This window comes from Limanda limanda, chromosome 11, assembly GCF_963576545.1.
Source record: "Limanda limanda chromosome 11, fLimLim1.1, whole genome shotgun sequence".
NCBI classification, from domain to species: Eukaryota; Metazoa; Chordata; class Actinopteri; order Pleuronectiformes; family Pleuronectidae; genus Limanda; species Limanda limanda.
In genome coordinates, this window is record NC_083646.1 from 13,254,997 (window position 1) to 13,513,325 (window position 258,329).

Consider the following 258,329-nt stretch of genomic DNA (forward strand, 5'->3'; position numbering starts at 1 on the left):
GTGTGCGTGCGTGCACGCGTGTGTGCATGTGTGTGTGTGTGTGTGTGCGTGTTCCTGGGGCTATCCCTGAGGGGGTACGCATCTCGTCTGTGAGTCACAGGCAGGGTCTGTGTCTGTGTGTGAGTCCATCAGAACACATCAGCATCAACATCCTCTAGTTCACCTCAGGCAGGCAACGTGTACACACACACACACTCACACACACACCCACATAGTACATCGTTAAACTTCCCCAGGGCTATGTGCTATCCCCCCATATCCCCTCAAGCTGAGACCTCAGACTCTCTCCACCCTTCGCTTTCCATGTGAGAGAGGCCGTTTACTCACACTGGACAACTGCTAGCATACGCTACTCGCCTGGGAAACACATCGAGCCGACCGGGACTGAATAAGACTTTTCATAACATAGACATGTTAACCACTGACAAATCACAGTATGCAATAGGCTCGTTGTGTTACTTCTTTTCAACTCCATTATTAAATCTGAGACTTTCAGCCACAGATTTTGTCGTTTATTTTATTTCCAATGCACACACACGAACGTTGCTGCAAAAAGACACTGAACTCTACAGTTTACAGTAAACAATGTCCCATTGAGATGAGCACCATTTTGAAAACTTTCCACTTAAAGAAATGTAGGACGAAATTAGAGCAAATACACAAACGAGTTACAGATACGGCCCCGATTCCTTGAAAGAATGTGAGAAGAAGAATAAAAGCAGATTGTCACACACTCAATTAGCTTTTTTAGAAGAATTTTATAAAGGCAGAATTTCCAAATCCAAAAAAATAATTTGGATTTCACGCCAATAAACTGCTTTCCAAGAAGAAGACATGACAACATGTGATCTCTTGGTGTAGATTAAAGATTGGTGATGCACAGACACAGAGAGTCAACAAGGAAACAGACGGAACGACAAATACAGGGAAACAGACGAAAGTAAGACGAGTGACGAGACAGAGAGGCAGACAGACCGCGACAGGGAAGTGTGGAAACAGAGACGGACAAATAAACAGAGAGAGCGTGAAAAAGACAGAGACAGTGGAGCGATCAGACAGAGAGGCTGACTGTGGAGTGGACGGCCTGAGCTTTACTCCGAGTGCTGCAGCGGCCTCTCAGCGCTGAGAGTCATTATCATTCTATGACACTGATGAATGGTACATTAGCATGAGGGAGGGTCTGACACACAGGACGGAGACACAACTCACTCACTGTCCCTGGGTCACCTTTTCGGGAGCGTCCTTTGAACAAAATTGCAGCAGTGTCATCTTTTTTGTCTCTATTTACTTGTCTTTTTATGCAGTGCATCCATGTAAGTGTGTCACATAAGGACAGATTTGTGTGTGTGTGTGTGTGTGTGTGTGTGTGTGTGTGTGTGTGTGTGTGTGTGTGTGTGTGTGTGTGTGTGTGTGTGTGTGTGTGTGTGTGAGTGTGTGTGTGTGTGTGTGTGTGTGTGCGTGTGAGAGAATTAAAGAGAAGATAACAGCCCCACTACACTGTGAGTGTTAGTTAAGAGGAGCCTCTGTATGGACTTGTGGCCTTGTTTGGAGTGTACCTCATTGTGCTGTTGTTTAACAAGAGAGGCTCTCGAAAATGTACACACACACATGCCCACTACAAATTATATCAATGGTTTTATGGCACATGGAAAAGGAGTGCATGTTTGGTAGGTGAAAGCGACATCCCAAGGTCTTCCATCTGTTGATTGTTCTTCATCCCTGCTAATAATTTCCACTCTGCATATGTCCGTGACTGTTCCTGGCATGTGATTGGGAGTTCAGAGCAGACAGAGGCATGCACAGGGGAAAGTGACTTACTCTGGCTAAGCCTTGAGTTTCCGGTTCACTCTCTGCTACTCTGCTGACTGAGGGGAAGTCACTGCTCGGCCCCTTTCTCGTCTTTGTTGGCTCGTCCAGACAGGCAGCGTGTATGTCCACAAGAATAGCAGGGGGATCCTTTGTGCGTATGAGGTGTCCTCCTGATGTGCCACTTAAGCACCTTAGAGCTGGGAAACACTGGGATTGCCCAGGCCGATCCATCCAGTAATAAGTGGATCAGCGTGTGTCCAAGGAGGCCAGGGCGAGGCTTCCACTAACTAATACTATAATTGGATTAGTGAGTGTGTGTGTGTTGGTGAGGGTTTCCCCCAGCTCACCGTGTCCCCGGTGTGTATAGTAAAGCTGCTGGAGTAAGACGTGCGTGTGACGTCACTCTCTCGGACAGTTGTCGGGTCGCTCTCGTGACCCGATGATTCGGTTTTTCCTGCTGCCACGACAAAGCCAAGCTGGAGATTCCATTAGCAGCACATGCGCAACGTCACTGGGAGAGAGGGGGAAAAGAGACGGAGAGGAAAAGATTAATTTACCTGACAGGATCCAACAGAGCAAGCTGGTAATGAGTTGTACCTCTGCGGCCGAAATGAAGTTCGGGTTTTGACGAGAGGCGATGGAGCCGACTGTGTGGTGCAACAACAACAACAACAAAAAACTAAATGCAAGACAGCGAATTCGTTAGTGAGTCAGCAAGCTGTGGTGTTTAGAATCAGGGTGGATTGACAGATATCACATTTTCTCCTCATGAGATAACAACTCAACCTTGTTTGGTTTCTTACTACAGTCAAAAGAGATGCAGGTTAGGTAATCTTATCCTTAGGTGTAAACCTGAGTCATTATGGTTGTCTATATTTGTTAGGACTCTAATAGGCAACCTGTGGTTACCTGACTAGAGGTCAGAGTACTGTCTAGAGTTAACCCTCCCTCTGGCCCCACATGTCCAGAACCCTGGAAAAAACAAGAAAGGATGAGCTGGTGCGGATAAAGGATGGATAGATTTTCTTGGAAATCAGTGGTTCTGTGCTCTTGTGCGATTGTTCAGAGCTCAACAGGAACTCCCTTTATCTCTCACAACCCAAAGATTAGCTCACAACCCCCACCCCTAATGTATGTGTGGACTCAGCTTCTTGGCCCATTGAGAATAGAATTTAGTATTTGAACACATGTACCCACAATGTCAGTAACTACAGGTCTATGCGCTAGTGGACACGTTTGTGCTATCAGACAAACTCAGGACAACAAACTAACACAGCTCTGATACATCACGCCTGCAGTATCGTTATTGAGAATGTTCATGGGGAGACAGTGTGATCTTCTAGACCACAACTGAAAAATTGTTATTAATGACTTCAGCTTATGGCTCCTTAATGGATGTATCTTTATAACTAAAGGCTCAACAGCCATGCTGCAGCACAAAGAACATCTTCAACTCTGAAAAGCATGGTGCATTGTGGTCTATGTGAAAGAACTCTCTTGTGTATCTGTCCTTAGGTTCTAAATGTTCAACCCGAAATTTTCTCGTAGTGTTATGCAGTTGTGCCATAACATAACAGTCTCCCTTCTGTCACCTGAGCGACACAGTGAAGTCGAAATTTTGTTTGTTCCTGCAGTGTTTGCATGTGTGGGCGAATGAGAGGGGGCAGGGAAACAGAGTGCGGCAATCCATAAGCCCCATCGACAAAAAAACTACTGTTCCTCAACCGGAAAAAGCATTGGAGGAGAAACACTCAAACTGGATGTCCTCAGACGAGTTCAAATACGCACAGCAGGCAGGCGGAGATGTCAATACTCAGGTTTGGCAATAGAAACATCTGAGAGTATACTGAATGGGAGAAACAGCAAGACAACTACTTTAAATAAACAAACTTCATGGCATACTGTTTTCATTATTTTTAACAAATATGAAACACAATGACATGAATTTCAACACTCATAACCAATAGACAGTATTTATGTTGGGCTTTACTGACGTCAAAACATAAGCAAACATTTACGGATAATGTACATTACCCCTTGTAGCTTGTTGCAAACATTTCCCTACATTTTAAGGGGTTGACTGGTTTCTACTGTTCATTACAACTTCACTATGCTTTGCCGACAGCGCTGGTTACACTGAACACTCTGACTTTGAAGGCCTCAACAGAGTCCAAAATTCTAAGAGCGCAGAGTATGATTCAAGAGGGCAAACCTATGAAGTATTTTGTATGTGATTAAAAGTACCTTTAAGTCTGATTAGACATGGACAGGGAGCTAATGGAGGGAAGCAAAGTAGTTTGAGCTAAGTCTTTCAAAATTTAATTTTACAACACTGTAAAATGTACCATTTAACTATTGTTTGGGCACATTGTTTTCACAATAAAACACATTGCGACTAACTGAGTCACAGAAGAGGACGCCACTTAGAATACTGAGTGTCCTACTGTGTGTTGGTCTTTTTAAGCATGGAGACTATTGGCTTGTTACCACAGATCTTTCATGGCATGCTAATTAAACATTCAGTAAAAACCCAACCCCACAAGCTCTGCTCATTCACAAATCAAACATACACCTCTTCCCCCACTAGCTATCGCACAATGCCACACATAAGTGCACAAACACACTATTTTTGTGTGTATTTTACTGGACATGGGTCATTAGGCACAGGACTGAACCTGTTTTTGATGCTCTGCACCCGAGAAATTATAATTCCAGGCTTTGTATATATGAATTATCCAAGCCATGGTAGGTTCATGAGTATGTGAACATTAATAGCTTCCAGCTATTGTGAATCACAGTTTACATACAAGCACGTGTATATAATGTACAATACAATTGTTAGGTCTTGAGACGGTAAACAAAAAGCTTTTAAACAATCGGATTTACAAAGCCATCTGAGTCGTGAAGCAACCGACTACATGCACATTTCAGTTTTGCACTGCTGGCAACAGATTGAGTGATAAAAGACCTACCTCAAACAGGATTTTTAGAATATAAACATGATTATAGAACTAGGTAACATAATATTAACATGACTGGGTCAAACTTTGATCATAAACAAGGTAGAGGGAATATATCACCTGTTTGTTGTTGTTGTTTTCAAATACACCGGCAAACACAAATCTTATGGGAAATAAAATCTATATCAAAATAAATGTATCTCTATAATGAAAAATGTATAGAGAGGTTCATTCTTCAGTGAGAATTGGGCATTCAACAAAAACATTTTTTTATTATTCATGTTTGTGTATGATTTGTCATTAAGGTAAAAATATAGTTCCTTATAATCAAAAAAGACACAAACTGACGCAAACTTGACAGCTGTGAGGCGGTGCAGTCACATGATGAAATACAAATGTGTTCTTTTTGGCGTGGGCTGTGTGACATCATCTGGAAAAAAATGTCAACTGTTTCTTTCTCCCTTGGAAACAGGATGTTTTTATGAATTATCTCTAAATAGAAGACAACTGAGACCCTTCAACACTTGTGGCCCACGTGCCCACACACACTAGAAGGCCCACATTAAAGAAGGAAACACACATTCGCAGCTACTTCAAAGACTCACAGGCACAGCATTTTACCATTGAGGGGAGAGCGTTAGCCAATCAGAGGAAGAAGGGCAAGAGAGGAGGAAGTGTGGTCACACTGTATGTGTTCATCATCAGCGCTGACATAAATAACTCTGTCAGAGAGTAAACAACACATCCCATTCATAAAAAACCGACAGTGAACGCCTACTCCGCAACAGTGGAACGAGAGGGGAGGCAAGAGATAAAGACGAGGAAAGAAACTGACAGATAAGTGCACAGAGAGACAGACTCTGCCGAGAGACACATGCACATCGATGGAAAATAAAGACACAGACAACAAGAAGGCGACAAAAGGGTAGCGTGAGACGTGGAGCCGCAGTTTGACTGAGAAAAGCTGACGATGACATCACATCCTCGTCACTGCTGGTTCCATCTCTTTGGTTTGGAAAACACCAGAAGCCTACGTCACATGTTGAAAAAACACTTTCCTTCTCTCACTCTTTCTCAGTAACTCACATGCACGCCCACCCACACACCCACACACACACACACACACTGATAAATGTACATACATATGTGCTACCACAGATGAACATACATAGTAAGCTGTTGCATCACAGCGCTCTGTGCATACATGGAGTCACCAGCTGTTTCCCAGGCCACACGTTGTGCCATTACACCAAACCATTTTCCCCTCACTCACACGCACACAACATGGTTACCACACAATGCCGGATAAGGACATATAAATAGTGTGTGCATGTGTGTGTGTGATTGTTGTGCGCATGCATAGTGTGTCAGAAAGAGGAAGTTGCAACGGAAGGTCTTATTTTAGAAAAGAGCGGAAGTGTCCATTTCACTTCTCTTTCCAGGATTAGCACATAAAACACAGACACACACAAGTGGACACTTTCTTGACACACACACCTCCAAAGTCTTGTGGTTGTTTACTGTGGTGGCTCCAATGCAGGTTATAAAAAAATAAAACATACCTGCAGCCGACAACCTTCCACTCACTTCCATTCGTGCAGGAGAAGAGTCAAAATAAAGTTCATGTAGATAACAGGTGAAAACATGTCACATATGAGGTCGTGAGGTGCAGAGACTTACGCACTCACACCCAACCAGCCAATCAGAGACCAGCAGGTGATACTAAAGCTGTGTCATTGTAATACTGATGTCATATGATTGTCATGGCACCTGAGAAGAGTGTAGGTGTTCTCACTTCCATTTACATCACATGGTGACAGGATGAAACCAACGAAGTGAGACTCGAGTGGGCGACCCTGTCACTACCTCGCTCACTGGACCGCAAACCTGCTCACGAGGGGACCGGAGGACTCAGAGAGGAAGGTGGCACGTCTATGGGGGCAACCCCAGTGCTGCAGTTTAGGTTACCTCACCTCTACCCACAGGGCTGTGTGAAGATCGACAGAACAGGCTTTGGTTCGCATGCGATGTGATAATCGGAACATAGGTGGTACCTGGTCTGTTATTCATTTTCATTTTCCGATGAAAAACGTAAGCCTATTTATCATGATTCAAATTTGAGAAGTTGATTTCTTTCTGCATTTAGAAATGAATGAAAATGGCCTACACGTCTGTTTGAAAAAGATGAAAGATCAATCCAAAGGAAACGTGATAAGGGGCGTTCCATCCAATTTATTCGTCAAATAATAATATATGACAAGTTAATTTCACACAACATGCAGCCTTTGAAAACAGTGTGCCAAAAATTACTTTTCTGATGTGACAATTATCTTGGTTTGTGCACGGAGACAAACTAGGAGCTTGAAAGATATTGGGTTTTTCCAGGCCTGGAGGGTCTAATGAATTACACTATCAAGTTGCATCATGGGAAATGTATGACATAGTGTTTTGGGAGCATAACTTAGAGACTAAAAGTCAGGAAGAAGTCAGAAAATCGTTTTTTGATATATTAAAACCAACATAACAGCAGAATGGAGAATGTAAGTGATTAGACAACATGGTGGCACCAGCAGAGCTAAAGAGGACAGAATAGTTTTCGATGCCGAATTGGATGAAATTCTTGTCAGTAACAAACACAAAAAGTCACACATAAGCAAACGCACATGACCACACACACACATTTTTTACAAGCACAAGAGTTAATCCTCTGGCACCCCTGGGGTGTTCCTCTGGGAGGGTTAATGGACATACTCACTCACCCTTATACTTTCCGCCCCCCCCTTAAATTCATCTTCCACTGCCCCTGTCCTCCCACTCCCCTCCTTTTCCCACTCCACTAGTGTTTTCCACCCCAGTGGAAACAAGGAGGGCTGCTCACCAGCGTCTTCAGAGTGAGCACAGGAAAATGGGTCAGATACTGTAAAGGATGGGAAGGGGGGGGTGGGCTTCTATCTCAACCATCGAGCAGTGTGTGTGTGTGTGTGTGTGCGCTGGGGGCAGGGTGTGTGTGTGTTTGTGTGTGTGTGTGTGTTTTAAGGTGACTGGTCGAGCTGGTGGTGAGAGCCCTCAGGATGTCATCACCTTCAGGCACATGCTGATAATTCTTCTGTGTCAAAGATACTTTTTGATATTTTTAAAGACAAAAATAGTCTATTTTGTTAATGCCTGCAGGTTAAATGAATAAAAACAGAGTGTGATATTATGAAATTGTTGTTTTGAATGACGTTTTATTTCTTACATGAGTCGAAGCAGCGTAAACAAAATCATAATTTTATCTTACGCTTATCTAACTCTATTTTGACACTGAGTTTGCAAGCTGTCAGATACATGTACATGTGTGTGTGTGTGTGTGTGAGAGAGTGTGTGTGGGCCCATGTGTGAATGTTGTTGATGCGTAGGAGACAGTTACGTGTTTTGGCTGTAACTGTAACATGGCTGTAGATGGCTTGAGTTGTCATGGCGATTTTTAGGAGGACTTCACCATGGTGACCATGACTGGACATACACACGCATACTTCTAATCCAATGCAGTCTTTTTTTTTAAATAAGTGAATGACACACTTTTGTTACTGACCAATTTTTTCGAGAAGAAAACAGTTTTTGCGACAACAGTTCCTGCCTCTTAGGCAATCCAGACGGAAATTGCTAAAAATCAGATTGAAAGCATTAAAAGCATTTTAACAGAAACTGTTTTGAATAAAGGTCATAGAAAAGTATTTACGTTTGAAAGGAAAAGATGAATGAACAGGTTCATTGTCATTGTTCATTGTCGTTTCTTCTTCTATTGTTTAACGCTGTATCAACTTCCTGCAATTGGTCCAAAATCCCGGACTCATCAAAACGGTACAGATGATGGTTTGTTTGATCCGAACCAGGACCACACCAGAGAGTGGTTCAAGGCACCTTTTACACCTGTTATTTTGGTTTGAACTAAATTGAAAAGACAAAAGTTCTGGACCCAACGAGGTAAGTGTTAGCCCAACTGGCTCAAGGCTGCCACTAGAATAACGTGAGGTTTTCCCAAGAAAGAAGAATAAACAAAGACAGTGTCTCTGACTGTGTTTCATCAGTTTTGATCCTTTATAAGTTATCTATCATAAAAATATGATAGAACAGCAACCTGTCAGGCTTTATGGCAGTCATGCCCAAAAGTTCCAAAATGTCATAACTTATACGCAAATGAGTCCAGTTTTACCACGACTCTTCTGATCTTTCATTTCTAAAGCCAAAGACTTCACTGGGTTCAACTTGCCCACGCGAGTTTCGGGTCACTAGTGTATTTGTTGTGGTGTAAATCGCCGCTGTGACAGAAGCATAACACATTTTCACACTGTGGTGACAAGAAAGACGCAAGTGTTCTGCTGCGGGGTAAGAGATCACAAAGCAGTTGACCGTTTGGTCCATGACCACGACTCTGTGTGGCACAGAGAGCGAAAGTCTCCCACATACACAGGGCACATCAGACGTCAGCCTATCACACACAACAAAGCTCTGACATCATGGCTGACATGACAACTATAAGCAGGAACAGCTGTCTGGTAGTTACAGGCCACACCACAGGAGAGTGACGCAACAGTGCATGAGTGTGTGTGTGTGTGTGTGTGTGGTGCTGTGTGTGTACCGTATGAGAGTATGGGTCCGCACTGCGTCTGCGTTAGGCCGACAGTGCTGGTGTGGTCAGCGTGGGAGAGATGAATCACAAGGTCAAACACTGTAGTTTGCATTCCAGCGAAGGGGAGGAAGAGGAAGAGAGAAGAGAAGTTAGAGAAAGTGAGAGTGAAGCAGTCAGACGTCAGACAGAGAAGGGAGAGAATCAGACAGACAGAGGCGGTTCATGTCTCGGTGATTTGGTAACACATCCTCAGTATTCAATTTTTGGGATTGAGTCACCCCAAGGCAAAGATCTCATGAACTGTCGGCGAGATCAAGTCCACACACAAACTGACGTGGCTGGGCTGTGCTACGTGTTCATGTTGCGCACAGATAGCTGTGTGTGAATGGTCTGCTCCGCTGGGGGAAAAGAGGGAATCCTGCCCAGACATTCCGTGGCACAGATTCCCAAAGAGTTTCCACTACAAGTAAGACACACACAATTATAAACACGCACACACACATGCCGCTGCTCAAGATGAATTCCTATCTAATGTACGATGGGAAGGAGAGGACAAGGACTTCAGAGAGGGACAGCACAGACACTCTGGCCACTTATAACTTACTGCTATATTAGTGTCATGCAGAGCGGCAGATAAGCACTTCATCAGGCAGGTGGTTTGAGTAAACAAGATCATGTTACCACCGCCTGCACTCAGCATTCAAACCTTGAGGATGCAGCTCTATGCGAGGCTTCCCATGATGCAGTGCAGTGAGAGTAGTTTCCCCAATACTGAAGAAAAGGCTACTACGGCGGCTACAGTACTACATGAATTTATCAACACCTACAGTATGTTGTGGGTGACAGTCAACATAGTACATCAAATATTTTTTTACATCTCAGTAGGTCAAGGTCATATGACTCCACGTAAGTATCATTAATTAGTTGATGTACTGTGAACACACTGACAATGATCGAAGCTGCATTGCAAATGCTAATAATAACTATGTAGCTATTTTATACACTGCACATAGTGGTTGGAAACAATACAAAACATTTAAAATAGAGTATTCCAATGGTGTGCTCACACCATCACACCATACTAGCGCCGCGTTACTTGTGTGATTCGCGTCACAGTATCATTGATGTTGACTCACCCAAATATTCACCCTTTCCCTTCCTAAAGAGAGAAGATGACGACTACATTTGAATGTATTCTTGCTACGTGGAAAAAATTTAGGGAATTGATGTCATTGAGTGTGTGACGTTTGGTGCAGCTCGATTAAATTCAAGGGAACTGTTGCTCTGATTCTGCTACATGATATCTGCACCAACATTCAGATGAAAGCTGGGTCTCTACGTCCATATGGGAACCAAACTGGTGGAGCAACCATTCAAAATCATAATTCACATCAGGATAGTATAAGAGAGTTTACTCTATATATAGCGCCATGTTGCACTGTACACATCACGACCAAACAACAAAAGCAACACAAAAACTAAAGAGATAATGAACTGTGACAGTGACATGACTTAAGTCTGTCCCATTGAGTCCAAACCACAAAGCCCAGTGACAACAGAGGAGGTCTGGTTTACATAAGGTGGGAATGAGCCCAACTTTCCCCCTCTCGTTTTGCCACTGTCTTTCTCGCTGTGCCACAGTTTAACAGTTCCTCTTCTCCATCCAACCATCAAAGCCCCCACTCTGAATTCATTCATTCATTAATTCATCCATTCATCCAACCAACTCCCCCAGCCCCCAGTCCCCACTGAGCAGAGGAGCATTTCCACAGCCGTGGCCAGGAGAATGTCCAAGGTGTCATGGGGACACACACATACACACATGCAATCACAAAATTGCAGCTCCACAAGCTTTCCAGACACACACACACACACACAGAAACCTTAAGTGCCAAGAATTATGTAAGTCCCAGGCGCACCTTATATAAAGACCAGATATGTTCATGGAGAAAGGGAATATCTGGACTATGGAAAAGGCATCTTCGACAGCCACATACTGTTTGACTGCACACACACACGCACACTCAGGAACACAAAGGCCCTGTTCAGACCTGATCCCTATTGGATGGCTGTGAGTACGTCAGGTCAGATCTCACTTACCAGCTCTATATGCAAATAAACACCTCCATCATTTCCACTGGCAAAGATCAAAGGTATTGCTGTTTGTAACAGACAGAGATTCTCCTCCCATGGTCTGCTGGAAATTAAAGGGATAGTTCACCCAAAAATTATTATTCACTCATTATCTACTTACTACTATGCCAATGGGTCAGATGGTCTGGACCGAAAAAAAGTAGGTCTGAAAACGCTCTAAAAGAAGATCTGAGTCTGTGTAATGGGATCTCAATGCCCCTTAAGAGTGTTCACACCTGTGGTCTAATGCATGGTAGTGCGAGGCATGAACAATGTGAGATATGGTAGAAGGTTATCACAGGTCATGGTCATTTGTAATGGCTACTGCTTATGTCAGAGTGGTTACCTCCCGCAAGCCGTTTCTATTCCTGTCTGCTTTGAATATGATGACACGGAGTTTCCTGGGTGTGTGTATGCACGTGTGTGTTCTCTCTATAGCCCCTATCTACCTGATCGTCCTCTCTATCCATTAATGCTGATAAGTGGCCAATTATAGAAGCCGCCTTTCAGGAGAAGATCCAAAACAACAGGCACATGGTGATAAATATAGACTTTCACTTTGCATACATTCGTTTCAGATGTTCGACTCTGTAATTTGACTGGGAGTGCCGTTCCTGATGGACAGGGAGATAAAGGGGGATCTTTCCCTAATGTCAAAATCATGTGGTGCCAAGATAATTCAAATGATCAAATAACAAAAACAAAATTATGCAACAAAAAGAAAAATGATCCGTCACAGGTGGGGGTATAAAAGAGAGATCTATGTGCGTGTGTGCGTCTGTGTGTGCGTGTGTGTGTGTGCGTGTGTGTGTGTGTGCGTGTGGGATGCAGTGACGCGAAGCTCCCCCTCCCTGCTGGATGTGGAAAGCGGATCGGAGTGTAGTGTTATGTAGCCGTGTTTCCACAGTGGAAGCCTGTTCTGTTCCTGGAGAGAAGCTGCAGTGGAAGTTCCTCCCTCATGGAGCGAAGGAACCCAAGGGGAGACGGAAGAGAAGGAGAGAGGAAAGTGGGAGCAGAGGAAGGAGTGAGTGGTTGAGTGTCAGGAGAGGGCAAGAAGAGAGAGGAAACTGTAACCAGGGAAAGCAGCAGCAGAGCACAGGGAAGAGAGTAACAGAGACGGTGAAGGGGGAAGGAGGGGGGGGGGGATGTTGACATTGGCCAAGTCAGTCTGAGGTCATGACCTGTCGTTGACCCAAGTCTGGTTTGGCAACTGTCTGTGATATGTTAATTGCAGAGTCTATGTTTCATGGCGTCAGACACAAAATTCAAATTAAAGTTTCTGTGCGGAGATTCTGACCACTGGTGGCACTGTGGAGCAATTTTCCATCAAATTTTTTAAAATAGAAAATTTTCAAAGTAATGTATTAGGAATGCATGCTTGACTGTGATTGGACGCCACCTTGCTGAATGATTAGCAGGCTGGCAAAAGCTCAGTAATGAAGTGGTAGCTGGTACAACCACTTGATCTTAACATGTCAGGAAAATCTACAGATTAACAAATAGCAGTGTGATAAGAACTACCTAAATGACAGGCACATTCTCGAGAAAAATAAGTTTAATGTGTATTTACTTTTTAGTTTGGTCCCATCTGCTAACAAGGAGGAGGTGGGATTTATAATGCTAACTGCAGCCAGCCACAAGGGGCATTCGAGACGCCTTGGCTTCCCCATAGGGGAGCTGTCATGTCATCCTTCTCTACCTACAGATGGTGATGGTGACAATACACCATCACGGAAACATAGCATCATTAATTATTCAACTAATGCCATAGCCACTTTCGAGCAAAAGGATTGGATTAAACAGGTGTGTTGCTAGATATAAGAAGCCTTCAAACTGTTAATCATATGCTTATAAGGGCAACTATGTACGATCTTTACAGTTCTGTTAATTAACACCCATAGCAGAGATAATGATTCTCTGTGGCCACGGTCTAATCTGAAGCAACAATGTGAATCTGTGTGTGTGCAAAAATATCTTCACATTTCTGACAACTTCTCTGCCATTTGTTGAATGAGGCTTTCAAAAAGGACGGCAGCCCGGCTCAGATGAATTTATCCGACAACTCGAGACTTCACAAACACAACACAAGATTACTGCACAAGCATTTAGCCAACAGAGCGTTCATCTGACGGCATTAGCTACAGCAGATTAATCCCATCCGGTGAGTAATTAGGCAGATTAGTCACCTACAGAGAGGAGAGGAGGGCTGAAGACATCGTCCAAGCGACGGAGTGAAAGCTGCTCTCATGGTCACATCTACCCTATCCCCTCACATCCAGGTTACTGCGAAGACAAGAGACCACTGTACTGGGAACCTTCATAATGACTGGTTTTGGGGTATTTGGGGGATCAAGCACAATTAAACCAGTAAACCTTTCTAAAGACGGACACCTGTGGGAACTAAACTTTAGAGGCACATTTTAGGGTTAAAGGGAAATTTCTAATGTTTTACAATGAAGACTCAGTTTGTGAAAACAGTCGTGTAATATCATCTTTGGCTCTGATCAAAGCTTTCTCATGTTGAAGGATAGGACCCTGATGACCCCTGTCATCACACTGCTGAGTTGCATGAAGGCAGCTCATTCCTCTACAAAATAAAAGTCAAGATACTTTAGCTGCTTCAATTTTGAAAGCTCTTTTTCTAACTATAGTCTCTTGTAGTTCCCTTAGCGTTATGGAGGTCTTTTACAAAAATGAAATCCTCTTGAATGTGTAATCTACAGCTATATCACATGCACAGCTATTGTTTTCCCAAATGATAACAGAATTAATATATAATGGTGGAAATGTTTGGTCCTGAAAGGGTTACTGCTTGAATAAAATCTAATTTAACATTGAAGAAGTAGTGTTTCTATAGCTGTCTGTTCCTGGCCCTGTACACACCCTTTATTTAAAAATATATCCAATATAAGAGAAAGTGTTATATGAAGTAGTTTTGATCTGGGGCTTAGCAGAATCTCAAAGCTTCATTTTAGAGACAATGGAATCTCTATTATTTGGCCGTCTAAGTCTGTGTGGAGGATAATGCTGAAGAATAAGTGGAAAATCCGAGGCCTCAAATTATGGAAAAATATGTTCAAAATCAAATACTCTCGTGTCGTTGCACCTGTAGGGAGTTTGGATGAATCACATTTATTATTTCTAATATCCCCAAAACTTTGTACGTATTTCTGGGACTCCGTCTGATGATCCTCTTACATCAGCACGGAATTATGTCCACATATTTGGGAACTGCACTCCCACACAGCGAGTGAGCACTTCTGGTCATAGGGAGCGGCGCATATAAATACTTGCTCTTCAGGTATGCAGCTGGCCCAGCCTCAGAAGGGAAGTCTCTACGCTCCTCTATCACCCACTGGAAATATCTGGGAGTGCCTCTCACTGCGCACTAAGGACTTCTGGGAAGATCACAATGGGAGCGTTGGCATTATCACTAGTGGGTGCCCACGCAGCATCCCCGCTATGTCGTGATGCATATGTTCGATTCCCGTACACAGGTGGATTAATTGTTGAGGACCAGGTTTCAATCGTGAGAAGGGAATCCATTTTCAAATGTCAAAGTTTAGATGCTGTGAATCATAAGAGGTGAACCAGTTCAAAGTGAAAGGTCGAGGGGGAGGTGAAGACAACTTAAATCATCTTCTCATGAAATCCATTGAAGCCGTTAAAACGAATGACATTTCGTTTCTGCAAAACAAAGTAATCCTACAAGAAAAAGCACAAAGGAAGTTACTGTTAAACCATGTGTGAAACTTATGAGGAAATTCTTGTTGGTCATAACGATGGCCGGGCTGCGTGAGGTTATTCAAGGTCACTCCTGGATAAATTTAGTGTCGTTGTAGAGCGAAGAAATATCACATTTCAGCACTTCACTACAAATTCATTCATATCTGTAGGTACGAGTGGAAGAACAAACTATGTTTTTTGTATTTCTTTTGCCTGTGAGTTGTATTCATGTCTTACATTTGTGATAAGATTCATTACAGTATGTTTTAATTCTGTGGGTCACCTGACTGCTCTGGTTCCAATAGAGAAATTACTCACATTTTGAAAAGCAGCAGACCAGTAGACCATCACCTCTCACAATGTGACCTAAATAAGAAGTGAAACTGATGTTTTGTTTCTGGTTTTGATGGACATATCTTTCAAATGGTGACATAACATTGTGATAAGCCACATGATCTTTATGTAACAAGATAAGATCTGGAACAGTGTTGAACCACATGGAGTTCTCTTACAAGTATAAAAAGCAATGTTCACATTTTACACATTTTTACACGACAAAATTAGTCATTATTGGTTTTATGCTATATGAGGAATGTTTTTGCAATGTTCCTCTTGAGGACGTTTTATGGGGAGCGGGGACAATAGTCAATGACGACAAGCTTTCCGATTAAATTCTTTTGGTGCAGGCTGCTGTCTATTTTAGAGAAAATGCGGTTTCACTGAAACTTTGTGGTGTACGTTGTTCCTTGTACCAAAATGTGCAGTTGTGACAAGGACTTTTTCTTCTTTCTTTAATTTTTTATAATAATAAATACTGACAAGAGATTCATTTTATTGGTCCCAACGTGTTAACACAGCAGGACCCAACACACACAGTGAACTCACAGAGCAGTGTGATATCATTGCAATAATTTCAACACAGGTAGTAAGAGTGTATCCCCAAAGGTCAGTTTCGTGAGTCAATCATCCGTGAACTTTCATAAAGGTTCATGTGTCATCAGATAAAACTGTGACACACTATATTAATACATTATTTAATTCCTTCCACTTGACAATGGATCCCATTTAATGAGTCAACTTGTACAAAATTATAAACTCTTATGTCACATTCCAGTATCGACATGCAAATAAGTACGGGTGTATTCAGCCGCGGGCAAAGACATGATGAGACAGGTTCGTACTTCTCATCCGACATTTGCTCCTTAATCTCTCTGAGCAAAGTTGCACATACCTGAGGTTCATAAAGCATAGACTTATTATGTGTCATTAACAATACACGAGTCTCCGCACAGACCTGCAAGCATTTCATTCATACACTGCGAGAAAGATAGTGAACGGAAGCTTAGGTCATTTAAAGTTGTTAATGATCGGTAGTAGAATCAAGAAAAAGAAAGAAATGTCAGAATAGATGCTTTTATGTCCCAAAATGTTTGTCATAAATGAATGCCAAATAATAATTGCGAAACACACTTTCACTCTCTTCGTCTGTCTTTTTTGCAGCCTGCTCAGCAACGTCCTTTACAACTTCACAGATTTACCTCCCCAAGGCCCAACAGTTCCCTTGTGAAAATATACTTAAATTCACAACACCCGGATATGTATTTGATCCACATCAAATCCACACCCTCATAGATATCAGTCTCCTAAACATGCCTAATTTCTTTCGTCTAGATCCATGAATTATGAGGCTAAAGGTAAACCTGACTGGCTACTGGCCTCCAAGCCAGTAGATCAGACATCATTACCTCTATGCCTTTTTTTAACTGAACACCTACTGTCATAGGCAGCAGAGTCCAAAGCTGTGCCATTAAGGATCTACACCAGGGGTGTCCAAACTACGGCCCGCGGGCCAACTGCGGCCCGCCATCCATTTTTAATTGGCCCGCATCAATGTCTAAAAATATAATGTATAAAAAATTTAAAAAAAAATTTAGTAGCGCTCAAATGGCACTTACTTAAAGCACTTTGTTTTGCTTTATGGGGCCAGGCTTCTTCGACAGGGGAGAGGCCGCAGCATGCTTTTTACGACAAAGCTACGCAAGCCTCACGCAGCCCGCAAGACTGTGATTGGTCCGCTAACTACATCCTTTCCAGAGTCATATTTCCGGTTTCATGCCCCATATTACCGGCAGAAACCAAGGAAGATTTAGAAGAACGGATATGGACCAAATAGAAGAGCACTTGGCAGAAGAGATCTGAAAGTATAACCACTTGTATAACCCGTCACTGACTAAATACAAGGACACGCAGATGACCTGCAATTCCTGGAAGGAGATCTCGGCTGACGTCGGTTTGCAGGTTGACGAGTGTACGAAGCTGTGTAGAAAGATCAGGGACAAATTTGTCCTCCAGAAAAAGTAATAAACAGTCGACAAAGACTTCCACACACAAAGAAGGTGTCTCTAAGGTTGTCTTCTGTATGTGGCCCTCGGGACAAAAAGTTTGGACACCCCTGATCTACACAATATATAGTTGCAATAAAAGTAAGATGAAAAAGGAGAACTTAAAACAAAACAGTAGCACCAGAGTTACAAATCATATGTTAGAAATGCTTTCCTCAGACCAGGTGCACTATCAGGGTCTACCCCAATGCCTCCCACCAGTCGGACATCCCTGGAAAAAACCCCAGAATCAGGCAATCAGATGCCTGAACCACCTCAGCTGGCTTCTTAATACACAAAGGAGCTCCACTCCGGATGTATGAGCTCCTTACTCCGTCTACAAGGACGAGAGGCAGTGTTGTTTGGATGCACATATGAGCTGAATGAATCTGCTGTCAACTGCAAGTCCGCCTGAGATTGGAAACACATCAGACACTTCAAATAAAAAAAGTCTCAGTGTCAGCAGGGGGGAATCGCCCAAACAAGGAAACTTTCCACCTCTACCCACGAGTGTGACTCATGCAGAAATGCAACCACTTGTTTATCTCTTTGAGAGTGTGCGCGTGTGTGTGTGCTTGTGTGTGTGTACGCGTGTTTGCCCATGTACATGCCCATGTGGTCAGTGTGTGACCCAAAATGAGAGAAGCCGCAGCAAATCATCAAAGACTGAAATCACACAGTATTTCAACCTGATACACACGTAAATCACAGAATGCACACACACACACACACACAAACACACACACACACACGCACACATTCTGCTCTGGTGATGAATATCTGAAGGGTTACGAAGACGCTGACTCAATTAGCAAAATGTCATCACTTCTTCACACAAAGAGAAACTGCATTGCAAGCTTTCAAACAGATACCTGGGTGGAGTGGAGCGTGGGTGGAGCTGATCAAGGTGAGCAGGACATTCAGGGCCCAGATGTGTATAACACAAACTGTTTCAATCATGCCTCGAGTGCATATACACACTTATTCGTGCAGCTGAAGTTCCCAGACGTTAAAAAATAAAATGCACTTCATCCTTCTAAGCTGCATATTTACATTGGGTTTATTTATAGACTGCATGCAAATACTTGGTAACTCCCCCATCATACGCATTCTCAAGTGGACACCTACTATCTCTCTGAGGAGAGTCTACCTGTTTAATGTGCGATATCTTAATCCAAACACTCTTAAGTGGGGAAGTGATGCAATGTTTTAACTCTTACACACACACACACACACACATTAGTACATTTTCTGTTTCTGGCATCCCCAAGAAAATGATCTTTAAACAACTGCCCACACTAAGGTGACTCACTCACCTGCTGTTCGCCTATTTCAACACAGTATCTTACAAATTACGCCCGTGCACTTCTAGATTCACCACCGGTAGTTAAGTTGTAAACTTAATACCGTCAGTAGCGATACAATTTGTTGTTTACAGCAACCTTACACCACAGGTCAGTGACCAGGCGTCTACATGGCAGGCACACAGGTATTGTTAGACAGGGCTTTAATTAATGCAAGATGTTTAACTAAGAATCTAAGAGAACTAGAATCAGAGCGCATAGTTACATTGTGGCCCGACAGTCGCAGTAAACAGACAATTTGCAAGATATTTATTTGGATCTGCACCAAAATGCACATACTTATAAATGTCTCCAAAACATGCTTGATTTTTATCCATTAAGATCCATGATTTAATTTGAGAAATCCACCGCAATGTTGAAAAATGCCCTAACTCAACAAATTCGTGGATCGCACCCTCAATCCAGATCTGCATCATCACTGACCCGTACTGCATCTTTCTACAGACTTTCATGGAAACTGGTTTAGTAGTTTTTGCTTCACTGTACACTGTTGCGATTGTAGCCCGACAGGAAGTAGAACACCACAGCAGCGGTCCTACAAATGAGGTGTTTTGGATCAAAGGTGTCTTTCCCACCGGAGCTAAAAGAAAGCACACAAAGTTGAGCTGTCCCGTGAAGGGCTTCTCACTCATCGGTGGGTTTGAGAGTTCTCGGCCTGCTCTGCCTCATTCACGTTCGCATTAGCTGCTTGTTTGCCTCCAAAGTCAACAACTGCACATAATGAGTGCACCATCACCCACATGGGATCCTTGTTGTGCAGGTTTTTTGATCGGTGTGCAACTGACATGATTAATAACCCCGTTCATCAGGAGTCCAAAAATACAAATCCTTCTTTTAATTACTGATCTTCTGCTGCTTCACTGTCTCATTAAACACGGAATGACTACTGTTACCCATTTGGTTTATTATTTTCTACATCTCTATTCTGCGGCTGACAATTGTTCCACCCTGGCACACATAACTGCAGACCGGCTAATAATGGATATGTCTGCCTCGTCTGCCGAGCTTGAAGGGTGTAGGCAAATGTGCAATACTCACAATAATAGTTATTATAAAGGAGTCGAGCCAGTTTGACTGCAGCTTTACATCTCAAACCTGACAAAGATGAAGTTTCTGTTTCACCTACACGTCCTTATAAACTCAGCAGAACCCAAATTGATCCTCACTGGTAGGTGGCCCCAGTGAAATGATCTCCCTTTTACAATGGTCTGAAAAAACATCTGGCGTGCTGGATCCTGCCTGACACACACCTGCTGCTCACAACTGTGTGTGTGTGTGTGTGTGTGTGTGTGTGTGTGTGTGTGTGTGTGTGTGTGTGTGTGTGTGTGTTTGTGTGTGTGCATTCTTTTCACATGGTGCTTAAGGACACTGCTTCAAGAAAGACTTCTGTACTCGTGAATCTCGTCAGAACCTCATGAGGACAACAAACTCTCTGACCCTCTGCTGCAGGAAGAACGAGCCTCCAATGCTGTTGCTATTGCCCCATGCAAATGAGGCCACTGCAGGCAACCCCCCTTAATCTACTTCCTCAACTTCTACACTGAAGAAAGATGCATGGACTCAGAGTCTTGTAAAAACTGCCACCACAGTGCACGCTTGCATAAATGTCAGATACAAACACAGGAACAAAAGAACGCAGTTAAAGTTACACTAAAGGAACACAAACCCTGGGCAAGGTTTGACTCACATGTTCACGCACACTCTGAAAATTTACACAAAGAGGTGAATCATGCAGTTACATTTTATTGCAGGGTAATAATAAGAAAGGTGATAAATCTATCCAGCAGACAGGGGAGGGAAACTACAGAGATATACGTACAAGCTGCTGCGCATCGCCCTCCTCTCCCTCTGTCAACACACACACACACAAACACACACACACACACAAAGGTGAATAATAAAAAAAAGTGTCAAAACGCATCACGATGACATCATATATAGAGGAACAAAATCTCTGCATGAGTGACATATAGTACATGGTGCCGCGGTGCTGTGGTTCATGGAAACACTTCTCTACACTCTCCTGTCTGTGGCCACTGGTGTGATAAGGCAGTGATGGGTTGTATTACTTCACTTGGGTACTCCCGGGGGGGGAATCCCCTGGTGTATGTGTGTATGTGAGTGTGTTGTCGTGGTGTGTGTGTTTGTCCCCACAGAAGGGGAAGAATGCCACCATTGAGCACTCTGCCATTGCGCCAGCAATCCTCTCCCCCGCACGCCCCCCCCCCTTCCCATCCTCCTGCACTCTGACGTACAGTTGGAGCAGATTTGGTGACACGATGATAAAAGCCTTCCTCTGTTTCTTTCTTTCTCTGCTTTCCTCTTTCTCCAGTGACACCAGAGCACTGAGTGCCGGTGCTTTGGCCGCAGACATAGAGAGCTCATTCAAACTGACACAATCACTTTTCACTTCTGCTTTGTGATAAGACAGAGTTCAGAGTGTCTTGGTGCATTATGTCCACCATACAGTCAGCAGCTTTGTACAAGAGGGCCAAACACTGTACACACCACAACCGTGCACTCACAACTGTGAGAGGTGGCACCTCGGACACACTGTCTACGCATAAATCTGACGACACTGACAAGCTTGCAGAGGTTTGAACAGTTCACAGAGGGAAGCAGCAGACACTTAACCTGTCAGTGCAATTCTTTACGATTGGATAATTAGTTTTTATCAGGGGCAGAAAACAAAGATAATTGATTTGATTTGTGAAATTTAATTTGTCTAGCAGAAAACGATCAGACCCAAATTCACCGCCTGTATATCCGAGATGTTCCAGCAGGTTTTGACTGTTGTCTTTTCATTTTTTGTTTAATGATGATGGAAGAATACAGGAAATAAAACAGCAGGTTGCTGAATGAGCAAAAAAAATGATTTACGATTTTGAACCCATGGGCAAGATTACGTCACCAAAATATGTGAAGAGATATGGCTTGTCCAAGGCATGAATGGGGGAAAAAAGTGTAATGCGAAATGAGATAAAATCTCTGGGGGGGGGGGGACTTTGAGAGAGAGGAGCATCAACTGAATTCAGCCAAAAAAGTTTCTGCTGTTGTACCAGAGTTCACGTTCATACAGTTGCTGTTGTTGGGTTATTGTTTTTTTCTCTTCACATACACATACAAGGAGAAAAAGTGCTGATATATATTATTAAATTAATGAAAATATACATTTCACACATTTTCATCAGGGTCAAGTTTTAATATACTTTTTGTGATCAAATTTGAATTGTTGTTATTTTTTCCTCTGTACAGGAGGTTAACTCAAACTCAACCTCTGAACCTCAGGCCCTGCCCACCCCCTGTAACACTGAACATGGATCATTTAATGATCATTAAACAATCAAAATAATGATTGACAGTACAAGAACCATGAGACACACTCTTAGTGAATTAAAAGCAACAAAAGTAATATTTTAGATGATATTAAAATGGATGAATTGCCCCTCCCACCTTACCTCTCGCTGATGGCGGAAGGGTTAGCTAGTCAGAAAAGATCGATCTCGGTATAGTGGCACAAACGTTTAGTCACAGGGTTTGTTTCCCAATCACATAACTTCCTTTAACCTTCTCCAGTGCCTTGGACAATACGTCGATTGTATTGAATTTGTATTGGTTTGAGGTTTGCAGAATTCCAGAGAGGTTATGTGTAATAAAAAGAGAATCCACTGGAAAGTCTCAAGTTCATGGGAAGGCTTCAATCGACAACTTTTTGGTAACTGTGTGAGCCAAGAGTAAAAGTTGCTCTCTGAAACACTGAGTCAGCAATTAGGTGTAGAACTTAAGTTTGGCAATTAGGAACACAAATTCAAAATACAAAACATGTGCAACTCCAAACCAAACCAGCCCAGCAATTATGTGACTAGGCGTCCATTCCATTATTATTACATGGTGTGGGCGTGAGGATTTAAATACTGTCATAAAATTGTCAAATGTTTTGGGTGGAGCTCAGCTCTCACAGTCACATTGCAGTCACATCATTTAGTTCCTGCAAAGCAAACCATTCAATTTCTAGGTTTATAACTTGGTCCGGCTTGGGGTTAGTCATGTCGTGTGTGTGTGTGTGTGTGTGTGTGTGTGTGTGTGTGTGTGTGTGTGTGTGTGTGTGTGTGTGTGTGTGTGTGTGTGTGTGTGTGTGTGTGTGTGTGTGTGTGTGTGTGTGTGTGTGTGTGTGTGTGTGTGTGTGTGCGTGAGTAAGTGAGTCACCTGACACAACTTTGGTGGACGCACTTGATTACCCAAATGTCCAATTCTATTAAAAGGACACTGTCATAATCTCTAATCACTTCCATGTCTGGCGGAATAACAGAGCGGGTTAATCTGGATTTACGCGTCACCATGGTGAGGTCAAAGTGGAGTCAGCTGATACCCTGTCCAGCCGGAAAGAGCGGGAGAGGGAGGCAGGTGAAGCACACCGAGGAGAGAGAGGACAAACAACACTGATGAGTTAAAAAGGCAATTACGCTTCAGCATCACTGGCAAAAGGCAAAGAGTTTATATCACTTTCGAAGATATAAATGCTCCATTATGAAAAGTTCACCCTACATGACCAGGAAAGGCTCATAAGGTACAGACATGCAATGGGACATGTGCTGATAAGAAATATTTCACAATAATAACACAATTATGAAAGCGCATCCACAAAATAATGATCCATTTAGAGATCGCCCTCAATGACCCCCCTCACGGCTTGATGACTTCTACCAGATGAACAACACAGATGTTGTCTTCTGTTGAGAAAAACCTAGAGTTTGAATTAGATCCCTTTGTTAATTCATCGGAGATTATCGTGACGAGAGGAAACATCAGGAACACAGCGGAGTACTGAGGGTGAAGTGATGGCACCAGGACTGTCCATGAAGGAGTTTGACTACCTACACTGAAAAATACCTCACCGGTGTTCAGCTCCGTCAGATGGAAGAAACTTCTACTTGCAACTCTCTGAAAAAGTAATTCTGTTCAAAATTGAATCCAGAGTGGAAATGTTTTAATCAAATTACAAGCGTGTCCACTGTCAATCACGGATTGTTCCGAGCCTGCAGCGGTCTGAGGCCTGGTGCCATGTGATCTGCAGGCCCTGCAGCTGATCCTGGAACCCGGAGACTGACTGGCCACAGTGTGAATCACAGGTCACACTGCAACCACGGTACAATCACACTTTACAGACGATTAGGATTCTCGGATCTCCTCCACTTTTCACTGCCACTGAGAGAAACTGGGAGAATTTTGGGTCACTGCGTCTCTTGGTGGACAAACAAGGCCTTTTCAGTACACACAAATAGAGATGGGCGATGTGGCCGCAAAGTATATCAAGATAAAAAAAAATTCATATCAGTCGATGTTGCTAAATATTACAATAAATGTATACGGTTGTCCAAAGAAAATGTGCAGCAAATACTCACAACACAAACAAATTCTAAAAAAACAACAAACGTGTTTTCATCCCTTTTCAATTTCCCCTGGAAACACTTCTGTTGCGTTGAGTATTTGGTTGTATTGTGAAATTTGACTGATTGTAGAACTCGGTTGTGTTGTGGAATTTGGATGAATTGCGTGTATTTGTTTGTTTTGTGGAATTTGTTTGTCTTGTGAGTTTATGGTTGTTTCAAAGAATTTGGGAGAGCATTTGGTTTGGTTGTTAGTATTTGTATATGTGGGGAGTATTTGGTTATGTTTCAAGTAGTATTTCAAATATTAGATTGTGTTTACTTAAATTGTAGTGTATTCAACTCTCAGGGCCAAATGTATATATACTAAGATATATGTATATTGGACTTTTATTATATTGCTATCGATAATTCAACTGCACTCATCATTCATGTAGTATTGTTGATTATCCCCTCGCCTTGTGTGCACTCACTATAGACTGAATAGAAACAGTCACACGCACACACACACACGCACACGCACACACTCACACACGCACACAGGTAAATGTGAGGCTTTCCTTGTGTGAAGTGCAGGGAGAGTATCTGTTTCAAGGTGTAACACAGAGGAGGGATTTCCCAGGGAGGCTGCCTACCTGAACCCAGTGGGTGCGTCAGGCGCGCACACTCAGCTTACACATTGTGTGTGTTGTTGTTGTTGTTGTTGTTGTTGCTTTTTCATTGTTCGTCAGACACCTGACAGACTCATCCTGACTCGGGGGAACTTTTTTATTTTCTCCCCGGATCAGACAGGAGGCGGCGGAGGGAGAAACAACAACATCACGTTTCTGTGTGTGACATGTGATTCCCTCAAACCCTTTTTTCCCGGGAAGCGCTGGCCGCAGAGAGACGGTGGTGGGGGGGTGGGGGGGGGTCTCCCTTGCCCCCGATCAGCTGATTGTAAAACTACCCTCCACTCTCTCTCTGGCAGGGCACGAGTGGACCCTGGAGGTGCTGATCCAGGATCGGGTCTCTGACTCGGTCCCACCTCGCTCAGGTTGCCTCGGCGGAAGGAACCGGGGACACGCTTTCCCGCTAAAAATACCTGTCTACGACTATATTTGGCTCGGCTGGATCACAATGAATGGGCTCTGTGCAATCCGGCCGCCAGATGCTAAATTTAGCAACAAAGCTTGCGTCAATCACGAGCCTCAGTGCGTCAGGGCTGGCCCCGCCCCCCGCCGCTCGTCATTGGTTCGAATCGGGGACGTCGAGAGAAGAGTACGCGGCTCGTGATTGGCTGTGGTGATTTATTGTTCCGAGCCCGATTCTTTTTAATTCTCAGGTTGTCGAGTGTGCACGCGTCTGGTTTCCTCGGTTGGTGTCTTCTTCACTGCTTTTTTACAGTTTTTAAAACCACCTGTGATAATAATAACAACAACTTTGTTTGTACAGCACTCATCTTAACAAGGCCACAAAGGGTTTCACAAAGGCCATGGCAGACTAAACTAAAATAAAATAAAAGGCATTCAATTCAGCTAAATTTTAAGTATAAAATTATACAATTTTAGGGCCAAAACCATGTAATGTATAGAGAGACCCAACATGTAGAGGCCCTCAACTGATTCAGAGCAACTCAAGTGGCTTTTTCTTTACATTTCACGACTTTTGCCGTCACCTACTTGTTTGGGGGGGTTTTGTACTAAATAGGAGGGAGCACAAATATGTGATGTTTTGAGTAAGTTTCCAAGACTAACTTTCCTAGATTTTAAATCATTCTGACAATAGGGTGACATTATAAAATTTGCCACCACTGCAGTTTCACTGGTGTCACACCGTTCACATTAAGCCTGGGCACTGACATCAGACTGTGTGGGAATATTCAAATAAAATAATTTGCATTGTGCAGGGTGGAATCCTTTCATTTCATTGAACAAAAACAATAGAGTATGGCCTGTATATAATGGACTTTATTACATATTACGAGGGTTATTTATAATAACTAGGCCACAAGAAGGTCTTAGAAGCAATTCAGACATCCAGTTGATAGGATATATTATATATTATATTTAAAATGCTGCTACATTTTTCACAAGGCTAGACAAATATGAAGTGGGTCAAAGAGACGATGACGGTGCTTAGGGGCACTTCAGGTCATTATAGGTCAGAGAGGCCTATAAGTGTTCACTCAGGATAGATATATAGATAGATAGATAGATAGATAGATAGATAGATAGATAGATAGATAGATAGATAGATAGATAGATAGATAGATAGATAGATAGATAGATAGATAGATAGATAGATAGATAGATAGATAGATAGATAGATAGATAGATAGATAGATAAACTAAATGCAACAGTTAGACTTATGATTATTATTATAACTATTGTAATATTCGTGACTATTTTATACATTGTTGTGTATTTAAAATACATCACATTTTACACAATTATCAAAAGAATAAAGTATTTGCAAAGTTAGCGCAATATCTGAATGCCTAAGTATTATACAGTGGCATAAAGCAGCCCCACACCATGTGCTGTATCGAAATGAATCACCTGCAACCATCAAACCAACCGCCTCTCCCTCTGTCTCTCTCTCTCTTTCTCCCTCCCTCCCTCTCTCTCTCTCTCTCTGGCACGGCGCGCGAGGCTTATGTGTCTACTGTACGGAGAGAGATAGGAAGGGGGGGTGTCCACTCTGAGTGACGTCACCTCTCCCATGGCGTCACATTGACGTAGCGCATACCAGACGCGCTGTGGAGGCAGAGCCCACATAAATGCACTATTTGACTTTCTCCCCGAGCTCAGACGGGAGCGCACATAAACAAAGTCGCGTTACAAACTCCCAGCACTTTGCAGATCTCCCAGCAGCTCCCAGTAGCTCCGGCTCGCTGGGCTCAAAGGGACCGGACGCAGACACACTCCTCACACTCGGGAGTTTTTATTTGTATTATTACTTCTTTTTTTTTTAATTTTCTATTTCATTATTTTTCCTACTTTTAAAGAAAGAAAAGTAAGAGGAAGAACTTTTTATTTTTTTTAGGCTGCCGATGCATCCTGTACGTCCCCAATATTATTTTTTGTATTTAGTGTATATGTATCTATCGACTCTTGGTGATTATTCCGGATGGGAGTAGGATACTTCATGCGAGGTTATTGCCGCATGTAAAGACGGAACCGCTACAGCAAACCAGTGAGTAAACTGAGAATGAATGAATCTCTGATATCCTGCCTATAGGACTTTTACGCACAGCTCCGTGCGTAATTTAGTTTAAAGTACCTTAATATTGTGCCATGCCCGCTTTATACTGGGTTTGTATTGGTCTGTTCAACTTGTAACCTGTTGATATGTCCGGCTCCAGCTCGCATGGAGCTGCTCTTATCGTATCCGCACGCACGCGTCTGTGTGTGAGAGTTTCTGTTGCTTCGAGCGAATGAAGCTGATATTGAAATTTAATTTGGGCTGTGGAGGGATCATCATGTCCCTTTATGGTTGTCATGGAAATTAGATGCCTCTCACTCACACAATGGACAGTGGAGTCAGACAGAAGCACTAATGGTCTGAGTGGATAGACGAACCTAAACCCGGACAGAAAGAGGCGAGTTAAAGCTCTTTTGACTTCGTGCCAAGTAGAGGTTTTTTTTGTGTGTCAGGTGTAGGATTTTGTGGGGAGGTTGTGTTGTGAATGAGTGGTTTGTAAGTGTGACACAGTGTGTTTGTGGGGTAAAGTGGAATAGTGGGTGTGTTTGTGTTGATATGTCATGTCACTGACAGGCATATGACTCCTGACCCGTGTCGAAGTAAACCCTCCACATGTCATGAACCTGTCCACTGACAATTTCTAATATTATCACTCACATTGTCTTTGTGAGGAAACGATTTCCTTGCCGAGAAAACACAATTCACCAGAAAATCCACCCAGTCTCTGAACCCCTTCAAGTAGAAACATCTGGATCAGTTCTTTAACAGAGTCAGTGACTAATAATCCATGTGTAATTTTCAAGAAAACATCACTGCTGAGTTATACGCTTCAGCAGCAACTTGCTGATTTTGCATTTCGTTCTTTCACACACTCACAGGTTTACGCATGCACGCAGGCACTTCTGACAGCTCCCCTCTCAGAGCTGATTTACAGTACTCACATATTTTTCCTGTCTCTTCTTTATGTCCCTCCTTTTCTCTGTCTCTGTTTGCTGGAACCCTCGCGCTGTCCGGCGTTATTGGTGCGAGGGGCTTACCGGGGGCTACCGGCACTCCGGGACGCGTGCTTTGCAGCTCTTATGTCGTTCTCTTGGTTACCGGTGCGCGCAGGGCCAGAGCTCCACACCGACCGACTCCGGCCTGAGAAGACAGCGATTTGTTCATTAAAAAAGTAGACTGAATGTCTCACTTTACAGAAACATGTCCATTTATTTACAAATGGATATGACTTGTTAACCCTTGACAAAGGTAAAGACAAGAGCGCACAATCACCCTCCTATAATAAAGTTTACAGTGAGGCTGTTTTGGTTTGAATCGAACATGATCTCATTTCTGTTGCTGTTTTTAAATAATTAAATAATGGCTAAACTTTTCCAAATCAACCCTAATCAAATAATTGTTTGTTTACTCTTGGTTGTCTTCTTCGATTCGACATCTTTAAAATGTCCTGAGAGATATTCAGATTGAAAGTCCTAACCTGACCAAAGAACCACGAGAAGAATTGATAAAGGTTCTTCTCAGAAAAAGGTCTGTAGGTCCGGAACAGAGCTTCACAAAGTGGACGAGTGTGTTGTGTTGACACAAAGACATGTAGGAGATGATGGCTGCAGGTGACTGCCTATGAGGGCTGCCGCTTGTCAACAGATACTATTGAGATGCATGCGGGGAGATGAGCTCTGTCGGCTCCTAGAGGGTCTGTGTGTGTCTGGCCCCACAAAAAAAGACACACAGTTGTGTTTATGAGAGTGTGTGTGTGACAGAGAGGGGGCGCTCTGGGCCTTGAAATCCAGCGGCCGCTGTGCGTCCTGCTGCAGTGTGAGGGAGTTCGAGGTGCGCGGCACACAGGAGTCCGCGGGTCTGGTTTCGGGTTCCGACTCTGCAAAAACTTCCACATTTCTCCTTCTTCCTCTGGATGAACCCTGAGCAGCCGAACCCTGCACTGGTCAGACGGGAGAGAAGCGATGGGCTGCAGGACGCACTGGCACACACTGCTTTTATAAAAGTTATCACTTCTGTAGGTCTGTATTTGTAAGAGTTTACGGTCTAGAGTTGTTTTTTTTGTTCTCCAGGTTGAATTTCTCTGTTGCAGCACAAACTGAAAATTATAATAATAACGGAGTGATGCTTAGTGTCAGACAGAAACCTATCACCCACGTAAGTGCAAGTCTTGAAATGAGCTAGAGTCCTCAGTTGTGGTTCTTAATATTATCTATGCAGCTTGGATTCATAGTCATCTCTGATGCTCGGTTTTATTATTTTTTATTGATAAATGTCTAAATGTTCCTCTTTTGCTTCAATATAATAATTTCAGTCAGTTCCGACATTTTGGTCTATCAACATCTGGCTCTGTCAAAACTAGTTCTTTCTTTTCATCCGATTTGCTGACTTCATCTGTCAGATTATATATATTTTTTTAAATGTGTGATTGTCTCCTTAGTGTTAAGTGAAATTGTGGGTTATTCTTTTTAAATTGTGGAAACATTTCTCTGAGTTCAGGTATTTTGCGGATTTGTGGATGTTGTGCAGTTCAACCGCTCAGAGAATGCGCAAACTTAAGTTTTGGGAATCATCTTGAAGACAGGATTTCTAGTTATTAAAATACCAAAACATCTGTATAATTTACCGTTAAGTGTGTGGGTGTGCGTGTGTGTGTTTGTGTGTGTGTGTGGATGTGTGTGATCCTCGTTGTAGTGGCGGTGACGGTTCTCTTTTATTCAGCCTGTCATCACATGGATGTAACCCGACATCTCTCCTCCAGACCCAGGTTCGGAAGAGCGCGTCCAGCCCAGCTCGGAGCACCGGCGATCGGACACATCCAGCGCGACACCCGCCGAGCTCTACCCGCTCCAGGAGCCCTGTCCCGGCCGCAGCCACGCCACCCCTCACCCCCGGACACCCAGCACCATTCAGCGCGAAGCTCTTTCACCAGGTACACTCCTTTCTTTCTTTCTTTCTTTCTTTCTTTCTTTCTTTCTTTCTTTCTTTCTTTCTTTCTTTCTTTCTTTCTTTCTTTCTTTCTTTCTTTCTTTCTTTCTTTCTTTCTTTCTTTCTTTCTTTCTTTCTTTCTTTCTTTCTTTCTTTCTTTCCTTATTTCTTTCTTTCTTCACTTCACTTTCTTTCAATTTTTTTCAGAGTAACTTTTTATGGCGCAGGTCTCTTTTTGTGCAATTTTGTGGTGTGACATTTGGTGGTTTTATTGTACTAAAAATGCGTCATATTCCTAAAAACGATCAAAACAAAATTAAATCTCTAGATGCCACGACATAATTTAGTCTCTTTTGTCTTATTTCAGATTTCAATTAAAATCTTGGAGAAATAAGACACTCAAATATAGATATATATTCAACTTAAAGTCTCTGGTGGTGTCTTTGGAGTCTTTTTGGGGACCACTGAATCCACACAATATTTCTCACGATTCACTGACCCACCGAGAAAGAATTCAAAAATAAAATCCTGTCTTTTTGTATTGATGTGTGCAACTTCATATTTTTATTTGTTAGATCTATGGCATTCTGACAATGAGCAGGCGCGCTCAGTTATTGGAACAGCTGCAGTTTGTCCAGTTGAAATGCACACCTCGAGGTTAGAGACTTTCCCTTCGCCTCACTCTGCTGCACCACCTGCGTCTGACTGCTTGGGTTGTCTGTCCCCTTGCTTAAACACGCACACACACACGCACACACACACACAGAGACGCACACACGCACACACACACACCACAAAGGCAATCTGGTGGTGGTGTTGGAGTGTGAGCAGACGGATTTTCTTGGGTGACACAAAAGTAAAGATGCTCCACCGACACAACTCTATTTGTATAAGTGTGTGTGGGTGTGTGTGTGTGTGTGTGTGTGTGTGTGTGTGTGTGTGTGTGTGTGTGTGTGTGTGTGTGTGTGTCCGCGCTCCACATGTAAAGCACCGAGGAGGATGAGACCTAAGTGGTTTGACAGGTTCTTCTCGGGATCAGGGCGCATGTTGATGGAGCAGGGAGCAGACGCAGGTTCATGTTTACATCCTGAAAATCATTCTAGCGTGCGTGTACGTGCCCGCGTGTGTATGTATGCGCGATGATCAAAGGCTTCTTTCTTCACCTGACACACACACACCCTGACAACATTATAATCCCCACACAGTTTCTATATTGTGTATAGTTTATTTGCTTAACAACATTCTTTGCTCTCTCTCTCTCTCACTGTCTGACACAAACTCAACTTAAACACTGTTGTATTTCTGCACACGCACACTGTCACACACACGCACAGAGATGACACAAAGTCCGTACTGTGGTCTCCTCTCCTCCTCTCTCAGTTCACTTTCTCTCTTCTTCTTCTTCTTCTTCTTCTTCTTCCTCTGATGCCTAATCGGTTGCAAAACTATTTAAGCAGGCTGCAGCCCAGAAATGCCCCATGACGCCCACAATGCTGCATGTGTGTTTTTTCCACGTGGGCTGAAGAGCTGGTCACTGGCAGAAGAGAAGAAGAAAAAAACTTCATGACGTCAAACACACGTAGGCATTCAGCTTGACTCACATCCTCAGTTTAAAAAAAAAAATTGCAACAAATTTTCCCTATTTAGACAATTATTTCTCTAATGTGCTTAGTAATGAATTGTTATAGAGATTAATTTGAAGATAAACTCCAAACATGTGGGTTTTATCCAGGGATTATTTTCACAATAGTTGGATTATTATATTTTATTCCACATATACTCACCGACAGAGAAATATCAATATAGAGAATATATTAATAGTTTATTTATAGATAAAGCAACACACGAGTGAGTGATTGAATGAAGAACTATGAGGGTCCCCGAGGATTTTTTTTTTGTTTTACTCAGTTTAATGAAGGTTTGAGTCATTCCTGTGTTTTCTTCAGCCCCCCCCCCACAGCCAAAACAGCTCCTCAGGTATTATATTAATTGTGATGGAGCGACTACAAATGAATGCGTCACTCAGTCTGATTTCCACTATGAGTAGCATTCATGTTTAAGCATCTGACCTCAAACTAAAGCTTTTAGGCTGTTATAGGGGAAATGTGTTTTTGCCTGAAGTTTATTAGTAGAGGTTATTTAAATAAGAAAAACATGGCGGTTTATGAAGTTATAAGAGGACTTTTATTTCGGAGCTGCTCATAAAAAATAATGGTCTTTAATTCCCTGCCGTGCGTGAGCCTGCGTGTGCGTTTGTGTGTGTGTGTGTGTGTGTGTGCGTGTGTGTGCGTGTGTGTGCTCTAACAACAGCATGTCCCGTATTTGACCAGACAAACATGACGCGCGAAGAGCACGGCCGATTACGGCAGAGCGCGCGCACGCTGGTCGTCAATGGAGCAGCGCAAACACCACACACACACGCACACGCACACTCACACGCAGGCACGCAAATGCAGGTGGAGTGCAATACGTAAGGAGTTTGATAAGGACAGACCATGTATTGGCCACACACACACACATACACACTCTCTCTCTCTATCCCTCTCTCACTCACACACACACACACACACACACACACACACACACACACACACACACACACACACACACACCACACACACACACACACACACACAAACACACACACAAAGAGACAGTATAAATTGGTGGTCGGTTGTTCTGACTGTCAGAATTAAATCAAGGGGGGGACGTCAAGACATATTGACTGGCGTCTGCTGCAGTTAGAGGGAATATCTGTGTCTGCATTTACCAGTGTGTGTGTGTGTGTGTGTGTGTGTGTGTGTGTGTGTGTGTGATCTTTTCATATGGTGCATGAGGACGCTTGTGCTTCAGGAAAAGAGTTCTGAACTGTATAATCAATGACCTTGTCAGGACCAGTAGACGTCGTGGGGACCAAGGCCGAGTCCAAAGTTCATTTCTGATGTCCATAGGTCAGGGCTAAGCTGGGAATTGTGGTTAGGTTAAGGTTAGTCATGGATTCGTCATGGTTAAGGTTCGAGATGATGGTTTATTTATGTTGTCAACAATGCAGGAAAGTCCACGAATATAGTCCTAACAAGCTGCACAAACCTCTGTTTGAGTGAGTGCGTGTGAATGTGTGTGTCTGTATGTGTGTGTGCATTGCAAAGCATCCAGCACCACCATGGGGTTCCATTAGTATTTAATGTTATCTCATCAGCGTTGCCATCTGACTATTAACCAGAGCCCACACACCCACACATGTATTCACGCACACAAACACACGGTTTCTCACAAACACACGCACACGCACACACACACACATACACACACACACACACACACACACACACACACACACACACACACACACACACACACACACACACACACACACACACACACACACACACACACAAACTTGGACAGAATCTCTGCTTTGACCGCGCTAATCACCGGTGAACTGCAGCTTCTCGAACGGAACTAACTGAGAGAGAATCAGCAGCGGCGGTTGTGGTTAAGCGTGTGTGTGTGTGTGTGTGTGTGTGTGTGTGTGTGTGTGTGTGTGTGTGCGTGCGTGTGTGTGTGTGCTCCAAATATTTCAGCTCGACACATTCAGCGAAGTGCGAGAAGTGTTAGTGTGTAGCAGGAAATTGGGTAAATGGCAGTAAATGGAAAAAATTAGCTCAAAGCGCTTTTTTTGTAAATCCCTTGAAAGGTGCATTCAGAAAACTTTTATAACATTGAACAATTTCTGACACTTCAAGAGCTGTAAAAAAAAAAAAAAACTGCCTGTTCCAATAGAGCCGTGCTTTGTCATTCACTGTTTTTAATTGTTGACCCTGTTTAACCCGACCTTTGTGTGCATGTGCTGCTAGAGGAGTGGAGTCCTGTCGACTGACTGAAGGATCGTTCCTCGGCCATGCATCAGTCCTGCTTCTCTGTTCAAATCAGTGTTTAACTAACATGTCATCAAACGCTCTCCTCCGACTAATGATTGTTGCCGAGCAGCTGACATTTCTACTAACACCATAACAGGGCTTTTTTGAATGAGATGTGGTTTGAATCCATGTGGTCTGATGTGCCACGTCTCTCTAACCCACGTGTGCTCTCTCTCCCTGGTAGACATGCCCTGTGTGCAGGCTCAGTACGGGCCCGCCCCTCCAGGCTCAGCCTACTCTGGCCAGTCCTTCAGTTACCAGGGCGACAGCTACGGCTCTGACCTCATGACCCCCGACTACACCAAGCTGGACCTGGGCGGTGGTGAGATCTCCGCCGCCGCCGCCACCACCTCCCTCCCCAGCTTCAATGTGTTCGTGGAGGGCAGCTACGAGCCCAAGTCGTCCTGCCTCTACCAGATGCCCCCCCACCGGGCCACCATCAAAAAGGAGGAGGAGAGCTACCCGACCGCTCCGGCGCTGGAGGCCATGTCGTCCTCCGCCATGTACTTTAAGCAGTCCCCCCCCTCCACTCCCACCACTCCGTCTCTGCCGCCCCAGCACGGCACCTCCTTCCTGTGGGAGGAGCACTCCCTTGCCCCTCCGTCGCACCCCCACTCCTTGGGGTCCAGCCTGGAGACGGGCCCCCTCAAGTCTCCCCGTTTTCCACACTTCTACCAGCACTCACCCCCCCACAGTGGCGGCAGCGTCGGCGGCTATGAGAGCCTGGGGGGTCTGATTCGAACATCCTCCTCTTCCTCCTCCTCTTCATCCTCGGTGTCCCACCCTCACTGTCCACCCCTGGACCAGCCCATGTACCAGCTGCACCGTGGGGCCGGGGGCAGCAGCCTGGCCTTCCGGTCCCTGGCCCTCGGGCCCTGTGGCCCCCTGCTGGGAGACAGCCTGCCCTCCCCTCCCCCCCGTGGCCCTCAGGGTGAGGGCACCTGTGCGGTGTGTGGGGACAACGCGGCGTGCCAGCACTACGGCGTGCGCACATGCGAGGGCTGCAAAGGCTTCTTCAAGGTAAAACTCCTTAAAAGCTTTTAAGTCATATGAGAGTGTTACTGCGAAAAGAGGCATTGTTACAATTCGAGGCTGTCAGCTTCACTTTTATACCATTTTCTTTTTATTCAACAATAAGTACAACAATACAAGTCATCAACAACATCGACAACCCGAAAACAAAAAAACAAAAATGAAAAACCTGCTGTCATGTCAAGTCTGTGTCAACTGCCATAGAGTCCACTTCCTCCATTTACTGTCCATCTGTGGTCCTGTCAGCCGGAGCCTGTGTGTCAGTCTTTCCATAATATTTATTTCCCCCCCAATGTGTCCACCCAATGGGTCTGAGTGGGTAGATCTTCCGTCCCCCATTTCCTTGTAATGACCTTTTTACCTGCAACCATGAGTATCTTGAATAGATACAAGACCCATCATGCTTTACTTTTAAAGACATCATCAAAGCGTGACACTGCGTAAACAGTGACTGCAAATACAAATCTGTGAATCGGTGACTCTGTCCTTTCTTGTGAGAGCTACGTCTGGTTTTATATCTGTGGATCTTGTGGTTTCTTATGAGACATGATCCTAGAATACCTCTTCTTCTGTTTGCCTTGAAGTATTAGCTCCTGACAGCTTCTGACATCTGTGCTCTCGGTCCCTCCAACAGACCCACAAGCATTTCCATAATTGATAATCTACCTTGAAATATTACCAAGTATCCGTAAACTGACTGACGTGTTTCATTTGAAGCTGCGTTTGCCTCACTCCCACTCTAGACCCTACTTGCTAAATCATCTTTTAAGTCATTATGAAAGCACAACATACCCACAGGGGTCGGTTCTCCCAGCAACCCTTGCATGGTCTGTGTGTGTGAGTGTGTGTGTGATTGCTTGTGTTGCGTGAGAACACGGAATGATAAAAGCACATATACTCTCTCAGACAACCGGGGAAAATCGCTCTCCACGCTTGGCACTCAGCTACGAAGAAATAAAGTATGATGAAAGTGCCGTGGAAAAGGAATCCTCCTCGAAATTAAATTTTCCTTTCAGCGTCTTTGTAGTGAGTCAGTGACCACAAAATTGACCACAATTCACTGACATAACACTCGATATGACTCAGTTTGCAATTTGTTCAAATGATTCAGTCAAACACTTGTCATGTAGGTGTCTCACATTCCCTGTTGCTGCACCACAGAGTTTAATGTCCCCTAGGAGCCGTGTTTAATCAGACCGACTTCTCACATTCGACATGACAACAAACTTCTCCCGCACATGCAAGTGGTACAATACGTCAAGCACATTATAGTAAACTCAACCCCGGTATACTGAAGTAATTTCTTTGCACAGCTTTTGAATTATTATGCACACTTGTTAAGCATTCTATTTGTTGCATGAGACAAGAGAGGGGAAATTAAGAGACAGCAAGAAGCCGGCTGCAAACACATGTGATTGAATAATGCCTCTGGTAGGTGGAAATGAATTATCCCTCTTTTCAATTAGTTTCACAATTTGTTTTTATTTAGTAATTAATGGGAGCAGCGTCTGGTGGCAGCCGGCCGCAGGCTGTGTGCTTGCTGTATAAGCGCTCTGCAGCCAAACAGCCTGTCAAACCTCACTATGTTTCCTTTACACACATGCAGATGCAGCCAACCATGCACACACACTCACACACTCAACATATGCACACAACCACACATGCACATATAGAAAAACATGTTTGTGCATACAGTACCGAGTGCATGTTGTTTTTACCAATTTTACCACAGCAGAAACACACACTTTTCTTTCCATATTCATATTATCACGTCCATTATCCTGATAGTTTTATTGTCCCCTAAAAAAGTTTTTCCTGGTTATATTTAATTATTCTTGAATAGTTATTACACATTAGACCATAACTGAGGTTTTTTGCAATTTATTTTAATTTCATTTGTGCAATTTGAAGCACATTTCTACTGGGAATTAAGGATTGCTCCTAAACAAGATGTTCACTTTTCATGATTAATTATTTTTGGCAGAATAACGTGTTCCAGTCACATGCTTCCCATTAATATAGTGAACCTTTTCATAAGTAAATAAATTATTTTTTTCAATTTAAAACTGGAAGTCGACCTTCAGTACAATACAAACATTATGAAAGAAGCAACTCTGCTGTTGTTTTGTTGGTTAAAATACATGGTCATGTTCAGTTCATTGCTGTCTGGATATTGTTGTTATTTGTTGTGAGAAAGACACAATTGTATGCATTCAGGATCAAAATCTCACAAGATAAACAGCATGTGCATGTCTTACCTTTATAATTTTTATAGATATGATTTCTATGTTATCCCATAAATAGAATAATTCAACCATCTCAAAATACCTTTACACATTTCTCCATACAAATCACTCTCTCTGCAGACAGAGAGCGAGACTGATTTAGAAGCAGAAGAGAAGAGTAAGAGACAGCGAGAGGAGGAGGGGGAGCAGAGTCCCTAAAGGCTTTTAATTTAAGCCACGGCCATTAGCACATGTTACATGTCAAGAATCTGCCTCTGCATGCCTCCGTCCAGCCCCACGGCACCCGCAGCATGTGAGCCTCTGGAAGCCAGTGTTCATTTGTGAATGTGCTTTAAGTGCACATAAGTCATGCCTCCATTCGGACTCTTTTACCCACACAAACACTACTGCCACCCCAAGGTTTGAGTTTCTGATAGCAAGCAAATTTTACAAATGTCGTACTTTGTCCCCGTATAGCAAGATTAAGCAGATAACATGAGGAGACATCTGTAGAGGACACATAATTCAACAACAGAAAAAAGTGTACTCCACATTCCAGCACACCCACTCATCCACTGCCCTAAATAGAGAGATCTACAGATTTAATAATCATATTGGGATAATTGGATCCCCCCCCCCCCTGCACATATATAGAGGCAGCCCATTGATGTTTATCAGAGACGGATGAGTTACAATATCAGCCCTGATATGTGGCGTCTCTGTTGAGATGCCAGTGCTCCACGTCGCCTATTAGAAAGCAAAGTCACAGGACACACGCAGCCGAGTGGAGAGAGACAGCAGGAGACACACACACCAGCACTCTGCATGAGAGCTTAATTTATCTTGAATTGATCTTCTCAAACTCAGGACTTTCTTGGAGCCAGCCTAAAAAAGTAGGCCCAGGGGTCACTGAGGGAAGGATTTCTTCCTAGATAAACCACCGGGGTCAACTGCATCACCACACTCAGGATGCTGAAAGGAAAAAAACAACTCTTAGTCCAAATAATGTTTATTCAGAATCAGAAGGTTATTGGTGCATACAATGAACATAGAAACATAAAAACACAATAAATACACCACACATAAGAAAAACAATAGTAATAATAAAAAAAACAATATATATTTACTCACTATTAACTTCTTATTTACTCACTTTTTCTAATATTTATACAAGGTAGCATTTATTTAGACATAAACATATCTATTTAAAAATATATAAAAGATAAAAGCTATAAAAAGTGAAGTAAAAGGTGAAATGCACAATGCCCAATGCAAAAAGCAAAACAGTGAACAGTGTCAAATTGCAATATGCAATGTTATACAGTGTAATATATATAATATAATAACATGTGTCATAAAGAATCATAAATCTAAACCTCAAAGTGTCACTAAGTTGAGAGAGCTCGAGTGTGTTGATGTCACCATGCAGCTGGACAACTTGTACAGAAAATAAAGACAGTGTTAATGTCTCTAAACTTTGCGTTGGCCTGGCTGCACACTTGTAAAAGGTGAACATTAATGCTCGCATGTCTCAGTGCGTCATCCCACCTCTCCTGCAGCCTTATGTTCAGCTCGGACTCTCCCACTAAACGGATGTTATTTCCCCCTCTCAACCACATTAATGACCATAACCAACTTATCCCGGCGCACACGGGTCACTGACCACTGAGGGGACGAGAGGAGGACACTCACGGTGATCTGCGGCGCCATGGCAACCGCTCTCATCCGGCGCTGGCGACCATTACTCGCCAGTTCCGCGCCCGCGCCGGAGCATATGAAATAATTGCTGTGTTATTGGTCTCCCGGGGGGGGGGGGGGGGCATGTGTGGTGCGAGGGGGTTCCTAATTGGATTTATTTGTTTTGATGTGTTTTAGCGGCGCTAAAGAAGGAGGGGGGGCGGAGGCCACGACACTTTGCAGCGGGTTTCCGTTAGTTTGCTCGGGTGCTGTAGTTCCTGTAGTGGATTGAGTCTGCAGACTCTGCACAGGGAGAGAGAGAGAGTGGAGTGCAGGTGGAGTTATTGTGTGGACTCCAGGCAAAGGCGCGCCCAAGAGTGTTCCCATCATGCCTCAGGACTCAGGAGGCCTCACCTGGGACATGAAGTGATGGCAGGTTTATAGTCTGTGGTTAGTTTGCATCAGCAGTAATTACTCCTGCTTACTTTACTCAGTGGTGGGAAGTAACGAAGGAGAAATACTTTGTTACTGTACTTAAGTAGATTTTTCACATATCTGTACTTTACTTGAGTACTTCTTTTCCTGACGACTTTTTACTTTTACTCGTTACATTTGAACAAAAATATGTGTACTTTCTACTTCTTACATTCTCAAACTGGCTCGTTACTTGAGCAGCGGAGGTTGGCGCAGCACACCTCTACGCACGGCGCACCTCTCTCTCTCTATCTCTCTCTCTCTCTCACTCTCTCTCATCTAGGGTTCAAAATTTGTAAAATTATACATTATATACATTATATTCATATTGTTGTTATCATTTTTCAGTCAGTTGAGATAAATCTTGAGGAGAAACATTTTGGGTTGTTTTGTGTCTGTATAGGCCTGCTATAAAAAGCACTACTTTTGATACTTAAGTACATTTCAACACCAGATACTTTTGATACTTAAGTACTTTTAATATGAGCTACTTTAAGACTTTTACCCAAGTCATTTTCTGACGGTTGACTTTTACTTTAACCGGAATCACTTTCAGGTAAGATATCTGTACTTTTACTCAAGTATGGCTTTCAAGTACTTTATACACCACTGACTTTACTTTAAATAGACTCACCCTACACCGTCTCACTCATAAAAACCTGAAGTTCAGTGTCTGACTATGAAAACCACTTCTAATCCTCCCCAGGGAACTGTGAGTTAAGTGATTGCGCGCAGGCACGTTCTCCAGCATTTATCTTACTATTATTATTATTATTATTATTATTATTATTATTATTATTATTATTATTATTATTATTATTATTATTATTATTATTATTATTGTCCCCTGTCCACGCACGGCGGGAGCGCACCCGGCTCCCACGTGGTCCGTCTCTGGTCTCATCCTAATAAGGTCACTCAGTAATAATCTGCCGGAGCCAGTGGAGGAGAAACCCGCTCCCCGGGGCCCGTGGAGAGGGGGGGCGAGGCGCGTGGGGCCCGGAGGTGCCACGAGGAGCTGACCCGCGAGCTTCACAAACTATCTGATCACGCAGCTCGTGCAGCCCCCCCCCCACCGACCCGGCACGGCACGGCACGGACACGCGCTCGGTCCCCTCTATTGTCAACTCGGGCGCTAATAAAACGGTCCCTAGCTCCTGCAGGCGAGAGTCTTGTTGGAAAATTAATTTTATCTAATTATACTGATGTCACCGCCGCCTTTCAGCGCGTAATTAAAATCTGACCTGCGAGCCTCCGCTTCCATTCTTTGATGGGGGGGGGGCAGGGGGGGGGGGAAAGGCTGAAATTGAATTAGACAAATCAAATATTAGGTGGATGATTGTGTTTGGAGGCTGATTATCGGTTTGCATGTTTCATCCCTCTCTCTCTCTCTCTCTCTCTCTCTCTCTCTCTCCCTCTCTCTCCCTCCCTCTCTCTCTCTCTCTCTGCAGCGCACCGTGCAGAAAAACGCCAAGTATGTGTGTCTGGCCAGTAAGAACTGTCCTGTGGACAAGAGGAGGCGCAACCGCTGCCAGTACTGCCGCTTCCAGAAGTGCCTGAGTGTGGGCATGGTGAAGGAAGGTAGGAGAGCTCGCACACACACACACACACACACACACACACCTGATGCACCTATTGGCATCTAAGCCAATCTCAGCCAAATGAATGTCACAGCCTACAGTGGCCTTCAGGTAATATACAGTTGCAACAGTGAAAGCCCCCCTCCAGAGCAGGGTTTAATTTGTCCATTCTGGGCTACCATAGAAACACATGGCAGACTTCGTGGAAGAGGACCCACTCCTGTTGACATAAAGGAGTCACAAGGTCACCAAAACACAGTGCTTCTTAGTTTCATGTGATTATATGCTAATGAAAACATGATCAGATATAATATTGCTGCTGATGGATTCTTCCTTAATACGACAAATTGGACCTTTAAATGAAACACACACAACCAGGGCGCCGCAGCGGATATCTGACTTCCAGTCCATGAAGTTTGTCTGTGCAATTAGGGTTTAATAGGCTCTAATGACCAGGCCTGTGGCGGCATCACACACACCCATGCAGAACTAACTCCCTTCTCCAGTGGAGGAAGCAAACGGGAAAATATACACGATAACAATAAGTACCCATCATCTTTGAAACATCTTAATCTGGGCTGGTTTCAAAGCTGGGACACAGGAGAGATGACCAACCCGCTCACATATTCTCACACTCTCCATGTTTACATCTTGTCATCGGTGCACGTAGAGGTTTTTGGTTATGTGTAAAATCACTAATGTGTTTGAGGTCTCTCACCTGTCACATGCCATGCAATATATCCACACACAGACATAAACACAAACAAACCCACACAGACACACGTGTTTCTCTTTCCCGTGAACACAGGTCTGCAGACCTTGGAATAGCTTCACTGCCATCTGCTGGCTGGTGGCCTTCTGTGTATGAGCTGTGGGAATGTTTGGGAGCTCCCGAGGAACAGAGCTTCCTTAAATTCCTCTGACCAAAAAAAAAAGGAAGTTCAGCTCAGGCTGAAGAGCCTTGTCCTTATTGCCTGTTGACCTCTCGCTCCTCTGTGGTTCACAGTGGTGCGCACCGACAGCTTGAAGGGCCGCAGAGGCCGACTTCCTTCCAAACCAAAGAGCCCCCTGCAGACAGAAGGGTCTCCACCTTCTCCCCCCCTCAGCCTGCTCTCCGCTCTGCTCAGGGCTTATTCCCACTGCACGCCCCGTGACTTTGACTACAGCCAGGTACCCCCCCCTCCCACCCAACCACCTCCAAACACCCACAATGTTTCATTCCACTTCCACAATTACAGTCATGAGTTCACTGAGAAATACAGCGTTTGAAGTAATTTCTCTCCTCTTTCCCTCGTGTGCCACAGTTCAGTGCTGCCGACCCTCCCTCCTCCTCCTCAGACGCCGAGCACATCCAGCTCTTCTACAGGCTGCTCACCTCCTCGATGGAGACCACCAGGTGCTGGGCCGACCGGCTGCCCGGCTTCTCCGAGCTCCAGCGTGAGGATCAGAACCTGCTCATAGACTCTGCCTTCCTGGAGCTGTTCGTCCTGAGACTGGCTCACAGGTAATCAATCAATCAATCAATCAATCAAATTTTATTTGTATAGCCCATATTCACAGAACACAATTCGTCTCATAGGGCTTTAACATGGTGTGACATCCTCTGTCCTTAACCCTCAGCAAGAGTAAGGAAAAACTACTAAAAATACGTAGAAACCTCAGAGAGACACATGTGAGGGATCCCTCTCCCAGGACGGACAGATGTGCAATAGACATCAAGTGTAAGAAAACATCATCAGGATTAAAGTTTTTAGCAGCATCGATGAGGGGAAACATTTTTCAATACTATATGTCACGCAGTCCTGCTGCAATCATAGTCTCTGGTCAGCAGCCAGCAAGATCACGATCCAGCATCAAGATGGGATCCACTAAGTCCACAGTCATTGTCCACTGAGTTAGGATCCATCATCATCCGATGCCCGATAATAATTTTATCGGTCTTTAGGACTAGGTTTGATAGAAACTCAGGGAATTCCGTTAGAAATTCAGTATAAGCCCCAGGAGCACGATAAACTACAGCAAATATGATTGTCTGTTGGTGTTTCCTGGATTGGCGTGGAAGACTAAGAACAAGACAAGAGGCCAGAGAGATTCAGTTTCATACACCAGCACAACACAGCACAGAAACAGAAACTTGGTCTATGGGCAGAAAAGGTCTCTGGTTCGTCTCTGGTTCGACTCCACGGAGAAACAACAAAAAGACGAACCTGGATTGATCTGTCCAAAAATCCAAGAGGATTCTCCCTACCCTGTCTAGTGCCCCTGAGCAAGGCACCTTACTCCCCTAACATCTGCTCCCTGGGCGCCGTACATGGCTGCCCACTGCTCTGTGTGTCCTGCACCAGATGGGTTAAAAGCAGAGGTTAAATTTCCCTCCTTGCATGAGTGTGCTTGTGCATGTCTGTGCATGTGTTTGGGACAAATAAATGTATCTTAATCTTAATCTTAAAACTTGTGTACACACACTCTTCTGAAGGTTGCGGATCACTTCAAATCAAACCTTCGACTTCTTCAGCGACTCAAGCTCATTTGGCCTCTCATGTTGTGTTACGGACAGCAGGCAGTGGATGTGGTCTCTCGTCACATGCACAGTGTGTAACTGTGCTGGCAAAGCTGCGCGCTGATGTGTTGGTGTATCTCCAGAGTAGGAGGAGGAGTGGATCTGAGTAATCGCCATATGAACGAAAAATTATGAATGGAGTCTGTAGCTATGACAGCAGCTCCACCCACAGAGTTCCGCTCGGCTCGTCTGATATCTGACGCACACAGAGCTCAGTGTGCGTCCTGCCGTCTGAAACTGGGCTCGCATTGTGAAACTGTGAATTGACAGGATCAATTCCATCTGAAAGGTAGTCAGCTGAGACACTGAAAAGGGGCTGTTATGGCAGGAAATACATATTCAATTCCTCTGACTGATAAGAAAAAGGGTGGAGGGGGGTCAGCTTCGTTTACCTCACGCGTCCTGGGATGTGTGTGTGTGTGGGAAAAGCATGTATGTGTGTGTGTCTCTCAGTCGTGGATACCTGTGGTGCCATTATGACTGCTCCGGCCCATCTCAGCTCCAGGATCGCCCTGGGTTACCGGCCTGCTCTCGTAAGGCATGTGGCTGGTTAAATTTATAGGCAGGAAGGGGGGGGTGGGTCGGGCTACAAGCTCATCCTTTTGTCCGCACTGTTGTCCGAGGCAGAAACCAACACAGTCAGACACACAAGTGCACCTACTCACTCACACACACACACACACACACACAAACACACACACACACACTCACTCACTCACTGATGATGTAGAGTCCCAACTTTGTCCTCTCCTCCCAGCGTCGGTCCAGGTGCAGGGTGGGCAGAGGACGGCTGGTGACATCACAGTCCCAGCAGGAGGGGGGATCAGGCTGGGACTCTGACTCACATTAGATGGTGGACTCATAGGGGCCTGTATCAAACACACTCATAATCACACACACACGCACACAAACACACACACACTGCTCATGTTCCCATCGGCCAAACTCCCACGGCACAGCGGAAAAGACACAAACACGGCACTGTCTTACTCTCTGCCTGTTCCGTGAGAGAGGGAAACAAACGGCGTGGCCCACTCGGCGCTATCTGGACGTGGACGGAGCCCTGCAATGACCCCACTCTGAACTCAGATGCCTGGCGAACCCCCACCGCGAGTGTATGTCTGTATGCCTGTGAGTCTGTGTGTGTGTGTGTGTGTGTGTGTGTGTGCATGTCTGTGTGTGCTCAGTGTGTGTAGAGCAAATTTGCTCCGCTCTTCTGGGCCGGCATTGCTGTAAGCACCCCGTTACCAAACAGTTTCTGTGGTTATTGGTTGATTGCCGTGGTGACAGCGTAGTCAGGGGGGAGAGGAATGTGTGGCAGTCATCCAGCGGTGTGTGTGCGTGCGTGTGTGTGTGTGTGTGTGTGTGTGTGTGCACATCTGCTGGACTGCTTGTCTGCCAGCCTGTCTCTGAAGCTCTGCTCATAATCGGACACGGGTCAGATTATTGAGAAATGACACTTGACATTGTTCTCAACCCGTGTTCTCGACTTGGCATCTTTGTGTTTCTGCTTTGCTTTACAACGCAGACATTGTCGACCAAGAATCACAGACAAGCTGAATTTGCTTCATGCTTTAATTCTGTTACACGGTCGGCCGCTCTTAAGACGTTGTTAACCATTTCACAAATTAAATTAAATAAGACAAATAAGTCCCATCATTCAAATGCATTGTGCTTGATGTGGTAAAATGTTACATTTGAGGGAAATGTTTTAGAAACAAGCAAAAGAAATAGGATTTTTTTTTCAAAATTAAAAAAATTGCAACCATAAAACTGATGCAATGCTTGATTAATTTTCTCCAATATACAGAAACTTTACAAGACAATCAGGTCAAACAGTATACAGTAAGAATACATACATACATGGACTAAACCTAGACTATATACATACATACATACAAACATACAGGGACTTCGATATATTATACATTATATTAAATAGTGTAAAAGGTTATTGTATATACAAGGTGGTTGTCAAGCATGCAGGTGTGTATCTGAAGGATGCTGACTTGAATCTCAGCCTTGAAGCGACAACACGGAGAGTGAAATAGAAAAAGAAATTCATCTTTCAATCTTCCTCAGTGACAGAGGGATGGATCCGTCCCATCCATCTGCCTCCTCTCCATGAGTGAACCTCTCTCCTCCCTCCTCTGCCTTCACGTCTCTCTCCCCCGTCTCTCACTCGTGGATCCACAGTTTGGTCCTGATGGCTAAATCTGTACGGCTGACGGAACCCATGATGTGCGAGCATCTGCGTACGTGTGTTGTGCCGGGAGTGGGTGGAGTAGCCCTTTTAAACCGGAGTGAGGATAATTGGACACAAATGGCATTTCATCTTCTCCTCATAACTGCTAAACCAATGTTTGTGCAGGGTGTAATTTGAGGCTTCCCCCTCTTTAACCCCCCTCCTTTCCCCCTCCTTTCTCTCGCTATTCTCGCCATCAGCTGTTTTCCAGCCACCCACGTCAGCCGCCCTCGCCTTTGTCCTGCATATTCAATCCGTCTTATCTTCGCGCAGGCCTTTGTCTCGTTGAGATCCTCCAACTAAACACTGTACCAGCCCCTCTGAAGAAAGCCAGGCTCTCTAACAAGGACCAGTCATAGCCCTCCCTCCCTCTCTCACTCGCTGCGTGTTCTCTCTCCCTCTCTGCTCGATGGTGAAGGAGTGGGATGTTGTGTGTCGTGAGGAGCTGATGGTTAAATGCATCCGAGAAGCCTTTTCATTTGCTCATTAAGGCTTTGTGTTTCCACTGCACACCGCAGCCTGGGCACATTAAAAGCCGTAACAGTTTACCTATCTGCAAATACACACACACACACACACACACACAGAGCAGCCCTCTGCCCTAACCCCTTCACCCCCGCCCTGCCGAAAAGGGAAACAGGAATGTTTTCAAATGCTATAATTTGGAAACCTTAATCAGCCGCATGCCTGTGTTTGATGTGTGTCCCACTCGTGTGTGAGTGTGCGTGCTGCCAGGGTTTCTCATTGTTTTATTGTAATTGTTTCCTTGCCCCTGTATCTGCAGACATATTTACAATACTTGAGGGAAAATGCGGCATTTCATTGGAAGTGAGATCTAACCAGAGTCTCTTTTCTCTTGTCTCTTTTCTCTCTGTTTCCCCAGGTCAGTGTTGTCAGAGGACAAACTGGTGTTCTGTAACGGCTTGGTGCTGCACAGGTTCCAGTGCCTTCGTGGGTTCGGAGAGTGGCTGGACTCCGTTCGGGATTTCGCCAACCACCTCCAGAGCCTGAACCTGGACGCCTCTGCCTTCTCCTGCCTGGCCGCCCTTGTACTGCTCACAGGTAAAAACAACACAAGCCAGTGATGTAGACTTTCAAAATCTCAAAATGACCGCCAGGAGAAAGCAACATTTTTAAAAAGCAGTTTGTTTTCTAAGTCTTTAAATGAGTCTTGCCATGAGGCTCCCAGCTGCCCCTTGCTAACAATACAAACACTGTCAATCAAGTGGATTTAACATAAATACACAGATACAAATCTACACACACACACACACACACACACACACCATCCTTTGTCCAGAGCTTTGTCTGTGGCTGATTCGATGTGACAGTGATCAGGTGGATATGTCCACTTACGTCACACATGCACTCAACAACACACATGTGCAAGCGTGTTCTCACACATCCCTGCCTGCAACCCAGAACCTGATACCCAGAAGCACCTGCTGCACCTGCCACGCACCTGGCCCACTCTCTAATCAGTGTGCATGTGTGAAAAATGGAGGGCGAGTCACGGCGTTCTCTGGGAACACACACCTGAGACGCAGGAGGAGAGATGACAGTTGAGTTGTCGTACGTTTCATTACAAAACGCTTTAGAAACAATTACAGACAAAGCCCAAAGTGACACTACTGCTATTAAGTGTTCACATTTCATTTTTTACACATATTTTTTACAGAGCCTGTATAATCTCTACATAAACGTGTAATGGCTAAAATACCCCTTCCCCCCACGCTCAGCCTCCCTACCTCACCCGCACCCCCCGTCCGCCACCTCCTCCTCCTCCTCCACCTCCTCTCCTTCTATCTAAGCCCTCCAACCCCGTCCTCACTCTCTGGGGGAGCACTTAACTCTGTGCCTGATCGACCAGCCCACCGTGGAGCACAGCTCCGGAATGGCGTCGGCGCTGTTCTCAGTGGCACTCGGCCACCTCGGCCAAGGCACACGGCCCCCCCCCCCCCCACCACCACCACCACAACAGAGCCGCCGGAGTCACCAGGCTATCGACTGCCTCAGAGTGGCCTGTGCAGAAAGGCAACCATCGATCCCTCCCCAGGAGGTCGCACACACAGAGAAAAGATGGGATAGGGCGAGCGAGCGAGGAGAGAGCGAGAGTGTGTGAGAGGGTCTGAAAGCGGCGGTGAAAGGAGGGATGGAGTGACTCTGCAGCCGCACAACACAGAAACAAACAAAAGAATCACATAAACAAACAATAAATAGGCTTCGGATAATGGATACCTCAAAGTGAGCCTGGTCTCACTGACAGCCTCCCTGCAGCACAGCCTGCGTGTGTGTGTGTGTGTGTGTGTGTGTGTGTGTGTGTGTGTGTGTGTGTGTGTGTGTGTGTGTGTGTGTGTGTGTGTGTGTGTGTGTGTGTGTGTGTCTGTGTGTGTATCTGTGTGTGTGTGTCTGTGTGTCTGTGTGTGTGGGGTGGGGTGGGGGGGCTGGACACCCTGTTCTCTACAGAATGAGTTAGTGTCACATTAAGCTTGGTACGGGTGCCACTGGAGTTGCTATGGGCAGCAGTGTGTGTGTGTGTGTGTTTGTCCATGTGTGTAAGCGTGTGTGTTTGTGTGTGTGTATGTGTGCGGATGTGTCTCTAATTTCATTTGGCTGCTCACAGGGTCGAATAATTTGCTAATTGTTGTGCACTGTAGTATCTGTCAGTGTCTTAAATTGCAGGGACTATTTGTGTGTCTGGTAGATATGTATGGTTTGTGTGTGTGTGTGTGTGTGTGTCTGTGTCTTTGTGTGTGGAGGGGGGCAGTGTGCATATAAACAGTGTACAGGGGCCTTATTAGGTTAGACTGTGTATTGATCTGTAGTGAGTGCGACAGGTTAAGGCCTGTTAGGACCATGAGCCACAGAGGCTAATGACATGGAATTCAATATAAAAGAAGATGTAGCTGATGCTCTTTCAGCTGAATGAGCTCTGGTGTGTGTGCGTGTGTGTTTGTGTGTTTGTGTGTGTGTCGGTGTTTGTGTATTTCCTTTCTTCCCTGACTTAATTTTTGCCGTTTAACGAATTAATCCCCTGACGTCTGTGTCTCTCCTCAGAGCAAGTCCCGGGTCTGAAGGACTCAAAGCGCGTGGAGGAGCTGCAGAATAAAGTGATTTCCTGTCTCCGAGACCACCTGGGCTGCGGACCCTCTTCGTCCTCGTCCAAGGCCGCGCCCCCTCTGAGTCGCCTCCTGGGTTTGAGGGCGGAGCTCCGTTCCCAGAGAACCCAGGGCCTTCAACGAATCTTCTACCTGAAGCTGGAGGACCTGGTTCCGCCTCCACCGCTGATCGACAGGTTCCTGGACACTTTGCCCTACTGACGGCCCCCCCCGGACCACCCAAACAAAGACCCACTTCACGTCCTGTTCAGGTGTTTTTCCCCCTGAGGAGCACGCGCGCACACGCGTGTGCAGAAGAGAGAGACTCGTTCCACTCTGTCTGATGCAGAACAGAGAGAGCCAATCAAATGCTTTCCACTCTTCAGGACAACCAATCAAGAATGTCTTTTCACAAATGGACAACCAACTAAATGCTTTTCACCAGTATAAAAGACAATTGCTCAAATGTTTTATCACTTTTTTTGTTTTCCGATCCTCCTATTTTTCTCACACGGGGGAGGAGGACGGAGGCTGAGACGGACAATGGAAAATGACTTATTACCGTCCTCTCTCCATCTGGGTGGCATCTCATCCAGCATAAAAAAAAGAAAGCAAGGTTTATAAAGTACTGTTTATCTGTGTTTTGGCCCCGGCTCGTCCAGTCTGAGGACTTTTTGGTAATGAGGGAAGGGGAGGTGTGGTGTGATCGAATGTTATCAGAGCTGAAGATGTCCCAGTCAAACAGTGTATTGTCCTTCGTCCCGCTGGAAGTGTGAGCGCAGACATGCAGAGACACATCCCAAAGCACAACACAACAGAGATTTGATAAACACATGGAAGAGGCTGTTGAGTCGAGCTCCTGATTCCAAGGTGCAATTCCAGAAGTGCTATCTCGCCACAAAAGGAAGAGAGACGGGGCGGTTGAATTTTACAAAGACGTGTCCTGCACTGTCGGTAGCTAAAAAGAATACGAGACAGTCTCCTCCCGCCATTAGGTTAGACAGCGGGGGGGGGGGGGGGGGGGGGGGAGATGCCGTGCACTAAAGATTGATGACTGAGTCGCCCAGACTTGAACTTTGCTCTAGTATGTTATTTTTTTTTATTATTATTATCAACTCATTTTGAAATCATAGGAGGATTGAAACGTGGACAGAAATTGGCTTTTGAAGCACTTACACCCTGAGGAGGGGGCTAGAGGCACAGACACACACCTGGAAGCCGCTCGCCTGGACGATGGCGGGGCGGAGGGTGCTCGACAGATAGCTGTACATGTACGTCAAGGGGTTGGAACATTCCGCAGTCATGCTCTCTTTTTCTATTCGTTTCTATTGTGTGGGGGGGTGGGGGGGTTGTGCGAGAGTGTGGAGGACACAGTTGCGTACTGTCTTTGTGTGTACGCTTAGAGAAGCCAGGATCATATGCATGGTGTGTTATAAACTGTCAAGAGCTGCCATAGCCCGTCGCATCAGCTCGACCTGTGTTTGTGTCTCAGACTGCGGCTCCCCCCCCCCCCCCCCCCCCGGGACTCCACCACCCACTCACGGCAACAGTTTGACATAAGAAAAAAAAGCAGATTATATAGATATAAATATAAAATATATATATGTATACATATATATATATATATATATACAAAACTAATATTTTGAAGTGTTTTTAGCCTTTTTCAAATATTGTGGTACGAGTTGTGCATTGTTTTTTTTGAAGAAGAGAAACAAAAAAGAAAAAAAAAGTGGCTGTTTTTTTCAATGTCCCTCTTTGGTTTTGAGTTTCCTGTTTGTTCTTTCTCTTTGGTTCACTGGATTTTATGTTCAGCACTTTGAAATCATAAATAGTTCTGATTAATCTGACCGGCTGTGTCCTGTGTTTTGATTCTTGGGAATTATGTCACACGTATATACACACAAATGTAATTTGAAAATATAACAAAGTGAGCAAAGGACCAGATTTGAGCTAAATACCTGTGTGTGCATTTGTGTGTGTGCGCGTGTGTGTGTGTGTTCAGACGCAAAAGCCTCTTGGCAGGTAAAAGGCCTCATCTCTCTCCCAAGGGACCACCGGGCTCTCACAGAGAGTGGAGGGGGATTAGGGGATAGGGGGGTGGTGAAGAGGAGAGATTCATGTTAGCATGAGGTCCAGATCAGCCTCCAGCCTCGTTAAACACCATCGATCGCCATGGTGACATTTCACAGCACATGCCGTCTATACTGTCACTGCCATCACTCACTAGCCCTCCCGCGCAACAGCATGAGTACTCACACTGACACACACACACTGACACACACACACACACACACAAATACACACACACACACACACACACACACACACACACACACACACACACACACACTCTCCGGGACAGCCAGGTGATTGATAATAACTGTGGTTGTGACATTCTCAACGAACTCTGTCGTAGTACGTGTGTGTGTGTGTGTGTGTGTTTTTGTGTGTTTTTGTGTGTTTGCATCGGTGTGGCATGCACATGACACCAAATCTTCTCTTCCAAGTTATTTATAATTGTCCCCAAAAAAAAAATTTAGGAACCAGAAAACACAAATGGCTTACCAGAATATTGCATGTGTGTGTGTGTGTGTGTCTGTGTGTGTGTGTGTGTGTGTGTGTTTGTGTGTGTGTGTCAATGTGTGTGTAGTTTTGTGACAGACAAGGATTGGCCCAACACCTCATGCTTCTGGGATTGGGACATCTGTGTTGATCAGCATGCAGGAAGAGACCACTCACACCATTTTTGTAGTTTTCCTGCGTATGTGTGTGTGTGTGTGTGTGTGTGCGTATGTGTGTCGGTCTGTCCCTCTATATCAGTGGCATTTCTGAGTGACAGGTAAAATAACATGACTACAAAGCAGGGAGCTCTGCTTGATGAGGGAAAACACACACACACTACACGTGCGCCCCAACATGCACACAGCCACAGCCACACACACATTGAGCTGTCAGTCTCCCTGCCAATCGATCACTGCTGACAGAAAGCAGATACACCCAGAGTCTTAATTAGAACACACACACACACACACACACACACACACACACTCACACACACACACACACACACACACACTCACAGACGCATAAAGAATCAATTTTTCTCACTGTGGGTTCATAACTTTTCCTAATCTATTCAGAAATTTTAATTAAAGCCCTCAAATATATTCAATAAAAATAACCCCCAAAAAAATAGCAAATTTGCGATGTTTCTGCCAAATTCTCATGAAATAATATTTTTTTACATAGAAGACATTTTGTCATAGTCCAGCTATAAACAACAGCATGAGTTCCATTTAGCTGCGTCAGTTTCAGGGTGTTGATACTGTGCTGCCTCACTGTCACACTGATGCTGGGACACTGATACACAACGCTAGTGTTAGAAGTCAGAACTCAGCTTTACTGTGACAAGTCCAAATGCTCACTGAGCTGTGAGGATGAGCCGATCACACCTGCTCTCAGGAACAGTGAAGATGCAGGAGGATAGAAATGAACGGCCCAATAGATACAAATGACTGACACCTGAGTCCTCCTGAGTACACACACACACGCACACACACACACACACACACACACACACACACACACACACACACACACACACACACACAAACAAGGGTGAACAGATGTTGAACGCACTGATTGAAAGTCGCTTTGGATAAAATCGTCATCTAAATGTAATGTAATGTGATGTAATGTAACACTTTCTCCCAGAAGCAGACACATGAACCCAAATATTTGAAATGATAAACTGTCTCCATTTCATCCTCTGCTTTCCGCACTCTCAGTCTGCAAGTTCGGGAGTCCCCTGCAGCGGACACACACAGGCACACACAACACACAAACACACACACACACAAATTGACACACTGATTGAAAGTCGCTTTGGATAAAATCGTCAGCTAAATGTAATGTAATGTAGCACTTTCTCCCAGAAGCAGACACATGAACCCAAATATTTGAAATGATAAACTGCATTTCATCCTCTGCTTTCCTCACCCTCAGTCTGCAAGTCCGGGAGTCCCCTGCAGCGGACAAACACACACACACACACACACACACACACACAGACACACACACACACACACACACACACACACACACACACACACACACAGACACACACAAACGTACACAGACATTGGGGGGAAACCCCTGTAGCTGGAGAATGTATTTTACTGTGGCTCCGGGCACAGAGCATCCACTGAGGGTGGAGTGTGTGGGGGTGGCCTGAATGTCAAAGGTAAGAGATGAAGAAGAGATCTGGAAACATGCAATAAACCCACTCACATGAGCTGGTCTGAGATAAGAGGAGGGGAAACCCTGGTGTTCTCTCTTGCTCTTTTCCGAACACCAACACAGAACCAAACATCACATTTAATCTTTCGCTCCACAGGATTGACGCTATTTACACCTGCAGCTAAACGGAAAAGAAAAAACAATATCTCACTTGGAAATAGATCGATTCTCTCTTTGCTTTAAACTGAAGCAGTGAATAACAACATGTAATTGTCCGATGTTATTTAATCATGTCAGGGGTTAGGGAGTTTGTGATATTTCTGTCGCAGCTTGAAATCTGATCATGGTCACATTTTCTCTGATAGCGTAGCTGTTATGAGTAGTTGTGACAAATGGTGACCACGCAGTCACTTTCATAACTAACCTTTTACCAAAAGAATTATCACCACAGAGCCGAGCTGCAGCCAGAGCTTTGGGTGAGGTCGTCAAGTCCAAAGAATTTCAGCAAAACCAACCAGGAAAATGTGACTTTCGACATTTGTTTTGATATAAAAATAAATGCATAAAACCTCATTTTATTTTATTTGTCGACTTATTTTATTTTAATATTTTCTGCAACTCTTATCTGAGTTTCATACCACTTGACTCATAACAGTGACATTTAGATTTAACATTTAATCTAAATATTCCGTCAGAACCAACAAAGTGTATGTGTTTAGTAGCATCACATACTCATGTTATTTAAATACTAATACTCATAATGATAGTATTAATAATAACAAAAGTAATTTTCAAGAATGTGATGATTCCTTTTTTCGTGATTGCTGTTATTTTCTCTTTTTGTTTGAACAAAACATTCAAATACGATCTGTACTAAAAAATAAAAGCTTCCAGTCTCCATAGGATTCTTTCATTGTGTAATAATATTTTTTCACTGGAGAAACTAACGCAGGAGTTACTGGTTTCCATCCCACCGCGGGACCCTGTGAGGAGGAACACTTTGTCACTCGGGTGCTGGAGGAGGTCGGAAACCTTTCGCTGATGCACGGGGAAGAGAGTTGTTTACAAACAAGTAATTCTCAGAAAGGAAAAGTGAAAGCGTCGCTGAAACCTGCGGGTTTAGCTTCACGTTAGTTTTCTCACCGTCATGGAGACTCACAGCAGATCGTATTCTGTAATATGAAACACTTCGCTGGATGATATTTCTCTTTGGTAAGTGTCGCCGTGTGTCCCTTAAGTTTCCTTTAGCCTTCCTTCCCTTAGCATCACACTGGTGTTTGGAGCTAATACTACTATTGTTTATTAACTTTATATTTACCCTCTGCAGCATGTTGACAAAAACCCTTACATGTTCTCTGGTATTTGTCTGTCATCCTCCTGTGAACCACTTTCAGGGAATCTCTGTAGTATTAATGTTTATATTGTTAACAACTAATATTAAGAATCAGTGATTGAGCAGCTTAGCATGTGCATCACTGGACTCTCACTGTTTATATGGGATTGCAGCTACATGCTTTGACTATTTATTGTATCCATAACTGATGAATCAATTCTTAAATTTCCAGTCACCTGCTTCATCGTTTGAAGGAAAGAGTGAAGAAGTCAGGGCTGGATGATGTGGATGAAAAGGATATGAAGATAAAAATATTTCATATCAGTCGATATCGTTACAATAAATGTTATTGTGACTTTACAGGTTCCAGACTGATTTTTGCTCCTGATGAAGGTTGTGGATTTAAATATGAGAATATGAGACACTTGATAAACAGTTAAACGTTTTATAAATCTGAGGAAGATCAATGATGTGTTATACTTCCTTACTGTGCATACACAATGTAAATATTCATATATAATCAACATACTGGACTTTTGTTATATTGCTTTAGATATTTTCATTTCACAATTTCCCATGTGAACCATAACAAATACAAATCAAAAGGTACTTCATTTGAAATTTAATGAAATATGTCACATTTAACAAGCTGGAAACAGGAAAAATTTGTAATTTTTGCTAAATTAATTGATTATCGATATATAAAAACAAAAGATTATTCAAATAAATGACTGAATTTCCTCTTGTCTGAAAATAAAAGTGATTGACCGAGTGATGGTTTCACTGTAGATGTCGTACAAGTAAAACCTCGATCACTCTTTTCACTGAGAGCAAGCTGGCGAGGAAAACATTTTAATCATCTTGTGGCCGTGCCAATTTCAGATGAGTGGGTAGACTTGCATGTGTCACAGAGTTTATTTTTCTGATTTATGTATTTTATTAACATACTCTGCTGGCTTTCCCTGTGTCTGTGGGGGCAGATAGATAAAGCGGAGCAGGTGCAGTGTGTCTGAAGTTGCACAGAGGTGTTGGCTGTGGGCAGTCTGCAGGACACATGGCAGATGAAAGCAACAAGCTGACACTGAGGCGCCTGGAGGCACCGATCCACAAGTTCATTAAAGTGGCTCTGCCCACGGACCTGGAGAGGCTGCAGAAACACCACAATAACATACTGAAGGTGACGGCAGAAATCTGGCTGGACACATGATCTCACCTCCACACTCGTACGTCCGGTCAACAGATGGACAACTCATACTTGTCTCCTTCATTTCCACAGTACCAACACAGCCAGCAATGGGACCGCCTTCACCAGGAGCACATCAACGCCAGCAGAACTGTTCAGGTATCACAAGAGAGACACTGTTTAAAAGCACCGGTGACAGATAGCAAATGGTGACTGGCCTGTCAATACTTTACACTTAAAAAACCATGAAGCTAAATGATATTTTCCAGTTTCCTGATAACAATAAATTTCTCATTCAATCTTCCAGCCTCTCTGTCATCACGGAGGCATTAACTACATTTTTCAAGTCTTACTCCGGCAGACGTGTGAATGTGAGGATTGTTCGGATGATGATGTGATTCACCACCTCTCGAAATTGCATGACCTTGCAACAGCAGAGCATGTTTGTGGCCGAGGGTGTTCACATTTTAAAATTGAAAGTGACGACCAGTAGAGGCAGGACATGAAGTGCTGTCTTTGTCCAGTCAAATATTGACAGAGTTCCTTGTGAGTGAAGGAGATGAGTGTCAGTGGTCTGTTTGACTGTTGAAGCCAACACCTTTCTCAAACAAATGCATTTTGAACTGTGTTGAAACACAATGAGAAGGTGTCTGGGACAGCCACCTGTTATTACTTCACCAGGTCACATGATGAAAAACGTTATGATCTCAGAATCAGAATCAGAAGGTATTTATTGCCAAGTAGGTTAACACCTACCTGGAATTTGCTCTGGTTATTGGTGCATACAATGAACATAGAAACATAAAAACACAATAAATACACCACACATAAGAAAAACAATAATAATAATAATAATAAAAAAACAATATATATTTACTCACTATTTACTTCTTATTTACTCACTTTTTCTAATATTTATACAAGGTAGCATGGAGATCTGGTTAAATTGAATACATAAATTTGATTAAACCTATACGCTTCGATTTGCTCAGTAAAGTAATCAGGAAACATACCATAAAACAGGGAAACATTGAAAATAGAAATAATATAAAAGCAAAACACAGGAATAAAAGAGACTAAGGTATTAAAAAAAAGGGCTGCCACAAGGGAGACACCACACCGGATAAGTCATCAAAGACTTAATTAAAGTTCTGTCTAGAAATACCATCTTCTGTAAAAAAATCAGGACGAGAAAAGAGTCGCTACCAAACCTTGAACACGCCAACTCTTGTTTGTGTGCGTGTGTGTGTGTAAGTGCTTGTGTACTTGTTCACATGGAGAGTGTGAAATGCCTTCAGGGATGTTGTTGCCTGGAAGCCACCGTGTCTCTGAAGGTGAACTGAGTCCGGGCAGACACACACCTATCCTCTCACCATTCCCCACAAATCCCAGGGACATACGCAGAGTGCTTTCCCGTGTCTGCACAGTGTTAATACCGAGTCGGGGTTAGTCTGCTCTGCTTTCGATGGGTACTGTATATACTGTAAGTGTGTGCTTATGTTCCGGAGATGGACACAGTAGATAGAAGGTGGCTGAGTATGTTCAAGTTTAGACTGCCTTTCTTTCCTTCTTGCTTTTCTTCCATTTCTCCTCTGATGCTCCTTGTTCAGAAACAGGCTGCAGTCTCTCTCCTCACTGATGATTGACATGTACTCTCACTAGCCTAGCATCAAGCTAGCCCCCCAGAGGAAGGCACAGGCAGACTCAGTGCCCCCACCTTTGCTACAGCAGCCACAGCAGACACTTGGAGACACGAGACAGAGTCAATACTGTTGTATCATGAATATCTGCTATTGAGTATGTGGTGGGTTGTCTGTCCGTCCGTCTGTGCGTTCGAGCCACTTACGGTCACGGTTAATTTGCAAACTGACAGGTGCCTGACCCCGAGCGTCTCGTTGCTAATCAGTGTGTTTTTCAGTCTCGTGCACGTGAGGACAAGTGTATGCACGTATGTTTATTCATGCTGCGTAATTAGCCGAATGTGTTATCGGCAGCACGTTGACCCCCTGAGCCCGGGTCGTCCTGCGGCCTGGAGGGCTGATGGCTGGGATGTAATCCTCCTGTCACCCTCAGGGCACGGCGGGATGAGGAGGCTCGCTTTCTCCAGCCTCACATCTGAACCTGATTAAGCCGCTGCCAAAGCACACACAGAAACACACAAACCAGGCAAAATGACCATGAATGATCAGTTTTAGGTGAATTTAGAAGAAGTAATGCATGTAATTGCTTTCTAGAAGTTTACAGGTTTCAGCTACTTATTAAGCAGGTAACATCAATTTAATTCCAGTTGTTTGGCTTTATAAGCTTGTGCTGTTTGTCTTTTTTTATTTGTTTTATCTACATAATGTATCTGTAACTGTCGCCCTGCAGCAGCTGAGAGCGAACATCAGAGAGATGGAGAAGCTGTGTTCTCGGGTCCGTGTGGAAGACGCTCACGCTCTGGAAGCGCTCGTGAAGCCGGTCAGGGACAGAGCATCAGCCGCCACATACGACTTCTTGCTTCTGCACTCTAACCCCGTGCCCCAGCCGGCACCCCCTCCATCACCTGCGTCTGCCAGCAGCTTCCACCATGACGACGATGTGGGCGAGGCGTCGATGTCTGGCGGCTGGCAAATACAGCTGCAGCTTCCAGAGATTCCTGCCGATCAGAGTGCGGCTGAGTCCTGGGACAACCTGGAAGAGGTATTGCAGAAAATAAACCAATGGCTCATTTCTGTTCAAGTGTCCTATCAGCTGTGGCAGAGCAACCATCTGAACAACAGGACCAGGACCCTGAAACTAAAGGGAATTTAGCCATATTTGTCTGCACCATATGTTGCATGCACACATTAATCATCACTATAGCAAGATCATCTAATGTAAATGATTCATTTGACCGGTTTCTACAGACACACCTATTTCAATTGGCTTTGCTTTATAACATATTATACACATTCTTACTGGTTAATTAAATTGTCACTCTCCAACAGTATTGACTTTGACTGCAGCTCTAAACTTGTGTGATGAGCAACATCATATTGAAATAGATCTAATATTGTTTCTCTCTCAGGATCTGAAGGAGCTGAGTGGTCTGGTGACAGAGTTCAGTCTTCTTGTCCATGTGAGTAGGAACTCTTAACTCTGCCCTATATCTCAACGTTGTGTGCATTTCTCCATCTACATGTGTGCACAGCTACGCCTGTGAACAAAAACAACGTGACGGAGTGAGTTTGCCTATAGCGTTTCCAGGAAGTAGTGTGTATTTGACCTTGTGTGCGTGTGTTGCCTGGTAAGGCTCCTCCGAGAGAAGGTTACACAGATCAGCCCGGGACTAGCGCTGGGGTCTCGGAGGCCCCTCATCCAAAGCAAGAGTAGAGACAGGGGAGAGAGAGAGTGGGAGGATTTGGGTGAAGACAGCAGGTTGTCAACAGGGAGTAAGGAGAGAAACAAGGGACGCATCGGAGCAGGTGGAGAACAGACGGTCCAGATTATCACTCTATCCTCAGGGATGGAGGGAGCGAAGCAAGGAGGCTGGGTGAAAGCAGAGATTAACAGAGAAGAGAGAGATAGAGAAGATGTACTTATGTTAGAAAAAACAGACAGAGGCATGGGGAGGTAAGAAAGAGCATAGACATGTTGTTGTGGTGTCTCTAGGGGGAAAGACGCCGTTAGGGGAGTAATATTCCAGCGCTCAGCCACAGTGGAAACACTGAGTGTGTTTGAGTGTGTGGTTGTGTCTGTACATGCGTCATGTGAGTGGATGTTCCGGTGCTTGTCTGCGTGCTCGTGTGTTTTTCTTTGAGTCGTCTGGGGCTTTCAATTAACTCAAGGATTATTTACCAAAAAGACAAATGAAAGAATTTGAGAGTTTATACTTGTTTTGCCTAAATGGTCGACCGAAGACAGCGATGGGGTTATCAAAACGTGACCACACTACAGAAAAAATATTCATTTAATTATAATTATGAAACTATTGTTATAAAATAATTGTTTTTGTGATTTTTCTTGATCATTTTTGTTTCCTGTTATTACAGTTTGGTTGCATTTTATGCCTTTATGAGTAAGAAATAGTGAAGAAATATTTGAAATTGAGATGGAGAGACGGTGCAATAAATACAGATTTGGCTGTTCCAACTCTGGCTGTGGGAATTTGTTTGTATTGCACTACTTTCAAATGATTATTAAGAAAACAATAAGCAGATTAATAAATTAAAAAATTGTATCAGCACTATTATCATTTAATCCTGAACAGTATGGCTCCTGCTTGTCAGATCTAACGAGAGGGAATCCAAGTCAGAAGAATATCTAAACTGCCTTAGTGAGAAAATATTTATTTACCTGGGAATGTAAGAGAAGAGGTAAAATGGATAGAGCTGAGTGAGGAGGTGAGAGAGGAAGAAGCTGTTTTGAAGAAAGGTGAGGAAGAGGAGGAGGAGGAGGAACGTGTCCTGGTTGTTGTTTGGTCACTGTGCCTATCTGGGCCTCACATGGAGAGAGACAGCTGCCACTCTGAATATTTCATGAGTTCTACACAATCACACACACACACACACCATATAGCCCTACCCCCAGTATAATCTCCATTGAATATACCTTCAGCCTCCACGCACACACACACACACACGCACACACACACAAACCCTTCCCATGTTATCTTGTGCCATGGAGCAGAATCTGGACACTAAAGAATACGTACTAGTGCACAACAGGTGGTCCCTCATTCACACGAGATTGTGTGTGTGTGTGTGTGTGTGTGTGTGTGTGTGTGTGTGTGTGTGTGTGTGTGTGTGTGTGTGTGTGTGTGTGTGTGTGTGTGTGTGTGTGTGTGTGTGTGTGTGTGTGTGTGTGTGTGTGTGTGTGTGTGTAAATATGTTTATATGTGTTTGTGAGTGTCTAACTCCTTTGCATCAGTCCCAGCAGGAGACGATTGACAGCATAGAGGACAACGTCAACACAGCCGCTGCCAACGTGGTGGAGGGGACCAAGAGCCTGGGGAAGGTGTGTATATGCGTATGTGTGATTGTGCGATTGTGTGTGTGGTGTTTGGAAGATAGGGAGATCGATGGCACTTTGCCTCCCAGCCATTCCACGGCGTTTGTCCCTATTGATCCGTTCGAATACGGAGGAAAGCTGCAATTAAGGAAATAGAGAGAAGAGAGGGATAGAGCAGAGGGGAGGGCAGGAAGAGTGATAGAGAGGTAGGATGAGAGGTTGACAAGCGCGGGTCTGTGTGTTCGTGTGTGCGCGGCATTAAAGAGAGGTTTGAATGACTGTTTAATAGTTTTTCAGGAGCAGTATTCAGGCGGCAATGTCAATTCGATACACTCTTAACACTGAGTGTAACTCAGAAGGACACATCAGTGCCCTTCACACATATTACACAAATGATGAACTTTTTGTCCGTATTACCCAGAATGAATCACTTGTTTTTCTCAAACCACAGTCATACACACAGTCACACACACACACACACACACACACACACACACACACACACACACACACACACACACACACACACACACACACACACACACACACACACACACACACACACAGCATTGAAAGCAACGCTCTCTAACTATCTTCCAGTATTTAGTTTGGCATTAAATGAAAGGAAAGAAATCTTCACTCTCTCAGATGAAATGTTTCATGTTGATCTTTGTTTCACTCACACTTTGAGGAACATCATGTAGGTGTGAAGTAATAAGACACTAATTTTAGAGAGGGTGAGGACATGAAGGTGTGATTCTCTGTGTGCTGAAAAGTCTGTATATGCAGTCTTCCACCAGAGCATACAAATACGGTTTCTCCTTTCTCCTGGAGCAAGACACTAAAGTCCAAATTGCTTTCAGGGAAGGGTATGGAGGGGAGAATTAAAGTCAAAATCATTTCACTTACTATGATAGTGATATAATGGTGAGAACACCACAAACCATATTCTGATCTTTTGTCTTGAGGTGGCAGCAGGAGTCCCAGATTATTATATTAATAGAGTGGCACTCGATGGACTTCTCTTACTCACTCAAGCTGCACTACATTACACACACTCATAGATATCAGCCCTTTTAAATGTGCCTGATAATTTCCATCAAGATCTATGAAATACACGGTGGGAAATCAATGAAAATGTCAACAAAATGCCACAACCTCGCAATATTAAAGAATGTGATGTGAAAGTCCTGGATTCGCCCCTTTGTTCAGATCCAGACCTAAACTGGTTCTTTCCTGGCCCATGTCCCACCATTCTACCCAGTCTCAAGAAATTCAGTTCAGTAGATTTTGCTTAAACCTGCTAAAAGAGAAATGCCAATGAAAACATAACCTCATTTGCAAAGGTAAAAATCTAGTTGGATAAAACCAAAAGTATCTGCTATAATACTAAATACTGATAGGTGCACCGGCCTTCAGGCAATTTTAACTTTTGTATAATATAATGATTACTTCAAATAATAAAAAAAAAAAAATCTAATTTAATTCAAATTGAGTTTACCCACATGGTGACACAAACAAAGGTTGACCTCTGTAAATTTAGCAGCAGATGTATTGGGATGCACATTAGAGGAGAGGGCTGTGGAGAGATAGCGCAGATGAGAGGGAAGTCGGATGTTTGAAAGCTTGTAATCTGTCATCAGGTCAAACAGCAATACACACACACACAGACACACACACAAACACACACACACACACTTTCAGTCACACAACACCCACATATCCTGCCGTCTTCCACAACCTGTACCCAGAGTCCTTTTAACTCGGCTTGGATGAAATTAAAAAATTTCCTCAACTGCCACAGGGGTTGGGTCAAGCAATGCTGGCTTTTGAACTAGATTAATTTAATGGTGAAGTGTTAATCAAGTGTGTGTCCCTGTGCGTGTGTGTGTGTGTGTGTCTGTGTGTGTGTGAGGACGGTCAGAGAATCAGTCATTAATTGCCATCAGCAAAGAGCACCTTCCACTGTGATGATAACGGCTGTAATAACAGACCGGCCACATCTCTCTTGATTTCCTCCGAAATGCAGATAATGAAAATGCTTTGATGCGGCTGTGGAAGAGTCGCTTTACATTTACACATGCGGCCTCGTCTTCTTCTCTTCCTTCCTTCCCTTGCACCTTGTGTGATCATGAAAGGATAGACACGTCCAAACTCTATCTCACTCCGTCTTCAAGCCACAAAGTACTAATACCTCCGAAACGCATGTGTACGTGTGTGTACGTGTGTGTCATATTAAAGTCCAGCGTGTTTCTCTGCCTCCTGTCTCTCCAGGCAGTGGGCTACAAGATGGCGTTGCTGCCAGTAGCCGGGGCGCTGCTGGGCGGTGCGCTGGGAGGACCACTGGGGCTGCTGGTGGGGTTAAAAGCCGCTGGGTTGGCCGCTGCTGTGGGAGGTTCTCTGGGGTTCGCGGGGGGGAGCCTGGTCCAGAAACACCGCAAAGGCCGAGTTGAGATACAGATGAAGCAACTGACGCCGCCACAGCCAGAAGAAGCAGAGTCCAGCAAAGACAAATGATGCGGCTTGTCCTCTGTCCTCAGCTGCTGGTTAATCACTGAGGTTTCCCATGTTTCCCAATTAGAAGGAGAAGCCAAACTCAAAGAGATTTCCGGTACCGAGCACCGTGGGGAATCAGTGACACATTTACAGCCTTGTTGAAGATTTGGATACTTTTATGTTTGTGTGGAATAGTGTTTCTACTTTTATACACACAACAGAATTTTTTTTAAATTCTGATCGCAGCAAAGCAGTGATTTTTAATTCCACTGTGAGTGAGGCCAATCTGACAGAGCCTGACTCGGGTGTCAATGCTTTATTCTGACTCGTGCAGATTGGAAGTGAGAGGGAGGTGAAGGGTTGGCCACTGAAACATTTGTGTGACCGGGTACTTATGCAGGAAATAACCATGTGTACAGCTCTACCACTGAGACTATATAATACTAATAATGTGTAAAGAAAATGTTTTTGACTATCATCTCTGTGGTGCTGCATTTATTCATTAATGTAAATTTAAAGTTGCACTGCTTCAGAGTTTATATCAATTATTCTCCATTTACACACAGACCTGTTGTTTTTGCACAAAAGGCACCTATGGGCCACAGTCCAGTTCAGTGAGTCTAAGAACCTGCCATGTATTGATTTCACCTCTGACGGTTTCCTGCCAAATAAAACCTTTCATTTCACCACTCATGTCTTTTATTCAGGGTTTCAACAAGTTCAACTTTAAAACACCTTACATTTGAAGGGACATCAGAGTCCCAGAATTTCTCAAATATGATTGAAGATAAATTGAAGTAGCCAAATGGAGAATTAACTTTATATTGCTGTGTTATCTCACTAACTACAGGCAGAGTCTAATGCAGTATAATCATACCTAAGTGTTTGTAGATTTAGTTATCTGTTGCATGTTGGTTTTTTAGTTTTGTTACAGCGAACTTATATCTTTATCATTGAGAAATAAACCTCAACACACAGACAAAACATTAATAGATTTACTAATTTAAAGTGTGACAGAAATTGTATTAAATAAACGTTAAGATAAAAAAGAAATACCTCAACGTAGTTGAGATAGTATGTAATATTTCAGATGTTATAACCTAAAATTCTAATTTGATTAAAAAGTTTAAATGAATGAATTTAGAATATTTTAAGACCCAACTTAAAACACTGGTTAGAAAAAAAGAACAAACGACGGCAGTAAAGTTCAGACACACTCACAAACGACGCATCAGACGACACAACATCCTGTAAAATGATTTTTAATTTACTTTACTCCCCTCTGAGATGACTGGTTTGGAAATGGCATCACACTACCCCCTGTTGACCTCCTGTATGTGGGCTGATATGTCACTATGCAGGCATCTGTTGGCCTCTGGAAGGGAAGGACTCGCGGTGCAAAACTGAGAAGATGCACCCCCCCCCCCACTCGTGATCTGGCTTCACTTCATTCAGTGGATCTCAGGGATCTAGACTTGTACCAAAACAATCTCAAAATACATCAGAGGAGACAAAAGCCAGTTTTGAGAGGACTTGTATTAAAGTCAGAATGAAATTTCCACCGTTCACTGAATGATCCCCCCCCCCCCTCCCCCCCAGTTGTCTCTCGACTTATTAAAAACACTAGGAGGGACGCAGTCTTTCCCCCCCCAGCAGGACACATTTGACAACAGGTAACAGCAAAAAAACAAACAGCCATTTCATAAATGTACTATCATGTTAAAGTACAGTTCAAAAACATGTTCTTCCTCTACTTTGATTCCCAGGAACACAACTCAGAGGTGTCATGACAAACATGGTGCCTATGAAAATGACCCGTTCCCCTTTGACCTGTTCATATTTTACTGTTTCAAAGCTTAGACACAGAAGAAGATAATTTCAAATTCAAATGGTATTTCTACAAATCAGTGTCAGAGTATAGAGACTGACGACTGACAACATGTCTGATTGGATTCATATCCTTAGAGACAATTCTTTAAACAGGCACATTTGGCATAAATTTTAGCCACGAGGTTATGTGGATAAATGTGTAAAACAACATCTCCTCCACCTTCCTTTGCTCAGTGAAATTAGAACGTGAACATTTAATCATCCATGCAGGCAAATTCTGAACTGGACTTTAAAGTCTGGAAACAGATTTATCCTTGTCGTCATTTCTGTTAATTCATGATTGAGATAAATAAATTAACGTAATCAAAGGTTTTCCATTATTGTTTCTGTTAGTTGCTTCAATTTGAGGCTTTCTACCAACACCAGCCATCCAGGGCCGGCTGCAGAGACGCCTCCTTACAGCATGATGCTGCCACCAGCAGGCTTCATGGTGGGGATGGTGTCTTTTTGGTCATGTGCAGTGTGAGAACAGTGGTTTTTTAGCTTTTTTTCTGTTGATTGGTGACAAAAAATAAAAAAAGGTCAGAGGGGAGCATATTTTCTACAGGCACTGTAATAGACATCATTATCTATTACCATTAGTACCAGGGAGAGCAGGGGTGCATCTCAACAGGCTGGAGTAGCTCTGTCTCTTTATCTTCTGTTTCAAGTCAGGATTTGAAATTGCTTTAACCCTAATTTTTCAAAATATGTTTTCTATTCCTTCAGAGCTCCGCGGTTGTGTGGAGAAGATATGGAGATACAGCTACTTCAAAAACAGGCATATAGTTAGAACTTGTGCTATACAAATAAATCCGACAAGAGTTGGTCATGTTGAGACGCAGCCATGAGGTCAGTGAGACTCACTAAGCGTCTCCTATCAGACAAGCTGGACTGGACTACCCACAGATAAGAACCGTACAACTGGAGTGAGGGAACTGATCCGTTTCTGACAAAAAGCAGGGTGATGAAAATTAAAATAAAATAAAGAAAACTCTGCATTTAATTTAGACCGACAATGAGACTCCCATGTAGCACAAACATATTTACAAGCTCCAAAAAAATAAAAGTAAAAAGACTTCTCTTGATGTCCTAATGCTCCTGACCCCCTGCCCACACACACTTCTTCTTCTTTACCCCCCCGCTTCCTTTTAATCCAAAATAAAAATTGTATGTGAAAGAGTTATGAAAATATAGGTTATTCCAACATGGTTGTGTCATGGACTGTGCTCCTCGCCGTCTCCCTCTTCAACCTCCTCCTCTTCTTCTTCATCTCTCACTCTTCAGTAAGGGTGTTGGGTGTTGCTGTTCTGTCCCGCTGGCCTGTCCCAACCCGAACCCCCCCCCCCAGACCCCGGGGCGTGGCATTGAGTCACAGGATCACTGTAAGACCCTACAGGTCACAGCTCGTCACGGTCCCGATTGAGGATGGTGTATCGAGTCTCGCTGGGCGCTAGCTTTTGGAATGAGCTCTCTGGGGGGCTGCTGGCCACTTCTTCTCCCGTTTCCTCCTGAAGGGAAAAGTCAAATTCAAAACCATCCAATTTCACATGACAAAGAAAACCCCAACTTTCAGGGACTGTCCAGTGTGTGCTGCTGTCTCACCTGTCCAGGTGTGCTGTCTGTGGGGTCAGGACCGTGGTGGAACTCTCGGTGAAGCTTTCCGGAGTGAAGGTCTAACACAAACTGTTTCAACTTGCCAGGGATGCTGCAAAAAACACACACAAATGTACAAATTGGACATCATGCAACACATTTTTTACATATCTCAAACAAGTGTACAAACCAGCTGGATTCATCAAACTGTCTTCACGGGGAAAAAAAACGTTTGTAATTCGCTCATTTCAGCCCCCTTCTCATCTATGTGCAAATTTGTGAGATTTAATCCTGAAAAGCAGAAATTGCTTAATTAAATATTACGACATACGAGCTTCATGTGCTGATGCGGGAAATCAGCAGATGAAAGAGAAAGAAAGAGAGGCAGTGGTTCGACGCCCTTGCATCTGGTTTTCTAGCGCCACGGACAAACCCCTTTGCAATTTAGCTTCTCATTCACACATCAATTGTGTTGAAGCTGCGGTACAAGACACTGGTGCCTGTCAGGAGCCTGGGATCGAATCCCCAAACCAGCAATTAATGGACAACCTGCTCTGCACCGTGAGATCACCTTCCCTGACAAGCTAAATACCAAGATGTCTTTCTGAAGCAAAGTGGTATGGGAGGCGGTCATGGGGATGTGACAGTCAGGGAGAAAGGCAGCAGCAAATCAAACCCTAGGTTGCGTTACACTGTCAGGCGTTTTAATGGAGGACGTTTCCCTGGACGCTGAACTGCATTAAAGACCCTTAGGCAGCTGCTGGAGAAAAATAAAAGCTATGTTAAAATATGCCAATTAAAATGGTTTTCTTGAAATAAATTAGCAGGCAGGAATGACGATTGATGACTTTGCATTAGGTTTGTTTAAGTTGCATGTTTGAAATGTCATACATACATTAAGATGTAGGAATCATTCAGAGAGGGACACTATCATGATTCCTGTGGGTTGTTACCCTACGTGTGCAGGACTCATACGCCAGACCACTCGTGTGCACTACGAAAAAAATGCAATGTGCCACTTTAAAGCAAATCTCTTTGTTAGAGAGAATCTGAGTGTCAGACAAAGGCATTCCAGCACACCGAGTCCAACAATAAAGACAGACCTGCTTGAACTACAGAGCAGGCCGGACGTAAACGCTTATATGAGACAAAACAGCTCGTGGCAGCGGAGGACACGAGTCCCTGCGGACGTGTCATGAAGCCACATTAATCCATATCAGCGTTGTCCTGTGAGGAGCGCTTATTAACGACAGGTCATGAGCTGTTGTCATATCACACAGACGGAGCTGGTCCCCAGTTGCAGCTAACCCGGTGTGTCAGGACAACACGAAGACACACACACACACACGCACACACAGACATATATATAACATACACTGCGCTAATGTAATTACAAGCTGTGCGCCACATGCAGTGGTGATGTGATGCAATTAGGTTGTGGAGGCTGGTCAGTCCTCGGGGCTTCTGTCTATCTGATCAGACTCTGATTGGGGACCGGGGGGAGGCGGGGTGGTGGATGGGAGGGGCAGAATAAATAAGATTAAATTAGATTAGACTGGATTAGTTTAGCACTTATTGCACGTGCCAAATCATGTCACATTAGCACTGGTGTCCTGGCCCATTCATAAAGGAGGGATTTTAGGAGGTGTGACATTTCTCTGATGTTCAGTGTGCGATGGACTGTGTCATATGTGGTCCTGTGTGTGTGTGTGTGTGGGTGTGTAATGAAATTCACTTTATTTTAGGAGATCCTGTTATGAATAATTTCACAATGATATAATTTAGCTTATCAGCATCAGGCAATAACTGTTCAAAAATGTCCAAAAGTGCCGAACACATCAAACCCATTTGACATGTGGATGATTAATGTGTTAATTACAGCTGCATCTGTGGTGAGTTGTCTTTTATATATTTGGGCATTTACCACTTGTATTAAAAAGTTGCCAACTTCTAATTGCTAATGTTTGGAAGAGGGACATATGTTGGTATAATATGTGAAACATTTCTGTGTGAGATGACAATGCAGTCATTCATAGGCTTTGCACACATGCAGCCATACAATGTTAACAAAGTGAAAGGTGGTACTTACGCGAGGTCTTTGTAGTCGGGAAAGACATACATGTGTCTGAACGAGTCTATAGCGATGACGGGACAGTCGGCTGGAGTTTTCTGGATATGGAGCAGAGGATGGCGGAACTTTTCACAGTCTGCATGAAGGAAGTTTATAGACCCTGAGGAGGAGAGAGAGAATACCGTGAATGTCATGAAAACCACTTCTTCACACAAGGCTTTTGACGCCAAGCTATCACAAGCCTGACACGTATTTCCTTTCACAACCACTCACCTTTCTCGCTGATGAGCTGGCGAGCTACTTCGTGTTGGAATTTCTCTAAGCTCTCTCCGTCTTCTCTAATGTGGAACAAGATGAGGAAAGGGATCCCTTCCTCAGTCAGCTCCTGGAAAACACACAAACACAAAGGGTTAAACATAAATATGAGTCTACGTGGCTTATCAGATGAACTATCCACAGACTCCAAGATTCCAGGCTGTTTTACATTGTAAATATACATTTAAATCTATAATGCACTCATACATCAAATATCAGGTCAAAATAAAAATTTTACGCAGAAGCAGAAAACAAACCTCTCCATTTTCGAAGGTGATCTCTCTAACCAGGGGCACACACTTGTCTTGGGCCCAGGCGTAGGTCAGGTCAAAGTTGGCGAGTGAGCCGAGGTAGATCATGTCAGGGACGTTCTCGCCCACGGGTTTGTAGATGACGTTGTCTCCACTGAAGCGCTCGGACTCAGAGACAGAGCTGGAAGTCAAAGTGGTTAAGAATAGTTTAAGATCCACTGTTATAAACAGAACATCAGTGGCTTATATATATAACTGACTCACTCAAAGGCAGCCATGAACGTGCAGTCATCTCGAAGGATGTTGGAAACTTTTTCATATGCGTGGTAGCTTTCCGAGTCCTTTTTCTCAAAGTAACCAATGATGTTTCTCTTTGACCTCTGTTCAACAGGAAAGATGAGGTGTTAAGAAAATAACTGATTCAGTTGAATGTTCGTATTTTTATTACCTATCGCCACTTACGTCCAGAGTGTTAACCTCGTCCAATGAGTGCAGTTCTTTCACGGGGTCGACCTGCTGCTGGCGTATGAAGTCAGCTATGGCCGACACTGACCTCTGACCCCTGTACTCCCTCTTCATCATCATCCCATTGCGGAACAACTTCAACGTCGGGTACTTGGAGATGCGATACCGCTGTGCAATATCCGCTACACACGAAGCAGAGGGGAAGTTAAGTAAAGAAGGACAAATCAATTGACGAAGAGGAGGAAATGGAGTAAAGACACGTGGGGGTGGGTGGAGGAGGAGCGGCGCCGCGACAGAGACGGCAGTTAAACCTCAGTCTGAAAACACTGCCTTCAGTCAGCTCGGAGCTCTGATCTCCCACATGAAAGCTGCCCCCCACCAAGAGTAAATATTCCCTCTGCACACAGTGAATGAACGTGTGTGTGTGTGTGTGGCAGGTGTCAATCTCCCTGTGGGGAGCCTCTAAGCCTCCAGTCTTCACAGGAAGCAGCAGTTTTGTCATTAGTCTTCAAACAGTTTGCAGGTCATCAATAATTCTCTTTAATTTGCTTTATCTCAAAAGGCTGAGGCTGACGGTTTATGTGCCTGTGCTTTGGTGTGCTGGGCATCTATGTGTACATATGTGTATCAAATATAGTGACAGATTGTGTGTGTGTGTGTGTGTGTGTGTATGTGTGTGTTTTGTTTCCTGAATATACACTGTGAGGGTGTTATAGCAGTTTAGCAGTAAATCCCCATAAATAACAACCAGCAGATACAATTAGGATACATTCTTACAATTATAACAACTTGTATAATAGACTCATTAGTTATATGAGCTTGTAAATAAAACCACATTTATTTCCAAGTTTCAGCTTCAACATTAGTAATAATACTTTGACTTGTCTCTTCGTATTTTCAGTTTTTATGTTAAAAAGGCTGAATAATTTGTGGTACTTTTCTTGAAACATTAACAAAATACACATGAAAGTGTTGTACTCACAGTGTTGGTCACAGTCGACGCGAGCAAACACCACCTGCGTGGCCTCAGGGAACTCCTCCCGCACCGTGTTCGATGCCTCCTCAAAAATTGGGTGGAGCATCTGACTGAATCTGCACCTGCAGGTTGGTTGAGGGAGAAACAGGGTGTGAGGTCAAAAGGCTTTCTATAACTTGTGAGTAAATTAAGTAGATTTGTTTCCCTCATCTAGACAGGATCTTGCAGTGTTCAATGAGGAAGCTTAACTATATTTCTACCTGAAACTAGTTAAAGATAATTTACCTTTCCTGATAATTTGAACGCAGAAAACAGACACTACATAAAACCCATTTAAAATAACTCAAAAAAATTCCCCTGCAAAAGACACTAGCATCATCATGTGAATGGCACTTAGTGGCATTTATAGGGAATGTTGGCATCATGAGCAAAACTGCCATGATGTGCAAAAGTTCAGTGAGTGGGGGAGAGAAGCAACACACTTACCAGTCTGCATAAAAATTCACTAATGCCACCGCAGCATTATCTGCAAGAAAATTCACAGAAACAGGAAATAAATACATGACTCTATTCTTCATTGAATTCACTCAATATATATTTTGCTGTCGAAATAAAAGAATTAAACTAATTAATCTTAAATGGCTCAATTTTCTATTTATGAAGGGAATAAAACAAAATAGCAGAAAAAGAGCATTTAAGCAACATGAATTTAAGACTAGTGACTCATGGCTACATAAATATATCCATTATACCACAGAATGGTGGAATGCCAAATAAAACAACTGTAAGTCTTCAACCATGTGGTGTTGTGCCTCAAAACGTTTTCTTTCTAGATCGGACATTTAATAACTATGATGAATATTAAAGGAAAATTGTAAAAGGACTGGTTAGACTGTGAGAAGGCAGCAATAGGTGTGGTCAGTATGAACACATGTGTGATGGCAGGAATACAGGAAAAAAGTGATTTGCTTTTCCACCTCATGCTTATAAGAAAACATCTGCTTTCCACAATAACAACTCATTTCGCATTACAGGCCAAGATCTTCCAAAGCTGCTAAGTTTCACTGAAATCTAATGGGTGACATGTAACCAGTCTGATGAACTGGACTGAAAACTTAAAATCCTCCCAAAGTAACAAAGAAGATGAAAAATAATGAACCTCTCTCTGCAACATAAAACCAACCAAGACCTGGTAACGAACAGTTGGGGAACTAGATTATTTGCTCTTTTTGAGAAAGACCTAAAAGGGAAGTAAGTACAAAGATAAGCTAACCAGCTGCGGGGCTGTGAGTTTAGGTGGCGGTATCTTCTCATCTATATCTTAGCAAGAAAGAAAAAAAACACCACATATTCTCAAAATGGGGAAATATTCTTGTAAGACACTTCTGAGAAGTAATGCCTGGCGTCTTACTTAAGACATCATCAATGTTGCCCGAGTCCAGACTGGTGATTTCTGCTGCACCAGGGGTAGAGAGGCCCATCACCTGCAGACACACAGGAAAAAAACCATCAGCAATTGAAACACAAACATGCTGCTTAACATAAGAAGGTGGCGGAAACAGAGATAACACAGAGTGACCAGACACGTTTGTCAGGATACTGCTAAGTGGCATTCGTACAGACTGAGCACCAGTAATCAAACTGAAGTATCCACGACAGAACTGAATATTAGGGTATCATTTTGTGTAATTCTGCCTATTTTTATTTTGAACACATGTATTGTATTTGCATATTTATAATTTACATCAAGTCAAATAATGTGATCATAACACACTTCGATAGGAGCAATTTTTTTTTAAACATTCGCTTTTAGTCAGACAGTTTCTTTTACATATTACCTGTTAAACACATGGGATGGGGCTTTTATTCAATATTTGCATTCATTATCTCAGAGAAATATGTATTTATCTTGATGAAAAAATCATGTTTTTAGGGATTGAGTCTGTGCAATTTGGTGCATATCTGCATTAAAAAATACACGTCTAGTGATTTAAAAGTGGTTTCATACAGAGACTGAGAATGTTTGTACTCTGTTGCTATTCTAGTTCTTTCCTTCATCTTCCACACTGGAGCAAACAATCAAGAATAAGGTTGTAATTATGATACAAACTGGGGTTTCTGAACTCTAGCTCTGATTACAGTACAGTATAAAAGAGTCCTGTAAGAAGAGATTTTCACAGAGAGAAGTCAAGGGCTAACATGATATTCACTGGTGGGTCAAATGAGGAGAAAGATCACAGAAGCGGGCGGAGCTGACTGCCAACTGAAAACACAGAGACAAAAATAAACAAGGAAACTGTAGCCTGAATTAACTCGTTTATTCAAAGGGCCGATCTGCCAGATAACCTCATCGAAGCTGTGACAAACACTAATATCTTATATGGATTCAGTGACAGAAACCAATGGCACAGCCAGAGCTGGTGCTGCTCCATGCTTTTCTGAATAACCTAAATAAGTGAGTGAACTTCTGCTCACACTGAGGTCAGCTGATATATTGTATAATGTCAAATAATTTGATAAAGTCTGATCTAATATTAAGCAAATTAGAGAATGATGTGGATACAGTTGTTAATACAGTAGCACTGAATGTCAATGGAGACTCTTTAAAAAAACTAAAAACCTTTGCCACGATTCAGTGGATGATTTGAAAAAGATTCATCTCTGTCGGCCACAGGCACTTTGAATGTGAAATATCTAGAAAGGTAGATGTTTTTGACATAAGTCACATCCACTTACAGTCATTATAAATATTGCTTTTATTATTCAATGACAGAGCAGCAAAGCTAGAAACTAGTATCCAACTATGGTTGGAATTTTAATTATGATCTTTCATTTAAAATTACCATTTTTCATGCAGGTTTAAAAATCAAAACAATTGGCGTTACTAAAATAACTTCTTGTCAGCATAATGTTTAGATTCATTTCATGAAAATTGGACTTTCACTTCAAACTAAAGCATGAAATTCATGATTTTTTTGTTACCAATTAATCTTTAAATTGTACTTTCAAATAAAAAGTTACCTGTTTGTTCTTTAAAACCAATTAGAAAATGGTGAAAGAATCACAACTCCTAAAAACCCAATGTGACATATTGAAAAGTCGTGTTTTGTCAGATCAACAGTCCAAAACATAACGATTCATTTTAGTGCCATGCCTGACAAAAATGCTTTACCCCTCTGGATTGAAGAAACTGAAACAAGAGAATAGTGTAATTTATAATAGTAACTCCACACAATTGATCAACAAAATAAGGATTGGCATTTCTCAAGGTAAACCAATTGTTGCAGCCTTATAGATATAGTTTCCTGTCTCCCTTAAAAACGTTACACAGTCTCAACACAAAAAGCAGAACAAAAGGCCATTTCCGCACACAGTCTCAGTCTGGTATAAAATGTCCCAGCTGTTAAACCTGTCACGATTCTTCTCTGAACCTCTGATACAAGTTTTGAAGTTTTCCTTACAGGCCCAAACTGAGCCCTGTCTAGTTCCGGGTTGTCAGCCAATGAGAATGAGCCACAACAGAGGAATTCACCAACCGGCGAGCATCATTCAGAAACACGCTAAGAGTCCATAATAACGGTGTGCATCTCTGCAACATGAAATAAAAAGGTTTGGTGAATACTGCAGAGGCCATTCAGTAAATAAAAACGTTTTTGATAAACCCTGCTAGCAATTAGCGCCCATCTTCCCACTGATGATGTGTGGTAGCATCCGATGCTAACTGGCTGCATCAGCCCCAAACAAACTTGGTGCAACTTCAGCTCTTGTGTTTGATGTTTGAAGAAACACATGGTGCTCTGTGAGAGACGTGACGTTATATAAGATGGATTACGGCTAAACAAAACCCCAGCTAGCGTTATTCAACACTACCGGCTAAGTCGACACTGCACCTGGATAACTCGATTAGCCACAAGGGGCCAGCTGTGGGTGCAACCCGGTGCAAAGGGCCCTTCGGTGGACCTGGTGAATACCTGCGACCCCCGGAGAGAGTGGGATTGTCCCCTTCAACACTTTATTGGCCACGTCTCGTTCCACCACAGGCTCATCGCTTAGCTAGCGGCTAGCCCACGCTAGCTTGAAGCGGCTAGCTGTGGCTGCGGGTCACAGACCGGAGACTTACCAGCAGGATGACCGTGACGCAGCGGGTGTCCAGAGATGGAGATGGGGCGAACAGTTTCATCGTTCAGTGGAGGTTGTCCTGGAGGAGCTGCTCTGGAGGTGTCCCTGTTCTGTCTCCTCGACGCCGCTGTCCTCACCGCAGCAGGAAACCGACGGCGAACACAATTCACGGTGACCACGGAAGCAGGAGCGACGCTTCCGGGTATTCTTGTGGCATCATGGGTAATGCAGTGTACAAAGCCGGGCTGACGATGCAGTTTGGCGAGGAGGAAAACTCTAATCATGGCGGGTTGTGTGTGTGCGGCGGCGATGGGAGTTGTAGTGTTTATGGACCCAGTCGGCGGAGATTGAACGGGACGCCTCGGAAGAAAACTTTCCCGTTTTTCATCTGAGAGGAAGAGGAATCAAAAGGTAAATACAGCACCGAGGAGTTTAACTTACTTTTCCCCAAAACACACTAACGTAACACTCAGTTTATTCGATGCCACACGTCCCGTTCTTCTTCACTGATTTGACAGATTTCTCTTAAACAGGGGGAGTTGCATCATTGGGACTTTTTTCTGTAAATCTCTCCTCATCCTGTTTTTCACCATCTTGCATGTGTGTTTCATGAAGCTGAGGGAGAACACAGTCCACAGCACTAAACTGGGGTTAGAGAACATTTAGGTAGTGTGATGCACAACTCGTCACGATCACTTAGATCCCTGAATCCTGCAAAACTTTTTTGGGGGGGTTTAGTTGCAGAGGTGGACGAAAGAATCAGATAATATACCCAAGTAAGAGGTTAAACAAAACACTGTAAATACATCCTGCTTTTAAATCTCTTCTTACATTCAAGTGTTAATACATTTCCTGCAAAATCAAGTATCCAAAGTAAAAGTACTGCATTCTAATGACTCCTTTTCAAAGTATGGATCCTCCAAGGTCCTGCAAGACATTTATTAGAAATCATTAGCACAAAACACATTACTTTTGGAAAACCTGTTTAAATGTATAATTTCTCAAGCATTCAGGAGGTTTCCAAGTTGTTATGTTGCACGACAACTTCATCACTCGTATTGATGAGCTCATGTAAATCCCAGCACCAGATTTCCCCAGCTCCACCCCCGTTATGTCCAGTCAACCTTATAACTGAAAACACCAGTGCGGGGCCTTTAATCTATAATAATACATCGTGTTTTTGTAAAAGTCATATGTTTTCAATTTGGAATCAAATCACTTGTTGTGACTGTAGCTGTCAGATAACTGTGCAGTAAGAACTACAGTGTTTCTCTCTGAAATGGCGAAGAAGAGTAAAATTAAAAATACAAAGTACCTACAATACAAAAGTACCATATTAGCTATTCTACTTGAGTTCAAGTGAGTACTTGCTATCAAATATACTTGAAGTAAAGACAGTAAAATTTCTTGCCAGCAGTGTCCTATTCCCTAATGTTGTGTTCTATTCTTCTACATCATTAACTGTGCCTATTTTATATTCTGTTTAATACAATAATAATGATACAAACTCATGTCATATTAATGCTGCAGATGATGCTCCTGAAAACACTTGTGTTGTCATATTCGATAATGACTGAGGGTGGGTGGAGGCCTCTTCATAATCCATGTCAGTTGTTTCTTCACCTGTGATGCTGCTCCTGCAGGCGTCGGGGTCTAATGTCACCTGATCGCCTGATTTGATCAGTTGATAATTCCTCTGTAATTATTGATTACTTTTAGAAATATAAAAACCATGTGAACATCTAATGAAAGTGCAGATTTTTGCTGATGTGTGTCGTGGAGTTAAAGTGAAAAGTATCCATAAAACAATCTAATACAGTACCGATACATTAAAAAAATGTACAGTAACTAAGTAAATGTACCACTGTACTTACAAAAGCATGATGTTTCTCACCAGAATCCGCCAGTGACCAGTACAGTCTCGGTGTTATGCTGGCAGTCTCCAGTGGGAACAGGTGGGCTGCTCTCAGTACGTGAGTGATCCTCTTCTTCTGCCCACAGCAGGAGCCAGGATCAGGGCAGGTAGGGGACCTGGACGTGCACTCACACCCACCAACAATGCACTGAACTGGGAAACATCTGCCGGAGTGTGCCCTTCAACGCCGTGATGGTAAGAATCCATCACTCCCAGAACAGATCCCAGAAGAGTTTTATTCTCTGTCGTTCCTCGGTGTATCCGTTGGTTTCTTTGGTGTCTCCCCTGTTTTTTTAATTCTCTCTCAAGAGTCAAGACCATCGAGGCCATGTGTAACCAAACATAATTGTGTGAGCTGTTACAGCCTAATTGTTAAGAAGATTAAGGTGGAATGTTGAATTGAATCCCAGCATTAATATTTGATGGGCTAAAGCTGTCCATGGGGGGTTCCCAGTGTGTGTGCAACTCACAGATGGAGTCAGAAGAAGATTGGCCTCTCTCTCCCTGTCAGATTATCAGTGGGGAGAAACAAGAGAAGGGTTTCCTCAGTGCTAAGAAATAAGGAAAAAATAGACATAATCACAATAACAAAGTGTTGATTTATATCATTGTATCTGTTGACCACTTGTTGAGTTATTGTATTAACATCATTGGAAAAGATATAAATGGAAATCACAGTACAATTGCCATGATAGATAATAACAAATACAAATATGAAGTGTGTTTTCCTGCGATAAATTTACTGATCTTTAAGATCTGTAAAGGTCAAAATATGAAGCAGCCAATTCAAATTTATTCCTCATAAAAGTGTTACAACGCTTATAGCTAAAGATAAGAACAAGGATGAATTAAACCAAAAATTGGTAAGAAAATAAAAAGCTGTTCTTTTATTTACCTGCCAAGGAGGTTATGTTTGTTAGTTATTCAGCAGGATTCCACAAAAACAATTTTACTGATTTCCATGACATTTTGTTGAGGGGGGGGTGTTAGAGCCAACAGAGAACCTGTTTAAGTTTGGTGCAGGTTTTCTTTAAATGAAAATCAGGCATGTTTAGGGACTGAGTAACTTTATGAATAATTTGGTGCAGATCCAGACAATTATCATAATCTAATGGATTTAAATTTGGTTTCGTAAGGGAAACATTGGGCTTTTGTAATTGAGGTTATGATTTTCTCTCAATGAACTGGTTGTTAAGTCAACAAATATCTCTATAAATAATGACAGATGTATTTGACACATTTCCAGTGCTGAATGTGTTGTCTTCATAACACAAAGATTTTCATTTTACAATCATTTGCAACAGAGAAAAGCCAGAAAGCATTCTGCTACTGGACTAGAAACTTTATAAATTAATTTACTATCAAGAACATTTCATTTCTTCACAGCTTGACAAGGTTGAAACATCATAATGTCTTCTGTAAGAACTCATGCCAAAACAATCTTTATCTCCTTTTTTTCAGTTAAAATACAATTTTCTTTATTAGTAACATAGCGTTTTAATATACAGCATATTTTCTATAGTAATTTTGTCTGAAGCTGTATTGCACAGTGTCCCATCACACCACAAGCACTACACACCCGTACCACTGCCTACACTCTAGATTTCATACGACCGTCCTCACCCTTTTTCTGTTTTCTCCATCTTTTTCCATTTCGCGTTGCTCCCATTGATTTTTTTGTTTGTTTTTCCAGCTGATTATGTCCCTGTACTCTGATTCGCCGATGGGCACATTGCTCTCTGCACTTTAATTGGACATTTAATTAGATCACAGTTTTAGTCCAATTAGACTCAGAGGTGTTGGGTAAAGGGAACGGAGGGGAGAAGAGGCAAAAGTCCCCGAGCTGGTCTCTCTCTCTCAGCCCCCCCCCCCCTTTCCTGTTCTCTCCCTCCTTTGCTCTCCTCGCTGTTTTTCTTCATCTGTCTTTTTCTGTCTGCCTCGCTGTCTCTCTCCCCCCCCTCCCTCCTGAGGGCGGCTCATTAGTGATATAATGGGATGACACAAAACACACAGCTCTCTTAATTCTCCGAGTGTCTAGAGCAACAGCTGAACCACACACACACACACACACACACACACACACACACACACACAAAGTGACAGTGTCTATGCTCACTACTGCAAAACTTGTGCGGTTGTTTCAAGGAGTGTTATGTTATTAACTCTTCCTCCTGTGTCGTATTGAAGGCGGGAGGGTGTAAGCAGAAGTGTTTTGAGATGGAGCTGGGTGTTAGTAGTACCCTGATTCATCTGCAGCACCGTCTGACAGGCTGCCAGTCACAGCAGTATCGACCAGCCCAGACACACACACACACTCACATGCTGGGAAGAACCGTAGCCTATCGACACGCTGGAGTGCGTCCGGTATGATGTCACGACACCTAATGGGTCTAAGATCAGCCTCATGACCGGCAGCGCCAGCTCGCATATGCTAGTCAAATCCAGGGCTTCTCTGCACAAGGTTTAGCTCCCCTGTGATTCTGCCCTCTCGCCCCTTTTGTTGTCATAGGCCTTTGCACAGAGCTCAGACTCAGAGCGTAAACAACACTGTGCCCCAGTGGGCCAAAACACATGGGCAAAAGTAAACACACACTAACACACGCCCAGATGCACTGTATGCAGATATGCACGAACCCACACTCGGGTGATAGGTCCTCGTAGGACACAAGTCAATCTCTCGGTCCCTCAAGTAGTCGCACACACACACACACACAAACACACACAGCAACACACGCACGCAAGCACGCACACACACACACACACACACACACACTCTATCTCCTTCCTACCATCCACTCGCAGGAGTTACTTTACTCTCACTCTACACACACACACTTCTATGTCCTACTCTTATATAGGATCACTGATGTTAGTGTTCCCCCTCTACATGCCATACAATATATGTGTGAGCATTTATAGATGTGTGTGTGTGTGTGCGTGTGTGTGAAAGAGAACCACAGGCAGCAGGCAGGGGTGTTTTAGCCACAGGCATCGCTACCTGACCCCCGTAGCTGTAAGATTGACAGCTGTGGTCCCGCCTAATTGCATTACTCTCCCAGGTGATTGGCTCACACCCTGGGGGCTCATTTGTCAGGATGCATTGTGGTAATGATGTAAAATAGCCAATCTGTGTGTCACTCAGCCCTCTCCCCCTGCTGATTGGCCCCGCTGTGCCCAAGGACTCGGCCCCCAGCTGAGGGAGCCAGCTCATTGGTCCTTGGGGAACCAGGAAGTCCCCCAGAAATAGGGCTTTACAGATTGGGCATCCCTGTGGGCTGATATTATACTTCCTCCCACCTCTTTACATGTCAGTCAAAACCCAGGGACTCATCCCTGGAGCCTCTATCTCCTATCTGAGACATAGGTGCACACACACACACACACACACACACACACACACACACACACACACACATACACACAAAAAACAGAAACATGTAGGTAATATAGACATCTGGAATAACACATGTCGATTAAGAGCCTAAACATTCTCTGATATTACTGAAAAAGTATGTTTATGTGTGTGTGTGTGTGTGTGTATATTGAAATAAAGGCCACAGGCTCAGGCTCTGTTCCCCACTGCTTACCCAGCATGCTCCGAGCTACATCCTCTATCAAAGCAGACACCTTCACAGTGACAGACAGCTCGGGAAACACATAGAAACACACACACACACACACACACAGGTACACGAACACATTTTGTCTCCCTGGTTTCTTTGTATGACTTTTCAATAGCACCAATTCAAGTGTTAGTTCTAGCACATGTCAGGTGTGTGTGTGTCAGGAGGCAGCAGTGTGTGTGTGTGTCAGGAGGCAGCAGTGTGTGTGTGTGTGTCAGGAGGCAGCAGTGTGTGTGTGTCAGGAGGCAGCAGTGTGTTTGCATCCGCCGCTCTCCTGTCGTGTTGCTGAAAGGTTTCATGGGAGTTTGGAGGTCCTTTGTTAAACTCACTGTGGTTATATGAGGCCGAATATGAATAAAGACTGAGTAATGTCAGCATCAGCATGAATCGATTCTTGTACAGATGCACAATCACTTGGTCTGGACCTCAGCCCGTGATCAATGGTTTTCTCTGAGTTATTGTCTTCTTATTAACGAGTGGAGTGCTCCCTGAGGACCATGTATGAATGGCTAAATGAGTCCACTCCACAGCCCTCACCAGGACCCGGTGTTGTTTTTACACCCTCCTTTGTTCGATTTCAGACATGGCATCGCAAAAGCCTTTTTAGTCAAATTTGGACGCACTGTAGGTGTTTCCAAAACACTCAGGTCCTCATGAAACTCTAATTGCCTGCTCTTGGTGATATGAATGTCCCTCACACAGGTTCATATATTGACTCATGTCCCTCCCTGTCAGTGTTTTGGCCACATTATAACTGCAAGATTATTCATCAATCAATTCTTATTTTTATTGTGGCAGCTGGGGGCTTGCATATTGATTTTAAAAAAATGCAGAAATAGATGAAAATAAGTCAACAAAAGTGAAGAAAAAGTTTGGAATAAGCAACTGGACGAGAGTGAAAAGTAGAAAAGCAAAAATATCTTGTTTATTTCTTCGGATGTTAATGTCAGAAACATGATAATAGTCTTTCTGATGTGCAGTGATCTCCTTTTTATCTGTATCTGCATGTGCTAGATGTTAGTATTTGCAGACTCTGTGTGTGTGTGTGTGTGTGTGTGTGTGGGTGCATGTACATTACTGACTCAGTAATCACTATAAATTAGAGATGTTTAGAGATGCTTGTGGTTGATTTTGGTAAAACCCCTGTAAAAATCCTCTCTCACGGAAAGGCATTTCCCATGACGTAGCAACATGTGCCAAACACGCACACCTCGACACACACACACGCGCTCACACACACACACGCGCTCACACACACCTTTAAGTGCTGCAACCCCCGTCTTTCCCTCCAAGCCTCCACACATTTTTATACACACATAGAGCGACTTTGTTGTTAATGTAGTAACTAACCAGTGTACGCCACTACTTGGCCGAGCGTGAGAACGCAGCGAGTGTAGTGGGTAATTGCCGTGCTGCACGCAGTGTCTACAGGAGCCCTCTTTATGAGGTGGAGGCAGGGTGGATGAGAAAGAAGGATGGAGGTCACCGGTGTGTTTCCACCTCCATTCAGATCCTTTAAATGTTCTCAAGAGTGAAGCTGAAGTCAAACTAATCTTTGGTTTATTGTATGAAACATGTTTATAAACAGGAGGTTTTTACAGGGAGTGAATCTGATGTGTTTCTGAGGCGGCTAATGAAAATGTCTCCGAGAAATCTCAAGATTGTGACGGGATTTTTCTGCCTCCAGCATTTATGTGTTTAGGGACAATAATTGATTTCTGTGTTGTGCCCCGCCGGGTTTGTCCCACATCTCTAAACCCACACACACACACACACAGCAAGGCATACTGCAGTATTAATGAGACATGAATAAGACATGAAGAGAGACCCCCCTCTTACACGCTCACACAGGGTCTCCCCCTCCCCATGCTGCTTCCTGTCTGCAGATTACCCAGCTTTCACTGGGCTCTGGTTAAGTGGGGCCAGGAAGAGATTTAACCCCCTCAGCAGGAGCGCACACACACACACACACACACACACACACACACACACACACACACACACAAACACACTCCCGAGTGTCAGGAAACATTAGCTTAGTTATTACGTTATTGGAAAATATCTGGTTTATTGTGTAGTTGACTGCTCAGAGAGCTTCAGGTGTTAAACTGGCTGAAATATGATTAAGATTTCAGAATAATATTTGTAAGTTTGCTCCTTTCTGACTCTCCCTTATTAACAGCACCTGCTTGGAATGAGACGTGTACATTCACACCTCAAAATTAAAAATGAGGTATTTTTTTGTGTGAGAGGGACTGAAAGTGATATAGAAATTTGCAGTTAAACCTGTAGCATTAGTAATAACAAATATATTATTATACTATGACATATGCACAACTTAATTGTAAGTGTGTGTGTCCAAGCAAACTCTGAGGTAAATGCATGGTAAGGAAACTGTCTAGACTCGGTTTATTGTCATCGTATGAAACACTTGATAAGTCAGCTCAGCGTATGTTGCTGTAGGTTGAGTCGTGACCTTTCATCTGTTCCTGTTGTAGGCGTCGGCGACATCCAGCCCGGCTCCTGCCTCTCTGGGCTCCCAGGTTCACGCTGCAGCTGTCAACGGAGACAGGAGCGCCCTCGTCAAACTCATCTCAGGTAAGCAGTACACAACTCTTGTCTCACAGGTTCCCGGTTAGAATCCCAACATGTTCAGGGCCTTTCCGGGTGGAGTTTGCGTGTACTCTGGCTTCCTCCCAAGACATGTTAGGTTAGGTTAATTTAAGACTCGAAGAGTGAATGGTTGTCTGCGTCTGTATGTTGGCCCCGTGATATGCTGGCGACAAGTCCAGTGTTTACCACGAATTTTGCCCTCTGACAGCAGGGATTGGCTCCAGCTCTCCCCTGTGACCCTCAAAGGATAAGTGGGCTAGATACATAAGAAATGGATTGGGATCCCACTGGCAAAGCATTATGACTTTATGAAATGCATCTTAACATGATAAGCAAGACACCTGAAGCACAGAGGTCCCGCTCACATTAAGATATAGTTACGTGTTGCTTTGTTTATTTCTTTGAGGAAAGTCTATTGTATTTAGCCCATGTGCAAAAACGTCAGATTGGAGGATTAGTTGCAGCATCTGGTTGAAGTTTCGGGTTTTGCGTAGACAAACCACAGCAGAGCAGGTGTTCATCAGCATGAAGGTTTGAACCTACATGCTGCTAAATGACGCTGGAATAGCTGATATCATCTGTCCATTTAGTGATGTTGCTGAAAACTGATTCCTACTCTGACGTAGAATAGAAACATTTGGCAAAAAATACATGAAGAACATCACATGAGCTTTGCAAATTCTTTTCATGAATGGGCACCGTTAGCCTCCAGGCTAACTGTGTTAGAGATGTTCCTACCTCCAACTGCTCTGAATAAATTGACTAATTTAGGTAAGTGGAAGTGGAGGTCCTATTAAACTTGTTAATTTTTTTAAACGGCACGTAAAGTACAAGGGGCTGCATTTTAAAAACAGCTTACAAGATATTCCATCACAAGCCACTAATTGTACTTTCTGTTTTATATGTTGTGAAATTCAACACATATTGACCCAAATCTTGGTTTTGATTAGCACCTATACCCATAGACCTAAACCTTTGTGTGTGCGTGTACGTGTGTGTGTGTGTGTAGTAGAGCCCTCACTGCGGGACCGTGAGGACCAGTTTGGTCGGACCCCTTTGATGTACTGTGTGCTGGCTGACCGCCTGGATTGTGCAGAGACTCTGCTGAAGGCCGGTGCCTCGGTCAACAAGACGGACCACAGCCAGCGCACCGCTCTGCACCTCGCCGCACACAAGGTACGGACATCCACAAACACACAGACTTGAAAAGAAAAAAGACCGGACACTGTTTTTCCTGTAGTGTCTCTTTTCTGACAAAATGTTGACATTCTTTTGTAAAGATAAAGTTGGAAGGAGTGTGAAGATGAGGTGGGATGGAAAAGGGAATATTTGAATTGCCACCACCTCCAGTGGGAAGCCAGTGCCCCCTAGTGGTTGTTGTCAGGGCCTAAGGGCTTGTGGTTGGGAATGACTTTCACTTACACACACCCCTGTAAATAAAAAATTATATTGCTCGAGGACACAAGTGTTTCAAAGTGTTTTTGCCGCTGAAATCTACGATAGAAGAGGGAGCTTTTCTCAGACTTCATACGAACAAGAATATCTTTAGACAGATGGTCTGTACATCCGAAGAACATTGAGATGTACAACTAATAATATCCTCAGTTATTTATCAGGGCTCTCATCCATTGGAGTGTACTGATACAAGATCATAATATCATTGAAGAAAGAGGGGAGGTAATAGGTTATTGGGGTCTGTCTCATAGATGGGGAGCGTGTGTGTGTGTGTGTGTGTTGGGGGATACTAGTGAAGTCTCTTTGACATCTGATCAATAAGTGGCTGAGACAGCAAGAGAGGCCAGGGATTACCGATCTAATTGGACTGAGAATAGGGGGGACTGGAACACACACACACACACACACACACACACACACACACACACACACACACACACACACACACACACACACACACACACACACACACACTCGGTGTCTAGATGCATGCTCACACACAAGATAGATCTGTCAGACTGTGGCATTGTGGTCACAGAATGGCAAATATACAAAACACACTTATACTTGTACTCAGTCATGTCTGCATGGACACGGACACACATACACAGGGACACACACACACACACACTTGGACGTCCTCTGACAGCTGTCGCAAAATACATCTCCAAGTGGCCTGGTGACAAGAGACAGAAAGTGAGGATGATGATGATGATGTGGAGAGGACGACAGGTGGAGACTGGCTGCTCTTGTCAGGCCAAAGAGCCGCTGTTTACTGTTTAACAGCTCATCTCACTCGTTGAGCAGAGAGGCAGGAGGAGGGGACGGAGATGGATGACCTACCGATTGAACCAGACACGACTGAAAGCCTGGGGAGAGTGTGTGTGGGAGTGTGTGCGTGTCATTGCTGCTGGTTCATGACAAATGCTGAAGAGAATCAGTGATTTCTGAAGTACTTTTTAGCACAGTTTTGAGGTTGTGTCTGTGTGTGTTGCAGGGGAATGTGCGCTTCCTGAAGCTGCTGCTGTCCAGACGGGCCAACTGGCTGCAGAAGGATCTGGAGGAGATGACCCCCCTCCACCTGGCCACCCGACACCCAACCCCAAAAGCTCTCGCCCTGCTGCTCAAACACATCGGACCTGGAGAGGTGGACACGCAAGACAAGAACAAGGTGCCGCTGTACAAATACACACAAGTGGTTCGGGTCCATAGTTTGACTTCAGTCAGAAACCAGCCCGGTTGGGCATCTCACCAAAAATCTGCAAAAACAAAACTGACGGAGTGAAAATAGTTTGTTAGGAGCATTGGAAATTTGAGGTCATGCACACATAAACACAGAGAGGCACACTCACACAGCAGCAAATTCAACAATCTGCGGCTTTGTACTGTGTTCTGCTGATAAGACCACAAACACAGAGTCTCCTCTGTCTGTCGGAGCTGATGTGTATCTGACATCAGTAGTCGGTTTTGTAATAATCCAATATGCATCATCGCGTCAGATGACAGTGGTTTCAGGAAATCTCAGAATAGCTCAGTGTGCGCTTTGTGCCGCACGCTGCCCTCATATTTCGTGACCATTTCATAGTGGAATGATTTGTGAACGTAAATGGAACCTGGCATTACAACGGCCCCCTCTGTTCCCATCTCCATTCATCATCTCGTTCTCACCCTTTTGATTTCTCTCTCTCTCTTCGAACAGCAAACGGCTCTGCACTGGTCTGCGTTTTATAACCGACCAGAACACGTTCGCCTCCTGATCAAGCACGATTCCAACATCGGCATCCCAGACAGTGAGGGCAAGATCCCCCTGCACTGGGCTGCACACAGTCAGGAGCCCAGCGCCACGCAAACCGTCCGCTGTATACTGGTAAACACCATTGTGCACACAGACACACACACACACAAAAAAACAAAAAAGACTAATAGTCCAGGCAAAGTAGCGTTTTACGACCGACTAATTGTAAAAGAATTTTTTTCAGCATAGATTATTTCTATGAGGTGTCCAATCCTAGTTGAGGAAATATGTTTAATTCTCATCAATGTGTGCCAATAAGGCCCGGCAACAATACACCCCAAAAAGACTATTTTTTTCCTTTACTCCAATCAAAATAAAACTTTACACATGAAAGTAACCATGAAACGTAACATTTTTTGTATTACAAGTTTCTTTTGAAATGAATTTGACAAGCACATGAGCTCCACACTTATTGAATATGTCCTAATTTGCATAGGCAAACACCATTCATATGTATTACAAATACATACATAAATTCATTTTCAAAGAAACTTGTAATACAAAAAATGTTACGTTTCATGGCTACTTTCATTGTGTAAAGTTTCATTTTGATAGGAGTAAAGGAAAAAAATAGTCTTTTTGGGGTGTATTGTTGCCGGGCCTTATTGGCACACATTGATGAGAATTAAACATATTTCCTCAACTAGGATTTCTTAAGACTTTTAGTATGTTGTTCTGGACACCTCATAGAAATAATCTATGCTGAAAAAAATTCTTTTACAATTACTTCTATTTTTGGCTCCAAAATGGGCTACTTTGCATGGACTATAAGTTCATCTTCTTTCAGTATCCTCACCTGTGTGTGTGTGTGTGTGTGTGTGTGTGTGTGTGTGTGTGTGTGTGTGTGTGTGTGTGTGTGTGTGTGTGTGTGTGTGTGTGTGTGTGTGTGTGTGTGTGTGTGTGTGTGTGTGTGTGTGTGTGTGTGTTTAGGAGGCAGCTCCCACCGAGTCCCTGTTGAACTGGCAGGACTACGAGGGGCGGACGCCGCTGCACTTTGCGGTTGCCGACGGTAACGAGGCGGTGGTGGAGGTGCTGACTTCTTACGAGGGCTGCAACGTGACAGCCTACGATAACCTGTTCAGAACTCCACTGCACTGGGCCGCTCTGCTCGGTGAGTGAATGTGACCTGCTGCAGCCTGAATGACAGCTTTGCTAATAATGTCCTCCCATCATCAGAAACAGAACTCTAACTCAATTTGTTTTAATCTCCTTAGCTCATTCAAAGCCAAATTGGACTTGTTAGCCACATGTTAAAATTCAGTTCTATTCATTTTCAGCCAATGTTGGTATGTTTGTAAGTAGATCCACCAATTTGTTCCAGACTGAGCAAGTTAATAAAACATTCCTATATAAATAAATGTGAAACTAATACAGTAAGAATACGAAATACAGAAAAGTGTACAAATAGGAAAAAGGACAAAATAAATGACACATAAACACAATTAAAAGAGATCACAGTTCTGGTTTCAGATGAGTTTTAAAAGTGGGAATGATGGACATTCCCCAATTAAAGTAGTAGGCCATTCCAACTTGTCCTTCTCTTTACTGACAGCACAGTCTGTCCCAATGTGGTGCGCCCAAATGACACCATACAGTTCCCTTCAGTAGTGGCCCTGGTACTATTGTCAATGTAAGTTTTTTCTTATGAAATAATTTAAAGGTAAGGAGCGAGTCTACACAAAATTATAACTATCAGTGATTGCAGAGCAGAGACAGTGAAAGCTATAAAGTACCTTTGTTCACCAGTACTGCTTACTTTCTCACGTTCTTTACCTAATTTGTCGTCCCACCGATGTTCACGTGTGTTATTCAGGCCACGCCAAAATCGTCCACCTGCTGCTGGAGAGAAACACATCGGGCACGATTCCCTCGGACAGCCAAGGAGCGACACCTCTGCACTATGGAGCTCAGAGCAACAATGCTGTGAGTCACACTCATTGTGTATGAGAATGTAGGGTTGCTTAGGCCAGATGTATTCAGATGTTGAGATTTGTCACTTCTAATAATTTCAAAAAGAATGTCACATTGTAACTTATAGTACATTTTGAAATCTAAATTGATGTGTCCTATTTATTCGCTTTTTTCTCATCATGTCCAGTAAAGTAAATATAATTCTGTGTCTCTGTGTGAGTAGGAGACAGTTGGTGTGTTTCTGTCCCACCCCTCAGTGAAGGATGAGCCTGACCTGGAGGGGCGGACGGCCTTCATGTGGGCCGCTGGGAAAGGCAGTGACGATGTCATCCGCACCATGCTGGCCCTCACCCCTCACATCGACATCAACATGGCCGACAAGTACGGAGGCACAGGTGAGTGCCTGAGGAAGGTGAGGAGGAACCCAGGCTCCTCCCACCTGCTGTGACCCCGCCCTTCTGTCTCTCTGGTGACATAAACCATCCTGGTCATGTTACTTTGCACCGAAACAAACACACACCTTTCACCTGAGGCGCTCTCTCGATTTTAGGCCAAGGATGATGACGATGATGTCACAGGGGATTCCCCCCAAGGTGCTAGAGACACTGTGCTAGTGAGAGAGAGAGGGAAGTGATACTGTCAGCAGAATTAGTGTGAGCTTGCTGAATAGACTCACACCTCTGCCAGCGTGGTCCTCTGACGAACACACACACACACACAAAGACAGGCTCTGACCCCCTGGGCTGTTTGGACATATAATCTTCATGGCGATAGTCCCTCTGCTCAGCCAGGCGGTCGTTGTTTATGCATGCATAACATGCCACGGTCGAGTCATGCTAATGAGACGGTGTGAAGGGCAGTGGAGCTGACTGGTGCCCGGGTCACATCCATGCACTTGACTCTAGTCTGTATTGTCTGGGGATCAGAAGAGGGGAGGAAGGGGGGGGGGGGGGGTTGCACTGGCCATGAGGAGGCTTTGGTGTACTGCTCCTCATTATGGTTCTGTGTCTGTTTAACCCTCCACTGACCAGAGCTTAGCCACAGCCGGAAGGGACCTGCAGTCCAGGACATGAATGAAAAAAGTCCTGTAAATGCACCTGATTTATTTTTTCATCTAGATCCAGGAATGATTCCTTGCATTGGAAATCTCTTTCAAATTTCTTTAAAATATTGCAACAATAAAAGTATTTCCTGGATCCACCCTGTCATCCAGATCTTCACACCAAATTGAATGTGTTCTTTCCTGACCCATACCTTCCACTAAGCTTCATGTTAATCTGTCCAGTAGTTTTTGTGCAACGCTTCTACATAACAGATAAACAAACAAACACAAATAAAAACGTAACCTCCTAGGTGGCGGTTATGAAGGAGGAGTAGTACAGTTGGATTCAGGAGGACTTTGTGTACTTGTGTACGTTATTCTAAGTGTGTTTGTGTGTGTGTTGACGCAGCGCTGCACGCGGCCTCCCTATCGGGTCATGTGAGCACAGTGAAGCTGCTGTTGGAGAAGGGAGCGATGGTCGACGCTCTGGATGTGATGAAACACACGCCGCTGTTTCGTGCCTGCGAGATGGGACACAGAGACGTCATACTTACTCTCATTGAAGGTGGGTGCATCCCATTTTTATTTTCAGTACTTCTCGTGGGTCATGGCAGAGTTGATATCCAGTGTTGATGATGAATGAAATTAGGTCTTTACATGCATCAGTCAATTGAAATGTAAATGTTCTGCTTAAAGGTTCTGCCCATGTGGACCTGGTGGACGTGGATGGTCACACTGCTCTGCACTGGGCAGCTCTGGGAGGAAATGCTGAGGTCTGCCAGATACTGATGGAGAATGGGATCAGTCCTAATGTACAGGTATGAAGGTGCACGTGCAGCAGAGGCCAGAGTCAGTGCATGTGATCCTCTGTCCTTGTTCTCATTTAGTGCACAAGTTCTTCCATCATCTGAAGTGATTCGATATCAGACATCCATCTGTATACCACCGCCAAATATATTAAAAAAGAAACTATTTACATGTGTGTATATATTTTTATAGTCAGTTGTTTAGCTTTGGCTTCATCATGTAGAGTTTTCTACCCAGGACTGTAGATTGGTCCACAATTAATTACATTATAAATACCATTAATTATTTATTTGGATGGTTGAATCAATGAACATATGAGGATGAGAATATTACTTCCTAAGAAAGGTATAAGCTCCGGATCCACTTCATTAATCCTTTGCTATTCTTTTAATTGTTCTGTTGAATCTGTGACTGGACAGGACCAGGCCGGACGGACTCCTCTGCAGTGTGCTGCTTACGGCGGCTACATAACCTGCATGGCTGTTCTCATGGAGTACAACGCTGATTCAAACATACAGGACAAGGAGGTAAAGATCTTCCCTTAAGTCCATAAATGGAACAACACTTCTGTCTGTGGTTTCTGAGATTCATTTGGACACAGTTGCAGAGTCAATGGATGTTTTTATTTATGGGTGTGCAGGGGCGGACTGCTCTCCACTGGTCTTGTAACAATGGCTACCTGGATGCAGTGAAACTGCTGCTGGGCTACAATGCCTTTCCAAATCACATGGAACACACTGAGGAGAGGTGAGAGCCAAGTCGTGCACGAAGACTGCAGAGGGGAGGAGTCAATAAAAGTGAAAGTGGGCAAACGGATCCATGAATGACTCTGACTGTGTTTGCGTTGAGCAGGTACACCCCCCTGGACTACGCTCTGCTGGGGGGGCACAGCGAGGTGACACAGTTCATGCTGGAGCACGGCGCTCTCTCCATTGCAGCCATCCAGGACATCGCTGCTGCCTCCATCCAGGCCGTCTACAAGGGCTTCACCGTCCGCAAGGCCTTCAAGGAGAGGAAGCAGCTCCTCATGAGGCACGAGCAGCTGCGCAAGGATGCAGCCAAGTGAGTGACACACACACACACACAGTTGTGTCTCCGTGACTGACCCTAATTACATTGATTTAAGTTAATGTCTTGGAAACTTGCGTGCAATTTAAGACCTGCACTGAAGTCTGGACATTTTCCGGAAATTTTTCGGCTGTATGTGAGAACGCAAACTTTTTCCGTCAGCTCCGTTGTTAATTGTCCAGAAAATGCCCAAGTGAGAATACAGCAGGAAGATGTCAACACAAGCGAGTCAATGACGTTTCTAGCACACGACAGAAACAAAAAGACACAAAGACACAAAAAGAAAACAAATGTCTCCGGATGAAAAAGAGGAGGTATACGAGACGCCGACAAAGATGTTCATCGGGAAATAAAACGAGATAAAAAAAGCTCTAGAGAGTAAGGGCGTATGTGTGCTCTAAACAAATACATGTGTTTTCCACAGTGGAATTTACCCGTCATGTTCTGCCTCCCGCCGGCTACACAGGCCCCGCCCCTCCTCTGAACGTTCTCGAAATGTTCCCGTCGTTGTGAACGTGTTTGACCCAAACAATCTCCTGCTGGGATGTGAAATGCAAACTCCGGGAAAAGTCCGAAACCAATTATCTGGGCAGCTTTGGTGGAACCATACCTACTAATTGCCCTGTTCTAACTTTAAAACACGTCTTCGCCTCAGGATTTAATGATTACTGCTCTGACAACTCGTTCAAGTCCCCATGAAAACAGGTCCTCGCAACATGACTAATTTGTGGACTAAACACAGCCACACGTGCTTATTCACATGAACTGAAACAGTGCACAGAACTTAACTTTGGCCTCTGTCATAGTTCCTGTGCTTTGAAGTTGCCTGGTCTCACTGTGAGGAACTCATTAACCCTCTATTTGTCACTTGACACCATTTGCATTAAACCTTGTGTTCATCTCTCATTCTCTGTCTCTGTCGTCCTCTGTCCCTCCAAACCACGAGCAGTCACACTCTCTCCATATCTGTCTTTCCTTCTGTCATCCCTGCACACACATATGTCTTCCCCCTGTCTGTCTCTCTTAGCTCGTTCTCCTTTTTGTCATTTGCTCACCAGCCTCACCTTTATTTTCTCACACGAAGGTTTTAGGGAAGTAAATTTGTTTTAAGAAAGCACGTTAATACCAGCTTTTTTTTTCATCTTGGTATCTTAAGCCGGCAGATCCATCAAGATGACAGTTCTGTGAGAAGATATTAAAAGTATTCTTTAATAGCTCGCATGAGAGAAAACACACAAACAAATTGAATTGCCTATTTTAGCCGATAAATACCATCTGTATAAACATTGGAATAACGTAAACAGCTAGAATTTTTAAACATTATGAAAATATATGAACTCAAATGAAGTGCATTGACCTGAACACCTTGAAAACGAATGGACTTGCTTTGTCAATTCCTTGAAATTCCAGTTTAAGACCATAGATGAATATAAAGAGTTCGGAATTTCCATGTTTCCCTCTGATATTAACATCAAGATGTGTTGAACAACTTAGGACATTGCACCTTTGTTTTAGATCGCCCAATTTTGTTGTGAGTAAAAGTAGAGGGAGGTCAATGTAAAATAACTTTTGATTAAATTACGTATTTGTAAATTAATATTTGGTTGCAAACCGTTTAAGTGGCTGTTACCTGAGTTTGCGATTTGATCCGTGGCTCCTCCGAACGCAGGCTGCATCAGAAATATGGCGTAAAAGATAGATACCAAATGAAATATGCAGATGGAGATTCCATTTTGGCAACTCTCCATGGGAACATTCAAAAGACAACCACCTGAATTACATGGTCCATAATAACAATTAGTGGTCCTCACCTTTGTTTGGGATCCTCAGTCGATCCTTTCTTTCTCCAGGCGTTCATCTCATCAGTCCATAACACTTTGTTCCAGATCTTGCGGCTCATCTTTGTATTTGTTTAGCAAATTCCAGTCTGCCTTGATGTTCTCACAGCAGATGAGTGGTTTGCATCTTGTGGTATGGCCTTTGTACTTCTACTCTTAGTCGTCCTCAAACGGTGAATTGTGATACCATCGTCCCTGCCCTGTGGAGGTAGCTGGTGATGGCACTGAAAACTGTTCTGTTTTTTTTTCTTCACAATGTTCCTTTCATTGACTGCTGTTCTTGTCCTTGACTGACCCGTTTGACGTATGGTGATACATCAGTACGCCAGTGTTTTATTTCAATTTTTCCATGAAGTGGCTCTGATCGATGTTCATTCTTTTCTCAGCTCTAAGATGGTTTGCTTTTCTCTCATAGACAGCTCGTTATCCTTTTTACAGGGGAATCTGAAGGCTAAACTCAAGACTGATGTTCAGAGCTATTTAACGTTTTAACATGCGATCTGAAAGGCAACACCTGGTCAACATCTGTTTGCCTTTTCAATCGTATTGGTGGGGGGACTGTGTAATCGATCACTTTAAAAATATATATATTTAAAACAATTTATTTCACCGCCTTTGTTTTTCATGATGCGTTCACAACCTTTACCTGCCGAGATGTGGTCACAGTCTTCTTTGTGTGCAGGAAGCGAGAAGAAGAACAGCGGAGGAGAGGCGCCGTGCAGCAGGTTTCAGAGTCGAAAAGGAAGGTGTCTTCGGCGAGAGCAGAGCAGGACAAGCTGTCCTTAGTCAACATCATGCAGAACTTAACCATGAATGACACTGCGGTGGAAACAAAGACCTCATCCAAAGCTGAACGCACGAGGAGCAAAGAGGAGAGACACAAAGGTAGAATTATGCTCAAGTCCTTAAAGTTGTTATGATGGAGCTCGCAGTCTGAATTGCGATAATGGGTTGACTATTGGCGTCTTTGCTGTTTCAGTATTAGAGATTAAAATATGCTTTTTTGTTTATGGCTCCTGATTCCACTCCAGCGGACCACAAGAGCAGATCCTCCAGACGACATAAAGCAGCCGAACCACATGAGGCCCCCGAGGCTTCGAGTCAACAAAGTCATGTGACCGACCACACGGTGTCTAGTGCTCCACAGACCACCAGGCTGAAGGAGCTTCCTTCTCCTGCCAGCCAAGCACCCAGCCTCAAACCCAGACCTCCCTCCATGCCCAAGGTCAGGGAGAGACTTTCCCCCAACACAAGCGCTCCCACCACAGGTGCCTCCTCTACGGCGCAAATTGAGGCCACTTCCAGAGAACCCGTCCCTCACACGCCAGCTCCCGGCAAAACCAATGCACCCACCTCTCCACTGAAGCCCAGACACAAGGAGCAGACCTCAGAGAGGGGCTCCACCAGAGACCAAAGTCACACTGCCTCATTGAGAAGCACTTCATCTTTAGACCACAAACGCCCCTCCAGAAAGACTGGCACCCATGGAGCGGTGTCAACACGCGCACACCGGGGACACGACAGAGAGCAGCGCCGGAGGAGGACAGAAGCTGCACGCATCATCCAGCGAGCCTGGAGAAGGTGAGCGTGCATTTGTGTTTGTACCCGAAGAAGAGGAGCTCAGAAGCTGAAGCTCAGAGGCTGAAGCTTCTGTGGCGGTGGGAGATTTAGCTGTGCACATGTGGCACCCACATGTGCACTCTCTCCCTCATATGTGCCACAGTGCCTCTCCTGTAACGCCGCCCCATCTTCGATCTGGATGCCATCAACACTAGAGCAGTGGGGGGGGGGGGGGGTAGAGCGTGGGAGATGGGTGAGACGAGGAGGCAGGGGACCGACGGGCTGTAATCTCCAGCTTTCAAACTGGTTTAACAAGGGGCGAAAAGTTCAGCCATGCTGCTCTAATAGCTCCCAGCAGCTCTCTGTGCGTTTCCCTCTCCGCGGTTCTCTGAGACGCTGCCAGTGCGCTGCAGGAGTCCCTCTGTTTCCATTCAGCTCCACAATTAGATTCTGTGTGTGCTGCCTATTAGCTGCCTTGAACAAACTCTGTTTAACTTGTTTATGCTTTGTGAGTGGTACAGTGAGGATTTGCCAGCTTTGAACACTGCTTGAGATGTTTATTTTTTTTTTAACTGAACGACGTGCATGGATTTGTGTCGGCAGGTTTCACGCACGCAGACGAAGGGAGGTGAAGGCCTGCGAAGAGGTGGAGTCAAAGCAATCCCAAAACAGGAAGAAGACGGAAGTCAGAGCTCTGTCCGCGAAAACATCTTCGAGTAAGAGCTCGGTCCTCCAGAGCATCTACGGTGAGAACATTTGCAAACCACATTTGTGCTCAATCTTTTATCAATGTAAACTTAAAATAAAACTTTATTTATATGGCACTTTTAAGAAAAAAAAGTGCTTTACAAAAAAAAGAGATGATGCAAATCATAAAGTTTTATCAGGATTAAATACAATTAATAGTTCCAACATGGTGGGGCAGTGCTTAGCATTCACAGCAAGATGGTTCCTGGGTTGAATGGGTTCTTCCCGTGTTTGCATGGGTCCACGATCCAAGTCCACAGTTCGGTTGGAGACTCTAAATTGTTTGGCCCTGTGATGAAAGAGTGACCTGTGCAGGGTGGGACCCGCCTCTGGCCCAACATCTACTGGGTTTGGCTCTAGCTGCTCCTGTGATCCTTAACGGCATCAGTGTTTTGTATATGTACGTGACAGTTTATTAGGGAACACCAAGCAAACATGAACGCAGCATTAAACAACAGTTCTGCAGTGAATCCTGAAGGTTCCAATGTTCTGTTGTTGTTGAAACTGTAGGCGGCAATCTGTGCTGCTGTTGAACTGCGCTGGCTTGTGTTGACAGATATTCCTATTTCATTCAAATCAATGAGGGTCGGCTAAACAACACATGCTCCTCTTTGTCGGACATATTACATTTGAACAGCTCAACAAATTGCAGTTGTTCGATTCATCTCAGTGTGCATGGCTTAAAAAACTGAAAACACAGGCAAATATAATCCAATGAAATAAAACAAGCAGAGTGAGGAACCAATTTACACTTGTGCACACACACTTAACATCAGATGAAGAAGAACTCTTTCCCATCCCCAGCAGAGCCACCTTCTCCATCCACCCACCCCTCCTGAACCCTTGGACTCAGTTAACAAAGAAAGGACTTTGATATTATGCATCGCTCTCTCTCCAACATGTTAACATTTATTTTCTCATTTTGACTGATATAAGTGCCCTGAACTCAACACTGAAAAAGAGACTTGATGTCATGGCAACATTATGAGAAATGCGTAATAACTGAGCAGCACAGTTTCAAACTGTTGAATCTCTGAGAGCAAATGCAGTAGTCAATTGTGTTGGGATATTGTGCTAATCAGGGTTATGTACACAGCTAGAATAATACGTTTTTTAATTTCCAAACATGGGGATTGAATATTTTCTTTTGGCTGAAACTAAACAAGTAGAATCTATGACCTGTAAATATGTCTGGGTCAGTCAGAGCTCACATGGAAACAGTCAACACACTCATGAAATTATCAGTTGCATGAGGTTCACTGGGAGTAAATGAGAGCCAAAGTGCATGTTTGTTGATGCTGATGAGAAAGGACCAAAAGTCCAAGACTTTCTTTATCACTTTATTTAACATTGAAATGGTGAAAATGTTGAAAAACATCTCATCTTATTCATGGGTCCAGATGAAAAAAATCAGGCACATTTAGGAAGCTGATATCTATGAGTTGGGGAAATTTGGTGCAGCTTGGATGACATGAAGGGGACGTTTGGGCCTCGGCAGAGATTTGACAATAAAGATGAATATATCAACATTTTTCCTGCTTTTATTTGGTATTTGATTGTGCAACACTGACCAGAAATAAGGGTCTAGCATGGTATCAGGACCAGGAATCTTCCATGCTTTTAGTGACCCACTTGGCATCAATCACCCAGCCGCAGCAGCAGCATGTGGTTCGGTGTTGGTTCACTCCTGAAGTGCTGGTTGGATTAGAAGCTGGAAGTCAGGCTGGTTGTCATACAGGTACACTTGTAAATGTCTGGGTGCTGCTTCAGTCCACATACCAGGACAGTATCAGCCTGGTCCCCTGTGTGGACCCTCTGGTAGGGTTTCGCCCGGCAGACAGGCCTGACCTTCATCACACATCACCAGGTGATGATGGCAGGATGGACAGAAACTTTGCTTCGCCAAAACATACAAGCACACGCTGCATCTCTGCCCACAGATGCCCCCGCCTACACACAGACACACACGCTCCAAGCTAACCTCCTGACGTGGTTGTCCCCTCCCCCTTCTCACCTCACCTCCCTCCCTCTCTCTATCTGACAGTCCTGGCATTGTGAAAAGTTCAGAGCTGTCACTGGGAATGTCAGACAACTGCGTAGAGCTATCTACAGAAAACACACACAGAGGCCCAGACACACTGCCACACACTGCCACACTGCCACACACACACACACACACACACACACACACACACACACACACACACACACACACACACACACACACACACACACACACACACACACACACACACACACACACACACACACACACACACACACACACACACACACACACACACACACACACACACACACCAGATTCTTTCTCTCATTTGCAGCCTCGTTTTCTTCCTGAGTAGTAGCCTGAAGGCTCTTATATACTTCTACGTATCCGTTTCTCGGAGAGGTCTCAGCGGGGGGCAAAGAGTCTTTTTGATTTTTACTTCTCCGACGACTATCCGTCTAAAAACAATTCCCCGCCAAACCCATAGGTGGCGCAACGGAAGACGAACTCAGAGAAGCCTACCCCATTTGGGAAGAAGTCCACGTGTCTCTGTTTACATGTTAGCTTGCGTCCCACACACTGAACCATGGCAACTGACAGAACTAAATAAAGTGACACCCAGCGGGTCAAGATGCTGATGTAATCGTTTCTTAGCGCAGCGGTTCCCCGGTCTTGTTTCCGAACTGTGTTGCTGATTCCACAGCTTGAATCTGCTTGAGGCTACATGTAGCTAGAAGCTACCCGGAGCTAGCTCCCCCCCAGCTTCCACACACAGTCAGCAGCGACTCCCGACACTAACAACTACTATCCAGTGTTTGCTTCTAACCTGACGGTATTATAGAAACAGTGTCATGATAGAAGTGGAATTAAAGTCGTGACGGCGGGTTCTTGCACTGTTACCACCGCAGTTAGCATGGTGGCTAGCCTAGCCTGCTAGCGCCGTTTTGAAAGCTCGTTATAACCGTATGTGACCGTGCACACATGCCCTCAGTGCTCTAACGAGCCACCGTCAGCCGGACAACTCCGCTGGCTTAACACACACGTCACATTAATCGTAGAATCATAGTTGTGTTCGTGTTTGTTGCTAAAAGTAAACAGGAAGTTTGAGGTCCGGAAATACGGAAATGACGTCATACGGAAATTATGTCGTTCGCGGACCAATCACAGCCAAGAGCTGTCCGTCGGGTCTCCAACATGAAGACGGATAGTTAGAAAAATCAGACGTGTACGAAAAGCTGTCCGAAGCATTCGGAGAGGGCGTTTCACGACGGATAGGGCGGTCTTATCTGTCCGTAATAGAAAAAACGGAGAGGCATAAATTGGCCTTGTGATTGGACACACGATTCTGGACTGGGTGACGTCACTCGTTTAATCATCACAAAACCTTTTTTATTTATTTTTTATTTTAATTAATTAATTAATTATTTTTATCTCAAATATTTGTCTAATTTCATGGAGATTTTTTTTTTTTTTTACAAGAAACCTGTGACAAGATTGTCTGTGCAATGATTTGATTTTGTTGATTAAATAAATACTGTGACTCTGCACTGCATTGCAACCATTTGTCGAAAAAAACGCAATAAAGTCAAAATTAACTTTCAACATTTGACAATCACATAAACTGTAAATACCTAATGAGGTGGTGAAGTTTGTATGATCTAAACTCGTCATGACATCGAACAGGCAGCAGTTCACTGAGATCCTTTCTCAAGCTCTCTGATGAGATCACCTTCAGACTAGTTGGATGATTATTGTCTTGTAGCAGAATTCAACAGTTACGGATCAAATATATTTTACAAGTCGGTCTTGAAGTGAAAGAGTGATAGATGTGCTCCACTCCCTCTTGCAGGATACATACGAATGTCTTAAATCAGTGACAAGAACATCCCTTCACGCATCAGCAGTGTATTTATAATGTAGGCGTGTTTCTAATTGGCCCCCAAAAAAAGATAAAGATGATTTCCCAGGCCCCAGCGAGATTTGAACTCGCGACCCCTGGTTTACAAGACCAGTGCTCTAACCACTGAGCTATAGGGCCTTGGATATCAAAGGTACAGTGAAAAGGAATTATAACGAACAACCTTGTACAATCATGGGTGTGTCGCCTGACACGATCAACCAGTTACAGGAGTGTCCCTGGCTTTGTCACACAGCACCTGCTGGTTGAAGCTGCTCACGTGAGATGACGACATGGAGATATCGTCCTGACACACTGACACATCTCTTGACTGTACTTTAGGAAACGCCGTGGCCAGACGAGGGCCTTCACTTCGGGGGTCTCAGTCCAAGCTGCTCTTGGACATGCCGCTCCGCACCCAGAGCCAGTGTAAGTGCATGAACACACACACTCACACACTTTAAATGTAGTTAAAGTGTCTAAAATGTCTTTTTTTGGGCTTGTTTTACAGTGAGCGGTATAGACTGTGTACACCTGACTGATGTGGTGGATCAAGCCAAGCAGTACTCGTATCACCTGCGTCCGTACAGCGCTGGACAGGGGACCAGAGGACGGGGGAAACATTGAAGCCACACAAACCCACACACCTCATGTTCTTTGAGGTTTTCTCAGCTGGCTGGCTGGCCTCGCCTCTATAGAATTACTATACACATTGTTCGCCCACTGTGCCAAGCTTTCTAAAATTAAGCTGTATGACATCAGAGCCATGACCTCACAGGGTGGGGTTAAGTCTACAGAATCGGTGTGTGTAAAAGATAACCTTTCAGCCATTGTGGAAGGAACACATACACCCTCCATCGGCCCTGTTCGCCACCGCTCTCGCACACACACTGAGATAACCTTTCCTCCCGCTGTGGAGCATGAGGCAGTCTATCAACAGCCAGTCATACAGATAGCCCACCTGCAGACACACATACACACACATTCACAAGTTACTCCCTCCACACCAGTTTGCTCTTTAAGTGCTTTACCTCTCAAGACAAAGATGTATTTCTGAACTATGAAGTTTTTATTTACTTTATTCTGCATTTGCACAAAAATATTCCTCATGTTTGTTGCCTTTTAATTACATTATAAAAATAAAAAGTGAAACAGAGGACAATGCACTTTGATTTAACTTTGTTTTGCCTTTATTCAGTTTTTTTGGGGGGGGGTTTAGTTAAGATTTTCCCCCCAAAAGTTACCAGGTACCTCGATAAGGACTGGACAATGTTCTGCAACAGCAATGATAACAATGCTCAGAAAAGGCAAAAGGACAATTACCAGAATAAGGACGAAGCAATAAAGAGCTTAAGACAGAAGAAAGCTGAAGCCTTTAAAACAACACTTGTCACTCACAATAAAAAAACTTTTCCATCGTATCAATACTGAGCTTTGTCTGTGTTTTGTCTCACAAAATAACTGCAACGTGTCTGAGGGTAAACTGAGTGACACACCAGGTACTTGTCTAGTGGGGGGGTCGGTCAGTACATGTCTCGAAGGCCCAGGTTTCCACGGTGAGCAGAGGAGCCGTGCGCCACAGTGAGGCTGTAACAGTACAGCAGGTCTGTCACCCACTGCTCTCTGGTCGCAGCCCGGTTGTACCTCTGAAACAAACGCGTAGAAAGAAATTAGGTGCACAGCCTCCATTACAGGTTAATGTAGTTTGTCTCTACATCCAATTTCCCTGTCATATACATGTGCTTGTTTTTACCGTGAGGTTCTGTATGATCTCCTGCAGTAGAGCAGCATTGGCCAGCAGCTGGTTGTGCAGCGGTGCGTGCTGCAGCAGCATGGACAGGATCTGTCCGAGCTGCGGCAGCTCCTCCTCACTCAGATCTCCAACGCGCATCATCTGCAGAACCATCCGCAGCAGCCGAGGGACTGCGCTCAGCACCAACACACACGCACTCCAAATCGCCTCCCTGTGAAGCAGTCGCAAAGGAGTTTCCGATCAAATTATTTTAAAATCATTACAGCTAACAGCAAAAGACTACGGTCAACAATTCATATCTACAGTCGTCGTGGTTCAAACCTTTTATGGTTGGTTTCGGCAGGTTCCTCCTGCTGCATTGTGACGAGCAGAGCTATCAGGCTGAGGCAGCACTTAGACAGGAAGCGCAGCACCGGCTCCAGGGGCAGGACAGACAGGTCCACTAACCTGGACACGGCTCTCAGCAGCCCGGCCACCATGCTGTCAGGGACCACTTCCAACTTGATCTGAGAAAACACACATACACACACATTCAGAGTATATACAGGATTTTCAAGCGAAAAGCAGTTGAAGGAATTAAGCATAATTACAACAAATCAATGAAAACAATTTCTCACCAGGTATTTGCAAATTCCATTTTGCAAAATGTCAAAGCACTGAGACTTGGAACCCAGAGTTTCCAGACAGTGGCACACCTCCTAAAAGTGACACAAAAAAAAAACTTTATCAAACACAAGCTTTTCCCCTCAGATTTACATTTCAAATATGGATTCCATGTGTTAAAATATCCGTCACTCAGGAGGCTTTCCCATGTGTGTGACAGAAACATTTAATCTAAGCAATACAAGAGCAGGTGAAAGTGAATTTGAAGATTATCTAGATTAATTTAGTTCTTCTTTTACTCTTTGCAGTGGCTTGTAAATGTTTGTGTGCATTGGAGAGCTGAGCATTTTTAAAAACCTTAAAATTCAGTTTCAATTGTCTTGCCTACATTTTTTCTGAATACAATACATTGTTCATCCAAACGTTTGTGATTTGTCACATTGCTGAGGATCATTTTCATTGTTACTGATATTGTCCTAAACCCTGTTGTCCATTTCCAAAGCTTTAAATATGTAATAAGAGTGGATACATGTGTAAACTGAACAATGTTGTTTGAAGCAGTCAGAATGACATTTTAAAGAGATGACTTAAGAAATTAAGGGAGAAAATAAGAAACAAAATAAGCAGGCATTTAATCAGACAAGTTATATTATTACTGTACATGAACTGAGCACAAATATTTCAGGCCTTCACTGCTCATCATACCTTATAAAAAGGTAGAAGTGTATGCTATCATTAACAGCATACACTTTTTGGGGGGGATGGAGACAAGATTGGTTTCAGGTTAAAGAAAGCTTGACATCACCAACTTAGCTTTTCCTCATTAACTTCAAATCTGAAATCAAATTTGTCATTAGCTTTGATCAAATTAAAGTGTGGGCGAGTGCTGGGCTGCAGACCTGAGTGTGAGCCGGTGTGCGTCTGGACTGTGCACCTGTTGGCATTCTCTTCGTCATTAAAAACAATCCAACCGTCTCATTAGTCAAACCAGAGTTGACACAGTCCGTCCCTTAATGCCGCCCCCCCCCTCACCACGTGGACCCTCCCACCACTTTCTTGTGATTGACTCAGACAGGGACATGAGAGAGGCAGGATCTGAGGCCCTAATTGAGCAGTTGAATTAGTGATTATAAGCCCCCCCACTTGCTCACACACTCACACACACTTGCCCCAGGGCATAGTTACGGTAACGGTAATTTCTGTGCAGAAATGTCACACTCCCATCATGCCATGGGCTCTCATTAGCATTTGTGCATATCCTCTATGCCCGATAACCACGCATCTCCAACCTGTGCAACGCGATAATGGTTCCCCTCTCAGCCTGAGTGCAACGATAAAGCTTCCACCCTCTGAGCCGTGTATGAGAGACAGAGAGAGACCGGGGGGGGACTGAAAGACCACGGCAGTGTCCAGAATACCAACACTTTTAAATTGTCAAAACAATGTCTCTTCCTTCACCCTCTTCTCGCTTCTAGATTGATTTCTAATGTGTCCAGGTGTTGAGGAGCAGTAGTAGTTTGGTACAGAATTGTAATGTATGTGAGGTTTGGGGTAATTGTAGGAAAGTTAACGCACCTCAACTATGTCCCAGTGGTGCGTGAACTGGTCCAGCGGTACTGGGTAGAGACTGATGGGGAAGAGAGGGGAGAGAGGCAGGGCGTCCTCCTCTCCGGCGTCCTGAAGGGAGGCGAGCTTGTAAGACGAGAAGCCCGTCAGGGTGGAGAACAGGAAGCTGAAGAAGTCCACGTCCTGCAGGGCGGCTTCCTGGCTCCCGACTGACCAGCAACTCAGAGATGACCTGGAGAACGTAATCAGTGACGATTATATACAATTACTGATGCAGAATGTGCATCAATATTTTCACTGAAGCTGAAAAGGCACAGCTTTCTGCATATCCAAATAATTTATGCAACATTTCAGCATTTTTACACTGTACAAACCACTTCCATTTATTTTCAAAATTTACTCTTGAATATGATCATATTTGTTAGTCTTAATCATGTCAAGTTTTATAAGAGAATTAATAGTGCGTGCAACAGTTATGAAAAATTCGTCCTTATCCTGTCACAGTAGGAAATGTGTGTGAATAACAGTGTTTTTTGAGAAGCCCTGGAGGAACATGCAGACTTTCTCCCCAATACTCCATGACGACACTGCATTCCAGCCTCCCAAAGAGCTCTTTGTATCATACCCATTACACACACGTCCAATTCCCAATGAGTTCACCACTCCCTGCGCTCAAAATTTGTATAACACTGCCCTACTGACAAAGGTCAAAAAAGGTCTAAAACAAATGCAAGTGTTCACAAGGAAATGCAACCTGAAGATGAGTAAAAGAACAAAGATAAAAGATTTTATTGTCACCGGTAAGATGAATATCCGATATACAGGGTATCCACATCAGCACATGTCAGCACACAGGTGTGACACCAGATCAGATGTCAGGGATTCCTCTGTGAAAGCACAACACTGCCATCTAATGGTGACTGGCAAGATTGCTTTCAGTCTCTACTACCTGATTTCAAAAAGGTAGGGGGATTCATCTGCTGCCCAACATCTCACACAGGAATATCTCATGATACCATCAAGTGAGTTCCCCTGCTCTCCTCAAGTCTACGAGTGTTTCCAAACTCACCTGAGGTGTACGATACGGATCATGGAGGTAGCCAGGCCGGCAGAGATTCGTCCGGCGGTGCAACAGCAGCTCAGGTTGGCCAAGAGAGACTGAGGCATCTTGGGTAGGAAGTAGAGCAGCTGCACCAGTTGTATTTGGGACTCAGCCGGTAACAGCACAACGACTCCTTCCTGTGGATCTTTAAACACACACACACATGCATGCTTCTTTCACATGTACTCGTGCACAGACAGCAATGCCCTGTACCCTCTAGGGAAAGGGGATTCAACATAAAGCTCTAATGTTCTTCAAGAAAAACATGATACCAGGAAAACCAGACTGTGTCAAGGACCAGTAAAAAAAAAAAGAGAGACAGACAGGCATGGCCACTACAGTGTGGGCTCAGATAATGTGCGTGCGTAGTGCTCTGTCTGGCTCTGACGCACATGCTGATGTCAGAAGCCTTCAGACAAAAGGAGTCTTGTGATGGGGAATAGCTGGCTCTGCGGCAGTTTCTATCAGAATGCTGAAACACCCCCCCCCCCCTCTCTGCAGGCCCCACACCAGCCCAACTATCTGACCATCCTCTGAAAAGTGGCCTCCAGGCCTCCAGAGATTTCTTATTAATGCTTTCACCCTCTGGTCTGGTTACAGTTCAATTTGGCAAAGTTGACTGGGGTGGAGTTATATTGCCTCCTAGGGACACTGTGTGTAAGATGTTTCTGAGTTGTAATCAGGCTGTATTGTTTCTGCATCATGTACCATACTGTACAGTTTTCAATTTAACAATTACTATTTATAAAATGTTATACCATTTTATATTTATACCATACGTTCCAGGATACTAAGATTGAAATAAGCTTTTGTTGAATGAGACAGATAAAGATGTACCACTTAATCTCAGAGTAGAAAATCTCTGCTGCTCTCTGTGGGTTGAAATTTGTAAAAAAAAAAAATAATAATAATAACTACATGTAATAATCCTGGACATATGTGCGACATGTTTCAAGATCAGTGTAATGGCAGCTATCTGTCCTGAGTGAGTTGGTCTCTAACTTTCAAGCATGACTGTGATACAGGTCTAATAATGATGTAAAGCATTAACATCCGTCTGTCTGATTGAGTACGTGTGTGTACCATAGAGTGTGCAGGCGTGCGTCTGCAGACTGTTCAGCAGATCCTTGTTCCCTCTAGATGCAGCGGCGTGGATGGACTGGATAAGTCGTGCAGAGAGAGTAGGGTTACGCTGGCCCAGCTGGGACAACTGCACAGGGAGAGATGCCAGCCACCGACACAGAACCTTACTCCTTCAGAGACAAAAAGAAGGGGTGAAGTAAATAGTGAGATCAAGACAAAAGGGAAGGTTTTGACATTTAGGAGTTTTCATTTGGGCTTTGATTAGTTGCATCTAAAAAAAAAACAAGAGTAAATATATTGTAGAAAGGCAAAATAAAGGAGCAAATACGTCTGGAAAAATGTGTACAAAATCCTGAAAGGGTATTTTTCTGGTGGATGGTGGTAAATTTGGGGGTAATAGGCCTTTAATGGTGGGGCTAATGCATGGCAAAATGAAAATCGATAAAAAAAAATGCATGTCTGCATTGGAGCAGACTGGTCTATCAGATGTGAAGAATGAACCTATGTCCTATGTCCAAGACACAGGACATAGGTCACTAAGCTACATATTACATCTCACATGCTGTAAACCGATGAGGGGGGGTTACCTGGCTATGTGTGCATGGCCTTGCTCCTGCAGGTAGAGCTTGCTGTAGAAAGACAGCAGCAGAGATCGTGTCTGCAGAGTCAGGTTCCTCTGCTTATAGTAGATGTAAACTGCTGCTAACAGGTCGTCTGTCACGGCTGCACAAACACACACATACAGATATTTATATCAAAATGGCTAATCATTAGAATTGTCTTCATATGATTCACAAACTTGTATCGAGATAACAAACCACAATCAGGATTACTCAAATATAAGACAACACAATAAATTTTAATTAAATTATTGGAGGGACGTGGCATGACCAAAGGACAGAACCTATAAAACTTTGGAGTGGATCCAGATAAATGGGCGGATCCAGGAATTTTATTTCACACTTTCTTAAACATGACGCGATAGTGTGTTAGCCTTGGCAGAGGTAAGTGCTTTCCTAGTGCCCTGCCACTTGAATTCATGCTTCAGAATTCATTAAATCAAACACACAATATTTTAAATACAGTGCAGGTGCTTACTTTTGCTCCTCTGCGTGAGCACCATCTTCCACACAGTACCCAGCAGCATGTGCAGCTGCCTGGAGCTCAGTTTCATTCCGTTGCCCAGAGTGTCTCGGACAAACGTCCTCAGCAGCATCAGCCAGTCTTCGTCTGTCTCTCGGTCGAGTCCCTGCTTCTGGCTGAGGGACACCATCACCTGGCAAAGTATGATGTTTAGGGCCAGGGGTTCCACAATCAGACCTGGAATGGCTGCAGTCTGTTTACTCCTGAGGAGAGGACAGTAAGATGAGGGGAATTACAGCTAATTTAGATATTCATATACAGTAGGTAATGGCAGTGGTGTATAAAGTACTTGAAAGCCATACTTGAGTAAAAGTACAGATATCTTACCTGAAAGTGACTTCGGTAAAAGTCACCCTTCAGAAAATGACTTGAGTAAAAGTCTTAAAGTAGCTCATATTAAAAGCACTTAAGTATAAAAGTATCTGGTGTTGAAATGTACTTAAGTATCAAAAGTAGTGCTTTTTATAGTAGGCCTATACAGTAACAAAACAAGCCAAAATGTTTCTCCTCATTTTTATCTCAACTGACTGAAAAATTATAACAACAATATGAATATAATGTATAATTTTACAAATTTTGAACCCTAGATATGAGAGAGAGAGAGAGAGAGAGAGAGAGAGAGAGAGAGAGAGAGAGAGAGAGAGAGAGAGAGAGAGAGAGAGAGGTGACCGTGCGTAGAGGTGTGCTGCGCCAACCTCCGCTGCTCAAGTAACGAGCCAGTTTGAGAATGTAAGAAGTAGAAAGTACACATATTTTTGTTCAAATGTAATGAGTAAAAGTAAAAAGTCGTCAGGCAAAGAAGTACTCAAGTAAAGTACAGATATGTAAAAAATCTACTTAAGTACAGTAACAAAGTATTTCTACTTCGTTACTTCCCACCACTGAGTAATGGTAACAAATCAAATATACCACAACTTTTAAATTATTTTACCACCCTCATCATCCACATATAACTATACATGTATATATTTATCAGGAGGGATGAAGGATGAATGTTAGAATTACACTGAGATTCCATACCTTTTGAGATCGATCTTCCTTCTATGTTTAGGTGCGTCCTGGGCTCCGTAGGGAAAGTTTTTCATGAAGTGCTGCTTAAAATCTCCCAGGTATTCTTTACTGAACCATGCATCCTACACAAAAACAAGCCACGGTCATTTTTAAGAAACATTTTCTTGTACAACAAGCATTGATATCTGGTCATTCCTCATCTCACCAGTGCATCCTGGTGCTCCTGCTGTGGTGCAAGTTTCCTCAGGAGCTGCAGAATGGACAACACCTGGAACATTACCGACATGGCGTCTGCGGTGAGCAGGTGAGCACCCTCGTTGTTGTCCCAGGGCGACTCACTGGCACTGGCCTCCACCCACACTTCCAGCAGAAGAGGCACCAGTGTAGCTGCAAAGCTCTGAACAGCCTCAGCTGAGTCCAGATTCTCAGTCACCGCAGCTCCAGCGTCCATCTCAGGTCTTCATAGAGGGATAATTACAGAAATTATGAGCAATTATGTTAATTTATTTTTTCTTAGTCGCCGATGGCATCGTTTTCCAGGCATTCGCACAGCCTATCAAAAGGTTAACCAAGATAGACCAAATGCTTTAAATCACAACACAGGGATATCAGTTAAAAACTAAGGTGAATAATCCAGAAAAACATAAATCAAGGGATCTGACAGAAAATTATGATGAGTAGAAAAATACCAGTCAGTAAAGCCTGAAGTACTGAATAACACTACATGTTTAGGGTAGTGTTGTCTTTTTTTTTCAGATTATTAGATTTTTATCCGTATACATTACTGAACACCAAACATACACACACGCACATCCCTGATGCCAATCGTCCATCACAAAGTTTCACTGACACTAAACATCTTCATCTTGAGCCAATCTGATAAATTATTTTCATAACACTTCTGGGTTTGTGATTTTCATTCCTGGATGGTTGCAGGAGTATGTGGTGTGGTACCTGAGCTTGAAGGTGGAACGTGGAGTTGGTTTGGCCCCTGAATGCTCATACACCTTAACTTCGATCTTGCTGTAGGTGAGCTCTTCCCAGTTGAGAAACAGAGGAGCAAGTCGGTCTTCACCACTGCAACCAAACACTCCTTCTGTTCCCACAGACGTGTCACCTTGGTCCACTGGTTTCTCCTCAACTACTGCCTGCAAAAATCGGCCGAGCCTGAAACACAAATAAACCACAACGCGAGCAGCCAGTTAGAATTTTAGATATGTTTTTACCTAAAATCTGTGTGTGTTGGATCTACGTACCTGAGAAGCACAGAGAGCCTCCACTGCTGACTCGTCACCGTCCTGTTAAGACTGACTGAAAGTGCCCAGGTTCGCCCCTTGGCATCCTGGGTCTTTTTGGCTCCAGTGCCGCTTTGTCTGTGAGAAATCAGCTCTAGGAAGTTAGTGAGGAGCACTGCCGGCCGCGCTGCTAGCAAAGCAGGGTAGTGTTCCAGCAACACGTCGAGGACCTTCATTGCGTCCTCCTGGATGCCTGTCTCAATGTGGGTCATGGCACAAGAAAGGTGGGCACTGAGGAGAGGGAAGAACGGGCCCACTCGTTCTGCAGGCACAGACTGTGCAATGAACCTGGAAGGAGTTCAAGAAGAATGTTAATGTTTGTTAAGTTTATAACTTGTACCGTTGCATTTCCGGATCACGGTGGTTGTTCTGACCTGAGCACACGTGTGGCCACGATACGAACGTTTCCATCCTTGTCGGTGAAAACGGCTGCGACTTCAGAGAGCACACGAGAGAGATGCTGCTCTAACACAGACGGATTGACGGACAACAACTCTTTCAAACCCAGCAAGGCACCGTGTTTCACATTGGCGTTGTAATGGTGGAGCTGGGACATGAGTTCCTGGTGAGGTGCAGGGAGGTGGAGAGAAAGAACACAAATTGGAGTTAATAAAATTAAAGTAGCATATGTTTATACAACAGGGAGAGAGAAAGAGGTGAAGGTCTCACATTGATACCGAGATGTCTGTGGGTGGTGGGGCCACTCTTGTCTTTCTTCAGCTGCTCAGTTAGATGGATTCCCTTGGAGCGGAAGTTGGTGTTGGTGGCATTATCTGCTTTGGGCTTCGTCTTGCCCACTTTTAACTTGACCTTCTGGAAATCGTCCTGTCTCTTCTTCTTCTTGGACTTCATCTCGGCAGCCTAACTGTTTATGTTACCTGACATGGAGGTGGGAGAAATGACACTGAATGAGTGTGTTCGTTTTAAATATAAAAACCATACTGACAGCAGACATTAGTTGGAAGTGTAGAGCTGGGTTGCTAAGGACATAAATGTTGCAGCACAAACTAAACGCATTGCTCAATCGTTGCTCTGACTAGTGAAGTGAGGGCAGCTAGTTAGCTAGCTTGTGGCTAACTCTATCGTACCCGGTTCCGCATTAAGCATGCAAGCACCTTCTTTTACTCACCACGATGAAGAACCTTCTTGTTAAATTATCATACGTGTCTAAAGCTAAGTAACGGCAGCACTGCTAACTAATATAATTATATATAAAGATAAAATATTCTGTGTGCACTCTCGTGGTGATGTATTGGGTCCTCCACCTGCGTGTGTGTGTGTTTACAAAGCCGTCAACTCCGCAGCCAGGCGGGGATAGAAAACCTCTCTGACCGGGAACCCATGGAAGTCATTTTTTATGATTTAAATTAATAACTGGAACTGTAAAAATTGTAACCGGAACAAATAAATAAAATAGTTGTCCCCAAGTGTCCTGGGAAATATTACACTTTATTCGCTTTTCATCTGGGAAGGTTGAGCGGTGAGCTCTGGTGTAGAAAACGAACGCACTGCATAGATGTCTAAGAAAGTGCCGTCAAAATATAAGTATTATTATTAACCATTATTATCTGTTTATAATTATTATTCATGTTTGTATCCCTTGATATGCATCATTCAATTGTACGACTTCAAATTCAGTTTTGTAGGGTATGAACGTCTATTCGTTTCCACTAACGTCACATGTCGTTTTTTTTTAAACAGGCGAAAGCGCCGCCCATCTAAAGCCACTTTCAGTCTCTATGGTGTCCGCATTGTGGTTTTACACCTTACGAAGAATACCTTTTGACTGTGTGCCCCGAGGAGCTCATTGTTTTCATTTAAACTTCCCTGGTAAGTTGTGCACCGTCTTCCCTTTAGTATCGGAGGTGTAGGTTGAATTTGATTGTTTATAGCAGGCGTAATGTTTAGAATAACCCCCGCCCGGCCCCATCGGGCCTGAGACGAAACGAAACAACGCAGTAGACCTGCTTATTTAGACAAACCTCAACTCAGGAAGTTCTTCCCTATTTTAGGACTTAGTGTTATACGGGTTTTATATATGCGTGTGTCCCACAGTGGAGGAACTGAAGAGATGGAGGTCCAGGCTCTGATGAACATGAAGCAGGCTAAGAAGAGAAAGGTAAGTCTCACATTAGTCCAGACTAATCCGGTTAAAACATGTAGACACACGTTCCCCTTCACGTCGTGGAACCCGGACAGCTCAAGTAGGAGCTCTGTGGGTTCCTCAAGGTTCCTCGAGGTTCTGTCTCCTTCCTGTCCACTGGCTGTGGTGATGCCTGATGGGGAACGCCAGGCGGCAGCAGTCCCCGGCGGGTGGACGTCGCTGCCTGCCTCTGTGCCCTCTGGCCTGCTTTATTTGGCCTCTGGAGACCCCCCACCCCCCACCACACACACAAACACACAAAGTGGTCCAGGCCTGTCATCCGCAGCCTGTGTCCACCCCAGAGGTCTTTAAGAACACTCACACCAGCAGCTCTTCGTCAGCAAGCATTCTGTCATTGAAACCGTTATCACACATCCTTTGGATCTGAAATTGAGCTTTGTTTGATTTGGACTGGTTCCATGAACCGTTACCTAATGGCAGGTTGCTCAGTTTTTATTTCTGAGTGCTGTCACGCTGACAATCAAAAAAGCTCAATGTTACACCGGATCCCTTTGACAGCAGGACGCACTGCCTTTAAAATGTTTGTATGAAACAGTTACTTCTAATGTTACAAAATTGGCTGAGAAACCAAGTATTAATGCAGTGATTTATTACACACCAGTGAAATCAAATTTCATTAGGGAATTTTGATTTCAGTTCAGATAGTTTACATGTATGGTTTAGGGTCAACTTCCCCTGTGATTGGCTCCTTCTTTCTGCCTATCGCCTCGTTGTTAGTCCTACTAAAAGGCTGCAAAAGGGAGCTTGTTTTCTTCTTCCCCCGAGGGGTTGTGAACAGTTTCATATTCCTGAGTAAATTACGGAGGTAACGACCTCAGCGTTATGTATTATGGCCACTAAAGAAATGGTTGCATATTACACTTTGTGTTGTGACCTTCATGCAGTTTCTCAGCCATCTTTCTTTCTAAATACTAAGTGTGACTGTTCCAAATTCTCATTCATTTCATGAGAATTTAGACTTATCCACAGACTACATGATTAAGAAACCGTTATTAATTTGTGTCTGTGACTGCCACTTCTTGGTGCAGGGGTCATGGAGAGTGAATAAAATAATAGATGTATGGCATAAAAAGTGTGGTGGACATGGACGAGGAGTTCGGTCCTCTGCCAAGTGTCATCCTGTCAATAATGCCTGTATCTGTCTCTCTCCTTCATGTGGGTTTATTCCCTCCATTGACAGAGAAAGCAGTATCCGCAGCATTCTGCTGAAATAGGTAAGTGTTGTACACACGGTGCTAGTGCCAGTCCTGAGAGCTGAAGCTTGAGATCTATAAAACTTCTTCCTCCTGCTTCATGTCATGGGGAGTGACATGTTCAACACTCTTGACTCACTCACTCTCAGAGATTGTGCCTGTTGTGGTTGCATCCGCGGTTCTGGTCCGTGGAGATGAGTGTCTGCAACTCCAGAATCTTCCAAAACATATACCAGTATCATGCCACTAGTATCCTGTTTAGAAAATAAAATGTTTAACTTTTAGAGCGTTTTAAATATATATTGGGCCATTTTAGAAAAAACAGTCTCCTAGATGTTGCTTCTATGAAGACCAGCACTGTAAGCTCTCTTGCTACCAGACAACACCTGCACATGATCTTAAAACAGTAAAACTTACAGTGATGCAATCATACATCTCTTGTGGTTGCTGATGACACCTTCATGCACTTTTTGTGCTGTGATGGATGCTGTATGTTCTCATAATATATTTTTTAAACTGCCGAATGCAGTTCCCTTTTTCTGAAGCCAGTGTTACACTGACTTCAGCAATAATGTGTATGAAAAAAATAACCTTACCTGGTTATCACAGTATTTTGACACATGCAGTTTTTTTTTTTATCATGCATTTGCTGGGCTGCATCATCAGTGCGACACAGTAGTGAAGCCTCTGTGGCAGGGCACTGTGAAAAGCAACACGGCAGAGGAGCTTTTGTCCTGGTGCCCATTATGGGCCTAAATCAGGGGGTGAGACGTTCCTGTTCCCTCCAACTATCTTCAAAAGCACAAATAAGGAGTGTGGGTTTCTAATGATGGCTCAGCTAATATCGACAGAATACAATTTATTGGCAATTTGACACTGCCAGCAACACGTTTTTTATCTGGTTTACAAAAATCACTCTTGTCTCCGGTTTCCCTCCCGCAATTATTAACGTAGTGGCTCACTATAGTAGTTTGTTGAAAATCAACAGTCTTGTGAAACCATTATTAAAGTTTTAATTTTGCTGACCACTGTTGTTTTCCCAGTGTTCACGAAAGGTGACTCTCTCCAGACGGTGCCCTCTCTAAGCACACTGTTGAAGGGGGTCACAGACTGCATCATTGGTAAGCAGGACTATTTCCCTTACATCTACCTTTTTATCCTATATTGAAAGGCATAACCAATGAACGAACCCCTCTCCTACAGGTCTTCAGTATGTGTGGGAGTATCGCAGCCCAAGTAAATCTGTCCCACCACACTACCAGTGCAAAATGTGTGCTGTGTACCGCCTGCAGCACGACATGGTTGCCCACGTGAGAGGCTGGAAACACAGCTTCAGATACATGGTGAGTAAATTGTTCTTTTAGTCTGAGGCAATGATACGATATTGTGTCAATATTTGTAATAATTTGTATTTGTCTCCCTGTCCTCAGAAAATGGTCCATCCTCACAGGGTCAGCTGGGATGAGGCGAAGGCCGTCAAAGACCCCTCTGTAAGGAAGAGCATTAAAGAGGCTGCTGGTGCGGTGCAGCAAATGGAGGGAAGGGGACAGATCAAGGTGAGCGTCAGACCCTTCTCACTCACAAATTCTCATATTGGCCAAATTAACATGTGGATGTGTACGTTTGTGCTATTGTAATGTTTTGGGGGAATTCAGAGAATAGCACTTAATTAAAAATAGAGAGATGTAAACAGGTGATTGTGAAAATAGTCAATGCAATCCATGTGTCTGTTCCTATTGTCGCTTTTAGGTGATCCTGAAGGAGCCTTGCGAAGTACCTGCTTTCGAAGGACTCAGTAAGTAATTCTCTGTGTATGACATGAGTAATAAAGAGTTCCCTGTTGGTTGCCTTTGTGAACTCCATTTGTGTCTATTGCCCTTATCTCTCTCACAGGTTCTGCTATCCCTAAAGTTGTGCCTTCACCAGCTCTGCGAATGGGTAGGTCATATTTGTACTTGTGTAATTGTGGGCATGTAGGCTCATCTTCTTTTCTGTGGGTGTTATAAAATATAATTTCTCTGTTTCTTTTGCAGGTCCCAGGTTTTCTGGCCCGGGGTATCCAGGGGAGTTTCCTCCTCAAGGTGGTCCGCACCATGACTACCCAGTGGAAGATTATGAGGAGTCCGGTTTTGGAGAGTACTCAACCAGGCAAGATTTCCCGGATTCTGATATGGATATGAGACCTTTCTCAGATGGTATGGGCCATCATCCAGTTAGGAGTGGCTATGGTCTTGGACCAGGTGGTGGAAGAGATGGCTATGGAAGGAGTGGACATGTGGAGGAGAGCTCAGGTAGAATGTATCCTGACGAGTACAGAGTTGGCCCAATGGGGAGTGGCTCTATGGACCGACCAATGGACAAGCCTATGGAAAGGCCAGGCTTGATGGGAGCAGCTCCAGAAAGCAGAAACCCTCCCAACGCATTGCTCAGTTACTTGGTATGTGTCTCATTTCTCAGGATGTTCCTTCCCAACTTAAGAAGAGAGATAATGTTTTTTAAATGATTCTTTTTTTTCTATTAAAATGTACAGTAACTTAACAAAATGTGTCTTTCAGGATACTTTCCGAATTGAGAACGAGAGTGATGCACAGATGGTGCTGAAGGTTACACAGAAACTTACAGATGTGCTGATGGAGTACAGACTGAGGAGCTCATCATCGGTAGGGGAACAAACTGTTATCAAATCTGAAAACATCTAATGTGTAGTATTCAGGTGAACAGGATCTCTTCACACTAGTCCAAATTGGAGAAACTAAAGACCTTTTGAGTTTAAATGACAACTGAAGGCTGCCACAGGTTCTCTTCCATGTTCGGAAGGGGAGGGTGAGGTGAGGGGTGTTCAGCTGCAACAGGCAACTTCACCGCTAGAAGGCACAACATTTTACACACTGAACCTTTAAATGCCAGCTGATCAATGTAGTTGAACTGTTATCTAGAATATTATCTATATCATATTCATCCTTCTATTAAGTGCAGAATGATATTGAAAATCTGACAACAATCTTAGCAAATGTGTCCAGGGTCCTCATTAATAACCAGTTCATACGCACAAAACAGGGCCTGAAAGATTCATACGCCACTTCTCACGAAATTGTTAAGTGTCTTTGTAAGCCCCAAGGATCTGTTCAAAAATAGTTGACTAGGGTAAGTGTAAATAATCTGTAAGTATCCATTTAGCATAAAGGCAATGTCCACAACTCTTCAATCTTTAATTGTATATTTATTGCAATGATTTAGCAGGGGCAAAAGCATACAGCGTTGATTAAAATCTAATATAAAAATTAAAGAGTAAAGATATAAAGATGACAAAATGTTGTAGAGAGAGAAAAACATGATGAAATTTGAGAAAGAGCGAGCATCTTGTCTTCTCCTACCGAAAGATCTGAATTGTGCTGAAAACTCCAAACTCGTGTCCTCTTTTAAAACCCAACCTGGCCTTCACCGGTCAGCACAGCCGGCTAAAATAAAGAACATCTTTTCTGTCTAATTCTCTCCTTAAATGTACATTCATATTTTACCCACCCATTTACTGGAAACTATTTCCGTGACTAGCTCTGCTCCACACCCTGTTGCTGTTTCCTATTGTGCAAGCCTATTTCCTCATTTGCACAGAACTGTTCCTCCTTTTCAGAACAGGGGACTTCCAAATCAACAGAATACCAGTGTTGGGATAGTCAACAATACATTCAACTCATTTTACCTCATTAATCATTTCTTTTAAGAATTGACTCGATGTTACATTTCATTCTTTTTACTTTACTCACCGATGATTGTTTCATAGTATTTACAGCATTTACTTAATACAAGTTCAAGGGAAATCTTTATTTCGGCATGCTATTATTATTTTACTTGCTGAGCTTGGCAGATCCCGTACCTCTTTCAACCTAATTGAAATTAAAATAAAACAACTTACAGCTAATTACGTTCAGATACCATCAAATGGCAAAGTTACAGAGCTGAGTCATTCATTTTTAATCTTCTAGAACTTTGAGTGTATCATCAAGTCCGAGTGTGTAAATCGCTAGATTGAACATGACTGTGCCATCAGGCGCACAGGAGATATCTCAACGAAAATAAATAGAAACTATTTCAACCATTCCATTTCCGATTTATATCCCAGAGTGGAGGTTATGATGGGTGAAGTAATTGGTCCGATGGCTCTAAATATATAAATACTGCAGTGACTTGTGCCTAATGCTGTACTGGCCCAGATAGGAGTGTGCAAATGGAAGGTTTAGGAGTAAACGAGTGTTCAGCGATTACAAAGATTTTTTGTCGCATAAGTAATCAGCTGATATAGATTATATAGATCTGTGATCTTGGATCTCTGTGCTGTTCTGAATCTAGTATTACACAGGCCAACCAACAGGATGATTAAAATATGTATGTATTCTGTTCTATCATACTTACTCTCACTGTATTATCAGTGTATCAGTGTATTTTCCTTATTAATGACATCATTGCTGTCCCATAAAATCGCTCCTCACATCCACCTGACCAACAAGCTCCTCAGTGTCAGAAAGTTTCTCTTCCTTTTCTCTTGATGCCATATATCCTACACAGTTTAATAAATGAGGCCCCAAATCTTTCATTTATTTCACATCCGATGAATCAGTTTAATGGTGTTTTAGGGAACACGTGCATTGTTATCTCCTAAATGTGCTCTCTTCTTTTCATCCACAGGGTTCCAATCTAAACAGCTTGTCAATGAACTCTTCAAGCTTCTCCTCTACACCTTCCAGATTGTCAAGTAGTAGTGACCGATACTCAAGCACTCTGTCAGGTAAACCAGCACCAACAGATCATGTTCCTGTTGCTCATTTTGGAAACAAATTTCTTTGTTTAGTCCTTATTTAATGCATTTTCTTTGTCTTTCTTCAGGTCCACCAAGGTATTCTGATATTCAATCCAGGTATTACAAATAACAAGGATGATGTGACAGCTCACTAACTCCAGCATCATTACATCCGGGAGTTGTTCACTTTGATATTCCTGCTTTCAGGCAGTTTTTTTTTAGTTTTACATCTATGTGCATGTTTTCCTCAGCTTTAAGTGATTGAAGCAGTGTATGACTGTTTGTTCTTTCCTTTCCCCAAGATCATGATTTAATAAAAGAAATGTAGAAAGGTGTTTGTAAATTTATTATCTATTTCCTTGCCTCCAGCCTCTTTCTTATTTCTGAATGGAAACACAGAAATTAACATTAATGTTCCAGGACTCCCACAGATGGATTCCTACCCGTAATCGTAGATGTCAGCCACAGTGGATCCTCTTCCAACACTGGATGCCGAGTTACCGCCACATAAATCTCTATCGCTTGCATTATCATCTGAAATTGTCTTTGGTAAATGACGAGCCTGAAACAGTGTTTAAACAATATTTATTTTCAAATTGACAGTACAAAATAACAGAACAAAATTAAGACATTTGGTAGGTCAAAAAGTTTACAAATTCAATGGGTTGATTAAGTCGAGCAGAATAACAGCTTGAATATAATTGTCTTGAAAGGAACATGGCGATCTCTGTCGGTCTTTGGCTATGGTGATGGCAATGTTTTTGCCAAGATGTCATTCATCTGCTTTACACTAATGCAGGTTAGGAGCACGTGTGCCCCCATTAAGTCCTGACCATTGAGCCCTTGAGCCAGGGCTGCAAGCTTCGGTGACTTGAACTGAACTATGGCCTCACCAATACTGTTGCCATCACTGTTATGCAATAAATGTATATTTTCCTCCACCGGCTTGTACTTGCAGAACAGGTTTTGTATATGACTCACTTTTACATTTGCAGCCAAGTTTCTCACAAACAAGCACGTCTGAGCAGCTGTATTTGAGTGTAGGGTGGATTTCCTCTTTTGATTTTGGTTTATCCTCGTGCGCCTCCTGGGATGGATTTTAGCCATCATCACGTCATTCATCTTGTCCCTAGTGATTGATGATACTTCAATGATGCCAGAACCCACATGGCACCCATTTAGATTTATTGCATAGTCATTATCCTCAATGCGGTTGAAAATAAGAAATGCTGTGTCTGTTCTGTTGCTTTCGTGGTCCAGCAGGTGAAGCACATTTTTTTGTGCAAGGTTTGGACATTGAAACAATTCCTTTATTTCAGTCTTAGTCATCGTTTGGGGAAGATTACAGGCCATGACAATGTAGTCCATTCTTGGAGATGAGGTAGATACTGAGTCAAAGTATGGTCTTGGCTTTTTTACCCGTTTATTTGGAGACAGATGATCCGACTTCCTCTTCCTCAGCGGTAATATCGGGAATGTTTCTTTGGGGTTTGCAGTTTCCCTAAGGGGGTTTGGGTGGGGCTTCCCTCTCGTGCCATCAACATTCTCACATTCCTGCAGCGCACTGGTCCACATCTTCTCAGTTGCTCCACGTACCTCCACACGGATGGGCCCCAGGAACTGATTGTTGAAATGAAGAGCATCGCATTCATCGTCCGCCTTTGCAAACTTCACCAGGCAGCCATGGCCGCGTCCCAACTTCACGTTCACCATGGCTTCCTGTACTTCCAACCCTGTGAAAAAACTGCATATGTCCTCTTTTGTAGCGGAGGCAGGCAGACCAAAGAGCCTGACGTAACCGGGTCTCGAGTCCAGAGTTAGTTCTGATTTCCTTTCAAAATCACAGGCAACTGATTTGCTGTCTGCATTGGGGAGCTCCGTCATTTGCACCGCCTCACTGTTTTGTTCAGGACTGGATGTCTGGAGCCTTTGAAGGATAGTGCACATCCCGAGAAGAAAGGCAGTATTGGGATCAAGTGTGTTCACTACTGACGTTTGTGGAGCTAAAGTATTTTGATGCAAAGGCTGATGCCGTTTTGCAATGCGTGGATCAAGAGGACGAGAAGTAGAGGATGCAAGATTTAAAGTATTCGGATCCTGTGCATTCAAAGGGGGCCAATTTGCATCCGGAGATGGTTGAGGACTTTTGATACCTTGTTGGGTGGGGGAGGTTATATTTGTATTGTTCTCTTCCTGTATCTTCATTTGTAACTTCTCCTTTCTTTCCATCTGCAACTTCACATCCTGTGTCTTTGTCTGCAACTTCACATCCTGTGTCTCCGTCTGCAACTTAGCTCCCTGATTCTTCATATGTAACTTCACATCCTTCCTCTTCATATGTTTCTTTAACTTCAGCTCCAGCTCCTCCATGCTGCTGATGTGTAGAGTCACTTTAGATCCCTTGAGCAGATCTCCATTGTGCGTCATGGCGAGTTTGGCATCTAGCTCAGTGGTGAATGCAATAAAAGCCTCTCTGAGACATCCTCCCACTATGTACACGCCACCATTGGGTATAAAAAGGCATTTAAAGAACTTCCTTATATCTTCAGTACCTGCCTTCACATCGAGCCCTCGCAAGCACAGGATTATGACCATTTTGTCATAGCAGGTAGGGTGGGGTCTGAAAAACGAGGGCAGACATGTTGAGTAAGAGTCACGAGGCTTTCAGGAAAACATGTGCGTCACACCGAGTACAGAGGAGAAAAGCGAAAAATCAGAGGGGGAAGAAGAAGAAGAAACAAAACTAGCTCGGCTTTTTCTCCTCCATGAAACCCCTCATATACTCACCGAAACTCAGGTAAAAAACTAAAAAACACCGCAGTGGTTAACAGGTCGCTTTGCTACGTGCTGCTGCTGTTCTTCCGTCTCCACCTCTGCTGCTGCTGCGGGCTGGATTCCACTGACTGCCCCCCCAAGCCGTTCTTCTCCTTTTCTGTAATGTCTCTGCTCCGCCCGTTCCCTCCTTTTTTTCACTCACATTAAAGTGTGAAGGAGGGACATTTCCGCCCCCTAGTGGACCGGAGTGTGAGCTGCACCCAGCACATCACAACTGCTTTTTCCGTATTTTGTGACAGAAGCTTTTGCTCTATCTATTTACCATTTATCCATAATATTCCTATTCTTGACATTTTTTATCATATGGTAAATGGGAGGCTAGTTAAGTTATGAGATGATTATGAATGAATGTATCATGGAGAAGGGGTGAGATTTTTGTACCTCTTCCAATATATAGATTTACGGAAGAGGATTAGGGCCACTGTGGAAAAAACAAGTGAGTTCTGAGTTTAAACTCAGAATTCTGACTTTTTTCTCAGAACTATGACTTTAATCTTAGAATTCTGAGATTAAAGTCAGAACTCAGAATTCTGCCTTTTTTCTCAGAATTCTGAGATTAAAGTCACAACTCACTTGTTTTTTCCACAGTGGCCCTAATCCTCTTCCTTAATATACACATGTTAAACTTGGCACATTTTTTCATAATTTTGTTGGGGCATGAAAAATATTCTAGCTCCAAAGTGGAGCATGACAGAAAAAGTTTGTGAACCACTGATATAGAGGAACATACGCACACGCTACGACGTCATCACGCTGAACGCAGAGGATTGTGGGTAAAAGGAAGTCCGTTGTTTACCATGGCGACGGGGACGCTGCAGTTTGTCGCCATCAGACACAAAGTTCGTCTGGTGCTGTTTCTCTTGATTTACGCAGACTCGCTTCGCTGCCAGCAGTTCGTGATTCCCTTCCGGGATCCGGCGGACTGTGGCGCGGAGGAACTCTTCGACATTTCCAGCTTGTCGTGTGTGAGGTGTTCTTCAAATCAGATCCGGAGCTCCACAGGTCTGTTACCGCCTCGGCTCATCGGCCCCAGCACCGAGTCACACGCTATAAATGCTGTTGATAGACTTACATTTAAATTTAACTAACGTTGTTGTGAGGTAGCTATCAACACACGATGCAGAGAGGCCACATTGACCCGGGTAACAGTTAGCTCGGGACAAATGTGTGATAAAACAGACAGTACGAAGATTAACATGAGGGCCAGACTAATACGAATGTAAAGAAATCGTTCAAAAGGGGAATTCAACCTTACAACTTAACGATATCTTTGTTGTTTGGTTTATAATAGAATAAAATCAATACCTGATATATGTGTTTTGAGAATCAATACACCATCATAACACATTATATCATGACATTGTGAGGTTTTTACATTCGTTCTTACTGCTGTGGAGACTTCAGTGCTGTTTGGAGGAGATGGGGTTACAACCTCTTGGGAGTGATTTAGTTTTTATTACCATCAGGATTGACAGTGCTGTGATTTGTTTAATAGACTAATATGTTAGAATTGAAAATTATATAAACTCCACTAACTGTTTTCTGGTTTCCTTCCTATTTTAGGACTGACGTGTGTTTGCAAAACAGGATACCAAAGTGTCACCACTGATAAGGCATCCCTTACTTGTCAGCTGTGCCCCCCTGGCAAGCCTGTATGTAGAGTTTACACTTAATATCTTTATTTACTGTGTAGCTCACATTATACTCTGACATTCCATCACACAATCATCTCAAACCTACAATATAATGTTCCTGGAGGTATGTTGTTATTTCGTGCTTCTAAATAAAATTGAAATTAAAACTGTCTTTTTACACAGGGAGTAACGAAAGACGGGTTTGGTTGTATTCGCTGTCCGGGCAGTCTCAGTGATGAGGGGAAGTGCCTCTGTCCACCAGCCCATGTCCTGGGTGAGTCACTAATAACACAACTAATTTATAAATATTTAATGTTGAATTTACTCACTGCAAATTGAACAACATGAGGCAATGGCTTTGATAATTGTGTGTTTTATATGTATACAAATACAACCTTTTTTTCCCCAGTGGAGCGAGACGTCAGTGGAAAACTTTTGAATGAGGCCAGGTGTGAAACATGTGATGGAAACATCAGTGCTTCGTCTGTGCCGAGCAGCAGGGGAGACAGGTAGAGTGGAAGTAACATCAGCGCAGGATCATATAATACTTCACAGAGAGTATGAGCACTGAAGAAGATTATTTAGATTACTGTAACAAATTATTTGTTATTGTCTTTCAGATGTGAGAGATGTCAGGCCACCTTCATTGACACCTCCTGTGTGTGTAGCCCTCCAAATATCCTTGTGAGTTCAGTCAACCCACGATCCCCAGTACTTTCTAAAACCATGTGCACACACCATTCAGTAACAAACTGATAGAACACATGTATCATCAATGGTTCTTATGTATTTTACAGGCTGGAGGATTATGTATCCCTCCAGGCAGCCTCCCGACAAACGTGAATCCCAATATCAACTATGCCCAGTTGGTGAGTCACCCTCTCCCCTCCTCTCTCACTTACTTAAATCCTTTTTGTTAATTCTGACATAGTCTGATTTATGTTTTCTGTTCTGTTCCTCTTGTAGAAGTTCAGTGTCCAGTCCGCCTGGTTTGTGAAGAACCTCTACTCTTCATCAGCAGCCTGTCTTGTAATTCCATGTCTCCTTTTATCCCTTGTCACAACTATTTTGCTCTTACATCATAGGGATCAACTTCTGGGTCCTAACAGCAATGTACTCAGTATGATACGGGAGGATATTTTGAGTGGATGGTTAGAACCTTCAGCTGGTGTTTATGGCAAAAACATAGACATATTCAACAAATACATAGAAATGTTAACCTTAAATTGATGCCAAATGTTTCTTATAACAGAGCAACTCTAGTGAAACTATTCAAACAGTCTTCTTATTGAACAACTGTAAAACAAGTGAAGAATGTTGATTGGTGGGATTTTTGTTTTTATTGTTATTATCAGGGGGCACTAGGATTTTTTACGGAGGGGTGAAATGTGTGATTACATGTGTAAATAAATTGTGTGTTTACAGGTCTTTTCCAACCTGACAGCGTGCCAGGCTCTTGGGAACATGTGTGTGATGAACATGCACTCCTTCAGTGGAGTGTCCAACGATGCCTGTGGTCTCTTCAACTCCATTTTCAGATCAATGGCTGCTGTGAGCTCAACTCAAGACATTTCCTACTGGTACTCACAACGCTCTCATTGCATATATGTATAATATTGTACTATCTCTCCTGTTTTAGAATGATACGAACAAAGTGTCATCACAATAAACCCTTAGTGTAGTTTCACCCAGAGATGACATTAATCACTTTTGATGTTGTTTCTTCAGGAGAGCTAATCTGCCATGGCTTTACTATGGGGACGAACCAGGACTGGCCAGTCGAGTGATTCAGACGGATCCAATTCCTGGTGGTTTCAGCTTCAGAGGAAAAAACAAGGTAAATGAGAAACCCTTATCATCTTCCCCTTACAAAGAATTACATCTTAGTGAAGAAAAGTACAGAAAATGTTTTGTTAATCAAAATGTTTTGGTTATTTGACAGAACAATGACATTAAGCTGCTTGCAGCTGTCTATAATGTCAGAGGAGAGTTTCTCAGATGGGAACAACTTGGAGGAAATAATCTACAGGTAAAGTATCAATGAGTCCAAATACACAGGAGCTTTGTAATGCATGCTTGGTTCAACCGATTGCTTTATGGTCGAGCAAATCTCACACGCTTTTGCACGTTAACAGTACGCATGTTGTTATTTGTACAGTTTGACGTCCATCTTTTAATGACAGGTTTTCATGTGACATATACAATTGAAAACACACAGATAATTTCACCACACCTCCTCTCTTCTTCTCTTCTTTAAGTTATGTCCAGAAACAGCAATCAAACAAGCAGCAGCCTACAGCTTTGGAACTGCTTACAAAGAAAGTGTGAGTGTCTCGGGCTTCCTTTAACTCAGAGTGCACAAACTCAATGTGTAATGCGCAGTTGTGTTACAAGCTGCATGTGTGTGTGCACAGTGTGAACTGTCGGTGGCAGAGCTGATGGATTCCCACCCCGAGCCGTTGTTCTACGATGTGTTTTTGGATCTTGGTGGTGAAGAGAACAGAAAACTTCTCCCCCTTCCCACACTCGTCTATAACCAGCAATACAATGGACGCTTCATCAACCAAGGTGCAATTTCATTTTGTATGTGTGTGTGTGTGTCTCTGTGTGTGATATGAATTGTTTTAATATGTTTTGTCTCTGCACAGAGAGCATGAAGAACTGGTACCTGTCTCGACGTATCTTTCTTGTCGACATGTTGAGTGGAAGAGAGAAGAGTTTGAGCTCTCAGCCTAAGGTCATCCGTGTGGCCAGCAGTGTCAAAATAAGGTGGGCTCCTGGTGTGAATTACACAACTAAATGATAAAAAATATAGAGAGTAAAACTCTTGTAAACGGTTGGTGCCATGGTGATGGTTCTGATGATTTCCAACTTGTGTGTTTGGCAGGTTCCAAATGGTTCCACGAACCCAGAAAGGACAAGTATACCCCCCTCTAATGACTGTCACCTACACAGATGTCCCCATCACGGATATCAATACACAATCTGTGTCTGTGAGTAGATCACACACACACTCACACACACACACACAAATGGTAACATGAGTCGCTGACTTTATCTCAAACACAAGCTTTGGGTTGACTTATGCGCAAAACTTATTTATCCGTTTCTAGGCAACATTTGCTGTGGAGTACGACATGGATCAGAGTGAGGCTCGCATAAAGACAGATGTGAGTAGAAGCCTGAATGAAATGTTGAGGAGCTCTTGTGAATGTCCGTTGACACAATGATGTGGTATCAGCCCAGGTTTTTGAAGAGCTTTGTGTTCACAGACCGCTCTGGGTGTGATGGGTGGCGTGGCCGTGCTCTACTCTCTGCTGAAGACAGTCAGCTGGAAGAGAAGGATCGCCTCTCCGCTCATTGATGCCGGGGTACTGCATCTTTCACGTATTTATAATTTAAAACACCTCAATCCACATGTTGTTGTAAACCTTGGATATAATCTTTGTCTCTCTTATTTCTCCTGCCTCAGACAATGCTGAAGTTTTTGTTGTTTTACGCTGGAGATCTGGCCAACGTTTTCTTTGTCGTCACCGTGGGAACTGGGCTTTACTGGCTCATCTTCTACAAGGTTGGTCTCATTCATCTGGGACTTTTTTTATTGGATTGATCATTTGCACATTTGTGGTGTACTAACTGTTTTGACCAGTATCCCATTTCTGTAACTGTTTCCTTTTGAACTTTTTGACCTTTATAATTTTCCGAACACGTAACATTTATTTTTCTCTTTGCATGGACTTTGGTTTTGTTTTTTCCTGTCTGCACTCTTTAGACCTTAAAGGCAAGTCTTTTTCCTCCTTTACCTCCTTTGCCTCAACATTGTTTTATATACATAGATTTTGGCTGTGAGTTTTGTTTGTCAGCTTTCTTGGACTCAATTTTTCTGTGTCTGTTTAGGCCCAACAGTTTGTATCAGTGCTGTTACCACGGCCTGCTCAAGAGGAGCAGTTTGTGACGTACATTGGTTGTGCCTTCACCCTGAAGGTAAGACAAAACTGATCTGAAATGTTGCTGTGTTGTTTTTGAACGCTAGGGGGCGTGCTTATTTTTGAATGCTTAAAAATATTTTTTTTCTGTATTTTTGTGTCCCCAGGCTGTCCAGTTTCTCCACAAGCTGGTCCTGCAGGTGTCAGTCGATGTATTTCTCATCGACTGGGAGAGACCTCGAAGCAAATCTATCAGAACTGTTCAATGTAAAGCCATATTTACTGTGATCTTATATTTTGTAGTTTTCCTAAGAAGTAATTATCCAACTGTTTTTATCGTGGTCACCATATTTGCCACTGCTTTAGCCTCTTCCGGTGAGCCAAAACGTGATGCTGCTCCGGTCAGCATCTGGAGAACCTACTTTGTAGCCAATGAATGGAACGAGATCCAGACCATCCGCAAGATCAGCCCGACCTTTCAGATCATGGCTGTGCTCTTTTTTCTTGAGGTACATTTTACACTCAGCACATACAATATTTCTTATTTTTTTGCAGCTTTGATTATCTCCCTTCACATTGCTGGTATTTTACCCTGTGCTGTCCAGGTCCTTGGTTTTTCTAACTTAGCGCTGAGGGATCCCTGGTCAACTCTCACCCGCTCCTCACAGGCGTACACACCCTCATACAGCCTGATCCTGCGCTACGGTCTTGCAGCTACACTGTGGCTATGCATCGGCCTTCTGCAGGTAAAACTGCCGCCATTTATAATGTTCACTTTCCCCTGATCTTTTACTTCATGTCTATCTTAAAAGAGAGTCAAATACAGTGTAATTTACATGTGTAGAAAGCTTGTTCAAAAGTTAATCATTTATCCCCACAGGTGATTTTCTTCACTGTGTTTTACGAACACTTTGTGGAGGACAAAATTCGTCAGTTTGTAGATCTCTGCTCCATCAGCAATGTAAGTAGCAGTGTGTTTAATATCAATCCAACAATGTTCTGCATCCGTCTGGATTGGTTTATTGGAGTGTGTTTTGTTTGTGTCTTTAAAGGTATCCGTGCTGCTGTTACCTCAGCGTTGTTTTGGCTACTACATCCACGGGCGTTCAGTACATGGCCACGCAGATACAAACATGGAGGAAATGAACAACAATCTAAAGAGAGAGGCTGTAAGTGTACCATAAGACCACATGTGAAATATCTGTAAAATAACTATGACCATTCTTGTCTAATTCATCCTGTTTCTTCCTCTCTCTGTCTCAAGGAGTCTCTGTGTGGTCAGAGAGGGCTGCTTCCCAACACAGACCTCCAGACCTTCCAGGTGTCGATTACCAATCGGCTGCGGTCCCAGTACGACAGGATTCGGGAGCCACTCAGCAGGGTGTGTGCTTTCGCTGCCATGTTTGTAATCCTTGTAAACAACATAATATATAAAGGGATTTTCAGGGATTTGTTGGATGTCTCCTGTGTTGCAGAGGAACGGGCCTTCGCGGCTGAACGACGCATCCACAGCCAACCCGTTTGAGCAGAACACCAGAGCCTACCACACCATGAACTGCTTCCTGGGATCCATTATAGACCATGTGAGTACAAATTCCCTTAAATAAACTCATATTCAGAATGTGTATCAATTTGTTTGTACATGACCTAGAATGTTTTGCACAGACTCATGTGTTTCTCATGTTGCCCTATTTACCCTAGGCTCACCCCGACATGGATTATATCGTCAAGGACAAGCTGGTGTTTGAGCGGGTCATAGGAATGGAGTTTCTTGAACCCAGTGACAAAAGCATATTTTACAACGGTAACGACCTCTTGGCCTAGACAGGTTCTAGTTGTCCATATATATTTATGTTTGTGTACATGACAAACACACATGTCTGTTTTTGTTTCTCCCATCAGATGAGTCCCACTCATTCAGCGATGTGCTGTTTTATGGGAATGAGGCCACGCTGCTGATCTTTGACACCTTGTTCTTCTGTGTCGTTGACCTTGGATCTCAGAGTTTTGTGCTTGCAGCTGTTCTTACATACGCACAGCATATGGTCAGTATATGTTGATGATTGAAATGGAAATTTTGTCATTTGTAGATGTTATATTGCACAAGCAGACGTGTATGTGGAAGATTGACCAAAATCTTAAAGGGCAACTTAAGGTTTTCATTATTGCCTAGACTTTAACTCTATGGCCTCTTGAAGCCTAAACTTTATTGTATCTCTTGGCATTTGCTTTGGATCTCACATTTGGGGTCTCACTCTTGGGGTCTTCCACAGAGACATAAAGGCAGGAATCAGGAGGGTAATAAATACCTTAACATGCCCAATGGGAGGGGGCTGTGGGTTATAAGAACACAGCCCTCATCTTTGTTTTTTGCTCAGTTGTACACGTCATTCAGGTGATGTGAGCCCACCTGCAGAGGCTGAATTTAACTTACAGAAAGAAGTGTTTAACTTTGTGCTTGATTCACAGAAATTGCCACCACAGTTTACAGTTAAAGTTGCCTTTACTGGGTCAAAAACATCTATGTATTGAAAACCATCTCATTCATTACAGGTATTCCGCTTGATCCGTAACTTTCTCGGAAGGAAGAACCTCGTCAACAAGACTCTGGTGGATGAGAGATTTCTGATTTAAATTCCCAGCTGAGTAATTTCTTGTGTCAGTGGTAGTTTAGTGCCATTTTTTTCACACATGTTTACTGTTCACAGCTTGTGCAGCTTCTTTTTTGTACTGTTCTTTTTCCTGTACAGTGTTTTTACTTCTAATGTTATTATGATGTAAATATCATAAGTTTTGTAAAGAGTTCGAATTTTATACTGATTAAAAATGTTTTGATACGAAGACAAGCTTGTTGAAATTTCTGTTACTGTAACAATTTATAATTGTTTGTGTTTGCATAGATATCAATATTGGATGAAACATAGGTCAGTTTGAGTGAAGTCAACAGAAAGACATGTTTTTACTTTTTATCTTTCATATTGTATAAATTTAACATATTTTAATTTGAAAAGTTGACACACAGCTCTTATAATCTATTGTGGGATTTATTTGCTTAGCTTAGTCATTATTTTAAAATACATGTAGATATATGAAATAAAATAAAAACAGCAACATTAACCTCTTCCTCTTCAAGCCTTTTTTTAAAAAACTTTATTCAACATTGAATAACTAACAAACACATGGACAAAAAAAAAAATCTACTTAAGGAAAAAAACAAAGCAAATGTGACAGAAAGAACTTGGTTTTATGGATGCTGACTTTGTGTCGAACTTTCTTGATTTTTGGCGGTTGGTATGTGTAACAAAATAATCCTCTTTTCCCAGAAAGCTTCAGTCTCAAAGAATCCCGACTGGTTTTTAATAGCCATAAATCTCGATGTATATTTTTTAAGTTGGATATATATGATGCACTCTTTTTTTAAGTAATTATTTCATTACGTAGGCAATATCATATTTAGATGTGAGTATGGGTTTGAAAGTTGTTTTCTTTTAAACTTTCTTAAGTCATTCGGAAGATGAAAAGATGGAGGAAACTTATTTCTTGATATGAGAGCTCAGCTGCTGGTTTGAAAGGTCTCGCCCGTGCGTGAGAGGTGGGGCTGACGTCACGGCGGCTGTCAGGGCTCAGCCAATGAGCGTTGAGTGTTGCGGTGCGGCGCTGCGGGACAACACGCAGCTCCAGAGACAGACACACAGAGTAGAAAGCTCCGAGGAGGAGACATGAACTCCCTCTGCTCCCTGTGAAGGTGAGTCCGAGCTCCGACATGTTTGTTGTGTAGTGGTTGTTGTGTAGAGCAGCTCCAGGGAGTGGCTCTCCTCCGGGGAGAGGCTCTCCTCCGGCCCGGGGAGTGGAACCCGAGCCGGGCTGTGGTGTCACCTCAACTAGCCTCGCTTAGCACGAACCAGGCTGCTCCACCCGGGTTAGTGACGCACGTCCCGAGGTCTCATCTGTTCCTGTCTTACCCTAGCCCGGCTGTGGTGTGACGTCGTGACTCCTGCTAACAACACCGACGTTAGCCCGCGTTGTACGTGCCTGCTACTTCAAGCTAGCAAAGACTCCTAATGTCAACAAACATGGCAACTTTGGTGCACAGCTCCCGAGCCGGAGCGAGGCCTCCTCTGTCCCAGTCTGACTCATGCACTGGGTTAGGGAGGAGAACTGGAGGCTCAGCTTTCACCAGGACCAGCCCCTGTAGGATCTCACCTTCTCTGCACTTCTGTTCTCCCTCACATGCTGGTGTCTCTCTCTGAGATCTGTACGTGTTTCCCCCTGTTACTGGGGGGTTGTGGTAGTTTCTCCTCCCTCTTGTTGATGGTTTGGGACAGATGATGTCTTACCTCTAGATATTAGTCTAGATTGTCAGGTGAGCTGCATCATCTGCTGCAGGAGACTGTGTGTAGACTTCACTCTGCAGGGCTGCAGATCTACTAAGGTTATGTAATGACACAGTATAAGAAAGAGGAGACGCAGCCTGGATCCAGTTCAGTTGGCCATGACCACACAGAACATTGCTCAAGATCCAAATGTCAGGGCTGACAGCTAATAATAGCGAGGCGTGCAGCACTGCTGACCTGTATTTGGAGACGAGTGCAACTCAAGCCAGGACTTCTCCCTGTGAGGCCACCTCTAATACAGATTCTCCTCAGACTGAGCGGTGACTTGTCCTGAAAGGTCACCAACACAAAGTCAGACGTGTTTCCATCGGCCTCAGCACTCGACAGAGCTGCAATGTGATATCCTAGGTCTGGTATTTCCCTGTAGAATGCACATTGAGTAGGAAGTGCATTCAAGATAAACAGATAATTCAGGGGAACTTTCCAATCGTTTCATTTCCTGATACAAATTCTCAGGTACTTGATTCAACTTCAAGATCATTCTGATGGTTGTCAAGTCAGATACTCTCTCTCTCTCTCTCACACACACACACACACAGCAAAAGAATAACAACACAAGTATGGATATAAAGAAAGTCAAAACAGTGAAAGGGAAAAGACAAACAAAATATAAGTTAATAAGACAGAATTAGGTCGATAGTTGGGCAACACTGCCACACAGCAACAGAGCAAACTCAAGCCTCTTTAGTTTTGAGACGTGAAAAGTGGTTTGAAAGGAGATGATGCAGGACAACCTTAGTAACCTGGTGTTAGAATGTGGGATCAGGTGATTTTTGACATATTGAGGGGCAAGACCACTGAGAGCTTTGTAGACATACTCCATAGTAATATATTTTAAAACGTGCATCGTAGTTTGTGGAGTTGTTAAACTGTAATTTCATTATAGAGAGGGACTTCTCTTATTGAGCCTTTCATAACTGATAAAATACCAAATGGTCAATATATTGTGTTTAAATTGCTTTGGATTCAAAATGCAGAACAAATGTCCTCATAATAGAAGAACTAGAATTCAACAGAGGTCACTGCTGATCCTGAGGCTGAGGGGAAGAAACATGTACCTGTCAATGATGGTGTTTTACTGGCCAGAATTGTATGATCACATTTTCCATTTATTACAAATGATATTTAAACACATTTCCCACCATTGCATCTTTTGTTTGGTTGCATCCACTTTGATGGTCTCATATTACTGTATTACACTACGTGGGAATGAGGTTTTCGTCCAATGTTATCAAAAATTTATCACTATGTAAATATCATGGTTAAATGTCAAGTAGGTGGCCAGTTAGTGAGCTGCTCTTCAGACACAACATGTACCTGTTTTGCAGGTGCTTATTTAAAACCCTGCTGCTGTATGACCCAGTTTCAGAACCTCGTGACGCCATCAATCTGTTTGCCCAGTGTTTGCTTAATGGAGCCTTGAGGGAACACTCTGCTCCAGATGGTTTTACTGACTGTGTGTGTCTGTCTTTGTTGGCTTCTTCAATAGGTCTAAAAACATTGGTGCTGAGCTGTTTTTGTGTGCGCCTTCACTGCATCGTCAGTCATGCACGTGACATCTCAGCTGCTCAGGGGTTTGCCCCGCTCCAAGGTCTTGGCCTCCACTCTGTTACCATGCCAACAGCACCGGTCCCAATCAGCACAGCGACCCGCCTCCAGACGGTTGCAGGGTCACCAGCACTTACGAAGTTACCAGACTTCCGCCGTGCTATGGAGCTACATCCTCTCCCCACCACAGGTCAACTCCATTCTCAAAGCCAACGAGTACAGCTTCAAGGTTTGTGGGGTTTTAATTGCTTTAAGAAAACATTAATCACCATCTCTACACTTAAGAACTAAACTAACCATTTGGATGTTGTGATTATAGGTGCCAGAGTTTGATGGGAAGAATGTATCGGCCGTAATGGGATTCGAGAGCAACCAGTTGCCAGCCAACGCTCCCATAGAGGACCGTCGCAGTTCGGCCACGTGCCTGCAGACACGAGGAATGCTGCTGGGTGTGTACGACGGCCATGCTGGCTGCGCCTGCGCTCAGGTAGAGCTGATTGTGCTGATTGTGCAACTTTATGTGATGTTTACTCTGATTTCTTGAAAGTGATTCTTGCATTGTTCAAATGTTGGTATTGGCACATGAGACAGTGTGCTGGGAAACGACCTCTTATTTTATATATGGGAAATTTCCATTTTATTTTTATACATGAACTTCTCTCATTTATTTATAAGAGGTTGTCCAGGAATTGAGGCCACATCAAAGTATACTTAGGACATTTTGAAAGTAATTCAATTCAAATTCAGCCCCAGATTACTTACAGATATTAACACCAGTCATTTCTAGAGCATTAAACATTCACTGTCACTTTAACTATTGTTTATGCCATAAAAACATTTGAATCCACATGCTCTGTTAAGTTTTAAGGTATATGCAGGTGTTAGGATGCACATCTGTCAGAATTAGCCAACAACTAATTATTTGGAGGATTCATGGTTTAATGGTCAGCTTGTATATTTATAACCTGTTGCATCATTATCATCATCTTTCTCTCTTCCTCTCTGCCAGGCACTCAGTGAGAGGTTGTTTTACTACATAGCAGTGTCTCTGCTGCCCCACGACACACTGTGTGAGCTGGAGGCGGCGGTAGAGTCCGGCAGGGCCCTCAGTCCCATCCTGCAATGGCACAAAAGCCCCAATGACTACTTCAGCAGGGAGGCTCAGACTCTCTACTTCAACAGCCTGCGGACCTACTGGCAGGAGCTGATCGATCTAACCAGGTGAGGGCTGGGAAACCAAATCAAGGCTGCACAACAGAATCTAAATGTCAATCACACCATTATGTAACAGAAGCTTATTGTTTGCCTTAATGCAATGCTCTGCTTTGGCCTCTCAAAAAAACATTTACCCGGCATCAAGGCAGAAGAGGAACATGGAGTATATATTTCTGTCCAGTTTTTTAGTGTTTGCCCACATTTCAAACTGGACTCGCTGGTTTCTTCATCTGTACCCACACTGATGCTGGCTCGTCTGTTTTGCCAACAGTGCTGTTATTGGTCTCAGTTCTCTGGCTCCCTCCCTCTCTTTCACACACGTTGCCCTCCTTCTCTGTTTTCAGCCCGGGGGAGATTCCAGACACCCGGGAGGCTCTGCTGAATGCATTCAAGAGGCTGGACAATGATATTTCTCTGGAGGCTCAGGTGGGAACTGTGTGCAGTCGTAATGACAAACTGCGAGTTTGTTCTTCTAAAGGAATATTGATCCAATCAGGAACTCGGATGTTCTCTGAGTAAAACTGGTGTTTTCACATCAGACCATGTTTCAGACTTGCATATTTGCATTGTGAAATAAGCCCTGGAGCAACACAAGGGATGAGTAATCAACACACATCAGAAACTCGGTATCTGTGACTCAGTTTGCTAAATATTTTGTCAATATTAGAACTTCCTTATCTAGTATTACAATATAACAGCTGTAAAGGTTTGCCTTTAGGGGGTTATTGTCCTCTTTTAGAGTTGATTTTAGACCTAATTTTAAATAATTTATTTAAAATCCATGGGAATTAAGCTCACAAAGCATAACCTGCCCATCTACTGACTTAGGTCTTACCTGAAGGCAAATGCACTGAGTGAGTTTCTATCACATAAACATGTTCAAAGCATTCTGTAATCCTATGTTGTTAAAGAATTGTTTGGCCAGGCTCAAATTCATGACAAAAATATTCTGCCAGTGTCCAAAGTCCAAGTCATTGATGTTGAGGTCTGAATCAAGCTTTTCATTGAATTTAGTTTAATGATTAAAATGTAGGATTTTTACACATGTTGAATATTTCACCTTTCCCCCACAGGAGCAGGCCAAAAAAATGGGAACAGCCAAATTTAAACTTTTTTTATGGTCTTAAGGAAAGCTCAGATGTCATTTCTTCAGCATGTAATTTAAACCATGCTCCCTATCCACGCAGGTTGGAGACCCGAACGCTTTCCTGCACTACTGGGTTCTGAGAGTCGCCTTTTCTGGAGCGACGGCTTGTGTGGCTCACATCGACGGATCAGACCTGTACAGAGAATAAATACACACATCCATATGAATAAAACTGATAAGGGAAGTATTTCATGTAATATTTCAAGCATTTATTCCTCTCCCCTCTGTTCCCAAAGGTTTATAGCCAATACAGGAGATGCTCGGGCGGTGTTGGGGGTGCAGGAGGAGGATGGCTCCTTCAGCGCTCACACGCTCTCTAACGACCACAGCGCCCAGAACGAGGACGAGATGGCTCGGATAAGAGGGGAACACCCTCCATCGGAGAGAAAGACCGTTATAAGACAGGTAACCAAGCTACTAATTTCCTCAGTGTGGTTGTTTACACCATTTTTTTTAAACGTCTCTTTGTTTTTGAAAACCAGGACCGGTTGCTCGGCCTCCTCATGCCGTTCCGTGCGTTCGGGGACGTGAAGTTCAAGTGGAGCATCGAACTGCAGAAGCGCGTGTTGGAGTCTGGACCCGATCAGCTCCATGAAAACGAACACACCAAGTTCATCCCACCCAACTATCACACACCACCGTACCTGACCGCCGAGCCTGAGATCACGCACCACAAGCTGCGGCCACAGGATCGCTTCTTGGTGAGAGAAGAGGCAGCTACACAAATATCTCCTGTTTATTTGAATTGAATGTTAAGTAGGGGATCGTAAGACTAGGTCCTCATTATTAATTCTGCCGTCGATTAGCAGATTGTCTTTCAAAAATGGCCCTCAGCACTTACAATACCAGTTCTACTTGTTTAGTCAGAACAGAGATGTGGTTGTTCAGGAACCTTTCATTAAATGCTGAATGAAAGTAAGAGACATTTTGAATCTCACTTTTTCGATGGGAACATGTAAATGCACCAGCTAATAGCAACAGTAAGTACCTGCAGCTTTTATCACTCAGTTAATTCATTCTTAGATCTGCCCAAATTCCCCCAAGCAAAACGGATAAATCTGCTTTTCATGCTTGCAAAGAAAATAGAAAGTATCATAGAAACAGATGCACCTTTGTGATTATTCATGGTTTTTAAAAAGAGAAGGTGAGTGTTTTTTCTTCAGGGGTGTTGTCTTGTTTCTGGGCTCATGACTTCATGTTGTGTGGATTTCCCAGAATAGATATGTGGTGTTATGTCACAAATATCAGTAACTGATCTATATGTAAACATCTACAGTGAGTATGTGAGTAGCATTCCTTATCTGATGCTACTCTCATTCATTTCATTCCTCCTTTCATGTGTCTGTGCCTGCAGGTGATCGGCTCTGACGGCCTCTGGGAGACCCTCCACAGACAGGAGGTGGTCCGCGTTGTGGGCGAGTACTTAACGGGGGTGCACCAGCGTCAGCCTCTCAAAGTCGGAGGCTACAAGGTCACCCTGGGACAGATGCAGGGGCTCCTCGACGAGAGGAAGGCTAGAGTTTCTTCGTCTTTCGAGGATTACAACGTAGCGACCCATCTGATGCGTCACGCGGTGGGAAACAACGAGTTTGGCACGGTGGACCACGAGAGGCTGTCAAAGATGCTGTCTCTGCCCGAGGAGCTGGCTCGCATGTACCGTGATGACATCACCATCATCATCTCTCAGTTCAACCCCCATGTGATCGGAGCACAGAGACAGGAAGGGCAGTCCTGAGCTGGGTTCACACTGACGAGTACACACACTCGTGTAAATGTGTACAGCAGATCTACACGTAAGCAGACACTGTGGACAAACTAAGTTGATATCTGAATTACTTAGTTTTATCTCTATTTATGTACAGAATTTGTATGTTTTTAGACATTACTACAGCTGATCCAGTTTCTTATGTTAAGTTAAAGATCACCCTTTAAAAGTCTGGATGGAGATCTCTTACACAACATGTTATTTATTACTATAATCTCTATCAGAGTTTCATACATGCTCATGAGCGAGGCTAAGAAGAAGCCGTTTCGAATGGATTCTTGTGCCAAAAGATTCGACCTCCCACTTCTGAAAGTGCAGTTGAAAATATAAATTCCAAAGAGGGTGAAGGTTGGGACTTGAGAGGGAAGAGGCCTTGTGGCGCTGACTCAAACTGGTCTGTGCTACGATAATAAGACACTCTCATCTTCTGCTATCTGGTTTTGACACAAACATCCCAGGCAAAATCCTTTTCACTCTGTGGGGCTGTTTCTGCGTCTGAGGGATCGATGTTACAACAGATGTTACATATGAGACTAATATCATTCAAACATACACTTTTTATTAAGTATTTTTCCCTGGAGTGGGTATTTGGATGATGATGTTGACACACTGGATTTCCTGTGAAACAACGTTTAATAGGACATTCATATCCATATTGGATCGACGGTGTAGAACCCACAATGCATCTGATTTAAAAAAAAATACCCTTCAATTTAAGTTGAAAAATCACAGTGAAGGGGTTTCAGGCCTGTGTGGATCCCAAGATGTGTTTCAAGATAAAATATCACATTAAATAATCCTGTTACACAAATGTTTGCTTCTTAAATATACAGAAATACTTTGACCTATTTGGGTGTTTTAAAAATCCTTTTAAATGAAATAACTGAGATGGAATGTGGTTCAGCTGCTTACACCCAATGTTCGGAGCAGGCTATAACCTGTGATGAGCAAAGCAAATAGACGGCGCTTCCTTTTTAGAGGGTCTCGAGGCAAAAAGGTTGAACCACTGAGCTGGATTTCGTTCTTGTTGCGAACCCAGTGGGCTGGAGTCAAATATTCACAGTACGAGTCCTGAACTCCATCACTATAAGCAGACTGATGTACTGGGCTTTTCTGTGAGACTATCCTGTGATTATTGTCGGGCTTGTTTGGTAAAAAAAGTAGGAACAAAATGAAGTATTGTCCATTACTTCTTTGGTTGGAGAGTCGGTTGTAGATGGAAATCAGTGCATGTGTTAGTGAACCTCTGAACTGACTTACTGAAGCTTTACCCCAGTCAGGGCATCTGGTTACAGCAGCAGCGATGCTTCATCTTCTGAGGGGTTGGAGTAAAAGAAATTTCTTGTCCAAGCTCGTTTGGGTTAAAAGGGACTCCTGTTGCCTTATGTTATTTTCCTGGCTGGTTATTCTATAGGCTGTATGAATAACCTTTTCTTACAGATTTAATTATTCCTGACAGCAGCAGCGGTGAACGTATAGAAGCCGACCACACTCCTCTCTCTCTCCAGTTTAACACTTTTCACAGGGACTTGTTTTGCGCCCAAACGAGAATGTAAATGTTTGCATCGCGCTGTTTGAATATTATTAAAGATATTTTATTAAGCTTGAGTGTTACGTTACACAAGTTCATCTGCAGTTTTATGTATAAATTGTAACTTATGTGGATTAAGTTTTGTATATGGAGCAGTTTAATAAAACACTGAATACTCACCTGTTGGTACGACTGTTGTGTGTTTTGTGTGTCACTGCCTCAGGCAGCAGTCGTCACTACTGAGCTCACAGTGTGTTTAATGCCACATGTGTTAATGACTGGTTTGAGTCATTAATTTATTGTCACGAGGTGGTCACTTTACCACTAGGTGATGCTGCTGTATCAGGAAGTGACCAGTGTTAAACTATCCGCTCTGGAGAAATGCTGCCATCAACAGGACACATGTAACAGCTGGATTTTAAAATATACATCAATAACTAATATTATTTTATTCATTAAAATATAATGAAAAGTTAATATTGAGCTTTTTCCATCCATGCATTATCTGTATCCTCTAAACATTTTTTTTGAGGGGGGTTAATCCCAGCTGTCATTGAGGTAGAGGGGGGTTCACCCTGTACAGGTCGTCATTCACACTCACATTCACACCTATGGTCAATTTAGAGTCTGCAGTTAACCTAATCACAATCAGTTTTTTGGTAATAAACTGAACTTTTGAAAATATAAATGTGTTTTTGATTACAAAAAACCCTGACATCATCTGTAAAGATAAAACTATACATATAGTCTATATATGTTATTATGGGAACAATATATGGAGATCTAGGGGGGGCACAATTAACAAAAACTGCTTTTATTTTAAAGGGGAAATCTAAAGCTACTCACTTTTTTAATTTTATTTGGAATAGAGGGGAAACTACTGAGTAAACTCACTGACTCTTCTGAGACGTAGGAAGATTTACTTTGAGACTTTAATTATCGTCTCTTTTTGGTCGTCATCATTTCCAGAGCAACTGGTGGGTTTGTTTATCTGCGACATTCAGTCAGTTTACAGAAAATTGACACCCCCACCCCCCACCCCCACGTCTAACTATGGTCACTTCCAGGCCTCCATCACTTCCGCTGCCGTGTGCACACTTATTCCGGGACTTCATAAAATCTGAATGACGTTTGCTGCTGGAGTTTATTAACATGGTTGCAAGTGGGATTAAGATGCAGGAACAAAGACTGTTTGATGTATAGAATCCCAACAGAGGATAAAAAAAGTTATTTCTATGACGCATTTGTGGTTTTAATGTTTAGATGAGAAATAATGAATTAAAAAGTCACAACTTTTATTGATTTCTAAAGCAGAAAAGATCATTTCAATCCTTGATTGACAAAATAGAAATAAAAACATTCTACAAAACACAGAAACTGTCTAAATGCATCTCAGGTTTATATATACAAATAAGAAGTGTCATGGAAATAATTTTGAAGCATGAAACGATAAGAAGAGTAATCCACAAAACATTTAACATTAAAAATCATAACCATTAGACAAATGGACCTAATCACATATTTTGGAATCTTTCATGTGTCACGTATTATTGGTCCCTGTTTTATTTGTTGAAATAATGAAAAACAAGTCACAAATCAGCCAATGTCTGACGTGTGTGGATCCTTTGAGTGAATTTTAAGATTCAGTCAACCGACCTTTAAACACGATCTCTGATGTCTGTTGATTAGAGCTGATTGTTATTGTCATGTCATTATCCTCACTTCCTATTTCTATATTAGGATAAAATAATTGTCCGGCACAGAAATACAGTGTCTGAGTGGTGATGATGAGTCTTGATATTCTGAGGTGGTCACGTTATCCATCACACAGTTTACTACCCTTGTCTTTACTCCGACCACATCTCCTCCGGCCCACAGCCTCTCATCGTCTCCCACCAGTTCTCAGTGAGTGTGTGACTGTGTGTTGTTGTGGAAAGTGTTGCTGGGATACAGGCGAAGAGAAAGTGCAGACATAAACACAGAGGAGGCTCCATGAAGAGTTTGCCTGTAACTCAGTCGGCTCCTTGGCCTCTGACAATGTTTTGCTGTTTGAAATCTGCAGCAGGCGGCTCTATGACTCATCCCCAACACACTGCACATGTACTGAAAGGATGCATGATAACGGCGGCACATGTGACCTCCATATTCAACATGTGTGTGTTTTGTAACTTGGGTTGTGCTTTTCTTTGTGTCTCGGCCTCTTTGTGCTACATAAAAGCCCACAATCATGCCATTCTCTTTTCAGCACCGCTTACAATATGTGGCCCGCATCCCACTGTCACAGAGATGACTCAGAGCGTCACTCCCTGCTGCAGCACGCGGACGGAGGGAGGAGGAGGAGGAGGAGTAGGAGGAGGAGGAGGGGGACACAAAAAGATGGACGGGACTGTGAACCCAGAGTAAACGCCCGTCAAACATTTGAATAAAGGGAAACTGTGGAAAGGAAGTTGAGTGTTTTGAACAGAGGTGTGACAGCCTGTGTGATGTGTCACCTGCTCCTCCATGTGTCTGCAGTTACGTGCACCCCCACACGACAGACACGCACACAAAGATGACGTGAAAACTGCAGTTTTTCCCAGTTTCTTTGTTTATTGGGAAAGACAGGGAAGAACACCGACAGAGATGTGACATTGTTGTTTTTATGATGTTCAACATTCAACAGTTAAGAAAATAAAAAACAAGTTCTGGGCAAAAATCTAATGGAATCATGTGAGTTGAAGTCTGGGAGTCATAATAAATTATGTGGAGAAGGTGCATAAACATTGTGATTAGTATGGGATCACCTGATGGTTCAATTAAGTATGCACAGCACCCATTCATCAACTCCATCTTGTAAATAAAATAATGTGTGTGTATGTGTGTGTGTGTGTGTGTGTGTGTGTGTGTGTGTGTGTGTGTGTGTGTGTGTGTGTGTGTGTGTGTGTGTGGTTGTAGTCTCTACATCAGGGCGTTCCCGTCCTCAGTCGTTCCTTCTTGCTTCTTGCCCTTTTTATTTGCGCGTTTGATCACTATGATGAAGACAAGAACTGCAGAAGAGACGGAAACAGAAATCAGTCCCAGCAAAGAACAAACTGGAGTCAGCACAGAGCCGGACTCTCACACGTGACTGTGGATAACACAATAGATACAGTGTCATGGGTGAGATTCGCCTCTTGCAGTAATGTGTGTGAGACTTACGGCAGAATCCCACTGTGCCGGCCAGGATCCCGATGGTGGGTCCCATCCCGTATCTGAAGGCCCGATCTTCTGGTGCCATGAAGCAGTAGCCCAGAGCGGTGCAGTTACACACTCTCACTGGAATGTGGAGAGGAGAGAGCAACACACACGTGCATCAGAGACATGTTAGTGTCTAATATCTCTTTTTTTCTTACAACATCGACAAAACTGACAGTTTGTTAGTACATCCATTAATGCAACACTTCTGTCCTATGCTGCTGCTGCTGCCCAAAACAACACTATGAGAGCAAAGAGTGTAAACACTGCACAACTAAACAATTACTTAAATCTACAAAGCTTTGTAAAATAAATGGAGCTGTACATTCAGGTGAATATGCTCCACAGGATTATACAGGGGCAATTAAGAGGTCATGGATTAATTATACATATTCCTATATAAATAAAATAATAATTATTATGTTTTTTTGTTGATGTTGTTTGATGTATAATCTAAAGCAAAGTTTGTAACTGAGGTTTTTGTGTTACACTGGACTGCATAATATTGAGATTAGAGTCTGAAAGATATATCAGCCTTCCACATATATTTTGGTTTTGGCATAAATGTTTAGTCATCAATATGAAAAATTGTATTTTACAGATTGAACAGTCCCGGAAAGATGTGCAAATAAGCTTATTTTCTTAATTCAAGTACTTCAAGTATTTCTTTTATGTATAGTATAAGAAACTCATGGTTAAACCATATATTATATTTTACAGTATTAATAGAGTCATCATTGCTGCTTTTGTAAAATATGTACAACAGCTAATATATTGGAAATGTTTTACTCTGTAATAATGGTATCTGCATCAGTTGAGCTCTGACTGAAATGTGCTTCAGATATTCTTCCCCCTCATGTGGTCTCAGCTCAACACTGAAGCAAACCACCTGTGTTCATGTTACTAATGGGTGATTGTTAGGATCAGTATTTGTTGTCTTTCCCCTCATATGACAAACTGGACTCACCCTCAAACCGCTGGGAGACTCCCATCCCTGCGTTGTCTTTAATGTTGATGGCAAGTGGAAAGGTTCTATCTTCAGTCGGTGATTTCCTCAGGGTCAGTCTAGCTGATGTATCTGCGTGGCACAAACGGGAAAAAACGGAAAATGTGACAATCTCACCTTTTCAACTATACACCCCACAATGTAATATTCTCGATGTATTCAGTTGTAACTTTATGTCGCCGTACCGTCCACACGGCTCAGGTCCCAGTTGGGTGACTTCTTGGCGAAGGAGAAGGTGAAGGGCTGGGAGAAGGGGGGGCTGTCTGCATCTTGGGCCCTGAGGATGACAGGTTTGGGATTGCCTGCGCAAATGAAGGACTCTGTCTCTATCAGTTTGGGGATGTTGTCGTTCACGTCCAGCAGCCGCACGGACAGGACACGCTCAGAAGACATCGTGGGGTTCTCTGTAGTAGGGGAATAAAAAAGGTGCATTGGTTAATTAGTGGTTTGTTTTAAAGGTTGGCGTGTGAACTGCTATCCACTGTACGGTGGCTCTGAAGTGCAAATTACAACGACTACGACAACAGAGTGTGTAATAACTGAGCAGCTGTGATATGCGTCTCTGTGTCCTCTCACCTTTCTCAAATGCAGTGATGGTGACATCGAAGGCCTCCACGGTCTCCTTGTCCAGCTTGTCTTTGGTCTTGATCTGTCCTGTGGCCGCATCGATCTCCAGCCAGCCACGAGTGTCACCCTCCAACTTGAAGCTGCACAACACACAAGAGGAATCAAACACAAGAACACACATATAGTGAGCAGATACTGAAAAGCAGGGAAAGTAATGGAGAAAACAACAAATAAATATTCGGTTTCAGGGGGAGTTGCCCTTATGTTCCCTAAACTATGAGGGTAATGAAATTAAATACATTTTATAAATTTACATTTTTAACAATGGGGTGAATGAGTTGACACATTACTCTCTCAAAATTCTCAGCAGCTGCAGTATGAAGGACAAAAATGGCATAAGTATCAAAAAGAATACACATATACAAAACACATAAATAAATGTGGAAATAAAAAAATTAAACAGATAAATAAATGATCAATTTAATGCAGTTTGGGATTTATTTATTTATTCCTTAATTTTTTAACTTAAGTCTGCATTTCTATTTTTATTCATTAGGTAATTAATTTATACTTTTTGTCCTTCATACTGCGAATGTTAATTGTAGTAAAGCTTTGTGTTATCCGGTGCAATAACTTGGCACATGAGTGAGTTTTTATCGGCTGCTGCGACTGGAGGTGAAGGACACAGACGGATAAAGTAGATCAGGCCACAGATAATACTGGATTGTGGCATCAGTTCATTGTTGGTTTCGGACAATAAAATGCTGTGTGTGTGTGTGTGTTTACCTGATCTCTTTGCCCTCTGGGTCCTTTGCCTCCACATTGAGCAGCACCGATCCCTTGGTGGTGTTCTCGGGTACGGTCACGTCCAGGATGTCCAGGCTGAACTCCGGGGCCTCGTCCACGTCGGTGACGGACACGGTGACGAAGGTCGTGGATTCGACGCCGTACTCCAGGCCTGTCATCAGCGGCTCGGGGTTACGAGCGTCGATCTGGAGCCTGTAGGTGGGAGACGCCTCGAAGTCCAAAGGCTGTTGGATGAGAAGACAGTGGTTATAGGAAACGTGCAGGGCGGGTTTCCAAGGTTTGAATCATGTTGTATTTTACTGTGAATTATGTTGATATGAAATATGTGCAGATATCTGCTTTAATCAAGGGGTTTGTCACGTAAGATGCACTTAGTGTGTCGAGCATTTGACCTTTTCACATTTAACCTCAGGGCAGAAAGACAGAACACTGACAGCAGCTCTCAGAGCTCACAAGCATCATTTACTTCTTTACTTTGAATTTAGAAATATGTCTATGACAAGATAAAAGTTTAATTTCTTTGTGACACGCATCTTAATCTTTAACAGCAGCTCTTAGAAGAGGTGGGCTGTGATTTATACAAGGAGACTGAAGAAATGAGTCAATACACAGAAAACAAATTATCAACAAATTAATAAACCAAAAATATGCTGCAGCTTCTCAAAAGTAATATTTTTCTCTGAATCATGTGATTATAAAGGTAATATCTTTGAGTTGTGGCCTGTTTAAAACAATATAAGTTTGTATACTTTACTTTGATTATAATTTGATTTAAATTTATTCATTTATTTATTCAAAAGATAATTGTTGGATAAGCATATTGTTAAAATAGCATTTAGCTGACAACCCGCAAAAAAGTATATCACACAAATACAAAAAAAAGGATCAATTGTGAGTTTTTCAAAGTACAAGGGGCCTCCAATGTTTCACCCAATAATGTGTATGTGTGTGTTTGTATGGGAGATGTAGAGAATAGAGATGCTGCACCTTGACTATGACCACCTGACCGACACCATTGCCGTCAGTTTCCACGGCAAACACGTCCTCATCGTCGCCGGCGGTGATGTGGAACTCGATGCGGGAGCTGCCGCTGTCTGGGTCGTCAGCGTCCGCGGCTGTGATGGTCACCACAGTGTGTCCCACGGGGGTGTCCTCTGCCAGAGTGTGGCTGCCATACTGCACACACACACAAAGAAACGTGAAGGAAACCAGTCAATCAGCACGAGGACTGAGAGGCAGGGGCCACGTTCAAACACTCACATCCATCTTCTCAAACTCAGGCATCTCGTTGTTGACATCGATGACCTTGACGACCACTTTGCAGTCCACACTGGAACCTGTGAGAGAGAAACTATGAGTTTGACAGCTTGATGCTAAAACCGACTCCACCATATACATCAGCCAGTGTCTGTGTGCTACCTGGGTCGCTGACTCTCACATCCAGCATGTAGACCTGCTGTTCTTTTCGCTGTAGCATGCTCAACGCCTGAATTCTTCCAGAGGCAGCGTCGATGGAGAAGACTTTGTTTGGGGTGGATGGATCTTCGGGCAGGAGGGTGTAAGTCAGGTGAGAATTCATCGTCCCGGGTTGATCGTCATCATGGGCCATCAGCTGTCCTATCAGGCTGCCTGGAAACAAAAAAGTTGGAGTTTAGGGACCAAAAAACATATCATCCATTATCCTTTTCCTTTTAGGGTCTCGGGTGCACTGGAGCCTAACCCAGACGATATAGAGTAGAAGACAGGTTGCCAGCAAATCTCAGGTCGACACACAAACAACCATTTACACACAATTTAGAGTACCCAATTAACCTAAGCCCAATCTGCTTGTCTTTGGACTGTGGGAGGAAACTGGAATACCTGGAGAAAAACCACACGGACACAGGGAGAACATACAGAAAGACCCTGGGCAAACCGGGATTTGAACCAGGAACTGTGATGTGAGAGTGCCAACCACTGTACCCAATTTTCTGACAAGTTAAAACTGTTTTTAAACTTAATAGAGCTCCAGAGGTCTGTTAAGCTGACAAGAGTAAATCAGAGTTTTTTAGATCAATTGTAAAAACTACCGCTGGGCATACAGAGAAATAATCTGCTGAACCAATATTTATATTTCATGTGATGAAAATTCTATTTGATTTTGTTTTATGTCATAATCACAAACACTTCTTACCCACAGGCTCGTTCTCCTGCACCTCAAACACACTCTCCTCGTTTTCACACACTGGTTCATTGTCATTCTCGTCCTCCACCAAGACCTGAATCTCCAAGGGCCGATCCACCTCTTCGTTATTGGTGTCCTTCGCAAACACCACCAGGATGTACTGGAAACACAAAGCAACAGAAGTTCGAGAATAATACCCACAATTCATCTTGATTTCAGAGTAACGAGATGGAGCAAAGTACTCGTGTGTCATGTACCATGTCCTTGTCTTCTCTGTCCAGCGGCTCTGTCAGGAGGATTTCTCCATTTTCTGCGATCTGGAAGGGGAATTTCAGCTCTCGCTCTTTCTGCACCAAACTGTAGACGGCCTCTGGCTCGTTGGACTGGACCTGGATCCGGAGAGACAGGAAGAACCCAGGGTGAGATGGTTAGTTAATGGATATGGAGCAGGCCTGGCGAGTGTCTGCCGTGTTGAGCCCACCACACCTTTCCAATGGTCAGAGGATAAATTCCATTTAAGTTCTCTTTCACAGTTATTGGTCCAGGGTTGACCCACAGGTTTTGCTGCACAATAATGTGAACTTTGGTGTTTCCAGTCAGGGCGTTCTCCGACTCGCCTCCCAGATCCTGCACACGCACAAACAGGATGTAGTCCGGGTTGTCCATGGGGTCCATATTCCTCCTCTTTATTTCTGTCACCACAGAGGAAGACAGAGTTTGTGGTTAGAGCTAACAGAGAGAAATCAGTTGAATGAGGTTGGATTTCTAATTTTGGAAAGCTGAGTCACACCAATGACGACTCTCCTCTGACGACCTCATCAACTCACTACAATAAAACACAGCATCAGCGCTGATCCCTGACGAACACTCTGATTTTGCCTTTGTTAGCTTCCATCACTCAGCGTCATCGAGTGCTGCAGCTTACTAAGTTGAACACACACCACAAATGACTGGGAACGGAAGCAAGAGTCTTGCTGTGAGAATCTGTGACATTTTATAATTAAAACGATGAATTCATTTCTTGGGGAATTAATCAGCAGACCCAGTTGTGATTAATATGCCAGTGCAACCGTCTAGAGTCTGTCACAGGCTGCATTTGGGGTGTGGTGGAAATGCAAAGACGAGCCTTTACAAAACAGCAGGGGATGAAAAAGACTTATTAATTATGAATACAAAATTATTCATATTTATCATTGAATAATTTTATTGTTTTCACCGGTTGTTGTTCTGTAAGGCTTCTTGTTTGCCCTGTTCACCGTTGTGCATGTTGAACTGTGATTTGTTTCCTCAAGAAATCAAATAATTGTTTAAATAAATAAGTCTGCTGTTCGAAGATATTCACTTCTCTATCTTTAAAGACCAACTAGGTAGTTAAGGCACTAACTATTGTTCATTTAATTGTTAATGATCAATTAATGGATGATCAATCGTTTATTTGTCATTTGGAAACAAACCTGCTCTCTCCACGCAGGTGAAGAAGGGATTCTGTTCATAAGGAACCTTCTGCATTGGACAGTAGTCTTCAAACTTTGTCTTCAGAGCCTCGATGCTCTGATCTTCTCCCCGGGCATACCGGATGCTCTCTCTGGCCTTTATCCCGTTTTCGCCTGTTGAAGAACAAACACGACTCAATTCCAACACATTATGTATTTTCACATAAATGGTTACACTTCCCTCACAGTGCACAGATGTGTGCGGGCATCTTCAGACTCACACACTCAAAGTAATCAGTGATCAACATCACGCCACACATCTAGGCAATCGGCCTCCAATCAGGTTTAATCTTGCGCACACAAGATGAGCTGTGTAATCTGGATTTGGAGTGTCACTATACTGTCAGATTACAGGCAGGGGTGGACGGATTATACATTTTCCCAAGGACACTCTGTGTGTGTTTGTTGGTGTTTTGATGGAGTTTGTGGTGCAGCACCTTCTTCTGTGGTGGAGATCTCTCCGGTGTTGGGGTCGATCTGGAACAGGAGGATGTGGTTTTTAGTGGGCACCTGGCTGACCAGGCTGTAGCGCAGATGAGCATTAGGAGTCTCGGGGTCGTCCGCGTCCGATGCAAACACACGGGTGAATGCGGTACCTGGAACAGAACCAGGAAGAGAACAAACCAATAAATAACATTGTTTTGTAGTACTTCATGACTGGATTCTTATGGAGAGAAAATACAGAAATACATCTCCATCCAAAACATGAGCCAAGTGCTGAAAACTCACTGCCCTCAATGTGCATTAACTTTACAATGACAACAGTTATTCAACTGCCTCAGGACATGTTTGTATTCATGGCACATTTATTTCTACAGTTTCAAGTGTTTCTTCTTCTCTCACCCGCTGCACTGTGTTCTCTAACCACAGCCGTGTAGTCACTCTGGTCGAAGGTTGGAGCCTTGTTGTTGATGTCCAACACATTTATGGTCACGTAAACTGGACCATCCACCACTTCATCATCTACTAGCGCCTCCGCCTGGACACACACACACAAACACACACACACGTATCAATACAGGTTTGCTGTTACAGTGCATAGGTGTAATTCTCTGTGTGTTTATTAATAAGAAGACCTTGATAATGTAATGGTTATCTCGAGACCAGTCCAGTGGTCTCTCCAGGAAGAGCCAGCCGTCATTTGAAATCTTGATGTCTTCCTGACCTTCTCCACTCAGCCGGAAACTATTCACACCTGGATGTGTCACTTGGAACTATGGGAGGAAAAACAGATTTTGTTTATTGCAAGGTTAGACTAAACATCCTTATTGGCTGCCATTCAATGAAAAAATACAGAAAAACTAAAAGATCTAATACTGCAGTGTAGAAATTCTCAAATATCACATTTAATTCAAAAATATATTATCAACAACGTGTATTTCAAATATCAAAAGTAAAAGTACTTGGCCCCTGTGACTAATATATGAACATAAATGACTTCATCAGATTGATGATATTAATGCATCAAAGCATAAGTAGCATAAACTGGTGCTTGAGGTTCCAGTGGTTTAATTTGATGGGGAATGAGATGATTAATGGGAGAAAAATAAATCAAAATTGAAAAGCTTATATACAAGTTTTGCCAAAAACAATTACTAAATGAAACCAGGCGAAAAGATCAAAAGAAAAATCTCCTCTTGGTGGAACTGCTTTAACACATCTGACTCATGTGACAGATGTGTACACACTGCTTTTTCGAAAGGGCTTTTATAATAGATTTAAAAACGAAATGAAGTGCACACATAAAGTCACGTAAACCAGAAATATTCATTTGTGTATTACCTGATAAATGGGATACGGCACCAGTGTCCCCTCTGGCACATCCAGCACTGTGTTCTCAAACGGGCCTTTCTTCTCCTCCAGGTTCTTCCCACCAGCCTATCACAGCACAGACACAGAGGTCGAAGGTCACTGAATACAGTACGGGCCGAGGGGAAAAGGAACCTCTCACGCTCACGCCCACATTTGCCCTTTTTGCTTCGGCGAACTTGCGGCTTCAGTCAGGGTTTGAGGGGCAGTTATTTATTGAACCACATTTACAGGACGAGTGAAGAAAATCGAATAGTACACTGAAGGACATGAGAGCAAAGTCTACAGACTCTGAGGTGAGCAACGACCTTTCACTTCCCTTTAGTGTTTTACATTAGTCACTTCAGGTTTTCTTGCACACGTCTGTAACATAGCAGTGGTTTCTTTGCACAAGGCGCAGTAAAAAGGTCAAAATAAAATTGTGTTTTCGTGCGTTTTTTTATGTTTCAAACCTGTGCCAGAAATGATATATGGATACATCCAAGCATGAATCCACTGCTCCAATGGTTTCACAGACCTTTTTACATGTTCATGTTTCAGAGCATTATAAGAAAAATATATTGAAGGAGCGCAGAAGCAGTTGGCAGTGTTATGTACTCACAATGCTGAACAGGAGTGGGAGCAACAACAGATGCACCATGGGTGTCATGATCACAGTCTGGGAACGGAGAAGAGGAGGAGGAGGAGGAGGAGGAGGAGGAGGAGGAGGAGGAGCAGGAGGAGGAGCAGGAGGAGATATGGGGATTGAAGGGAGGAGGCGAAAAGAAGAAGAGGATGAAAATTAAACATTTCAATTCACAAGTCACAATATTCATCGTGCTATGCAGTGACATTCATCATATCTGGTGCTTGTTTAAAGTAGTGAAGAATGCGTGGGATTTATTATTATTATTACTCAACTCATCTGAAGAACGTCAGCACATTATTTTGCTCCATGAAAGTAAAAGAAAATCTGTTGTCTATCTTTAAGAAAAGTCACACTTGTGGACACTATCTCATTCTATCCTCACACTTTGAGCTCAATGTGAACTTTAAGAAGTCAGAGCTTTATAACAAACCTGTTGCTCTTTGTGTAACCCGGATCCTGGTGAATGGGACACAGGTACACAAAGGTCAATGTAAAGTGTGTAATACGTGTGTGTGTGTGTGTGTGTGTGTGTGGCTTGAGAAGTCATCACACATGGGGATATTTTCTCTCCCACACACACTGACTTTGCTCTACAGCATAATCTTTATTATAAGACATTGCATTCAGACATACATAGACTGAATTATCTCTACGATTGAGACATGCTTTGGATAACGAAAGAAAAAAAAAACATGTTATGTTCAATAAAGTTAAATTAAACTGAGGTAATCTGTATAAAATGACCTTGTTCAAGAAAATATTAGGAACAAGGACAAAGTTTGCGATTTCCTGTTGCTGTAAAGTGCCGGCAAGGGAGAACGGGAAGTCAGCCACCACAGAAAGTGAAGGTGACATTGAGTCGTGGCCAATGACCTTTTTGTAGCTCAGCCCTCTTAAAGACAGCTAACGTCGCCGTCACTTTAAAGGACTCTTTTATTAGCAGGACAAAGATTTATTACGTAAGAAGTTACCAGGACCTTTAACCATTTATTAGTGTTCTCGACCTCCACTGACGGACACATTGTTAACTGACAAGGCATTAGCGGCGTTACCAATCAACACACAGCAACATGCAATGAGTTGACTGACTTCCAGTGAGGAAAGTATTATATATTGAATTATGTTCTGTACTTTTCCAACAAGGGCCTGATTGACAAAGTGGTAAAAGTTTGTTCGGGCACTGACGGGCCTCTTGTTCTCCTCTAAAATTAAGATTTACCGTTTATTTTACAGTTTCTAAGACACCAAATCTAGTTTACCATAGTGGTCAGTTTCCCCTAATACCAGGAACCACCAATAACCCAGGAAGCCACAAAGGTTGTCACACAAGCCGACACCTGAAACAACCGGCCCTGACAAAGTCAAGTCAAGATCACAGCGCTCCTTCTACAAACTTAAAACCTCCGACATTTCAGATTCAGCCTGTGAGAACCAACAGATGTTGTCCAGCGTGAGTCCTACTTACGCAGCTCCTAAAAAAAGATCTTTTAAAAAAAATCCAAACACCCAACAAATCCAAAACTGTGAGCCAGGAGAGCGCAGACACTTACCTTCCTGGAGAGATCGAGTGAATCACTCCTCAGCCCTCGGAAGGATCAGAGCAGCCCCATCCTGTCTCTGGTCAAACGTTAACCAAGTGCTAACCAGCAATGTTTTATTGGACCTAATGATTGTCTAATCACCCTGAGCTCAGCCAATGCAGCTGACGAGAGAGAAGCAGACAGGAAGAACAGAGAAATTACACATACAGTCCTTTAAAAGACAAACCCATTATCACTAATATCTATTACTGACCAAAGATACATAGATCATCATAGTTTGAGCTTTAGTGGTGTGATATTGTTACAAGTTGGAGAAGTTTCACAGTAATAGTCGTTTTTTTGCACTTTTCTGACTTAATGTGCTTGAGCTGTGAACTTCAGTAGAAAAGTTAGGATTAAAAAAAGAGGTCAGACAAATGGAAATATTTCTCCAGAAATGTGTTGTTCAGCGTTTCAGTTTCTGAGCTCGGTTCAGACTTTGACCTCTGCACCTCTGCATCGTTTCCTGTCAGATTGTCCATTAGTGGCTGTGCCTGATAAGGAGCCATGTGTGTGTGAGAGGAGACAATAGGACAAACAGATTGCACTGACAATCCATTGCCTCATAATAATGCAAAGCAATGGGGAGATTCTTGTCTAAGCACACACAGTTAAAAAAATTATAGCAGGTTTGATTCCAGCTGCTTTCTTTGATAAACTTTCCCACCATCAAGAAAACGTAACTGATAGGAGAGTTCCTTCACTTTTAAACATTCTGTTGTGTTGCTGCCTTCGACTAAAATCAATACTCCATGACGACAAAGATAGATTATTACTCCCAGTGAGATGTTTTTGCCAATGTATTAAAATGAAAAACTGACATAGGCTATGACTGTTCACTTGACTCTTTAAATTTAGCTCAGGTGACTCCCACTGCTCTTCATTATCTTTGACATATTTCTATGAGATATTTCAGTCCATCCTTCCATCTAGAGTCAGGAACACTCTGTGGTCACCAGTGTATCACAGAAACAACATAGACAAATAACCATTCACACCTTTACAGGCATTTTTAGAGTTTCCAACCCTCACCTTAACCCCAATCTGCATTTCCCTGGACTGTCTGAAGAAGCCGGACTGAAGTCCACCTTTGTTAAATCCAATAGACTGGACCTCATTTAGAAACACACACGTCCGTCTAGATAAGTTCCCACAGCTGACAAATACATTTCAGAGCAAAAACCAACCTACAGAGCTCAGAGACACAGATCTGGGGAAGGCCATACAAAAATCTACGTAATTCAAGGTTCCCAGGAGCCACATTGTCCTCTGTATTTGTTAAAGGGACAAAAACCAGGACTCCTCTGAGAGCTGCAGGCAAACTGAGCATTCGAGGGAGAAGGGCCTTGTTAACAGTTGTGACAAAGAACCTGATGGTGACTCTGGACGAGCTCCTGAGATCCTGTGCGGAAGCGGGAGAAACTTTTGAACGTATTCCTTGTTATTCGTCACCTGGCTGCACGGATGGGATTATCTTCCATACCTCCTGACATACACATCCTGTGCAGAGAGCAGTGAGTTTTATACAAGCTGTAGAAAGCTGCTTGGAACCAAGGCAGTGACATGTGTGAATGTGCAATTGTAGGAAAACAGGCTGTGAATGAGTCACAGTTTCACAGGATCGCTATTCAACCAAAAATCTGTGACTGCAGTGCTGACGGCTCAGTGGAGGAAAGTGTTATTTCTGATGGAACTGACTATTATGTTAAACACGGGTCCAAACGTGTGCACTGTGCAGGCCGTCTGAGAGATATTCTGTCCTAACATTCACCATCTGCCCAATGCACCCTGGTCTGAACGAACACACACACACACACACACACACACACACACACACACACACACACACACACACACACACACACACACACACACACCTTCTTCCTGGGCTGCTCTGAATGTTACCTAGGCAACACACATTCAGATTTGTACTGCCTCTCCCGTATAACTGAGTTTGAGAGCTGGGCATTCGGTGATGTTTGCTGTCACACTGTGTGACCCAAATCTCCCATCAGCCCCTGAGCTGCCGAATTTCAGCGTCCAATCAAGGGGACACCCACACACACACACCCACAGAGGTTTGTGCAGCTGTCCTTGTTAGCCCATGCATTGACTTCCATTCATTGTGGACGGCCAAACCAAAAACTTGTCCCTGAACTTAACTGGAAGTCTTGCCACAGCTCAAGCTTCAACTAACCACAATTCACCAAACCGTTACCATGACAACTAACCCTGAATATTTGCCAAAACCTTATTCTAACCCTCATCCTGAAATCAAATCTGGATCTGTTTTGAAAAGTGAGGATCAGCTAAAATGTCCTCACTACGTAAGGTTCTCAAAGTGTTCCTCTCAAATCCCTGTGTAAAAGTACATACACACAAGTTTGCGCAGGCACCCTCATTAGGACTTTGCATTGATTTCCATTCATAGCCTGACCATAACTTTTTCCTTAACTTAACTATGACCAATTAATGCCTAAAACGTACCTTAACTCAATCACAATCTTAACCCAAAAACTCAGAAATTATGTTTTGCCTCATACCGGCCTTTGGTCCCCATCTGGTCCCCTGGTTCTCCTCTGTCTTAGTGAGGACACTCATTGACATGATGCATTCATTGGCCCTTACCTTAACCATCCAAACTGCATGCCTAACACCCCTAAACCAGGTCTTATCCCTCAAAAAGACCGGCCAAAATGTCCTCACTTCCTGAGGTCTATGCTCAATATGGACACACACAAACTCTTGTACTCGTATCTTAGTGGGGACACTAATTTGTATAATGAATTCCCACCCTCACAAATAAATGTGTAATCTGAAGCTATACACATGACTAGAAGACTAATTGTGTTTGTGAAAGTTCAGCTTTAGTGTCACCTCCTGACTCATCTTTTGTCAGTTCAGTCGTGTTGTTGTTAAACTCTGTCCGCACAAGTGTGTCTGCTCTGTGTCCACGATGAGTCATACATGATAATATCCAATCAGTGAGGTCTGACATGACAAACACACAAAGGCGACTGTTTTTTTTTCTTCTTTTCGGTTGATGTCACTTTATTTCATCAAGCAGCACTGAAACTTCATCCAAGTAACAAAATACAATCCAAGATCGCTCTGGTATTTATTTACAGAAAGTGCAAAAATACAACACGTTATAAATAATGTCAAAGTAACCACTTAATGATAGAGATTCATACATAAACTACACTTAAACATCAGTAGCTTACAACTGGTCATCTGAGCACTTAGGGATTCAACAAGCAAGTCAACTGACGTGGCAGCGATGAGAGCGGAGGGACGAGGGGAAAGAAGAAGAGGAGAGAAAAAGGCTGATTTTAATGTCTTTGTTCAAAACACAGAAATGAAACAAACATCGCCTCCGTCTGTCAGTTCGTAAATACTTCCGACATTTCTGCCGCACAGTGTTTGTGTCAGTCACTGCATTAACTGATTGTCTGGTCCATTACGAAGGCTGATGATCAGTCCACTAAGCCAGGTTCAGACTGAGTCATGTCAGTCGTCTTGGCTGTTTTGAGGATGTGACCACAGTGAGGGACCGGGTTTGAACCACCCAACGTTTATCCCTCAAGAATCAGGCTTCCCTCCAGTCCATGTCCTCTGATTCTATACCATCATGACTGGGTTTAGCGCAGAGTTAAAACCAGGGTCTGTTGAACACCTACAGCACAGACAGGTCATGACAGGACTTGGATTTCAGCTTGAACGCCGCGCTGGGGTTGTTCTTTGCCACCACCTTGTCCAGGAGACGCTTGGCCTTGGTCGGGAGGCTCTCGCGGCGCGTGTTACAGGCGCTGTGCCTCCGACGCTTGTTGGCTTCCTTGGAGTCTCGGCGCAGACGCAGCTGCCGCACGATGCCGTGGAAGGCCTCCCAGACGTTGTGCTGCATGGCCGCTGAGGTTTCGATGAACTTGCAGTCGAACACCGCAGCACAGGTGCGGCCCTCTGAGGCAGAGAGTCAAAGGTCAGTGTTTGCATTTGGTAAAAAAGGTAGAAACTCACAGTAACTTGTGTTCATCTCTCACAAACACAAAGGGATTGTGTCTCCGTCCTCACCATTGACTGACACCTCTCTGCGTCGCACAAGGTCACACTTGTTGCCCACCAGGATGATCGGGGTGTGCTGAGCGGGACGGAGGCGGCGGAGGGTGATCCGGAGCTCGGAGGCTCGAAGGAACGAGGCCCGGTCGGTTATAGAGTACAGCAACAGGTAGGCATCACCTGTCTGCGTGGGACACTCCTGACCCTGTTCATTGGCAGTCTGAAAAACACACACGCACAAAACACACACACACAGTTAGACAGAGGACATGCAGACAGATGTGCTCCCTCCAATCTGATCCTCGTGGGTCAAGACGTCGGTATTTGATCTCACCCATAGACTGTATATATAAGGTCTCACCTCTGTGTCCCACGTGTCCAGCAGAGTTACAGCTGCAGGTTCTCCGTCCACTTCAATCGTCTTTTCACACATTTCATCTGAAATCACACATCAAACAAACACAGGAACATTTTAGCTTCAGTGAAATCATATAATCATCAAATAATCATATCTTATTTTTTACATATTCCACTTTAACTTTGCACAACACTCTGCACTTTTACTGCCTTTTTTTGCACTTCTGGTTAGATGCTAAACTGCATTTCGTTGTATAAGTACTTGTACTGTGCAATCACAATAAAGTTGAATCTAAATAATCATGTTGACAGACATGTGCTGGACATCATGTATTACAAAAATGAGTTTCATCAGAAATTAAACAAGTGTGTGGCTCATATTTTTAAAGGATATTTTTCTCCTCATCTGTAAAGATATATATTTAGATATATATATTTTATTTTCTATTTGAAATTTTTGATATTCTATTTTATTCTATTTTATTGATATTCTATTTTATTGTATTTTATACTATTTCTATTTTTATTTTATTTTTTTTGGTTGCAACTACTGAGCATTGCTTAAAGAGAGCTTGTGACCCAAGTATTTCAATGCCAGCAACTGCTTCATGTTATCTCTGTGCATTTGACAATAAAAATCTTTGAATCTTGAATCATAGTACTTTTATCACCTTTTAAACATAAAATCTATGTATTTTTCCTTTAGATTTATGTTCACATAATATGAATGTAATGGAAATTAAAGTTTGCACCAAATAAAACTCGGATCTATCAGTCTGAGCATCACTAAGGTCCTGATCTCCTCACCTCCACCCAGCTCGCAGTCGTCGCTGTCCATGCTGTCCGCTGCCCCGGCGAAGATGCTGGCGAAGGCCGTCTTCCCGACCCCGCCGGCCCCCAGCAGCACCACCCGGTACGGCCGCCCGGGCTCCGGCGGCTCCCCGGCGGAGTCGGTGGAGAGGATGGAGTCCGCGGAGGACCAGCTCCCGCGGCTGCCGTTCGACTCCCCCGCCGAGCTGGTGCAGGACTTGGAGCGGGAGACGCAGGCGGGGACCCGGGGCAGGAAGCTGTCCGGGAGCAGGTGGCTGCCCGGGTCGCAGATGCTCCAGCGGTGGAGCTCGGTCTGCAGGCGCAGGCTGTGGCGGCGCACGGTGGACAGCATGGTGCCGCGGGCAGGACGCAGGAGGAACGTGGATGAACGTGGGGTTAATGTGGGTTCTTTTCTGCAATGTGGCGATTTAAAAGTCGCTTTTACGCATTTTTAGTTTCAGAGAACCAGAAACCAAAAGGTGCGTAAAGTCAGAGCCAGAATTCAAAGGTGCGTAAAGTCAGAGCCAGAATTCAAAGGTGCGTAAAGTCAGTTTTCAGTCTCTACATCTACTGTGCATCTTCAGAGGAAGAATTAAAAAAAACACACGAATCAAACTCTTTCTACAACAGAACCAGGCTCAGGCATCCAGCGCTAAAAGCTGGAGTTTGATCCGGACGTGAGGTGGTAGACTCCGGGGAGATATCCACTGCTCGTGTCTCCTGGATGAGAGTTCCCTACAGAGTCTGCTGCAGAGTCTCTAACGCTGTGATGGGGATTCCCCGTGGTTTATATAAAGAGGAGGAGGAGGAGGAGGGTCTCACAAGTGGAGCATTAATATTCACTGTGGAGAGGTGGGTATTTACTAATGTGACTCATAAGGGACACGCTGGTGGTGTAAGCAGTGGTGCCAAGGAAGGAAGACAAGGCCAAAAAGTATATCAACATCCAAATTGTACATATCTGTCAATAATGACAATAAACCCTTTATTACTACGTTTAAGTTTGAAGACTTTGCTCTTGAGTAAAGTTTTTGGTTTTAAACTCTTCTTTATGAGCAGAGAATGACAAAAACATTTTACAAAGGTAGAACATTTTGTGTGAAACTTCTTCACTGTGCTACACAAATTAGAGGTTTATTCAGCTTGTATGCGAGTTATTTACACACTTGTGCCTCATACGAATTGAATGCGTTTATAAATGTTGGGTTTTGTGTGGGAGCAGATGAGAAAAGTTGATCCGGACTTGAGCCGCTGCCGGTTGATGATTAACAGACACAACAGATACAAAATAAGTTATTCCTAAAATATGCTTAACAGTTCTCTACTTGGATTAATAGTTTGTAAATGTTTATACCAGAAATATTTGATGAATAATTCAGCAAGGATGCACGCCACAACTTCCAGGAGCATTTCTTTTAGACAAAAACAAAGATTTTACCCGGAATTCAATAATGAAATCTACATGAAGACATCCTCCTGTCTGAGTGAAGCATTATCAGACAGAGCTGTAATGTGAAAAAGAGACAGGGAGCGGCACAGATAACAGCTTTATATCGACTCAATCAACACACCCTCTGTTGGCTGTATAGCACTGTGGCTGTTGGGAGTGAAAACAATATCTATTATGTCTGACATCTATATTCTGTGTTGGCTCCTCAGTGTCAAAGAGGATCTAAACAGAGCCTTCAAATCAGGACTTTGTGTACAAAGGCTGGAGAAAGAGGCTTAATATAAGCCTGAGGTCATGTGTCAGGAGCACCAGCACATTGTTAATGGGTTGGAAACCACCAGTTGGTATTTTGTTAATAACCCATCTACTGATGTACACAAATGCCCAGAGAGACCCTGCATCTCATCACTGACCCATTCCACTCGTAAACATAGGATTTTCCTCCTGCAGAGCACTTCTCTGTGTGTGTGTGTGTGTGTGTGTGTGTGTGTGTGTGAGCGACGCAGCGACTGAGAGCAGGGAGAGTTATTTCGGTAATAGTGGGATTATACTGCTTTTTCGGCTGTGGGTTTTCAGGACTTTGTATTCGGGTTGTGGCCTCATCCTCAGGGACCTGCTGCTCTGTATTACAGAGCTGATCTGGTCTCTGCTGACAGATGATTGGGTGACATTAAATCCTTGTTAAGTGCTGGAGCGGGACCAGGGTCAGGAGGAGGGGAGCGACGGATGGAGGGATGGAGGGATGGAGGGATGGTTGTGCTCTGGCTGGCTGCAGATTGGCAGGGTGATGTTGACGGCTGCAGCGAGAGTTGACCTCCTTCTGTTCGTCTTTTGCTTGACGTAAACAATCTTTCAGGAGGTCAGACAGAGTACAGAAAACAAATGCTGAGCAACACGTAAAATGCTGAGCAACACAAACCATAATGAACAAAGTTTGTGACAACTTCAAAAAACATAGTAATGGTGTACTGCACAACAACCAAGTTTCTGCCACGTAGAGGCTGCTGGGAAACGACAGCCTGCTCAGTATTTAATTACAGTGCAGAAATCAATAGATGTATTTATCCAGGGGACAGATGTGCTTTAGAGTAACAATCATTTTTTTCTTTTGAAGGACCTGTTCACTTCACACCTTGAAGCTGCTCAGTGCAAACACCAGTCGGATCTGTTGGTTGCTTCTGTGTGACACTGACCTCTGACAGATTTTACTGAGACTCTTTCATCAGCTGAATTTTGAGAACAACAATAATGGATGTACTGGCTTAATATATATTTCAAAAGATGGTAATGATTCTTAAGATGTCGTTATCAAACCCTTATAAAAATGAAATGAACAGTTTACCATGAATTTTCTATTATAATTAAAACCCCTTAAACAACTATATCTAGAGAACGTATATAAAGATTAATAACTTTTTTTAACCTTTCTGCATTTCAATTTGTATAGCAAAAGTCTTTATTATGGCGAAGATAAGCACAGATATTGATGCAGTCTAGTTAAAACAGCAGTAATCCTAATTTGATCTGTGTCTAAAATGAAGAGTAGTAACATGTCTCATAATTAAAGTGTTTAAATAAATTCATTTGATACTATTTCGTCTACATCTTAGTTTAAATTGAGCATCATTTGTGAAATATGTTCCCAGAGAGAATTAATCTATACATAGATCATATGTATACTTTATCATAATGTAGAATTTAAAAAATAACAGTAACCAGGCAAACATCTCCTCATGCAGAAGTTTGAGTGAAAGTTGTGAAACCACGTACACTTGTTGTGAACTGACCCTTTAAGACGCAGTGGCCTTGCTTCAGAAATATAATACACAATTGAGTCTAGAGGTTTCTATTTTAGTGGCGCTGCCACAAAGAGCTCCACAAAGGTGCAGAAGGCCAAGTACACCTTTACAAACACAACTATACAACAGACGGCCTTCTCGTTAGCTCGGTACATGATGTTCAGTGGGTGTTTGTGCCACAGTCACGTTGGATTTAGTGTTTAATATATAACTCTTCTCAAACATCATGCAGCTCGAGCCCCAATGATCCTCAGACTGATCCTGAATGAAATTATGAGAAGTGGGACCTCACATTCAGATGTACCGCAGAGGTCCGGAGGTCATAGGGAATAAATCTGCGACTCAGTCTCTCAGAAAAAAACCCAACTGGATCCTTTTCCTCCCTCTCCAGCATTAGAAAGTCATTCACTCCATCCCTGCGCCAGGTCTTTGAGCTGACGGGGCTTAAAACGAGGGATTGGCAGCGCAGGCAGGAGCGGCTCCTAAGAGCTTTGCACAGACAGATAACCGCCTCATCATTATCACCATGCACCTCATGCACCGCCCCCCCCCCTGCACATGACCTCTCAGACTATTAGAAAAGTGATTTGGATCAATATCCTGCTTGGACGAGTGACACTTGTCTGTCAGACACGTGTGCTGCACCAATACCAAAGAGCTGCGCCACAGATTTGATCGCCCTGAAACAACAGACACCATCTCACGTGGCCAACGTCAGGCCAAGGCAGGAGCTGGAAGAAGTTGCTTGGTGACAGTTGCTATGCCACCATTGGTTTCAGTCGGAGTTTCTCTAATGTCTGGAGTCATGGAGTTTGTACTGTGGTTAAGTTCAGGCTTCTGGCCAAAATCTAGGGATCATCCGACAGTGAGTGAGTCAGTCGGCTCAGACTGAAATATACCAACAAATATGAGTAGGATTAACATGGTTTGTCTGGAGCATGAATCCAACTCTTCACATTTGTTGTTTTGTGTCATGACATTTCCTGGCTGTGTTGTATGAGCCCAAACAATTTGGCAATTTACAAAAACTAAGTCTCTTGGGGTTTTATGGCAGCAAGTTGAATGTGTTTTGTTTCTGGAAGACAGATGAAACCTTTTCAAGTATTTCCTGAACTGTCATAAACCCACTATTTATTTATATTTTATTACTCAATAACAAAAATGGTTGTTATTTGCGTTATTGGTGGACTAGTGGCAGAAACTTGGACTATGGGCAGTAAAGGCTCTGGTTCGACTCCACGGAAAAACAACAAAAAGACGAACCTGGATAGATCTGTCCAAAAATCCAAGAGGATTCTCCCTACCCTGTCTAGTGCCCCTGAGCAAGGCACCTTACTCCCCCAACATCTGCTCCCCGGGCGCCGTACATGGCTGCTCACTGCTCTGTGTGTCCTGCACCAGATGGGTTAAAAGCAGAGGTTACATTTCCCTACAATTACATGAGTGTGCTTGTGCATGTCTGTGCATGTGTTTGGGACAAATAAATGTATCTTAATCTTAATCTGCTGACGATAGCATATATCTCAAACCACTTCTGTGCCAGATTACCCAAACAGAGCCTCTAGCCTAGAAATGGCATTCACAGTTTAAATTCACACTGCTGCCAGAGAAACAGCAGGTCGCCAAACTGTCCCGATCACTGAGCACACGCTGACAGGGAGCAGCACTTCATCTGTTATATGCATTAGGGACAAGTTCAACATCCCAGAGACCCAGTTATTACACAACAAAGTTGCCTAACAAATCCCCACAAAGTGGCGATCATCCATACAACAACAATTACTCCCCGTTTATGTAAAGACATGCATTGTATTAGAGCTCAGTATATCTGACAGACCCCAGCCACTAACCATGCATGAATACAGACACAGACACACGCACAGCAACACACCCACATACATAACTCCCACGCTGCAGCTTTGTGTTGAAGAGCATATTATCTAAAATAACAGACTGAGTGATGCCGCTTCACTCGACATCGCTCAGGTCATGACATAACAATCTGTGACAGTAAAGCACAAAAATTCTAGTAAAACACAACTGCCTTTGTTTGTCATCGTCCTTCCATCAGAACGCTTCAGGTCCGGTTGACGCACTCATGATGTCGACAGCCATAAACTACAGTAGATTACTCTGAATGAGTGGCTGTGTTCATATTCTCTCCATACCACCCAGCCTCTGTCACCTAAACATGTCTCAGAGCAACATAAATCCTCTGACCCAAAGAAATATGACTCGAGATGGACACTGAGGGACAGCATGTGGATATATGCTGTGGATAAAGAGCATTACTGACACACAAACACCTCTTATATGTTGTATAGGCTGTGGCTGAGGGGTAGAGTGGTCGTCCTCCAACCAAAAGGTCGGCGGTTCGATCCCCAGTCTGAACCATCTGCGTGCCGAACCGTCCTTTGGCAAGATGCTGAACCCTGAATAGCCCCCCATAGAATAACAAAGTGCTGCAAGTAGATGCACTGTATGAATGTGTGTGTGAATGTGAAACTGTACTGTAAAGCGCTTTGAGTGGTCATCATCAGACTAGAAAAGCGCTATATAAATACAAATCCATTTACAAATCTAATATGGTCTTTCAAGAAAAAAAAACAATTTCAGTAAATAAAAAATGTCACAAAAATTCAAAATGAAAAAATTACACATTTTCATTTTGAATGTAATTTATTACATAGAATACAATCAATATCTTTAAATAAATAGGAAGATGGTTGAGTCAAGAACCTCACAAGTAAAGTCATTAAAAACTGTTGGAAAACTGTTGTTGAAACGTGCAGCAATTGTTGAATGTGTAGTTATGTTGGAACCAGACTGCAGACAAAGCCCAGAGAGGCTCAAGACAAACATGTAGAAGAAGTATACGTGTGTGTGTGTGTGTGTGTGTGTGTGTGTGTGTGTGTGTGTGTGTGTGTGTGTGTGTGATTCATCTTTATCTGAAGTGTATTCACTGGACTGTGTGGGAGATTGTTGTCTGGAAGGCGAATGTGATGTGTTTCCGTGCATGGTCGAGGTAGGGGTCTGCGAAGGTGGGCGTGTCACCAGAGAAGTGTCTCCACTGCATCAGCTCGGACATGCTGAGATGCTTCGGCGGCGCCACCCCCCCTCCACGGTCACCTAGACGACCGAGCTGGCAGCGCCTGTCAGAGACCGGGTCCTCTTCCTCTACGGCTGCTGAGAATGAAGACGAAGGTGAGTCAGAGTGAGGTCGACTGGTGTCAGTGTGTGTGTGGGGCGTGTTTATGAGCCTACCCTGGACTGATCCGTCCATGCTGCAGCTGCAGTTCAGCAGGTCGTGAGTTAGAGACGGCGTGTCCGTCAGGCTGAAAAGATCTCGCAGTTCATTGGTGGAGAAGCTGGTGTGGTCAGCGCCTTTACCCAGGTCCACCACAGTCCCAGAGAGCCCCTGTTTGGAGACCTGTCTCTGGAATATACGCTCCTCAATAGTTCCTGTGAGGAAGTAACACAAACCCACGTGGAACTGTGACTCAGTCTGATTCATTGAGGTGTGACTCATTTTAATTGTAATTTTCATTGTGTCCTGACCTGCAGTGAGGAGACGATAGATGTGCACAGTCTTCTTCTGTCCATCTCGCCAAACTCGAGCCATGGCCTAGAACCAGAACAGAAGGTAATGCTGTGGTGGAGAACACACTGGCCCACAGTGCCCTCTGGTGGACAAGGATGTAGGTCAGTGTGTTACTGTACAGTCAGTGGGGACTTCTACACCTGCACATGGGTTCATTTTGTCTGAGCTGATGGTAAAGAGAAAATTTCTGTATTCACATCGACTTTAAACATAGATAATAAAGACACTAAGACAAAGTAACTCATTATAATGTTTTTTCTTTTGTACACACTAACACTAGCTTGGGTCAAAAAGTTTCACTTATTTCTTACAGCGTAACACATGACTTCACTCTTTAACTGTTCACATAGGTTCCCCATATTCTTTAGGTGATACACATACTTGATACTTTAAATGTTTGCATACATGTTTTTGTTTTTCACACAGACTGATAATGAGCAAATGTTTCCTTAAAAGTTCATGTCCGGCAGATGATTGAACACCAGTCTAACTTTTAAATTTGTCATATATCTGCAAATCATAAAATCCAGTGATTGAAACAAGTCCACTTGGAAGGGGGCCCAGCTTGTTTCAGTTTCCAGAGTGAACCAGATTAGGTGTGAAAGTACCGTGAACGTGGGTGTGTGCCAACCTCTGTCTGCCCTGTAGCCATTGGAGTTAGTCAAAGAAAACAGTGTTGCAGACTTTGAACTGTGTTGGCATGTCCGTGTGGGTGCATGTGTGTCCTACCTGCATATCGTTGGCAGGGTTCCAGTCAATATCATAGAGCACCAGATGGGAAGCACCGATCAGATTAAGTCCCACACCTCCTGCTTTGGAGCTCAGCAGAAACACAAAGTTCTGAGAATAGGAGCTGTTGAAAGTGTCGACCAGTCGCTGTCTCTTGTTGGTAGGTGTGTGTCCGTCTAGTCGGCAGAAGGTGTAGTCCATGTGCACACAAAAGTCCTGGAGCAGGTCAAGCGTTTGAGTGTAGTTGGACACTACGACCACGCTGCAAGGACACGGATACACTGTCAAACCTCCAGTTGTAGAGTATATACAGCTGAAAGTGTGTTCATGTAAATGTAAAGACCGGACACACACACACACACCTGTCTGAAGTGCTGAGCTGTCTGATGGCAGCCAACAGGTCCGACAGAACAAGGAGTTTTCCTGAATGGGTCGTGTTCAAACCTCCTGACGAGTAGGATTCTGGGAAGAGATCTACCAATCCGTCATAAACTGAACTCTCCTCTGATCCGTGGTCAGCTTTCTTCTGAAAACAGGAAAACAAAATTTCACGATTTCAGTCAAGACTGGGATTCATCCAAATATCCAGGGACACAGCTAAATACTACACTTTAACATCAGAACCTTAAAGACTCGAGAGTTTAATAAATAACTTCAACATAAAACAATCAGCTACACTCCCTACAGTGTGAGACTAGTGCCACTCCCTGACAGATAATAAAATATGACCTTGACGGTGGAGTAGAGCAGGCTGGGGTGGTTACACAGCTTCTTCAGTGCAGTGATGCAGGCCAGGTGGGTGTGAGTTTGCGTGGAGCCCTGAAGACAGGCTCTGAAGACCCGATGGCACAGGAGATGCCTGTAAAGCTCCAGCTGCAGAGGGGATGGCTCACAGAACAGCGTCCAGTCGAGGCGGGGGGGCAGGTACCTATTGATGATCTCTTGCGTCCGTCTCAGGATGAACGTGCCGGTCAAGCGAGACAGCTCAGCTGCTCGATCTTCACCCAAAACTCGCTCCTCCTGTAGGCAGAGAAAGACAAGTTGACTTCAGATGAAGTTTCCTCGTTACAAGAGGTGTAGATTCACAGACAACAGACAGGGGGCGCTTTACCTCCGTGCAGGAGGGTTGTCTGGAGCGCAGAATTGGCTCCTCATACACTTTCCTGTAACCCGTGGATGACCCGAGAATCCCTGGGTTTACAAACTCTATAAGAGCATAAAACTCCTGCAGGTCGTTCTGTACTGGAGTGCCTTCAAAACACAAAGACAATTCGTTATAAAACCTTCACAAGACGTCTTCCAATCTCAGAAACAACCGAGTGTGTACCTGTAAGTGTGTACCTGTAAGTATGACCCTGCGACTACAGCTGAGGCTACTGAGAGCAGAGGACGTTTTGATTGAGCTGTTCTTTAATCTGTGACCCTCGTCACAAATAACAAGACCAAACTCCACTTTTTGTACCTGAGAACACAAGGAAAATACAATGCACGTTGCAACGGATGCGTTTGAGTCATTCCTGTTTTAAAGTAAAATCAGTTGAGATCATACCTGCTCCTGGCAGCGCAGCAGCATCTCGTAGCTGATCACCAGGACGCTGTGCAGAGGAGACAGCACAAAGTGCTCTATCCTGTGGTCCTGTCAAGAAAGAATGATGACTTTATACATGAGTGAATGAGACACTTTGATTATAACTAATTGCTTTATTAAAAAGTCATTAATTGTGCCATATGTAAGTTTTCTCTGCAAGCAAATGTAATTTCCTACCAAGAGCTACAGCCATTTTTGCATTAACTCACATCAGTAGATTAAAATAAAATCAAAACAACAGTTAACATTAGCTCTACTCTCCACCACTGGTCAAAGCTCTTGGCGAGTAAAGGATGAAATTTGATGCTAAACGTTTCTGTTGGACTGGTAAGGAGACACCGGTTAATGCTAATGTTGGCTGTGTAGAAAAAGTAAAAACGTAGAAGTAGCAGCTTTAAAGCAGAGACAAATCAGAGCAGAATGGATTAAAAATATAATAAAATTCTGAATATAAGAATAAAGAGTGTGCATGTGGGTTCTTAACGGTTTTCAAGAAGGAAGACGCTACAATTGTTTTCATATATGCTCTGAATTCTCAAGGAGAACCCCTCCCCCTCCTCCCCCTCACCTGATCCACTGTGAAAACACTGATCCTCTCGCGGCCCAGCCACTTGTTAAACTCCGCACCCCAGTTCTGCACGAGGCTGCCAGGTGTAACCACAAGGACACGCTTAGCAACTGGCTTCGCTCCATACGGCCCCTGCTTCAGCAGTGTCCAGGACAGTGCCACGCTCTGGAGGGTCTTCCCCAGTCCCATCTCATCGGCCAGGATGGCACCGCAGCGACCCACTGCTCTGAAATACACACACAGCAAAACAAATCGATAGGATTTACTAGGAATCCCGATTATAGCTCTTAGTAAACTCCTGTGAGGCAGAAACTGAATAATTTAGAGTTTATCCAAACAGTATTGAGAACCTTTTACAGAAATCATTCTATCACCTCATTCCCATGACACACTCGTAGAGGAAGAGCAGGCCGTCTCTCTGGTGAGGTCTCAGGTGAGTGGTCAGGTGTGGGTCAAGCACAACATCCACTACGGGAAGTCCTGACTTGTTATTAGACCACTGGTGGTTGGGGGAGGGACGAGGCATCACCAGTGCACCTGAGGATGCACAGTATATACAAAACATCCTAAATAATTCATTCATCCTGGAAAAGCCCTATTCGAATAAGTTACATTTCTTAGTTCATCTCCCTACCTGGAGCTTGGGCGTCATGGCGAGGTCTCGACGTTTGCTCTGGTCTAGTTCCTGGAGGCTCGGCTCTTCCTGCCAGGGTCGGAGGGCAGAAAGGTTTGGCTGCAAAGCGACGCGGAGGGGGAGGAGCCGACGCTGTTTGTGGCTCCTCGCTCTCTATTTGGACCTCTTGGAAACAGCGTCCCTTGGAAAAGGCCTCGGCAGAAATGATGCCCATCACCTCCACCTCCTTCCCACCAACCATCAGGGTCTCTCCATCAGAAAGAGCGGCCAACTCCGACACCTTGTAGCCAGTACCTACACACAAAAGAAATGATATACATTGTGAATTATATTCCACAGTAAAACAGCTTAAGCTTTAGAGTAATATTGAGGTTGTGCCCAAAATCACCACACTCTTCTTTAATATAAAGTGTCCTCAACAATTCCCACAATGGAAGAGGAAGCTATGCAAAATGACATTTACTCTACGACTGTACCACAATATCTAGTATTAAGATTTGTGCACATGCTGTAGAAAACTTGGAGCTGTAGCTGAACTGCTGATATACATTGTTTGTACAAAGACAAAACGTCTCACCTTTCCCGATGTCTTTTCCTTCCATGTCTTTAAGAGTGACTGAGCGTCCTCTCGTCACCAGGACTGCATCCCCCTCCCAGCGCTTATGTTTCTTCTTACTGGCCTTACACCACATCACACTGAAGTAACGCGCTCCATCCTGACTGCAGGCAGAGTCGGACCCTCCAGGGGGCCGCGGGGTTTGAGGAGAGCCAGGACTCAACTGAGGAGAACCACTCACCCCTGTAGGAAAGAGAAAAACAGCAGAACAGACTCAGACACAATACTGACCAGCAGAGGTCCCTGTTGCACTTCACGTGAAACCAGCCCTTCAAACCTGGTTCACCAACCCCCCTTTACGCCTGAAACCCTGAGGGATCCTCTGGTCATCTCACGTTCAAATAAGAAAGCAGCCAAACAAAAAATGCAACAACTGATGTTACATTAAGTTATGATGAGATCCATGGTAACTTACCTCTTAAATGACAAAAAAATAAATAAAAGTAGAAGAACAATACTTTTCCCAAGGCTGATTTTATCCCCGTAATGGATATACATGTATGAAGAATAGATAAATCCTGATCCACACCTAATTTCACCTGTTAATAGATATTACCAGGCTACTTGTGCCTTACTTTTTCAGATCTTTGCTTTTATTTCACTTTTTTTTTTTGAAAACTGCCCTCTTGCAATGTTGAGGAAAGTGAAAACAGAAACCTGGATCCACCCCTTTGATCGAATCCTCAAAGTGAATGAGTTATTCTTTGGCCCATACCCCAACCTTCCACCAGTTTCAAGAATATAAGTTCAGGAGTTTTTGCGTGATCCTGCGTAATAGAGAAACAAACAGTCGGACAAACAGCAATGGAAACATAACCTCCTTTCTGAATGTAAAGATGCTCCACAAATCAGCTGAAATCAGGGAGAGGGACGCTGGACATGTAATAAACACAGGACCAGAACAACACTGACCTTGTTTTTTTTAATAGAAATAAGCAAACATGTGGACAAACTGTAAAATAGACCAACAACACTCATATACCAACAATACAATACAATCGATGCTGTACTTACATACTTAATAACAATTACGTCACAAAACCACAGCTCCCTTCTTTTGTTCACTCAACTGGCCGTCGATTCAGAGACAGAATTTCGGACTGACCCTGATGCACTGAATTTGTCATTATTAGCAAAATATTTTAAGGCCTTTGAAAGTTTAACTTGTGCTTCAGTCATTGTAGCTGCTCTAAAATGCCTAATAGGTTTATCACATCTGATTCTACAGATGTCATATAGGGTGGACCTTTTATTTACAAATAATTAACAGGGCACTTAACGATCTCCCTGAAATGATAGTGACTATAAATCTTCAGACAATCCTGGATAAAGATCATAAATACTATGCTAACATCCTAGTATTTTACATGTTGGTGGCTGGACGTACCCGCAAGGTACACATCGATCACGACTACAATTATTCCCTTCCAACATCTGTACTCTAACATTTATTGGACCTGTTTTGGCCCATCACAGTGTTAAAATGAGCATCTACAAGTTGTGTTACCTCTGCTGTCAAAAAGTGCAGGCATGACGATAAATTATGAACTTTGACGAGCAACAAGAGGAAGGATGGCAACACGGGTCTGCCTTGTGCTGCAGTGTCACACAGGATCAGGTGTCTGGACGAGGCACTATACGTTTCCACAGAAAATTCAAATTCAGAAACAAGCTCTCACTAAACTCATGAGCTAATCCGAACTCTCTTTCCGACACAGCTCAAAGATGTGTGTGTTCGTGCTTGTTATAGAGGAATGGACAGCCCATGTCTCAGTCTAGCAGCCTTCAGTTTCTCCACTTTGATCTTGGCTCTCAGCAGCTCCTCCTCCAGCTCCTGCTTCCTCTTCAGCCCCTCTCGTTTCTCCTCCAGGAACACGGCCACCTTCCTGTGATTGGCCAACACCAGCTCGTGCTCCTCTTTGGCCAGCTGCAGAGGGCGAAACCTGTCGGGCTCGTGGTGGGGGTAAATGTCGTTCTGGTAGAGGTCGTGCCGTAAGGGCAGCGGCGAGGGGGAGAGGGGGAGGTTCACGGAAGAGGACGTAGGGGACAGGGATGCTTCGTAATCCTGCACGCTGTCCAAGTCCGGCTCCCCGTCCTGCTCCTGGCCGCCGTCCAGCCCCGGCCCGGCGTGCGTGGAGAGAATGGGGAGTCCTGGCGGTGGCTTAACATCCTCCTCAGGGTTCAGCTGGATCACCTCATGGGGGATACTGGGGACAGCTGCTGAGTAATCCTGGAGTTCAGCCAGAGAGGAGCTGCTGCCAGGGTGCTCCAGGGAAGAGTTGTGCTTGCTGTATATTAATCTACAAATTGAGAGAAGGATAAAAAGAAAAATTGAACGGACTCCACAGGGTTTACACTACATCTAATCAATGTCTGAATTTTGATGTGAAGTGCGTGGAGAGCTCACTAAATGCACACGAGATTCATCGATAACAGGATTAATTTATTAATCGGAGTAGACAGGAGGGAATTAAGCGATTTAGAAAAGTATAACAACAAATCTTTTCTGGCTGCAGCCTCACAGATGCCAACAATCTCCTCCTTTTTCTTCTTTTTCACATTATATAGCTTAAGAGTTTGTGTCACACTGGGTTACCGAGCTCCACACAAAGTTAGTATTTGTCTCAAAAGCAAACATGTAATGATTTACTTCTAATCTCATTGACGGATTAATCAATACCTGACCAGGGCCGAGTGTTTTGTGTGTGAATCTACTGACCAGCTGCAGGTAAACGACAGTAACTGAACACAGAACGTGCTGTGTTTTCCCGCTAAGCCCGACCATGAACAGAGTGTAATCTGATTGGGCTCGGGAAGAGCGAGTCCTGCCCCTCCCTCCTCTCCTCTCACAGTTGAATCTGTGTCTTAACTACAAACTGTTCAGGAGCTACGGCTGGATGTCTGCACTCAGTGAAGTTTCTCCTGACTTTTGTGTCATCCCTCAGTTCTCTGTTGAAATGTGTTGCGTTTGTTTGAATAATTTCTCACTGTACCTGCGCAGTGCCTGGTCCTTTTCATGGATGGGCACGTGGTGAAACAGGTGAGGGATCATCTCCATGATTCTCCTGGTTGGCTCAGAGATGCTGGCTCGGTACTCGGGCTGGGCGTGTCTCCGCTGCATCACTTCCTGCTTGGCCGACTCCTTCAGCCTCTTGTAGAGGGTCCTGAGGCCCTGGGCCGTGCGATGGGGTCTGTCCCCTCCTAAGGCGTTGTACAGTTCGGCCACGGTGTCCCAGCACTTGTTCTTGTCCACGATGACGGCGTGCTTGTTGGTGTGCTCCTCCAGGATGCGGATGTGAGGACGCACCAGCTTCAACAGGTCCAGTTTCTCAGAGAGGGTGAAGTTGGAGGAGCGAGCTTTGCCCACCGCGCTGGACAGAAACACAGAGCTCGATGCCATCTTATAGCATAGTGGTCTCACACTGACCAAGTCAGGCTTTGCGGCTGTCGCCCCTCCGTAGCCCCACGCGATAATATGGCTCCTGACGACTCCCACCTGTCTTTTTCTTTTTGTCCCTAGTGCTGGATCCTCTCAGTCCACAGTGATACAGCTACCACTGGTCTAACTCCCATACCTGCCTCATGTGCCTCCTCTTCTTCTCTGAATCAAACCTAAGCTATGTCTAACATGTGCATGGAGTCAGACACTACTCCTGGCTCCCCTCTCAGCTACGTTGCACAACAAAAAACAGCCTGTGCTGCACACAATAAGAATCAGGCTTAACTAGGCCAGCCTCGTTTAGGCCCCCGCCTACCACGGAGGGCTTTGGATGAATTCCTCCCAGCTTAGGCTGACGTAGCTAAGCCGCTTAAGCCCAGCCCGACCTACTTACAGCTAGGTCTCTGTAAACCCCAAACCAGGCACAGCACAGAGCAGAGCACAGAGCAGAGCACAGAGCAGATCTGCCTCCACATTATTACACATGCACATCTGCAGCGGCTCTGCAAACAGGGGGGAACAGTCTCCACAGTGTGGAGCAGGTTATCAGGGGCCAGGAGAGCGATTCACACAAGTGAGCGACGCTTTGGAAATAGCGCTGGCTTAACTAACTGAGTGGGGGAGGGGCCCGGCCGCGCGCTGCGCATGCCCGCGGACAGACACGGTGGAGAGTGGATGTAAACAATGAGTCTGGACTCCGCGATGAAAACACCGATGGGTGGAACTGAGACATGTGCGCGGGGGGGAAGAGCCAAAACCTGCAGCGAGCCGCACGCACAGTGTGTGTCCGTGCGTGTGCGTGTGTGTGTTAGTGTGTGTGGATGGTGCAGGCAGGGAGCGGTGCCTCTCTGAACCGGAGCACAGTCTTAATCTCACCAACCCGCCAATTTACATGATGCTGGACCTGCTGTCACCCAGCCCCAGCTTAACATCTATTCAGTGTGTGTGTGTGTGTGTGTGTGTGTGTGTGTGTGTGTCATTATAACACACACAGTCCAGCGCGGAGAAAGAAGACGAGCGCTGTATTCCACGTAAAAGGAAATAAGAACACGTGTGTTTAAGTGCCTACACACCGCTGCACAATCATCGTGCATTTATCTGTTGAAGGCAACACGGACGCTGTGCTGCTGGGACCATGTTTAATAGAAGAGAATCTCCTTGTGACAATAAGACACAACCTGCGGTGAGAGCCAAGCTGGAGCTTTGTGTTGAACCTGTCAGACTCCCTCATGTCTCTGAACAGGAAACAGCATCTACTACTGAGAAGTCTGGATTCATGCACCGTTTCTCGACTGAAATCTATTTACAATCCAACCTCATTTGATGCAGAGATAATATTATGGTATGAGTCATAATAATTAGCATCTTAACAGGAAATGCATTTTCCATTATTCCATAAATTTCCCCACAGCTCTTGATTTAATTGTGAGTCAAGAAACTCGTTACACTTTTCACATCAGTCGTTTTTGAAGATAAATTCTTATTTCTAGCATTTTGCTGATGCAGTGATTTTACACTATCCACACAGCTTCCTTACAATTGATTATTTTTTGTATGTAATGTCTAGTGAGGCATGCACTGGACTCTTGATGAAAAATGGATTTCATACATTTTTTTGCATGTTGGATCAGCTGCATGAGATCCTTATATTGTCAGTACACATTATATATTTATTTTTTTCCAGTTGTGATGCTTCAATGAGGTATCAGTTTGGTCTGTAAATATGTCTCTCTCAATGACCATTATATCAGGTATTTAAGGATCTGGCACAGAAATGTAATACTTCATTTGTACATTTCCTTCACATTGTTTTTTGCCTGAGGCAGACTTAACAAAATGATGCTCAATAAAAATTACAGAGGTTCAGATTCCTGTGTGAAACTTCCCTCCCTTTGTTATCATGGGTATCTTTTCTGTGGAGCATTCATATCAATAGTCTTGTTGCATAATAATCTGCACATTACCATCAGCAAGTAATGTTCAAGCCATACATGTCTGTATCTTACCTGCTGTTCTCTTGTCTTCTGCATAGTCTGCGCTGCCGTTGTCAGGATATTCCGCGTTGTCGTCATTTTCCTTGCTCTCCGTCGCACTGAGAACGAGAGCCAGAGCCCTGGACAAGGCCGGAGCAGCCGGTGCAGCTTTGGGCTGAACATCACACCTGGTCTTAGTCGGAACTGGTGTTGATAGACTTCTCTGGACCTGCATGATGGGGAAAAGAGCATTTGTAATCTGGGGAGGTTCAGACAATGCTGGATGAACTAGGAAGATGATGGAAATCAAGTGAATACTGGGGGATCAGACTCCAAGTAATCAATTTGAATAATTTACCTTTTCCAGTGCATTGCCCAATCCAAGTTTAGGGGCCAGGGGCTTGGATCCAGCGGCAGGACATGAGGTAGAGGCCCCAGGAGGCATAAACCGAGGCTTTTTCCCTGCATTACCAAAGAGCTGGCTGGGTGCTGCCGAGCGCCTCATTCTTCTACCAGCAGGCCACAATTATTTATCTAGTCAAGACAGAAAACAATAACAACATTATAATCATAAACAGCATATTATGATATCAGCCAGTGGCTGGGAAACCCCCAAAAATCAAAATTAGAGTGATGTTTCACTGTTTGTCGTTCAAATCCACCTGTCTCTGTGTTTCCCCGAAATAAACTTGGGTGAGATGCCTATGTCTATAACAGAGAGGATTTTTGCTGGCGTATAAGGTGAGAACATGAGAGTATAAAGACATGGATTTGATTAATTACCTATTCAATAATTAATTTAGTTTTAAAATTGCAGACTCATTTATCTATATATCCGAATAACAAAAAAAGATTAACAAATGACAAAATACAGAGGCAAAATATAGAAATAACATCACAGATTAAAAAACACATTTGTTTGAGTGTTTCCAAGAACAATCACATTGAAACATCTATTTATACATAATTCCTCGGCACAGCATGAAAGGTGGAAAAGGACAGCATTCGTCCATCTTGGAGTTTGAGCTGAATGCTGATGATGGATTGTGGATCGTGGTGGTGGATCCTGATCACCGTGGCAGTTGATCGTGTACTATGATTACATCAAGGCTGCTTGGCGTACAACACGCTGACTCACACATTCTACCATTTCTGACAATAACTCCTCAATTCACTTGTCATCACTGCTCCCTTCATCTCCAACAGACATTTTCATATGTATAAATACTTGCTGCATCTATTACTGCCATCTCTTATGTTTCTACGTTTCCCCCTGTTATTAGGGGTTTGGAATTGGATTGAATTGATTTATTGCATCATCATGTGCCACCTGCAGCTTTTTCACTTTAATATTGACTATAGCTCCATTACAGTAGTTTGCTGTGTTTGAAGTGAACTACACTTGGCTCTAAAACGTGTTGTCTTTAACATCTGTACACAGAACATGTTGTGCAAACACTTTACACATATTCTACTGTTTCTCACTAATCCCTTCCTTTAGGACTTGATCTGCCACATAAGACAAATATCTAATCGAGGTCTCTTTACGCTTTAAACGTCTTACACACGCTGACACATCCAGATAAACACGTCCAGCTCTGTGGCTACATGAAGCTGTTGTATCATGTAGCCGGTTAGCATCACAGCTAACAGGCTCGCTGCAGTCACTCGCTGTGTTAGTTGTGTTGTTGTGTCCTGTTGGACAAAGTGAGACAACGTGTTATAGTTACCGACACGAACCAAACGTCTGAAGAAGACATTCAAAGTCTCAGTCTCTCACTTTATTCCACGTTTACTCGCGTCTCGATCCTTCAACTCCACATCCTGTTCCGTTTCTCCCGCGGAATGATTCAAAGCCCCCGATTGGCTACTCCCACCACAGTGGGCGTGGTCCAGAGGAGCGAGGTGCGCTCGGTATTTGATTGGACTCGAGTTTGCCGCACACCTCCTCTCCTGCTTCTCCTCCTCCCGCCGGTCCCCGGGTCACAAATCGAGCACACCCAGAATGCTCAAGACAGCTGACCTCGCCTCACCCCTTTAACTGGTGACGTCACGAATAGAAGAACTCTTTGCAAAATGTAGAAGTTGTTGTTATTGTTTCAAAAATGATCAATAATAATAATAATTTCCTGTCTTATTTGTCTTACTTGCAAAGACGAACATGTCTTTTAAGCATAGCTTTTAAGTCGTTATAACTATAGTAACTTATTATAGTAAAAAAAAGAATGAGTTAAGATGAGCCTTTACATCCAGCTCTGTCTCTGTCAACTAAAATAGATATAAAAAAGTTGGTACTGTCTCAAAATAATATTAGTTTTTAAAAAATCTATATTTTTAAGAGGATCCTCTTTATTTTAATATAGTAAGTCATTATTTTGAGGATTTCATATAGTTCCACTGAAGATTAAGATTTATAAACCCATCATGAGCATAAAAAAATAGTAGGCATTGTTATACAATACGTCATATTGCACAATCATTAACAAGAAGGTTGCCGGTTCGATTCCCACTCCTTGGCGATGATACTGAATCCGTGAAATTGTCAGGCATTCAACAACCTATTAATTGCACAATATCTAACACTATGTAAATTTAGAAACAAATAAAAAATTAAATTAAATTAAATTAGAAGTGCTTCTGCGCAGGAGGTAAATAAAAAAATTTAGTTAAATTAAAAAAATAATATATAAAAAAACAAAAATGAATAACAGAAAATAAATGAAAAGTAAATTTTCATCACTGTCTGTCAGTGCCTGTCAATGCTCAGGCCCTACATATTGGTGGGACTTGCATAATAGGTGCTTTTACTTCTGAGTACATTTTGCAGATCTTGCACTTATAATGCATTTATTCTGGTGAATGCATGATGAATACCAGAACTTTGATGCAGGTATTTGAGTGATTTTACATTGTAAAGCATCTGCTCCACTTACACCGACCTCACCCACTATAAATGGACTGGGATGAGTCCAAGAGGTTGCACTTTGATGTCTGTGGTCTGATAGTGTGTTGTCATCTGATGTCGTGCAGTCTGTAATCCAATCAGGGAGGGGGAGAGAGTGTTATCCATGGTAATCCCACATGCAGAGAGAGAGAGAGAGAGAGGCAGAAAGAGAAATCCAGGGTAGCTTGGGTCATTAACAAAGACACAAACAGTTGAAGGGCAGCAGTAATCTCTGAAGGCGACGCCACTGCTCAGCGTTATTGGTAAGGCAAAAAATACAAACAACGCTTCCCTGTGCTGCAGAATTTGTCTTTGTGAGTTGAACGCTTCCTCTCATGTAATTCTGTCTGTCTCTCTGATCTGATCTCGCCTGACAGCTGCCCGCCCGGGTCCCAAACCTTGGTTGTCAGGGGATACCTCTCCATGGAGACACAGTCCCAAAGGCAGGGGAGGGCTTTGGGAGAGAGGAGACCCTCACCTTGATGGAGCAATAAGCCAAAGAGAGAGGATGAGGTGGTTGTAGCAGCAGAGAGGTCCCTAGTGGAGGAGCCAGTGCAGTGGATATCAACAGGAGGAGAGAAGGCAGAGGAGGTGGAGGAAGTGAGAGTTAACTTCTCAGGTAGGAAACATTCACATCAGATCTGATCATTTAAAAAACTGAAGAAACAAATGAGCCAATACAGATTGATCTTTGTTCCCTGCTCTGGTCACGTTTTGTGTGATCTACCTGTGTGCTTGCAGGATGGGGTATGATCTTGAGAGGTTTGTGGGCTATGTGAATGAGGGTCTGCTGTGCTGTGTGTGCCGAGACGTGTTGGAGCGCCCCCTCCAGGCACCCTGCGAACATGCCTACTGCAGCGCCTGCATCAGCAGCTGGCTGGTCCATCACCACTCCTGTCCTGAGGACAGACAGCCGCTGGATGTGTCGAGTCTCAAACCTCTGTACAGGTCTGTCTCATAGTTCTTCATATGCAATACCTCACAGCTTATTTTCCTTCTATTCACTGGCATCATGAATGCTCCCTTCTCATCTCTCTCTGATTGTCTTTGTGTGTCTGTGTATGTCAGGTACATGCGTAACGACCTGAACCGCCTGCAGGTCCGTTGTGTGAACGCAGCCCAGGGGTGTGACGTGGTCTGCTCCCTGGAGGGCCTGCACACACACGAGGATGAGTGTGAGTTTGCCTTCATCTCCTGCTCCAACACAGGTAGGACGCCTCACGCTGACTGCAAGGCCGCTCATCTCCTGGCTCCTGTTACACCTTTTATTTGATCCTAGTCGTAAGATTCAATTGCACAAAAGTAATGTGACACCTGAGTGTGGGGGGTGAGCAACAGGTGAGTCTTGTTGTCATGGGTACTACACAAACTAGTGCACCGGTGGGACTGGTTCAGGACTCAAAGCTCAGACCTCTCCCTATCACACACACACACATACATACACACACACACACACACACACACACACACACACACACACACACACGCACACACACACAACCAGTGACACACAGTGCAGCAAGGGTCAACTTTCCATAATTGTTTAATGAGCGTTTTACAAGTTTGGTGTGTATTCGTAGTATAAACAAGAATGTGCTCACATGGTGACTGTGACCTGTCATTGGCAGGTGGAGAATACATATGTTACCGGTGTGGTAGGTATAGTGACAGAGTGTGTGCATGCCTTGTGACGTTTTGCTGTGAAATACAACAGACACAAACAGCAACATATTATTTAACATCAGATTCAACCTGATATTTAATGTCACTGTCTAAGATGTGATCATCATTACATTTGCATAAAAAAGGATGCATTTAAATAATTAGAGCATAAATATAAATGATGACATTATGCTCTCTTTACAATAAGTTATCTTTTTTCCTCACTGCAAAGCTTTAAAGCTGGATTTCAGTAAAACATTTCCGGAGCATCCACAGTGAACTTAAAAGTCTGTTTTCAAATAGATTTCAATGTCCCCTGGTAACAAGCTATTTCAGATCCTTGATGTAGATTACTCCAGAAAGAGAGGGCACTGTATTAAAAAGCGTTTTGGCAAAGTTCCTTTCTAACTCTGGGGATCAGCATTGGTAGAATATTGTGAGATGGCAGGCCATGCTGCAATTTGTATTTTACACATGTATGTGTGCAGGTGCATGTGTAAAATGTTGTATAATAAAAATAACAAACTACCTTCACATTTGATCATTTTTCCTAGAAAGAATTACAAAAGAGTGAATTATTCTGATTCTACAAAATCAGCAGCATGTTCCACTGAGTGGAGTTTGAAGTTGCATCTTCACATTGGACCTGTTTATCACATCACATCAGTCTTTGAGATTTGGTTGTTTTTATTTTATTCGAGAGACATTTCAACTTGAACGATATTGTGGTGTTGCTCTCTCTAAACCCAGTTTCCTTTCTCTATAACACTGCATCATGTCTCATGGGGCCTCTCTCCTCTCAGGTTGTCCCGTGCAGATAGAGAGGCGAGGTCTGGAGGCCCACTTGTCAGAATGTAACTTCTGCAGCAGAGAGTGTCCCAACGGCTGTGGTCACACGCTGCTCTCCAGCGATCAGTCACAACACAACTGTGTGGCAGAGCTGCGCACGGAGGTGGAGCTGCTCAGGTGCGTCTCGGTACTCGTCGCACAGAGCTGGAATGGCTTTGCACATCATAACCCTGGTCTTGTTGAATGTTTGCTGAAGGGCGGAGATGCTGTGTAAGTTGGAGGAGGTGCGACGAGAGATGGAGTCTCGCTTGGACTCACAGAGGAGACACATGGTGCAGAAAGAGTCCCAGCTGAAGAACGAGGTGGAGGAGCTCAAGGTAACTCCTCAGTTTTTAAAATGAGAAAAGACGAAGCACATTTACTGAATCAAATGTTTGATGTCATGGCACATTATTGAATATTTATACAGTATTTCAGAGAGATATTTACTTTCCTCACAATGAGGTTTTACAGTCAAAACATGAGCACTATATTCATGCTTCAAAGTGGAAGTTCTTCATAGCTGCATCCTGAGTAATCCTCTCCCTCCAGGATCAGTTGTCCCGTGTGATGTGTGACATGCGAGCCCTGCTGGGAGCAGAGCGTCTGAGGCGGCAGGAGCAGGCCGAGGCAGAGCTGGAGAAGAGAGAGCTGCTGGAGCTTCTGAGAGACCTGCAGCCATTCAAGGGTCAGCATCCCGTCGACCAGACGGCCAGAGAGCAGCACCAGGGGGCGCAGTCAACACCCGGCTGGGAGCTACACACCGACACGACCAGACACCTGCAGAGGAAGGCGTCCTTGCATTCCTCCAGTCTGTCTCTGCATTCGGCTCAGGTGATGAATGTGTCAGGTCCACCAACATCGCCGCAGCTGGGTGAGGGGGGGCGCAAGGTTGGTACCCGGAGTCTGACTCTGGACTGCATCAAGAGGAAGAACCGGGAGGTGACCGTGATCTGACACTGGACTGATGAGATGTCAGCCAGATTGGAGAGGATGAATTCTTTTTTGGAAATATTTTGGCAACAATTTGTATGCAATTACATTCACTGTACTAAAGAGTAAAGGAAGTTATGTAGCCATCTGGTATGATGAGTTTTAGATGTTTTTTTTTTTTTAAATCAAATGCGGGTGTAGATTAGATTTGAAAGACATTATGCTGTGAACTGAACCACATTGCATTTTAAGGGCAGGTCTTTTTATGGGTAATTTTACATCTGTCAAATCTGTGGATTTCCAATTTATATGAAAAAAACATTTATTTTGTAGTCATGCTCAGCTCACCCTCATCATATTTGCCAACAGACCATTGTGTAACATCCCTTGTTTTTGTATTCATCAAGTTTCAGCAAAAAAATTGTTACATCAAGTTAGTTTTCTTGATCTTAGAACCAAATTATTCTTATTTTCTTCATCATTGATCCATCTGATATTTTGTCCATCTAAAAACTGGCTTCATAAAAAAAGTGTAAACTAAAATGTATTAAAAAAAAGATGAATAAAAATAAGAAAATGGTTTCTCAGGGTTTCAGACTACAGAGGAAAAGTTGTACAAAGCAGCTCTTTTGAGGACCGCTAGCATAGCGTTCATATTCTACTGCAGTTTGTTGTGAAAACCTGCTGTATTTTGATAGTCCACCAGCACACAAATATTATCCTGGATTTTCTGACGTCGCAGTCAAGAAAAAGGACATTTTAAGTTCAAATAATGTTGTAGATCACGTAACCCTCTGCAATAGTTTCACATTTTAAAAAGCATACGGGTAATAATAACAATGTAAAGATCATTTACGATCACCTTTATTCTCTCAATACAACTCATAACAAAACATAAAACATCAACACAGTCTGAACGTCATTGTGACAACATCATCCCACCATGTTTCCATGGCGACAGTATACAACATATCCCGATTGGTCCATTTGTTGCCACAAAAGGCTGCAGTCATTGCCCAGGTGAATTTACCTGGTGAAGGAGCGAACGTGCCTGCCCCTCCCACCACCGCTCCCTCCTCCGCCGCTAAACTTGCTCCCCTGAGATCCTCTCCCCCCTCCGCCTCCTCCTCCGGCACTGCCGCCCCCTCCACCCCCACTAAGCCACGACAGGCCGGCGCCTCCTCTGCCCCGCGGAGCTCGGTCCCGAGGAGCGAGGCGATACGCACCTGGAAGAAACAGAGAGAACCACATTTTCAGCTCAGTGTTTAGAAATTCCTACATGACAGAATCAGGACACGTGTGCACATATCTGCAGGACATACTTGCTGGGGGTTGTCTGGAAGGCAGCGGTCCACGTGAGAAGTTGCTCTGGCCTCCCCGGGGTTCGCTGTAGGTTCCTCTGTGAGTGATGCCTGGAACTTGGCCGCTCCATGACGACCCTCTGCCTCCTTCTCTTCTAGTGTAGTTACCTGCCAAAACAAACCAAAATGATTTGTCACCCTCTACTGGCCATGAAGTGCTTCTTCTAAACTACTATGTTATACTGCTCAGTCTAAATATATTAAGTCCAACATAAAAACCTGCGGCCCCCTCGCTACCTTAATCCAGAGCTTTCAACCACATCGGACCAACTTCATCAGTAAATGGGGTCTGCTCAGTTTTCATGAAGGTCAACATGTGACCCACGTATGCAACTAATAGATGGTTGAATCATGATGGAGTGGTGACAACATTTATGAAAGCCCTTGAAAAAGCCAGGAAGTGGATCTTGACAATACATTTTTGAGTCAAACTCCACTGTCAAGAATGATACTTATACATTTATCTTACAGAAAAGATTGTGAGTGTCTGTGACTCAATGTGTGCGTCTCCTGTGTGTACCCACCAGCTAGCAGGACCCCTTTAGGTTGTGGTGGAGTGAAAAAGCGAGCCTGGCTGTGGAAAGCGGCTCTGCCTCTGTTGCCAGTGAACAGTCCTCTGGTGGGGGGTTTGGGTGAACTCTTGGGCAGTCGTTTTTGGGCCAAAAGCCCAAGCGGCGTAATGTCCTTAAACTCTGCTGCCACAAAGTCATCCACGTGCATGCTGGGAGGACGGGAAGTGTTCTGTTTGCGCTGGCGGAAGATATCGTGGGGTCGGCAGAGATTTTGTCCAAACCCTCCTCGGCCTCCGCGGCCACGTGGAGCCGCCATCATGTGGGCTCGTTTAGCGGGCTCGCAGTAATCCGATTTACCGCTGCGGGGACAAACATTCAATTACACTTAGCAATTTCAACGAAGATTCTGTGAGAAAGTTTGAGGATATTAAAGTGACATGAGCCGAATACTGAACCTGAACCTTGAAGTGATGAACGTCTCATGCTTGTGTTTGCCGAGTCTGAAGCCCTTTGTAGTCTTGGTGTGACCAGGAGAGGACGGCTCAGACAGGAAGGAGCGCTCCAGCTCTGCCTTCAGGTCCAGCTCTGGACAACACTCCTGAGCCAGTCCCACCAGATCCACCTTCACCTTCCACACAGAGAAAAGAGAGTGGTGACCGGTAAACACTGTGCCCCAACACTGTAGGTTATCGTCTGTCATCATTTTCATTTTCCAAAAATATAAACAACTGATTCATTAAGTGATTTCACAACTCAAACTTAAAAAAAAAACGTAAGGACGGCAGCTATGGTGTGAGAGAAAGAAACTTTTGGTTTGAACCAAACAAGGTCGCTCTCTTTCGGGTTGTCACTGTAGAAGTGCGGCAATAGTATATTAATTATCTTTTTGAATTTATAAGAGAAGACAATTTCCAGTTTGCTTGTTTTTGCCGGTGTTGATCTTATTGTGTTTATAATATATGTGTAGTATTTGACTCAGCTTTATTTAGTTTCAAATTTTACTGCCAAAATATATGTTCTTGTAATGTTGTACTTCTGTTTAACCATGTTGTTTGTAGTTTTTAAGTATACGTTGTCATTATGCTATTACTTGAAAAAACCTTGCACTAGAAAAGAAAAGATAATGTGCAAAAACTGTGATACAGGAAGTAATAACATGTGATTAATAACACACAAAATGAATCAGATAATACTTTTTTCTGTAATTCTGAAGCCTTCACAAGGTCTCATGAGATCTTGCACATGCACTGTGTGTTTACAAGCACACTAACCATGTCAAGGTCTACTTCTATGTCATCAGTGTGGAAGGGAGAGAACCACAGAGCCTTCAGCTGCTCATCCAGAGCTTCTGACAGGATAAACACAGTCCTGCAGATAAAAAACGCACGATGATTAGTCAGGCTCTAGTTTCAAAGAAAGCCTTTGTACTAAAAGCCATGTTAACACCATCATTTTTCATTTTACATTTTCCTTTACTGGGATTGTACATGCTTTCACTTTGGTGGATGACTTTAAGGACAAAGAACACAAAAAAACTGAACCTGTGATTAAATTGGGCCCCGAGTGTCTCAGGAGCCGGCAAAGTGGGCTCAGTATCTGCAGCTGGAGGCGTGTCGGTGGCCGTCTCCAGCGTCTGCCTCAGAACAATCACATTTTCCAACATGGCCTCCAGTGATTCATCTTCCTTAGAAAGTTTCTACAGACAAACACACAGTTAGTTTAATGTCAAGGTCCCACAAGACCCTAATTAAAAAACCACACATGAATCATTTGTACCGTAATCTGTTTCTCCAAAGTCGGGAGCGGATGTGACTCAGACTCCTCCCACTGCAGCAGAGCTTTCATCTCAGAGCCGGACAGAAACCGTGGAGGATGGGAGAAGGAGGTCTCTTCACCAGACCCCTGAACCTCATCGACACACTGAATTAGAACAGAAAGATCCAACAATAAAATCAAACTATCACAGAATGTCTGAAAATCTATGAGAGAACCAAGCTCTTGTGTTTTTCCTTATGTAACAACTGCTTATTTAGACATAGAGCCAAGTACTTACCATTGCATCTGTGTTGAGAATCTGTCTGAGGAAGTCCAGTAGAGCTGAGAGCAAATCTGCTGAGTCCTTGTTAAATGCACACACCAGCCTCTTTAAGAGCGAGCACAGAGCCGCATCATGTTTCTTCAGAGCACTGAAAGAAAGATGAAGTGTCACCGACGGCTTCGTTGACTTAAAGAATCTAAAAGTAATAATAACAGGAAACAGTGGTTAATCCAAGAAACGTGAAGGAAACATTGTCATTTACACTTTGAAGTGGTAAAGTCCGTAGTCGTGCTCTGTGAAGAATGTCAAAGTCCGGAGAGAGGTGAGGAGGAGAGGGACGCTGCTCTCTGCATTCCCCAAAACCTCTAACAAGGCGTTGCACACCGATGACATCATCTCTCGCCCCGGAAGTGCATTGGCTAGCTGCTCGACCTCGGACACACAGCTTTCACCAGGTGGAGATATCACCAAAGAAATGTCCTGATGAAGACAGAGATTTTTATTTTCCGTTTTATTCCTCTCCCTATATGAACATGGGTTGTTTGCCTTCATGTTCACTTCATTACTTACTTGGTCACACAGTGACTGTAATATTGTCCCCACTAGTTCGCTGCACTGCTGCTGTTGTAAGCAGGGCCCGGTGGGAGGAACCAACAGGGGCAGAAGCAAAGGGAACAGATCGGCCATTTGTTCATCTCCAGACACCGACCCAGAGAGGAGGTGTAATGCTGCGCTCTTACAAGCTCTCTGTGACACCAGGGCATCCATCAAAGAAAGCAGGCGGAGGGCCTGGACCCAGCACACAGCTTTCCCCTCCACCCTGCAGTTAGCACACATTATTCAGTTAAAACACAATTTAGAGCATAATCACATATAACTTAAGTGTGTGAATATGCTTTACTCACGGCTGCAGCTCCTCCAGCAGCAGCTCCACCAGGGTCTTCATGATGAGCGTCGCACTGGGCGAAGACAGGTCTGCCAGTTGAACGAACACTCTCCTCAGCATGGCCAGGAGGGGAGGGCATGTAGTTCCACACACACACCTCAGCACCTCAGAAAACACTTTCCACTGCGCCCGAATGTGCATGCTCCACAGCTTCCTTGTGTTTAAGGCTACAGCCACATCTTGGACTGAGATCACCTACAGAGACAGCAGTATGTCACCACCAACATGCTTATGTACCAAACAGATAAGCAGGCAGGGGGTAGGAGTGAGATGAGGTACCTGAGTGCTCTGCATGGGGAGTGGCAGAGGCAGGAGCTCGGACAGCAGCGTCAGACCAGAGAACAGACCTTCAGGGGCTTTCAGCAGCGAGCTCAACACCTCCTTCAGCATCAGTGACCAAGTGTTACTGGCCAGAGTCTCTTCTGTATGAGTCACCTGCAGCAAACACACACATTGTCTCAGAAAAATGATGCCCAGTGACACTTTCTGAGTTGTATTGCTTGGTGAAACAAAACGCCTCGTCCTCCCTCAGTCACACACCTCCTCATTGACACCCTGTGTGAAAGTGAGCAGCACATCCACAATTAAAGCCTGCACTCTGGTCTCCTCCCCGTCCAGACGTCCGGATGCAGGGATAGAGCAAACAATCATGTGGAGGGTCACCAGCACACTGGCAACACGAGTGTCCCTGAACTGAAAGGCTCCCCGGCGGAGGAGCTCTGTCAACATGGTGCGCAACAACCTGAGTGTGCTGATGCATATGCTGAGGATCATGCAGCGATGCGGCGTGGGGCCCATTTGTCCGTGTACACGCCATGGGTGCAGCAGCACGCCGCACAGCTTCTGCAGGATGCGCACACACGTGTCCAGACCCTCGCCTGAGAACAGCTGAACCCCTGCGAGACTCCACTTGAGATCCCTCTGCTGACCTGCAGAGAGGAGGCGACATGGTGAGAAATGTGTACGATAGAGAATACTAGATGTGTAGTTACAGAGCATCTTATTTTCTGATTCAATGAACACCGTGAAAAATAAAACCATGCTTTGTGTCTTTACCTTCGACGGCAGGAGGCGGGCTGGCAATGTGACCGAGAACCCTGAGCGCAGTGACCAGACCAGTTCCGTCAGCAGTCAACACATTTTCCACATTCTGAATCGGAGAGAAAATACATCTTCAAAGATCACAGCAATTATTATTTGCATATAGCCTCGTCTCAAAATTGCTACGGAACAGGTATATGTTGGAGCTGTTCAGACTTGTCAGTGAAGTGCTACATTCCAAGGCAATGTATATAACTGATGATTTTGGAGTTTACAAGCAAGATGAGTAGAGGACACACAGTTTAGTGTGTATCTTCAAGCTTTGTTAACAGTTTTGTTGTTTATAAAGTTTGCATTCTTATGTAAAGTTTGCATTCTTATGTAGGTAACAGGGATATGAGACACTTTACCAGCTGATCTGGGTTTTTTTTAACGTGGTGACAAAAATGCTAAATTTTCCTGTGATGATAATATTGAATGAGCTCTATAAATATCAGCTGAATAAAAATGATTTTACTTAGAGTGGTCAGTCCCTGGTGGTTCGGGTTATGTGAGAGGCTTTGATTCCCTCAAAGAAAGAACTCAATGTTGTGGACAAATCTCTGGCAGCCACCCAAACACTGACAACTGAGATTTATCACTCAGGAAGTACTAGGATTGTCTTCAGGGAATATAAGAGACTGAAAGTGAAAAGTGAAAACATAGTGAAATGTTGCTTTACTTCAGCTGGATGTTTACTGAGTGAGAGCTGTACCTGTTTAATGTACTCTAGGAGGGTGGGAATGCTGCCGATCTCAAAGCGAAGTTTTTCGAGAGGCTCCAACCATTTACTGAGCTCTGAAGAATCAAAGAAAGACACATTCACACCAAAACTTTCATATGCGACATCATAAGTAGGTCTACATTAACGATAGCTACCTTGTAACTTGGCATTGGTGTCATCAGCCTTGGCTAAGGCGAGCAGTGGACAAGCAAACTGTTCCATCATCCTCAGTTCATTAGAGCTCTGCACCACAAGTAACACCAGCATGCAGGCATAATTATATGTCACTGCTTTGCGAGCCTTCGCTTCACTAAAAGAGAAGAAGACAAAAACAGTGGAAACATTATCAGAACCCAGTGCAAAGTGATGAAGAGGAACAAAAGGCGAAGGAGATAACAGCTGTACCCCTGTCCATCTTTGCTGTGGTGCTGGAGCAGGGTCACCAGACAGGAGAGGTTGTTGTCCAGGCTAAAAACATGGGCCACAGCACTGCGACCGGTCTGAGTGAAGGTCATCAGGTAGAGCGCATGCAGCAACCCTAGGACCTCTGCATTGTCACCTTCCTCCAGCCCAGCTCCCCCCTCTCCTCCTGTGGCCACATGGCTCATGAGCTCCGACACACCCTGCAGAGCATGCAGCGCCTGCATTAACCACACGCCAAAGCCCTCTTCCCCGAACCCGGGCCCGGTGAGAGCTCCCTCTCCACCGGTCAAAGTGCTCTCCTCGCTCTCGCCGTCCGACATCGATGCCAGGAGACGCAGCAGCAGGTTGGTGGGGCTGGGCTGGGCGAGGAGGAAGAGCAGACCTGGCTGGGTGAGCGACAGGAAGCGCAGGATCTCTCGGACTGCTTGGGTGACGCCTACGTGCCCGGACGCAGCAGCTGCCGACAACACCACTGTCGTGCTCTCCAAGAAATGACACGCGTGCATATACCTGAGAAAAAAGAAAGAGCAATATTATAAATCTAATCGACGAGTCACAACTTTCAACTGTGTGTCAGAGTTTCTGCGTTGTGTAGGGTTAAGGGTCAGCAGGTAAATATGTACCTATACAGTGCTGGATATGGATCGTCTCTCTCCTGTGGTCCCGTTATTCTTGCAGAAGTCGGGAAAGCTTTGCCAGGCGGCTGCACCATGCAGTAAGGGGCCGTCTCTAGCAGGTGATGCAACTCTTCCAGAACCCCTGCCAACCTATCGAGCTCTGCTTCGCACACAGGGGGGTAGGCCAGCGACGGCTCCTCCTCCATGGGGCTGTCGGCCTCCTCCATGTCCTCCTGTGGATGATAGCTGGGATCAATACAGAAATATATGTACTCTGGCGTTTCAAACATACCTGTGTGTGCATCCATGTACCTGCTGTGTTTCACTCCATGCTGCTGCTGTATTCTGTAGGTCGACCAGTACCTCGTACATGTGACTCTTCTGTAATATGGCGTTGCCGGCAGTTATGACCCTCACGGTTTCTTCACGTAGGAACAGCTGGACTAAATGCTGAAAAGGACATAAAGCAGTGATCAACCTTTATACTGTTTCTTCTACTAGTCAGTGTTTCTACACAGTGATCAAGATTTTTCATTGTTTTTTTTTCTCTAGCTCTAAGGAAAATCCAACGGGGGTCCAATGTTAAATAATAAAGTGGAAAACCTGAATATATTGTGTACTGTAAACAGAGAAACGATTTGGAAGTTTCTGTACTTGTTCATCTGTGCTTACCTGATATCCACTCTTATCCGACTCTCCTGTGTGGAGGAACGCTTCCACACCAGCAGGAGCGCTAGTCAGAGCGTCCAGAGCTCTAAAGATACAGAGCTTCAGAGTGGAAGATAAGTGGTCTGCGTGGAGCAGCTCCAGTAAAACACCCAGGGCCCCTTCACGCAGCAGCGCTGTGAGGCCCTGTGGGCACTCAGTCAAGTGTGATGCTAGCTTGGCACCAGCTTTCAACTGTCTGAGGTTCAGGGCAATTGGCTGTGTGAGAGCAACCTCCATACTCAGAGCTTGGAGAGCCCACTTGGCTAAGATTCCAACTGGATCCTTCACCTCGCTGTCTTCCTTTTTAATTAAATAGGCCAACCCTTTGCTCAGTTGTCCAGTTGCCTCTTCCAGAGCAGTGACCCAGCGAGCGTCTCTGTCGTCACCAATGCTACCCAGCAGCTCCTTTAGTTGGGCAACAGCGTCAGCTTCGTCTCCAGGTTCTTTTGCATCACCAGCATCCATGGGCTCCTCAACAATGGCCTTCTCAAACTGGGTATCAAAACGAGTCTTGTAAGGGGGGGTGAAGTAGAGCAGGGGCCTGAGTTCTCGCTCATATGGGTCATACTGGACCGGTGGGACAGAAGCCAGGTCCTCAGGAGTGTAGTCCATGTCAAAGGTGGGCAACTTGAAGCTACTATTATCCAAGTCGTCTTCATCACTGGAAATCTGCTCATAACCATCATCTCCTGGTAGGATGGGAGAGATAGAAGAGCAGGACCATTTGACAAAGTTAATTTACAGAAAAGATATTCTCATAAGGCTTTAATTACTATTTGAGTCATAAAAATGTGCATGAGAATGAATGAGGAGGCCAGTGACTTCTACATATTTTCTTGCTTGTTCATAGATATATCCCCACACCATCTCTTCTCAGACACGTCAGCACCACTCCAAACATGCAGGGTTAGTTTGACATGCGGGATGAGACAACAGCACGAGCTCAGCCAAGGCTGTGAGGATGTGTGGGTACCACTGCAAACCACAGCTTATGAATCTCCATCATAAGCCTTCAGAGTAGTCCGGCCGAGGGCTACTTGAGAGTTTGAAGCATCTAGCAGTTGTAGATGATGGCAGCATGACAGAGCACACACACTCTTGGACTGTCAATCAGCCACAAATGGACTCTTCTCCCGTGGCCCCTTGGGAAGTCTGGTGGGTTCGCGGTACCAAGGGGTCCAGGGGCCAAGAGTCCATTCGGGATTGTAGCCTATCCTACTCTCGCATAAGCACTCCCATACCTTCCTCCATTTCCTCTTCCTCGTCCTCACCCTCATCTTCCTCCTCCTCTTCTTCCTCCTCCTCCAGAGCGCTTCCCTCTGTACGGGCATCCTCTTCCTCCTCCGGCTCCTCCTCTTCATCGCCCTCCTCTGGCTCAGCATCTGAATACGTCTCATCAGCAGGAAGCGATCTCTCAGGTGACACGGCCTCGAGGTAGTCGTCGCGACCCTCCCGCGGCTCATCTTTGACCACACCCACTGTAGATGTCCCAGCAAAGATGCACAGTTTAACCAACATACCCACAGGAGACCCATGGTGGACCTGCAAACTGCATTTATTCTCAAAAAGTAATTTATATTTGTGCACAAGAGTTCTGGAATCATCATGGTGTTTAAACCCTTTTAAAACATAATGCTTATAATTATGATTTTCCAACCATTTTGTTATTTTCCCAACTGGCAGGGAGCCACTGGTTTTTAATAATCAATTTTCCCTGGGAAAATCAGCATGCAGAGACTTGCTGGGAACAATTACCCCATCGCAGAGAACATTTTGTGCTACTGACAAATGCAAGGGTTCATCTGCAAAGTTTACACATAGAAAACCAGCTTTCAACCACGTTACCATACCATAAAAATGTTGCTAAGACAGATTTAGTTCAAAATTATGCTGGCTGTCATAGCAACACCCAATAGATATTATCTGTCATATTGTTGTGAATTAACTGAAACAATGGGAATCCTTGCTTGCTTATAGACAATAAATAAGATAACGAACAATTGAAGCTCTCACCCGTCACTTGGACCTGCTCCTCATCATCATCATCTGGCGGTGGAGGTCCAGGTGGAGTACGAGGCCCTCTGGGTGCTGGTCTGGGTGGGCTGCCATTGTATTGTTCGTCTTTTTCCCACTCTTAAAAACGCAAACAACAGATTTACGACGGGACGAACAAATCAGGGAAAAGAAGTGATAAACTTCTCATTGGATATTAAGGTGAAAGTCTTGGGTAGTTTCAGCTGGATTTGTCCACCTTGTTTAACGATCCTCTTGGGCCCGGTTGTCTGTTGAGGGGGTGGGGGTGGTGGAGGAGGGGGCGAGGCATGGTCATGTCCGTGAGAGCGCTCCGCTGTACCGTACACGGCCACAGTCAGACTGGTGTACCAGCCACGCAGCACCAGGCCGTCTGTGTTCACCTGGAGGGACAAACACATTGAGATATTCACAAATCTAAAGGGAGCAAAAACCCCACCGAACCAAATCTTAACATGGACGATAATTTACCTTTCCACTGGGTCTGAACACAATGGACTTGTTCTCATCATACTCCAGACTATGGGGGGTGCAAAGTGAGAAAGAGAAGATTAAAACATATATGCAAATATATATAAAAAAACCTTTCTTGAACTTGAACAGATTAAAACTGCTGGCTTTGGTTATAAACAGTTCAATTCTAGATTATCCGTCTTTCTAAACAGCACTTAACTTCTGTGTAATTACGTTTAAAAAGCATTGTCATTGTGCCACAAATCTTGTCCTTCTCTCATTTCCTGTCAGCTCTCTATTTACGTGGTGATAAGGACCCACAAAATGGTTTTATTTTTCAACCTTGCCTCTTCAGATCTCTGTAAATTATTGAAATCAAGTGATCTGAGAACGAAGATTCTGTCCTCAGTTGAACTAAAATCAACCGTAAACATAATTGAGAGACAATCACACACCATAAAAATAAATTGTAATGAGGCTATTAACAACAACAACATGCCATTCAAAATGTATCTTGCTTAAAAGCAAAACACATTAGGGTTATCACCAGATAACCACACCAGCCTACCAAACTGATTCTTTGGCTAAGAAATATTTGTAAAATATTTCAGTCATACCTGTTTATGTTGTGGATATTTAAATATCAATGACAAAGTTTCAAAAATATCTCTTTAGCATTTGGAGATACACGAGGTTCCATTAAGAGTTTTCTATTACGCAACGGACACTTCTAAATAAAGGTTTATCCTCTGGTGTCACTAAGCACACCTCTTTTATTATGAAGTGAGAATAAAAATGCTTGGCTGTACTTCAGTGGGACCTCTAAGTCTTTGTGTCACTTGCAGTTACTGTGGGTGGGGTTGAGTTTCTGGAGAGACCAGTTAGCCAGCGTAGGAACAAAGAGAAGTGATTATGGGTGGGTGCAGCCCGGCCTCTGTGAACCAGGCTCAGATGCTACCGGGACAGGCTTTACAGGTGAGACCGACTCAAGCTCTTTTAGGACCGGACCAGGAAAATGCAGAGATGGAAAATGAGGAGGGGCTAGGAGGGAAACAGAAACAGAACGTGAAGAGGGAAAATCTTTCCCACCTGCCCAGTCTGTTGAAGGCGGGGTGGCTGGGTTTGGCCACATTATTGAAGAAGAGCTCCAACTGGAAGGCGTGAGGAGACGTCTCCCTGGAAACATAGAAGCACATGTACAGTGATGAGATTTTATTCACAAGACACAAGACAGTAATGAGTTACACATGAACATAGGGGTGGGCAATAAAAGATCATACAATACGTGGGTACACCTGCAAATCTATTATAATTCAATGCAACACATCTGCTATGAATTCTAAACATTTCAAAGAGCATAATATCCCCATTTAATTGACATTTACAGAAACGTGTTAAGTAACTTATGGATTTATTGTTGAGGGTTGGTCATGCTATACTGGATAACATCTATCATGACCTGACTTGACATGTTGCTATTGTTTATGTCTTCTCTGGTTTACCAAGTGTGAACCAAGTGGATATCAAGTGTATGGTGTGTAACATACATTTTTTATCCATCAGAGACTTTCCATACTGTTTATGCTTTAACATAGCAAAGATTATAACAAATCGAAGAACAAACAAAGGCCATCATTATATAGATCTAGTGTAATGATGTATGTCCATGTTGATCACTTTTTTATCAACTACTCTACTTCAGCTTGTGCACTGTTAAGCACCGAGACCATTCATTATGTTAAATTACTTTGAACATTTACCCAACAGGCTCAGTGAGAATCAGGACCTGCTCAACAATAGAGATCAGGTGTCAAACTCACTCATGTGTTTTTTTAATGCAGTGGATCTTTCCATTTCCTACAGGAACACATATATCTCAGGTATCTGTAGCAAACAAACATCTCTGAAGGTGATATCTGTCGATACCAAGGATGGCTCAAGTTCGCACCACTCTTATTTTCCCAAATTTAAAACATCAGAAAGGAAACACGAGGGCAGAAAATTCTGTAGTATTAAAATCTAAGTAAGCAGTTTTGTAACTACGACGACTAGATAGTATTAACTGTACTATTCTTAAGGTAAATAATATATTAATATATATATATATATATATATATATAAACTATATTTACAGTGTAGACTGTCAAATATCTGAAAAAGTGAGGGTCTTGTTAGTTTACACTGCTTGTATTAATAATTAGAAAATGTTTTGACATAATATAATTCAACATTTCCAAAATAATTACCATAAAGTTGAACCAACGCCCCCAAAACAAAACCTGACCACTGCAGCCAGCCATGATAGTGGACTGTATTATGTTCACATGGATGAACCCAATGGGATGTCAGCTGAATGTGTGTGTTAGTGTGTTTTAGTGTGTGTGTGTGTGTGTGTAGCTCTTACCCAAAAGCTCTGCTGTCAGGTAAGCTACTGTGAGCTTTGATTCCTGGAGGAATGACCCGCACCTCAGTGACCAGAACCCCGCAAGGAAACCGCACCACATCCACGTTGGTCAGCTGAGTGGACACGATCACACATGAACACAAGCACACAGATAACACAGAGCAGATGAGTGACGTGTGCTGCTCCATCTAAGATAAACATGGCCAGGCTGAGACTTAACATTTAGCATTAGCCACCTGGCTAGCAACACAACAAACTGCGACAGGATGCACAGGAAAGCAGCTGCAGTTACATGACTGTTTGAATTAAACCACATTTCAAGTTTGTATTTCGATGCATTTGAATGTGCAAGTGTGACGTGTGTGGTTCAATAACAGCTGTGAACTGCAGCGTTATCGTGCGCTTGTGTTAGCCAGGCTAAAACCGTTAGCTTGGAAGTTAGGCATCACTGTCCTAAACTCCAGAATAAACCGGATGTAGATTTGGAATGCGGGCAGCTCTGTAGGGAATCGAACAGCGGTGCGTGCAGGCGTCAGGACAGTTACCTCTGCATTCTGGTGTTTGAACGTATCTAGAAACAGAAGCTCCGTGGCGATATCCCCCGCCATTGCTTCTTCTGCTCTCCGTTGGGCCAGCGGGTACACTTCCGGGTTGGAAGAACACTTCCGGAGCAAGTTCAGCTCCAGGAAGGGACACAAACAACAACATGCATGATATATTTATAACCCCCCCCCAAAAAAGTAAACACATAACTTTGATTTCCATAAGTGTCAAATATATGTTATTGCATAATCATCATAATTATTATTGTTGTAATAATAATACAACTAATAATTACAGTAATAATAAAGTTGTCAGACTATTGATAATCATATCTGAAAATATATCAAAGTCAACTTTATTGTCGTTTCTGCTGGGATTGAGTTATCGTTTCTCTCTGATGCCTTAACATAAGTAGAGAGAACACATAAGTGTGCAACATATTAAATACTCAAAACCTAGTACATAGTACAACAAAGTACAGTCAAAAGGAACACAGTGGATAGGATGAAAGTAGTGCAAACCCTTGAGATATATACTATATTATCCAATAATTTGATAATGTCAAATTTCTCTCTGTTAAACGAGTTACAGTTGATCATTTCTATTGGGACTTATGCTACAATAAAATGTGGTGTTTGATTATAATTAATTCTCTTCTTTGTTGTTGTGGTTATTTTGTGCAATAATTTGCAGCTGGTGTGAGAAGAGGTATATTTAATTGTGTCATTATATAATGAGATGATATAATAACAGTGTATCAGTTGGTTAACTACTTCAAAATTTAAAACACCCCTTTGGTAATTTGATTTTTTATATGATAAAGCTTTGTACTTGTATTTCATTTCATATCTGCATTGATTATTCTTTATTAGTTAATTGGCCTCTGTGCTGATACACATAACCTAAATAGTAATAGATATAGTACTTACTTACATTTCTAAAAACTATAAACATAGAAAAGGGACATTTGGGCTGAAAGGCAAACGTGAAAGGTTTTGATGTTTTCTATTCTTATAATAGATTACCACACATCTAGCCCTTACATCCTTCTCTATAACAGAAAGACACATACAGATGTAGAATGTGTCCGTCCTCCCTGCTCTGCCACGTCCCGACATGTAAAGCACCTGGAGGAGGGCGGGGCCAGGTAGAGGGTCACGTGGTCGCACAGGTAGACGCTCCTCTACAAAACCCGGGGCAGGTTCAGCCATTGCTCCGAGATGGTGACTGCGGGAGGTTTCGCTTGATCCTTTTCACACGAAACACGAACCCTGGATCTACCGGAGCTCTCACCTTTACGCTCAGGTGTCGTCTGTCCCTCTCGCCTCCCGCCCGGCGTCTCTCCGCTCCCTATCCACCGACTCACCGGTCCCTATCCTCTCGTAGTAAACTGCTTCGAGTTTTTGCCTCTTGTTTTGTGTTGTGTGGGACGGAGTGTGTGAGCTCAGATGACGGCGCAGGTAGATTACCTGGTGGTGGCTTTCACCGCCACATCTGGCGCCAGCGGGGACCTGCTGGGATCCGACGAGAAGGAGCTGGTGCGGCTGGTCTGGCAGCTGGTGGACGTCAAGAACAAAAAGGTAAAAAGGAAAAACCAAATCCTATTAACACACCACTTATTACACTTAATCAAAGTTATTCTAAAGCAGAACATGTGCTGGTAAATTAAATGAGCAGTAAAGTAGAAAAGAGACTTAAACATTAACAATAATACCAATATCTATCAAATGTGTTAAGGAAAATGGCCAAGTGACGAGTGAGATAAGTTTGTCCTATATATGTACAGATCTTTTAAACATCTACAAATCCATTATAAGCACTAAAGGTATCCAGAGAGTTCAAATGGAACCCTCTGGATAACCTAACCCAAACCCATTTACAATAATACCAATATCTATAAAATGTGTTAATAACATGGGCCAAGTTACGAGTCAAATAAGTTGGTTCTATGTACACATCTATTAAACATCTACTAAAACATCTACAACTCCATTATAAGCACTAAAGGAATCCAGTGAGTACAAATAATGTGACTATAATGACTATTATTATATGTGTAATAAACACTATGTAATAAACATCTATTACTACAGGTTATTTGACACGTCTTTATGTCACTACACTGTCATACTGAATGTCTTGAGTTTCTACGTAGGCTGTTTTGAAGACACGCATGTATTTGTCCTGTGAACCAGTTGGGCCGGGTGAATGAGCTCCTCATCAAGCCTGACCTCTCCGACATGACGGAGGAGAAGGAGGAGGAGGATGTGGTGGAGGAGAGCGTTGAGGAGGAGAACGGATCAGGAGCAGAGTGCGTCTCCACATCCGCAAACCTCGAGGCAGCTTTAAACCAGGTGATCATGTCTCCCTCAAATCAGACTTTTTAGACTTATAGTAATTATCAACACACCGGGAATAGAATATTAACCTTTTTTCTCTATATTCTCTGAACGTTTGATTTCCTCTGCAGTTTCACCTACAGCTGACAAACGAGGTGAACAGTGCGGGCGCGGGCACGTCGGTGTGTTTGTGTACAGACGGGCAGCTCCACATCCGCCAAGTGATTCACCCCGAGGCCGCCAGCAAGGTGAGCGGGCTGGGTGCATGTTCCCTCACTGCAGCCGCTAAGTGTTGTGTCAGCGCCGGGCTCCTGCTTGAACGTAATCTCACGGTGAAAGTCGAGAGACGCTCTCACAAACCTGTCTAATGACACACGCCCATGCACATACCTTCCTCGTTCACTCTGGGGCACAGGGCCTCCGATGAAATGCTCACACACGTCTTCCAAGCCATGGCGTTGCGCATACGACTCAAGCAGCTTGTGCAAACACTAATATAAGAGCAATAAAACGGCAGCTGCCACATGTTCACATCCTTTCATTTGATATCCTCCCTCTCCAGAACATCCTGGTGCCCGACTGTTTCTACTCGTTCTTCGACCTGCGGAAAGAGTTCAAGAAGCACTTCCCCTCATCTGACCTCAAGGCTTCGACTGTGCACATCATGGCAGAGTGTATCCTTTAAAACTGTCAACACGTGAACTGTTTGTATTTGGTGTGCGAGTGACTTTTTAAACTTTTATTTTGACTCTGCTGTAAGTTGTTTATTCAACGCTTAACTCTTGGTATTTTGTATTGCTTTTCATATTAGTTCCTTGTGTGTTACATGCTCTCATGTGCACATTATTACGCTCGGAAACACACAACACACGCATTAGAGGTTTATAAGGCACGGGGTGTTGGCTGCAGGACTAGAGGTTTTGAAATGCAAATAGGGAAACAATGGCTGCACCTTACAGAGTGTGCAGTGAAACAGTGTGTTTAGCCAACAGCGAAAACCCCACACACCCACTGGAACAGGAAAACTAACATCTCCCTGTGTGGGTGTGTATCTTGCCTTGCGAGCTATAGTTTCTCTTTCTGCTCTTTAGTTTTTTTCCCCATTGGTTTCTCCTACAAGCATAAACCAAAGCCACATATACGTGTGTGACCTGTTTTTATTATTTTGACTGCACCTTGTTTACATCCCTTGACCGAGCCCCCCTCAGCTCTGGGTCTACCTGTTGATGTGACCCCCATGTGGGACCCCTCAGCCCCCCTGGACACCTCAGCCCCCCTGGACACCTCAGCCCCCCTGGACACCTCAGCCATCCCGGACCCCTCAACCACCCTGGACATCTCAGCCCCCCCGGAGACCCCAGCCATCCCGGACCCCTCAGCCGTATTGTCTGCAGAGGCAGCCGTACAGCAGGTCCAGATGATGGCCAGCATCGTCCTTGCACTGCTATCTGAGCCATTCGGTGAGTACAATTAATTACTTGATTTCACACAATGTGTTAGTCTGGCAAAGGGATGCATTGTGTGTTTACAAGTAGGATCAGAGTAGTACATTACTTCAGAAAACTAATCAGCAGCTAATGTGGACTTTTGATAATTATGTGTTATATGATTGTAATGGAATATACATAACTGGATTATAAACGGTTTTTATAACTAAATCAAGACATGTTAATGTCAATATCTGGGAAATTTGGGTTTGGAGAAATGTTTTGCTATTTTCTGACATGTGACAGGCCAATCAAAACAATCAGTATTTTAAAATAATAATTAGAATGGCACCCTCCTCCGCCAAGGCCCAATAATCCCTTTAAATTCAAGATGCTTCAACTTGACACACTTGTATAGATATCAGTCCCCTAAATATGCCAGATTTTTTTTCACCTAGATCCAGGACTTCCCTATCTCGCAGTATAAAAGAAAGTGAAAAAAATTGTCCTGGATCCAGATCTGCACCAAAATTTAATGGGTTTTTCCCTGATTCACATCACATCCAAGGTTTTGTGGAAACTTGTCCAGTAGTCTTTATTTAATCTTTTTGTGTAATAATCTTACCAAACTGTGTTGCTTTCCTATTACAGGTCACACATTTTCTAACTCGGAGAGAGTAAGTGAGAAGTTTGAGACTGGAACCTGGTGAGTACATTTAGCTCAATACGAATATTCTCGTTGTTCTCTGCCTCTGAAACCAACTCCATGTCCACTCCTGCTGTGCTAATGTGTGTGCTAATGTGTGTGCAGCAGTAAGATGGAGAAAGTGTGCGACAACACAGTGATCAGAGCCAGAGGGTTGCCATGGCAGTCCTCTGATCAGGATATTGCTCGATTCTTCAGAGGACTCAACATTGCCAAGTACGTTGTTGTTGGTTTAACAAAGGCGACTCTCATGTGTACAGGCTTATATGTGGATTTTGCATATTTCCTCATCATATATGGGACGTGTCCATTGCTGTTGACCTAAGGTTTACAGAGTGCTATAAGGCTTTATATGTTGTGTTGTACAGAGGAGGGGCTGCACTGTGTCTGAACGCTCAGGGGAGGAGGAACGGAGAAGCTCTGGTTCGTTTTGTCAGTGAAGAACACAGAGACCTGGCTCTGCAGAGACACAAACACCATATGGGCAACAGATACATAGAGGTAACCTGTCTGAGCCCATCTAGACTTTGCAAATAAAGACCTTTTACACCACACCACCTAGATTTTATTTAGTTACCTACATGTTTTCCCTTCATACACCTGATGATGATAATCATTCTTTACCAACTCCTTTCCTGGCAGGTTTACAAAGCAACAGGAGAGGACTTCCTGAAGATAGCTGGAGGTGAGACAATAAAACATTGGACAGCTATCAACACCTGACATATAATTTATTACCAGCAGTAACCTGGGTTTAAATTAAAACCACAGATGTGAGCTGACATATATTAGGTTTCTTGTTCTGGTTGTTGTACAAAATGTACAGTTGTTACATTTAATAGATTCCAACAGGAAGGACATGCTCTGGTTTGATGATGCCTGGTTCAATTCACCATATTGACAAACTCGCTCAGGCAACCACATTACCCAGACTTATTGTTGCATGTGGGAGCTTGTGTTCATCTATTTCCATAATTCCATTTAGATGTTTGAAGATCAGATATCTTTGTATATAGCTTTCAGTCTCTACTATGACCAAACTTCAGTGAAACTAAAAATGTTCCTACAATGACAATAACTTCAACGATGAAGCTATTAAGTCTTTTGACCTGCCCATGGAAATCCCAGAAAACTGAAAGCATCTTAATATTAATACAATTTACTGTGACTTGCTTGATTATTGTGCTACAAGGAGAGAACTCAGTGCTTCATCATACAAGTGGAGTTGGGACTGAAGAAAAAGTGCAAACAGTGCCACAAAAAACAAACCAAACCAAACACTACCAAGGAAAAGTGAATGCTTTCACAAGCTACAGTGTGATCATCTTAGTTTCTTGTGGTTAAGTGGGTGTGTCTGTATCCTTGTGTGTGTTTGCCAGGTACCTCCAATGAGGTGGCGATGTTCCTGTCCCGTGAGGACCAGATCATAGTGAGGATGCGGGGTCTTCCATTCATCGCCACACACGAGCAGGTGCTCGCCTTCTTCTCCCCAGGAGACGGCTTTAAAGAGACGTGTCCCGTCAGTGGAGGCAGGGATGGCATCCTATTTGTTCACTATCCAGACGGACGTCCCACTGGCGATGCGTTTGTCCTGTTTGCCTGCGAGGAACACGCCCAGTGTGCCCTGAGGAAACACAAGGAAATCCTGGGGAGAAGATACATTGAGCTGTTTAAGAGCACGGCAGCAGAGGTCCAACAGGTATGTCAGGGTGTCCGCCTGAATGTGGGTGCGCTTCTTTCTACAGTGGATTCATGTGTGTGTTTAGTTCTACATTGACAAGCGTTTTCTTTATTTGCTTCATCATTTTTGGATTAAGGGTTTGTTGATCTGACTTGTTTTTTGTTATCTTGTTGGTCTTTTGAGGAAAAAACTGTTTGTTTGTGTGCGCACAGCTTAGAATGACAATGTGTGGGTGTGCTCCTTTTCTCCACAGTTAGTTGTAGGAATTATTATTGGTTTAGAGCTTAAGGGTGGGAACCTGCATAACGAGATGGATTGGAACTGTTTCTTTCTTTCTCCGCCTTCCACCGCTCCCTTCTCGTGCGGTGAACACATGGACTCATTTTCTTATCTGTGCTAACCGATCAGTGTACGCCCACAGACATATCTATGCAGATGCCTTTTCTCATGCTGCTTTGTATGGGCGGACTAAGTGGCTTTATTGGTCCTCTCCAGAAATGCAAACATGCAGGTGACGTGCTGGCAACAAGCCAATTCCCGTCTAACACGGAAACCCCTTTAAACACAGTGTGCCCAAGTCTTTGTTGTGCACAAGGTGTGTGTTGAAAGGTGACTTTATGTGTGACCCTTTTTTAACCATACATAAGCATTAATATATCATTGTGCATAGGTGTATATTTTGGAGTACGAGAAAAAATAGGGCATCCATCCCTTTCTGATCCATTGACAGTCTCTGCTTCAGGCAGTGTATGCTATTTTTAAACTGTGTGTGTGTGTGTGTGTTTTAGGTGTTGAACCGGTACTCATCAGCCCCTCTGATCTCTGTGGCCCCTGCCCCCTTGGTGTCAGTTCTACCTGCGGTGTCTCTTCTTCCTCCTCCGGGTGGTTTGAGGGACTGTCTGAGGCTGAGGGGGCTGCCTTACACAGCGAGCATAGAGGACATCCTCACCTTCCTGGGCGAGTTTACACACGACATCAGACCACATGGTGTGCACATGGTCCTCAACCAGCAGGTACATGCAAAAACCCGCACTGACACACCCCATAGACTTCTTCTCCTGACGCAATGTTTCAATCATTTTTTACGACCGTGCCTGTTTCCAGGGCCGTCCGTCAGGCGACTGCTTCATCCAGATGACCTCAGCAGAGAGAGCACTTCAGGCCTCACAGCGGCTCCACAAGCATGTGATGTCCAGCCAGCGAGGGGCGAACAGCCGCTACGTGGAGGTGTTCCCCTGCAGCGCAGAGGAGATGGGCCTGGTGCTGATGGGAGGCTCGCTCTCACACACACTTACACACACACACAACCGGAGCAGGAGTGGGACAGGGCTCAGCCCGCCGCCATGTAAGTCCAGACGTAAGTGCTGCTGGGAGCTGGGGTTGCTTCGGGACTGCAGGGTAGGTGGGCTCCTGCCCTGGGGGCAGGGTTGCTGGGTTTTCTCTAATCTAGTACTGTGGGAGGATGAGGACATCTGGTCTAACGTGGAGGATCCAAATCTGTGTGTGAGAAACTTTGTGTTGGTGTGTGTGTGTGTGTGTACGTGTGTTGGTGAGAGTGTTGAACGTCTTTAGTGATTAGTGTGATTAAATCATAAATTTGCATGCACTGAGAAACTTCACATGGTACCTGTTTATTTTGCACTTCACACACTGATTAAATCTTGTAGTTCATCTCTGCAGCAGCATGTTTGTTACTTGTTTTACTCCCTAACCAATACTCGAGGAATTCGTTAGTGTAAGCGAGACATCTTCAGTCTCATCTCTTCTACATTATGGTAAAATGGTTTACAACTGTCCACTCTGATCAAATTGGTAGTGGTGGTTGTGTGAGTTAGCATCAATAGACTGAGGCGCCTCAGCGTCTCCTCTGCTTGTCCAATCAGGAGCTGTGGGAAAGGTGGGTAGAGGTGAACGCTGGTGCATAGATGTGTAGATGAAGTCCTTCACTGTAAATGTGCACTCGTGCACCTGTAGTTTTTTAGCAAAGTACATTTAATAATAGGTTGAATGAAAAAGATACAGAACAGTGATTCAAAGTCAGACATGGCTGGTAGTGAGGTCAGGTTAAAACGAGGGTAGATACACGTTCGACTGCAAAATCCTTGCGATGTCTTAATACACTGAGGGGACCGATTCAACTTTGGTTTGCTTAAAAATAATGTGGAGCTGCGCCGAGGAGACTAAAGACAAACTACTATACATTTGTTCACCCGATTAACCTTTAAGGTGATTAAAGCCTGATTTACTGGTTCACTGATACAAATGTGCATATCTATTATTGTCGTTTATGTGCAGATATGAAAACAGAATAAACAAGGCATAAAAGATATATCATTTATGATGGCATCTTAGAGTTGCACTAATTATAAAAATACACCTAATATCGGTTTTGGTATTGTTTCCAGGAATCCAAAGGAATCCACTCTTGAAAACTGCTCACCTGGCAACCAGATATTCCAATATAGCCACAGTTTAGTTTAACGTGCTGCACAACGAAGCTGTCGCTCCGTCACACACACTGAACGGTACATGTGTCAGGTGCTGAGTCTTTATTACTTGCGGCCATTGTTTTGAAATTTGCATGAGCGTCTCGCTCTGAAGCAAACAATGACCAGACCTCACCATCGTGACCCTGTGCACTTGTGTTGCTGTTTGTATGTGCGTCTCTGTGTTTCTAAGTTGTGCGTCTCTCCCTCTGCTCTCTCCTCCCCAGGTCTATCGCCGCCATCGTACGCCTTCTCTCCCGCGCCACCCGTCTTCCCTTCAGAGGCCGCTGCTGCCCTCTACCCTCCCATTGGTCAGGTGTTGCTGACCCCTCGCCACCTGCCGCCAGGACACGCCTACTACCCCAACACAGCTCAGCTATACATGAACTACACAGCGTACTACCCCAGGTAACCAGCGATTATTAAAGATGAACAGAGACGGACACATGCTGACTACTAACTACCTGATTCTTCACTCTAGTGACTTTAATTGTGATTAAATTGTTCTTTCACTCTGGACATCTTAAAAATTAACCAATTCTCACATTATTTATGACTAGTTATGACGTCACTGCTGATGATCTGTTCCAAAATATCTTCAAATACTTTCAACGTTCTTAAGTACCTTACCGATGTGAGAACTCCCGATCATCATTGGACATATCTTCCAAATTATTAGTTAGATTGTCTTATAAGAAATGTTTGTAGAGTAATTTACCCTCTTTCCTATAAGGAATGAACCACTTTGTCAACGCCCTATCTCGCCATGTTTAAGAAAGTGGGGGGAAAAAATGCCTGAAGCCGCACGTTCTTCCGGTACCGCTCCAAAATGTAATCGGTTCTGCTTCAGGCTATGCCCCACCCCTCAAGAAGATTTTGTGGCATTCGGTTCAGTAGTATTTTCGCTGACAGACAAATGACAGTCGGGAAAATACAAACTCCTTTGTGGGTCTAATGAATAGATTTAAGTGGCAGCTGATCTAAACAGAGCCTCTCAGACTGTGTGTTGACTTGCAGACTGAGTGCTGCTGAGTAAGCAAATAAGAGACTAAACCAGTATTGTTTACATGTTTGATTTTTCCGAGCCTTCTGTTTGCATTGGTATTATTTTGATAACATAAGTACACAGAGAAAAATCCAAGATGTCTCACACTCGCTGGAACAAATGACATAAACATGTACATTATTTTGGTGAGTTCTATGAAAACAAAAGTTTTGAAATAACACAGTCGTCTAAATATGATCAGCATTTCCTTTCTTTTTTAAAAGATTCACCAGAAATAGGCAGGAACAGTTTTCCCTTGGTTGAAATGCATCTTGCCAAGGAGAAAGGTTGGGACAAGGGTAGTTAATAACTGAACACTGTGCTATCAGAGAACTTGGTAAACATCTGTGACCTCTGTTTCTCTCCTGGAGAAAACAGGCTCTTTACAAACGACACCTGAAGTTAATCCAACTCTTATGAGCTTTGTTCGCTCAGAATTTTGCCCCTTTTTAAAAAGTTGTTTGTCCTGCTTTTTAGATATTTTCAGGATTACAGTCTGTCTATGTGCTCTCTCTTTCTCTCTAGTCCACCTGGCTCACCCAACACCTTAGGATTCTTCCCCTCCCCCTCCTCCATCTCCTCTCAAGGGGGGTTGATGCGTATGCCAGGTTTGCCTTACGGCAGCAATGGAGTCAAAGAGCTGCTTAATGCCGTGCAGGGATACCAGGTAAGAGACGGCTCTCTGCAAACCCAAAACACCTCTCAAGGTCTAGCTGTTATGAATCCATACAAGTGCTCTGTAACTTCAGCGTTCACATGCTTCTCTGTAAGATCCAAGTGTCGTATCCAAATCTCCTTCTATTGTGGGTGTGTATTGTCAGGCATCCACTGTGTTGGCCCTGAGGCTATCAAACTAGTTTATCCCGTCTACTCTCCCTGTTCTGTCACTCATGCACTGCTGCTTGCTTAGACTTGAATTGGATGAACTCAAACCTTCTTTAAACTTTGAAGTGAGTGAAGAGTCTCAGGGATATATGACACATACGTGGTTTTGTTGGGTTCATTCTTAGTAATGAATCACTAAATACGAATTAATTAAATTATAAACCAAAAAATGTAATAATGAATAATAAGTGGGGAATTTTAGATTGTCGAACGCCTCTTTGACCTCCACGGTGGACCCGACAGGTTCATGTGGTCTCGAGGTTAGCTTCCATGGTTGCCTGTATTTCAGCCCCCTGTCTCTGTCATTCCTCCCCCAATTCCTCACACCACAGTACGCCCCCGAGGATGCTCTCTTGCACGCCCATGGGGCCCTGCATGCTCACGACCCGGCCAGGACAATGCTTACGCAGCCCAAAGAATGGGTGTGTATTTAAGGTGTCTAAAGCAGGTGGCAGGTAAGGATTGGTTGGGGGTTCAGCGAGGGGGGGGAGATCTAGTTTAGACAGTGATTGTAGCTTGGGCTTGGGTCTCGACGGGTCACCGAGGGTTACAGGACTCGACACGACGAGTGATGTGTTCTTTCTGAAGAGGGAGTTTTCCACTAACCACGCACAGAAGCAACAATGAACATATCTCACTGAGTTGAGTGGTTAGAGGAATTCTCTCTGATTCTCAATCAATCCTTTGGTTTTGTTTTATACCCTTGTTACAGGATGTTGTTCTCTGACTGTAGGATCCTTTAAATCTGCCTTATCAAACACTGGCTACTATTTCTTTCATCTGAGTCTTTATAGGTAGCAGCATTTCGCTATTAGGGTCAATTGACTGTTCATTAAACCCTGACCTTTACTGCCAGAACTACGCATGGCAGATATCAAGCTTTGAATTTCTCCATATGCTAAAGCAATGTGGATTCATGGCTCTGAAGTAGTAGATTTACTTGGTTTCTCATGATTTAGTAAAGTAGTGGTGTCTTCATCAGGTTTTTAAAACAAAAACATAAGAGCAAAAGGTTAAGGAAAGGCTACTTTAGTCCTCTGCTCAAGTTAGACTTGTTAAAACTATCTAACTGGGGAGCCTGCCGGCTCACCTGGTAACGCGGGTGGCTTGGAGCTGGTTCTCTCCCCATTTTGCTGTTTCTTTCCTATCAATAAAGGTGAAATGCCCAAAAAATATATACTAGTAATCCCAGTCGTAGTAATCGTTACTTCTATGTGTTTGCAAGAATGCAAAGCTTGACAAACATAAAAAAACGTAACTCAGGGGGACGTGGTTTAGTGAACGGTCAGTTGCTGGTGTGTGTAGTGTAATGCTCATTAGGTGGGTAATTGCAGGTGTAGCCCTCCAGCGGTGAAGAAGGTGATGGCTCACATCTGGTGCTGGTGTGAGTTTGTTGCTTTTGCACTGGGATAATAAACTTCTGTCTCTCTCTCTCTCTGCTTCCCCCCCTCCAGAGTCCCTTGGAGTCCGTTTCCCTCCTGAACAGCAGTCTGATTGGTCAGTCCAGCGGAGGTGACGCCGCCCTCATGTCCCTCCCCGCTCTCATGTCCAAGCAGGCGGGACAGTACCTGGACCTGACCCTGCTGTAGGGTCACACATACAGAGGTCATGTGAAAGTGACTTGTAATGTATAGGTTTAAAAAAACAAAAAAAAAAAGTCTTTTAGCTGTGTTATTTATATCTTTAAGAACAGAAATTAATGTATTTTATACCAAAATCATTGGGGCCTTAGCCCAGAAAATAGCAGTTTTGTCTTATATTGCACAGTGTGTATTTTAAAAGCTTTATAGAGATTTTTTTTAAACATGTTACGATATTTTAATCACTCTGATATATTTGCTAGCCAAACTAGAGAAGAAAGACCGAGTAGCAACCGAGCTTAATCTTTTCTGAAGCTTTTCTGTGAAGAGTGAACGTGCGAGTGTGAAAACGATGAGAGTGAGTATTACACATGGCTGTGTTGATGTTTTAATACTCAATCTGTTTATGCAATACATTTTATGTTTATTCACATTTGATACAGTACATAGTGATTGTATTGGAAGCTTTAGTGCATGAAGAAGTTAGTAGTGAAACTAAGATGTTTACATTATGCCAAATATCAATGCACTGCTAATCAATAAGACTATTAACGAATATAATAGCAGTATCTTTGAATGACTATGTTACACTGTGAGTTTGTCAAATAGTCGGAGCCTTGCATCGGACTTCACTTACAAAAACGAAAAAAGGAAATGTGACATCTCATACATCCCTTGTTGTGCGCCCTATACTGGTCAGTTTCCTTGTTGTGTATTTGCCAATGTTCTCTTACCTTTTGTGTTTGGATTCCCACCTAAAAAAAGTACAGCCCCGGTTCTAGTAGCCTCGCCACGGGGTTGCACACTTGTGGATAATTTCTGTAACAAGCTCTCAGCTAAACGAGTCTATATCAGGAGCCGGAGTTTGTTTCTGGCAGATTTGATTACATGTTTTTTGTAACGTAAGGACTCATCAGTCCCATCACACTTTCCCTTGTCTTCCTTCCACCATCTGCGCTGATGTTGGGGAAATGTGATCGAATAAACAGTTAAGTCTATAACAAAATTCCTTTGCCAATTCCCCTGTTAGCTAACTCCTTCAGAGAGCAGGTGGAGAGCACACCTCCGATGTGTACCTCGTGAATTGAATTGCCATTTGTGCCCTGAAAAGTTTCCGTGTTGCTGTACTCGCATTCCACAGTCGGAGCTCAAACTCCTGCTCAGGCTGTCCCGCTGTGGCCATCCTGAAAAAAATAAATAAACATAACATGAAGTCTGCTGATCTCCAGTTGTTTGATTTTCGCCTTTTGCCCGGTGAGCTTTTCATTTTTTCTTCGCGCTGTACTTATTGTGCTGTCACAGGCGGAGCTGCCGCTGACAGGATACAGCTGCAGGTCAAACAAGGGGATCTCCCTCACGCTGTCCTCGGCGTCCTCTGTTTCCCACATTCACACACAAGCTACGGCAAGGAAACTATTGTCCCTCAGACACACAAAACACATTATGTCAGGCGATGGCCTTGTTTTTCTTTTTTACACGGTGTGAAAAAGTGAAGCATAGAGAGTGCAAGAAGGGGGGATGAGAGAGGGAAGCAAGACAAAACCATGTCAGACCCCCTCAGGGCAGATTTGTCATTGTGTAATACAATCTTGTGCACCCCACCCAACTTGATCCCTTTTAAACACACACTCACTCTGCCACTTACAAAACCGGCACAGCAACACTATTAGAAGCCTCACAGCAAAGCTCCAAATACTAATAATATTTTAACTTGAATCGTTTTACAGGCAGATTTTAAATACACAGTACATCATCTATCGTGGGGAAAAAGCTGTGTGATGTGTTAGTTTAACAATTAAAAAAAAAACTTTTGAAAGTGTTTTATCCCAGTTTGAAATGTGTTTTAGAATTTAAGCGTGAATAATATACATTTCAAGAATTGGAATAAAATAATATAATTGCATCTTTGATTAAATCCAATCCAAAGGATATCAGGAAATGAAGGGTGCAGACAGAAAGAGGGGATGATTGTGTATTTTTCTTTTTGCGATTAATATTGTCATATTTATTCAATATAAGATAGTCTATAGGGACACCCACGGTGCAAATCACAATATCAAATCACAAACGCAAACCAGAAAACAACAAATAATAGAACACAATGCGGTGCTAAAATGTTGTTACCTGCTGCAAGGCTTGTTGCTGATTGGCTGGAGGCTCAGTCCATCTGTTTATCAGAAAATAAATGCTGACAGCATGTTTTGTGATAAACCTTTAGCTGTTAATGTATATAATGAGTGTAATGGAGTCATAGCTGCTGCCTGTGTCCCATTCCTCAGTGGCAGTGGCTATAAATCTTATTTTAATGTTGGTTTTGGTTAAACTATTCACAATGTGTGATTTGCTCCATGTCATGTGTATTGTTAAATCAACATGTTTGGCTCAAAATCAAGGTTGAAAGTTGAAAAATGAGGGGAATTGACATTGCATTTTATTTCTAAGTCTACGGTAGAAAAGGGTTAAAAGCCAAACATACCCAGTTATTCCAACACAAGTCTTGTTATATAGTAACATTTGACCTCGAATGGGATTATCTTATTTTCCGACTTGACACAGCAGGTTGCAATAAATATTTCGGTCACATCCACACTAATTAGTTCAGACGTAAACATTCGCAGCACATTCCTCGGGTCATACCAGATCCATTGTGCATCTCGTGCTAACTGGTTCACAGAGGGATAAAACAAGAGGTGCAATTACAGGCTGACTCACTGCACTGTAACAGGTGTGTAGAGGTAGATAAATCAGTTATATTCTTTATAACAACATTCCCTCAGAGGGAGGGTGAGGCCTTCACACTTAACGCACAGGCAAGTAGGGCGAGGCCGGGCCACATTCCCATGTCAGTGCGAAGACCAAAGATGCTACTACAGAGTTGTCAAACTCATGATGTGTCTTTTATTAAAATCAAACTGAGGGCAGGAACAGCTCAGTCAACACGTTGAGTACAGCAGGAGGTGGAACACGCCCTCAGAAGTGGCCGTGACAAAAGAAGTGCATTAGTTGAGCAGCAGGTTTATGGCTATTTATAAGAAAATTACTTCTGAAACCAGTTTTCATTGGATGTGAGATGAAAACACTGACTGCCTGCAAACAAAAGCAAAGTGATTCAAGATCTGTTCCTGGAGACAACCTGTGCTACAGGATCCGTGTTTTCAGCCGTGACTGCGGCTTTGTCTCCTTCCAGTGGACAGACTGAGAGTGCAGCGTCTTACAGTACGATCCAGTGTCAACATCATCCACACGCAGTCATAATTCACTTTCAATGCAATCAGTTCAGGAAGTTTATTCAACCTCAAATACTGCAAATGCTTTGCCATGTCAAAGTGGACGGTTGACATGAGAGTAAATGCATTCAGGAAACAAGCCCTCACAGCCGGCTCTGTTATGTTCAGCATATTAAATACAAAGTTTATTTACAATGTGAACAAACTGATTTGAAAGTGAATTGACTTTTGGATTGTTTGTTATTTAAAGTGTAGACCTTGATGCTTCAACAGTCGCTGTCTGAAACACAGTTTAGAAGTCAACATGGACACAGTGATGATGAAATCACACATAAACCTAAACAGAACCCCAAAACTGTACCACAGTTATCATGCAGGCAGCACCAGTCACATCTGAAGCGTGTCTGTAGTGTGTGTGTGTGTGTGTGTGTGTGTGTGTGTGTGTGTTTGTGTGTGTGTGTGTGTGTGTGTGTGCGCGCATGTGTCCATTCGATTCTCTCACTTAGCCTATAGTTTATAGTTTTAATCCAAAGAATGTAAAGAACCATCCTTCTAAAATAACAGTTAAGCAAATATAACAATTGCCTTTATGCAAATATATATTTATAATTGCTGAATGTATTATGCAAATATACAAATGTTGATTGCAGCCAGCGACTTTGGGACTTCTTTTTTACGCCTCCAGTCTAATGTCCATCAAAGGTGTCAAGGGTCAAGGTCTCAGAGCTCGGTCATCAGGAGAGCTCTGAGTATCTTCTCTCTGTCCAACCTGGTTTCCTCACCGCTGTAGACACACACACACACACACACACACACACACACACACACACACACACACACACACACACACACACACACACTTCTAATTATAACAAGTTTACAGATCCACTTTCCAACCAGATAAATGTCTCCCTGAGAATGAATGGGCATTTAAAAAAAAAGAGATATCAGGTTAAGATGGCAGCAAAAAAAACAATTTTAAAGTACCCATGATAAAAACAACACAAAAAGATGAAGCAAATACTGAAGCCGACCTGAGTATGAGGCAAATAAGCTGTAAAACCGTTATGTTTCGATTATCTAACTCCTTCAGGAAAAATATATTTACACAAACACTTTATGATTTGATTAAAAAGATGTGAATTTCACATTATGAGTCAGCAGCCACACAGACGGCAGTCTGCTCTGCTAAACCTATTCACTTTTTTTCCCTGCCCACAATTATACATTTAAACGGCATAATAATTCCTTTATGGAAAAACAGATGTAAGAACGTCAGAGTCTAGACTTAACTCAGTTTTGACCTGAAATGCAGTTAGACACGACTTGAATTTAAATTATACAAACAAAATCCTGTTATGGTTGAAATTTCAAAGTTATGTAAAATAATGAAAAACTAATCAATTTAAAAGCAAATGCTCAGACGAGCAACTGTTGTCCAGTGTTTTGGGTCTTTGAAATGTCTTTCTTCTCTTGAACCACCAAAATGATTCTCTCTATCTACAGAGCCCTGTTTACTGGGCGGTGACCAGTATGTAAAGATCAAACCAGGGATGTTACGTTTACATGGTTTGAAGGTGCCCAGCAGGCCACAGCACCTGCCTCAAAATGTTAAATTAGTTTGTGAGCTTAAACAAATATCAACACAGTGGTGGAATAAGAAAATAAACTTACATAATGTAAAACTAAATATATATACCTCATTACAAGTAAAGCTCCTGCAGGTCAGCCAAATAGACCATTATGGTAAAATGTCTGTATAAATATTTGTCCTGTAGAAAAATGGCACCTGATATACTACTGATATAGTATTAATCATTGTGTTATAAGACTCCAATAATGTGTAGGCATAAGCCATTAAAATACAGTTCATTAGGTTAGGCCAGAGGGTCAGGCCCTCCAACAGGGGGTTAATAAATACAATCTGGGGGTCATGAGATGATTAAAGGGAGAGAAAAGAAGAAACAAAAAGTTTAAAAAGTTAAAATACAGAGAGATTATTAGATTATTCTCATTGAAAACTTTTCTTGTCTTTCCTGTTTGTGTCAACATTCGACCTTTGACCTTAAATGAAACCGCCTGAGAAAGTGAAAAGCCTCTTGGGATCAGAAAACAAAAAAAGGTTGATTTAATCCTTAACAAAGCATTGTCTTTCATGAATACAATTTGTTTGTGTGAAATCTTGATGTGAAAACTACCAACAAGGTTTCTCTTTAAAATGCTGTGACTTGAGTCCCACAGAGAGGAGTGGAGGTGTTTTACCTGTCGCTATGGGCGGCGGGGTAAGGGACCAGGTGAGGGATGGAGCTACCGTAGCAAGAGGGGGAGAGGTGGGGGGAGGGTGAAGGAGAGCGACAGCATGGACTACCCAGCTCCAGAGCTGGCATATTGTCCACCTGGAATACACATCAGTATATATATATATACAATATATACTCTGTTTACCTCTGGATGATACTGTGGGGGTGGATTAATCCCCGGATATGAGTCTGAGAGTGTGTTACCTGTGGGTATATGGACGGCTGTATCTGTTTGTCCAGTGAGTAGCTGGATGCTGACTTTCCCGTACTCTGCAAGGAGATGGCTGCAAGGGCTTCTGGGAGATTATCTTCATCCTCATGGTTACTGACGTGCAATAAAGTGAGAGTGAGGTTGAGTTACTTACACAACACTGTTCTGAAGAAACTTACATTTTTCACAGGGCAGAGGCAGCGCTTGTTTCAAGTTCTTTGATATTTATTTCCAGGGAGCATTTTTGATCTCATTGAGGCTCAAACGCTGCTCAGGAGCTCTGCCCTTCGGTGGTAATACTCACAAGCTGAACTGTCTGACCAGTCGTTTCCTGCGGTTGGTGCTCTGGTTGGCGTTGGGGTGCAGTCTGTCCGGCGTTGGGTTGCGCTCCTGCCAATGAGACGCCTTGTCGGCAGTCAGGCTGGACGCAGCTGAGTCTTGGGATGAACTCTGATACCTGAAAGATGAGAGTTATCACATGGAGAGTGAGTCGTATGTGTTAGAAACACGTGTAAGCATGTGGACATGGTGTGGGAACACTGGCCTGTCACTGAGTGTCTCATTTGAGTTCCTCCCTCTGGGCGTTGTCGGAGCTTCCTTCTATATATTGCAGGACAGAAGGATGCAAATATTTAGCTTCCACTCTGCTGTGCTGTTAGAGAGCCAGCTCAGTAAACAGCTTCATAAACTCACCCTGAAGGCAGCCTCCATCTGGGCTTTGAGGATGTTACATTTAAGGTGGTCAGGGAGCATCGCCGGGGAGGCAGGGGGGTGCAGAGACTTTTCAGACAGCTGCTTCTCCTCTCCCTGCAACAGGGAACAAGCAGAACGGTATAAAAAAACAGACCTGATCCACCTCTCTTTTTGTCAGTAGAATGGGACTTGGGAGATGATTGGGAAGCGCTTGGGAAATGTGCTTGACCTTTTTGTCGATGTTGACGTGAAGAGAGGGCAGCGAGGGCCAGGGAGGGGAATCGCTGTCTGACTCCAGGGCTTTGAGCAGAGACTGAGAGATGTTCAACTCATCCGCCGGGCAGGGAGGAGCTCGACGTTCTGACACACACACACAAAACACACACCACGGGCCAGATACTGTAACAGGTTCAAGTCATTGTGTTACTTAGATGAACGCTGATGATGGTTGGATGTTGGAGGGAAGGTGGCGTTTATTGTATTTATTTGTATTATCAGAAATAAACTCTGCTCTTGAGTTCTTCGTAGGCAAATCTGCCCCTGAGCTTTCTGCCACCACCTTAGTACAATGGAGGTGAATAATCTTGTGTCATTTAGGTCAAAAAGAACATTTGAAAATCCCAGAATATGCAAAAAGCACTTTGAATTGCAGAAAATTTGTTTGAAATGTGTTATATGACTGTTATTACTTTGAAATTTGTTGCACACTGTTTACAGTGAGATCTGCAGATTATCATACATATACAGTACAGAAAAGATGGATGGATGGGTGCATTGATGGATGGATAAGTGGATGGATGGATGCCATTAACGGATAAAGAATCAACTGAGTCTGTTTTAAATCTATATTCTGCTGCACATACGCACATTGAAACAACTTTTTTTTGCTGAAATCACATTATATTGAGGATTTAAAGGGCCTGAATGTTGAGTTTGCCACTGGATTTCACTGGGAAGATACTTTCATGGCGAGTTGTAAGAATGAATCATTACAGCCGACAAAACCTGTCCCAGTGTTCACACAGGCACATGACTATTGTTTTAAGACATGTTGGTGCGGACACATGCACACACTGCACAAAGTGTACTCACTGCTCTTGGTGTGTGTGTGGCAGAGCGTGTCCTGGCTGTGTGTGTGGCGTCTGTGATGGTGGATCTTGTCAGAGTACGATGTCTCATTCTCCTCGATGCTGAACTGATGTTCTGACGCAGGACAGCTCAGTGGGAAACTGAAGATGACATGTGATCAAAACAAACTTTTTTTTTCTCTGAAATGCTGAAATTGACATTACGTGAAAGGAAAAAAACTGAAGGACACACGCTTTTTGCATTTTCCAGTTTCAAACATCTTGTTTATTTGAAAGGCAATAAAGAAACACCCCTAAAGGCATCATGTGATTCCAGTAAACATCACAGAGTAAAAGGCGACGCACTACAACACCAAAAACCTTGGCCAAGTTCTCTGTAAACAGCTGGTTGATTTAATTCATCCATAACCTGATGTAAATTGAATGTAAAAGTGTATTCAGCAAACTCACTTTCAAAGCACAAACACAGCAGATGCAGGAGGTTTCTATCTCACACCGAAACTACAGATATATACTATACATGAAGCAGCTTAATCCCTAAACCAGCAGAGAGTATGTGCTTATCTGGGCCCTTCCACCTGAGGAGGCTGAGACCTCACTCTGCTCTCACATCACTTTATTTCACTCCCTTCAAAGTGATAAATTAGCTTGGGCTAGATTTCTAAGGCACAACGATACATTTCGTCTTCCAGAGATATTGCAGTAAACATGTAGAGGGATTGAAACGTAACTCGCAAGCAAACCAAGGCACAACGCGACTAAACCTGCTCCTATCTTTATCTCATCTGGGTTCTAGTGTTGTCGTTTAGAGTACATTAGGAGTTTTAAAAGTTTGAAACCATATAGAACCATGCATGACCTCCAAGATCATTCACATAATTTCGGGGGGATATAAAGAGGAGGTTTACAGTTACAATCAAGTCAGTGAGTTGTGTCTCCCTGCAAAAACTGAGCACTTTTTGTTTTAGCCTATATTTGTTTACATTCTGTCGAACAGGCACCATTAAAACATGCAGAATTATACCATTAGAAGTTCATGTGTTTCCTATCAGTGGTTTAATTTGATAATAAAGAAAATTTAAAACCACAACGACTCTCAGGAAAGTTCTGGAGTTAAAAACGAAGAAATATTTTTCTCTCTACAATTTCTAAAGACATTTATAGACACATTCACCTCACAACAGAAATTGAAAATATCCTCGGAAAATGTCCCACAGAATCAAAAAATGTGTGAATATTGACAGTTTGTTCAACGCAAAGACCCGACACAACGATGGACGACACGTCTCCACTTCCTTTCACGTTGTCCATCTTTATATACGGTCTATGGTTCAAACTTATGACCCTACAAGGAAGTACGATTTTTGGTGCATTTGGCAGACATTGGGGTTTTAAAGGACATGAGCTGTGTGTCGTTGACACTGCTCCGTGTTGACAAGGGGCAAAATTTCAACTTCCCATTGTTTTCAGAACACCAGCGTGCACGTGTCCCTTTCACCTTCCACATGTCTCACCCTTCGCCTCACAGTTTGAAAACCACTTGTCCTTTGTCCCGATTGAAAGATGTGAATGTGACAAATAGATGAAGACAACATGACATTGACATTATTGACACAGAGCTTCTCTCTCCTGGGGTGGGGGGGGGGTACGAGTCTGTGTCAGCTTAAGTGTTAAGAGTCTGGGTTTGGAAAGGATTCCTGGGGACTAACAGGGGTCAGAGTGCCGTCATGACTTTGTCCCTGTAAACCACACTGATGGATCCCGGGCGGATGCTGCTCGTTCGCTCTGGAACGTGAGGATGAGTGGACACGGGACTTGTAGAATCGACAGAGGGCCTGAACATAACAAGGAGATGGAGATCACACACACACACACGTAGACGGAGGAAGAAAAGACACACAGACAGACAAACAGGGACATGATGTGTATGACTGACATGGAATGTGATGAAAAACAGATCGTGAGGACTGTGAGATGAGTGACTCAAAATGGACACTTGCCCTCTGCCAAACGTCTAAACAAGGACCCCTAAGATGTCCTGGAATATCTCTAAACCCTCCTGGCCTCTGTGTGTGGTCCGTCGGCTTACCTGTGCGACGGCGTGTGTCCGGAGGGCCGCAGGTAAACCGGGGGCGTGAGAGCTGGGTGGGCTGTGTGCCACGGATCGCGGCCAATAGGGATGTTGTGCTGGTACTGGAGGAGGGAAGGAGAGGACAAGGGATTGAAGAGATGCAGTAATTAAATGTTGTCACGGGGGAGAAGCCAGATCAGTGGCTGGCGCGTGTGCCGTGTGTTTGTATGAAAAGTGGTTTATATGAGGTCACTCACTGGATGGAAGCCGGGATCAGGGCTGGCATGAGAGCTGGAGAAAAGAATGACAAGACTCATTACTGGCAGATTAACAAACTGATTACATCAAATTCTCTATGTAGTAGTGGTGGGAAAACCTACAAGGTGAGGACATTTCACCTTCTCTTATACAGAGTGGAGATTTTAGTTTTAGCGTCAAGATTATCCAAGCCGTTATGTGGATTAAGGTCAAGGTTAGGGGATAAAGAATGAATGAAATAAATGGAATGTCCTCACAAGTACAGAGACTTAAAAGAGCATGTTAATATTATGTTTAGTTGTGGCTGAATTTGTGTGTGTGTGTGTGTGTGTGTTTTACCTGATATGTTGAGGCTTGGCAGGAGAAATGGAAACTGACAGAGGGAGACGTTCGGTTAGCAAAGAAAAGCATTCAGAAGTTTGTCTCTTAACTAACTTATTTATATTTATGTTTTATATTACAGGGGTAATGAAGTGTAAGTCTGATTTATCAGCCCAGATATTGTTACTGATGCTCAGCTGTTGCCATCACATGAATTGTTGTTCAGTTTTGTATTCCAGGGCAGCACTTGATCATTTATTTATACAAGCCTGTGAAGATGTGGGTTAAGGAGAACTGAAGAAATCAGCAGGTGCTTCTGTCAAAGTCGAAAACAAAACCCTGAAGTCTGACATTTTTGAGCACTTTCCTGAGGATTTTTTAAACCTGTTGAATTATTAACTAATTCCACATTTTTTAAGAGAGAAACCTGCACCATACCTTTTCTATGAACGGCTCAACTTTCATTCTGCATTGCGTTCTACAACACAGTGAATTCAAACAGCACGTGCCCTTTATGAAAATGTGTCTCTCACACATTATCACATGTAAAGGACAGAACAGGAGCAGTTAGTCATCACCGTCGGTTGTGTGTCCGCTGATAAGACCCACCTTTGCCCAGCGACTGCGAGCGGGAGGGGTATCGCTTGCTCGGCCTTCTCTCGAATGTGCTCGTTCTCCTCAGTCTGCCTCCGTGAGTGGCCTGATACTCCGTCTTACCACTGAGACAACAAAGAGAGAGAAAGGTCCACAAGTTGTTTACAAGTCCAAGCTCACTGCAGATTTCACTACCAGGGAATTAAAGCTAAAGGAATTTATTTTCACTTTCAAAAAAGGCACAGTTGAAAAGGATAACCGTGCCTTCGCAAAGAAAACTGTTCCTATAACTGACTGACTGTGATTAAGTGGGAAAAAACACTGTGTGGAAAAAATATAAAATATGAAAATATAATATATACAATAGTTAATCTAAGAAAACCTTTCTATATTCTTCTATTTAACAGCCTTGAATTTCTTATGTGTTAGCTCTTATTTCTATAAGCATACAGCGCTCATTAATTTCTGTTATGATTATACTGTAATAATTGAATGTTCTAGACTGCTGACATTGGTATGTTTATCATTCTGGATGACAGTACAAAGTAAAAGTGTTTTCGTATTTTTACTACCACCACCTGTAACTCTTCTCCACTGACTCAGACAAAGTCAAACAGACTTCACACTGCCTTGTTCAGCTGACAGTGACAGGAAGTGGCCTTAAAGTGTGAGAATTTGCTTTGACCATGTCTGATTATAATCAGAAGAAAGCAAACAATATGAATGGAACATCTCAGTCGCCATAGGAACAGATCCATGTAACCATAGATACGCTGTAACCATAGATACAAAGGCTCTGTTTTATGTGATGTACAATATGCTGGTACTGAGGCAGTCGACTTCTATGATCCTTGTTCAGGTGTGTTTTATCCATGATGTGATGTTCTGTTAGTAAAGAGCCTGTCTCTGTGCTCTACCTGAATCTGAAGCGAGACCCGAGTCGTGTGAAGTCACTGTTGTGGGTTTTGCCTGTGGCTGGTTGTCGAAGCCGGAAGAAGGCGTGGCTCTCCACCGCGCACTTCCACAGGTGCTTGCAGGTCTTGGCGCTGGCCAGCTGGAACACAAATGTATGCTCCTGCTCCCGACCCTGCACAGTCAGGAAAAACACACAAAACAAACACACTTAGTCGTCTTTCAACTGCGCGCCTGGGGATGTTTGTGTGGAGGATTGTGTTTTTGCTGCAGGAAGACAAACCTGATCGTCGTCCTCCACCACAGCCAACGTCAGTCGACTCCTTTTAAAGTCCAGCTGAGTGATTTTGGGCCTAGAAATCCCACAGAGACACACACATAAGACAAAGACAAATATGCTGTATTAGTGTGAAATGTAATAAAATAACTGTACTCATTGAAAGTGATTGTGTATTTTATCATGATATCATCACCATATCTATGTCCATAAACGTGTGATGAAGTAGTTCGGCTTTACAGAAATCATTATATATTAATATTATTGGACATATTTTCCCTATTTTTTGCTTTAAACATGACAGATACAATTTATCAACAATCAAAATGGTTGCTTTATCTATTAATATGTTGTCATGTTACTAAAATGTCCTTTATTCTCCCCCAAGCTGCCACAGCACCCACTTTATGATGAGACGTGTTTGACGTACTTACCAAAAGAAGAGCCCGATTTTGTTGGAGCCTTCAAATACTAAGATCCCAGTCGGAGTGAGACCAAGGGCATATTCTCCTCCATCTCTGCCCTGAAGATAAAACACACAAACACACACACACCTTTAGTTCTCAACAATTTACACTTTGCAATGCACTCACACATGTTGAGTGATATTTGTGACAGTAAAACACAATCACACACCTTGACAAAGTGCATGTCTACTCCGTAAAGTTCCAGCCACTTGCATTTGTTGAGAAACGAAATCTCTGCTTGAGAAGGGCTCTTCCCCCTGAAGATTTAAAATAAGACATCATGTTGAGATTTCACAACAAAAAACAAAAGTCCCTCCGTCACTGGTGCAGCTCTGCCTGAAAAAGAAGACTATCAATAAAAACACAACTTGCTAAAATGACCTCTGTTGGTAATTGGTGTGAGATCTGTGGGAAACCCTCGGTGAGCAACTATCCGGCTGCGTCACTGACTCCGTCTTGGTTTAGTGTGTTTGAATGACTATGAACTCTGTGTGGGTTCGTCCTCGTGTGGCTCGGTGAAGCAAAGCATATGTGTATGTAATCTCATCTGAGATGGGAGCAATCAGACCGTGGCTGGGTTAAACACTGCCTGGAATCAATCAGGACCCTCCCGGGATTAATCCCTTAATCCTTCAAGCAGACCAGTGAGAGCAGGACCGAGGCGGAGGAGGGGGGAGAGCGCAGGGACCGGGAAATTTAGACGCCGTCCTCTGTGGCCACGCTGATTCAGATTTCAGTAGTTTTTGCTTTGACGCGGCAAAAACATAGCTGCAACCTGAGCAGATGCATGTCTCGTCTCACCTGAGGTCCATCCACCTGCTGAAGATGTCCGCCTCCATGGGCTCGCTCTGTTTGGGGCTGAAACGAAACTCTGACACCAGCACAGGAGAGTGACCTAATGAGTCACAGTCTCCCAGTTCACCTGGAGGAAGCACACAAAAACATGTCAAGTACAAAGGAAAAGGAAAAGATATTCAGAAATACAAAAAGATGAACAGAACATGGTTTTAACCCCATATGCACTTTGTATTGTTGGTGCAGGACTTCAAACTACATAATTTTTTAAAACATGAAATAAAACTCTCTCCCTTTTGAGGAAGAAATAGGGAATTAAACTTTCTCAGTTCAGCTCCGTCTGGAGTTTAGTGCTACTTTATAACCAGCAGCTTATTGTGACTAATGTTTGCAAACCTTGGACAAATATTGCTGTGGAACTGACTCTAATGAGTCACTTGTCTACTTGTGCTACTCTAACACTACGTTTAACTGTTTACTATTATCCAATAATTGTTACATGTGGAGCAGAAACATAGTTCTGCTTTATAACTAAACATTCCTGTATCTTCAAACTGCTGCTCCCCCCAGTACATTGATATGAAATTGTAAATAGAAAATCAATTCACTGGTTTTACAATAAGTTTTGAAAGAATATCCTTGTTGGTGCATTAAAGCTTGAATATTTCAGATATGAGGACCGGCTGCAGAAGACCAACCGTTTTAATGCACTTTTCACAGTATCATGATCTTTTGTCTTCTGGGTTTTAACTTTCCAATGACCCTCGACTTGTGCAGCACCAGTAAGGAGAAGGTTTCAAGTTTCAAATTTGCACATTGATTTTCATATCCAAATGAAATGCAAGCAAACCACCTGCTTCCAGAAAGGTAAAATCAATGTTTAAGCTTTAGAATTTGCTTTGGAGAACAGGAAGCAGTAATATGAATTATCTGTAGTTGCTGAGCTCAACATGAAATATCACCAGTGTGGTCCTGTGAGAGAACGGACAGTTGATAAAACCTCTCAATATGATTCTTACTGTGCATAAATGTAATAGATGAAATTGATATGAATGAGTGTGTGAAGTTGACTTACTTTGTAAACAATATGCCGCCAGCTCAACGGAGATGTCATACGGACATTTCAGCCTGGAGAGAGAAAACGAGACGCTGATGATGAGCCTGTCCTAACCACGACTTGGTGTGTACATGTTATCATGTGTTAGAAAGACATGACAGTGTCAGAATGACCTACATGGTGGGTGTGTGTGTGTGTGTGTGTGTGTGTGTGTGTGTGTGTGTGTGTGTGTGTGTGTGTGTGTGGAGCAACCCCTTTCCAAAAATAAGCAGCCCTCTGCTGTTCATGATCTTGAGCTTTATAATAGAGTTGGACTCTGGGGATGTGTGGCCCAGATAGACAGCCAGAGAGAGAGAGAGAGAGAGAGAGAGAGAGAGAGAGAGGGGGGATAATACACTGTCTGAGTGTGTGTTTGGGAGGAAGAAGAAAAAAAGTGCACAGAAGTCCCCGTACTGTATTGCGAGTGACCTGAGTCTAAACAGAGGTGTGTGTGTGTGTGTCCAGTTTAATGCTCCTTGTGAGATCCAGATGTTCTCACGAATGAGGGTACACTTTTCTGAGCTTCTTTGAAATGTGTTCACTCACACTTTACCAGACAGTCAAGTTTCCATGTGCAGCAGATACAGATGGGCTATTTCTTAGATTTTAACCTCTGAGTTAACTATTGTACATCATTCATTTTATTTGTACCTTTTAATGTTGAACAAATATAGGTTTGTTGACATTACTTGACCAGCATCACCATTCTAATAAAACTGAATTTGGTGTTTCAGTGACTTTACATCTAGTGAAACTATGGATCCAACTACTTGAATGATTATCGTGATTCTTTCATGCTCCCCTCAGACAAAACTGTGCTAACTTAGGTGATCTCTCTACGTTCAGCGCCACAGTCTTGTCGACTAGTCAAAATTTCAATTCAGCCAATCGCCTCCGGTTGTGCCGCAGTTTTCCCGACCCTCCCCCCCTTCACCTTTGATTCATCTATTTACCTTCCTGCCACATCCCTCATTAATTATTCACATCCAGCGAACCTCTCCCTTCTCTCCGTTCTCCAGACACTGCTTACTGAAACATGTCCATGCTGAGTCTAAGTGAATGTATGTGAGTGTGTGTGTGTGTGTGTGTGTGTGTGTCTGTAAACAAGTGTATGCGCACGTATGTGTGCAGCAATGTCTCACCCGCCGGAACGAATGGTGGATTTTGTTTATTCGATGTGCAAGGACACACTGTTGTCTTCCATTATTTAACATGTCTGTCTGCTACACGTCCAAGGTGATAGGATAATCAATTTAGACAGACGTCTTGTCCCTGATGTACTTATTTGACCTAAAGTGGGTTTTCAAGACAAACATCTTTATCCCCTTCCTTCCCTCATTCTCTTTGGAACAAACACAACCTCCTCAGGTCCAATTAACTGCTTTAACCTGAGTGTCATGTTCAATGAACTACCGTATCTGAGCATGTTGCATCTGTCCATCAGCCGAACCGCTTTCCAATACCCAACATGTGAAGAAACAGGTTTTGCATGACTCAGTATGGCACGAAACGCTGCGTATCTCTTGCCTGACTGATGCAGTGCCCTTCTGGTGTGGCTCCCTTCAGATGGTCCAGAATCTGGTCTTCACTCAGCCGTAAAGGGCAGGTGTCACTTTGCTGTTTATTGACCTCCACTGGCTACCGGTGACCGCATGACTCATGAATAGTGTTTGCATACACAGTGACACAGGGACTACTGGGCCTGCACCCATCGACTTATTTCTTATCAACCATCAGACGCACACAAGGCAGTCACAGCCCGGACTGTTCACGTCTGTTCTGCCCTGATGGTGGAACGAGAAACTCCAAAACCGCTGTTTTTAGCTAGCCAACATGTCAGCAATTCTGAAATACTGTATTTCACACTAGACATCCCGCAATTAAAACCCTGACATGAACCGTAACCAAGACTTCAGTTTTGAAGAGTGGCACTGATTTTGCCATTTACAACATATGCAATCTCATAAAGCATTAGAAGCCGCCTACTTCCATACAGGGTCAGCAGCTCAGAGCTGTTAAAATATGTATTGTCCGTTATGTAAAGTCCACATTGAAAACGGTATCAGGAAGGGAAAAGTGATATCTACTACTACTACTAACAAACTAGCAGGGCCACTCACTGTGCCCTTCTCTTCCTTATCTCTATGCACTTTGTCTTTTAAATAGATTAAGTTTGTCATACTTACTTCAAAGACTCCTACCGCATTGAATCCTTAAGGGTTGTCCCTCACTAGTAATTCACATTAGATAAAAGTGTCTCCCCAAATGACTAAATGTAAATGTAAAGAGTGGAGGACAAAGAAACTTACTTGCCAGACAGAATGTCTTGCCGAAGCTGCAGCACAAACAGGTATCTGTTGGTGGAAACAAGACGAATAAACCAGAGTGAGAGCTTTACACCGAGGGTGAACATAAATCAATTGATGTATCACGAGCTTCTCCTCGCCGCTGACACATAATTTGCTTTAACAAGTCTCTGTCCATTTGGGCCTGATTTAAAAGTGCCCATAGCAGCAAAGTAATTAGCCTCACGTCCCCTTCGGACCTCGACACTGCGCTCCAGAGGAAAAGACTGTGTGCGTGCATGTGTGTGTCTGATTTGTGTGTGAGATCTTTACCTTGTGAATTCCTCGCGCAGGTTATTTGGCTCCGAGGAGTAAAATTTCACCCTGAAGAAGAGTCTGTACGGAGACACGTCTACAGAAGATGAAGACAAGAGGGGTGAAAGCATGAATAAAGACTGAACATGAAAGACAGGAGGAGAAAGACACGGAGGATGATGAAGGGCTAACTTTATGAAAGATGTATCTAATCAAATCGAATATTTTCAAGATTTATTTGAACCATTTCATTTCATCCGTTCACTCTATTTGTTCCATGCAGTACATCTGTCCCTGTCACCAAGGCTATAAATCATCATGTGATCTTATATCTCTCTTATATGTTTTAATGTGTCTTTCCTGTTTCACTTCTGCATCAATCTGACACACACACACAAGCACACACACACACACGAACACACACGCACACACACCGTGTATCATTTATCCTCACTACTGTCTGGAGAGCAAACAAGGCTTCTAATGCCCATGTTAATCACCATGTCAACATTTGACAATACACCACCTGCTCCCTACTCACCGCCTTCCATGTGCACGCTGCACATTTCACTTAATGAGAAGAACAGTTCAAACCTACCTCGGATCTGCTTCTTTATGGGCTTGGACATATCCAGCCAGTGCTACAGGAGAGAAAAGAACAAGACGGTGAGAGTGAGCTCGATCAGCCGCTGCTGTACAGACGTAAGCACGATACTCACTGAGACTTGGTCTGTGTCCATGAACTGCAGTCCAAAGTAGTCTGTCTCAACCAGATCTATGTGGTACATGATCTGGTCAAAAAGGTCCTGGCCTTTGGATTTGCTCTAGAACAAAAAGATTAAAAGTTATTTTTGTTTTCAACCAAGTCTCGTGTGTGTGTGTATGTGTGTTTATGATCTTGTCTGGATAAAGTTTGTGTTATAAAAACGAGAGGTGCATCATTCAGGGAGATCACAGATTGGCCAGTATGAAATTTCAGGTGTGAAAGTGGATTAGAAGCAGACCTGGTGTCCATAACAGCCACAAAATGAATTGTAGTGGCAGTAAACATGGCTGTTGTCTGTGTGTGTGTGTGTGTGTGTCTGTGTGTGTACGTGTACTCAAGATATGGGAACCTAAATCTATTTACACATTCACATTATATTAACCAAAACTAGGTCCTCATCACATAAATCAATGAATTTTAAGGTGAAAAGATGTTTGGTTTAGATTAGCGTAAGACAAGTAGCAGTTATGGTTAAGGTTAGTTAGAGTCATGGAGACACACAACTCTTTTTGTGTGTGTGTGCATCTGGGTCAAAAGAAAAGGACAAGCCCCTAAGGGAGAGGCTGTTATTCAGGCCTTTGTCTTTAACACACAGAACCAAGAACACAAGTTACTGCACTTAAGCACGACTTTCAGTGTTATCTCCCAGACTTTATCTAAACGGTTTACTAGCAAATGTGTGTGTGTGTGTGTGTGTGATCGGCGCATAAGAAGGCCTAACCCGAGTCTGACCCATATAACACAGAGTGGGTGTGCAGAGAGATGACAGCCTTGTACTTTGGATCCTGATAACCAGTTCAAACTTCCCGGCGAGCGTTTGAAAGTGTGAGGAAATCAGTGGCATTAAGGGGATTGCGGATAAAAATACAAAATAAATCCCCACAATGCTTTTCCTCATTCTGCTGCATGAGGTGTGGAGAGGCTGGTTGAAACCACAGCCTCTATCACATGGGTGCACAACATGCACGGGCCGGAACAAGGAAAAGTTGGCCTCACAAACAGTGAAGGAAATATTTTTTTTACAGTTTCTCTTCAGCCTGTTGTTTTAGCTGCATTCAGCCTGAAGTGACAGACTAATAAGGTTTAATAGGCGAGTTTCAACTACGTTCAATGCACCTTTGTCAATGCCTGTGGGAAAACGAGAGGGCATGAACAAACTTGTTCCAACACACCTGTGACTCAACCGCCAGCTCGACAAAGCATGTGTCATATTGTTGCTGGAGCTGCAATACCTCAGCAGAAGATGGGGCTTTGTGTCATGACTGTAATGTCCCTGCAGGAATAAAGAGAAAGACTCCCTATATGCCGATAACCCACCATACAGCGGCGGAGCGTTTTCGGAGGTGACGCACGCACGCAACAGCCTCAGTGACACACACGACCTTCAAAATGAAAACATCTTACAAGAAGCCACTTACGCACGCACGCCCACACACTCGCTCGCTCATCATCCCACCTACCCCTCACACACTCGTAGCACTCGAGTCCGCGCGTTAGTCAATCAGATCAGGGAGTCGGGGAATAGAGACAGAGAGTGAGAAAGCGACAGACAGAGGGAGAGACAGAGGGAGAGGGATGGAGCACAGGAGGGAAGTGGAGAAGAGGAGGGAGGATGAGGAGGAGGCAGAGTGTGAAAGAGTAAGATGATGAGCAAGGGAGAAGGCCACCGGGGGAGTGCAACAGAAGATTAGGCTGGAGTTAAGGGGGAGAGCGGAGATGGCTGGAGATCAGATGCAGGGAAATCGACTGGCGGAGAGAGAGAAGAAGATGAAGATAAAGAAGAAGAGGAAGAGGAAGAATAAAGTGATAGGGAGACGCTGTAAAGGGGCAAACACGGGGCAGCTTCAGGTATCGTCAGTGAGATTTCCCTGCAGTGAGAGTGGGGACGTAATGTCATCTCCATCTGGAGCTGCTCCTCTCACAGCACAGAGACTCACTCACAGTATAAAGGCCGCTCTGGTACTACAGGCATGGAAACTCTGCTCTACTTATTGAATCTCTTATATGCTCAATGTTAGCTTTGGATACGGACATGGACTGAGCCTCCTGTTCGCCCTCTGTTTGTATTTAGTCTGTATTTGTGCATGTTTTCTGAAAGATTAGCGATATGGACGAAACAGGCAAAACAGACAAAACAGAGTAGCATCACCGGAAACGTATGGGGAGAAAATGTAGCCAATATAAATTTTGTGAGTAAATAGGACCACGGTCTGCTTGGTCTTCTTTCGCAATAGGCTCGTTATCGCATCTGCCTTCATCGACGCCATGTTTGTTGTTGTCAGATACTCTCAACTCTGATCCGCCCTCTAGTCGGTGTATCGCCCAGCAACCCTGCTAATGTAAAGTATGGGCCGGCCAATCTGTGGGAGCGAAGGAAGCCAATGGAACATTTACTTCCTGTGGCGAGTCAAATCGCAGCGTGGCTTTGCATGGAGTTCAACTTTGGAGAATGAATTTAATCGTGACCGTGACCTTACAACTTTTGGAATGGAAGTATCTCTTTTAGTACATGGCATCAATGAGCCCTTAAAGGGATAAACCACAGGAAAATGAACGTTCACACATTCTTTCATCACCACTAGGCTGATGGAGGGGTGGGTGAAGTGTTTGAGAGTCCATAAAACACGTTAGGAGTTCCTAGAGTAAACAGCGTTGCAGCTAAATCCAATACATTTGACCGACTCTTCAAATGTAAAACCAATATCGAAAAAAAAGTAAAATTCGATTTGAAACAATGTTTAGAATAAAAACATGGTGTATATGAAGCCGTAAATGACGACTTTTCGAGTTGAATTTGAATGTCGGGGCTAACTGACCCCTGGATGACCCCACAGGAGCAGTAGGGAGGCATGTTGTGGTTTTTTTCTGTTTTTTTATATGACGTTTGAAAAATTATTGAACTCAATCGTATTGGATTTGGCTGCAACGCTGTTTACCCCTGGAACTCAAACACTGTTTTGTTGACTCAAAGATTTCACCCGACCCCTCCATCGACATAGTGGTGAGTAGATGAGGAGTGAATTTTCGATTTTCTGTGAACTTTAATATCTAATACTACTATAAAGTCAAACACAATGTCCCAGGTCACAGGATGAGATCTTGGAGTTACTCCTTCTGATGACCGACTGTCCAAAACTCAAAGTTATTCAGAGAACAGCTTACATAAGACAGAGAGAAAGTATTTGAGATGTTGACTTTTTAGAATTAGTAATCAAACTAGTAAATCAAATTCTATCGCAGTGACCCTTTAGATTTTTTTGCAAGGACCCCCATGACCCAGCCTATGGTCCCCACTGGGCCCCGGGCCACACTTTGGCACACCCGGATCTGGACTAGCACCTGGTCCTGCAGCACTTTCCCTGTTGACACACTGGTGTAAACACGGGGAGCCGCCGGCAGGACAGTGGACAGGCTCCGGTTCACTCACAGGCAAATCCACGTTGACATCCGAGCCGTCCAGCAGCAGGACCCGGCAGCTGATGGTGGTCCTCGCCGTCCCGGCCGCCGGGATGTGGACCGCCGCCCCCCCGGTGACCACGGCGGGAACGTGCACGACCTGCTGCTGATGGGCCAGGAGCAGGGGGTTCCCGGTCGACCCCCCAGCCCCCCCTCCTCCACCTCCTCCACCTGTCCCGTCCCGCTCGTCCCTCTCTCTAGCCTGGAAGCGGCTGCGGGAGCGGCGGCTGAACGTCCGGCGCAGGAAGCCCATCATCCTCCCGTTGCTCCAGCTCCTTCCTCCTCCTCCTCCTCCTCCTCCTCCTCCTCCTCCTCCTCCTCGACCTCCTCCCCGGGGCGAGGAGTCACTTCAGGGCTGCCGATCGGTCCTCAGCTCAGGCTGGATGATGTGCTCGGCAGCTCGGGGACTCCAGCCGCATACTAATCAAAGTACCACAGGTCGAGCTCCGAGGCAGCAACCAGTGGGTTTCCAGCGGTGGGAGCGATGGGACTCGGTCACGGAAACACACAGAACCAGTCCCTCTCCTCCTGCGCACCTGCCTCCCGCTCGCCGACTCTAGAATCCCGGAGAAATCCCAGCACCGACTCAACCCGGTGTTCCACGGGGCCGGAGGGGGGGGGGGGCGGTGTGTGGTCGCCTCTGGGTCCGAGGAGGGGCTCCGGCCGGCGGGTGCTGCTTCCTCCGCGCACCGGCGAACCGAAACTGGAGAGTTCACCTCCCAGGTAGAAGTCAACCAGCGGAACTGGACAAACAGCATCCAGTGCGCATGCGTAACAACAGCGCAACAAACTTCTGTTCCTCCCGACTGGACGACCCGCCAGCGCCGGGGAAACAGCGCCCCCTGTCTGCAGAGGAACTCCTGGCTGTGGTGTACTGATAGAGATCAGGAGTGGTTCCCAAGCTGTGGTCCGCGGGTTCACCAGTGGTCGTTAAAGGGTTTCCAGGAGGTCCCAGTATAATTATGTGTCTTTATTTACGTGGGTTATGCCCAGAACCAGAAAATGATAATCACGTTTAACTTTGACTTAAAATTAAACTTAAAATCGAATTATTTTGTGCAGCACATCTTATAATGTGATTCAAAGTGTGTCACACAGCCTGAGCAGCCTTGTACAGCGTACAAGACTGAAAAACTATTTAATACTTATTCACATGACATTAAAAACAATAAATTAAATTAAAAATCTGTAATAGCTAAAATATTAGGACACATTTAAAGATAAGAGGCTTTCAAATCTGTTTTTAAACACAGTATATACTAAACAGTTTAAAAGATAATAAGTCAAACACACAAACCCAATAGATGATTTATTATTCTGTTGGATAAAAGTGGTCCAAGTAAAATACTTCAGTCAGTGGTAAATTATCATCAATGTGTATTTTTATAACACCGTTACTGATAATTCCGGGAAAAAAGGCAGATTTCTAAACATAAAACTCCCCCAGTTTCCCATTTCTACCCACCTACACAGAAATACAAATAGCATTGATTTTCATATTGATGAAGGGGAAAGAAGAACCAACACAATTTTAAGACAAAGTGCCGAAGCTTAACTCCCACGCAGAACGTTTGTCATAATTGTAATTGAGAGATAAATATAAACCCTCTACAGGTGTCTCCCAGCCCCTTATACGCATATTCCTAAAACTTAGGTAAACCTGCCAGAAAAATGAAACACCCACTCCTTTTCCATTGCCTGTTGACGAGTTTGCCTTTCTGTTTTTCCCCCTAGTCTCATGTTCAACACGACAAAAACAACAAAAGCTGAGTGCAGTCACCCGGGTGTCATGTTTCCATCACTGTCGATCAGAGCGGAAGACGATAAAAACCGGTGTATCAAGCACAGTCACCTGACCTGAGAGCGAATGTTGATTGTATCAATTCCCATTGCAGACAAAAGCCAGATGTTAGTATGAGTTTAATCTGTTTTCCTGCGAAATCTGCTGTTTCTTGCTATCATTTATACTATGGAGGTTATGTTTTCATCTTTGTGTGTTTGTTACCAGTATTACGCAAACATTTCTCCACATATATCCATGAGATTGTGTGGAGGGGTGGGACCCGACCCAAAGAAGAACCCATAAAAGTTTGGCGCAGATCTGGATCCGAGGGCACATATTTTCGCTTTCTTTAACATGAGACATAAGTTGTTGTTTTTTTAACATTTTCATTGATTTCTCAGGAAATAATTCACAAGTGTTGATTGAAATAAAATCTGGGATATTTAGCAGTCATGTTTATGAGTGTGTGCTATTTGGTGCAGATACAAATACAAACCAGGAAGAACAGTGAATTTAAATGTGGTTTTATAAGGCGACTGGGCCTTGGTGGAAGTGTCATTCTGGTTAATGAATGCGGTGATAAGATTCTGCATAATTCCTCTCAAGTATTTTTAGGGTATTAGTGGGTACATTGCTAATACATACATTTTACTGAGAAAAAGAATCACAGGAAATATATCAACAGAACTGTGAATTATACAAACTTCTACAATTCTTAATGAATATCATCATCAAAAACCCACAGGGACACTTTAATATAGACAGAAATATTGTGATTGGTTATAGTGTCTTTATTTAAGCCAATATTTTGTCATCACCAAACAGTTTGCACTGATTTGCGATGCTGAGATAGTTGCAGTGATATGACGCCAGCTTTAGAGGCACTCGGCTGAAGGTTAAATAGGCAGACGGCTCCTCGCTTCAGTGAGCAGCCTCATTCTGCGAGAGCGTGTGACAAAACGCTCACGCTGCCTCGCTGTCAGAACAAACGACAAAAGCACAGACGTCAGTAGAAATCAGTGTGTTTATTTAGTGTCGTAATAATTTAAGAGTGATGAACAGTGGGTCTGGTGCTCCTCCGGTGGACAGCATGCAGCGCTGCACCACCATGACCTCACAGTATCTGCGGCAGTGATCACCGGACAGAGACAAACTACAGATTACAGCGACCCTGTTCGATTCCATTGACTGGGAGGCACGAGTCCAAGGCACAAGTCGCTTCATGAGCAGAGGCATCATGGACAGAAATTAGCAGCTCACGTTTGTCTCTATGGAGACCACAGCCTCTACAAGCTTAATGCACGATCAGCAAAAACTAAGGCCAACTAGGTTTAAGATTCATCCACTCACATTGAATCTGGGTAGACAGCTGTAGTCTGAAGCTAGTTACACTCTGCTATATGTTCCAGTCTGTGTATCAGTCCCACAGGCATGACCGAGGTCGACCTGTTAAAAAGTCCTTCTGTTAAAAGTTGCTTTCTTTGAAATGAAGCTGAAACAGTTCAACTGGTTCTGTTCCGGTCCTGCTGCTGATCTCAGTTAAGATGCTTCGGATCCGCCATGTTTCTCTTTGTAGACTCGCAGAACGGCCTCGCACACAAACTGGAACTGATACTGTAACACACAACACACAAAGATATATTATTAGACCATTGCTCCATTTTTAAATGATAATACTAGAACTACAAAACATTTTTACCTCTGATAAAGAGGTTAAGTTTTAATATGCTTTTGTTTGTCTGATAGTTTGCAGAATTAACTTATAAACTTGTATTTCCCCCTGTTCATAAACTAGCAAGCAGCCGGGCTAGAAAGGTATTAGAAACAAACTAACGACGCAGCATGGAACTAATAAATCTCCTTCAGTCAGGCAGAGTAGGGATAATTTCTCGGTGACCTTTATGGGTGATGTGCCTAAAATTTTACGACCCATATCATCTGACTTTAAGAATATTATGTACTTTTTAAGATCTTTTATCTGTAAAATTGAATTAAAATGGTTTCAAGGATCCGCATCCACCCGAGTAGCTGTTTTGGGAAAACTAACATGAATATTTGAGTTAGAATCAAATTCAATTCAATTCAATCTGACTATATAATATGTATAAAGGAGAATGTATAGTAGAAATGGACTCATACACTGTTGGTTTAGTTGTATTCATAGGATTCGTTGATATAGTGACAGACTTATCCGACACCACATGGATCCTTACTGTTAATGTTTGTCCTCTGACTGTGCATGTTTCCATGTTTCCATTACTGAGACACAAACATATGAGGGGGAAACCTGTGTGTCAGCACATAAACAGAGGGAAGAAGCCTCAGGGGCTGGATCCTCTTTCAAAATACGGGTGATAGTGGCAGCAGCCGTGCTCCTGGAAGCAGGCATGTGACTGGAGGGCAGCCATATTCCCAGCACCACCTCCTGTCAAAGCAATGAGTAACACTTTCCTCTCCCTCGACAACCACCGCTGAGGTACCACAGAGCGCGGCTTCCAACCTCAGCCCGCCTGCTCCGGCTCATCAGCGCGAGGCAGTCGAGCTTCTGTGAATTACTGAAGGTTACAGACGACAGGACTCGCAGATGTCACAAATCTGTGCCACTGGCCTTTAAAAAGTCATTCTGAGCACAGTGGATTTCACTGTCAGTCTCCTCTCCTGTTACTTACATAATATTTTCAGAAAGACAGAGCATTAAACTCATATGTGATTGAGAGGATCTCTATGTCTATTAAACCACGTTAGTGACATTTGAAACTAGTCACAGTGCACCAAATGAAATACATAAAACCAACAAGTTATTTTTTAAAGTCCTACATAATGCATAATGAATGTCAGTTATGAAAAGGCATGGGGCTAAGAATGAACACAGCGTCCCACATATAAGGTTCTCTGTGGTCAAGCCTTTAAAATAAGGTTTCTCCACCTAAAGACTTTTCCTACAACACAAAAACAAGATGCCTCGTGCTGCAGAGGAGCTTAAGATTACACGTAGACATACAAACCCTTAAATAAAGAATTCAAAAAGAGAAAGACCGACAGCTGTGGCCTGAAGTATCGTGTAACGAGGGAAGCATGAATCCCTGCTCTGTGTCTTTGTACCGTGGTCTGAACCATCATGGCTCGCTGATCTCTCAGTGTTTTGACAATGTCCAGCGGGAACACTGGCCGACCCTCATCCAACAGAGTCAGCGCCGTTTCCATAGTGATCAGAACACCTGTCCGTCCAATCCCAGCGCTGAAAATGCGATGCAAAACAAACACGGTGTTAAGTGTATATAGCAGAGGCGGGTACATGCTGCCGGTGTTCTGTGTGTGCACTTGTACTTAAATCTTGTGAGGAACATTTTTTGCATCTTGGGAAAGTGAGGAGGTTTTGGCCTGTTCTCACTTTTTCACAGGTCTGTTTGAGGGGTCATGTTAGGGGACAATACATTTAGTAGGAGCAGGATTCTCTAGGTCAGGGTTAGACATTTAGTTGTGATGGTTAAGGTGAGGTCAGGGTAAGTGGCGAGGGAATGCATTTAAAAGCCTTTTTTGACTTTCACAAATGCACAACGCGGCAGCAGATTCTCCACTCAGCGGGTTCAGGAGAGCGTTCAGGTGAGTGGGTGGTGACAGACGGAGAAAGTCTGCAGAAACTCAGAAGGCTCTCACTCGTATATTTGCATTCACCCATAAAGCCACTGCAGAGGAAGACCGCGGGGTCTCCAGGGTTCAGTGCATTACTGAAAGCAGCTCAAGTGTGAAATGGGAGGAGAGAGGCTGAGGGAAGGCACACAGCTAAGGGTCGGGCCGGAACAGAACATCATGGGAATGAATTATGCCAATGAGTGTCCTCACTAAGATAGAACAAGGATATGTATGGGTGTGTGTGTAATTGTGTGTGAACGTTACCTGCAGTGTACCATTAATGGCTCCTCGCCTTTCCTCCTCTCCCTGACTGAACTGATGAACAGCAGGAAGTCTGAAGGGTCATCGGGTACACCGTGGTCCGGCCACGCGACATACTGCAGGTGTGTGACTGCACGCTCCTCCCCCCGCTGAGCACACGCACACAACACACACACACACACACACGAACATCCAGTGCAAAAACACACAAATGAAAAGAAGAGAGGGATAATGAGAAATAATGCGAGTGCTGGACAACCAGTGGTTAACGTGATAATAAATCTTTGGGAAAACATCTCCCACATGAGAAGAACACTGCAGGGCTACAGGCTCAATCACTGATATTACTCAGTCGGTGTGTTAGCAAATAAAAAACACAGAGGGTGTGATGGAAAAAACAGAGCAGGTGAGGAGAACAAAACACACATGTGACCAGTAGTTGACACTGAGATTAACAAGTGAAGAGGGACACAGAGGGATGATAACTGAAAAACAGTTGGGTTGGGGAGATGATAGAGGGAAAGACCTCAGAAAAAAAAACATTAGGCAGGGAGGAGAATGGCTGAGTTTAGAGTTTCTAATGGGCTTGTGGCCTGTGACTCCATGGGGGGATTAACTCGCTCCGCCAGAGGAACAGATGGGCCCACACAGCAGTTACTGTGTACGCATGTGTGTGCATTCATACTTCATGCCTGCTTGAGCATCACCAATTTATTTACCTGTTTGCTGAGGAACATTATGAGGAACACAGCTCCTCTAATCTCGTTATGTTTCATGCAAAGTGTTTCAGTCCTGATCAGAAAAAATCCACACCTGCCTAAACAAATACACACACACACACGCCACATAATTTGTTAGTGCACACTAATGCACACGCCTACCCACGCACGCATACAGAAACGGAAGTGGCCGAATGCTGGCTGCAGTCAGTTTGCCAGGAGTGGCCGCTGCCTGTGGTGAGCTCTGTTATGCGACATATGGCAAAAACATGGTACATGCCACTGCAAACATAGAAACTGAAACATTCCGTGTTGTGTGGCCGTGGTCATGCTCCGCTCATGTTTCGTGAGGAAATAAAATATGTCGACTGTTTGGTTTTGATTGATCGACTATTTGTCCAATTCAATAATCTGAAATCAGAAAAAAAGACACTCATTGTTATGTCCCTAATTGAAGTCAAAACCTTATAATATTTAATTAAATTGTATACTAAGTCAAAGAGAAGTTTCCCATATGACAAGATATGTTCACTTAGACTTATGTTATTAACTAGAATGGCACTCAGCAGAGTCTGGAGCCAAGGCCCAATAGTCCGTTTATGAAACCACATTAAACATTTTATTTCGATCTGCTCCAAATTTATCATACTCATAAATATCAGTCCCCTAAACATGTCTGACTGATCAAGATCCATGAACGATTCTCTGAGCAGTTTAGAAATGCATTTTTAAAGAAAGTGAAAAAAAAAGACGTTACTATTATTTAATTATTGATTCCAATGAAGTAGTGGAGCTCTGTTGGCTACTGTACCTGTGTGTGTGTCAGAGTGAAATGCCGCGTCACATACGCCAGGTTACACTCCTCTGAGTGACACTTCACCCGCATGTGCCCGTAATCCTTCACTTCAGGGGGATGCGGCCAGTACTGGTGGCACTTGGTCTGCAAAGGGACATCACATGAGATATGACATGACTTCATGTGTGAGTCATCAGTCTGGATAAAGTTTATAAAACTGCTGCTGCGTCAGCATCTGCTGCTGCTGCTGCTGCTCTCATGGAATCAACATCAGCGTTGTGTTCCAGCTCGCAGTCAGAGGAACAAAGGCAATACATCAGGAGCAGGATATGAACTGACACAGGGTGTGTGTGTGTGTGTGTGTGTGTGTTTGTGTGTCTGTGAGTGTGCTCCTCAAGTACAGAGAAACTAGTACTTGATGAATGTCAGGCAAGAATTACCAATTAATAAGAGCATCTGGTTGCCAGGCAACAGGCAAGCCGAGGCCGAGACATCTTCATTCAGCAGGACCTTGATATCCTGCTTGTGTCTCTCTGAGGATGTGACTTCACCCTCAGATTATTTATCACTGGCGTCCCACTCACTTTTTACATTCAGCTGTTCTCTGTGCGGTGAAACCCTGTCATTACTCACAGCCGTGCCAATGGATTATTTGTGTGTGGGCAAACATCATCGTCAAACTGTTTAATTACAGTAATCATGCGTCTAGTAAACATGAAGCAGCGTGTTGCAAAAATCACTGTGTTCATACATAGCTGACGCTGAGTTGTGTAAGTTCAAGTTTTTCCCCTCATTCTTTGCTCAATTCCACCGCTGTGTGTGAGTGTGTGTGTGTGTGTTTACAGTATGGAAGTGTGAAAATGAGGAAGTATGTATACCCGTCCCCTCTCTGTCAGAGTTGTAAGCATGATGATGGTGTGTGTCTGCTGCTCCCACACAGTTTGCCAAAAGTGAGTGCAGGTCTGTGGCAGAGGACCCTGAGCCGCGACATAACGTAAACACACACCAGACACCGGGGGCACCACCTAAGAGACGGACAAACACACACACACACACACACAGACACACAGACACACATACACACACACACACACACACACACACACACACACACACACACACACACACACACACACACACACACATACACACACACACAAACACAAACACACAAACACACACACACACACACACACACACACACACAAACACACACAGGATGAATTTACATGAAATGTCAGACCGGAACACAAACAGCTCAGCTTCCTTTCACTGATGTTCACCTTGACGTGGCTGGCGTTCACGTAGTCCTCCTGGCCCTGGAGCACCACTCTGGTATCATCATCTGAAAGGAGAGCAGGACAGCGGCATGCAGGTGTCATTACACAGCCGTCCGTGCACCGCAGGATCGGCCAATTAAATTTCTTGAGGTGCCACAGCGGTGAGCGCCAGATAAATGTTAGCAAGGTAGCACAGAGCTACTGAGGGAGGGGGGACAGGAGGCATGTCGGGACAGACAGTCAGAACAAGCAGCACTTACAAGGTAAAACATCCTTGTACCGATTCTTTTCCATGTTCTCAGAGAGTCGAGCACAGATCAGCGACAAACCAGGCTTCCTCCTGTATAAATTCTAGAAATGAGCATGGAAACACAGAAACATACAATAATTATAAAATAAATAAATAAAAAAGTTAATGGGTTTTTGGGCATTTGACTGCTTTCCCATTGCAAGTGGACAAGTTTGGCTTTGTGGTTTTCCCCCCAGTGAGTAATTTTTAATGTCACAAATGTGCAGGAAACTGAGAAGCTCTCTCACCTCACTATCTCATTGCATATTAAGAATGTTGTTGAAAGATGTTCCCAAGATATAAAAAAAGAATATGTTCACAACTCATGCCAAAATAAAGAAGTAATCAGCGTGTTCATCTGGGTGCGGACCAGAGCCGATAAAAACCTGTGTCTACTTCAGAGTCATTTGACCCTGTAGTGAAAGCCGATTGTATCCATTCCCATTGCAGACAAAAGCCAAATGTTAGCGTCTGTCGATGGGTTTTCTGACAAGTGGAAAAGGTGCTAAACAAATACTACAAATTCCAAGCGAGTAACAGCATCTTTGTTTCGGTTCAAGTGAAGACAAGAGACAACGTCTGTCCACACAACAGGACTTAATAGGCTCATTATGATCCCACTGAAGAACTGAGAGGAAACACAAATAGACCCATTTGTGTTTTTTGGTTCTACATATAAATGCACTGCTTCCCTCCCACCTGCATTTAAAATACCTCAAAATGGAAAGAGAGCGTGCCAGACTGTATTCCTCTCTCCAGCTGCCTCATCGATTCCTCCAGTGTCGTGACCCGCTCCGACGGGCCAGGTGACTGAACTTTGTCCCCCTGCGATTGGCCGGTGAGCGTGAGGGCGGGAGGTAGCTGCAGCAGGGGCAACACTCTGCCAGGACCTGCACCACAAGGACGGTTCAAGGCTGTCATTAATATTCACAGCGACATAACAGACAGAGCGCACTCTTGGATCACTCGCTGCTTCAGCACTTCATTCCCTCTCCCCCCCACTCACCTTTACGTCTGATGAGCAGGGCGAGCTCTCTGGAGTGCGACTCTCTGCTGGCTCGTATGAACATGACGACCTGATCATGTGTGTGTTCGGAAATGTCTCGACCGTTAATGAGGACGACCAGGTCTCCCTCCAGGAGTTTGGGCTCACAACAACCTGCCTACCAACATCAAAGGAGCATTTATTACAGTTTTATCTTTATCTGTGTAAATATAAATAACAGAAAAGCCAAAGTGGAACTGTTAAATATCTAACGGAGCCCAAACGATATGGGATTTTCGGCGAAAAAACTTGCCAAAAGAATATATTGGTTGATACATATCAAATAAATATTTTTGTTTATCAATAAACCTTATGATGAATAATTATAAATGAAAAGAAATACAAGCAAATATATAGAGCTTGAATTAAGACAAAAAACATTCTTTAAATGTGAAATGCTAATGTTAATGCACATCTTTTCTGCTTTGTTTTATCGGCTGGCCAATGTATCGGTCAGGTTCCAATATCCCGCTCCAAGTTTCCTGCACAGTTTCCTTAATTTTAGAAGTAACTATTTGTTTTAGACCAACAGCCCGACACCTAATGACGTAGAGTTGTCTATCAGAAAAGAATACTGCTAAGACTACAGAAAACTAGAGAAATCCCGTTGAAATGAAGCTTCGACGATCAATTTGTTTGTCAAGCGACTAATCAATTAATCAACCAAATGAAACAGCTCTATTCAGCTCAGTGCATTTGGTTACACATCACTTCTTCATCACAATCAACCTGGAGACCAACAAAACACAAACCCAACCTCTTACCGGAGAGTCAGGTTTAACATGGGATATGGCTAGAGGCATCTTCTGATCCACCCCACCCTGGGAGGAGTTAGGAAATTGAATGAAGTCAGGTTAGAGTAAAGAAACACAATGTGTAAACAAAAATACAAAAATTAAACTACTCCTTTTGTGGTGAGAGTAAGACACATGGAAATGTAAGAGACAGAGGGAGACTCACTTTGACATTGAAGCCAAACTTGCCCTCCTGATCAGGGGCGATACATATCAGCATCAAGTCTCCATCGCCGAGAGCGCCCTGCGTGGACAAGTACTGTGAATTAAGGTGAATGTACATGAATGGGGACATAGAGCTCACTCAGAGCCGGTGATAAGAGATCAGACCTTGTCGTAGTGGTGGGAGCTCTCCTCCTCTCCTATGCTGTCATCAGCTGGGAACACATCTGGTCCTCGGGTGAAAGTGGCAGAAAGACTGAAAGAGATGAAACAAGGAGATTTCTTTTCACTCTGATTTGTAGCTTAAGACGTGATTTTCATAGATTTGATGATAATGTAATTTCCCCTGTTCTCATACCTTAATCATTTCTTGCCCATATTTTAATACCTGCATAACTTCGAGGTGAATCAATTGGAGAAAAAAACAGCAACTGTGATTTAAATGGTCATTTTCTTTCCCTTTGAATCGAAGCACAGGAACCGAGTGGTGCTTCTTCATTCCTGTATAAACCGTCACTGCCTGAAACTAATCAGTAAATGAGACAGCAGCAGGAAGTTTCTCACAGATCTCAGACTCTTAACGTTGTCATATCATCTGTTGGAACATTCACCAACTGAAATCCTGCATTATTTATACTGCAGCTCTTTCAGTTAAACGTTTCTCTAAATCCAAATGTCACTTCAACAAAGAAACTATAAAACTCCCTGCTCTCGTACGTCCGGCCACCAAACCCTGGTGAGTTGGGAGAGAGCTCTAAAAAAGACAGTATTTCTGTTGTAAGAGAAACTAACTGTTGTGGTGAATTGTCTCCCTCGCTGTCCTTGCTGCTGCTCACAGACGCTCTGTAAGTGTAGAACACGTCCTCCCCCTCCGACATGTCTTTCAGCTCATTGGTCAGCTCCACGGAGGACGGACGCCGTTTACGGATACCGTGACGAACTCGAGGTTCTCGCCTGCCAGGGAGACAAAACAACAACGTTCAGGGTTACTGAAAGGTTCACACAGACACATTTAATCATGTGTTATTTTTAACAACACAAAGAATGCAATTGAACAACAGTTTCACATTTCAGTGTCAGCCTCAGAATGTATTCATTTTCCTCCGAGCATCTCATCAGGCTTATATTGAATAATTATGGCATATTAGCAAATATCATTCAGTTATCATTACGTAGGACTTTGACCTGGATAAACAGAAAAAGATTTGTTCCAGCTTGTTTTGTGGCTAAAATCCTTAATAACAAGTTTAGAATCAGAAAGATGTGGATCTTTGGGGCTGATGCAGATAATAATATTAGGGAATAAAAATGTCAGCCGATATACATTCAAAATATTTTTGGCAATGACCCTTTTGCTGATGGATATTCTATATTTTACAGCAAAACCCAATATATAGACAACCAAATTCAAATATAGAACATGAATGGGAAATGAGAAAATCTCAGCTGGTTTTGCGGCTGCTGGTCGTACCAGTTTGGGGTAGACGGTGGCGATCTGGAGGGCAGACTCTTGGTCTCGAGATACTCTGATGAAATCGATCTCTGCAGCACTGGGTTCCACACCATCCCTCCCACCACACGATGGCACACTGGACCCCTGCAACGTGAGAGGGGAGAGACTGACTATTTGTAAAAGTTCAGTATTGATGACAAGAATATGAGAAAAATATGGACCAAGGCTGACCTGTCGGTTTTACTGTTGCTGAGGCCCAGGTGCTGCGTTATCAGTTTGGTGTAGGACTGAATGGTGCTGTTGTTGTGCTTGGGGCTGCGGGATGAGCGATTGGAGGAGAAGAAGGAGTGATGATCCACACAGGACCTCCACAGGATTTTACAGGTTTTGGGACAGGGCAGGTTCAGAGACACCTCACAGTCCTGCGTCTCACCCTGCAACATACAAAGGTGATAGTTCTAATTTAATTCTTTATAATGCGTCATATGCATGTGCAAATTCAGCTGCTCGCGTTGTATTTGTTTCTGGCTTATTCTCACAATTAAAAAACATGAAAGCATTGTGCATAAACCCCCAGGTACCAATCCTAAATGAAATGGATTAACCAGCCAAGTGCATCCAGATATTAAAAACAAGAGTTCGCTCTAAGCAGGTCTTTAAACAACTAAGAACAAACAAATGGTGGAGACTCACGTGTTTACGTTTCAGATGTATAAGGAAGCGCTTCCTCTTAAATGAGATCTTGATTATATTCCCCCTGCAAGAGAAAAAAAATCAATTAGTCGGAGAAAAATACAGGGAGCAGACATCTAATTAACAGCAGCATCACTCACCAGGAGTAGAAATTGGAGCAAATCATATTACAGAACATTGCAACACCACTTGAGGTCAAACCCACCATCAGAGGGGCATTGTTGACGTCCTGAGAGAGAGAGACACACACACACAAACAGAGAGAGAGAGAAAGAACAAGTGTCGTACAAGAGTTGAATCAAAAGGATCCAGGGGGATTTAAATCAGAGGGTGATATAGTGAATCAACAACGCTACCAGGACGGCGTGCAGCTCCACTCCGTACAACTCCAGTGTCCGTGCCGTGTTGAGGAAACACAACTCCGCCTCGCTCTGCTTCAGCCCCCTGGGAACACGGGCACACACAAACACACACAGTCACATGCAACAACAGCAACGAGCTGCACATCAAACCAGTTGCTCTTCGGGTGGCAGCTGAAATTACTTGTGCTGTGGATGCAGATCCTCCACTTTACTCAGAACGTCTTCATCTTGTTCAGGGGTAAAGTGGCACTTTGAGAGGTAACCAGGGGACCGGGTCGGACAGTGATCGCCCATCTCCGCTGCAGATGATGGAAGGAGACACAAATCATTGATATCCGGGGTGCTGTAACAGAGCTGCTGCTGCTTATTGAGAGTTATTATTAAGTCATTAATCATTCGTGTCTCGCGAACCAGATGGAACTTACACTGCACGGCGTACGAGGCCAACACCACGGCTGCACTCAGCGGACACTGCAACCTGCAATCATACTCGGTGATTACACACTGTAACATCGCAACGCAAACTGTCCAGTTGTGTTCGGGCTTGTTGTCGTGTTCGTGTGTGTCACTCACCGTCCTTCTCTAATGTCGCTCCTGATCTGGAGGAAGTAGAGGTGTCTGCAGGGACAAGACAACAGGAACTTTATCAACCGACTCCTGCATGTGAACTCAGCTACGTCTTTAAAGTGGTTTGACATATTGGTGTTTTAGATCATGCAATATAATCACATGCATCAGGTGAAATATTTATCATATTCATCATGTCGGCCTGAAACACTGCATTTAAAATCATACTTATCCTACCAATTAAAGGCTCTGTAAAATTTTGACATTATTTATTATTTATCACATTTAGCTTTATCACTCAGTTTACTGCATCTTCATTCTCTCAACGTATGCTTACTTATTCTTTACTTTAGAATTATTTAACTTTTTTATATATATGTACATTTCCTTTGTAAATCTTTATAAACAGGCACAATCGTGAATCTCGAAATGGCAAAATCTAAATTTATTATTAACAAAATTAATGATATGAATTAAAAAATTTGGTGCAGTGCCAATATAACACCACATCCATTAAATCTGGGTTTAATTTGGTTAATGTAAGGCCTCCATATTTCTTGCCTTATTATATAAGTTGAAGAACACATCTGAGCTTTCCAATAAATGCTTCTCTGTCACAATTACAAGTTAGAAGGTGGTGTGAGGATTATTTAAAAGTCGACAACTAGTAATTACTGTTTGACATGAGATGAACAAGCACAGCTCTTTGACTTTCATGTAGAGCTGCCACTGCATCTCAAAAACAGCACTTCATTTTCATTTTTACCAATAAGCCCGGCAGAAAGGACCTTTCTGTGCCACACAACTTGTCCAGATCAATACTTGATATATGCTTGCTGTATAACACACACACACACACACACACACACACACACACACACACACACACACACACACACACAGACACACACACTAACTCACTCACCTTGTCTGTTCATGCTGCAGGGAGTTGGGATCAGAGATAAAGAATCGCACTCTGAAGTTCAGATAAAAAGGAGATGCGAGACCTGCAGGGAAATGTCATCTCATCAGACGTGACCGACAGTTCCTTCGCTGTCTTACATCTCCTCCCTAGCTAGAGATGTTCCGATACCATTTTCCCTTCCTGATAATGAGCCCGATAACTGGACTTTGGGCGTCGGCCAATGTGCTGGCGTACTGATCTGATGCCAGTGGATTTAACTGGAACTTCTTTTATTATCAAGCTTGATAGTTGTTACTGAGAAATAACACAAATACATGAATCTACGGATGCACAACGATTACTTCCTTTAAATATCTGTTTAAGTGCACTTCCAGCATGAAATATAATCAAACTGCTGACATTATCATATTCTCTTGCTTGCTGAGGCCCCACCCACCATTTTCTGCATTTCAGATGCTGCTGTCGGTATCAGAACACCTCTATCTTGGGATCAAATTAATTTTAAAATATGATAAAACCCTGTGGAGTGAGATATACCTTTTATCTGCTTCTTCAAGGGCTTCTCAGGCTCCAACCATCTCTGAGAGAAAGAAATTCATTAAGTATAATGGCTAACTAGAGCTTAGAGAGGGAAAAAAAAGCATTCGTACAAGAATACCCTGTGGCCATCATCGTCTAAACAGCAATCAGCGAGTGTGATGCATTACAAACTCAGCCCTAAACGTGCAGGAGAAGAGGAGTGAGCTCACGGGAGAGTGTGTGTTGGCTGTGATCGAGACGATGGCTGTGCTGGACTCTCTGATCTGCAGACTGAAGAGCTGCCTCTCCTGCAGGCCCAGGTGGTTGCACACTTGGTCCAACAGCACCACGCCTTCATCCTGCTTCTGAAAGACGGAAACAACAAGGGACATTATCATACCAGCCAAAACTCTGACTGACATTTAACAGGCGCTCATTTGTTATTACACCATTTCATATCCTGCAGTCCTGCTTAATGTATGCAAAAGGGTTAATTATTGAGCTTTTTCAGTGGATTCCTCTCAATCAATGATGTATATATCACATTCCAAAAGACTGACTGCATCACAAGCTCTGTAGTTTAACTATTCATTGTTTCATTATTGTTTTATTAATAAATCTGAGGGATAACGTGCAGCTATTCGGCTTTTTCTATCCATTTTTCCTTTCTTTTACTCTGGAGAGGATCATGTTTACTGTAACCTTTGGCGAATGCTGTGGTCCTACAGCAGGAAAAAAAAATACTTTTAATGCTTGCTGCCTCAAAGTCCAGTTGAATCTGTAAAAACGGTCTTTCCAGGTTTAAAAAAGGAAAATAATTAAGCTTAAAGATGCTGCATAGAAAGCCTTGTTGTTGTCTTTCTGCGTGTGTGTGTGTGTATATCTGCTCGTTGGTCTGCCTATGAATAGATAAAATGATGATCTAAATGTTTCCCAAGTGTGACTAGCTGTGTGAGCTGTGTGAGCTGAGCAAGTCCTTCACATCAAGGTCAAAGTGTAGAACAATGAGATGTGGATCAATGTGAATAGGAAAGAATAGTCGCTCGGTATATCAAGTGCTGACGTTAAGATCGTTAGCAGAACAGAGACGGACGAGAGCAACATCTGATCTCCTCCGCGGCAGACAGGAAACTGTGTGTGTGTGTGTGTGTGTGTGTGTGTGTGTGTGTGTGTGTGTGTGTGTGTGTGTTTGTGTTTGTGTGTGTGTGTGTGTGTGTGTGTGTGTGTGTATGTGTGTGTGTGTGTGTGTGTGTGTGTGTGTGTGTGTGTGTGTGTGTGTTACGCACGCTGACTCTGAAGGTCTCGATAGTGCCGTTCAACAGCTGAACCAGGCAGACAAGGTCCGGTTTGGGCATGTCTGTTACCACGGTAACTCTGCCTCCCTCTCAAGACAAACACCTTGCCCTCAGCTCTTCACTGAGAGGGGACCTGATGACACACACACACGTACACAAACACAAAAACAGTGTCAGATGTTTGGAGGAAATGTCTTCCAATGAAAGCCCCTCCCTCAGGATGACATTTTGCAGTGAGTAATATATGTGCTACATGAAGCATCAGGCTGCAGTGAGTAATGCACCATGAATGCAAAGGAGTGACTCTGTGTGTGTGTGTGTGTGTGTGTGTGTGTGTGTGTGTGTGTGTGTGTGTGTGTCTCTGTGTGTCTGGGTGTTTGTGTGATTCCTTATTATTCGGCCTGGTCTGAACATGTCCCTTCCCTCTCTCTGCTGCTCTCCCTCTGCATCTCTCCGCCTTTCGCAGGCAGCTGAATGATAAGAATGTTAAACATTTTCAGAGTTGCACACGCCCAGCGGCGGCTCTGCAACTGACCTGCTAGTGGAAGCAACGCATGAGAACACACACAAACATGCACTGCTACAGCATGCATGTGCACAGGCACTCAGAACCCAATAACTGACCCTGTATTTGCCTATAGCTGCCCATGAGAGTGTGTGTGGTTCTGTGCACGTGTGCGTCTGAATGCATCCGAGTGTTTGAACGTACATGTGTCCTGTGTTGTTCTCCAGGTGAAGGATTAATGGAACAGGGCCGGCCTGTCTCTCAGTGTTTTTCCTGAAAGGGACACACAGTGTTTGAGTTAATGTTTGAACACAAGCGACTGGCTGTGAATGCATTAAGACCAGAGCTGGTCCCAGTCTGGTGACTAGTCCTTCATCACAGACAGGCCTCTGATGAATTTACAAGTCAATGCTATATGTAAAAGCAGATTCATTATGATGTGGCAGGCTTCACTGGCTGTTTGCATCTATTTGTGAACTTCCTGTGTTTCTGTTTGTATCCACACCACAGATACACACAAGGAAATAAATGAGGTTAGCATCACCTATGATGCTTTAAAGGTAGGGTTCACCCAGAAATGATGGTGTGAATGACTTTGTTTATAGTCAAATTAGAATGTCAGGGCTTACGGACATTTAGATGACACCACAGGAGCAGTATGTGAATGCATTTTATGTTTTTGTTCTGTTTTTTTACGTTTGAAGAACGGCTCACCAGTTACTTCAAGTCTATTGGATCTGCCTGTTTACCCCTGGAATTCCCAAAGTGTGTTGTGGACTCCAACACTTCGCCCACCCTTCATCAGCTTACTGGTGAGCAGATAATGAGTGGATTTTACTTTTTTTTTGGGGTGGACTATACATTTACACAGATATCAAGACTTTTCTGACTCATCTGTATAAGTGAATAATAAAGGATACATAAACACTATCGAGAGTAGAAGTGTGACAGCCTGGCCTCTCCTTCTGCACATTAGATGTAATGAATAACCAGGGGCCTGGCTCTGAGGAGCCGTGTTCTCTCACAGCTCCAGTCGATCATAAACCCTGCTGTGATTTCTCTGCACTTTGAGCCGCAGCGCCGAACAAGGAACCTGTTGACAGGCTGAACTTTCCTGCAGCTACACCCAGGAGGAGGAACTCAGCCCGGGCACACTCTGCTCCGCACGTCCCGCTCCTCGGAACTTGGCAAAGTGGCTGTTTTCTGTTTAGTTGTGTGTTTGGGGAAGAGACGGCGTGAGAGTGTGTGAAAGAGAGAAGAGTCTACCTCGGTCGTCCCGCTGCGGAGACGGATCACACCTCGGCCCGGGGCGCGTCGGAGGATCCAGGTAGAGTCAGGAGGTAAATATCCGGGACAAGTTTCATCCCTGTGCGCTGCTCACTGCGCGGCCCCGCCCCTCCGCCGCGCGCGCTCCCGACCACATGCGCGCTCTCCAGGGGGCGCGCTGCACGGCTGAAGAAAGTACGTCCCTTAGAAGTACTGAGAAGTACTGAGAAGTACTACCCGTTGTTAGTAAAGGGTATAAAGTAAACGTAAAATATACCCTAAAGTTTAAAGTAAAATAAATCTCCAAATCTATCCAATAAAAATGTTTGCTATTCAGTATGTAGGTACTCAGAGAGGTCCTGAACACAGGCATATCAGTCTCTCTCTGAATTTATTGAGCAAAGTATTTTTACAGTACTTTGAAATATCCAGCAATGATATATTCCTAAGTGAAAATGTTGGACTTTACTTTGAAAAATCTCTTAATCCATACAGTAAATATGTTTGATATTCAGTATGTAGGTAGTCAGAGAGGTCCTGAACACGACATATCAGTCTCTCTCTGAAGTTATTGAGCAATGTGTTTTTACAGTACTTTGAAGTATCCTGAAATTATCTATTTTCTACAGTGAAAATCCTGAAATGATCTATTCCACAGTGAAAATGTTGGACTTTACTTTGAAAAATCTCCAAATCTATACAGTAAAAATGTTTTCTATTCAATATGTAGGTTGTCAGAGAGGTCCTGAACACAGGCTTATCAGTCTCTCTCTGAACTTACTGAGCAAAGCGTTTTTACAGCACTTTGAAGTATCCTGAAATGATCTATTTTCTACAGTGAAAATCCTGAAATGATCTATTCCACAGTGAAAATGTTGGACTTAAAAGTTACTTTTATATTTTTGGATTTTAGATACTGGATGATTTAACATGCTTTAAAAACCTTTTGTTAGAGAATAACCCATAGTTTCCAAGCTTGGCTTCTGACGCTTTACAAGAATCACAGTGTGGGACACAATTAATTTAATATAATTCTGAAAAGTCATGCAAAACCTTCTAGTTTATATTCGGTGATCAAGTAAATTACATATTGTTCCCATCAACTATAGCACAAGGAGTAAGGCTAACTCATTACTCATTAATCAAATCAAACCTCCGGCCTCCTGAACTTTTACTTTGAAGGTGAGCTGTCTCTCTGTCCCCCTCTGGATGTCCTCGTTCAAGTTTAGCTTCTCAGGTTGACTTTCACTTCATGCACAGACCAGATGAGGCCTCACTACTGCACGAATCTACAACAACAAACCCCTGGATCTTTGCGGCTTAATTTCCAAGCAGTCTGCTGCTGCTTGTTTCCATGTGATGTCCTGAGGCTGCCCCCTGCTGGTTGCTGGGTTCCTCTGCTGCATCTGCTTGGTTTGTGCAGCTTGTAATTAACTAAAGTTTTCCATGAAAGAAAATCTTTATTATCCTTCAAGGGCAATTTGATGTACAACCAGCAATCAGTGCACGACAAAAATAAACCAATATATACAATGTAAATAAAACACAATATAAAAACTGTATAGACTAAGTAGGAGGGCAAAATGAGCTTTTAATAAATTCATTGATAAGTCGACCAACAGAAAATTACCCGTCAACTATTTCGATATTCCGGAAACATTTCAATCTACTTTTAAAGCAACAATTCCACTGCAGAAAGTCACCGTGATTGTTACACTTACTATAACATGGCAGGGCAATATGGCCGAACATTATATGAAGATAATATTTTCAGTCAATATTGATAATTATTACGATAAATGTCACATTATTATTTAAATTACTTTAAATGCAGATGATGCTCAGTGATGGTTGTGGTTTTAAAACCTTTTTTTTTTGCACAGATAATGACACTTTAAATTTTTCAACCTTGACATGGAGGAGTTATGTTTTATACCTCTTCACTGTACTTGCACAATGCATGAGCAATATATTGATATGTATTAAACTCACTTATATTGCCATTGATGAAGAATATAGAGAGATAATTCTTGATATTGTTTTATTTACCAGGCCTACAACCCACTGTAGAAGTTTGACCCATTAGTTAGATTAAAGTAACTTTGCCACACTGTAAAATGATCCCATTACCTAGTAAAAAGTTCTGCATTGAATCAGTGACTGAATGATAAAAACATAGCTCTTATCAAAGGACACTATTATATGGAGACTGTTTTGATGACCCACTTCAAGGGTAAAATAAGTTCACCAGTTAGAAATGAGTTCGGTGCTGAAGGAAAGAGACGTGGGCAATAGTGGATGAAGGCTGGTTAGGATTGGGGCTTTCTATTATTGAGGCCAGAGGGTGCTGTGGGCTTTGGGGAAAAGCTTGGTTCAACTTACCTCCTGTTACACCTGTTATAGAACCGTGTGCCACTTAAGAAATGGGCCAAATACAAACAGGTTGCTGCCTCACTGGGCTCTGTACCACTTTCATTCATTCGTTACCCCACATCTAAAAATAACTGAATCGACAAGTACATGCATACATCTGCAGGGGTTATCAGTGTAACCGGTAACCTTCAGTGTCTAACATACATTTCAGAATGTCTGGATGATAAAATACAAACATGTCATACTTATGTTTCTTTTATCCTTTGCCATAATTCTAAATTATTCCTATAATTGTTTGGTTGTCCTTGATGATATGTGTTATATAATTTGCTGTATTTGATTTGATGACATTGAATTATTTTGCTGTTTTTATTATTATTATTATTATTTCTGAATCTTCACAAGACAATGTTGTGGCCCTTATACACGGCTGTATGCTTTTTCATTAAAAACCATGACCAACAGTATTTTTATTTGAAGAATTAGTGTTAATTACTCCCCAAATGTTTGTATGCAACATAAAGGTAGAATAGTTAAACTTAGAAATGGAATGTCACAATCAGTTTGTACACAAAGCCCCAGTCGACCGATTCACTGGTCATAACACAGGAAGTAAGGTTGATCTAAAATCCTCTAACATTCTGTCAGATACAAAAAAAATAATCAAACAATATTGATCTACTTTTACTTTTGATACTAATCCAGTGTGTATTGGTAGTACTTCTAACATGTAATTTTACTTGAGGGGATCTCAAACGCAAGAGTACTTATACTCTACTTACTTTTCATACTAATGTTTTGGTTCTTTTACTACTACTGTACTTCTTCCACCACTAGACCTGACAGCTGAAACGAGCGCTTTGTGTTCAACATCACCTGTCGCACGCTCCCCCACAGTTTATGCAAACCAGCCCCAACCGGTTTGCATGGTGTCAGTGTGATGAGGCAAGAGGCTGCAGACTTGTCAGTCAGACTAGCAGAGACCGGTTCACTTTGGGGTGACACCCACCGTGCAACCCCCCACACCCCCAGCCACTGTAACAGAGAGGAACCTCCTCCTGTCCCTTTTTGAGGATCAGCTTTCTGGAACAGCAACCAAGACAGCCCGGACTCTCACTCTCCAAATTTAGACCCCCACCATGACACAAGGACCAACCTGGCGTTATTTCAGTAGCTGCACCTCGTGTCCCATCTATCTGAATCTCAACCTCTTATTCTCACATCACACTGAAGTCATCTGTCACAACACTTTGACTCATTTCCAGTTTAAAACAATATTTCCTGTTGAACATTATTGTTCTTATTTTATCTCAGGACAAAGCCCAGTCACTCCTCTAATCGCTCATATGTGAGTATAATTGTTTTTACTGATGCACAAGATACATTTGTATTTGCTTCATCGCTCTCTGAAGAATTTGTCGACCACCTGCTGTGTCAGACAGACTCAGGACAGCTCCTCTTTCTATTTCACTTATTATATAATCCCCTGTTGATAATGAGTTGTTCTTATGTTCTTCAGTCCCCCGCCAGAGAGTCTTGGCTTTCACGATGTCGGAAAATAACAGGAGCGTATGAACTGCTGGGATATAACACAACAAGCACCTATAGCTGCATAGGAACTGCTGCAGGAGTCAGCTCATGTATCACAACCATGAAACTGGGTCTGTGGACAAGCCGTGCCGATTCTCAGGCGCGCAGCAGCCACGTGAGACCAGAGGACAGATGTATGGAGTTGTCATATGCCGGTATGCTGTCACGAATTGACACATATCGTTTAGTTTCCATTACCCATTAATCATCCGTAGGTTCAAGATGAACCTGTGTGTTGCAAAAAACCCTCTGGTAAAAGTGGTTCTGACTCTCTATGTGAGCTGGTGTGTGAGCGGAAGGAACCTAAAACTGACATGAACCAGTCTCTTGATACATGACACATGGGGTAACACACACATGCACACATAAACTCAGTATCTGTCCCACTGTCGTTCTTGCCACCCAGTCACAGACTTACTGGTGGTATGCCGGCCTCCCTCCAACCACCAGTGACTGGAATATGTGAGGAGAAACCCATACCAGTATTATAGAGGCCTAGGGAAACAGGCAAATATAAAAAAAGAAGGTTGGGTTTTCAAAGTCATAAAAATAAGTTCCCTCTAGAAGTAAGTTAAGTGGGTTACTATGTCGATGGGACACGAGCACCGTCAGCTCATCACGAGTGCCTGCTTCTGCTTTTTCGAGGGAGCATGAGCCGGCTATGCTGTCTTCACGTGCCAGCAACTTGCCGTGCATTCTGGGACCCAACACCTATCACCCTCCCATTCATCTCCTTTGACTGCAAAATAGTGACACATAATAGCCCAACTCATTTTGCAGGCGTCTCACAGCCCATTTTGCCTTTCAAGCTCTAGGCTGCTCACAGTCTACACTTCAGTGGTTCATGTCTGTGGGGTAGAAGTGGATATCTTTCCGTATATTATTATTTAAAAAAAACTCCCAATTTTTTTACAATATCTACTGACCATAAAAAATAAATAGATTTATTGTAAATAATAAAGAGAAAAAAATCAATACTGTGGGTTTTTGCTGTGTGTGCTAGTGTGAACCAGGGTGATTGAAGCCTTTAGGTTGGGATACAAAGTAGTTAACCCCTGCAGCACTGTGTGGGGGTTAATAATATATAATGGATGGATTTGTCAATGTATAATGCAAAATGTACTCATGCTTCATATATGGGCAATAACCCACTCCATAAAACTGCTTCTCTAATTTTTAACTTCATTTAAAACTGCAGACATGATGGACTGTATAACACTTTATCAAAAGCATTAATTGCAGTTCACTTTAGCTATTGATCGGAAATTGTAAACCCAAAGACCTGGTATTTATGTATTTTCAAGATTTATGACTGCAAACCCGATGAGGTATTAAAAAAGTGTGAATTTTTTTTTGCACACATATCACATATCAACAGCTAGTAAAACTCACGTTTTTAAAGCCTCCTGTTGAACATGTTGATTAGCATTGTTCAAATTTTTCTTGTTGTTTTTCATGTTCCACTGACTCAAGCGCCAAAACAAGTAGCCACAAGAAATAATATTCAACTGCCAGTGGTTCTCAAACTTGTATTCTGGGTAAATCGTCAATGATAATAATAACTTTATTTGTAAAGCGCTTATCTAAATAAGGTCAATGAGTGCTTCACAAAATATATGCCATTTAAAAAAACTAATTAATGAATAAAGATACACATCAATGGCAAATCAAAAGTTGATTTTAATGGCTTATAATTGATCTATAAAGCATAAACAAATGGTTTGTTTACAGCTTTTAAACAATTTATTAAGTATTCCCTATCAGAAAGTATGTCACATTTCAAAATAAATGTTCCATTAGATGAAGTTTGCTAGTGCAATATATTCTGACCACAGACTATAAAGAGGTACAACATGAGAGCTTTCCCAAAAGGGAAGCCAAATTGTCTCATAGCTGTCTGCAGATAAGGTCATAAATCCTGTTTGCAATAGGGACATGGACCAGATAAAAAAGTCAAAGACGGCGACAATTTTTTGTCCAAGATGTTCTGTGATATAGGTACTTCTTATCACATTGATGTTTTGTTGAAATGCTAATTTTTCCTTAATAAATGTTGATTTCGACTATAAAGAATTTGTCAATGATTTATAAACCATTAACTAAGCCATTACATGGGCTGCAACTTTTTTAAAGTTTATAAATTCTGCCCAATAGGACAGTAGCCTATTGGACATTTAGTTAGTTCTGTCTCTGAGCTTCCTGGTTCTCCTCCCGTAGAGACAGACTCGGGAGTAGGAATGACTGAGGCAGATTCTGAGCCAGGTGCTGACGCGGACTTCTGCTCGGTTATAAGTTTATATTCTCCCAGGCGACTCGAACGCGCCGCACCCTGCGTATCGTCTTACGTCAGCGGCGTGTGAGCGCGCGCCCGTGACGGAGCGCGCTCACACGCTGAGCAGCTCTGCCGCGAGTCGCTGCGTTTCCATTGACGACCAACTTTCTCTCCTCTTTTCAACCTTTATCAAACATCACAGACTCTCTCACCAGGATGACGGTGACTCCACAGAGGACGATGACTTACGCCAAGATGACGCAGCTTGTGTCCTCTTTGTCAGGTGAGCTTCAACTGTAACCTGCGTTTTTAAAACACATTTTGTTATTAATTTTATCCTTTTAGCTTTGGATTAATAGCAAATGGATCATATACAGACACATGCAGAAAACAACTAACAGTTCAATTTCAAACATCCTCCTACAAGTGACAGAATTGTAAATTTGTGATAAAAAAAAACCCAGATTAAAGGGCTTTTTTAAGTTTTAATACTAATAGGGTTAGGGTTAGGGTTAGGGTAGTAAAAAAAGAACGTTTTAATGATTACATTACTAGTTGTTAAAGTACGAAACTCAGCTGACCTGCTGTCCCCCTGTCCCCTGTCTGTCTCACAGCTGTGCTCAAAGGGAAGAAAGTAGCCTTCAGTGATTTCCTACACAAACTTGTCTCCAGTCAACAACTCCGCCAACAGTGAGTGTGAGAGTTTGAAGAAATGCATATGTATAATTCCTGTTTTGTGTTCAAATGCATGAAAACAACTGTCCCGTTTTCTCGTGTCTTTAATTGAAGTTTGGACACCCAGAAGATCCTGCGGCCACCGAGAAGGCCGAGAAAGGAGAAGGTCAAGAAAAGCCCAGCGGTGAGCACAGAGAGGAGGATTTTAAAATACTGAGTGTTGACAGGACATGAAATTGAATCTGACCTCCTGACCCTCCCTGTCCCTGTGTGTCTTCTTTCTCCGCAGAGCTCAGTGGACACAGAAACCTCTCAGTAAGTTCCTCTTTGCCCTCTGACGTCTCTGTAACCCCGAACAGTTATAAACAGGGCATAATTTGTGTCTGCTGAATGTGTCAGTTACTTGCAATGTTTCAATAAGGACTCACAAAACATAAAGGAAATCTAGATATTTTTTGCCACTTGCAGTTAGTATAACGATTGATAAATAATTTCGTCTTGATGTGCCCAGAAAAGAGTAAATTATCCCGTAACTTTTGCCCTCTCAACTTCAGATTGTTCTTCTCGAATTCTGATAATAGAAAATAGAGAAATGTTAATCAAATTGGGCCCCAAAAGCTTTAGGGGTCTCAAGCCCAGCTGGAGAACCACTGGACAAAGTATTCAGTTCTGTGCTCTAGCAATAAATTGTATATTATCTAAAACCTAAATGATTAGGGACTTACAGATTATGCCTTATTATGTAGTTCTGTCAAAATCTGACTGATTTCTGTGGCTGTATCAAACAGGACGAATCCGTCAGACTTTGACTACCTCAAAGTCATCGGCGTGGGAAGCTTTGGAAAGGTGGGAATTTTCTATTCTTGTTTTTTGTGGGTTTTTTTTCTCCAGAGATGGTGCAGGGACATGACATGTCATATTTGAAATGTATACAGGTGCTGCTTGCAAGACACAGGGAACAAGGAGGCTACTATGCTGTGAAAGTGCTGCAGAAAAAGATTATTGTCAAGAGGAGAGAGGTGATCTGTCTGTCTGTCTGTCTGTCTGTCTGTCTGTCTGTCTGTCTGTCTGTCTGTCTGTCTGTCTGTCTGTCTGTCTGTCTGTCTGTCTGTCTGTCTGTCTGTCTGTCTGTCTGTCTGTCTGTCTGTCTGTCTGTCTGTCTGTCTGTCTGTCTGTCTGTCTGTCTGTCTGTCTGTCTGTCTGTCTGTCTGTCTGTCTGTCTGTCTGTCTGTCTGTCCGTCTGTCTGCTGTCCCACCTGTCTGTCTGTCTGTCTGTCTGTCTGTCTGTCTGTCTGTCTGTCTGTCTGTCTGTCTGTCTGTCTGTCTGTCTGTCTGTCTGTCTGTCTGTCTGTCTGTCTGTCTGTCTGTCTGTCTGTCTGTCTGTCTGTCTGTCTGTCTGTCTGCTCACTGTGTCCCTCTGGTCTCTGCAGCAGAGGCATGTGATGGTTGAGAGGAGCGTCCTGCTGAAGGGACTGCAACATCCGTTCCTAGTGGGACTCCACTTCTCTTTCCAGACGCCGAAGATGCTCTACTTCGTCCTGGACTATGTCAACGGGGGGGAGGTATGAGTGTGAAAAACTCTCTCTATCATTGGTGTGATGGCCGAAAACTGTAGTAACAATAGTAACTCTCACTTTGCCCATAGCTATCAGCTTTTATGGACGTGAAAACAAGAGTTGAAGTAATCTGTACAAATCATGTGGATAAAACCAATATAATTTCTCTATATATATTAAGTGTGCATATTTAATTTAAATTCAAAGATGCTGCAATTTTGACAGTCAGTCTTAGTGTCACTTATGACAACTGTGTATCTGTTTGTCCTCAGCTTTTTTACCACCTCCAGAGAGAGATCTACTTTTCCGAAGCCAGATCTGCTTTCTACGCGGCAGAGATGGCCACGGCGCTCGGCTACCTCCACTCCCTCGACATCGTTTACAGGTACCGGAATCCAAATGAATCGCTCACTTTGACAGCACTGCAGAGAACATGTTTTTTACAAAGAAATTCCACAAGCCCCCACCACTTTCCTCCAGCAACACTTCAAAAAATTAAAAAGAGAAAAGAAGCAAATGTAAAATGAGAGGAAAATATAAGAAAATCAACAGCAAAAAATCCTTGTAAACTAAACCAACACGTCCATCTGTCTGTCTGCCAGAGACCTTAAACCAGAGAACATCCTGCTGGACAGCGGGGGTCATGTGATGCTGACTGACTTTGGGCTGTGTAAAGAAGGCGTGGCCGCAGGGGGGGTTATGCACACGTTCTGTGGGACTCCAGAGTACCTGGCTCCGGAGGTGCTGCAGGGCGGCCCCTACAGTCCAGCAGTTGACTGGTGGGGACTCGGCACTGTGCTTTTTGAGATGCTCTATGGACTGGTGAGTAAAAGTGAAACAATCTCTTTCCTTTCCATCCCCTTCCTTATCTTTCCTCAGCATCTTCACCTCACTCTCCCTGTTCTGCCTCTCAGCCTCCATTCTACAGCCGCAGCAGAACAAAGATGTTCGAGAACAAACTCTACGCTCCTCTGCAGCTGGGGAGGGGGGTGTCTCAGGCCGCCCGCTCCCTGTTACAGGGCTTGCTGGAAAGGGACGTCACCAAACGCACAGGGACGAGCTGTGACCTGGTAAGTGCACCCCTTGAAAAAGAGAAACAAACTGTGACACAGGCACAAGCACAGAGGATCTAATGTTGAGGTGTTTGCAGGAGGAGTTGCAGGAACATCCTTTCTTTGCCTCCATCGACTGGGACGACCTCCTGGCCAGGAAAGTGGAACCTCCCTTCATCCCTAACGTGGTACGAGTGATTCAGAAATGAGTGGAGGGCTCTATCGTTTCCAGTGAATTCAGCGTACCTGAGTGTGTGTTTGTGTTTGCTCCAGTGTGGACCCTGTGATATCAGCCACATCGACCCCGAGTTCACGCTGCAACCCGTCCCGGCCTCCGTGAATGAGCGCTGCCAGGCGAGCGGTGCCAGTGAGGCCTTCTCAGGGTTCTCCTTCATGAACCCAGTGGAGTACATGACACCACAGCCTGTGTCATAACCACAACCAATCCTCAGGGAGCACTTTTTTTTTACATCATAAATTATGAAATCAAGGCTATTTTTGAATAGATTCTTACACTATTACAGCAACAGAATGTTTCACTGCTTCCACTTAACAAAATGATATGTTTGCATATTTTATTACAGTCATTTTAACTGCATTGTCATCATCATAAGAAATAGGCTGGTCACTATTTCACAAGTCCTCAGTACTTCATTGTTTAAGGGGCATGAAACAATAAACACAAAGCAGTTTCATTGTTCAACACTTGACATTTAAGTCTTTGATTCACAACATATATTGCAACATTCCCTTTTGAGCTTCTACATTCACAGTTTACAGAGGTAAAATACTTCACAGGTCGCATTTAAATCCTGCTTAGTGACAAGGGGGTTGTGCATCAGAAGCAAAATACAGAAAACATCTCCTTGTGGCATTTACTTTGGATCCAGCTCTAACTTAAGCCATTTTCAGACATATGTCAATGTCAACTTAATTTATATAACTCATTTAAAACAACTTAGATGACCAAAGTGCCTTACAAAGCAAAAGGTACAACAAGAAAACAGCAATACGCAATATATCATAATAATAATGATAATAAAATCTGCTCGGATAAAAACCTTCTCAACTCAAAAGGAAGGCCAAAGAGAAGAGATGTGTCTTTAACAATGATTTGGGGGCAGATCTAATACGGAGTGGTAAACGGTTCCACGAGTTTAGGGCGGTTACTGCAAAGGCTCGGTCGCCTCTGGTTACGAGTTTAGTTTTAGGCACATCCAGGAGCAGCTGAGTGGCTGAGCTCAGCTCCTCAGCTGGAGTGTGAACATGAAGAATTATCCGGGTCAGACGTGTTCACCTCAACATTCAGGTGAAGGGTGAACCCTGGGTAGAGCATGCAGGAGGCAGGACACGACATATCTCTCTGTTGTGTTCTGTTATGGCACATAGCGTCGGTCCTCCTTGGCAAAAGCTCAAAATCTTTTACATCCTGAGATATTTGTATTCTTTTTTCTTTTTTCTTTCTGCAGCCATTACGTCACCCACTCGCTTGCTGTGAATTTTCCAGACATTTTCCTGCTGCGTTCTCTTTGGCTCACTCTGACCTCTTCCAGACATTTTACTAGCTGGCAGGAAAATGTCCAGACTTCAGTCAGTGTGTGAAAGCAGCCTCAATACGCGAAGGTGAGTTTTTTTTCTAGAAATAAGCAAAGGTAACAGAACCAGCCGGACCCTGACTAGTGTCTCAGGACCAGAGCTTCTAGTCTGATCCCTTATTCTCCTTTTTACAAGTGCGTTCATCAAACTGTTGGACGTTAATCAATCAATAAATAAACTTAAATAACTTTTAAAGAATTAATAAATTAAAAATACAGTTATTTTCAGTCCTGGGCTACGTCATCTTCAGTAGATGCTGAAGGAGGAGTAGCTCTGGTCGCTCTGGCAGGTGAAATAAGCAATCAGCTGCCCGTTGCAGATCATCAGAAACAAGCCGCTACCTACGGATAAACAGAAGAGGCGGAGAGCATTAAAGTCAGCCTAGCTTACAAAGACAGACGCAATAAGTTACAGGTAGAGTCTAATTTAATTTACCTAAAGCCAGCCACCACTGCCACACCATGGGGAACTCCAACATCACTGCAACATGGAAACAAAACATGCAGTTTCACAACACGTCTGGTAACTTGCGTGAGTAACCTGGCTGGATGCGTTGTTGTGTTTGTCCTCACCGACACTGGTGATCGCAACATGCAGAAGTGTGACCGTGAGGGCGTAGTCCCACACCCGCCTCCTCACCACCGCGGCAAACAGGAGGCCACTGCAGAAGTAGGTGAGCTCCAAGGACAGGAGGTTCACTGAGGGAGACCAACGCAGCGAGAAAATGCATCATCTGTTCAAAGTTCACACTCGCAGTTCATTGTGTCGCCTGCGTTAGCGGAGCTCACCCAGGTATTTGGAGTTGGATTCAGTGGGTTCGGTCTTGAAGTCGAATGGGATCAGTCCGTCGAAGTGATCCAGCCTGAATGAAGAGGAATCACTGTAATTGGTGCAGATGGGTAAAGTGATGAAAGTGCAATAAGTGTTGATGTGCCTCAGCCCTTCAGATATACAGTAGGTCACAGGATGGGGAAGAAACTAACGTAAAAACTCTTGAAACAGGACTTTATATCTGAGATAAACCTCCCTTCATCATGCACCAGAACTGTTTTTATGTGCTTTGCATCCGGTCATACTCCTGCAATGATGACTCCATGGCCAGATGACCATAATGACACGCTAGGGTCCTATTGACCCCCAGTTCCTGCTGCTCTGTGTGCACTGCTGCACCTCTCAACTCCAAATACCCATTAAATACAATCTGCACTTTATACGTGACCTTGTGTTTTGCCAACAATGCCATGGTTTGTGTGTGTTCTTATTTTTAAACACAGATTTATTTAAGAATATTCACCACATAAATTAAATAAAATAGAGTTAATTGGAGAACCCTCTGTCACAATGAGTTAAGGATGAATGAGAATTTTTTTGTTATCATGTTGTTTGGATGTACATATTCCACAATTTGGAATCTGCAAATTTGCCGTTGATGTGTTATCTTATTTGATAACACTTTATTGTACAGACACGGCAGCTTCCTGTAGCTTCTTTGAAAGGAACCGATATGTTACTGTTAATGTATCTGACAGTTCCTGGAAATAACTGTAATTAGATAATAAAGATAAGACAGATGGGAACACAGCTCTATTAGTTCACTTGTACAAATTAATTCCACTAATTTACTAGTGGGACCCAGATATTCATTCAATATTTCTACTACATTACATTTTACAGTCGTCTTTCTAGACTCGCCACAATGTATTAATATTGTTTATTATTTTCTACTATATCTAATAAATTATACAGATCCAATAGAATGATTAGAAAATAGTAGAACCTGCAAAATAAAGTGGCAATGCTCCTTATAACTGTTGTGTTAACTGTTTAAACTACATGACGATGCCTTATATGCCATCATAGAGTTGCGTGGTATGGAAACTAATAACCAAGTGTGAGGATAAGCATTATGATCCGTTATTAGCCACACCCTGGTGATTATGGGGGGGTTGAGGTGTGTGTGTCTGGGGGGCAGCTTTCACGAGTGCATTTTGCGTGGTGCGTGCGTGTGCGCATGCGTGTGAGGGATTCAAACCTGAAGGCACCGAAGCACACGCTGGCGATCATGTAGAAAAGAGAGTAAAATATCAGGAGACACAGCAGCAGGTTGAGGAGCACGGTCTGTGGGACGGACACACACACACAGACAGGGGAGGAGACCTGATTTCACAACAACACACGGTTTTATAATCTGTCAACAATGCAACACACACACACAGACACACACACAACACGAGCAAACACCTGGAGCTGTGTGAGCGAGCAGACACACACCACCACTCTTTAACTGCTGCAGAACATGACCTGCTGCACACTTTGATGATTGATAACTGATGAATAATCGATGCATGTCACAATAATAAAGCACACAACAGCAGCCTCTGCACCATCGATCCTCTCACAGCCACCGTGACGCACCGCACACACGTGTCACCTGGTCCCCTCTTACCTTCGAGTCGACCGCTTTGCCTTTGAATGCCATCTCATGCTTGTTTATAGGCCCGGACGGAATAATGCGGGGCTGCTGCGGGATGAGCGACCCCGTTAATCCCGCGACTCACCGGACCTCTTGCGCCATCTAGCGGCAGAGCGCAGAGGCGCAGGCACGAAAGCGGCGACTCTGCGTCCACAGCCCCCGAGAGCCTGAACTCGTTTCACCTCGTATCGCCGGAATCAAACCCTCTTCCTTGCGTGTGTGTGCACCAAGTGATCGCAGAGTCAGTCATGGCAGTGCAAACAAATTAATGAATTAATAAAATATAAAAAAACACGCATAGGATGCCGTCTATTTCCTGGAGATTTTCGTGCGAAAACGGCGAGATGTGCGAAACGTCCTCTCGGCGGAGAGCCGCCCTGTGGTGGGAGGGATTGAACACTGCTGCAGGTTCGCTGGAGACGATCGTTTGTGTTGAACAGGAGTGTATGTGTGTGTGTTTTGACACAACAAACACACGCAACCAAACACACACACAAGTAACGATCAGTCCACGGTTGGGACTTCAAATCATGAAAACACGTCCCCGAAGTCCCACATGTCTTTGTGTATTCTGAGGATCCATGCCAGAATAAAAAAACAACATGTCTCCACGTTATATCACCCTGGATGTGTTTGTTCATTACAGAGGAGAATAACATGCACATGTGGTTTGTGTGTTCTCCCCGATTCCACTCAACACTGCTGCTTGTTTCCCTTTGTTATCATCTCACACACACATGGATGCGTGTTGGCAGTAGAATGTACAATTCGGCTGCAGATGTCACTTGAGGTGCTTGTCACAGGGCTGATCTGATTTTAATCCAGCTCTCAGCTCCGGTGTGAACGGGACCGATCG

The 258,329-nt window shown here is 43.6% G+C and overlaps 20 protein-coding genes and 1 non-coding gene across 30 annotated transcripts; 9 read left to right on the top strand and 12 right to left on the bottom strand.

Annotated features, from left to right (window-relative positions):
- Window positions 1-27,456: 27,456 nt before the first annotated feature.
- On the top strand, window positions 27,457-50,320 carry nr4a3 (nuclear receptor subfamily 4, group A, member 3). 2 transcript variants are annotated; one of them, XM_061081929.1, is made up of 8 exons: window positions 27,457-27,550; window positions 30,318-30,488; window positions 34,589-35,424; window positions 41,264-41,393; window positions 42,399-42,562; window positions 42,697-42,896; window positions 47,081-47,259; window positions 49,255-50,320. In XM_061081929.1, exons 3-8 carry the CDS (start codon window positions 34,591-34,593, stop codon window positions 49,515-49,517), a joined length of 1,770 nt encoding a protein of 589 aa, XP_060937912.1. In that variant the 5' UTR covers window positions 27,457-27,550; window positions 30,318-30,488; window positions 34,589-34,590; the 3' UTR covers window positions 49,518-50,320. The 2 variants fall into 2 exon arrangements, with proteins under 2 accessions (XP_060937912.1, XP_060937913.1); XM_061081930.1 differs by lacking the exon at window positions 27,457-27,550 and adding an exon at window positions 31,060-31,141 and having other exon boundaries at window positions 30,324-30,488.
- A 4,263-nt stretch (window positions 50,321-54,583) lies between these two features.
- stx17 (syntaxin 17) lies at window positions 54,584-64,209 on the top strand. The gene is made up of 7 exons (XM_061080907.1): window positions 54,584-54,749; window positions 55,851-56,047; window positions 56,147-56,212; window positions 58,424-58,735; window positions 59,103-59,153; window positions 60,944-61,030; window positions 63,299-64,209. The coding sequence occupies exons 2-7, from the start codon at window positions 55,925-55,927 to the stop codon at window positions 63,539-63,541; spliced, it is 882 nt and encodes a 293-aa protein (XP_060936890.1). The 5' UTR covers window positions 54,584-54,749; window positions 55,851-55,924; the 3' UTR covers window positions 63,542-64,209.
- A 909-nt stretch (window positions 64,210-65,118) lies between these two features.
- Window positions 65,119-79,557, bottom strand: erp44 (endoplasmic reticulum protein 44). Of its 2 annotated transcripts, none has more exons than XM_061081651.1 (13): window positions 79,417-79,557; window positions 77,057-77,648; window positions 75,184-75,570; window positions 72,475-72,547; window positions 71,550-71,589; window positions 71,070-71,185; window positions 70,085-70,269; window positions 69,887-70,002; window positions 69,629-69,803; window positions 69,330-69,441; window positions 69,075-69,216; window positions 66,995-67,097; window positions 65,119-66,900 (listed from the first exon to the last, which is right to left on the bottom strand). In XM_061081651.1, the coding sequence occupies exons 3-13, from the start codon at window positions 75,241-75,243 to the stop codon at window positions 66,790-66,792; spliced, it is 1,233 nt and encodes a 410-aa protein (XP_060937634.1). In that variant the 5' UTR covers window positions 75,244-75,570; window positions 77,057-77,648; window positions 79,417-79,557; the 3' UTR covers window positions 65,119-66,789. The 2 variants fall into 2 exon arrangements, with proteins under 2 accessions (XP_060937634.1, XP_060937635.1); XM_061081652.1 differs by lacking the exon at window positions 79,417-79,557 and adding an exon at window positions 78,721-78,895.
- invs (inversin) lies at window positions 75,504-100,882 on the top strand. 2 transcript variants are annotated; one of them, XM_061081646.1, is made up of 19 exons: window positions 75,504-75,593; window positions 77,080-77,292; window positions 83,219-83,318; window positions 84,343-84,509; window positions 85,786-85,959; window positions 86,488-86,655; window positions 87,514-87,694; window positions 88,397-88,506; window positions 88,718-88,889; window positions 89,946-90,101; window positions 90,233-90,354; window positions 90,763-90,870; window positions 90,984-91,090; window positions 91,196-91,405; window positions 93,932-94,134; window positions 94,281-94,830; window positions 95,413-95,555; window positions 99,804-99,890; window positions 99,973-100,882. In XM_061081646.1, exons 2-19 carry the CDS (start codon window positions 77,290-77,292, stop codon window positions 100,086-100,088), a joined length of 2,877 nt encoding a protein of 958 aa, XP_060937629.1. In that variant the 5' UTR covers window positions 75,504-75,593; window positions 77,080-77,289; the 3' UTR covers window positions 100,089-100,882. The 2 variants fall into 2 exon arrangements, with proteins under 2 accessions (XP_060937629.1, XP_060937630.1); XM_061081647.1 differs by having other exon boundaries at window positions 84,346-84,509.
- On the bottom strand, window positions 99,530-99,602 carry trnat-ugu (transfer RNA threonine (anticodon UGU)). Its single transcript has one exon. It is a non-coding gene; the product is annotated as a tRNA-Thr (tRNA).
- tex10 (testis expressed 10) lies at window positions 100,629-110,275 on the bottom strand. Of its 2 annotated transcripts, none has more exons than XM_061081648.1 (16): window positions 110,147-110,275; window positions 109,687-109,895; window positions 109,392-109,579; window positions 108,979-109,305; window positions 108,677-108,889; window positions 107,928-108,180; window positions 107,732-107,844; window positions 106,667-106,914; window positions 106,156-106,291; window positions 105,569-105,738; window positions 104,453-104,630; window positions 103,393-103,615; window positions 101,832-101,912; window positions 101,536-101,720; window positions 101,215-101,425; window positions 100,629-101,107 (listed from the first exon to the last, which is right to left on the bottom strand). In XM_061081648.1, the coding sequence occupies exons 2-16, from the start codon at window positions 109,867-109,869 to the stop codon at window positions 100,985-100,987; spliced, it is 2,832 nt and encodes a 943-aa protein (XP_060937631.1). In that variant the 5' UTR covers window positions 109,870-109,895; window positions 110,147-110,275; the 3' UTR covers window positions 100,629-100,984. The 2 variants fall into 2 exon arrangements, with proteins under 2 accessions (XP_060937631.1, XP_060937633.1); XM_061081650.1 differs by having other exon boundaries at window positions 110,133-110,275.
- Window positions 110,276-110,756: 481 nt separating this feature from the next.
- Window positions 110,757-117,523, top strand: si:ch211-197h24.6 (uncharacterized). 2 transcript variants are annotated; one of them, XM_061081401.1, is made up of 12 exons: window positions 110,757-110,847; window positions 111,073-111,136; window positions 112,362-112,395; window positions 113,418-113,495; window positions 113,578-113,717; window positions 113,805-113,930; window positions 114,124-114,169; window positions 114,268-114,312; window positions 114,408-114,811; window positions 114,930-115,034; window positions 117,058-117,157; window positions 117,256-117,523. In XM_061081401.1, the coding sequence occupies exons 2-12, from the start codon at window positions 111,089-111,091 to the stop codon at window positions 117,297-117,299; spliced, it is 1,170 nt and encodes a 389-aa protein (XP_060937384.1). In that variant the 5' UTR covers window positions 110,757-110,847; window positions 111,073-111,088; the 3' UTR covers window positions 117,300-117,523. The 2 variants fall into 2 exon arrangements, with proteins under 2 accessions (XP_060937384.1, XP_060937385.1); XM_061081402.1 differs by having other exon boundaries at window positions 114,930-115,030; window positions 117,057-117,157.
- A 215-nt stretch (window positions 117,524-117,738) lies between these two features.
- rbm12ba (RNA binding motif protein 12Ba) lies at window positions 117,739-120,073 on the bottom strand. Its single transcript, XM_061081400.1, has 2 exons — window positions 119,957-120,073; window positions 117,739-119,789 (listed from the first exon to the last, which is right to left on the bottom strand). Exon 2 carries the CDS (start codon window positions 119,762-119,764, stop codon window positions 117,911-117,913), a length of 1,854 nt encoding a protein of 617 aa, XP_060937383.1. The 5' UTR covers window positions 119,765-119,789; window positions 119,957-120,073; the 3' UTR covers window positions 117,739-117,910.
- A 728-nt stretch (window positions 120,074-120,801) lies between these two features.
- Window positions 120,802-128,310, top strand: tmem67 (transmembrane protein 67). Its single transcript, XM_061081395.1, has 28 exons — window positions 120,802-121,006; window positions 121,568-121,656; window positions 121,822-121,912; window positions 122,048-122,147; window positions 122,259-122,322; window positions 122,436-122,507; window positions 122,605-122,667; window positions 123,064-123,218; window positions 123,367-123,475; window positions 123,581-123,667; window positions 123,897-123,962; window positions 124,053-124,206; window positions 124,287-124,407; window positions 124,526-124,631; window positions 124,752-124,808; window positions 124,911-125,009; window positions 125,111-125,209; window positions 125,536-125,622; window positions 125,732-125,831; window positions 125,931-126,073; window positions 126,170-126,310; window positions 126,445-126,525; window positions 126,617-126,733; window positions 126,829-126,945; window positions 127,040-127,147; window positions 127,266-127,368; window positions 127,467-127,609; window positions 128,118-128,310. The coding sequence occupies exons 1-28, from the start codon at window positions 120,802-120,804 to the stop codon at window positions 128,196-128,198; spliced, it is 2,958 nt and encodes a 985-aa protein (XP_060937378.1). The 3' UTR covers window positions 128,199-128,310.
- Window positions 128,311-129,234: 924 nt separating this feature from the next.
- On the top strand, window positions 129,235-137,343 carry pdp1 (pyruvate dehydrogenase phosphatase catalytic subunit 1). The gene is made up of 9 exons (XM_061081256.1): window positions 129,235-129,309; window positions 131,448-131,735; window positions 131,826-131,993; window positions 132,516-132,727; window positions 133,066-133,147; window positions 133,909-134,003; window positions 134,105-134,273; window positions 134,351-134,569; window positions 135,223-137,343. The coding sequence occupies exons 2-9, from the start codon at window positions 131,505-131,507 to the stop codon at window positions 135,601-135,603; spliced, it is 1,557 nt and encodes a 518-aa protein (XP_060937239.1). The 5' UTR covers window positions 129,235-129,309; window positions 131,448-131,504; the 3' UTR covers window positions 135,604-137,343.
- A 2,733-nt stretch (window positions 137,344-140,076) lies between these two features.
- Window positions 140,077-150,456, bottom strand: cdh17 (cadherin 17, LI cadherin (liver-intestine)). The gene is made up of 19 exons (XM_061081260.1): window positions 150,402-150,456; window positions 148,825-148,881; window positions 148,197-148,292; window positions 147,491-147,628; window positions 147,258-147,393; window positions 146,852-147,010; window positions 146,376-146,528; window positions 145,408-145,613; window positions 145,179-145,310; window positions 144,931-145,081; window positions 144,177-144,386; window positions 144,018-144,094; window positions 143,745-143,933; window positions 142,737-142,981; window positions 141,960-142,090; window positions 141,569-141,787; window positions 141,345-141,455; window positions 140,342-140,458; window positions 140,077-140,190 (listed from the first exon to the last, which is right to left on the bottom strand). Exons 2-19 carry the CDS (start codon window positions 148,870-148,872, stop codon window positions 140,102-140,104), a joined length of 2,607 nt encoding a protein of 868 aa, XP_060937243.1. The 5' UTR covers window positions 148,873-148,881; window positions 150,402-150,456; the 3' UTR covers window positions 140,077-140,101.
- A 3,651-nt stretch (window positions 150,457-154,107) lies between these two features.
- Window positions 154,108-156,006, bottom strand: gem (GTP binding protein overexpressed in skeletal muscle). Its single transcript, XM_061081969.1, has 4 exons — window positions 155,652-156,006; window positions 154,849-154,925; window positions 154,503-154,707; window positions 154,108-154,391 (listed from the first exon to the last, which is right to left on the bottom strand). The coding sequence occupies exons 1-4, from the start codon at window positions 156,004-156,006 to the stop codon at window positions 154,108-154,110; spliced, it is 921 nt and encodes a 306-aa protein (XP_060937952.1).
- Window positions 156,007-161,838: 5,832 nt separating this feature from the next.
- rad54b (RAD54 homolog B) lies at window positions 161,839-172,556 on the bottom strand. Its single transcript, XM_061081664.1, has 15 exons — window positions 172,410-172,556; window positions 172,085-172,280; window positions 166,601-166,822; window positions 166,024-166,317; window positions 165,764-165,926; window positions 165,390-165,615; window positions 164,783-164,869; window positions 164,575-164,695; window positions 164,345-164,484; window positions 163,963-164,253; window positions 163,596-163,759; window positions 163,234-163,495; window positions 162,462-162,528; window positions 162,168-162,365; window positions 161,839-162,086 (listed from the first exon to the last, which is right to left on the bottom strand). Exons 1-15 carry the CDS (start codon window positions 172,554-172,556, stop codon window positions 161,863-161,865), a joined length of 2,802 nt encoding a protein of 933 aa, XP_060937647.1. The 3' UTR covers window positions 161,839-161,862.
- Window positions 168,341-170,039, bottom strand: LOC133014427 (fibrinogen silencer-binding protein). The gene is made up of 2 exons (XM_061081665.1): window positions 169,633-170,039; window positions 168,341-168,939 (listed from the first exon to the last, which is right to left on the bottom strand). The coding sequence occupies exons 1-2, from the start codon at window positions 170,037-170,039 to the stop codon at window positions 168,384-168,386; spliced, it is 963 nt and encodes a 320-aa protein (XP_060937648.1). The 3' UTR covers window positions 168,341-168,383.
- Window positions 172,557-175,119: 2,563 nt separating the features above from the next.
- On the top strand, window positions 175,120-179,000 carry rnf41l (ring finger protein 41, like). Its single transcript, XM_061080647.1, has 7 exons — window positions 175,120-175,258; window positions 175,373-175,614; window positions 175,737-175,943; window positions 176,064-176,203; window positions 177,461-177,623; window positions 177,703-177,823; window positions 178,038-179,000. Exons 3-7 carry the CDS (start codon window positions 175,738-175,740, stop codon window positions 178,440-178,442), a joined length of 1,035 nt encoding a protein of 344 aa, XP_060936630.1. The 5' UTR covers window positions 175,120-175,258; window positions 175,373-175,614; window position 175,737; the 3' UTR covers window positions 178,443-179,000.
- Window positions 179,001-179,265: 265 nt separating this feature from the next.
- Window positions 179,266-192,338, bottom strand: virma (vir like m6A methyltransferase associated). 4 transcript variants are annotated; one of them, XM_061080649.1, is made up of 27 exons: window positions 192,261-192,338; window positions 191,716-191,828; window positions 190,401-190,487; window positions 189,330-189,378; window positions 189,079-189,241; window positions 188,841-188,960; window positions 188,099-188,305; window positions 186,792-187,516; window positions 186,432-186,569; window positions 186,126-186,352; window positions 185,485-186,012; window positions 185,235-185,389; window positions 185,071-185,153; window positions 184,332-184,425; window positions 183,816-184,204; window positions 183,555-183,710; window positions 183,235-183,470; window positions 182,900-183,149; window positions 182,592-182,809; window positions 182,345-182,477; window positions 182,068-182,211; window positions 181,833-181,987; window positions 181,563-181,659; window positions 180,753-180,919; window positions 180,304-180,650; window positions 179,741-179,887; window positions 179,266-179,644 (listed from the first exon to the last, which is right to left on the bottom strand). In XM_061080649.1, the coding sequence occupies exons 1-27, from the start codon at window positions 192,321-192,323 to the stop codon at window positions 179,445-179,447; spliced, it is 5,391 nt and encodes a 1,796-aa protein (XP_060936632.1). In that variant the 5' UTR covers window positions 192,324-192,338; the 3' UTR covers window positions 179,266-179,444. The 4 variants fall into 4 exon arrangements, with proteins under 4 accessions (XP_060936632.1, XP_060936631.1, XP_060936633.1 ...); XM_061080648.1 differs by having other exon boundaries at window positions 180,747-180,919; XM_061080650.1 differs by having other exon boundaries at window positions 188,069-188,305.
- Window positions 192,339-193,706: 1,368 nt separating this feature from the next.
- On the top strand, window positions 193,707-203,261 carry esrp1 (epithelial splicing regulatory protein 1). Its single transcript, XM_061081671.1, is given in 16 exon segments — window positions 193,707-193,838; window positions 194,454-194,612; window positions 194,729-194,845; window positions 195,160-195,269; window positions 195,322-195,359; window positions 195,992-196,057; window positions 196,676-196,730; window positions 196,836-196,946; window positions 197,099-197,231; window positions 197,373-197,415; window positions 198,110-198,429; window positions 199,200-199,424; window positions 199,516-199,756; window positions 201,125-201,305; window positions 202,468-202,609; window positions 203,160-203,261. Coding segments are annotated over 16 exon segments (2,175 nt in total).
- Window positions 203,262-208,103: 4,842 nt separating this feature from the next.
- epb41l4b (erythrocyte membrane protein band 4.1 like 4B) lies at window positions 208,104-225,846 on the bottom strand. The gene is made up of 23 exons (XM_061081922.1): window positions 225,511-225,846; window positions 222,037-222,141; window positions 221,916-221,958; window positions 221,336-221,414; window positions 221,027-221,071; window positions 218,697-218,749; window positions 217,628-217,748; window positions 216,996-217,083; window positions 216,794-216,882; window positions 216,366-216,435; window positions 216,088-216,257; window positions 215,186-215,295; window positions 214,595-214,628; window positions 214,255-214,288; window positions 214,016-214,119; window positions 211,931-212,067; window positions 211,068-211,198; window positions 210,839-210,952; window positions 210,690-210,745; window positions 210,450-210,602; window positions 210,139-210,259; window positions 209,897-210,030; window positions 208,104-208,418 (listed from the first exon to the last, which is right to left on the bottom strand). The coding sequence occupies exons 1-23, from the start codon at window positions 225,793-225,795 to the stop codon at window positions 208,355-208,357; spliced, it is 2,340 nt and encodes a 779-aa protein (XP_060937905.1). The 5' UTR covers window positions 225,796-225,846; the 3' UTR covers window positions 208,104-208,354.
- Window positions 225,847-228,328: 2,482 nt separating this feature from the next.
- Window positions 228,329-243,979, bottom strand: ptpn3 (protein tyrosine phosphatase non-receptor type 3). Of its 2 annotated transcripts, XM_061081920.1 has the most exons (27): window positions 243,887-243,979; window positions 242,825-242,893; window positions 242,107-242,248; window positions 241,051-241,185; window positions 240,839-240,881; window positions 240,302-240,383; window positions 239,383-239,427; window positions 239,235-239,287; window positions 238,991-239,108; window positions 238,804-238,891; window positions 238,588-238,676; window positions 238,448-238,511; window positions 237,986-238,188; window positions 237,773-237,898; window positions 237,094-237,255; window positions 236,470-236,557; window positions 236,306-236,383; window positions 236,110-236,166; window positions 235,307-235,463; window positions 235,015-235,190; window positions 234,272-234,362; window positions 234,015-234,076; window positions 233,610-233,756; window positions 232,747-232,875; window positions 231,220-231,365; window positions 230,425-230,560; window positions 228,329-228,936 (listed from the first exon to the last, which is right to left on the bottom strand). In XM_061081920.1, the coding sequence occupies exons 3-27, from the start codon at window positions 242,173-242,175 to the stop codon at window positions 228,862-228,864; spliced, it is 2,619 nt and encodes an 872-aa protein (XP_060937903.1). In that variant the 5' UTR covers window positions 242,176-242,248; window positions 242,825-242,893; window positions 243,887-243,979; the 3' UTR covers window positions 228,329-228,861. The 2 variants fall into 2 exon arrangements, with proteins under 2 accessions (XP_060937903.1, XP_060937904.1); XM_061081921.1 differs by lacking the exon at window positions 242,825-242,893.
- Window positions 243,980-250,259: 6,280 nt separating this feature from the next.
- On the top strand, window positions 250,260-254,107 carry sgk2b (serum/glucocorticoid regulated kinase 2b). The gene is made up of 12 exons (XM_061081209.1): window positions 250,260-250,404; window positions 250,736-250,811; window positions 250,911-250,980; window positions 251,086-251,111; window positions 251,585-251,642; window positions 251,732-251,815; window positions 252,227-252,358; window positions 252,625-252,737; window positions 252,955-253,174; window positions 253,267-253,422; window positions 253,503-253,592; window positions 253,678-254,107. Exons 1-12 carry the CDS (start codon window positions 250,338-250,340, stop codon window positions 253,837-253,839), a joined length of 1,254 nt encoding a protein of 417 aa, XP_060937192.1. The 5' UTR covers window positions 250,260-250,337; the 3' UTR covers window positions 253,840-254,107.
- On the bottom strand, window positions 253,975-257,727 carry LOC133014079 (putative transmembrane protein 244). Its single transcript, XM_061081212.1, has 6 exons — window positions 257,447-257,727; window positions 257,033-257,118; window positions 255,789-255,862; window positions 255,573-255,698; window positions 255,436-255,480; window positions 253,975-255,341 (listed from the first exon to the last, which is right to left on the bottom strand). The coding sequence occupies exons 1-6, from the start codon at window positions 257,477-257,479 to the stop codon at window positions 255,247-255,249; spliced, it is 459 nt and encodes a 152-aa protein (XP_060937195.1). The 5' UTR covers window positions 257,480-257,727; the 3' UTR covers window positions 253,975-255,246.
- Window positions 257,728-258,329: the final 602 nt, after the last annotated feature.

Bases quoted from the DNA above. Each gene is read 5' to 3' on its own strand.
- rbm12ba (XM_061081400.1), bottom strand. From the start codon at position 119,764: ATGGTCATAATCCTGTGCTTGCGAGGGCTCGATGTGAAGGCAGGTACT.
- virma (XM_061080651.1), bottom strand. From the start codon at position 192,323: ATGGCGGGGGATATCGCCACGGAGCTTCTGTTTCTAGATACGTTCAAA. The intron at 186,570-186,791 runs GTAAGCACAGAT...TGTCCTTTTCAG, and splicing joins CGGATAAGAGTGGATATCAG to CATTTAGTCCAGCTGTTCCT. The intron at 183,711-183,815 runs GTGTGTGACTGA...TGTTTGCTGCAG, and splicing joins CACAGGGTGTCAATGAGGAG to GTGACTCATACAGAAGAGAC.
- cdh17 (XM_061081260.1), bottom strand. From the start codon at position 148,872: ATGACACCCATGGTGCATCTGTTGTTGCTCCCACTCCTGTTCAGCATT. The intron at 145,614-146,375 runs GTTTGTTTCCAA...CTGTGGTGACAG, and splicing joins CACCTGCGTGGAGAGAGCAG to AAATAAAGAGGAGGAATATG. The intron at 140,191-140,341 runs GTAAGTCTCACA...TCTCTTCTGCAG, and splicing joins CGGCACAGTGGGATTCTGCC to TTCTTGTCTTCATCATAGTG.
- sgk2b (XM_061081209.1), top strand. From the start codon at position 250,338: ATGACGGTGACTCCACAGAGGACGATGACTTACGCCAAGATGACGCAG. The intron at 252,359-252,624 runs GTATGAGTGTGA...GTTTGTCCTCAG, and splicing joins ACTATGTCAACGGGGGGGAG to CTTTTTTACCACCTCCAGAG. The intron at 253,423-253,502 runs GTAAGTGCACCC...AGGTGTTTGCAG, and splicing joins CAGGGACGAGCTGTGACCTG to GAGGAGTTGCAGGAACATCC.
- stx17 (XM_061080907.1), top strand. From the start codon at position 55,925: ATGGCAGATGAAAGCAACAAGCTGACACTGAGGCGCCTGGAGGCACCG. The intron at 56,048-56,146 runs GTGACGGCAGAA...TCATTTCCACAG, and splicing joins ACCACAATAACATACTGAAG to TACCAACACAGCCAGCAATG. The intron at 61,031-63,298 runs GTGTGTATATGC...CTGTCTCTCCAG, and splicing joins GGACCAAGAGCCTGGGGAAG to GCAGTGGGCTACAAGATGGC.
- LOC133014079 (XM_061081212.1), bottom strand. From the start codon at position 257,479: ATGGCATTCAAAGGCAAAGCGGTCGACTCGAAG. The intron at 257,119-257,446 runs GTAAGAGGGGAC...TCCGTCCCACAG, and splicing joins GCAAAGCGGTCGACTCGAAG to ACCGTGCTCCTCAACCTGCT. The intron at 255,699-255,788 runs GTGAGCTCCGCT...GGTCTCCCTCAG, and splicing joins ATCCAACTCCAAATACCTGG to TGAACCTCCTGTCCTTGGAG.
- si:ch211-197h24.6 (XM_061081401.1), top strand. From the start codon at position 111,089: ATGGAGGTCCAGGCTCTGATGAACATGAAGCAGGCTAAGAAGAGAAAG. The intron at 112,396-113,417 runs GTAAGTGTTGTA...TTGTTTTCCCAG, and splicing joins GCAGCATTCTGCTGAAATAG to TGTTCACGAAAGGTGACTCT. The intron at 114,812-114,929 runs GTATGTGTCTCA...TGTGTCTTTCAG, and splicing joins ACGCATTGCTCAGTTACTTG to GATACTTTCCGAATTGAGAA.
- nr4a3 (XM_061081930.1), top strand. From the start codon at position 31,078: ATGAGCAGGCGCGCTCAGTTATTGGAACAGCTGCAGTTTGTCCAGTTG. The intron at 42,897-47,080 runs GTAATCAATCAA...CTGTTTCCCCAG, and splicing joins GTCCTGAGACTGGCTCACAG to GTCAGTGTTGTCAGAGGACA. The intron at 47,260-49,254 runs GTAAAAACAACA...GTCTCTCCTCAG, and splicing joins CGCCCTTGTACTGCTCACAG to AGCAAGTCCCGGGTCTGAAG.
- LOC133014427 (XM_061081665.1), bottom strand. From the start codon at position 170,039: ATGGCATCGAGCTCTGTGTTTCTGTCCAGCGCGGTGGGCAAAGCTCGC. The intron at 168,940-169,632 runs GTACAGTGAGAA...CTCAATTTGTAG, and splicing joins AAGGACCAGGCACTGCGCAG to ATTAATATACAGCAAGCACA.
- tex10 (XM_061081648.1), bottom strand. From the start codon at position 109,869: ATGAAGTCCAAGAAGAAGAAGAGACAGGACGATTTCCAGAAGGTCAAG. The intron at 109,306-109,391 runs GTCAGAACAACC...AACTCCTTCCAG, and splicing joins GTGGCCACACGTGTGCTCAG to GTTCATTGCACAGTCTGTGC. The intron at 106,915-107,731 runs GTATGGAATCTC...TCCTCTCCTCAG, and splicing joins AGGAAGATCGATCTCAAAAG to GAGTAAACAGACTGCAGCCA.
- tmem67 (XM_061081395.1), top strand. From the start codon at position 120,802: ATGGCGACGGGGACGCTGCAGTTTGTCGCCATCAGACACAAAGTTCGT. The intron at 124,809-124,910 runs GTGAGTAGAAGC...TTGTGTTCACAG, and splicing joins AGGCTCGCATAAAGACAGAT to ACCGCTCTGGGTGTGATGGG. The intron at 125,210-125,535 runs GTTGGTCTCATT...GTGTCTGTTTAG, and splicing joins ACTGGCTCATCTTCTACAAG to GCCCAACAGTTTGTATCAGT.
- invs (XM_061081646.1), top strand. The intron at 91,406-93,931 runs GTGAGTGACACA...CTTTGTGTGCAG, and splicing joins CTGCGCAAGGATGCAGCCAA to GAAGCGAGAAGAAGAACAGC. The intron at 94,135-94,280 runs GTAGAATTATGC...ATTCCACTCCAG, and splicing joins CAAAGAGGAGAGACACAAAG to CGGACCACAAGAGCAGATCC.
- epb41l4b (XM_061081922.1), bottom strand. From the start codon at position 225,795: ATGATGGGCTTCCTGCGCCGGACGTTCAGCCGCCGCTCCCGCAGCCGC. The intron at 217,084-217,627 runs GTGAGACGAGAC...TTAAATCTTCAG, and splicing joins AGCAGGTGGATGGACCTCAG to GGGGAAGAGCCCTTCTCAAG. The intron at 214,120-214,254 runs GTGAGTGACCTC...TCCCTCCTCCAG, and splicing joins CTGATCCCGGCTTCCATCCA to TACCAGCACAACATCCCTAT.
- gem (XM_061081969.1), bottom strand. From the start codon at position 156,006: ATGCTGTCCACCGTGCGCCGCCACAGCCTGCGCCTGCAGACCGAGCTC. The intron at 154,926-155,651 runs GTGAGGAGATCA...GTGTGATTTCAG, and splicing joins CGACTGCGAGCTGGGTGGAG to ATGAAATGTGTGAAAAGACG. The intron at 154,392-154,502 runs GTGAGGACGGAG...TCTCTGCCTCAG, and splicing joins CAGAGAGGTGTCAGTCAATG to AGGGCCGCACCTGTGCTGCG.
- pdp1 (XM_061081256.1), top strand. From the start codon at position 131,505: ATGCACGTGACATCTCAGCTGCTCAGGGGTTTGCCCCGCTCCAAGGTC. The intron at 131,994-132,515 runs GTAGAGCTGATT...CCTCTCTGCCAG, and splicing joins CTGGCTGCGCCTGCGCTCAG to GCACTCAGTGAGAGGTTGTT. The intron at 134,004-134,104 runs GTACAGAGAATA...CTGTTCCCAAAG, and splicing joins CACATCGACGGATCAGACCT to GTTTATAGCCAATACAGGAG.
- rad54b (XM_061081664.1), bottom strand. From the start codon at position 172,556: ATGAGGCGCTCGGCAGCACCCAGCCAGCTCTTTGGTAATGCAGGGAAA. The intron at 164,696-164,782 runs GTATGATCTCAA...TTGTGTTCTCAG, and splicing joins TGCTGCGCTGCCAGGAGCAG to GTACAAAAAGTGGAGTTTGG. The intron at 164,254-164,344 runs GTAAAGCGCCCC...CTCTGCCTACAG, and splicing joins GACAACCCTCCTGCACGGAG to GAGGAGCGAGTTTTGGGTGA.
- ptpn3 (XM_061081921.1), bottom strand. From the start codon at position 242,175: ATGCCCAAACCGGACCTTGTCTGCCTGGTTCAGCTGTTGAACGGCACT. The intron at 238,189-238,447 runs GTGAGTCTCCAC...TGTATGTTGCAG, and splicing joins TACATCTGAAACGTAAACAC to GGTGAGACGCAGGACTGTGA. The intron at 234,077-234,271 runs GTAAGTGCTGCT...CTCTCCTTTCAG, and splicing joins GTACAAGGATGTTTTACCTT to ATGATGATACCAGAGTGGTG.
- erp44 (XM_061081651.1), bottom strand. From the start codon at position 75,243: ATGAAACTGTTCGCCCCATCTCCATCTCTGGACACCCGCTGCGTCACG. The intron at 71,186-71,549 runs GTAAGTGTGTTG...ACCAACCTGCAG, and splicing joins GTGAATTTTTATGCAGACTG to GTGCAGATTCAGTCAGATGC. The intron at 70,270-71,069 runs GTGAGTACAACA...CTTCGTGTGTAG, and splicing joins CGTCGACTGTGACCAACACT to CGGATATTGCACAGCGGTAT.
- rnf41l (XM_061080647.1), top strand. From the start codon at position 175,738: ATGGGGTATGATCTTGAGAGGTTTGTGGGCTATGTGAATGAGGGTCTG. The intron at 176,204-177,460 runs GTAGGACGCCTC...CTCTCCTCTCAG, and splicing joins CATCTCCTGCTCCAACACAG to GTTGTCCCGTGCAGATAGAG. The intron at 177,824-178,037 runs GTAACTCCTCAG...CTCTCCCTCCAG, and splicing joins ACGAGGTGGAGGAGCTCAAG to GATCAGTTGTCCCGTGTGAT.